The sequence below is a fragment of the Hypanus sabinus genome, chromosome 9, assembly GCF_030144855.1.
Source record: "Hypanus sabinus isolate sHypSab1 chromosome 9, sHypSab1.hap1, whole genome shotgun sequence".
Lineage (NCBI taxonomy): Eukaryota > Metazoa > Chordata > Chondrichthyes > Myliobatiformes > Dasyatidae > Hypanus > Hypanus sabinus.
In genome coordinates, this window is record NC_082714.1 from 89830198 (window position 1) to 90035822 (window position 205625).

The 205625-nt window shown below is 45.9% G+C and overlaps 2 protein-coding genes across 5 annotated transcripts; one reads left to right on the plus strand and one right to left on the minus strand.

Moving 5' to 3' along the window:
• The first annotated feature begins 315 nt into the window (after positions 1–315).
• Positions 316–32791, plus strand: LOC132399602 (metaxin-1-like). Its single transcript, XM_059980132.1, has 8 exons — positions 316–421; positions 18766–18835; positions 19915–19991; positions 28549–28641; positions 28744–28929; positions 30233–30309; positions 31385–31542; positions 31760–32791. The coding sequence occupies exons 1-8, from the start codon at positions 341–343 to the stop codon at positions 31975–31977; spliced, it is 960 nt and encodes a 319-aa protein (XP_059836115.1). The 5' UTR covers positions 316–340; the 3' UTR covers positions 31978–32791.
• Positions 32792–54969: 22178 nt separating this feature from the next.
• On the minus strand, positions 54970–173491 carry smad10a (SMAD family member 10a). 4 transcript variants are annotated; one of them, XM_059980136.1, is made up of 14 exons: positions 173338–173400; positions 167380–167459; positions 138633–138883; positions 102244–102418; positions 98947–98967; positions 97635–97868; positions 90788–90946; positions 81496–81609; positions 67076–67156; positions 63232–63285; positions 60602–60785; positions 59004–59172; positions 58116–58254; positions 54970–55662 (listed from the first exon to the last, which is right to left on the minus strand). In XM_059980136.1, exons 3-14 carry the CDS (start codon positions 138867–138869, stop codon positions 55451–55453), a joined length of 1779 nt encoding a protein of 592 aa, XP_059836119.1. In that variant the 5' UTR covers positions 138870–138883; positions 167380–167459; positions 173338–173400; the 3' UTR covers positions 54970–55450. The 4 variants fall into 4 exon arrangements, with proteins under 4 accessions (XP_059836119.1, XP_059836118.1, XP_059836117.1 ...); XM_059980135.1 differs by lacking the exon at positions 167380–167459 and having other exon boundaries at positions 173338–173491; XM_059980134.1 differs by lacking the exons at positions 167380–167459; positions 173338–173400 and having other exon boundaries at positions 90788–90943.
• Between the last annotated feature and the right edge of the window lie 32134 nt (positions 173492–205625).

The window sequence follows — 205625 nt, forward strand, 5'->3', positions numbered from 1 at the left end:
TCCCCCCGCCCTCCGATTGGACTGTTTGTAGTTACTTTTTTTAATTCTTTCTACTTCACTTGTAATGCTACAGTGACACTGTCATTTCCTTTGGGATCAAAACCCAAACCCAGATCTATCTAAACCGATCAAATTTCCGCCCTTTTTCTCACCAATGAGTTTACAATGTCTATACACTGCCTCTTACATAAAATTTCCACGTAAAATCCCGAGACCAAGTCCTTCATTTTCCGTAGCTTATCCCGCTTGTCCGAAGATACTCCCTCCGGTTGCCGAGGCAACTGCCTCCACCTCTCGGCTTCCGGGTCACGGGCGATCACATCCGGGTGGAGGGTCGGGCATGGCGGTGCCCCTGGAGCTGTTCTGCTGGAAGGGAGACTGGGGGCTGCCGTCGGTCGACATCGAGAGCTTGACGGTGCTGGTAAGGTGGAGGAAAGAGAGGAGAGCGGGGGACACCCTAACGGGACGTCCGGGGCCTCGGGGAATAATGAGGAGCCACGCAATTAATGTTTAATCAATCCGCTTGGGAGCAAGGTCGAGCCCGGAGATCACACGGTCGTCATGGCAACGGGGTTTTGCAGCCAAGTTTTCAGTTGTTTAAGTTTATTATCATACGTATTATATGTCCACGGTTTGAATACCAAGTTTCTTTTTGCAGCAGCAGCTTGTTGCATTGGAAGTGAAAGTTAGTATGGCGAAATTAATTAAATTATGTATAACCTACAGGATAAAAAAATAAATATAACGACTTTAGTACAAACTGTTAAAGAAAAAGAAATATAGTCCAACGTAATAAAGAGTTATATAACACGGAAGCTGGCCTTTCAGTTTAAGTCGGCCATGTTGACCATGTCTAGCTGAGCTAGTCCCATTTACCTGCATTTAGCCCCCATCCCTATTTATATGCCTGTAAAATCACAAACAAGAGAAAATCTGCCAATGCTGAAAGTCCAAGCAACACACACAAAATGCTGGAGGAACTCAGCCAGCCAGGCAGCATCTATGGAAAAGAGTAAACAGTTCACATTTCAGGCTGATACCCTTCATCAGGACTGGAGAAAAAAAAAGATGAGAAGTCAGAGTTAGAAGGTGGGAGGAGGGGAGGAAGAAACACAGGGTGACAGGTAAAACTGGGAGGAGTGAAGTAAAGAGCTGGGAAGTTGGTTGGTGGACAAGATACAGGGCTGGAGAAGGGGGAGTCTGTTAGGAGAGGACAGAAAGCCATGGGAGGACCACCAGAGGGAGGTGATGGGCAGGTAAGGAGATATGGTGAGAGAGGGAACGGGGAATGCTGAGAGAGTGGTTGGGTGGGATTTCCCAGCAGTGAGAAATCCGTCCAGGTAGCCTCTAATCCAGGGGTCACCAACCTTTTTTGCACCGCGGACCAGTTTAATATTGACAATATTCTTGCGAACCGGCCGACGGGTGGAGGGGGGGTTGGGGGTGGGGGTTGTTAATCATGACAGGGATATAAGTTAACTATAAGTCACTTATAAGTGGCTAATACACTCAGTTTCATTTCTAAAAGGGTTTATCTAAAGAATTTATTATTAAACACACAGCGCATATTTTCCTCGCATGAATATAGTGATAAGTCAATTATAACTCACTTATTAGTCAATAGCATCATAACATTTTAAGTTACATTTGGATATTAAACACACAGTGCATATTTTCCTCGTATGAACGTATAAAATCATTGCAACACACCTTGACCTCCGGACAAGGTAAGGGCTGGAGGTCCCTGTACTGGGGCTGCGGCAGTCGCAGTCTGGAGAGAGACCGACTGAGCGAGGAGTGCGACTGGGCGTGTACCCCCCCCCCCCGTAGGATCTATTGGCCGACAAAGGTTTGGCTTGAGGGATGACTTTCAGTAGACTACAGAGAGGTAGCTGCTCTACTACTTACGAAACCTGAGCCTGAATTAGGTCGTCTGTGAATATTTTAGCACCGGGTTCCCTACAAACATTCCGTGTGCTAAACAGGTTTAGAGGCGGCGCCCATCCATGCGCGCTCCAGGCCAGTAGTACTGGCTCTTCTCGCCAGTTACCCGAGGCCAACCAGTGATCCCTGGTGCGAGGGTATCACTGTGTTTAGGCGACTGATGACCTCGCATGTGTTCAAGTTCAACAGTGGGCATGACAGGGAATGAGGAAAGGTGCAGCTGACTCATATCGTTTCATATTGACAAATCATATAGTTTCCTCGTAGCCTGGTAGCACATGCTTTGCGGTTTCATGGCCCAGTGGTTGGAGACCACTGCTCTCATCTAATGGTATGAATATCGATTTCTCAAACTTCCAGTAATGCCCCCAACCCCAAGTTCAGCACTCCTGATTCCCTTTTCCCTGCCTTATAGACCTCTGTCAGGTCACCCCTCAGCTTTTTTTACTTCAGGGAAAATAGTCCAGGCCAGTTTCTCCTGATCCCTTTGTGAATTGATCAGAACCACACCTCTGCCTTAACCATACCCGACGACTTGGCCTCTTTAGCTGCCTGTGGCAATGAATTCCACACATTCACACACTTTGGCTAAAGAAATTCCTCCTCATCTCTGTTCTAAAAGGATGTGCTTCTATTATGGGGTTGTGTCCTCTGGTCTTAGACTCTCCCACCATAGGAAACATCCTCTCCACTTCCACTCTGTCAAGGCCTTTCACCATTCGACAGGTTTCAATGAGATCTCCCCTCATTCTTCTGAATTCCAGTGAATACAGGCCCAGAGCGGTCAAATGCTCTTCATGTGACAAACCTTTCAAAACTTGAATTATTTTTGTGAACCCCCTTTGAACCATCTCCAATGTCAGCATATCCTTTCTTAGTTAGGGGGCCCAAAACTGCTCTCAATACTCCAAGTGAGGCCTCACCAATGCTTTATAAAGCCTCAACAATACATCCTCACTTTTATATTCTACTCCTTTTGAAATTAATGCTAACATTGCCTTTGCCTTCCTCACCATCAACTTAACCTCATCAAATAAGATGAAAAGATTTAGAGAAGAGAGGGTATCGTATTTCGTAAGAAGGAATTGTGCACCATAACGTCTTTGCCGGACACAGTGCCCAATTCTCTTCTGCCTGTACGTGATTAATATTCCTCCATCCTGCATATTCATATGTCTGACTAACAGCCTCTTAAATGCCATTGTCATTCAACCATACATGAATACAGCACAGGGCATTTGTAGGGTAATGAAGCCATTTGATTGGACAGTGGAAGGGGAACTTCTCTAATCCATGCTGTCCCAGCTCTGTGTGTGTGTGTGGACAATGTAAAGGGAACTTTACTCTGTATCCATGCTCCCCCTGCCCTGAGAAGTACTGAGGGATATTTCCTCAGCTTCCAAACTGAGCTGTCCTTGCCTTAGAAGTGTGTGTGATATAACAGTATAGAGTGATATTTACTCAGTATGGAAAGCCTGCTGTCTTTGCCTCAGGAGTGTGTGTGAAAGGACAACGTAGAGGGTTATTTACGCAGTATTTAACCAGTGCTGCCCCTGCGCTGGGTATCTACCCCAGGACAGTGAAGGAGTGCTCTGCATCTAACCCATCCTATCGAGTTCAAGTTCAATTGTTATTCAAGCCAAGTCAAGTCACTTTTATTGTCATTTCGACCATAACTGCTGGTACAGTACATAGTAAAAATGAGACAACGTTTTTCAGGACCATGGTGTTACATGACACAGTACAAAAACTAGACTGAACTACGTAATAAAAAAACAACACAGAAGGCTACACGAGACTACAGACCTACACTGGGCTGCATAAAGTGCACAAAAAAAGTGCAGGCATTACGATAAATAATAAACAGGACAATAGGGCAAAGTGTCAGTCCAGGCTTCGGGTATTGAGGAGTCTGATAGCTTGGGGGAAGAAACTTACATAGTCTGACCGTGAGAGCCTGAATGCTTCAGAGCTTTTTCCCAGACGGCAGGAGGGAGAAGAGATTGTATGAGAGGTGCATGGGGTCCTTCATAATGCTGTTTGCTTTGCGGATGCAGCGTGTAGAGTAAATTTCTGTGATGGTAGGAAGAGAGACAGCGTTACTCTGGGGCCAAGGTGCAGAACAATTATACACAGCACAAAGCACATATAAGATATCGGTAAAATACAGTCACACAAAAAAATGTAGTCCAAGTCCCCAAGTCCATGAACGTTGCAGTAGTCTGCAGTCGAACACAATACAGCTTGTCTTCTGCTGAGCGAACACTGGGGGGCAGCACCGACTCCAGCATGGATGCCATGCCACGCCACACGGCCTCTTGCAGAGTGCCCGCCTCCAACACCTCTCCCTTGGCGGCTGCAAACAGGTGATTCTGCGGCTTGTGCCTAGTCCTCGTTACGACCAAGGCCACGCAACTCCCCCACCATTCGCTTTCAAATGGATGAATCAGACTTGCAGCGTTCCGCACCACCAATGCCCAACAGGGCCTTGTGATCACAAGAAAAGCGACTGAGACGTAGCTTGGCGTTAGTCTGCACACCTTCTTCGTGCACCGGTGCTTCTCTTGCAGGTAGCATCATGGTCTGCACCGTCCAGCTCCCTCAGTTTCTCCGCCAACAAGCATGTTGCTGATGAGGTAGAGCTGCAGTACTTTAAGTTGTTAATGTTGAGCAGGGTCCTGTGATCATGAAGAAAATGTTTAAAAGGGACAATAACACCTTTAAACTTTCCTCCTCTCACCTTGAATGCATAGGCTCGAGTAATGATATTCTACCTTGGCAAGGAGACTCTATTTACCTTGTCAATCAACACCTCTCTTTGTGGCAGGTCTTCCCTCGGCATCCAATGCTCCAGTGAAAACAAACCCCAAGGGGAGACTGGCTAAAGGAATGTTTTGGGCCATTAGGGTTCATGTCATTAATGTGCTCAAGCAATCATCTGGGATCTTTTTCTTCTACCTATCACTTGTTTAACTCCCGCCATGCCGACTTGCCTGAAGCTTGTCGAGTACTTTGCCTGTTTTTTTACCGAGTTTCACAATTTGCTATTATGGATACTTTCCCACTTAGAGGGCAGGGTGCCGCAGTAGTGTAGCAGTTTGGAGTTCAATACTGGCACTTTGTGAGGAGTTTGGAGTTTAATACTGGCACTCTCTGTGAGGAGTTTGGAGTTTAATACTGGCACTCTCTGTGAGGAGTTTGGAGTTTAATACTGGCACTCTCTGGGAGGAGTTTGGAGTTTAATACTGGCACTCTCTGGGAGGAGTTTGGAGTTTAATACTGGCACTCTCTGGGAGGAGTTTGGAGTTTAATACTGGCACTCTCTGGGAGGAGTTTGGAGTTTAATACTGGCACTCTGGGAGGAGTTTGGAGTTCAATACTGGCTCTCTCTGGGAGGAGTTTGGAGTTGAATACTGGCACTCTGTGAGGAGTTTGGAGTTCAATACTGGCACTCTCTGTGAGGAGTTTGGAGTTTAATACTGGCACTCTCTGGGAGGAGTTTGGAGTTTAATACTGGCACTCTCTGGGAGGAGTTTGGAGTTCAATACTGGCACTCTGTGAGGAGTTTGGAGTTTAATACTGGCACTGTGAGGAGTTTGGAGTTTAATACTTGCACTCTCTGTGAGGAGTTTGGAGTTTAATACTGGCACTCTCTGTGAGGAGTTTGGAGTTTAATACTGGCACTCTCTGTGAGGAGTTTGGAGTTCAATACTGGCACTCTCTGTGAGGAGTTTGGAGTTCAATACTGGCTCTCTCTGTGAGGAGTTTGGAGTTCAATACTGGCACTCTCTGTGAGGAGTTTGGAGTTCAATACTGGCACTCTCTGTGAGGAGTTTGGAGTTCAATACTGGCACTCTGTGAGGAGTTTGGAGTTTAATACTGGCTCTCTCTGTGAGGAGTTTGGAGTTGAATACTGGCTCTCTCTGTGAGGAGTTTGGAGTTGAATACTGGCTCTCTCTGTGAGGAGTTTGGAGTTGAATACTGGCTCTCTCTGTGAGGAGTTTGGAGTTCAATACTGGCTCTCTCTGTGAGGAGTTTGGAGTTCAATACTGGCTCTCTCTGTGAGGAGTTTGGAGTTTAATACTGGCACTCTGTGAGGAGTTTGGAGTTCAGTACTGACTCTCTGTAAGGAGTTTGTACGTTCTTCCCGTCACCTCGTGTGCTTCCTCTGGGTGCTCCAGTTCCTTTCCACAGACCAAAGACACACTGGTTGGTAGATTATCTGGTCATTGTAACTTGTCCTGAGATCATGCTGGTGTTGGGTTTCAAAGAATAAGTATTTCAGCTTGTATATTTTAGACATTCTCTGATATTGAATTGAACTTTGAACTGAAATGGAGGTTTCTGGGCAAGCAGCTCGGTGAGCCGGAAGGGCCTGTTCCACACTGTAGCTCCAAACAAAATAAATATTAACTGACCTTGAAACCTCTTGGTCTTTAACCTTCCACTGTGATACTGCTGGCATGGAAACACTTTGACTAAATCCCAGAGTTCTTGATAGATGGAGTGGTGAAGCAGGCTTCTCGCATGCTGACCTTCATAAAGCATGGCATTGGGTGTAGAAATTGGGATGTTATGTTGCAGTTACACAAAGCACAAATGATGACTCACAATGGCTTCTTAGAATTAATTAAAATATTTTGTTTTCTTTTGCACATTGGTTGTTTATTTTTTTGTAGATACTAATATATTTATTTTTCTGTAAATACGACCTTTCATATGGTAGTAGAGTGTGGAGTGTGTCTAGAGAGGCAGATGGGGGGGGGTGTTGATATCTGGAGGGGTGGATGTTGTGGGATGAGTCTGGAGGGATGGATGTGGGGTGCAACTGGAGGGATGGATGGTGGGGATGCGTCTGGAGGGATGGATGGTGTGGGATGAGTCTGGAGGGATGGATGTTGTGGGGTGCATCTGGAGGGATGGATGGTGTGGGATGCGTCTGGATGGATGGTGTGGGATGAGTCTGGAGGGATGGATGTTGTGGGATGAGTCTGGAGGGATGGATGTTGTGGGATGCATCTGGAGGGATGGATGGTGTGGGGTGCATCTGGAGGGATGGATGGTGTGGGATGCGTCTGGATGGATGGTGTGGGATGAGTCTGGGGGGATGGATGTTGTGGGATGAGTCTGGAGGGATGGATGTTGTGGGATGCATCTGGATGGATGGATGTTGTGGGATGCATCTGGAGGGATGGATGTTGTGGGATGCATCTGGATGGATGGTGTGGGATGAGTCTGGAGGGATGGATGTTGTGGGATGAGTCTGGAGGGATGGATGTTGTGGGATGCATCTGGAGGGATGGATGGTGTGGGATGAGTCTGGATGGATGGATGGTGTGGGATGAGTCTGGAGGGATGGATGGTGTGGGATGAGTCTGGAGGGATGGATGTTGTGGGATGCGTCTGGAGGGATGGATGGTGTGGGATGCATCTGGAGGGGTGGATGGTGTGGGATGCATCTAGAGGGGTGGATGGTGTGGGATGCATCTGGAGGGATGGATGGTGTGGGATGCGTCTGGAGGGATGGATGTTGTGGGATGCGTCTGGAGGGATGGATGTTGTGGGATGCGTCTGGAGGGATGGATGGTGTGGGATGCGTCTGGAGGGGTGGATGGTGTGGGATGCATCTGGAGGGATGGATGGTGTGGGATGCATCTGGAGGGATGGATGGTGTGGGATGTGTCTGGAGGGATGGATGGTGTGGGATGAGTCTGGAGGGATGGATGGTGTGGGATGCATCTGGAGGGATGGATGGTGTGGGATGCATCTGGAGGGATGGATGGTGTGGGATGCATCTGGAGGGATGGATGGTGTGGGATGCATCTGGAGGGATGGATGGTGTGGGATGCATCTGGAGGGATGGATGGTGTGGGATGCATCTGGAGGGATGGATGGTGTGGGATGCATCTGGAGGGATGGATGGTGTGGGATGCGTCTGGAGGGATGGATGGTGTGGGATGCACCTGGAGGGATGGATGGTGTGGGATGCGTCTGGAGGGATGGATGTTGTGGGATGCATCTGGAGGGGTGGATGGTGTGGGATGCGTCTGGAGGGATGGATGTTGTGGGATGCATCTGGAGGGGTGGATGGTGTGGGATGCGTCTGGAGGGATGGATGTTGTGGGATGCATCTGGAGGGGTGGATGGTGTGGGATGCATCTGGAGGGATGGATGTTGTGGGATGCATCTGGAGGGGTGGATGGTGTGGGATGCGTCTGGAGGGATGGATGTTGTGGGATGCATCTGGAGGGGTGGATGGTGTGGGATGCATCTGGAGGGATGGATGGTGTGGGATGCGTCTGGAGGGATGGATGTTGTGGGATGCATCTGGAGGGGTGGATGGTGTGGGATGCATCTGGAGGGATGGATGGTGTGGGATGCGTCTGGAGGGATGGATGTTGTGGGATGCATCTGGAGGGGTGGATGGTGTGGGATGCATCTGGAGGGATGGATGGTGTGGGATGAGTCTGGAGGGATGGATGGTGTGGGATGCATCTGGAGGGGTGGATGGTGTGGGATGAGTCTGGAGGGATGGATGGTGTGGGATGTGTGGAGGGATGGATGGTGTGGGATGTGTCTGGAGGGATGGATGGTGGGGATGCGTCTGGAGGAATGGATGGTGTGGGATGCGTCTGGAGGGATGGATGGTGTGGGATGCGTCTGGAGGGATGGATGGTGTGGGATGCGTCTGGAGGGATGGATGGTGGGGATGCGTGTGGAGGGATGGATTGTGTGGGATGCATCTGGAGAGGCAGATGGGGGATGTTGATATCTGGAGGGGTGGACAGTGTGGGATGTGTCTGGAGACTACAAAATTGGGAAAGAGATTGATAACGTGAGATTTGAATGTGTGTACTTCACAGTTTTAAACTGTGTCGAGAGGTTTTTCTGAATAGATTGGAAGGTGAAGATGGTATTATATGGATATCATTCATCATCATATTGAACAGCAGAGCTGTTGTGCACGAGAGGGTACTGGGAGAGGGTTAGGCATGGATAAGTGATAAGCACTTCAGTGACATTGTGATGGTACCTGGGTGCCTTCGGGTCTGCTCCACAGCAAGGCTGTGCTTAATTTAGAAACAGACACAATATACTGGAGGATCTCAGCAGGTCAGGCTGCATCTATGGAAGTGAATAAACCGTCGACGTTTCAGGCCGGGACCTTTCGTCAGGACTGGGAAGAAAGGGTGAAGGTACCAGAATAAGGTGTTGGAGAGAGGGGAAGGTGGACAAGCTGGGCAGTGATAGGTGAAAGTGTTACGTGGCACAGATTTTTAATGTTAAACAACTGTATTTTCAATTTAATAGTCAATTAAAACAATTACTCCCTAACCAAAATTAACAGTGCAGTGCATCTTAGCTCACAAACTGTGGAGGTCTGGAAACAGTTCTTCCCAAGTCTTACTCAACCCAAAATATAGACAATTTAAACAGAGTCCTAGATGGCAATCCAGAAGGTTCTGAGATCCAGGGGAACAAGTACAGGTGTCTGTGAAGAAGGGTTCATAAAATCCACGTTATGATGACACAAGGTGACAATCACAGAAGATTCCGGAAGTTGAGTGGTCGTCACTTAAATACTAGAGTCTACACAGGGATAACAATGTGACAGTCATGGAATATTCCTTAACATAAGTGGTGGCCACATAACACACCCGGATCCATGTATAGGTTAACAAAGAGTGGTCGCCACAGAATACTCCAGGAATCCAAGTATGGATCCTACAAAGTGACAGTCAATTATCCAATACTGTATGCTGCAAATTATCACAATCTTCCGACACGGAGAGATATTGGGACCACCCACTGCTGTAGTGAACTCTTCAACTCACTCAACTCAATTCACCCCTTTGCTGGTAGCTCACCGTCTGTTGAATCTGTTTAACTGATGAATCTTTCCAGAAACCTCTCAAATCAAATAGAAAGAATCACCACGCATTTGTTATAATGACATCATCTGCGCGCCTAAATGACGCTTACGATTAATAAGAAAAATTGTTGACGTGTAACAAGAGTGCAGTGCAGGCAGACAGTAATGTGCATGGCCGCAGTCAAAAGGAGGCTACACTCTCTTCTCACTGCTGCCATCGAGGTACAGGAGCCTCAGGACCCACACCAGCAGGTCCAGGAACAGTCATTACCCCTCAGCCACCAGGCCCTTGGATCAATCACCCTAACACTGAACTGTTCCAACAACCTATGGACTCGCCTTCAAGGATTCTTCATCTCAGGTTCTCGATACTTATTGCTTTTTATTCATTATTATTAATTTATTTTTTTTCTATTTTTCATTTTGTATTTGGAATTTATTGTCTTTTGCACATTAGTTGTTTTTCCATAGTGTGGTTTTTCATTGATTCTGTTGTGTTTCTTTGTATTTACTGTGAATGCCCAGAAGGAAATAAATCTCAGGGTGGTATGTAGGGACATCTATGTAGTTTGGTAATAAATTTACTTAGAACCGATCTAGATTGTGAGGTCCATTTTCTCGTACTAGGGGTACAATGTGGTGAAATGGTTGTCCTGGAGATAAATGAAAGTGAGCAGAAAGCGTTCTGCTGGCAGAACTCAGCGGTTCGAGCTGCACCTCTGAAGACAAAGGAATTGTCGATATTTCAGGCCTGAGAGGGGAGAGGGTGGTAGCCGTTATGAAGAGGAAAGGTGGGGGTGGTGAGGCAGGGGCCAGCAGACCGAAGGAATTGAACAGTGATGGCTAGATGGAGACAGGTAGATTTGGGGGAGAGGGGCAGAGAAAATGAAGGCTGATGATGCGATGTTGGTGGAGAAGAGGGTGTATTTCAAGACGGGTTGGAGGGAGATGAACAGGAACATAGAGAGTTTCCAGTGCTGATTTGCTGAGGGATGAGGAATGCAGAGGATTTGTTCACTAGAATGAACACTGCAGTCACATTGTGAATAAATTGGAATTTTTTTTCCTTTTGTTCATTTTCTTTTGCACTGTGATGGGTAACTGAATGTAAAACAAGGATTAATTTTTGAAGAAGTACAAAATTGAAAATGTTCACAAAAGCACAACTCATTAGTGCACGAGTGTCAATTGTGAACTGACTGGCAAAAACCTGCGATGCACCGCTGGTGCGCAGGATCAAACAAGTATCAAACGTGTATTGAACAGTTATGGAACGACTGCAGAACAAAAGTCCTTCTTTCCTAGTTTGCCTCATTGAACATTTTTTAAAACTTGAAAACAGATTAATGTGAAAGAAGATAACATTCACCAAAAGGTGTGCACAAAATAATAAAATCACTAAAAAAAATTGCTCAGTTTTAGATTTGTTCTCAGGAAAACCTTTCTCTAGCTTCTCTAAGCTACAGAATTCCTGTTACAGATTTTTTTTCTACAAATTGGTTTTTGGTTAATACTTTTTGCATGAGTAGGCTTTCTTTTTTATTTAATATCACTGGGGTGCAATGCGGCACCTCTAATCATCCAGTGCGCCACTTTTGGTGCATGAGCCATAGGTTGGTCATCCCTGTCATAGTACATATATGTCACCACATACTATTTTGAGATACTCTTTCTTGTGGACATTAATGAAGGGATAGGAGAGGAGGGTTAGATTGATCTTGGACTAGGTTAAAGGGTCAGTATAACATTGTGGGCTGAAGAGCCTGTATTGTGTTGTAATGTTCTACGTTCTATGTAAATGGGTCTAAGTCCACACTGACCAACAGTCACCCACTTTACATAATCCCACATTAATGTTCTTTTTAAAAAAACTCTATTTGCAACAAGATTTCTGGTCCAAAGACACAACTTCAAGTTCTCATTCTGGCATTTTCCCCCTTCCTTTCCAGTCTCGATGAAGGGTCTTGGCCTGAAATATCAACTGTTTATTCATTTCCATTGATGCTGGCTGACCTGCTGAGTTCCTGCAGCATATTGAGTGTGTGGTTCAAATCACACTTCTGGCAGCAATTACAATTCACACAGTTTAAACAAGTCTTTATGTTTGTTTTGAACAGTTAATATCAGAACCATTGAAAATCTAGAGCAGACCCAGACTGGAAACATTGACTGTTTCTGTTTCGACAGATGCTGCCTGACCTGATGACATTTTATTGCATTTTGGGGTTTTACAGTAACTGCATTTGTGTTTTTTAATATAAATTTTCATCTGTCAGTTGGCTTTAAAAACCCACTTAGTTCTTTTGAATCATTTGGTGAGGGAAGTCCTTCATTCTTGCCCAGCTGGGCTAATATGTAGCTGCAAACTCCGCTTGACACTTAACAGAGTCCTTGCTCGAGGCTAACTGAGGATGGAAGATGAATGTTGGTGGAGTTATTGGTATCACAAGTTGGCCTTCTGAGCAGGTAGCCCATTAGGATGTGCCTTCACACAACAACGTGGTGATTGAGAGGTGGTGTAAGGGGAGGCAGAGGATGAATCAGAGGCTGGGATCTTATCCAGGGGGTTGTATACAGAATAACAGATCCCTGGGAGTGAGTTACTGGTTGGGATCTTATCCAGGGATTTGTATACAGAATAACAGATCCCTGGGAGTGAGTTACGGGTTGGGATCTAATCCAGGGGTTTGTATACAGAATAACAGATCCCTGGGAGTGAGTTACCAGTTGGGATCTAATCCAGGGGGTTGTATACAGAATAACAGATCCCTGGGAGTGAGTTACGGGTTGGGATCTAATCCATGGGTTTGTATAGAGAATAACAGATCCCTGGGAGTGAGTTACTGGTTGGGATCTTATCCAGGGATTTGTATACAGAATAACAGATCCCTGGGAGTGAGTTACGGGTTGGGATCTAATCCAGGGGTTTGTATACAGAATAACAGATCCCTGGGAGTGAGTTACGGGTTGAGATCTAATCCAGAGGTTTATATACAGAATAACAGATCCCTAGGAGTGAGTTACAGGCTGGGATCTTATCCAGGGATTTGTATACAGAATAACAGATCCCTGGGAGTGAGTTACGGGTTGGGATCTAATCCAGGGGTTTGTATAGAGAATAACAGATCCCTGGGTTACAGGTTGGGATCTAATCCAGGGATTTGTATACAGAATAACAGGTCCCTGGGAGTGAGTTACGGGTTGAGAGCTAATCCAGAGGTTTATATACAGAATAACAGATCCCTGGGAGTGAGTTGCAGGCTGGGCTATAGGTAATCCAGTGCTCTGGAGGGAGAGGGATTTCTATATAGAATATCAGATCCCTGAGAGTGATTTACAGACTGGGGTCTAATCTAGGGATCTGGGAGCATTATACATGACAAGTTAGAAACTAATTGATTTAGATGCTGTTGAGAAGTAGTGGGTTTGGAGATTGACGAACAGATAGCTGGGAGTGAGTAGAGGCAGATCCAAGCGTGTGATCTCCCTTTTGGTTGATGAGTAAGAATTCTGTGAATTGATGTGTCTTTGCCTGATGCGTCTCTGGGCAGCTGAAGCAGTTTCCTATCACGAAATGAAGCTGCTTTGGCAACCCTGTGGACAAACAGGATGAATGGTGTGCGGTTCCCAGTGATATTTTCCACGTCTCATGCCTGAAGGGCTTTGGGCTCCAGCTGCCTGTCTCACTGATTCCATTACATCATTCCTTGGTGCTGGCTCGTCTGCCTGCTGCTTTTACAGGAACTGCAACAGAGAAGCTGCTGTACCGTGCTCGAGTCAGGCTCATGAAGGGTCGGGTCCTGCGGCTAACAGGACTGGCAACTGTCCTGATGAGGCGGAAGGACTGATTCCAGACAAGCCTCTTTATTAATTGTCTCTCCTCCACACTCAGGTTGGAGGAGCAACCTCGTATTCTGTCTAGGTAGCCTCCAACCTGATGGCATGAATACTGATTTCCTCTTCCGGTAAAATTTTCCCCCTCTGTTTCCCTCTTCTTCTGTTCCACTCTCTGGCCTCTTACCTCTTCTCAGCTGTCTATTGCCTCCCCTGGTGCCCCTCCTCCTCCTCATTGTCCCATGTCCACTCTCCTCTCCTCTCAGAATTATTCTTCTCCGGCCCTTTACCTGTCACCTCCCAGCTTCTTTCTTCATTTCTGCCTCCCCTCTCAGGCCCACCTGGCTTCACCTTCTAGCTTGTCCTTCTTCCCCTCCCCCATTCTGGTTTCTTCCCCTTTCCTTTACAGTCCTGATGAAGGGTCTCAGCCCAAAATGTTGATCGTAAGTTGTAGGAGCAGAACAAGGCTATTCAGCCCATCAAATCTACTCTGCTGTTTCATCATGGCTAATCCATATCCCTTTCAACCCCATTCTCCTGCCTTCTCCCCTTTCACACCCTGACTATCAATAACTTATTTATTTATTATTATTAATTTCTTTTTCTATTGCACAGTTTCTTCTCTTCTGCACACTGATTAAACGCCCAGGTTGGTGCAGTCTTTCATTGATTATAATATGGTTATTATTCTAGTATGGATTTATTGAGTATGCCTGAAAAAAAATGAATCTCAGGGTTGATTATGTTAAAATGTTGTACTCCGATAATAAATTTACTCTGAACCCATCATACTCCGCCCTAAATATACCCAATGACTTGTCCTCCACAGATGTCTGTGGCAACAAATTCCACAGATTCACCACCCTCTGGCTAAAGAAATTCCTCCTCATCTCCATTCTAACTGGATGGCCCTCTATTCTGAGGTTGCACTCTCTGGTCCTACACTCCCCCACTATAGGAAATCTATTTTCCACGTCCACTCTATCTACATTCAATAGGCTTCAATGAGATCCTTCCTCATTTTTCTAAATTCCAGTGGGTAAAGTCTCAGAGCCATCAATCACTGCTCATACAATACGCTTTTTATTCCCAGAATCATTCTCGTGAACTTCCTCTGAACCCTCTCCAATATCAGCATAGTCTTTCTTAAATAAGGGGCCCAGATCTGCTCACAATACTCCAAGTGAGGCCTCACCAGTGCCTTATAAAACATCAGTATTACATCCTTGTGTTTATATCCTAGTTCTCTTGAAATGAATGCTAACATTGCATTTGCCCTGACACTATTCAGTCTGCCACCTCTTTGTCCATTCTCCCAATCTGTCTAAGCCCTCCTGCAGCCTTCCTGCCTGCTCAACACTACCTGCCCCTCCACCTATCTTTGTATCACCTGCAAACTTGGCCACAAAGCCATCAGCCCCATCATCCAAATCATTGACAGATAACATAAGAAGCGATTCTAACGCAGACCCCTGTGGAACACCACTAGTCACCAGCAGCCAACCAAAAAAAGCTACCTTTATTCCCACTCTTTGCCTCCTGCCAATCAGCCAATCCTCCATCCATGCTAGAATCCTTCCTGTAATACCTTAGGTTCTTAATTTGTTAAGCAACCTCGTGTGTAGTACCGTGTCAAATCTTCTAAAAATGCAAGTACACAACATTCCCCAATTCTCCTTTATGCTGCTTGTTATTTCCTCAAACAGTTCCAACAGATTTGTCAGTGTTACAAGCATCTACCCCTTGTAAAAATGATCAGTGAGGCACAGAGAGAATCTGTACTTGCCGACAAGTAGCCTTTATTATCTCAACTAAAAAGCAGTTGGGTTCACTAACTACCTGTGTACACACCCCACTAGATCCCTGTCCCTCCATCAACAGACAAAGAAGATAAAGGGTGTTACCCAGGAAGGGAGTCCTCACTAGCCAGGCGTTCCTCATGGTCCTGACCTCCATGTGTCTGTGGAGCCCTCTTCATCTGCGATGGTTGATCTCTGGTTGCAGGAATTAATACCCCTACGTGTTTGGAGCTCCTGTCTCTGATAGTGCTCCTCATCGATTGAACTGATGGATCTCCAACCCATTGGCTCAAGGACACCTTCTTGCTGGTTCAAGTCCAGGGCCACAACCAACATTGTTTCATGGTTCTGCCCCCCCCCCCCCCCCCCCCGAGCCTTGTGTATTTGTGTCTTTCAATGCTGACTGGTCCAAACTAGTTAAACTAGATAACCCAGACACTGAGTCTAACAATTGCTTCTCTGGTAGGTCTGGCGTTTTGCATAATAAATAGCTACTCGTCAGAGAATGGTTTTAGGTCATTACCTGCAACTCCTTGTGTTCACATTCAATTACTCTGATTGGATTATCCCAGAGCAGGAATCAGTTTAAACTTCACAAAATGGGGGAACAAAGATTTCCACTGTCCTTGATTCATTCAGGCCAACATCTGGCAAGATTTTCCCTCAAGGAAACCATGCTGACCTTGACTTATTTTATCACGTGCCTCCAAGTACTCCAAAACTTCATTGTTAACAATTGACTACATCTTCCCAACCACTGAGGTCAGGCTAACTGCCCTATAATATTCTTTCTTCTCCTTCCCTATCTACTTGAAAGGCTGGAGTAAAATTTTCAATTTTGCAATTTCCGATTCCTCCAGAGCCATCCCAGAATCTGGTGATTATTGAAAGACCATTACTAATACCTCCACAATCTCTTCAGCCACCTAATTCCAAACTCTGTGATGTAGGCTATCTGGTCCAGGTAGCTACCTACAGACCTTACAGGTTCCCAAGGACTTTTTCCCTTGTTACTGCACTCACTTCTGCCCTGACACTCTAGAACTTCCAGCATATTGGCGGTGTCTTCCATGGTGAAGACTGATGCAAAATACTACCCCCCTCTTTACTCTCTCTCCAGCATCATTTTCTACTGGTGCAATATCTGCTCTTGCCTTTCTTTTACTCTTTATATATCTGAAAAAATCTTTTTGCTTCCTCGTTGATATTTCTTACCTTCATATTTCATTACCCCCCCCCCCAATGGCTTGTTTAGTTGCCTTCTATTCTTTTAAAAGTTTCCCAAACCTCTAACTTCCATCTAATTTTTGGTCTATTATATGCCCTCTCTTTTGCTTTTCTGTTGGCTTTGAGTTCCCTTGTCAGCTATGGTTGTATCATCCAGCCTTTAGAATACAACTACCATTCTGTGCCTTCCAAATTGCTCCCAGAAACTCCAGCCATCGCTGCTCTGCCATCATCCCTGCTAGTGGCCCCTTCCAATCAACTTTGGCCAGCTCCTCTCTCATCCTTGATACATCTGATTGTATCTATTCCCTCAAACTGCAGGGTGAATTCTATCATATTGTCACTTTCTCCTCAGGGTTCCTTTGCTTTAAGCTCCCTCATCAAATCTGTTTCATTGCACAACATTCAGTATAGAATAACTGATCCCCTAGTGGGCTCAACCTCAAGCTGTTCTAAAAAGCTGTCTTGTAGGCATTCTACAAATTCTCTCTCTTGGGATCCAGCACCAACCTGATTTTCCCAGTCTACCTGAATATTGAAGTTCCCCATGACTATCGTAACATTCACCTTTTCAGGTGTGTTGTAAATTGTAGCCCATTACTATTGATTCATTTCCATAGATGCTGCCTGACCTGGTGTTCTTCAGCACATTTATGTGTGTTACCACTTGGTGTGCTGTCTCCCTAAGCAAGACTGTTGAAACTGGTTCTAACAGCTCTGATTGCTTCTGTAATTCACTTGGTGCAAGTGGAGTTTATTGTCCTGTGCATGCGTACAGTGAGGTACCGGGACAATGGAAAAGGTGCTTGCAGCAGCAACACAGGCATGTGGGTACAAACAACATATTGAACATAAATTACACAGATTATGCAGGATAGTGCAGAAAACAAGATGACATTAGTATGAAAAACAAACTGCTATCAGAGATAAGTCCATGGTAAGAGGTGATCTGTAGTGTTCCATGGTAAGGATTGGGTTATTGATATTGGTTTATTATTGTCAAATCATTATCATTCCTACTCCTTTACTGCCACAATGATGCCATATTTGGGTTGGAGTTGCCTTCAACCTGTTAGTATGATCATCGATTTCTCCAACTTCTGGTAGTTTCTCTCCCTTCCTCGTCTCTCTTTTACCATTCCCATTCTGGTTTCCCTCTTCATCCCTTCTCCTCATCTGTCCTTCACCTTCCTCTGGATCCCCTTCCTCCTTCTCTTTCTTCTATGGTCCACTTTCCTCCCCCTTCAGCCCTTTATTTCTTCCACCTATCACCTTCCAGCTTCTTACATCAGCTCTGCATCTGTTGAACCCTGTCAGAGGTATTCAGTTTGATCTACCCATTCCTTCTCACCTTTCAGACAACCTGCTCCGCCTCTGCTTCTGTTCTCTCTACCAGTTCCTCTTGCAGCCACTCTATGTGATGGGACGGTGTGGAGGGAGTTTCACTCTGTGTCTGACCCCGGGAGTGTGTGATGGGACGGTGTGGAGGGAGTTTCACTCTGTGTCTGACCCCGGGAGTGTGTGATGGGACGGTGTGGAGGGAGTTTCACTCTGTGTCTGACCCTGGGAGTGTGTGATGGGACAGTGTGGAGGGAGCTTCACTCTGTGTTTGACCCCGGGAGTGTGTGATGGGACGGTGTGGAGGGAGTTTCACTCTGTGTCTGACCCCGGGAGTGTGTGATGGGACGGTGTAGAGGGAGTTTCACTCTGCGTCTGACCCCGGGAGTGTGTGATGGGACGGTGTGGAGAGAGTTTCACTCTGTGTCTGACCCCGGGAGTGTGTGATGGGACGGTGTGGAGGGAGTTTCACTCTGTGTCTGACCCCGGGAATGTGTGATGGGACGGTGTGGAGGGAGCTTCACTCTGTGTGTCAACTCGTGCCGTCTCTAGCCTGGGAGTGTATAACAGGACAGGGCACAGAGAATTTGATTCTGTGTAGCAGGAATGGTCAATGGACCAATGTAGAATGAGCTTTCTCATTCCACCTCTTGCTGTCGGGAACATTGATTATAATTGTTTCCTGAAATACAACCTTGCTGAGTGGTCTGTGCATCCTCACATTTTATTAACCCAATTGTCTCTCCTCAGGCTTATGCCCGATTTTCCGGAGCCCCCGTGAGAGTACACAAGCTGAGTAATCCCTGGAGGAGTCCCTTGGGTAAGGTCACACTTTGAACTTGTCTCCCCCACCCTCCTCTTTCTCCACTCATATCATGCTGTCTGTGTCCGAGCCATGTAAACCTACCTCTCGGCCTCATGTTTCCTGTTGAGCCCTCTCCCTCCCTCTCTCTGCCTTTAATGGGGAGAAAATTTGGTGAGGACATCATCAGTCTCTCATTTCTGCTTCGGATGTTCCCTGCTTCAAAAGGGCATCAATCATACCAGTGCCCAAAAAGAGCGGGCTGAGTTGTCGTAATGACTATCGCCCAGCGGCACTCAGATCTGCTGTGAGAGGTTGGTCATGGCTTGACCAACTGCCTTTGGTCGAGGTTTTAACTCCTGCCTTTGATAATTATTTTGATGTATTGTCACAAAAAATCAAATTCATGACATCTCACTAATAATAAATGTGATTCTGAGGGAGCGGTACATTCCCATCACTGTTTGTGTGCAGAGCCCTTAATTTAGCAGATCGTGTGTCATTCCAAATTCTGGTATCTGTAGTTTTGTGTCCCTGGAACACCACCACGCCGGTCTGTGCCACTTATTCTGGTAACTAACTCTTCACGCACTGGGATCTGTGATTCCCTTGGCTCTGAGGCCTGTGGTTGAATGCTCAATGATGTTGAAACTCCCATGAAACGTTATACCTTGTACTTGTCTGTTGATGGCACAACATAGTGGTTAGTGCATCACCTTACAGCGCCAGCAACACGGGTTTAATTCCTACCGCGGTCCGTAATGAGTTTGCTCATTCTCCCCATGTCTGAGGTGATTTCATCCGGGACCTCCGCTTTCCTCCCATATTCCAAAGATGTACAGGTTAGGGTTAGTGAGCATGCTCTGTTGGTGCTGGAGGTGAGACGACACTCATGGGCTGCCCCCAGCACAGAGTTGCCCTCAAACTGTGTTGGTCGTTGACACAAAGGATACATTTTGCTGCATGTTTCAATTTACATGACAATTAAAACAAATTTTTTGTGTCTTAAAGTCCTGTATTTCTGATTTAGTTATTTAGGTGCTGGGGAGGGGAAAGTTATGCATACAGTTGAACTTGTTTCTTCTGCTTTGTCGCAGGGGTTTTACCGGCCTTAAAGACCGAGAATGATGTGCTGTCCCAGCCTCTGCAGATCCTTGCGTACCTCAGGAAACAGGTAGACCCTTGGCTTATTTTCTGAATGGGGCTCCTTCCAAAGCCATGGAGCAGTTTACCCATCCCTTAGATCATTCCGATTTACCTCCGATCAGTTCACTGAGGAAAATAGATTCACCCTGAAGTCAGCCTTGTCCTTCACATAAGACTGGAGTTAATTGAGATATTCCCTGGGTTATATGTAGGGGAGGTGGTAGTAACCTTCCTCCCCATTAAAGGCATCTAAAACTGGATAGTGTAGGTTCAGGATAAGTTTGGAGAAAATCCCTTGAAGTTTTTTCACACTGAGTGTCATTGCAATTGGGGATTGGTGGACGCAGAGACTTTCACAACATTTAAGGACGTGTGAGTGATAAACCTGATTCTGATATGGGTCTCTATTGTGGACTGAGAGTGGGAAGGGGCAGGGAGAAGGGAATCATGGGTGGGAAAAGGGTGAGGGAGAGGGGAGGGAACCAAAAGCACCAGAGAGACATTCTGTAATGATCAATAAACCAATTGTTTGAAACCAAATGACCTTGCCTGAGTGTGTCTGTACCTCTATCTCTGGCATTCCTCTGCCACCTGTTCTACACCCTTCCGGTGGCACTCCACCTTCACCGTTCCCAATTCCTCACTGTCTGCTCCAAGTTGATAAATACGGTACTGTGCTGGGCACCCCAACTATATGTTGTATGTAACTAAGACTTTTGCACAGTACCAAATCTCTGTTTATAAAAAAGTCTTTATGTATACTAGAATAATTGTAACTCAGAAATCTACTAGGATGGTGGGATCTCAGAACATAGAATCAGAATCAGGTTTAATATCACTGGCATATGTTGTGAAATTTGTTGTTTTGCAGCAGCTGTTCCTGAACCGTTGAGTGTGTGTCTTCAGGCTCCTGTCCCTCCTCCTTGAGAAGAGGGCACATCCTGGGTGATGAGGGTCCTTAATGCTGGAAGTCGCCTTTTTGAGGCAATGCCTTTTGACAGTGTCCTGGATGCTGGGGGAGGCCAGTGTCTGTGAATATACAACGGTACAGCATAGTATAGGCCCATTGGCCCACGATGTCGCATTGGTCTCTTAACCTACTCTGAGATCAATCTAACCCTTCATTCTTACATAGCCCTTAGCTTTTCTATCATCCATGTGTCTACCAAAGTTTTTTAAATGTCTTTAAAGCATTTGCCTTTTATCACCATCCTTGGCAGCACGTTCCATGCACTCACCACTTCATGTTTTTTAAAAACGCTACCTGACATCCCCCACCCCCCCGCACTCTTTCCTCTAATCAGCTTAAACTTATGCCTGCTCGTATTAGCCATTCAACTGGATGGACTGAATGGCCTGTTCACCCTGGAGTGGGACTGCCTGTGGTACTGGAATAACTTGTGGTGGGTTCTTCCTTCTGGAGCACTGGAGGCTGATAGAGGTTTATAAGATTGAGAGGCGTAGATGGAGCAGACAGCTGGTATCTTTCACCCAGGGTTGATGTGAGTGGGCAGGCATTTAAACCGGGGGGGGGGGGGTTGTTCAGAGGTAATGTGTGGGGCAGGTTTTTACACAGGGTGGTGGGTACCTGGAAAGTGTTGCCAGGGTGTTGGTGAAGGCAAATACAATAGAGGTGTTCAAGAGGCTCCTAGATGAGCATGTGAATGTCTAGGGAACGGAGAGGTGTGGACCATTTCAGGAGGGGCTGGCGCTTCAAGTGAGAGTGGGGATTTTAAGAGGTGAATCTCGGGACTTCCTGTTCAGTTTCAGCTAGGAGGAACCTAAAGAGTGACAATTGCAAATTGTTAGTTGAAAATTGATTGGTTAATTAGCTAATTGGCAGCAGCCTATAGAGAGAAGTCAAGGTTCAAGTGGAGCGGACATTGTTTTAGTGGCACATTATAAAGATTGAGGAGTTGAGGCTTCAGTGAGAAGAAATGGATGGATGGACCAGAGGCAATGGTGACGTTTTGATATGTTCTTTCTCTTTCTTATTGCACAGGTTGAGAGTGGGTTAGCAGTCAGAGAAGTGATGTCCTCTTGCAGGATGTGAGGAGGCAGGGAGACCATGGTCCCTGATGACCACAACTGTGAGAAGTGTCTTCAGCTGTGATTCGAGAACTGGAGCTGGATGAACTCCGGATCTTTTGGGAGACTAAGGGGCTGGTAGACAGGAGTCACGAGAAAGCAGTCACACCTAGGTTGCAGGACACAGTTAGCTGGGTGACCATTAGGAAGAGGAAAAGGACAGCACAGAGGTGTTTCCCCTTTGGATATTGCTGTGTGTGTGTGTGGTTTGAAATATGACCCACCTATGTCAGTGGCCATGTCTGTGCCACTGAGACGAGCTCAGAAGGTAAGGGGTGAGTGTAGTGTTATATTTGTGTAATAGTATAAATACAAACACGAGGAAGTCGGCTGGAAATCCGAAGCAACTTTCACAAAATGCTGGAGGAACTCAGCAGGTCAGGCAGCATCCATTGGAAAAGAGTAAACAGTCAATGTTTTGGGCCAAGACCATTCACCACTACGTCATGTGTGCACCACACAAAAAGAGAAGCAAAATAGACACGTTATTCCCCCTCCTGTGTTTTTCTTTTGATTTGTTTCTGGAGTTACAAAACTTAACAGTGGTGAAGAATAAGTTTTAAAACGAACCAAGACAACTACCTACCTGTTGAAGTGCAGCATATATTTTTCTTCGGGGGGGGGGGGGGGCGTTGAAGTTTAAAAATAAAAGGCAGAAAATGGGCAAAATTAATGGCTTCATAAACAGGGAGTACCAGGTGATACAATAAATTACAAAAAGCAGAATTGGTTGGCTGTATCAGAAAGATAGACAAGTTTGATTTCACAACAGATAACTGGATGATGTATTTTGAATGGATGAAGACCATAAGATGTAGGAGCAGAGTTAGGCCATTTGTCTAATCGAGTCTGCTCTGCCATTCAATGGTTAATTCTTTGTTCCCCTCCTCAGCCCCACTCCCGGCCTTCTCCTCCTAACCTCTGATACCATATCCAATCAAGAATCTATCAAGCTCTGCCTTAACTACACCCAATGACCTGGCCTCCACAGCTACCTATGGTAACAAATTCACCACTCTTAGTCTAAAGAAATGTCTCTGCATCTCAGTTTTAAATGGACATCCCTCTATCGTGAGGCTGTGCCCTCTTGTCCTCGACTCCCCCACTATGGAAAACATCCTTTCTACACCTACTCTGGTTAGGTCTTTCAACATTCGAAATGAGACCCACCCCCTCATCCTTCTAAATCCCAGTGAGTACAGACCCAGAGCTATCAAACGTTCATCATTGCCGGAATCAGCCTTGTGAACCTCCTCTGAACCCTCTCAATTGCCAGCACATCTTTTCACAACACTCAGGGTGAGGCCTCACCGGTGCCTTATAAAGCCTCAGCATTACATCCCTGCTGTTGTATTCTAGACCTCTTGAAATGAATGCTAACATTACATTGGCCTTCATCACCACAAGTTAACGGCAAGTTAACCTTTAGGGTTTTCTGCACAAGGATAACTCCCAAATCCCTTTGCACCTCCGATTTGTGGATTTTCTCCCCTTTTAGCAAATAACCTTCACATTTATTCCTACTACCAAAGTTCATGACCATGTATTTTCTAACTTTGTATTTCATTTGCCACTCTCTTGCCCATTCTCCTAATCTGTCTATGTCCTTCTGCAGTCTATCTGTTCCCTCAACACTACCTGCCCCTCCACTAATCTTCGTATCATCCTTAAACATGGCAACAAAGCCATCTATTCCATCATCTGAATCATTGATATACAGCATAAAAAGAAGCGGTCACAACACTGGCCCCAGTGGAACACCACTAGACACTGGCAGCCAATCAGAAAAGGATCCTTTAATTCTCACTTGCTGCCTCCTACCAATCATCCAGTGCTCTAACCATGCCAGTAGCTTTCCTGTAACACCATGGGCTCTTAACTTGTTAAGCAGCCTCGTGTCGCATCTTGTTAAAGGCCTTCTGAAAGTCCAAATATACAACACCCACTGCATCCTCTATCTATCCTACGTGTAATCTCAAAGAATTCCAACAGGTTCATCAGGCAAGATCTTCCCTGAAGGAAACCATGCTGACTTTATCCGATCTTATCCTGTATCACCAAGTACTCCATAACCTCATCCTTAACAATTGATTCCAACATCTTCCCAACCACTGAGATCAGGCTAACTGGTCTATAATTGACTTCCTGCTGCATTCCTCCTTTCTTAAAGAGTGGAGTGACGTTTGCAATTTTCCAGAGCACAGTACCATGCCAAATTCCAGTGATTTTTGCAAGATCATTACTAATGCCCCCACAATCTCTACTGTTGCATCTTTCAGAAACCTAGGGTGCAGTTCATCTGGTCCGAGAGTCTTCTGTACCCTTATGTCTTCCAGCTTTTTGAGCACCATCTCCCTTGTAATAATAATTATACTCATTTCTTTCCCTCACACCCTTCAACAGCTGGCACACTGCTAGTGTCTTCCATAGTGAAGACTGATGCAAAATACTCATTTAGTTCATCTGCCAATTCCTTGTCCCCCGTTATTATTTCTCCGGCTTCATTTTCTACTGGTCTTATATCCACTCACTTCTCTTTTATTTTTTACATACTTGAAAAAGCCTGTACTATAATCCTCTATCTTCCTGCTAATTTTTGCTTTGATGTATAAGAGGAGAATTGGGCCATTTGGTCCATTGAGTTTGCTTGTATACCTTCTCTTTTGCTTTTACATTAGCTTTGACTTCCCTTGTCAGTCATGGTTGTACCATTTTGCCATTTGGGTATTTCTTTGTTTTTGGAATACATCTATCCTGCACCAACCTCATTTTTTCCAGAAACTTGCACTATTGCTGCTCTGCTGTCATCCCTGCCAGCAGCTCCTTCCAATTTACTTTGGCCAACTCTTCTCTCATACCACTGTAATTTCCCTTACTCCACTGAAATATTGCTATGTCTAACTTCACTTTTTCCCATCATATTTCAAGATGAACTCAATCATATTGATATCATTGGTTCCTAAGGGTTCTTTTACCTTAAGCTCCCTAATCGCCTCCAGTTCATTACATAACACCCAGTCCAGTACAGCTGATCCCCTAGTAGGCTCAATGACAAACTGCTCTGAAAAACCATCTTGTAGGCATTCAACAAACTCAATGTCTTGAGATCCATTACCAACCTGATTTTCCCAATCGACCTGCATGTTGAAATCTCCCATGACTATCACAACATTGCCATTTCTATTTCCTGTTGTATTCTGTGGTCCGTCTGCCAGCCTGTATATAACTGCCAACAGGGTCCCTTTACCCTTGTAGTTTCTCAACTCAACCCACAGGGATCTTCGATCCTTTGTCACATCTTTCTACTGATTTGATAACATTCTTTACCAGCAGAGTCGCAACCCCACCCCCTCCCCACCTTCCTATCTTTCTGATACAACATGTAACCTTGGACATTCAGTTCCCAACTACAACCGTCCTTCAGCGATGGCCACAACATACCTGACAATCTGTAATAGTGTAACAAGATCATCGACCTTATTTCTTATACTCCATGCATTGACATATAACACTTTGAGTGCTGTATTTGCTACCCTTTTTGATTCTGCATCCCTAATGCACTGATACTCACCCTGCTGGCTGCAGTTTTGGCCGATCATCTGCCTGCCTATCCTGACAGTCTGACCGCATGCTGTCTTTGCTTTTTTACCATCTGTCCTACTCTGAGTCCCTTCACTCCAGTTTCCATGCACCTGCCAATTAGTTTAAACCCTCGCTAACAGCTCTAACAAACCTGTCCATTTCCTCCCAATGAGGCACACTCCACAAACAAAACCTCACCAGCTACACAATCCTGCGTCGTCTCTCGCACTCAGGCTTCCATCTCAAACCCAGTCTCAGCAGGAGTGTACAGGAGAATAAACTGCTCAAAAAAAAGAGGTTTGATGTTTCCCTCCTGGACGAGCAATCCCAGCGAGGGAGTTCGGAGGTGGGCACTTGGAGAGATTAAGGACAGAACTGGACCACTCTCCTACACAGTGGAGACTGTGATCGATATCATCTGGAGGGGTATGCGGTCCCTTAGAGTATCTTTCCCACTACTGATGTCAGGCTCTCCTGACAGAATTTATAATTTCCTGGTTTATTCTTAGAGGCTTTCTCAAACAGTGGAACAACATTAGCTATCCTCCACTCCTCTGGTAGCTCACCTGTCATTAAGGATGATTTAAATATCTCTGCTCTACAGGGTCTGAGGGAGCACCTGGTCAGGCCCTGGAGATTTATCCACCTAATTTGCCTCAAGACAACGAACACCACCTCCTCTGTAATTTGTATAGGGTCTGTGATCTCGGCTGCTTTGCCTCACATCGATAGACTCTGTGTCTGTCTCCCCAGTCAATACAGATGCAAAACATCCATTGACGATCTCCCCCATCTCTTTTGACCCCACACATGGATTACCATTTTGCTCTTCCAGAGGACTAATATTGACTCTTGCAATCCTTTTATTCTTAACATAATGTATCTGTAGAATCCGTTTGGATTCACCGTGACCTTGTCTGCTCGGGCAACCTCATGCTCCTGATTCCGTGCATTTCTTATACTCCGTACTCAACTCATTTCTCCTAACTGCCTATACCCACTATGCACCTTACTTTTACTTAACCAGGGCTTCAATATCTCTTGAAAACCAAGGTTTCCTACACCTGTTATCTTCACGTTTTACTCTGACAGGCACATACAAGCTTTGTACTCTCAAAATTTCACTTTTGAAGGCCTCCAAGTACACCTTTGCCGGAAAACAGCCTGTCCCATTCCACACTTGCCAGATCTGTTATAATACCATCAAATTTGGCCTTTCTCTAATTTGGAATGTCAGTCTCTGGACCAGACCCATCTTTTTCCATTTTTACTTTGAATCTAATGGCATTATGATGACTGGATGCAAACTGCCCTGTCTCATTCCCTAATAGCCAAACAAGCATTGCACACTCTCTTGTTGGGATCTCTATGTACCGATTAGGGAAACTCTCCTGAACACATTTGACAAACTATCCCACCTAGTCCTTTTACAATGGAAAGCTAAAATCACCTACTATAACAACCTTGTGTGTCTGCTACCTGAGACAAATTAGTTCCTCTAAATCCCGCAGACTGTTGGGGGGGTGGGTGGGTGGTCTATAATAACGTGGTCATACCCCTCTTATTCCTCAATTCCATCCATAAAACCTCACTAGACAAGTTCTCCAGTCTGTAGTGACTTCCACCCCTCCCCATTTAATCCCTCCTGCTCTGTTGTGTGTGTAAAAAAAAAAACACAACAGGAAACCTGGAATATGATCTGCCAGTCCTGCCTCTCCTGCAACCAGGTCTCACTAATGGCTACAATATCATAATTCCATATGTAAATCCACCGCCTCAACTCATCTGCCTTTCCTAAGATAATTTTTGCATTGAAATATACACAGCTCAGGACATCAGTCACATCATGTTCAACCTCCGGTTCCAGACTTTAACATCTGTCTCCACAACCTCGTTGTGGCACATACACCCCCCTCACCCCCACTATGCAGCTCACCCCCACTATGCAGCACTAGTAAACCTTCCCACTAGGGTATTAGTCCTCCATCACCATATCTCACCTTTTCTCCCCCTTCCCTTCCAAGTCAGAGCAAGACTCAGTGACCACTGTGACTTTCCTCTGCTAGTTCATTCCCCCCCCCCCCCCCAAACAGTATCCAAAGTTGAAGGGGATGGCTACAGTGTACTCTGCACTGACGGATTAATCCCTTCCTTCTTCCTGACTGTCGCCAGTCTCCTGTGTGTAACTACCTCTCTATACTGACAAGTGTTGTAGAGCAGGAGGATCTGTGAATATTGATCCATGATTCCTTGAAAGTGGCATTGATCGTAGATAGGGTTGTAAAGAAAGCTTTTGGCACACTGCCTGCATAAATCAAAGTAGTGAGTACAGGAGTTTGATGTTACGTTGAAATGTGTAAGATGTTGGTGAGGTATAATTTGGAGTTTGGTGTCCTGTTTTGGTCAATGACCTACAGGAAAGATGTAAATAAGATTGGAAGAGTGCAGAGAAAAAATACAAGGGTGTTGCCAGCATTTGAGGACCTGAGTTACAGGGAAAGTTTGAATAGGTTAGGACTTTATTCCCTGGAACATAACAAATTAAAGGGAGATCTGATAGAGGTATACAAAACTATAGGGGGTATAAAAAGAGTAAATGTAAGCAGGCTTTTCCCACTAAGGTTGGGTGAGACCTCAGCTAGAGGTCATGGGCTCAGGGTGAAAGGTGAAATATTTAATGGAACCTCTTCACTCAGAAGGTAGTGAGTGTGGAACAAGCTGCCAATGCAAGTGATGCATACATGTTTGATTTCGGCATCTAAGAGAAATTTGAAGAGGTACGTGGATGGAAGGTTTATGAGGGCTATGGTCCGGGTGCAGGTCAAGGGGACTAGGCAGATTGACTGTTTAGTATGGGCCAAAGGGCCTATTTCTGTAATGGAGATGTTTAGTGATCAGACTTTCTTTCCCTGTAGAAGTATAACGTAGACTATGGGCTGTCGGCAACGCAAGGTGCCGACACGATGGCTTTCAGCTCCCTCATCGAGGAGAAGTTACTTCCGGCACTGGTGAGTTCTGTGGCGAGCCTCTGCCCGTGCTCTCTGCGATGGCTCTCTGGCCAGGTTTAACCCCTCCTTCTTCCATTTCTCTTCCCCGCCACTGCTGGCCAGATCTACACATTTTGGGTGGACTCGAAGAACTACGTGTCGTTCACGCGGCCCTGGTATGGAGAGGCCATCCCGTTCCCACTCAATTTCTTCCTCCCAAACCGTATGCACACCCGCAGTCTGGAACGTCTCCGTCTCATCAGAGGGGGCTGCTGGCCGGAGAGCGAGGAGGCTGAGGCTGAGGCTGAGGTGGGTAGTGACGCCGACCGATGGGGTTAGAGTTTGATACCATCCTTTACTAGCTGCTGCCCTGGCAAAAGTCAGGAAGTTTCAGAAGGGAAGCCGATTAACACCTTTGTCAACCTCAACAGTATACAGCTATAGAGTTTTCCACCTTGATGATGACTGCAATACCCTCCAGTAATGCCGGAGACTGACAATTGTGTCCCACACAGTGTCGCTGGTGATGGCTTTGTGGCCAAGTTTGAGAATGATACTAAGATAGATGGAGGGGCAAGAAGGACTTGGACAGATTAGGAGAATGGGCAAAAAAGTGGCAGGTTAAATAGTGTAGGGAGGTGTATGGTCATGCAGTTTGGTAGAAGGAACAAGGTGTGAACTATTTTTCTAAATGGAGAGGGAAAATTCAGAAATTGGAGGTACAAAGGGACTTGGGAGTCCTTGTGCAAGATTCTCTAAAGGTTAGCTGGCAGGTTGAGTCAATAGTGAGGAAGACATATGCAACGTTAGCACTCATTTGCAGAGGACTAGAATATAAAAGTCAGGATGTAGTGCTGAGACTGACCACACGGAGCAGTTCTGGGCTCCTCATCTAAGAGGATGTGCTGTCCCAGAGGAAGCTCACGAGAATTGTTCCAGGAATGGAAGCGTTGGTGTATGAGGAGTGTTTGACAGCTCTGTGTCCGTATTTGCTGAAGTTTAGAAGAATGAGGAGGGATCTCATTCAACCTACTGACTCTGGAAAGGCCGAGATAGAGTGGGTGTGGAGAGGGTGTTTTCTATGATAGGAATCTAGGACCAGAGGGCACAAATGCAGAATAGAGGGATGTCCATTTGGAATAGACGTGTGGAATTCATTGCCTGTGGAGGCCGAGTCATTGCGTGTATTTAATGCAGAGGTTGATAGGCTCTTGATTAGTCAGGACATCAAAGGTTACGGGGAGAAGGCAGTAGAATGGGGTTGAGAGGGATAATAAATAAAACATGATGGAATAGTGTATCAGACTTTATGGGCCGAAAGGCCTCGTTCTGCCCCTGTGTCTTGAAACACAACTGCAGTGTGCTTCCCTGCTCACTTAGATCTCTCCCCCCTTCCCCTGTCGACTGTATCGCATCCCCCCCCACCCCATAACCTCAGTGACACCACCGTTTGTGTCTCTTCCTCCTCCACCCTCATCCCAGGCTGCAGAAACGGGTGAAGTGCAGGAGTGGCTCGAGGCATAGGACACCCCAGGATGGGCCAGGGAGGTGTGGGTAAGTGGTCCAGAGGCAGATGGCAATGATGGACCCTTGCACTGCTTTCTGTTTTCAGATCTACAAGGATGCCCGTGAGTGTCTGACGCTCCTGTCCCAGCGACTGGGCTCCAGCAAGTTCTTCTTCGGCGATTCGTAAGTGGTTTAATCTCCTCCCTACGTGCTGGCAGCAGCAGCGTTCTATCCCCCCTGGGTGCCAGCACAGGCAGGGGCTTGTATCTGTCAAACACCATAAGCCTCATGTCCCAATTGTGCACAGACGGAGCTTTGAAAGTAATCGAGAAATTTAAATGCCAGCAAGACATAATTCTTCCCCTCTGACCGGTGCCAAGTGAAATATTTGAAAAAGCACTGAGTTTTCCTAAACATAGATGGAACTGTCAGTACCCAGGCTGGGTTCTGGATGGAATCCCGCTGCCTGCAGCATCCCAAGTTGAGAGAGGACTGCTCGAGCCATTTCACCAATTGTGAGACCGGATGCAGCTTCAAGCTCAGAGCCCAGGAAATCTGCAAGTGATCCACGCTGCCCAGGATGCCCATCGGAGCCTGTCCCTCTTAACTGTTCCTATCCACATAGCTTTTAAATTTCGTTACTCTACCCGCTTCATGGGAACATTGGGAACAGAAATCCAGACTGGACAGGGTTCGGAAACATCCTGTCCCGTTTGAAGGAGTGGTGACAAAGGGGAGCTTGCTGGGGTTGAATTATTTTCAGGGGCACATTCACAGATTCAGATTGCACTTACCCTCCCATTTCTTAGTGCACACAAATCTTTCAATCCATCCACATTATCCCCATTCCACCCCCCCCAGCCTTGATAATCCAATGCCATCTGCTCCTCCCGATATCAAAAGATGGAAAGGTTACCTTTATTTGTCACCAGAACTTCGAATCAGTCAGTGAAATGTGGTGTTTGTGTCAACAACCAACACAGTTTGAGGAGCTCTGACACTAGCTCACTAACCCTAACCTGTATGTCCTTGGATTGTGGTTACAGGGAGAATGTAAAGCTTCTTGCAGAGGGAATCGAACGCTAATCGGTAATCACCAGCGCAGTGACCAATGCCGTCTGAGGACGTGCTGGGGGTTACACTTCCAGCGCCAACACAGCAAAATCTGTTTTCCTCCCCAGAGATGTAGCCTGAGTAGTTCCAACTTTCAATTTTGTTCTGTCGACATTTCTTCTGATGTGCCACCATTTCATTTCAGCCCCAGCTCCTTGGACGCAATAGTGTTTGGCCATTTGGCACCCCTACTGAAGGCAAAACTCCCCAACGGCAAGTTGCAACAGCACCTGCACTCACTGGACAACCTCTGCTCCCTTTGCACCTCCATCCTTGGCCTCTACTTCCCTGACGACGGCTCAGGTACCCCTCTCTGTCTCTCCCCCACCCCTCTCTCCCCTCCCATTCCCTCTCTTCCCCTCCCCCTCCCATTTCCCCTCTCTCCCCTCCCTCCCTCTCTCCCCCTTCCCTCTATCCCCCCTCCCCTTTCCCCTCTCTCCCCTCCCCCCTCTCTGTTGTTGCTGCGCACCCTGCTGAGGCCACCTTGGTCTACCTTTTCATTTTCATCTCCTGCTTTCAGACCCCCAGAACAGCTTCAGGAAGACGTCCCGGAATAGCCCGGCAGACTCCGACGAAGACCCCCACAAGAGGCGCAACCAGATCCTGTCGGTGCTAGTGGGGCTCTCGGCCATGCTGGGATATGCCTTCCTCAGTGGGATCCTCTCCATCCAGCGGGTGTCTCCCCAGAACGCGCTCAGGCAGCAGCCTCCCCTGGAGGACGAGGAGGAGGGGGAGTGAGGTGGCTACGGGCAGGTGGTGAGAAGGATGCCCTGTCACTGCCTACACTGTCCTGGGCATAATGCCAGTGGTCCGGCTCAAACTCCGATTGTCGGTATATTTACGGGATACAATATTATTTGGAGGTTCAATCATTTGGTAAGCTCAGGGTCTTAAATTCTTCTGCCACAGTTCATAGAACAGGACCGTTGGCCCACGATGTTGTACCGAATTTATAACTACTCCACAATCAATCTAACCCTTCCCGCCCACATGGGCCACCATTGTTCTATCATTCACGTGCTTAAGTCTCCTAAATGCCCCTAATGTATCTGCCTCGCCCACCGCCCCATGCACCCACTACTCCGTGTAAAGAGAAACCTACCCCTGCCGTCACCACCCCCCCATAAAGCGTTTAGACTGTCAACAGTTTGCAGAGTCACATGGACTGACTGAGCTCAAATCCTCCTGCATGCAGCCGGTGTACCGGTGTGGTATCCTGGATGGGTGAGGGCATTTGGGGCAGGTGATGATGATGTTCAACCCTGCGGCCCCCCCAGCAGGGGGGAAATGCTACAGGTTTAGCTGAATCGGGTTGCTAAGGGAGAGTTATCCCAGTACCACTCAGCCCCCGAGCCTCGTACGTGGGCCAGGGTAGACGTATCTGCGGTGCCTACACACCCTGCTGCTGGTCGGAGGCCGCCAGCACAGAACGACGCATTTACACGAGGGCGAGGAGGGAGTCGGCAGGCAGCGAATGTACAGGGACGTTGCAGAGTGTGGACAATGTATTTGGAGTGATGGGAATTAAAACACCTACTGTTTACTGAGCCGACATTGACTCTGGGTCCTGTGGTGGTCATTGTGTCCCAGTTTCTTCCTTTTCTCCTAAACTTAAAGATGAACTGTATTTGTCACATGGAAGCACATAGTGAAATCCGTCCCTTGCTTCAATTCAATTCAAATCACATCAGTGAGGATTGGGCTGGGCAGTCAGTGTAGCATGCCCACAACTCACTGACCCTAACCTCCCTCCTTGGAAAGAGGTGGGGAAGCGAAGGGAGAATGTGAAACTCCTTCCGGACAGCAGCAGGAATTGAACCCATGGTGCTGCGGAGTGATTACCGTGTTACTGCGCTGCCACAGTTGTTGTAGCAGCAGGAAATAATGCGACTGTACGGGCTCCAGGCTGGGAAGCTCAGCACCCGCCAGTCATAAACCGCAGCTCTGTTGAGCCAACACGTGTCCCGCTGACCCACCATCAGAGCTCAGAATCGCACGGCATGCGAACAGGCCCTTTGGCCCACCCATCAGTACTAGCTCTTGGTCAACTGCCTCCAGCACGCGGCTCAGCTGTCTGTACTAGAGGAGACAGACAGACGCAAAAAACATAGGATACCAGAGGAATCCAGCGGATCAGGCAGCGTCTCTGTGGGGACAGACACAGGATGCCGGAGAATTTCACTCAGCGGGCCAGGCAGTGTCTTGTGGGGGGAGACACGGGGACGACGTAGGAACTTGGTGTCTGTGGGGAGACACACAGGGACGCCGGAGGAACTCGGTGACTGTGGGAGACACACGGGGATGACGTAGGAACTTGGTGTCTGTGGGGAGACACACGGGGACGCCGGAGGAACTCGGTGTCTGTGGGGAGACACACGGGGACGCCGGAGGAACTCGGTGTCTGTGGGAGACACGGGGACGCCGGAGGAACTCGGTGTCTGTGGGAGACACACGGGGACGCCGGAGGAACTCGGTGTCTGTGCGGAGACACACGGGGACGCCGGAGGAACTCGGTGTCTGTGGGGAGACACGCAGGAACGCCGGAGGAACTCGGTGTCTGTGGGGAGACACGCGGGGACGCCGGAGGAACTCGGTGTCTGTGGGAGACACGGGGACGCCGGAGGAACTCGGTGTCTGTGGGAGACACACGGGGACGCCGGAGGAACTCGGTGTCTGTGGGAGACACACGGGGACGCCGGAGGAACTCGGTGTCTGTGGGAGACACACGGGGACGCCGGAGGAACTCGGTGTCTGTGGGAGACACACGGGGACGCCGGAGGAACTTGGTGTCTGTGGGAGACACACGGGGACGCCGGAGGAACTCGGTGTCTGTGGGAGACACACGGGGATGCCGGAGGAACTCGGTGTCTGTGGGAGACACACGGGGACGCCGGAGGAACTCGGTGTCTGTGGGGAGACACACGGGGACGCCGGAGGAACTCGGTGTCTGTGGGAGACACACGGGGACGCCGGAGGAACTCGGTGTCTGTGGGAGACACACGGGGACGCCGGAGGAACTCGGTGTCTGTGGGGAGACACACGGGGACGCCGGAGGAACTCGGTGTCTGTGGGAGACACACGGGGACGCGGAGGAACTCGATGTCTGTGGGGAGACACACGGGGACGCCGGAGGAACTCGGTGTCTGTGGGGAGACACACGGGGACGCCGGAGGAACTCGGTGTCCGTGGGGAGACACACGGGGACGGCGGAGGAACTCGGTGTCCGTGGGGAGACACACGGGGACGCCGGAGGAACTCGGTATCCGTGGGTAGACACACGGGGACGCCGGAGGAACTCGGTGTCTGTGGGAGACACACGGGGACGCCGGAGGAACTCGGTGTCTGTGGGGAGACACACGGGGACGCCGGAGGAACTCGGTGTCCGTGGGGAGACACACGGGGACGGCGGAGGAACTCGGTGTCCGTGGGGAGACACACGGGGACGCCGGAGGAACTCGGTATCCGTGGGTAGACACACGGGGACGCCGGAGGAACTCGGTGTCTGTGGGAGACACACGGGGACGCCGGAGGAACTCGGTGTCTGTGGGAGACACACGGGGACGCCGGAGGAACTCGGTGTCTGTGGGAGACACACGGGGACGCCGGAGGAACTCGGTGTCTGTGGGAGACACACGGGGACGATGTAGGAACTCGGTGTCTGTGGGGAGACACACGGGGACGCCGGAGGAACTCGGTGTCTGTGGGAGACACACGGGGACGCCGGAGGAACTCGGTGTCTGTGGGGAGACACACGGGGACGCCGGAGGAACTCGGTGTCTGTGGGGAGACACACGGGGACGCCGGAGGAACTCGGTGTCCGTGGGGAGACACACGGGGACGCCGGAGGAACTCGGTGTCCGTGGGGAGACACACGGGGACGGCGGAGGAACTCGGTGTCCGTGGGGAGACACACGGGGACGCCGGAGGAACTCGGTATCCGTGGGTAGACACACGGGGACGCCGGAGGAACTCTGTGTCTGTGGGAGACACACGGGGACGCCGGAGGAACTCTGTGTCTGTGGGAGACACACGGGGACGCCGGAGGAACTCGGTGTCTGTGGGAGACACACGGGGACGATGTAGGAACTCGGTGTCTGTGGGGAGACACACGGGGATGACGTAGGAACTCGGTGTCTGTGGGAGACACACGGGGACGCCGGAGGAACTCGGTGTCTGTGGGAGACACACGGGGACGCCGGAGGAACTCGGTGTCCGTGGGGAGACACACGGGGACGCCGGAGGAACTAGGTGTCCGTGGGGAGACACGCGGGGACGCCGGAGGAACTCGGTGTCCGTGGGGAGACACGCGGGGACGCCGGAGGAACTCGGTGTCTGTGGGGAGACACACGGGGACGCCGGAGGAACTCGGTGTCCATGGGGGGACGCCGGAGGAACTCGGTGACTGTGGGAGACACACGGGGACGCCGGAGGAACTCGGTGACTGTGGGAGACACACGGGGACGCCGGAGGAACTCGGTGTCTCTGGGAGACACACGGGGACGCCGGAGGAACTCGGTGACTGTGGGAGACACACGGGGACGCCGGAGGAACTCGGTGTCCGTGGGGAGACACGCGGGGACGCCGGAGGAACTCGGTGTCTCTGGGAGACACACGGGGACGCCGGAGGAACTCGGTGTCTTTGGGGAGACACACGGGGACGATGTAGGAACTCGGCGTCTGTGGGGAGACACACGGGGACGCCGGAGGAACTCGGTGACTGTGGGAGACACACGGGGACGCCGGAGGAACTCGGTGTCTTTGGGGAGACACACGGGGACGATGTAGGAACTCGGCGTCTTTGGGGAGACACACGGGGACGATGTAGGAACTCGGCGTCTGTGGGGAGACACACGGGGACGATGTAGGAACTCGGTGTCCGTGGGGAGACACGCGGGGACGCCGGAGGAACTCGGTGTCTGTGGGGAGACACACGGGGATGACGTAGGAACTCGGTATCTGTGGGGAGACACACGGGGACGATGTAGGAACTCGGCGTCTGTGGGGAGACACACGGGGACGATGTAGGAACTCGGTGTCCGTGGGGAGACACGCGGGGACGCCGGAGGAACTCGGTGTCTGTGGGAGACACACGGGGATGACGTAGGAACTCGGTGTCTGTGGGGAGACACACGGGGACGATGTAGGAACTCGGTGTCTGTGGGGAGACACACGGGGATGACGTAGGAACTCGGTGTCCGTGGGGAGACACACGGGGATGACGTAGGAACTCGGTATCTGTGGGGAGACACACGGGGACGCCGGAGGAACTCGGTATCCGTGGGTAGACACACGGGGACGCCGGAGGAACTCGGTGTCTGTGGGAGACACACGGGGACGCCGGAGGAACTCGGTGTCTGTGGGAGACACACGGGGACGCCGGAGGAACTCGGTGTCTGTGGGAGACACACGGGGACGCCGGAGGAACTCGGTGTCTGTGGGAGACACACGGGGACGATGTAGGAACTCGGTGTCTGTGGGGAGACACACGGGGACGCCGGAGGAACTCGGTGTCTGTGGGAGACACACGGGGACGCCGGAGGAACTCGGTGTCTGTGGGGAGACACACGGGGACGCCGGAGGAACTCGGTGTCTGTGGGGAGACACACGGGGACGCCGGAGGAACTCGGTGTCCGTGGGGAGACACACGGGGACGGCGGAGGAACTCGGTGTCCGTGGGGAGACACACGGGGACGCCGGAGGAACTCGGTATCCGTGGGTAGACACACGGGGACGCCGGAGGAACTCTGTGTCTGTGGGAGACACACGGGGACGCCGGAGGAACTCTGTGTCTGTGGGAGACACACGGGGACGCCGGAGGAACTCGGTGTCTGTGGGAGACACACGGGGACGATGTAGGAACTCGGTGTCTGTGGGGAGACACACGGGGATGACGTAGGAACTCGGTGTCTGTGGGAGACACACGGGGACGCCGGAGGAACTCGGTGTCTGTGGGAGACACACGGGGACGCCGGAGGAACTCGGTGTCCGTGGGGAGACACACGGGGACGCCGGAGGAACTAGGTGTCCGTGGGGAGACACGCGGGGACGCCGGAGGAACTCGGTGTCCGTGGGGAGACACGCGGGGACGCCGGAGGAACTCGGTGTCTGTGGGGAGACACACGGGGACGCCGGAGGAACTCGGTGTCCATGGGGGGACGCCGGAGGAACTCGGTGACTGTGGGAGACACACGGGGACGCCGGAGGAACTCGGTGACTGTGGGAGACACACGGGGACGCCGGAGGAACTCGGTGTCTCTGGGAGACACACGGGGACGCCGGAGGAACTCGGTGACTGTGGGAGACACACGGGGACGCCGGAGGAACTCGGTGTCCGTGGGGAGACACGCGGGGACGCCGGAGGAACTCGGTGTCTCTGGGAGACACACGGGGACGCCGGAGGAACTCGGTGTCTTTGGGGAGACACACGGGGACGATGTAGGAACTCGGCGTCTGTGGGGAGACACACGGGGACGCCGGAGGAACTCGGTGACTGTGGGAGACACACGGGGACGCCGGAGGAACTCGGTGTCTTTGGGGAGACACACGGGGACGATGTAGGAACTCGGCGTCTTTGGGGAGACACACGGGGACGATGTAGGAACTCGGCGTCTGTGGGGAGACACACGGGGACGATGTAGGAACTCGGTGTCCGTGGGGAGACACGCGGGGACGCCGGAGGAACTCGGTGTCTGTGGGGAGACACGCGGGGATGACGTAGGAACTCGGTATCTGTGGGGAGACACACGGGGACGATGTAGGAACTCGGCGTCTGTGGGGAGACACACGGGGACGATGTAGGAACTCGGTGTCCGTGGGGAGACACGCGGGGACGCCGGAGGAACTCGGTGTCTGTGGGAGACACACGGGGATGACGTAGGAACTCGGTGTCTGTGGGGAGACACACGGGGACGATGTAGGAACTCGGTGTCTGTGGGGAGACACACGGGGATGACGTAGGAACTCGGTGTCCGTGGGGAGACACACGGGGATGACGTAGGAACTCGGTATCTGTGGGGAGACACACGGGGACGCCGGAGGAACTCGGTGTCTGTGGGGAGACACACGGGGACGCCGGAGGAACTTGGTGTCTGTGGGGAGACACACGGGGACGCCGGAGGAACTCGGTGTCTGTGGGGAGACACGCGGGGACGCCGGAGGAACTCGGTGTCTGTGGGGAGACACACGGGGACGCCGGAGGAACTCGGTGACTGTGGGAGACACACGGGGACGCCGGAGGAACTCGGTGTCTTTGGGGAGACACACGGGGACGATGTAGGAACTCGGCGTCTGTGGGGAGACACACGGGGACGCCGGAGGAACTCGGTGTCTTTGGGGAGACACACGGGGACGATGTAGGAACTCGGTGTCTGTGGGGAGACACACGGGGACGATGTAGGAACTCGGCGTCTGTGGGGAGACACACGGGGACGCCGGAGGAACTCGGTGTCTGTGGGGAGACACACGGGGACGATGTAGGAACTCGGTGTCCGTGGGGAGACACACGGGGACGCCGGAGGAACTCGGTGACTGTGGGAGACACACGGGGATGACGTAGGAACTCGGTGTCTGTGGGGAGACACACGGGGACGATGTAGGAACTCGGTGTCTGTGGGGAGACACACGGGGATGACGTAGGAACTCGGTGTCCGTTGGGAGACACACGGGGATGACGTAGGAACTCGGTATCTGTGGGGAGACACACGGGGACGCCGGAGGAACTCGGTGTCTGTGGGGAGACACACGGGGACGCCGGAGGAACTCGGTGTCTGTGGGGAGACACGCGGGGACGCCGGAGGAACTCGGTGTCTGTGGGGAGACACGCGGGGACGCCGGAGGAACTCGGTGTCTGTGGGGAGACACACGGGGACGCCGGAGGAACTCGGTGACTGTGGGAGACACACGGGGACGCCGGAGGAACTCGGTGTCTTTGGGGAGACACACGGGGACGATGTAGGAACTCGGCGTCTGTGGGGAGACACACGGGGACGCCGGAGGAACTCGGTGTCTTTGGGGAGACACACGGGGATGACGTAGGAACTCGGTATCTGTGGGGAGACACACGGGGACGATGTAGGAACTCGGCGTCTGTGGGGGACACACGGGGACGATGTAGGAACTCGGTGTCCGTGGGGAGACACGCGGGGACGCCGGAGGAACTCGGTGTCTGTGGGGAGACACACGGGGACGATGTAGGAACTCGGTGTCTGTGGGGAGACACACGGGGATGACGTAGGAACTCGGTGTCCGTGGGGAGACACACGGGGATGACGTAGGAACTCGGTATCTGTGGGGAGACACACGGGGACGCCGGAGGAACTCGGTGTCTGTGGGGAGACACACGGGGACGCCGGAGGAACTCGGTGTCTGTGGGGAGACACGCGGGGACGCCGGAGGAACTCGGTGTCTGTGGGGAGACACGCGGGGACGCCGGAGGAACTCGGTGTCTGTGGGGAGACACACGGGGACGCCGGAGGAACTCGGTGACTGTGGGAGACACACGGGGACGCCGGAGGAACTCGGTGTCTTTGGGGAGACACACGGGGACGATGTAGGAACTCGGCGTCTGTGGGGAGACACACGGGGACGCCGGAGGAACTCGGTGTCTTTGGGGAGACACACGGGGACGATGTAGGAACTCGGTGTCTGTGGGGAGACACACGGGGACGATGTAGGAACTCGGCGTCTGTGGGAGACACACGGGGACGCCGGAGGAACTCGGTGACTGTGGGAGACACACGGGGACGCCGGAGGAACTCGGTGACTGTGGGAGACACACGGGGACGCCGGAGGAACTCGGTGTCTGTGGGGAGACACACGGGGACGCCGGAGGAACTCGGTGACTGTGGGAGACACACGGGGACGCCGGAGGAACTCGGTGTCTGTGGGAGACACACGGGGACGATGTAGGAACTCGGCGTCTGTGGGGAGACACACGGGGACGATGTAGGAACTCGGCGTCTGTGGGGGGATTCGAGGAAGAATTTTTTTTCGTCCAGAAGTCTTACCTCCTACCCTGTATCTTCAGTTTTAGACAACTCTGCTATTAATCATATTTCCCCCTTCATAGAACTATCAATGATTATTCGCACTGTATTACTGATCTCTTGTTTCTGAAACTGTTTTAACTGTTCAGCTTTCTTCCCTGGTAGCAACAAACCTCAAGAAAAAAATAATATATTTAGCTTCTGGTTTTCAGCAATAACATCTGTTACATTTTTGTCCAGTATCATTTCCTGATTAATATTTTGGGGTGTCTTGCAGTGTCCACAATATTCACTGCAGACCTTGTGCTGGAAGGTGACTTCTTTTACCAAGGAAAAGCGTTCGATCCTAACTTCCCGTACGTGGGGGGCACAGCAGCTAGCCGGTGGCCTCTAACAACAGACGCCCCGAGTTCCATCCTGACCTCAGTGGACGATCCCCCGGGTGCTCCACATTTTAATGAAATCGGCGCCGGTTTATTAATCACCTGATACAAATTGCCCCCTTCCCAGTGTGTGGATGAGAGAGTAGAACGTGGGGGTGTGCGGGTGAAGAACTTCCAACTGAACAAAAGGAAAAAGTTGCTTATACAGTTCACTTAAACCCACAAAGCGATTAAGTCGAGGTCCAAAGGTCAAAGGGGTCACGTTTGAAGTTGTGAGTCTAAAAATCTGGGGACGAGGATTGAAATCTAACAAAAGTACAGCACAGAAACAGGCCCTTTGGCCCATCTAGTCCATGCTGAACCTTTTAAACTCCCTACTCCCATCGACTCACGCTCGGACCATAGCCCTCCGTACCCCTACCATCCATGTACCTACCCAAACTTCTCTTCAATGTTGAAATCAAGCTCGCGTGCACCACTGGCAGCTCATTCCACATTCTCTCAACCCTCTGGGTGAATGTTTTCCTTAATTTTTCACCTTTCACCCTTAACCCGTGACCTTTAATTGTCCCACCCAACCTCAGTGGAAAAAGCCTGCTTGCATTTACCCTGTCTATACGCCTCATAATTTTGTATATCTCTATCAAATCTCCCCCAATCTTCTATAAATTCCTAAACTACTCAATATGTGTTCAGCTGAGGTCTTCCAGACCCAGCAACGTGCTTGTGTGAGTTATCTCTGAACTCTTTCAATCTTACATCTTTCCTGTCGGCGGTTGCACACGGTCCTGGGGTTGGAGGCCTGCCTCGGTGTGTGAGGGGGTGGGTGGGAAAGAAGCTTGCTGTCTTGTTTGTGGTGTTCGGCTGAACAACATGCTACGTTGGTGACACAAAGCACCGCACACCCTCCTGTGGATGGTTCTTAACGCAACTTTGCAGTTCACTGTATGTCTCGACAGACGTGATAACGTATTAAGTTCCTTAAGGTTGGCATAGCGGGGGTGATATGTACGAGCTCCCACCACCTGTTAGATTCTCCCAATGGCGCGCGTCACAAATATCCTCTGGCAGCCAAGTCCGGCTCCTGGCCTTCACGTGTGGCTTAGCCGTTTCTACTGACAGGAGAAGAGGCAAAGGCGGATTACTGGCACCTTTAAGCCAGTCGTTTCGGGCAGACAGGGCTCATCAGCCGTGGTTGGCAGCTCATTTGAGAGAAGGGAAAATGATCTGAAATCTCCACTGCCTTGCCATGTGGAAGGCTTCAGGAGTAAATGTCAAGGAAAAACCTGGAGCTGGATTCCTTCAGCGTTGAGTTCAACACTGACTGGCAACTCCTGTGACAAACTGAATCGCTCTCTGCCATTCCTTTGGGTTCACCTGGTGTGCGGAGAGGAGGAGCCTGCTGCGTGGGTAACATTGCTCCAGGGAGAGTGTATCGATTGATGATAGACAGCTAGGACGCAACATACATGGTCAATCCCAACCATCTGAGAGGTCTCACATTGAGAAGTGCATGAATCTGAATCTGTGGAGACTGGGTTGCAAACAAGTGGGAGAACAGAACAGTTCTTCCAATAGAAGTGGTAGAGGCAGGTTGGGTATTGTCACTTGAAGTAAAATTGGATAGGTATTTGGACAGGAAAGGAATGGAGGGTTATGGGCTGAGTGCAGGTCAGTGGGACTAGCTGAGAGTAAGCGTCTGGCACGGACTCGAAGGGCTGAGATGGCCTGTTTCTGTGCTGTAATGGTTATATGGTTCGTGGCCATGGGTTAAACGGTTTTGTTATAAATTTTCCATTATTCTAATTTTGAAACATTTATATAACTTCCTTTTAAAGTCTGCCAGCCCTGACAGATTGGATACCAGAGCAGATTCTTAATTCACACACACAGACCATAGAAATCTACAGCACATTACAGGCCCTTCGGCCCACAATGCTGTGCCGACCCTGTAACCTACTCTAGAAACTGCCTAGAATTTCCCTACCACATGGCCCTCTATTTTTCTGAGTTCCAAAGAGTCTCTTTAAAAACACTATTGTATCCACCTCTACCACGTTGCTGGCAGTGCATTCCACGCACCCACCACTCCCTGTGTGAAAAACTTAACCCTGACACCCCCTCTGTATCTGCTTCCAAGCACATTAAAACTATGACCCCTCATGTTAGCCATTTCAGCCCTGGGAAACAGCCTCTGACTATCCACACGATCAATGCCTCTTGTAATCTTGTACACCTCTATCAGGACACCTCTCATCCTCTGTTGCTCCAAGGAGAAAAGGCCAAGTTCACTCAACCTATTCTCATAAGGCATGCTCCCCAATCCAGACAACATCCTTGTAAATCTGCTCTGCGTTCTCTCTATAGTGTCCACATCCTTCCGGTAATGAGGTGACCAGAACTGAACGCAGTACTGCAAGTGGGATCTTGTATAACTAACGTTACCTCACGGCTCTTGAACTCCCACAGTTGATGAATGCCAACACACCATACACCTTTACAACACTGTCAACTTGCTCAGCAGCTTTGAGTGTCCTATGGACATGGACCCCAAGATTTCCCTGATCCTTCACACTGACTAGAGTCTTACAATTAATATTCTGTCTTGAAATTTGACTTATTAACATGTATCTGGGTTGAACTCCATCTGCCACTTTTCAGCCCAGTTTTGCATCCTATCAAGGTCCCGCTGTAACCTCTGACAGCCCTCCACACTATCCACTACACCCCCAACTTTTGGGTCATCAGTGAACTTACCAACCCACCCTTCTACTTCCTCATCCAGGTCATTTATAAAAATCACAAAGAGTAGGTGTCCGAGAACAGATCCCTGAGGCACACCACTGGTCTACGAACTATCCAGAACCACCTTTCGCCTTCTGTGGGCAAGCCAATTCTGGATCCACAAAGCAATGTCCCCTTGGATCCCATGCCTCCTTACTTTCTGAAGGAGCCTGGCATGGGGAACCTTATCAAATGCCTTACTGAAATCCATAATAACTGCATCTACTGGTCTACCTTTATCAATGCGTTTTGTCACATCCTGAAAGAATTCAGTCACGACCTGCCCTTGACAACGCCATGCTGACTATCCCTACTCAGATCGTAAACTTTGCTATAGACTTTCCCAGGGAATGGATTCACTGAGACAGTTCCGACCTCCGTGGGTTCCACAGCAGAGGGGTGAAGTCTCAGGTCTCTTCCCCCACACACACAGTGAAACCGGTACCCAAGAGTCCAACTCATCATCGCAGAAGACTGTGCAGATGCTGGAAATTCAGAGCAACGCACTGAATGCTGGAGAAACTCAGCGAGTCAGGAAGCATTTATGGACGTAGGGGAATAAGCGGTTGACATCTCGGGCCGAAACACTGACAGCTTGTTCCCCCCCTCCTCATACATGCTGCCTGGCCTGCTGAGTTCCTCCCTCCCGTGTTTCCAGCACCTCGCGTTGAAGATATCACCGTGCCCGGCTGAAGGGCCAATGCTGCCGCCTGCTGGGCGAGGCCGCAAACGTGACGGCAGGCGATTCAAATCACTGAGTATCCACAGGAAGGAGAGGGTTATGACATCCCTAGAACAGGGTCCCACTAAGGAGCACACGGCCATTGTTACCCGCACCATCACCGACCTTATTAATTCTGGGGATCTCCCATCCACCGCCACCATCCCAAGATCCACAAACCTGTCTGTCCGGGTAGACCCATTGTTTCTGCTTGTTCCTGCCCCCACTGAACTCATATCAGCACACCTCGCCCCGCTTCAGTCCCTTCCTTCCCACATCCGTGACACTTCACACGCTCTGGATCTTACCGATGATTTCAGATTCATTGGCCTCGATCATATTTTTACGATGAATGTCCAGTTCTTCTACACCCCCACCCCCGTTTCTTTCTGGACACCAGACCCAATCACTTCCCCTCCACCACCACTCTCCTCCGCCAGCGGAATTTATCCTCACTCTAAATCATTTCTCCTTTCACTCCTCCCACTTCCTGCAAAAAACAAGGTTTAGCCGTGGCCACTCACAAGGGTCCCAGCTATGCCTGCCTTTTGGTGGCTACGTGAACAGTCTGCGTTCCAAGCCCAGACTGGCGACCGTCCTACGCCCGTGCTGAACTCATCGACTTCATCCACTTTGCCTCCAATTTCCATCCTGCCCTTAAACTTACCTGGTCCATTTCCAACCCCTCCCTCCCCTTTCTCGATCTCTCTGTCTCTATCTCTGGAGACAGCTTATCTACTGATGTCTATTACTACTAATTGGACTATACCTCTTCCCAGCCTGTTACTTGTAAAAATGCCACCCCTTCTGTCAATACCTCTGTCTCCACTGCATCTGCTCACAGGATGAGGCTTTTCATTCTGGAATGAAAGAGATTCTTTTTCAAAGAAAGGGGCTTCCCTTCCTCCATCATCAGCACTGCCCTCAACTGCATCTCTTCCACTTTGCGAATGTCTGCCCTCACCCCATCCTCCCACCACTGCATCAGGGATAGGGTTCCTCATCCTCACCTACCACCCCATCAACCTCTGAAGCTCCCGCCATCTCCGACTGGATCCCAACACCTTCCACACCCTCACTTTCTGCTTTCCACAGGGGTCACTCCCTACATGACTCCCTTGTCCATTCATCCGTCCGCACTGATCTCCCTCCTGGTCCTTATCCTTGCAAATGGAACAAGTGCTACACCTGCTCTTACACCTCCTCCCTCACTGCCCCAAACAGTCCTTCCAGGTGAGGCAACACTTCCCCTGTGAGTCTGTTGGGGTCATTAACTGTGCCCGGTGCTCCCGCTATGGCCTCCTGTATATCCGTGAATGTAGATTGGGAGACCGCTTCTCCAAACACCTACACTCCATCGGCTTGAAAAAGTGGGATCTTCCAGTTTAATCCCACTCCGACATGTCAGTCCATGGGCTCCTCTACTGTCGCAATGAAGCCACACATAGGCTGGAGGAGAAACTGTCTGGTTAGCCTCCAACCTGATGGCATAAACATCAGTTTCTCAAACTTCCAGTAATACTGCCTTCCACCCCTCACTATTCCCTCTCTCACCTTATCTCCTAACCTGCCCATCATCTCCCTGTGGTGTTCCTACCCCCTCCCTGCCTTCTGGCCTATCAGACTCCCCCTTCTCCAGCCCTGCATCTCCTTCACCAATCAATTTCCCAGCTCTTTACTTCACCCCTCACTTCCTCCCAGTTTCATCTATCACCTGGTGTTTCTTCCTCCCCTCCCTCCACCTTCTAACTCTGCATGCTCTCCAGTCCTGCTGAAGGGTCTCGGCCCAAAACATTGCCTGTACTCTTTCCCTAGATGCCGCCCGGCCTGCTGAGTTCCTCAATCATTGTGCGTGTGCCGCTTGGATTTCCAGCATCTGCAGACTTTCTCTTGTTTGTGATTGGACAAACATGGATTGTTTTCATAGTCAAAATCAAATCAGGTTTGATATCACTGACCTGTCTTGAAATTTGATGTCTTGGGGCAGCTGTACATTGTAATACATAATAAAACTGTAAACTGCAGCAAGTAGGACACCACAAGATATAGGTGCAGAATTCGACCATTTTGCCTATTGAGTCTCCTCTGCCATTTCATAAAGTTAATTTAAGTAAGAGGTGTGAAAAGAGAAAAAAAAAGTGAGGTAGTGTTCATGGGTTCAACATCCTTTCCAAAATCGGGTGGCTGTTCCTGAATTATTCAGTGTGCCTTCCAGCCCCTGTACCTCCTCCCTGATGGTCCATACCAGATTGTCACGCACCCAGTTAGAATGCTCTCCACAGTACATCTGTAGAAATTTGAGAGTGTCTTTGATGATATACAAACTCACCTCAAACTCTTAATGAAATACCGCCGCTGTCGTACCTTCTTTGTAGCTGCATTGATATGTTGGGTCCAGGACAGATCCTCAGAAATGTTGACACCCAGGAACTTGAAACTGCTCACCCTTTCCACTGCTGATCCCTCGATGAGGACTGGTGTGTGTTCCCTCGACTTACCCTTCCTGAAGCCCACAATCAATACTTCAGTGTTACTGACATTGGGTGTATTGTTGTTGCTGTGACACCATTCAAATAGCTGGTGTATCTTGCCTTCTCATCACCATCTGAAATTCTACCAATGACTGATGTATCATCAGCGAATTTAGAGCTGGCATTTGAGCGGTGCCTGGCCACACGGTTATGGGTGTAGAGAGAGTAGAGTAGTGAACTAAGCACACATCCTCTCAACAGCAGAACGTTGATCGTCAGCGAGGAGGAGATATTATTTCTGATCCGCACAGATTGTGGTCTTCTGGTGAGGAAGTTGAGGATCCAGTTACTGAGGCCCAAGTTTTGTAGCTTTTCGATCAAAATGATTGTGTTAAACACTGGGCTGTGGTCAATAAACAGCATCCTGACACATAGTATTAGCATTGCCCAGGTGATCCAAGGCCGTGTGAAGAGCCATTGAGATCACATCCGCTGTAGACCTATTGTGGCGATGGGAAAATTGCAGTGGGTCCAGGTCCTTGCTGATACAGGTGTTGATTCTAGCCACCTCTCAAAGCATGTCATCATCATAGATGTGAGTGCTACTGGACATTAGTTGTTAAGGCAGCTCACTCTGCTCTTCTTGGGCACTGGTATAATTGTTGCCCTTTTGAAGCAGGTGGGAACTTCTGAATGTAGCAATGAGAGACTGAACATACCTTTGAGCACCCCTGCCAGTAGGTTGGCATGTTTTCAGAACCCTACCAGGTACTCCATCGAGGCCTGTCGCCTTACCGAGGTTCAACCTCTTGAAAGACAGCCTGACATTGGCGCCTGACACAGAGATCACAGGGTCACCAGATGCTTCAGGGATCCGCATAACTGAAGTTTTATTCTCCTTTTCAAAGTGAGTGCAAAAGGTGTGGAAATCATTAGGAAGGCAGATTACTATCTAAATGGAGTCAAGTTAGGAAAAGGGAATATACAACGAGATCTATGTGTTCTTGTACATCAGTCAATGAAACCAAACATGCAGGTACAGCAGGCAGTGAAGAAAGCTATTGGCATGCTGGCCTTTATAATGAAGAATTGAGTATAGGAGTAAAGAGGTCCTTCTGCAGCTGTACAGGGCCCTGGTGAGACCCCACCTGGAATATTGTGTGCAGTTTTGGTCTCCAAATTTGAGGAAGGACATTCTTGCTATTGAGGGAGTGCAGCGTAGGTTCACAAGGTTAATTTCTGGAATGGCGGGACTGTCATATGTTGAAAGATTGGAGCGACTGGGCTTGTATACACTGGAATTTAGAAGGATGAGAGGGGATCTGATTGAAACATATAAGATTATTAAGGGATTGGACACGCTGGAGGCAGGAAGCATGTTCCCGCTGATGGGTGAGTCCAGAACTAGAGGCCATAGTTTAAGAATAAGGGGTAGGCCATTTAGAACAGAGATGCGGAAAAACTTTTTCACCCAGAGAGTGGTTGATATGTGGAATGCTCTGCCCCAGAAGGCAGTGGAAGCCAAGTGTCTGGATGCATTCAAGAGAGAGTTAGATAGAGCTCTTATAGATAGCAGGGTCAAGGGATATGGGGAGAGGACAGGAACGGGGTACTGATTGGGTATGATCAGCCATGATCACAGTGAATGGCGGTGCTGGCTAGAAGGGCCAATTGGCCTACTCCTGCACCTACTGTCTATTGAAAGTGAAGCATCACAGCCATTCATGATGCTAGGTTACATTTTGTAGGAAGATAGCCTGCAAATCCTGACAGAGCTGATATGCATCCGAGTCCGTCTCCAACCTCGTTCAGAATTGTTCCTTTGCTCATGAGACAGGCCTCCTGAAGTCATATCTGGACTAATAAACTCCCCAGGCTTCCAGCCAGGTATAGGTATTGATGACATTTCGATGACAAACTCTGCCATTTTCATCAGGACCTGTGTGGTCCTGGATCGCCAGACATGACTGCTGTAATCCTCGACAGACTACGAATCTCCTGGTTCATCCACGGCTTTTGATTTAGGTATGTATTGTGTGTTCTTGTAGGTACATTTATCCCCATCAAACACAACAGCATGGAAACAGGCCATTCAGCCCATCTAGTCCATGGCAAACTAATACTGTGCCTGGTCCCTCACCTGGACCATACCCCTCCCATCCATGTACCTATCCAAACTTCCCTTAAATGTTGACATCAAACCCAAATTCACCACTTGCACTGGCAGCTCGTTCCACACTCTCAACCCCCTCTGAGTGAAGAAGTTCCCCTTCAGGTTCTCATTAAAGTTCACCTTTCACCCTTAACCCATGACCTCTAGTTGCAGTCTCGCCCTCAGTGGGAAAAGCCTGCTAACATATACCCTATCTAAACCCCTCATTTGGAATGTCAGAGGCTGAGGGGAGACCTGAGAGAAGGTTATAAAACAACTCTAGCCAAGAGATAAAGTAGACAGTTAAAATCTTACAAAATCTTACATTAAATAGTAAAAGGTATAGTTTTTCAGGGAAGAAGGGGACTGTTTAAGAATTTTGTAAGCAGAGTGTTAGGTATTTCTTCTCACAGACTCGCCTGTCTAGGCTGAACGAGGTGGAACAAGTGATACGTGGGTCCGGGTGAGGGAGGGGCAGAATAGTGAGAGAGGCTGGGAGGTGACAGTTGGAAGTGATAAAGGGCTGAAATAGTAGGATCTGATAGGAGAGGAAGCAAATAGAGGAGGGAAGAAGAGCAAAGGGGAGCAGTGGGGGGAGGGGACCCAGTGGGTGATACGTGGAGCGAATGCAGAAGGAAAAAGAAGCAGGGAGCAGGGGCTGGAGGTGTGATAGGCAGATGAGGATGAGGGAGTGGGAATAGAATAGTGACAGAGGATGGGAAGTGATGTGGGGGGGGGGGTGATAAGCAGATGGAGGAGGGGGAGTAGGAATACCAACAGAGGCCGGGAGGTGTTGGGTGGATCCATTTGAGGAGGTGTGATGGACAGATCGAGGAGGGGAGTGGGAATAATGACAGAGGCTGGGAGGTGACAGATGAAAGATGGTGGCATCAGAGAGAGCAGGAAACCGGAAAAGGGAGATGGGGAGAGGAGGGACCCAGTGGGAGGGGAAGAATATGTGGGTGATGGGCAGATGGTGACGGGGTGAAGGACAGGCTGAGGTGGGTATAGAAGGATCAGGAGGAGAGAGACCAGGATAGAGGGGGAGCAGGTGGCCTGACAGGTGGGGTTGCAAATGGAATTTATCTGACAGGGTGTAACAATACTTCCAACAGATGCACAGGAAGCTGCGGAGAGAACTTTGCACTTTATTCACCTACCCGCACTGCACTTTATAACACTATAATGCATTGTTTTCTCCATTTGTACTGTCAATACAATGATTTCCAGACGGCAGCAAACTCTCTCCGCCACAAACGGGCAAGATTTCCCGGTGGCCCCCGTTTCATGTCTGTCCCTGGCATCCTCTACTGCCACGATGCCAAACTCAGCTCGGAGGAGCAGCACTACATATTCTGTCTGGGTAGTCTCCAACCTGAACATCAATCTTGCCAGCTTCTGGCCTCTCTGCCTTTTCATTTTCCATTTCTCATTTTGGCTCCACTCTCACCCCTTCTCTTCTCACCTCCCTCTGGTTCCCCTCCTCCTTCCCTTTCTCCCACGGTCCTGTCACATTCCTTCTTGTTCAGCCTTTTACCTCTTCCTCCCATCTTCTGACTTCACCCACCCACACCTCTTTATTCAGTCTTCTTTCCCCTCCCTTTCCAGCCCTGATGAAGGGTCCCAGCCCAAAACAATAACTATTAATTTCCCTCCACAGATGCTGCCTGACCTGCTGTGCTCCTGCAGTATTGTGGGTGTGTGACAGCTTGGGACACTTTATTTTATCTTACCTAGAGATACAGCATGGTAACACAGGTCTTTCCGAGCCCACATCGTCCATTTACACCCATGTGATCAGTTAACCCACGAAGTCGTGCATCTTCGGACTGTGGGAGGAATCCCATACAGTCACAGGAAAAACGTACAAACTCCTTACGCACAGCGATGGATTCAACCTGGGTCACTGGTGCTGTGAAAATGTTACAACCCAATAATAAACCAATTATCTATTCTCTCTTCTTGCTCCCAGAGAGAATTGGGTCGGCAAACTTTCTCAGCCAGATGTGTATTCTTCTAGCTCCCCTCTTCCCTCCTGTTAAACAGGGCACAAAGTTAACATGCAACACACACAAAATGCTGGTGGAATACAGCAGGCCGGGCAGCATCTATAAGGAGAAGCGCTGTCGACGTTTCGGGCCGAGACCCTTCATCAGGAATGACACAAAGTTAACAGGACTGCTGCTCCAGAGATTTTCATCACAAGGATGCAGTGCTTGGCGTTTGCCAGTAGAGGGCAGAATGCATTGACTTGCTGCAAGATTTCACTCACCATTCAGACCACGAAACATCAGAGTTAGGCCATTTAGTCCATTGAGTCTGCTCCACCATGGCTGATATACTGTCCCTCAACCCCATTCTCCTGTCTTCTCCCCGTAACTTTTGATGCCCTGACTGATCAAGTACCTATGAACCTCCTCTTTAAGTATACCCAGTGACTTCGTCCATAGCCGACTTTGACAATGAATTTCTCCGATTCACTACCCTCTGGGTAAAGAAATTTCTCATCTCTGTTACAAAGGGATATCCTTGTACTGTGAGGCTGTGTCCTCTGGTTCTAGACTCACCCTCTCCACATTCAGTCTGTCTACGCATTTCAACATTCAACAAATAAGATTCCCACCCCCATTCTTCTAAACTCCAACAAGCATAGGCTGAGAGCCATCAAACGCTCCTCATAGCTTAACCATTCATCCCTGAAATCATTCTCCACGAGCCTTCTCTGGACCTAAAAGCACATTGCCATCCTGGGAAAAATGTGCTGATGGGTGACTGCCCACTCTATCTTTGCCTCTTATACAGTACTCCTCTATCATATCACCTCCCAACCTCCTTCACTCCAACCAGCCAGAAACCCAAATGCTTGCCACAGCGGTTCACCAGTACTCACCGCTCACTGTTTGAGACACCAAATGAGAGCAGACTTACTGAGTATTGGGAACAGGTTTGTTTATTTAGAGACACAGTCAGAACAGGCCTTTCCAGCCCAGCAACTCACCAGTTTAACCTCAGCCTATCGCGGGACAATTTACAATGATTAATCTACCAATCCTGGGACTATGGGAGGAAACCCACATCCACACAGAAGGGAGCGTACAAACTTCCTTAGGATACCGAATTGACTTTATTTCTTATATCCTTTACATACATGAATAAAAATTTTTACGTTACATCTCTGTCTGAATGTGCAATCACAGTAATTTATAATAAATAGTATGTACAACAGAACAGTCAATATAGCTTAGAAGTACAATTGTGTCAGTGTGAATTAATCATTCTGATGGCCTGGTGGAAGAAGCTGTCCCGGAGCCTGTTGGTCCTGGCTTTTATGCTGCGGTACCATTTCCTGGATCGTAGCAGCTGGAATAGATTGTGGTTGGAGTGCCTTGGGTCCCCAATGATCTTTTAGGCCTTTTTTTTTACACACCCATCCTTGTAAATGTCCTGAATAGTGGAAAATTCACATCTACAGATGCACTGGGCAGTCCACACCACTCTCTGCAGAGTCCTACGATTGAGAGATGCACAGTTCCCATACCAGGCAATGATGCAGACGATCAGGATGCTCTCAATTGTGCCCCTGTAGAAAGTCCTTGGGTTATGGGGACTCGTATCAAACTTCTTCAACTGTATGAAGTGAAAGAGGTGCTGTTGTGCTTTTTTCACCTCACAGCTGGTATGTACAGACCACGTGAGGTCCTCAGTGATGTGTATACTGAGGAACTTGAAACTGTTCACCCTCTCAACCCCAGATCCATTGACGTCAGTAGGGGTTAGCCCGTCTCCATTCCTCCTGTAGTCCACAACCAGCTCCTTTGTTTTTGTGATGTTGAGGGAGAGGTTGTTTTCTTGACACCACTGTGTCAGGGTGATGACTTCTTCTCTGTAGCTGCCTCATTATTATTTAAGATTAGGCCAATCAAATTTAATTAGCAGATTGGAGCTGTGGGTGGTGACACAGTCATGGGTATACAGAGAGTGAAGAGGGGGCTCAGGACACAGTCCTAGGGGGACTCCTGAGTTGAGGGTCAGAGGGGCAGAGGTGAGGGAGCCCACTCCTGCTGGTGATCTGACAGCAAGTCCAGGATCCAGCTGTACAAGGCAGGGTGAAGGCCGAGGTCTCTGTTTTTTGTCGAGCCTGGAGGGAATTATGGTGTTGAATGCTGAACTGTAGTCCAAGAACAGCATTCTCACATGAGCATCCCTCTTCTCCAGATGTGTAAGGACGGTGTGTAGAGCTGCGGCGATTGCATCATCTGTCAATTGGTGGTGTCAGTAGGTGATCCAGAGTCGCTGCAGATGCAGTCCTTGAACAGCCTCTCAAAGCTTTTGCTTTTTAAGGAGGTGAGTGCAACAGGAATTGTTCAGACATGATTCCTTGGTCTTTGGTGGTGAACCTGTGGAATTCATTGCCATAGACAGCTCCAGTCATTGGAGGTTGCCAGGTTCAAAGGGAGAAGGCAGGAGAGGGGGTGGAGGATAATAGCAGCACAATAGCATAACACTATTACAGCACCAACATCAGTGTCTGTAAGGAGTTTGCACATTCTCCCCATGACCACGTGAGTTTTCTCCACGTGTTCCAGTTTCCTCCCACAGTCCAAAGCCATATGGGTTAGTAGGTTAATTGGGTAACATGAATTTGTTGGGTCAGGAGGACCTGTTACCATCTCTAAATAAATATTATCAGCCTTGATGGAGATAACTCGATGGATTGAGTGGCTTAATTCTGCTCATGTGTATTATGGTCTTACGGTCTAAATGTGGTTCCTGCTCTATTGTAAAGTTTGGGAGAGCTCTCAACTTCATCCTCCGAGTCCAACCCCTGACACCGTCCCAACATACGCAACAGTACTTTATCTTTCCTCCGGGCAGCTCACTCCTGGGGTTCAACTTTTCAGTTGACCAGCCTAGCCAGTGCTGATGGAAGGTCATCAATTGGCAGAGTAGACAGGTTTTTGTAAGGACTCTCCCTGCAGAGAACAAGCCACCATTTGTCTGGGCCACAGCTTTCAATACTTGATGAGAATGCTCCTCAAGTTCATGAGACAAAGAGTCCTGATGGACAGCCTTGTCTCAAAATGTCTACTGTCCATTTCCCTCCATAGATGCTACCAGACCTGCTGAGCTCTTCCAGCACTTTATGTGCATGTGTTGTTCTGGATTTCCTGCATCTCAAATCTTCTGCGTTAAAAAAATTTCACGACACATTTAGTGGCCGTTTTATTCGGTACGCCTGCACACCAGATCATTAATGCAAATATCTAACCAACCAATCACGTGGCAGCAACTCAATGCATAAAAGCACGCAGACATGGTCAAGTGGTTTGGCTGTTGTTCAGACCAAACATCAGAATGGGGAAGAAATGTGATCCAAGTGGCTTTGACTGTGGAGTGATGGTGCCAGACGATGTGGTTTGAGTATGTCAGAAACTGCTGACACACACAACCGTCTTTAGATTTTACGGAGGGTGGCAGGTAGTGTAGTGGTTAGCGCAATGCTTTACAGTACAGGCAAACTAGGTTCAATTCTTGCCACTGCTCGTCAGGAGTACGTACGTTCTCCCGTGACCGCCTGAGATTTCTTCAGGTGCTCCTGTTTCCTCCCAGTCGAAAGGCAAACCAATTAGCAGGTTAATTGGTTGTTGTAAATAGTTAAACTCAAGATTAAATTGTGGGATTGCTAGGTGACATGGCTGGAAGGGTCAATCCTGTGCTGTATCTCAGTGTGAAGAAAGGTGTGAAAAACATATAAAACCTCCAGTGAGTGGGTGAAAACGCCTTGTTAATGAGAGAGATCAGGCTGGACATATATGATAACATAAAACATATAAAACCTCCAGTGAGTGGGTGAAAACGCCTTGTTAATGAGAGAGATCAGGCTGGACATATATGATAACATAAAACATATAAAACCTCCAGTGAGTGGGTGAAAACACCTTGTTAATGAGAGAGGTCAGACCAGACTGGTTCAAGCTGACGGGAAGGCAGCAGTAACTCAGATAACCACGTGTTACAACAACGACGTGCAGAAGAGCTTGAAATGGATGGGCTACATACAGTCAGTGGCAGGAGGTATAGTACCTAATAAAGTGGTAAGCTGAGTGCATGCCAGCGATAATAAACCTGATTCTGAAACGCTGCCTGACCCGCTGAGTTTGTAGGATCTGCAGATTTCCAGCCTCCACAGTATATACACCCTTCATTTAGATCAGAATAAAAACAGGAGAACGGCAAGGATAACAGACGATCTTATTGGACATTTTTAAAAACAGATGGTTTTGAAGTCTCATCTCAAGAACAGGAAAAGTTGCACATTTAAAGTGACATTTCATAAAAGAACAAAGAGGTCTTAAAAATCCCCTTCAGCATAACTAAGGGGAAAATAATTATATATATATATAAAACCACAGCATCTATTACACCAATGAAAATCGATGTTTGATGTTTCTTGCCCTGGTTACACAGGAAGTCTGGAAAAGGAGAGAGTTCTTGCTCCAGTGTCCCACTGCAAAATGATATTTTACTGAGTTCAAATCAGAAAGACCGAATAAATAAATCTTGCAGGTATTAGGGAGGAGAGTCCCCTCAGTTCATGGATGTAGTGTGACATAGTAAATAAGAAATAAGATAAAACATATAAAAATAAAGTTATATTGCATCAGACGTCTGGCTTTGAGCGAGTAGTGTACAGAGTGCGGGGTGGGTGGTCAGAGTCAGTTGACAGATCCTGGGTCGGTGACGGGCATGGTGTGTAGGACCTCGTCGAGGAGCTGCAGGGCGCGGTGGAGGTGCACCTCGATCCAGCAGGGAGTCTGTTTGATGCTCTGCCGTGGGTAGTCTGGACCCCAGCCCTTGACGAAGCTTAGCCGCAGAATGCAGAGACGCCTCAGGTCATCGACGCCAATGCCCGCGGCTGCTGAGAGACCTGAAATACACAGGGGTGAGGGGAGGGGGGTGGCAGATTCAGTGGAAGAACAGGAGTGAGCACCTCTCCTTCCACACCCCAGTGTCAGGTGCTGGACCTTCAGGGTCCTGTCACCCACAGATGTCACCCAGCAAGCTAATATTCAACAGCCACCCCCCAATAAATTCATGGAGCCAGCCACCGACGGCAACTGCTGCCCACCTTAGCACGCTGACCCCACATCGGGACACTGCCTTATGCCCCGTCTACCCACCTGATACTTCCCACCTTTGCCCTTTCATTATCTTCCCAAACCCCTACACCCCCTCGTTCACTGCTCCCCAACCTCTCCGTCCTCACCGCCTCCCCCTCCCCACCATATAACTCATCCCCTTTCCCTCATTCCACTCCGCTTACCTTCTCCCTTCCTCCCTCACTCCCCAGCCTGCGTCTACCCTATTCGCTCCCTCCCCTCTCAGCCTGACCCCTCACTTCAGGCTCTGCACCATGTACCCTACCTGTAGACCCAATCCCTCTTCCGAGGTTTGCCTAATGATGTTGCAGCCATCTCCCCAAGCTCTGCCCTAATTCATCAAAAAGCCACCGTCACCCTTGCCTGAGTTTTGTGCAGCACAGAAACCGACCCTTTGGCCCATCTCCTTAATACAGTTTTTTTTGCTCACCCACTTGCCCACAGTAGATTCATATCCTTCACCTATTTCCATGCCTCCCTATAAAACCCTGGGTTGACCACACTAGGGCATACTGTGTTCAGTTCTGGTCACCTCATTACAGGTGGCCCCGGTTTTCAAACGTTCGCTTTACGACAGCTCGCTGTTATGAAAGACCTACATTAGTACCTGCTTTCACTAACCAAAGAGGATTTTCACTTTTACGGAAAAAAGACGCCCGCTTTATACGTGTGTTTACCCCGAGAAAGACTACAATGACCGTGAAGCCTTGTGCAGGCAGTTGTGCGTGCATGCATGTACGTGCACGTGTGTATGTGCTGATTTTTTTCTCCAAATTGATTTTGGCTCGCTCTTCCTGATTTTGATAAGTGAAACTACACCGTACATACAATATATCTACTTTATATAGGCTGTATATTTATCTTATTCCTGCTTTTACTCGTGTTATTTTAGGTTTTAGTGTTTTTTTACGAGTGTTATTTGGTTTGATTTGGTAGGTTGTTTTTTGGGTCTGGGAATGCTCATCCCACATAAATTAACGGTAATTGCTTCTTCGCTTTACGACATTTCGGCTTACAAACAGTCTCACAGGAATGCTGTACCTTCAGATAGTGGGGGGAACCTGTATGGGAAGGATGTGGAAGCTTTAGAGGGGGTCCTCCTGTGCTGTTTAGTTTTAGACTCCCCTACCCTGGGGAAAAGGACTTGTCTGCACCTCCCCTAACTTTATCACTAAGGTCATCCCTCAGCCTCTTTCACGCCAGGGAAACCGTCCCCAGCCTATCCAGCTGCTCCTTATAACTCAAGGCCTCCAGCACCACCTTTTCTTCACTCTCTATCGTAGATTCTTTGGCCCATCTAATCTGTGCAAAATATTATTCTGGCTACCAATTATTCAGTTATCAATTTCCATTTCTGCGGGAATTGCTTTTAACTGACAAGAATCCCAATTTTACCAAGCGCCAATGAGAAACATTCCCAAGCAGAGCCAAGAAACAAAATACAAGTAAATAAAAGGTAAGCAAAACTGTACAAATAAATAGATAGATCCGTTCATAGACCCACTACAGAAGGGACGCAAGGTCACTGAGGCAAACCTTTGAACCCTGTATGTAAGAAAGGGTATTCTGCCATTGCAGAGGGTCCAGGGGAGGTTTAGAAGAATGTCTCAGGAATGAAAGGGTTAATGTATGAGGAGTGTTTGATGGCTCTGGGCCTGTACTAGAATGAGGGGGGGATATCTATCAACTATTGAAAGGCCTAGACAGAGTGCACTTGAGAATGTTTCCTAGAGTGAGGAGTTTAGAAGCAGAGGGCACAGCCTCAGAATACAAGGACATTTCTTTAGAATGGAGATGAGGAGGAATTTCTTTAGCCATAAACTGGTGAAATAGAGGAACTCACTACCACAGACGGTTGTGCAGCCCGATTCATTGGGTGCGCTTAAAGTGGAGGTAGAGAGATAATTAATAAGGGTATCAAAAGTTATGGGGAATATGGGGTTGAGAGGGAAAATAAATTGAGTGTGACCGAATAACAGCAGACTTAGTGGGCCAAATGGCCTGATTCTGCTCCTAAGTCTTATGGTCATAAGACTCTGTAGACAATTAAGTACAACACTATGAGCAGTAGATATGCTGGTTTTAACAGTCATGGCTCTTCACGGACATCGATACACCCAGGAGAGGGTTTCTGATTTACAGCTTTAGCTGAGAGTTAGACTTTGGGACGTTTTTTTTGCAGAGATATTGCATTAGGGTGCGAGGGTGAGTGGCTACTTACTGACAGCAGGGGCGATTCCTCCCACGGATCCGGGCCCTGGGATGTTACCAGCTACAGCCGCAGCCTGTGCAGCGGCGGCCGCCTGCGCCGTGGCCGCTTGCTGCTGCATCTGCCGGTGACACTGACGCAAGTCAAACACCTGTGGGGGAGAGGCGGACAGCGAGAGAGCGGATCAGTGGGGTGGGGGGAAGAAAAGAACGAATGCATGCACGTACCACTCTCCAGCTTGGGATGTCACAGATTCAGTCACTCTGTACAGGAACAGGCCCCTGGGCTCATTATATCCCCGCCAACTATTGTAGTTGTATACACCAGTCCCGGTAAGTTGGAAGGGTGTTCGGAGGGAAGGCAGAGAGAGCCAGTGTTGGTTAGTGAGGTGGGCGGGGGCAGAGGTAAAGGTAAAGTGGATAAGCAAAGGGTTTCACCACAACACTGAACTGATTCCACAACCTATAGATTCACTTCCAAGGGCTCTACAGCTCAATATTATTTATTTATTATTATTTTGGGGGTTTTTTCTTTGTGTTTGCACAAAGTGTTCTCTTTTGCACATTGTCTGTCTGATCTAATTAAGTTCCTTTGTATTTACTATGAATGCCCACACGAAAGTGAATCTCAGGGTTGTATATGGTGACATATATGTACTTTGATAGTAGTTTTACTTTGAACTTTGATTGTGCACCTTATCCTGTTCTGCAACTGGAGATGGATGAAAGAAGAAAGGAGGGATAAGGAGGAGGGAAGGGTTAGACTCATTTCGAGTAGTCAAGAGGTCAGCACAATATCATGAGCCCCAGGGCCTGCACTGTGCTATGTTCTGTCATAGGTCCTCTGGTCCCTTCGAGAACCGCGCAAGTCTCCGGTCTCCTCCCGGTACGTCCCCCTCACCTTGATGTACGCGCCAGGATAGATTTTATGCACAGCGTCTCCGGGTGCCCGCCCCGCCTCTCGATCCAAATAGTAGCTTTGCACAAATACAGCGTGGTCACTCAGGCATCGCATCCAAACATCACCCTCGCCCCGACACTCCAGCTGGACTCCTTTACCAATGTGCAGCCTGCAAAACAGCGCTCAACTTCAGTTCCCTCACGCGCACTTTCAGCTTCGTGTTCACCGAGGAAAGCACCTGTCCTGGTCCAACCACCTTGATGTCACGGGCAAGAAATCTACTCACTCGGGAAGGTAAAGAATCCACAGCAACTCTTACCACCATTTTCAGTGCACCAGAGTGGGCATTCTGTCTGGATGAATAATGACCCGGTGAGGCAACTACTCTGCACGAGACCACCAGGAAGTGCAGAGAGTTGTGGACACGGCACAGAAACCAGCCTCCCCTCCATGAACTCTGTCCACATGTGTTCCTGCCTCACCAAAATCAAATACCCCATCCACCCCTGACCACCCCTCTTCTCCCCTTCCCCAAATGGCTGAAGATACAAAAGCCTGAAAGCATGTCCCACAGTCTGAAGGACAGCTTCTAACCTCCGTTATCTCCTGGGACGACAAGATGGACTCTTGGCCGCATTGTGGCCCTTGTGGCCATTGAGTGCCTGCACTGCATTTACTGCTTTCTCTCATGCTACAGCAATCTACTGTTCTAATGAATGATCTGTAAGGATGGCAGGAAAAACAACATTTTCACTGTGTACACAAGTATTGTGTGCATTTCTGGTCACTTACCTACAGGAGAGATGTCAATACTCTTGAAAGAGTACATAGAAATCTTACAAGGATCTTGCTGGGACTTGGGGAGCTGAGCTCTATGGCAACCACCATCTCTAAGTAAAGCCTCAGAGTCATACAATTAAAATATTTTTAGAGATACAGCAAAGTTACAGGCCCTTCCGAATGAATGATTCCGCACCACCTGATTTCACCTGCCTCTCCAGTGACCTGGATTCAATCTCACCGCTGCACATTCTCCCTGTGGCCGTGAGGGTTCCCTCGCACATTCCAAAGAAGTAGGAGTTTAATTGGCCACATGGATGAAGTTGGGTGGTGCGGGGTCATTGGCTCGGAAGAGCCTGTTTCACTGAACGGCATCGTGCCCCAGGATGTGTAGCCTCCACAGGTGCAGAGATGTACGGACACCTAATGTGTTTCCACCAGGTTCTCCGGTTTCCTCCCACAGACATATGGGTTAGTAGGGTAATTAGTCATTGCAAATTGTCCCATGATTAGGACAGGATTAAATTGGTGGGCTGCTGGGCTGGGTAACTGTGTTGCCCGGCCTCGTTGGGCCAGAAGAACCTGATACTGTGCTGTATCTTGAAATAAATAAAATGATTTCTGTTAAAACTCCTCCCTCTCACCTTAAACCTACACTGTATGAGAGGGTGGTTGATGGTTGGCAGAGATGATGGGCTGAAGGGCTGTTTCCTTGCTGTAATTCTGTGACAACGTAGAGCATCATCCGGGATGGGATTTGGAACTAATAATCGGCGAAGTCAGCCATGCATGAAGTTACAGCAAACCCTGACACTAACCTGGCCTTCTCACTGGTGTCAGTCCTATGTACGTTTGAAAGCTGGCCGAGGCAGAAGCGATCTCCTCCTGATGGGTCCACATAGCCGTCGACCGTCACCACCGGGCAGCTGGAGGGAACTTTGAACATCTCCCCCACCTGCACATCCATCTCAAAGTAGGTGATTGAACACCAGAACTCAGGGCCTACAGAAGAGGGGATGGGGCAGATGGAGCAATCAAAGGTGAACAAGGAAAAGAAAGCTCATCCAACCGGAGAACATACTCTACTGACAACAGGCCCAACTCATCCACACTGACCTAGTCCCATTTTCATGTGTTTGGCCCGTATCCCTCTAAACCTTCCTTTTCCATGTACCTGTCCAAATGCCTTTGAAACCCAATGCTACCTGTCTCTGTCACTTCCTTTTGCAGCTTATTCCACATCCAACATCCTCCATTGTTTATTCTATTTAAAGATACAGCACGGTTAAAGGCCCTTCTGGCCTAGTGAGCCACACCACCCGTGTCACCAATTAACCATCAAACCTGCGTATCTTGGAACATGGGGGGAAATCAGAGCACCCGGAGGAGACCCACACGGTCATGGGGAGAACGTCCAAACTCGCTACAGGCAGCAGCAGGAATTGAACCAGTGTCGCTGGTGCTGTGATAGCTCTACACTACCGCGCAAGTTACCTCCTTGGTAACGCTCGGACAGCAGGATTGGCACACCTTGACCGCTTCCAATAAGAGAACAAAGACCGTAGAACAGTAGATCACAGGTACGGCTTTTCGGACCACGATGTTGTGCTGAACTCTTAACCTACTCCAAGACCAATCTAACTCTTCCTTTCTGCATAGCCCTCTTCCTTTCAACCATGGGCCTATCTCAGTCTCTTAAATGCCCCTCATGCATCTGCCTGTTTCACACTCCCACCACTCTCTAAGTGAAAAAACACTTGCTCTGACATCCCCTCTATGCTTTTCTCCAATCACCCCCTCTCATTTTAGCTATTTCCGTCCTGGAAAATGGTCCCTGGCTGTTCACCTTAACTATGCCTCATCATTTTAAATACATCTCTGTAAAGTCACCTTTCATCTTTCTTCGCTCCAAAGAGAAACGTCCTAGCTCACTCAACCTTTTCTCATAAGGCATGTACTGTAATCCAGGCTGCATCCTGGTTAATCTCTTCTGCACCCTTTCGAAAGCTTCCACATCCTTCCTAAAACGTAAGGTCCAGTTCACTCTGTTTAACATCACTGACATTGTTTTGCGGCAGCAGTACATTACAATGCACGATAATAAAACTATAAGTTAAAATGAGAAATAAATAACACAAATTTAAATTAAGTAATGCAAAAAGAGAGCAAGAGAAAAAAAATACATTTAGTAATGAATGCGTTGTCCGTTCAGAAATCTGATAGGGGTGAGGAAGGCATTCCTAAAACTCCTGTACCTCCCCCTGGATGGTAGCAATGAGAAGTGGGCATGTCCTGGGTGCTGGGGGTACTGGAGTGACAGGGGAGGGGTCTTAATGATGGAAAGAAAGCTCTTTAACGAGAATGCAGAGATTATGGAACTTGTTAGCACAAGGTACAGCTGAGATGCACCTTAAGAATGGGAGAAAGGCAAAGGAGGATTTGATGGCAGCCTAAGATTACTGGGATGGGCAGAGGCTCACATGGAACTCCTGTAGAAGCACAGACCAATTTGACCCGTTGCTGTTATTTATTACTTGGAGACGCAAAGCATACGAGAATCAGGAGCAAAATACAAATCTCTGGAGGAGCTCAGCGGGTCAGGCAGCATTTGTATAGGGAAATGGATGGCTGCTGTTTTGGGCTGAGAGTTTGGAGGGAGATAGCCGATATCAAGAGGGAAGAGAGAAGGGTGAGGCAGGGTCTGGAAGGTGACAGGTGGAACCAGGTGAGGAGGGAGATGATCGGACAGATAGAGCCAGGTGAGGGGACAGGAGGGGGTAGGTAGGGACAGACAAGGAGAGAGCTATAGGGGGTAGATAAGCCAGGTGAGGGGACAGGAGGGGGTAGGTAGGGACAGACAAGGAGAGAGCTATAGTGGGTAGATAAGCCAGGTGAGGGGACAGGAGGGAGTAGGTAGGGACAGAGGCTGGTGTGATAAGCAGACACAAGAGGCTGCTGAAATCTGAAGTAATGAAGGTAATATGTAATCCAATATGGGAGGGATGATTAGCAGATGCATCCAGGCTGGACAGAGGAAGGACTCTGAATTTGTGGATCACTGGGCTCTCTTCTGGGGAAGATCAGACCTGTACAAAGTGTACGGGTTACACCCAAACTCCAGGAGGACCAATATCCTTGTGGGCAAGTTTTCTAGAGCTATTTGGGGGGGGGGGGGGGAACAGAGTGACAGATCAGAGGATGGGCACAGACAGTAGAAAAGAAACAAAGAAAATACTGGGTGACAGGAGGTGGCAGGAGAACTGGGAGCAAGAAAGAAATACAGGGAAATCGGGTTATGTTAAACTGGAAAATTCAATATTCACCCTACGGGGCTGTAGGCAAGCCAGGCAGAATGAGACAATGTCCCTCTAGCCATGGAGAGGGCTGAGGACGTACAGGTCAGTGTGGAAATGGAGAGGGGTGCTGAGTATTTTGAGAACACTCTTACCTGGATGGTTGGAAATGGGTTGCTGATAGGATGTCCCATTGTGATGCGAAGACCCTGAAATGAAAAAAACCGTTATAAACTCCATGTTATACTCAAGGAAGGAGGCAGAGGAAGTGGAGCGAGTGCAGGCATGCTGGGTTTAATCTGTGCCAGGTTAAAAGGCTAACCCTGTAGAAGGACCTTCCCATCAATACTACTCTCCAATGTTTCAACTGGATTAACGACATCTGCGACTGACCCAGTGTGCTCATTATTCTTACAGAAACATGGTTCCAGGACAACATCCCATGCAACATCAGTCTTCAGGCCATGACACACAGGACCTAGGTTAATATTATTTTTCAACTATATTGTGCTTTATCAAAGCTACATGAGCTGTGTATGTCCATATCAAAGTTCAAAAGTGCATTATCAAATAATGTATGAATTATACAACCCTTGAGATTTGTTTGCTTACAGGCAGTTGCAAAGCAAGGCACTCAGAAGAACCCAATTTTAAAAAATAAGACCAACCCCAGTGCCCACAGAGACAGAGGAAAACTCAAAACAAACCATTCAAACAATAGAAGCGAGCAAAACAACAACATTCCAAACCAAACTGAGCCCAAAGTAGGCCTCAGGCCTTGGTAGTCAGTTCATTATGTTAGCATGGCAAATTGTAATAAAGTTCACAGACACAAAGCACAGTAGCGGAGGGGGGGGCAGTCTCACAGCCTTAGCATCACTGTTATAGGAGCCCCCAGACTAGCAGGGCCAGCATTTAAATTGTGCAAACCTTGCACTAGGACCCGGGACCCCACCACAACATATCATTCTAAGCCTAGATTTCTGCTGGAGACCATCAGAGAAGACCACACAGTGTATACTGCATACCTTGGCCCCAGAAGAAAGATGATTCATTTAGCTGCATATGTGTATGGTCAAATGACAATAAACTTGAACTTGAAAGCCTATTGGTGAAGGAAAAACAGCTTTGTGGCAGATGTTAGCACTGGCTTAAGCATGATTGTTCCATAGTAATTTGAGATACTTTCTAACAGAGGGATATACTGGCTGAAGGCACTGGTCAGATCTCACCTGGAGTATTGACAGCAGTTCTGGGACCCTCATCTAAGAAAGGATGTGCTGACATTGGACAGGGTGCAGAGGAGGCTCATGAGAATTATCCCGGGAACAAAGGGATTAACATACGAGGTGTCTGATGGTTCTAGGCCTATACTCGCTGGGGTTTAGAAGAATAAAGTGGGGTCTCACTGTATTCTACCGAATATTGAAAGACCTAGATAGGGTGGATGTGGAGAGGGTGCTTCCTATAGTAGGGGAGTCTAGGACCAGAAAGCACAGCCTCAGAACAGAAGGATGTCCCTTTAGAACAGAGATGAGGAGAAGTTGCTTTCACCACACGGTGGTGAACCTTGCGTAATTCATTGCCACAGACGGCTGTGGAGGCTAGGTCAATCGGTGTATTTAAAGTGGAGGTTGATATCCCTTGATTAATCAGGGTATCAAAGGTTATAGGGAGAAGACAGAAGAATGGGGTTGAGAGGGATAATGAATCAGACATGATGGAATGGCAGAGCAGACTCGATGGGCAAATTGATCTATATTTTATGGCTTTCAGTGACACAACTGAACAGGTGTTAACGAAGTGTTCAAGTTCACTCTATAGTCACTCAACCGTACATGTGTACACAGCCAAATGAAACAACCTTCTTCCAGACCAAGAAACCAACAGCGCCTGCCTGTACTGCACATTCTCTGCAGCTCTCACACTTTATTCAGAATCAAAATCTTCCTCAAAAGATAAATGGCAGGCCAGCATTTTTTCAAATGATTTTTTTCAAATTTTTTCACATTTTTTCAGATGTGGAACTCAATACCTAAAAGTATAAGGGATGCAGACTCAGCTGATCTTCTAAATGACAGTTCAAACCTTTACTGGGTTCAAGTTCACCTTCGGTTTACTGTCATTCAACTAGCACATGTGGATCATCAAATGGAAACAGCGTTCCTCTGGATCAAGGTGCACAACACAGTACATATAACTCACACACAACTCAAAAGTAATAATACCACAAATAAATTAACAAATAACAAGCTACGTATGTGATACAAGTTAAAAAGTACACAGTAAAGTGCTACTGGCACTTTATATGCAATGAGACCTGGGTGGAGACAGGGGGCTCAGTAGTCTTATGGCCCAAATTTTTGGGTGGCATGGTAGTAGTTAGCACAACATTTTACGGTAGTAGTGACCCTGGTTCAAATCCCGCTGCTGTCTGTAAGGAGTTTGTACGTTCTCCTGTGACTGCGTGGGTTTTCTCTGGGTACTCTAGTTTCCTCCCACAGTCCAAAGACGCACAGGTTGGTAGGTTCATTGGTCATCGTAAATTCTCCCGTGATTAGGCTAGGATTAAAAACTGGAGGGTTGCTGGACGTCATAGTTTGAAGGGCTGGAGGAGCCTATTGCCCACTGTATCTCGATAAACAAATAAATCAGGCTTCACCAATGTCTTACACAATTTCAACACAACATCCCACTCCCGTACTCATGTCCTGATGAAGGGTCTCAACCCAAAACACCGACAGTACTTTTCCCTATAGATGCTGCCTGGCCTGCTGCGCTCCACCAGCATTTTGTGTGTGCTTCCTGTACTCATACAATGATTTATGAAGGCCAATGTGGCCAAAGCTTTCTTTACAGCCTCATCTACCTGTGACACCACTTTCAAGGAATTACGGAACTGTATTCCCAGATCCCTCTGTTCTACAACACTCTTCAGTGCCCTACCGCTCTCGGTGCATGTTCTACCCTGGTTTGTCCTCCCAAAGTGCAACACCTCACACTTAGTCATAGAGCACAGGAACAGGACCTATGCCTCCCTCTCGTCTGCCTGACACAGTGGTGTCAAGAAAACAACCTCTCATTCAATGTCACAAAAACAAAGGAGCTGGTTGTGGACTACAGGAGGAATGGAGACGGGCTAACCCCTATTGATGTCAATGGATCTGGGGTTGAGAGGCTGAACAACTTCAAGTTCCTCGGCATAAACCAGTGAGGATCTCACGTGGTCTGTACACACCGGCTACGTGGTGAAAAAGCACAATAGCTCCTCTTTCAGCTCAGATGGTTGAAGAAGTTTGGTAAGGGCCCCCAAATCCTAAGAACTTTTTACAGGGGCACAATTGAGAGCATCCTGACTGGCTGCATCACTGCCTGGAATGGGAACTGTACTTCCCTCAGTCGCAGGACTCTGCAGAGAGTGATGTCGACAGCCCAACGCGACTTCCCATGATTCAGGACATTTACAAATTCAGGTGTGTGAAAAGGACCTAAAGGATCATTGGGGACCCGAGTCACCCCAACCACAAACTGTTTCAGTTTCTATCATCCAGGAAACAATATCGCAGCATAAAAGCCAGGACCAACAGGCTCCAGGACAGCTTCTTTCACCAGGCTGATTACTTAATGCTGATACAATTGCATTTCTATGTTATACTGACTATCCTGTTGTACATACTATTATATTACAAATTACTATAAACTGCGGATTGCATATTTAGATGGAGACGTAAAGATTTTTACACCAGGATGCAAGTAATAAAGTCAATTCAATTCAAAGTCCCATTGACCTCCACCTGGACCAAGCCCTCCTTGCCCCTCCCTGCATTAAATTCCACTTGCTTCTGAAATACAATTGAAACATACAAACGTTTGTAATTTATTATCTTTCTTCCATTAACAAAACCCTCCTTAGTTTCCTTTAAACGATTACCACCTCTATGCACTATTGCAACACCCTTGCAGGCAGCCCTCTCAAAGGACAGGTGGGAACTCACTCACCATTATGTGCTGTGTGCGTCTGTGCAGTCGAGGCAGCGTGTCGCAGCAGAAACGGCATCACCCCTGGCTGTGACGTCTGACCTGAAGGAAGACAAGATCACGCAGGGTGCTTCCATTAACAAGGTAGTAATGTAGACTTCAGTAACTAAACATAAGAGCAGGTAGCGCATCACTTTACAGCACCCGCTATCAATGATGGGATGCAATTTCCACCGCTGTCTGTACACTCTCCTCATGACCACATTCCAAAGACGTACAGGTTAGGATTAGAGTAAGGTGGCCATGCCTTGTTGGCACTGGCACCATTGCGACACCTGTGGGCTGCCCCCAGCACATCCTCGGACTCTGTTGGTCATTGCCACAAATGGCACAATTCACTGTATGTTTTGAGTACACATGACAAACAACGCTAATCCCTTTAAAGATTCTTGAGCAACACAAAACGCTGGAGGAACTCAGCAAGTCAGGCAGATTCAACAGTCGATGTTTAGGGCCAAGACATTGACTATTTATTCCCCTCCATAGATGCTGTCTGACATTCCAATACAGCTGAGAATCACAACTACTTCCAAGGTCTAAGCAGTTAATAAAGATGTTTAATGCATTTGAATAAACTATCGCTGCTTAAAACTGACAGTAACAATGCTGACTGAGGTCCTATATCTCTCCAGATCTCATATAGGAAACGTGGCTGAGGCCAGGGATACAGATACTTTTGAGAAAACATGTTTACAACTTCCCATACTAACTATCTTGCTGGTAAATGTACAACCTCTAGTAAATAAAATGGATGATCTCAAAGATAGAAAGAACATTAGGACTGCATGCGTACTTTGTTTCTCGAAATTCCCCTTCCTTACCGGATGCAGCGATTCAGATCGACAGGTTCACTATACACCGTCAGGATAGGACTGTCGAGTCTCCCAAAAGCAGAGGTGGAGGAGTATGCCTCATGATCAACTCCTCTTGGGGTACAAATGTATCAGCGCTGTCCTAATTCTGCTCACCAGACCTGGAATCTCTTGCAATTCAAGTTCCATCCATTTTACCTGCCGCGGGAGATTTCAGCGATCATTTTGGTGGCGGTGTCCATTCCACCTCAGGCCAATGTCAAACAGGCTCCAGATAATCTGAACAATAGGGTCAACATGCACAAAATAACACACCCCGACACCTTCACCATCGTTTTGGGGGATTTTAACCAGGCCAGCTTGAAACGCTCACTAAACAATTACCATCTACAAATCACTTGCAATAGCAGAGGAAACAACACACTGGACCATTGCTACACCACCATCAAGAATGCCTACCATGCTATTCCAAGCCCTCACTTTGGGAAGTCTGATCACCTGGCTGTACTTCCACTCCCTGAGTATAGGCAGAGACTGAAGACTGCAGCACCAGCAGTGAGGACCAGGAAGGTTTGAACAAGGAAAGCACAGGAGTACCTCCAGGACTGCTTTGAATCAGTGGACTGAACTACATTCAGGAATTCATCTTCAAACCTGGATGAGTATGCTGCAGTTGTTACTGACTTCATTAAAACCTATGTGGATGAGTGTATGTCTATGGAAACTTGCTGTACATTCCCAAACCAAAAGCCATGGATGAACCAGGAGGTACGTACATCATCTGCCGAGAGCTAGATCTGTGGTATTTAAGTCTGGTGACCCATTACAAGAAAACCAGGAATGACTTGTGGAGGGCTTTTTCAAGAGTGAAGAAACAATTCTGAGTCAAATTGGAGGTGGTGTCGGATGCACGGCAACTCAGGCAGAGTCTGCAAGACATTACTTCCTACAAAGCGAAACCCAGTAGCATGAATGGCAGCAATGCTTCACTAACAGTTAAGCTCAATGCCCCCTATGTCCGCTTTGAAAGGGAAAATATAACTACAGCTGTGAAGATCCGTGCTGCACCTGGTGGCCCTGGGATCTCTGTCTCGGAGGCCAATATTAGATCGTCTTTAAGGAGGGTGAACCTCAAGCCAGCAGGCCTCGATGGAGTACCTGGTAAGGCTCTGAAAACTTGTGCCAACCAACTAGCAGGAGCATTCAAGGACATTTTCAACCTCTCACTGCTATGGTTGGGAGTTCCCACCTGTTTCAAAAGGGCAACAATTACACCAGTCCCTAAGAAGTGTAGTGTGAGCTGTCTTATTGACTATCATCCACTAGCACTCACATCTACAGTGAAGAAATGCTTTCAGAGGTTGGTTATGGCTACAATCCACTCCTGCCTCAGCAAGGACCTGGACCCACTGCAATTTCCCTAGCGCCACAATAGGTCAATGGCAAGCGCAATCTCAATGTCTCTTCACACGGCCTTAGATCATCTGGACAATACACAGCTATGTCAGGATGTCGTTCATTGACTATAGCTCAGCATTTAATACCATCGTTTCCACAGACCTGATCAATAAACTACAAAACCTGACCCTCTGCACCTGGATCGTCAAATCCCTAACTAGAAGACCACATTGGATTGGTGATGACATCTCCTCCTCACTGATGATCAACACTGGCTCACCTCAGGGGTGGGTGCATAGCCCACTGCTGTACTCCCTCCGTCCCCATGACGTGGGGAGGTGTGGCTAGGTACAGCTCAAATGCCATCTATATAAATTTGCTGATGATACAACTATTGTTGGTAGAATCTCAGATGGAAATGAAAGGGTGTACAGGAGTAAGATATACCAGCTAGTTGAGTGGTGTCACAGCAACAACTTTGCACTCAATGTCAGTAAGATGAAAGAGCTGATTGTGGACTTCGGGAAGGGCAAGACAAGGGAACACACACCAGTCCTCATAGAGGGATCAGAAGTGCAGACAGTGAGCAACTTCAAGCTCCTAGGCTCCTAGGTCTCAAGATCTCAAGAGTATAACCTGAGCCCAACATATCAATGTAGCTATAAAGGTGTCAGTGGCTATATTTCATTAGGAGTTTGAAGAGAATTGCTTTATCAAGTAAAACACTTGAAAACCTCTATAAATGAAGAGCATTCTGACAGGCTGGTATGGGGGGTACTACTGCACAGGACCGAAAGAAGCTACAGAACGTTGTAAAGTTAGTCAGCTCTGTCTTGGATACTAGCCTCCACTGTATCCAAGACACCTTCAAGGAGTGCTGCCTCAGAAAGGACCCCCATCACCTTGGCCTCCTGGACTGTCACGTAAACCCTTGCAGTTCATTGTCGTCCTTAGGGCATGGAAACTTGCTGACCTTACACAGCCAGTCTAGGCCCACCCAGGGTCAATGAGCACTGGACAATAAACTTCAGCATTAAAGCAACTCCATCTGCCTAATGTGGATTTCCCACTTACATTTAAATTCTTGTCCCCATTCCTGTTACCACATGTCGGTCTATGGTCTACTCCTTTGCCTCAATGATGCCACTCAGGTCGGAATTCTGTCAGGGTAGCCTCCAAACTGATGGCATGAACATCGATTTCTCCTTCTAGTGATTTTTTTCCAACCCTCTTCCTCCTCCTTCTATTCCCCAATGTGGCCTCTTACCTCTTCACCTGCCTATCACCTCCATCTGGATCCTCCCCTTCCCTTCCTCCCACGGTCTTCTCTCCTCTCCCATCAGATTCCTTCTTCTCCAGCCCTTTTCCTTTCCCAACCACCTGGCTTCACCTGTCAACTTCCAGCTGTCTTCCTTCCCTCTTCCCCCTCCTCCCCACCACAACCTTTTTATTCTGGTATCTTTCCCCTTCCTTTGCAGTCCTGAAAGGTCTCGACACAAAATGTCGACTGCTTATTGATTTCCATAGATGCTGCCTGACCTGCTGAGTTCCTCCAGCATTGTGCATGTTGCCCTGGATTTCCAGCATCTGCAGAATCTTGCTTTTACCCTTACAGACTGAACCCTGATCAGTTTTACCTGGCACTGTGAAGCGGCTGCACTAACTGCTACGCTACCATGTCACCCTGTGCCAGGATTAACCACAATGCCATGGTTACGTTAGTTATTTTTGTCAGACTAATCACAGAATGTGCTGTACAAACAGATGACTATCATCGGTGGGTGATAAGCACAGGAAACCACTTCGTTCTGCAAAGCAAGATATCTTGGTGACTAAAGATCGGACTGAATTAGACATTACAGAACAGCAATTATATGTAACAAGAACAAAGTTTCTGATACTAACAGTGTAGGAGAATTGCATGTAGAATAAACTATAGATAAAAGTTTGATTTTTATCATAAGGTTGTGTTTATACAATCAGTAGCCATTTTATTAGCTACAGGAGTGAAACCCGGTATGGTCTGCTGCTGCTGTAGCCCTTCCACTTCAATATTTGACATGTTGTGTGTTCAGAGATGCTTTTCAACACACCACTGTTGTAAAGCATGGTTATTTGAGTTACTGTCACATTCCACCACCTTGAAACTGTCTGGCCATCCTCCTCCGATTTCTCTCATTAACAAAGCATTTTTGCCCACAGAGCTGCCACTCACTGAATGCTTTTGTTGTTTCTCGCACCATTCTCTGTAAGCTCTCGAGAGGCTGTTGTGCATGAAAATCCCAAGAGATCACTTTATGAGATACTCATAAACTGTCTGGCTCCAACAATCATCCCATGGTCAAAGTCACTGAGATCACGTTTCTTCCTCATCCTGATGGTTGGTCTGAACAACAACCATGTCTGCATGCTGTTAGGCACTGAGCTGCTGCCACGACGGGCTGATTAGATATTTGCATTAGATATACTTAATAAAATGGCCAGGTAGCGTATAATTAAGTATCACAGAGTTGACATGTAGTGGGTTTAAGTGTCTTAACAGTCACAAGGCAATGCAGCACAGATATGGGCTCTTTGACCTGAACCCAGAAGGCATGGCAGCAGCTCCACTTTGTTAGGAGTTCAAGGAGATTTGGTATACAGTCGGCCCTCCTTATCCGCGAGTTCCACATATACGAATTCAACCAAGTGTGAATCGAGAAAACCCGTAAGGTCTCTCTCCAGCACTCGTTTCAGCATGTACAGACATTTTTTTTTGTCATTATTCCCTAAACAATACAGTATAACAACTATTTTACATAGCATTAGGTATTATAAGTAATCTAGAGATGATTTAAAGTATAAGGGAGGATGTGCATAGGTTATTGTGAATCAGGATCGACAAAACCGAAAGTTCTCTTACTAAGTGAGTCGGAACAGGTACATCTGGTATTATTTAGCATCAGTCAAACGTCAAAAATATATAGCATATATTTTACCTTTCTATGCATATAAAACACTTAAGAAACTAAAGCATTTCAATAATTAAACCACTGCATTGCTTAGCAATAATTGTAGCTTTCATCGGGGCAGGGCTTTTCACATGCTCCATTATTCTCACTTTATCCTTTAAAATTGTTCTGATCATTGATCAACTGTAGCCTAACGCTTTTCCAATGACCGATGGCGTTTCACCTCTTTCCGATCACTTTATTACTTCCACTTCATTTTCAAACGTGATCACTTTCGTGAACAGAAACACTGCGGATTCAGAGCTCTACCGGGTCTTAATGTCCACCGCACTGGAACAGGTTAATTAAGGTCTGGGGTTCCGCTGGGTCCTAAAGACTACCAAAGTGCGACAGGTTAAATAAGGGAATTGAGCATCCGTGTTTTTGGGTATCGGCGAGGGGTCCCGGAACCAATCCCTCACAGATACGTAGGGCCAACTGTACAACGAAAGACTCTTCTGAATTTATTTTTCTTTAGAGATGCAGCATGGTAACAGGCCTTTCTGGTGAATGAGCCTGTGCCACCCAATAAACCCGTCACTCGATACCTTTGGAGTGTGAGAGTGAACTGGAGCACCCAGGGAAGCCCAGGCGGTCACAGGAAGAACGTAACTCCTCACAGACAGCAGTGGAATCGAGCCTGGACTGCTTGTGCATTACACAAACTGCAACACTACTGTGGCGCCCCACAGTCGTGAATTCTGTAGATGTATACAGAGCTTGGTGGAGCCTCCAATGGACAGGAGCCTGCCCCTCATTCTCTGTTCCAAGGAACGAAGATCTAGCATGGGCGACCTCTACCTGTAACTCAGGCCCTCTAGTCCTGGCAACATCTTCATCAATCTTTTCGACACTCCTTCCATTTTAGCCACACTGTTCCTATAGGGTGACAGACCAAAACTGCACACAGTACTTAAAGTGCTGCCTCACTTTGCTTAGCACCTTTGCCTTGCCCACCACAAAAGGCAGGATCACCATTTCAATTCAACTTCCCATTCTCATCCTGCCATACACCCTATCCTCATTATATGTGTCTTCAGACTATGCGGATTCACAGTTATGTGTTGGACCTATTTCTACCAAATTCTCCTTATATGTGTCCAAAACTCTCAGTTATACAAGGCTGTTGGGATGAGAAGCACTGTTTTCCCACCAACACACGTCCCGTGCGCACGCCTCACAGCCTCACTCCCGCCAGTCTTGCATTGCTTTTGGCAGTGTGTGGATGTGCGATCCTGCACTCTTAAACTTTTGTTGTTGTTACCTACAGTGCACTGATTTTGTGCTTGAAATATTTAACTATGCCTCCTAAGCGTCAAGTCCTGGGCCATCAGCCGAGCAGTAGAGAACCACTTTAACACTTGAAAAAGGAAGTTGGAAATTATAAACAAGGAGGCATCAGGTGAAGGTAACACAGCTCTGGGACGCTACTTTGGCCTGGGTGAGTCCACCATCAGAAACATACAGAAAAATACTGACAAAATAAAAAGTGCAGTGATTGATTCATCACGTGTCTTCAAAGATTGTTGCCAAAGTGTGTGACCCAATTATGACAAAAATGTTGAGTTTGTACATTGAGCATGAAGCAAAGAAAAAAACAACACTCAATTCCGATCATCTTCGTGTGAAAGCTTTGAAAATTTATGGTCGCCTTTGTTCAGAGGCTAGTGAGGAAGAGTCAAGTGATATTGTTAGCTTTAATGCAAGGGATGGTTTTCTAAGTTTGTTAATCGTCACAGGCTTCACAACTTAGCTGTGCATGGTGAGCAAGCTAGTGCTGACCACGAGGCTGCTGAACGCTACCCTGAGCAGTTGCGGGATACAATAGCTGAGTTAGGCGTCACACCAAAGCAGGTGTTTAATGCAGACAAGACCGGGCTTTTTTGGAAGCGTATGCCGAAACACACTTACACAAGTAAGGATGAAAAGATTATGTTAACTTTCTATGATTTATTACGTTGGATATTACCTTAAATCGATGAAATATAATACAAATGTTGCCTTGTGGTACTGCTTTTGTGTCGTATTGGTATGAAAATGTGAATAAGTTACAGATAAAACATATTTAGGTAGTCCTCCAGATCGCATCCCTATTTTCTCCATTTAAATAATAATTTACATTTTGCGTTTTCCATATTATGCGTCGACTGTGAGGAACATATCCCCCACATATAACGAGGATAGGGTGTATCTGTCCATAGCCTCTCCTACTGCTATAATGAGGCCAAATTCATGGCCTCTTGTACCGGAGGAGCAACACCTCATATTCTGTCAGGGTAGCCTCCAACCTGATGGCATGAACATCGATTTCTCCAGCTTCTGCTAATTTCACCCCTTCCCCCCTTTACTATTCACCCTCCTTCCCCTTCTCTTCTCCTCACCTCCCCTCCTCTTTCCCTCTCTACCATGGTCCACTATCCTCTCCTATTAGGTCCTTCTCCAGCCCTTTACTTCTTCCGCCTGTCTTCCAGGTTCTTACTTCATCCTCCTCCTCCATCACCTGCCAGCTTGTACTCAACCCCCCCACCCCCAACCTTCTTATTCTGGCTTCCAAAGACAAGAAGATATAGGAGCAGAATTGGGCCATTTTGCCCATCGAGTCATCATGGCTGGTCCTTTTCCCTTTCAGCCCCAATCTCCTGCATCCCCCAGTATCCCATCATGCCCTGACTAATCAAGAAACTATCAAACTCTGCCTTAAATATATCCAATGATTTGGCCTCCACAGATTCACCAATCTCTGGCGAAAGAAATTCCTCTTCATCTCTGTTCTAAGGGGATGTCCTTGTATTCTGAGGCTGTGTCCTCTGGTCTTAGACTCCCCCACCATAGGAAACATCCTCTCCACATCCACTCTACTGAGGCCTTTCAATATTTGATAGGTGCTAATGAGGTTACCCCTCATTCTTCTGAATTCCAGAAATTCAGGCCCAGAACCATCACACGTTCTTCACATGACAAGCCACTCAATCCGGAATCATTTTTGTAAACCTTCTTTGAACCCTCTCCAGTGTCAGCACATCACTTCTTACATAAGGAACTCAAAACTGCTTACAATACTCCAAGTGAGGCCTCACCAGTGCTTTATAAACTTTCATCCTTTCTTTTACATTTTAGTCCTTCCTCACCATAGACTCAACCTGCAACTCAACTTTTAAGGAATCCTGCACAAGGACTCCCAAGTGCTTTTGCACCGCAGATTTTTAAATTTTCTCTCCATTTAGAAAATAGTCTACCCTTTCATTTCTTCTACCAAAGTACATGACCATACACTTCCCAACACTATTCCATCTGCCATTTCTTTGCCCATTCTCCTAATCTGTCCTGTCCTTCTGTAGCCTCTCTACTTCCTCAAAACTACCTGTCTCTCCAACGATCTTTGTATCATCCGCAAACTTGGCCACAAAATTCTGTCATCATTGACATAACATAAAAAGAACCAGCCCCAACACTGCCCCCTATGGAACACCACTGGCAGCCACCCAGAAAAGGCTTCATAAAGTACACCGCTGATGCTGTGGTCCAATCCCCACATACAAACAAGCTGGATGAACTCAGCAGGTCGGGCAGCATCCGCTGAAATGAGCAGTCAACGTTTCGAGCCGAGACCCTTCGTCAGGGCTGAAGAAGGAGGGGGCAGGAGCCCCATAAAGAGGGTGGGGGGAGGGTGGAAAACCAATCAGAGGAAAGATCAAGGGGTGGGGTGGGGAAGCAGGGAGGGAATAGGCTGCAGAGGTGAAGAAGGAATCTAAGGGGAAAGCACTATGGGTAGTAGAAGAAGGCAGAGTCATGAGGGTGGTGATAGGCAGCTGGAAGAGGAGGCAGAGTGAAAGTAGGATGGGGGAAGGGAGGGGGAGGAAATTACCGGAAGTTGGAGAATTCGATGTTCATACCAAGGGGCTAGAGACTACCCAGACGGTATATGAGGTGTTGCTCCTCTATCCTGAGTTTGGCCTCTTCATGGCAGTAGAGGAGGCCATGTATGGACATATCCGAATGGGAATGTGGAGCATAGTTGAAGTGGGTGGCAACCGGGAGATCTTGTATGTTGCGGAGTTGCTCGATGAAGCAGTCCCCCCCTCCCCCAATCTGCGTCGGGTCTTGCCGATGTAGAGGAGGCCACACCAGGAGCACCGAATGCAATAGATGACCCCAACAGTCTCACAAGTGAAGTGTTACCTCATCTGGAAGGACTGTTTGGGGCCCTGAATGGTGGTAAGAGAGGAGGTATAGGGACAGGTGTAGCACTTACACTTGCAGGGATAAGTACCAGGTGGGAGTTCTGTGGGGAGGGACGTGTGGACCAGGGAGATGCGGAGGGAACGATCCCTGTGAAAAGCAGAGAGGGGTAGAGATGGAAAGATGTCCTTAGTGGTGGGGTCCTGTTGAAGGTGGCAGAAGTTGCGCAGAAAAGGCTTCCTTTATTCCCACACTTAGCCTCCTGTCAATCAGCCACTGCTTTATCCATGCTAGAATCTTTCTTGTAATACCATTTGCTCTTAACTTGTTAAGCAGCGTCGTGTGTGGCACCCTGTCAAAGGCCTTCTGAAAATCTAAGTACACAACACCAAAAACTGATTATCCTTTGTCTATCCTGGTTGTTATTCTTCAAAGAATTCCAACAGATTTGTCAGGCAAGGTTTTCCCTTGAGGAAACCATTTTATCATATGCCTCTAAGTACCCCGGAACCACGTCCTTAACAATCGATTCCAAGATAGGTCAGACTAACTGGTCTATAGTTTCCTTTCTTCTTGAAAAGTGGAGTGAGATTTGCAATTTTCCATTCCTCTGGAACCATGCCAGAATTAACTGATTCTTGAAAGTTCATTAAATAATGTCCCCACAATCTCTTCAGCCACCTCTTTCAGAACCCTGTGGTGTTCACCATCTGGTCCAGGTGACTTATCTACCTTCAGACCTTTCAGTTTCTCAAGCACCTTTTCCCTGGTAATGGCAATTTCACACTTCTGTCCCCGACTTTCTTGAACCTCCAGCACACTGCTGGTGTCTTCCACAGTGAAGACTGATCTGATGCGAGATACTTATTCAGTTTGTCTGCCATTTCCTTGTTCCCCATTACTACCTCTCCAACATCGTTTTCCAGTGGTCCCATATTCACTCTCATCTCTCTTTTACACTTTACGTATCTGAAGAAACTTTTGGTGTCCTCTTTCATAGATTGGCTAGCTCACGTTTGTATTCTATCTTTATGACTTTATTAGTAATCTTCTGTTGATTTTTAAAGCTTCCCAATCCTCTAACTGTCCATTAATTTTTGCTCTATTATAGGCACTCTCTTTGGCTCTTATGTTGATTTTGACTTCTATTGTTAGCCACAGTTGTATCATTCTGCTTTTAAAAATGTTTCTTCCTCTTCGGGATGTATATATCCTGAACCTGCCGAATTACTCCCAGAAATTCCAGCCAATACTTCTTCAGCGGTCTGAACGGGGCACGACTGCGCAAGCGTGTGGAGGTCAGCCGGTGAGAACAGTGAGAGGAGTTTCAAAAGAAGACAGATTTATACAGCGGGCATCGGAGCAGAGGTAGACAGAATAGGAAGGCTTTGGCGATAAAGGGTCAAGGCGAGGTAGGTTATCTGTGTAGAATACAGACAGAAAGTATGTGTGTGAAGCCAGTTTTCTGTGCTTGGTGTCAGATGTGGGAAGTCCGGGAGCCTCCCAGCCTCCCGGACGGCCACATCTGAGCCACATGCAATGAGCTGCAGCTCCTTAGGGACCATATTAGGGAGCTGGAGATGCAGATGGAGAGTGAGGAGGTGATAGAGAGGAGTTATAGGCAGGTGGTCACACCGGGGTCTGGGGAGACAGATAAGTGGGTAATAGTCATGAGAGGGAAGGGCAAGAGGCAGATGCTAGCAAGTACCCCAGTGGCTGTCCCCTTTAACAATAAGTACTCCTATTGAGTACTGTTGGGGGAGACAGCCTACCTGGGGGAAGCAACAGTGGTTGAACCTCTGGCACAGAGTCCGGCCCTGTGGCTCAGAAGGGTAGGGAAAGGAAGAGGAAGGCAGTAGTGATAGGGGACCCTATAGTTAGGGGGTCAGGCAGGCCATTCTGTGGACACAGATGTTTAGATGTTTCAGAAAGGGCAGGAAAGAAACGCTGATGGTAGTTTTCCTCCAGGTCCAGGGTCCAGGGAGTTTCTGATCGCATCCATGATATCTTGAAGTGGGAGGGAGAACAGCCAGAGGTCATGGTACACATTGGTACCAACGACATAGGTAGGAAAAGGGAGGAGGTCCTGAAAACAGACTCCAGGGAGTTAGGAAGGAAGCTGAGAAGCAGGACCACAAAGGTAGTCATCTTGGGATTACTGCCTGTGCCACGTGACAGTGAATACAGGAATAGAGTGAGGTGGAGGATAAATGCCTGGCTGAGGGATTAGAGCAGGGGCAGGGATTCAGATTTCTGGATCATTGGTACCTTTTCCGGGACAGATGTAACCCGTACAAAAAGGATGGGTTACACTTGAATCCCAGGGGCCCAATATCCTGGTGGGAGTGTTTGCTAAGGCTACTGGGGAGAGTTTGAACTAGAATTGCTGGAGGGTGGGAACTGAACTGAAGTGACAGAGGAAAGGGAGGTTGACTCACAAATAGAGAAAGCTTGGAGACAGTACTAAAGGGAGAATAGGCAGGTGATAGAGAAGGAATGCGCTCAGACCAAAAGTTTGAGATGTGTCTATTTTAATGCGAGGAGTATTATGAACAAAGCAGATGAACTTAGAGCGTGGATCAGCATTTGGAGCTACGATGTTGTGGCCATTACAGAGACTTGGATGGTGCAGGGGCAGGAATGGCTACTTCAAGTGCCAAGCTTTAGATGTTTCAGAAAGGGAAGGAGGCAAAGGAGGTGGGAGCGTGGCACTGCTGATCATGGATAGTGTCACGGCTGCAGAAAAGAAGGAAGTAATGCAGGGGTTGTCTACAGAGTGTCTGTCGGTGGAAATTAGGAACAGAAAGGGATCAATAACTCTACTGGGTGTTTTTTTTTACAGACCACCCAATAATAACAGGGACATCGAGGAGACAGATTCTAGAAAGATGTAATAATAACAGGGTTGTTGTGGTGGGAAATTTTAATTTTCCAAATATTGATTGGTATCTCCCTAGAGTGAGGGGTTTAGATGAGGCGGAGTTTGTTCAAGAAGGTTTCTTGACACAATATGTAGATAATTCTACAAGAGGAGAGGCTGTACTTGATCTGGAATTGGGAAATGAACCTGGTCAGGTGTCAGGTCTCTCAGTGGGAGAGCATTTTGGAGATAATGATCACAATTCTATCTCCTTTACCATAGCATTGAAGAGGGATAGGAACAGACAAGTTAAGGTAAAAGTTTAATTGGAGTAAGGGGAAATATGAGGCTATCAGGCAGGACTTGGAAGCATAAATTGGATACAGATATTCTCAGGGAAACATACAGAAGAAATGTGGCACATGTTCAGGGGATATCTGCGTGGGGTTCTGCATAGGTATGTTCCAATGAGACAGGGAAAGGATGGTAGGGTACAGGAACCAACACAAAGGCTGTTGTAAATCTAGTCAAGAAGAAAAGAAGAGCTTATGAAAGGTTCAAAAAACTAGGTAATGATAAGAGATCTAGAAGATTATAAGGCTAGCAGCAAGGAGCTTAAGAATGAAATTAGGAGAGCCAGAAGGGGCCATGAGAAGGCCTTGGCGGACAGGATTAAGGAAAACCCCAGGGCATTCTACAAGTATGTGAAGAGAAAGAGGATAAGATGTAAGAGAATAGGACCAATCAAGTGTGACAATGGGAAAGTGTGTATGGAACCAGAGGAGATGCAGAGGTACTTAATGAGTACTTTGCTTCAGTATTCACTATGGAAAAGGATCTTGGCGATTGTAGTGATGACTTACCGCGGACTGAAAAGCTTGAGCATGTAGATATTAAGGAAGAGGATGTGCTGGAGATTTTGGAAAGCATCAAGTTGGATATGTCACCGGGACAGGACGGGATGTACCCCAGGCTACTGTGGGAAGCGAGGGAGGAAATGATCTTTGCATCATCAATGAGGATGGGAGAGGTTTCGGAGGATTGGAGGGTTGCAGATGCTGTTCCCTTATTCAAGAAAGGGAGTCGAGATAGCCCAGGAAATAATAGACCAGTGAGTCTTATTTCAGTGGTTGGTAAGTTGATGGAGAAGATCCTGAGAGGCAGGATTTATGAACATTTGGAGAGGTATAATATGATTAGGAATAGTCAGCATGGCTTTGTCAAAGGCCTTACGAGCCTGATTGAATTTTTTGAGGATGTGACTAAACACATTGATGAAGGTAGAGCCGTAAATGTAGTGTATATGGATTTTAGCAAGTCATTTGATAAAGTACCCCATGCAAGGCTTATTGAGAAAGGAAAGAGGCATGGGATCCAAGGGGACATTACTTTGTGGATCCAGAACTGGCTTGACCACAGAAGGCAAAGAGTGGTTGTAGACGAGTCACATTCTGCATGGAGGTCGGTCACCAGTGGTGTGCCTCAGGGATCTGTTCTGGGACCCTTACTCTAAGTGATTTTTATAAATGACCTGGATGAGGAAGTGGAGGGATGGGTTAGTAAATTTGCTGATGACACAAAGGTTGGTGTAGTGGACAGTGTGGAGGGCTGTCAGAGGTTACAGCAGGACATTGATAGGATGCAAAACTGGACTGCAATGTGGCAGATGAAGTTCAACCCAAATAAGTGTGAGGTGGTTCATTTTGGTAGGTCAAGTATGATGGCAGAATATAGTATTAATGGTCAGACTCTTGGCCCCATTGTAATACTGATATATCTGACTTCAGCTTTTCCTTCTTAAATTGCAGGATGAATAATATGATCACTGGCTCCTCGGGGTTCCTTTACCTTAAGCTCTCTAATCAATTAAGATTCCTCGCACTTCCTTCTCCTCCTTCCTTTCCAGTTCTGATAAAGAGACTTGGCCCGAAACGGTAATTGTTTTTCCCCTCCACAGACGCTTCCTGACCTGCTGAGTTTCTCCAGCATATTGTGTGTGTTGCTCTCTCGTATAAATATGATTTGCTGCAACAACTGTCTTGACTAAGAATTGGGTGCCTGCACTGCGAGTTTGGATTTGTCTAGGTCTGTGACACAGAGCTGTATATTTATCCATCTTGCCTCTCACACAAAGAGACTTACAGTAATGGCTTGGGTGATGAAGCGATGGCTGGTGCTGCCCATGTCCGTTTTGCTGGGGCCCGATATTCGGGGTGTAGGCAGCCGTGCTGCTGCCTGTCCACGTGGCTGTTGTATCTGTGGGACAAGGAAAAAAAATAATCCGTCAGCTCTAATGTAACTATACATACACAATCAGAACTACTGCATTTAATTTATTTTGTAAATGAGTTTATATTGCAAGCCTGTTAATCTGAGTAATACATGCTGTATATATCCAGTATACCAAGCAGCATCCATGGAGAGAGAACCTGAGATAATATCTGAGCTCAATGTAGCACGCCCTCCTCAAAAGGCTAAGAAAATTCAGCATGACCCTGATAACCCTCACCAGTTTTTACAAATGCACCTTATTCAGATGCAACTTGGCTTTGTATGGCAAGAAATTGCAGAGTTGTGGACACAGCTTGATCGATCACACAAGCTAGCCACCCTTCCACTGACAACATCTATGCTTCCCGCTGCGTAAAGCGACTGACAATCGAGGATCATTCTCTTTTCTCCTTCCATCAGGCAGAAGATAGAAAAGTTTAAAAACATATGCCACTTGCCTCATGGGACATCCCAAGTGTCACTAGGTTTTTCCAATAGACTTTTCTTGAAGATGATCTCAATCTCCTAATCTACTTCACCAGCATGTCACAGGAACTAGCCTCCCTCTATGGACACTGCAGCCCACCACACATGACATTCTCTCTTCTCCTCTTTCATCAGGCAGAAGACACTAAAGCCTGAAAGCTCATACCAGCATGCGAGAGGGCCACTCCAACCCCATTGTTATCAGGCTCTTGCATGGATGAACAGATGGACTCTTCGCCTCACAATCAACCTCATTATGATCTTGCACATTATCGTTTACCTGCACTGCACTTTTTTGGCATCTTTTACACTTTATTATGCATTGTTATTGTTACATTCTCGCTCACTTGCTCTGTGTAAATGAGTTTATACTGCAAGCCTGTTAATCTCAATGACGTATGCTCTATGTATATGGCAGGAGACTGGGGCTGAGAGGAAAATGGATCAGTCATGATGAAATGGAGGAGCAGACTCGATGGGCCAAGTGGCCTCATTCTACCCTTACATCTTATGGTCTTAAACAGTATGTAAGCTTTTCACTGTATCTTGGCACGTGGAACAATAATAAACCAATATCAATACTTGGAAAGACTCATGCAGATATGGTGAAGCGTCTCAGCATGAAAAGTCGTTTCTATAGATGCTGCCTAACCTGCTGAGTTCCTCCAACGTTTTGTGTTTCCATTACCAATACTTAGTCTCCCTGCACTGCACCTTCCTTGCAATTGTAACACTATTTGATAATGCTTTTCCCTTTTGTACTATCTCAATGTACATTGTCTGGAATGATCTGTCTGGATGGCACGCAAAGCAACAGTTCTTCACTGTACATATGACAATAATCAACCAATTAACAGGATGAGTGGTATTAACAAGATAGCTTCAGCAAGTTACTTCCCTCTGCTTACAACTGGAAGGCCACCACCTCTCCCACTACAACAGCTTCTTCTTCATGACCGTGAGGCAAGTGAACACCCTATCACCACTGAGGTCCCGACACTGGGACAGCGACCTGTGCATTTCGAATTATATCTTATTGACCTATTTGTGGTAATATTTAGTTTTATGTACTGTGTGTGATATATTGTGAATTCACCATGGTCCAGAGGTACATCGATCCATTTGGTTGTATATATGTACAGTCAGATGACAAACTTGAACAGAACTAGCCCTCACAACCAAGAATATTTGTTAGTAGTAGTAATGAGTGCTGACCTTCCACTGCATGTTTTTGCTTAATACATTAGTATGACTGCAAAGACAGAGCTTGCTTTTTCTATCAAAATACGTGTATTAATAAAAAATATTTACAAGAATAATACACACAAAATGCTGAAGGAACTCAGCAGGTCAGGCAGCATCTATGAAGGGGAACAAACAGTTGACGTTTCAGGCTGAGACTCCTCATCAGGACTGGAGAGGAAGGGGAAGAAGCCAGAATAAGAAAGTGGGGGAGAGGAAGCAGTACAAGCTGGCAGGTGACAGGTGAGACCAGGTGAGGGGAAGGTGGGTGGGTGGGGGAGAGGGGGGATGAAGTGAGACACTGGCAGGTGACGGGAAGGTGGGTGGGTGGGGGGGAGAGGGGGGATGAAGTGAGACACTGGCAGGTGACGGGAAGGTGGGTGGGTGGGTGAGAGGGGGGGATGAAGTGATACACTGGCAGGTGACAGGTGAGGGGAAGGTGGGTGGGTGGGGGAGAGGGGGGATGAAGTGATATACTGGCAGGTGACAGGTGAGACCAGGTGAGGGGAAGGTGGGTGGGTGGGGGGGAGAGGGGGGATGAAGTGAGACACTGGCAGGTGACAGGTGAGACCAGATGAGGGGAAGGTGGGTGGGGGGGGGGAGAGGGGGGATGAAGTGAGACACTGGCAGGTGACAGGTGAGACCAGTTGAGGGGAAGGTGGGTGGGTGGGGAAGGGAGGATGAAGTGAGACACTAGCAGGTGACAGGTGAGACCAGGTGAGGGGAAGGTGGGTGGGTGGGGGGGGGAGGGGGGATGGTGAGACACTGGCAGGTGACAGGTGAGACCAGATGAGGGGAAGGTGGGTGGGGGGGAGAGGGGGGGATGAAGTGATACACTGGCAGGTGACAGGTGAGACCAGATGAGGGGAAGGTGGGTGGGTGGGGAAGGGAGGATGAAGTGAGACACTAGCAGGTGACAGGTGAGACCAGATGAGGGGAAGGTGGGTAGGGAGGAGAGGGGGGATGAAGTGAGACACTGGCAGGTGACAGGTGAGACCAGATGAGGGGAAGGTGGGTAGGGGGGAGAGGGGGGATGAAGTGAGTCACTGGCAGGTGACAGGTGAGACCAAGTGAGGGGAAGGTGGGTGGGTGGGGGAGAGGGGGGATGAAGTGAAACACTGGCAGGGGACAGGTGAGACCAAGTGAGGGGAAGGTGGGTGGGTGGGGGAGAGGGGGGATGAAGTGAGACACTGGCAGGTGACAGGTGAGACCAGATGAGGGGAAGGTGGGTGGGGGGGAGAGGGGGGATGAAGTGATACACTGGCAGGTGACAGGTGAGACCAGATGAGGGGAAGGTGGGTGGGTGGGGGAGGGAGGATGAAGTGAGACACTAGCAGGTGACAGGTGAGACCAGGTGAGGGGAAGGTGGGTGGGTAGGGGGGAGAGGGGGTTGAAGTGATACACTGGCAGGTGACAGGTGAGGGGAAGGTGGGTGGGTGGGGGAGAGGGGGGATGAAGTGATACACTGGCAGGTGACAGGTGAGACCAGGTGAGGGGAAGGTGGGTGGGTGGGGGGGAGAGGGGGGATGAAGTGAGACACTGGCAGGTGACAGGTGAGACCAGATGAGGGGAAGGTGGGGGGGGGAGGGGGGATGAAGTGAGACACTGGCAGGTGACGGGAAGGTGGGTGGGTGGGGGGGAGAGGGGGGATGAAGTGAGACACTGGCAGGTGACAGGTGAGACCAGGTAAGGGGAAGGTGGGTGGGTGGGGGAGAGGGGGGATGAAGTGAGACACTGGCAGGTGACAGGTGAGACCAAGTGAGGGGAAGGTGGGTGGGTGGGGGAGAGGGGGGATGAAGTGAGACACTGGCAGGTGACAGGTGAGACCAGGTAAGGGGAAGGTGGGTGGGTGGGGGGGAGAGGGGGGATGAAGTGAGACACTAGCAGGTGACAGGTGAGACCAGGTAAGGGGAAGGTGGGTGGGTGGGGGAGAGGAGGGATGAAGTGAAACACTGGCAGGGGACAGGTGAGACCAAGTGAGGGGAAGGTGGGTGGGTGGGGGAGAGGGGGGATGAAGTGAGACACTGGCAGGTGACAGGTGAGGGGAAGGTGGGTGGGTGGGGGAGAGGGGGGATGAAGTGAGACACTGGCAGGTGACAGGTGAGACCAGATGAGGGGAAGGTGGGTGGGGTGGAGAGGGGGGATGAAGTGAGACACTGGCAGGTGACAGGTGAGACCAGATGAGGGGAAGGTGGGTGGGTGGGGGAGGGAGGATGAAGTGAGACACTGGCAGGTGACAGGTGAGGGGAAGGTGGGTGGGTGGGGGAGAGGGGGGATGAAGTGATACACTGGCAGGTGACAGGTGAGACCAGGTGAGGGGAAGGTGGGTGGGTGGGGGGGAGAGGGGGGGATGAAGTGAGACACTGGCAGGTGACAGGTGAGACCAGATGAGGAGAAGGTGGGTAGGGGGGAGAGGGGGGATGAAGTGAGACACTGGCAGGTGACAGGTGAGACCAGATGAGGGGAAGGTGGGTAGGGGGGAGAGGGGGGATGGTGAGACACTGGCAGGTGACAGGTGAGACCAGATGAGGGGAAGGTGGGTGGGTGAGAGGGGGGGATGAAGTGATACACTGGCAGGTGACAGGTGAGACCAGGTGAGGGGAAGGTGGGTGGGTGGGGGGGAGAGGGGGGATGGTGAGACACTGGCAGGTGACAGGTGAGACCAGATGAGGGGAAGGTGGGTGGGGGGGAGTGGGGGGATGAAGTGAGACACTGGCAGGTGACAGGTGAGACCAGATGAGGGGAAGGTGGGTGGGTGGGGAAGGGAGGTTGAAGTGAGACACTAGCAGGTGACAGGTGAGACCAGATGAGGGGAAGGTGGGTAGGGGGGAGAGGGGGGATGAAGTGAGACACTGGCAGGTGACAGGTGAGACCAGATGAGGGGAAGGTGGGTAGGGGGGAGAGGGGGGATGAAGTGAGACACTGGCAGGTGACAGGTGAGACCAGATGAGGGGAAGGTGGGTAGGGGGGAGAGGGGGGATGAAGTGAGACACTGGCAGGTGACAGGTGAGACCAGATGAGGGGAAGGTGGGTGGGTGGGGGAGAGAGGATGAAGTGAGACACTAGCAGGTGACAGGTGAGACCAGGTAAGGGGAAGGTGGGTGGGTGGGGGAGAGGGGGGATGAAGTGAAACACTGGCAGGGGACAGGTGAGACCAAGTGAGGGGAAGGTGGGTGGGTGGGGGAGAGGGGGGATGAAGTGAGACACTGGCAGGTGACAGGTGAGACCAAGTGAGGGGAAGGTGGGTGGGTGGGGGAGAGGGGGGATGAAGTGAGACACTGGCAGGTGACAGGTGAGACCAGATGAGGGGAAGGTGGGTGGGGGGGAGAGGGGGGATGAAGTGAGACACTGGCAGGTGACAGGTGAGACCAGATGAGGGGAAGGTGGGTGGGTGGGGAAGGGAGGATGAAGTGAGACACTAGCAGGTGACAGGTGAGACCAGATGAGGGGAAGGTGGGTAGGGAGGAGAGGGGGGATGAAGTGAGACACTGGCAGGTGACAGGTGAGACCAAGTGAGGGGAAGGTGGGTGGGTGGGGGAGGGAGGATGAAGTGAGACACTGGCAGGTGGTAGGTGGAAAACCTGAACCAGGGTAGATAACTTCTCTTCACTCAAAGGATGTACTTTGTATCAAAAGAACAGGCAGCAAGGCATAGGTAGTGGTGCGACTCTGTTGATATGAGACAGAATTACATCTTTAGAAACTGCAAGGATTTAAAAAAAAGATGGGAATCATATATAGGCCTCCAAATAGTAGCCAAGATGTGGGGTTGAGATTGCAGAGGGAGCTGGAAAAAGCGTGTAATAAAGGCGATGACACAATTGTAATTGGGGACTTCAAGATGCAAGAGAATTGGAAAAATCAGGTTGGTGTTGGATCGCAAGAGAGGGTATTTATTGAATGCCTACGAGATGGCTTTTCAGAGCAGCTTGTGCTCAAGTCTACTTGGAGAAAGGTTATCTTAGATTGAGTTTATTAATACCCCAGATCTTATTAGGGAGCCTAACATAAAGGAACCATTAGGAAACAGTGATCATAACGATTGAATTCATACTGCAATTTGAGGGAGAAGCATAACTCACATGTATCAGTATTGCAATGGAATAAAGGGAATTACAGAGGCATGAGAGAGGGGTTTGCCCAGGTAGATTGAAGGAGGATACTGGTCGGGATGACAGCAGAGCAGAGATGGCTGAAGTTTCTGGAAATAGTTCACAAGGCGCAGGATAGTTATGTCCCACAGAGGAAGAAGCTCTCAATCAGCAGGGGTAGGCAACCATGGCTGACAAAGGAAGTTAAGGACTGCACACAAGCCGAGGAAAGGGCGTATAAGGCAGCAAAAGTGAGTGGGAAGTTGGATGATTGCGAAATTTTAAAATCCAACAAAAGGCAACTAAAAAAAAGCTATAAGAAGGAAGATGAAATATGAGAGCAGACTAGCCAATAATATAAAGCAGGATACCAAAAGATATTTTTCAATTATATAAAGAGTAAAAGGGAGGTGAGAGTTGATAGAGGACCACTGAAAATTACACTGGTGAGATAGTAATGGGGGACAAAGAAATGGCAGATGAACTTATGTTCTTTGCATCATTCTTCACTGTGGAAGACATTAGCAGTGTTGCAAAGGTCCATGAGTGTCAGGGAGCAGGAGAGAGTGCCATTGCTATTACAAAGGAAAAAGTGCTAAGCAAACTTAAGGTGGATAAGTCACCTGGACCAGATGGACTACATCCCAGAGTCCTGGGAGAGGTTGCTGAAGAGATAACAGATGCATTGGTCATGATCTTTCAAGAATCATTTGATTCTGGCATGGTCCTGGAGGACTATTAGATTGCAAATGTCGGGGGGGGGGGGGGGGGAAAGACAAAAGAAAGAAAATTATAGGCCAGTTAGCCTAACCTCAGTGCTTGAGGAAGTGTTTGAGTTTATTATTAAGGATGAGGTTCCAAGGTACTTGGTGACTAATGATAAAATAAGTTAAATTCAGCACAGTTTCTGTCACGGGGAATCTTGTCTAACAAATCTGTTAAGAGTTCTTTGAGGAAGTAACAAGCAGGGTGGTCAAAGGCGAGGTAGTGGATGTCATTTACTTGGATTTTCAGAAGGTGTTTGATAAGGTGCCATACCAGGTTACTTAACAAGACAAAATCCTATGGGTGCTATAGGAAAGACACTGGTGTGGATAGCAGAATGGCTGACAGGCAGGAGGCAGCGAGTGGGAATAAAAGGGGCCTTTTCTGGTTGGCTGCCGGTGACTAGTGGTGTTCCTCAGGGGTCAGTATTGGGACTGCTACTTCTCACATTGTTTGTCAATGATTTAGATAATGGAATTGATGGCTTTGTGGTAAAGATTGCAGAAAGGTACAGTAGTGCAGACTATTATCTAAATGAGAAGGACTTTGGAGTCCTCATTCAGGACTCACAGAAGGTTAATTTACAGGTTGAATCTGTAGTAAAGAAGGCAAATGTAATGTTGGCATTTACTTCAAGGGGAATAGTATAAAAGGAAGGAGATAATGCGGAGCCTTTATAAGACATTAGTCTCGCACTTGGAGTACTGTCAACAGTTTTGGGCCCCATATCTTAGAAAGGAGGTGTTGTCATTGGCAAGAGACCAGAGGAGGTTCACGAGGATGATTCAGGGAATGAAGGGATTAACATACAAGGAGTGTTTGGCAACTTTGAGCCTGTACTCACTGGAATTTAGAAGAATTTGGGGGGGGGGGGGGGAAGGGGAATGTCATTGACACCTACCAAATGTTGAAAGGACTAGAGGGTGGATGTGGAGAGGAGGTTTCCTGTGGTGGGGGTATCAGTGAATCTTGGGAATGTTCTGCCATAGACTGTGGTGGAGGCCAAATCCGTGGGTATATTTAAGATGGAAGTTGATTGTTTCCTGATCGGTCAGGGCATCAAAAGATAAGGCAAGAAGGCAGGTGTATGAGGTAACTGGGATTCAGGATCAGCCATGACGGAATGGCAGAGAAGACTGAAAGGCCTAATTCTACTCCTATGTCCTATGTTAAATGGAATTCTGAAGAATGTGAAACAACCTCTCTGCCCGGGGGAGGAAAATGTAAGTCTAAAACAAAGTACATACATGTCACCATATACAACTCTGACATTAATTATCTTGCGGGCATTCACAGAAACAACAGAATCAACAAAAAACTGCACCTCACAGGACAGACCAAAGTGCAAAAGACAACAAACTGTGCAAACACAAAAGATAAAATAATAATAATACATAAATAAGCGATAAATATCCAGAACATGAAATGAAGGATGCTTGAAAATGAGTCCATGGGTTGAGGGAATGCCTCAGTAATGGGGCAAGTGAAGTTGCGTGAAGTTAGCCCCTTTGGTATCTGTAAGTAATTTCTGGTCATTTTAATTGAATAATTAGAGAACTCGATGTTTCTGCCATTAGGCTGGAGGCAATACAGATGGAATACAAGCAGCATAATGCCATTTCATAGTCAATTCTCTAAGTCTATTACATTCTTTAAAACCAATAGGACTGCTGCCACAGACATGACTCTGTTGGATGGTACATAGCTATAAAAATTACACCTCTCCAGGCTCTAGAGTTTATGACCCAGGATCACATTTCATGAGGAATTAAAACCACTCCCTCTGAACTGAAATATCAGCACTTTCTCTCTCCACAGATGCTGCCGGAGCTGCTGAGTGCTTCCAACATTGTGATTTTATTCAATAAGCTGCCAGTGGTGCAAATTCCCATTTATATCGCAGTTTGAAATCTGGAGCAACAGTCAGGCACAATGTGCTTCCAACAGTCACAATTACAAAAGGGGAACACATTGTGTATTGGGAGACCACTTTGTCTATCACATCTGCTCTGTCTGCTGAAAGTGGAATTTCCCAGTGGCCAACCATTTAAATTCCTAACTCCATTCCCATTCTAACATGTCAGCTCATGGCTTCCTCCTTTGCCAAGAGGCACCTCTCAGAGTGGAGAAGCAACACCCGATATTCTGTCTAAGAAACCTCCAACCTAATTTCTCCTTCCAGTACTTCTTTCCTCTCCTCCTTCCCTCTTCATTTCCCCACACTGGCCTTTTACCTCTTCTCCTCACCTGCCTAATACCCCCCCCCCAAGTGCCCCACATTCTTCTCTTTCTCTGATGGTTTACTCTCCTCTCCTATGATTCGTGCTTCACCAGCCCTTTACCTCTCTCACCCACCTGGCTTCACCTATCACCTTCTAGCCATCCTCCTTCCCCTCCCCCACCTTTTAAGTTTGGATTCTTCTCCCTTCTTTCCGGTCCTGAAGAAGGGTCTCAGCCAGAAGCGTACACTGTTTATTCATTTCCATGGATGCTGCCTGACCTGCGGAGTTCCTCCAGCATTTAGTGTGTGTTATTATGGATTTGCAGCACCTGCAGAATCGTTTGTGTTTATGACTTACTGTGGTACGGCTGTTTCAGTGCGGGGAATCCGTTCTGCTGAGATGGATGAGGGGCAGCCGTAGTGGGGGGTGTCGGGGGAGGTGCGATCTGTTGTAGTGGTGGAGCAATCTGCAGCAAGCCTTCACTGTGGTTCATGTTGAGGAGCGAACTGTTGGCTGCTGAGAGAAAGCAGGTTAGAAGTTACCTTTTGAGTGGAAAAATAATTCTTCAATTAAAACTGAAGCCACAGTCGCCACAGGGGAAATTGGGGCACCACAGTAAGGAAGCAGTTCGGGTTGTCGGAGTTCAATTCTGTTGTCCTCGAGAAGGAGTTTGTACGTACACTCCACCAAACGAGCGTGGGTTTCCTCCGGGTGCTCCAGTTTCCTCCCACAGAACAAAGACAATTTGGCTAGTAGGTTAATTGCTCACTGTGGATTGTCCTCTGATTAGGCTAGGGGTTAAATAGGTGGGTTGCTGGGCAGCACAGATCAATGGGCTGGAAGAGCCTGTTCAGTGCCGTATCTGTAAATAAATAAATACAACTCTTGAAATGATTTAAACATTTTCATTTCAATCATTCCACCATGGTATCAGAATGATAAAGGTAGGTAAGTAAGAGACACCTTAGCCACAGACACCAACTCTACCCATAGTAGAATATAAAGACAAGGATATCTTAAGTTTTATTTGTTACATGTACATTGACACATACAATAAAACATAGCATTTTCATGAAATCAAATCAGTGAGGATTGTGCTGGGGAACCTGTAAGAGTAGCAACACTTCCAGCACCAACATAGTATCCCCACAATTTATTAACCCTAGCCTGTACATCTTCAGAATGAGAGGGGAAACTGGAGCATCCGGAGGAAACTCTTGCAGTCGCAGGGAGAATATCCAGGCTCCTTACTGAGAGCAGTGGGAATTGTACCCAGATCAGTGATCACTGGTGTTACACCAACTGCTATGCTACCAGCACCTTCCTTAGAGAAAGAAACTTCAAAGAATTATTGCATAACAAGATTGCATAATCATTGCATATTGCATAATTTGTACCACTTCTATTAAGTTCAGTGACGCAAGGCCACAGAATCTAATCAACTATGGAGCCAGCACACACACACACACACACACACACACACACACACACACAACTATTGTTGGCTGAATTTCAGATAGTGAAGAGGAGTGAGATAGATCAGCTGATTGAGAGGTATCACAATAACCTTGGAATTAATTGTGGACCTTAGGAAGTGGGGGGGGGGGGGCAATCTCAGGGAACAACAGTGGAAGAGGTGAGCAACTTCAAGATCCTGTGCCTCAGTGTCTCTTAAGATTTATTTTGGACCCAACACATTGATGCAATTACAAAGACAGCAACTATATTTCATTAGGCATTTGAGAACTGGTATGTTCCCAAAGACTCTAGCAAATTTCTACAGCTGTACCATGACTAGTTGCATCGCTGTCTGGTATGGAGGCACCAATGCACAGGATCGGAAAAAGTTGTACAGGGTTACAGAGTCAGCCAGCTCCGTCATGGGCACTGGCCTCCCCAGCATCAAGGACATCTTTAAAGATGATCCTCAAGAAGGTGGTTGCCATTATTAAGGACACCCCCCATCACCCAGAACATGCCCTCTTCTCATTGCTAGAAGGTACAGGAGCCTGAAGACACACACACAATATTTTAGGAACAGCTTCTCCTCTCCAGCATCAGATTTCTGAATGCCCCATGAACCCTGCCTCACTATTTTGCTATTTCCACTACAGGTGGATCCCGCTTTTCGAACGTTCGATTTACGACTACTCACTGTTACAAAAGACTTGCATTAATACCTGTTTTCGCTAACCAAAGAGGATTTTTGCTTTTATGAAAAAAAGATGCCTGCTTTATACGTGTGTTTACCTCGAGAAAGACTAGTATGACCGTGAAGCCTTGTTTGGGCAGTTGTTTGCACATGCGTGTATGTGCTGATTTTTTTTTCTTCAAATCGATTTTGGCTCGCTGCCTTCCCGAGTTTGATAAGTGAAACTACACCGTTCCTACAATATTTCTATTTTATCATATCATTCCTGCTTTTACTATACGTTGGTGTTATTTCAGGTTTTGTGTTATTTGCTTTGATTTGGTAGGTTTTTTTTGGGTCTGGGAATGCTCAAAAATTTTTCCCATATAAATTAATGGTAATTGCTTCTTCACTTTACGACATTTCAGATTACAAACATTTTCATAGGAACCCTCTACCTTCGGATTGCAGGGGAAACCTGTATTTATTTATTTTTTATACATTCTTATTGCAGCTTGAAATAATTTTTATGTACTGCAGTATACTGCTGCTGCAAAAGAACAAATTTTATGACTTTTATGTCATTTTCTTCAGCAATTTTACGGGGGCACGACTGCGCAAGCGCGTGTAAGTCGGACCGTGAGGCAGCGAGAATATTTAAAGAGAACAGTAGACGGAGCGGGCGACAGAGTAGGAAGGCTTTGTCTCGAGAGGCTTAGGCAAGCAGAGGCTGAGGACAAGCTTCACTCCAAGTGAGGTAAGGCCGGGTAAGTTCCTTTCAAAGGAGAAAGTTTCAAAAGTTGAGGCAACATATTGGGTAGGTCATGACGGCTGAGATCGGCCCCGTGGTTTGTTCATCCGCAGCATGTGGGAAATCAGGGATGCTTCCAGTGTCCCCGATGACTATGTGTGCAGGAAGTGTGTCCAGCTGCAGCTTCTGGCAGACCGCATTGAGCGTCTGGAGCTGCGATTGGATTCATACTGGAGCATCCCCGATGCTGAGAAAGTCGTGAATAGCACGTTCAGTTGAGTTGGCCACACCGCAGGTAAAGGCTACACAGGCAGAAAGGGAAGGGGTGGCCACTAGACAGCGTAGCAGTAAGCAGGTAGTGCAGGAGTCCCCTGAGGTCATCTCCCTCCTAAACAGGTATACTGTTTTGGATACTGTTGGGGGAGATGTCTCATCAGGGGAAGGCAGCAGCAGCTGAGTTCATTGTACCATGGGTGGCTGTGTGGCACAGGAGGGAAGGGAAAGGAGTGGGAGAGCTATAGTGATAGGGGATTCGATTGTAAGGGGAATAGACAGGCGTTTCTGTGGCCGCAATCGAGACTCCAGGATGGTGTGTTGCCTCCCTGGTGCAAGGGTCAAGGATGTCTCTGAGCGGCTGCAGGACATTCTGGAATGGGAGGGTGAACAGCCAGTGGTCGTGGTGCACATAGGTACCAACGATATAGGTAAAAAATGGGATGAGGACCTAAGGTGAATTTAGGGAGTTAGGAGATAAACTAAAAAGTAAGACCACAAAGGTAACAATCTCTGGATTACTACCAGTGTCACGTGCTAGTCAGAGTAGAAATAGGAGGATATTTCAGATGAATACGTGGCTTGAAAAATGGTGCAAGGGGGAGGGATTCAAATTTCTGGGGCATTGGAACCAGTTCTGGGGGGAGGTGGGACCGGTATAAACAGGACGGTCTGCACCTGGGCTGGACTGGAACCAATGTCCTAAAGGGAACATTTGCTACGGCTGTTCAATAGGATTTAAACTAATGTGGCAAGGGGATGGAAACAAGTAGTAAGCAAAAAGCAAAAAGTAGTAAGGTGAAAAGTAAAAGTGGCAGGCAGGCAAATCCAGGGCAAAAATCAAAAAGGGCCACTTTTCAACATAATTGTATAAGGGCTAAGAGAGTTGTAAAAACAAGCCTGAAGGCTTTGTGTGTCAATACGAGGAGCATTCGTAACAAGGTGGATGAATTGAATGTGCAGATAGTTATTAATGAATATGATATAGTTGGGATCACAGAGACATGGCTCCAGGGTGACTCAGGATGGGAGCTCAACATCCAGGGATATTCAATATTCAGGAGGAATAGACAGGAAAAAAAAGGAGGTGGGGTAGCATTGCTGGTTAGAGAGGAGATTAACCCAATAGAAAGGAAGGACATTAGCCTGGAGGATGTGGAATTGATATGGGCAGAGCTACATAACACTAAGGGGCAGAAAACGCTGGTGGGAGTTGTGTACAGGCCACCTAACAGTAGTTGTGAGGTTGGGGATGGCATTAAACAGGAAATTAGAAGTGCGTGCAATAAAGGAACAGTAGTTATAATGGGTGACTTCAATCTACATATAGTTTGGGTGTACCAAATTGGTAAGGGTGCTGAGGAAGAGGATTTCTTGGAATGTATGTGGGGTGGTTTTCTGAACCAACATTTCGAGGAACCAACTAGAGAACAGGCCATTCTAGATTGGGTGCTGAGCAATGAGGAAGGTTTAGTTAGCAATCTTGTCGTGCGAGGCACCTTGGGTAAGAGTGACCATAATATGGTGGAATTCTTCAATAAGATGGAGAGTGACATAGTTAACTCAGAAACAAAGGTTCTGAACTTAAAGAAGGGTAACTTTGAAGGTATGAGACGTGAATTAGCTAAGATAGACTGGCAATTGATACTTAAAGGGTTGACGGTGGATATGCAATGGCAAGCATTTAAAGATCACATGGATGAACTACAACAATTGTTCATCCCAGCTTGGCAAAAGAATAAACCAGGGAAGGTAGTGCACCCCTGGCTGACAAGGGAAATCAAGTCCAAAGAAGAAACATATAAATTAGCCAAAAAAAGCGGCACACCTGAGGATTGGGAGAAATTCAGAGACCAGCAGAGGAGGACAAAGGGCTTAATTAGGAAAGGGAAAAAAGATTATGAGAGAAAGCTGGCAGGGAACATAATAACTGACTGTAAAACCTTTTATAGATATGTGAGAAGAAAAAGATTGGTCAAGACAAATGTAGGTCCTTTACAGTCAGAAAAAGGTTAATTGATCATAGGGAACAAAGACATGGCAGACCAATTGAATAACTACTTTGGTTCTGTCTTCACTAAGGAGGACATAAATAATCTTCTGGAAATAGTAAGGGACCGAGGGTCTAGTGAGATGGAGGAACTGAGGGAAATACATGTTAGTAGGGAAGTGGTGTTTGGTAAATTGAAGGGAATAAAGGCAGATAAATCCCCAGGGCCAAATGGTCTGCATCCCAGAAAGTAAGGAAGTAGCCCAAGAAATAGTGGATGCATGAGTGATCATTTTTCAAAACTCCTTAGATTCTGGATTAGTTCCTGAGAATTGGAGGGTGGCTAATGTAACCCCACTTTTTAAAAAATGAGGGAGAGAAAAACCAGGGAATTATAGACCGGTGAGTCTGACATTGGTAGTGGGGAAAATGCTAGAGTGGGTTATCAAACATGTGATAACAGCACATTTGGAAAGAGGTGAAATCATCGAACAAAGTCAGCATGGATTTGTGAAAGGAAAATCACGTCTGACGAATCTTATAGAATTTTTTGAAGATGTAACTAGTAGAGTGGATAGGGGAGAGCCAGTGGATGTGGTATATTTAGATTTTCAAAAGGCTTTTGACAAGTTCCCACACAGGAGATTAGTGTGCAAACTTAAAGCACAGGGTATTGGGGGTATGGTATTGATGTGGATAGAGAATTGGTTGGCAGACAGGAAGCAAAGAGTGGGAGTAAACAGGACCTTTTCAGAATGGCAGGCAGTGACTAGTGAGGTACCACAAGGCTCAGTGCTGGGACCCCAGTTGTTTACGATATATATTAATGATTTAGACGAGGGAATTAAATGTAGCATCTCCAAGTTTGTGGATGACACAAAGCTGGGCGGTGGTGTTAGCTGTGAGGAGGATGCTAAGAGGATGCAGGGTGACTTGGATAGGTTAGGTGAGTGGGCAAATTCATGGCAGATGCAATTTAATGTGTATAAATGCGAGGTTATCCACTTTGGTTGCAAGAACAGGAAAACAGATTATTATCTGAACGGTGGCCGATTAGGAAAAGGGGAGATGCAATGAGACCTGGGTGTCATTGTACACCAGTCTTTGAAGATGGGCATGCAGGTTCAGCAGGTGGTGAAAAAGGCAAATGGTATGTTGGCATTCATAGCAAAAGGATTTGAGTACAGGAGCAGGGAGGTTCTACTGCAGTTGTACAAGGCCTTGGTGAGACCGCACCTAGAATATTGTGTGCAGTTTTGGTCCCCTAATCTGAGGAAAGACATTCTTGCCATAGAGGGAGTACAAAGAAGGTTCACCAGATTGATTCCTGGGATGGCAGGACTTTCATATGATGAAAGTCTTATACTCGCTGGAATTTAGAAGATTGAGGGGGGATTATAAGAAGATTTAGAAGATTTTATACTGAAACGTATAAAATTCTAAAGGGATTGAACAGGCTAGATGCAGGAAGATTGTTTCCGATGTTGGGGAAGTCCAGAACGAGGGGTCTCAGATCAAGGATAAAGGGGAAACCTTTTAAGACCGAGATGAGGAAAAACTTCTTCACACAGAGAGTGGTGAATCTGTGGAATTCTCTGCCACAGGAAACAATTGAGGCCGGTTCATTGGCTATATTTAAGAGGAAGTTAGATATGGCCCTTGTGGCTAAAGGGATCGGGGGTATGAAGAGAAAACAGGTACAGGGTTCTGAGTTCGATGATCAGCCACGATCATACTGAATGGCAGAGCAGGCTCGAAGGGCCCAATGGCCTACTCCTGCACCTATTTTCTATGTTTCTATGACTTGTCAGTTACAATAAACCAGATTCTGATCCTGCTGGGGGAATTCTGAGAAATTAGTAGCAAAAGCTACATGCAGACACCCGAGTGGCTCTTGTAACTTAACACACTGCTGGACTCAACAGCTGATAGAGGAGGCACACTTCAATCTATTAAACAAGCTTGACAACAACATTTAGGCAGGGCTTTGACCCTGGAGTAAGGAGGCAGGACGTGGGAATGATTCGCAGAGGATCTTTCAGTAAGATTGTGTACTCACGAGGAGGCGATATGGGAATGTTCGGATAGCTGTGCACAGTTGATCTGGACGTCTCTGGTAAAGGAAGTATTGGTGGCGGGAGAGGCTGGGCGTAGGTTTCGGATGGTGGCAGTGCACCCGGCGGATGCTTGACCGGTGGAAGTCCATGTTCCTCAGGGTGAGACATGACCTGCGGTCCATCCAGCTGCACACATTCATGGACAAACTCATCCTTCACCAACCGGCTGGGTGGGGCTAACACACACACACAATGGGGAAAGCTCAAGGTTATATTCCATTCTTTTTCAAACTAATGACTAATTGGAAGGAAAGCATAGGCAGACAGGACCAATAGAACATAACATGGAATAGTACGCAATGTTGTATCAGTGTAACCTACTCCAAAGTCAGCCTAATTCTTCCCTTACCTATAGCCTTCCAATTTCACTTTCATCCATGTGCCTATCTTAAATGTCCCCAACATGTCTGCCTCTACCACCATCCCAGTAGTGCATTCCATGCAGTTCCTCTTGCATCTCCTCTCCTCACATTGCATCAATATGCAATATTCCACATTCACTACTTGGATCACTATACTCAACAGAATATTCAAAACAACCAAAATATTACAACTTTTAATTCCAGGTAACCACTACATTGACATAGAACACTACAGTACAGTACTAGCTCGTTGACCCACAATGTTGTGCTGACCTGTTAACCCTGTGATCAATCTAACCCTTCCCCTCCACATACCCTTCCATGCTTCTATCCTAGGCAGTATCCTCGCTATCCAACAAGTTCTCCCCAGCACATCCTGTCACTACCCACCATGTTCTTGGGCTGCAAAGGCAAGTCAGGTGATAAAGTTCAGACACAGCGACAGGCCACTCTGTCCCATCGGCATTTCCTATCTACCCAGCTCTTCATGCAGACTTGGCAAAGAACAGCACAGCACAGGCCCTTCGGCCCACAATGTGGTGCCAAACTAATTAAACTTACGGCCAACTAAACTAATACCTTCTGTTTACATTATGTCCATATTCTTCCATTTCCCTCACATCTGAGTGCCCATCTAAACATCTCTCAAACATTCCTAATATATCCATCTCTACCACCACCCCAGGCAGCACCCTCTCCACAGCCTTCACATCCTTCCTAAATTGCAGGCACATGCAGTCTAGCTAGAGTTTTACAAAGCTGTCATATAAATTATTAGATAATAACCCACAAAGATGCCATTCATCATAAGATTGCAGTGTTAAGGTTCTCTGAGATAGCAACAGTAGCAAGGAGCATCTATGAGTCAAGACGAGCAATATGAAATACTGACCTGTATTCTGGAGGCTGAGACCTGCAGGAGGAACAAACAAGAGCCAGTTTAATGCACCCTATGAAGTAAAGGGGAGGGACAACATACAATGTGGGGGTGAGGCACCCAGCACAGTTTTGGCAACCGGATAGTAGCAATGGTCTGACTAAGGAGTAGTCAACGGTGAAACCACTACACTGGTCTTTAAATACCTAACACACACTGAAAGAGAAAATGAGAAACTCGCCGAACCAGAGTTCACTACGATGGAGATAATCGTTGGTCCCCTGTCTATGCTGACAAAGACCTAGTGTTAGTGATCTTACAACCCGAATATAGTTTTACACGTGGCCAGCAGTCTCCCAAACTCTGCCATGAACAGTCCCAAGCCTGGCTGCGAAAGGAGGAAGGCTGGATATTGGGCTAGCGACCCCATCCCGTAAAACCCCAGTGCAACAGAAATGCCAACAGAAGCTCCAGAAATCATGTCCCCAGGAGAGGAAGGATCTTCAAAAATGGGCCACACCTGGGGGCAAGTTGACAGAGGACTCTGTTGAGCAGCTGTCATCAGCCTCAGGAACAAGGAGAGAGAAGGAGGGGGTGAGGAAAGAGGAGGGGGACAGGTGGGGGGAAGGGGGGGAAGAGGGGGGAGGGGGGAAGAGGAGAGGGATGGGTGGGAGGGAAGAGGAGAGGGATGGGTGGGAGGGAAGAGGAGAGGGATGGGTGGGAGGGAAGAGGGGGATGGGTGGGAGGGAAGAGGGGGATGGGTGGGAGGGAAGAGCAGGGGGATGGGTGGGAGGGAAGAGCAGGGGGATGGGTGGGAGGGAAGAGCAGGGGATGGGTGGGAGGGAAGAGCGGGGCATGGGTGGGAGGGAAGAGCAGGGGGATGGGTGGGAGGGAAAAGGAGGTAGGAGGGAAGAGGGGGGCGGGTGGAAGGGTAGAAGTAGGGGATGGGTGGGTGGGAAGAGGAGGGGGAATGGGTTTGAGGGAAGAGGAGAGTTGGGACGGGTGGGAGGGTAGAGGAAGGGGATGGGTGGGAGGGAAGGGGTATGGATTTGAGGGAAGAGGAGAAGGGATGGGTGGGACGGGGATACGGAGGCAGATATGGGAGTATCACACCATTTTAAGCAAAGCTTGGGAGCCTGGCAGCCTTTAAAAACCCTCAACTCCCCTCTAATCTAATTACCAGCTGTCTCCAAGCTTCTGAAGAGGCCCCATTTTCACAGCTTCCATGTTAATTTTGTTCATCAGGTGGAAAGTGCTTAAAATCACTGGTTATAGTAACCAGCTCCTCCTCTGCATTCTATTGAATGGTGTTGATGAGGGACAATTAACATGTATATTCACTGCCCTCCCACTGCCCAATTACAACAGGATGTCCTATGCTCAAGTGGATGGTTTTGAAGTATCAGTTGTTCAATAGAACATTACAGCACAATACACGTCCTCTGGATGACGATGTTGTGCAGACCTTAGAACCATCTCAAAAATCAATCTAACCCTTAACTAATCTAATCTACTAACAATGTACTATTAATCCATATTAACAGAACATGGATCCTTAAGGTTGTTATAGCCAGGGTTGGTAATGGGGACAAGCTCCTTCTACCTATTAAATGCTCCCAATGGTGTGCCACCAAATAGCTTCTGATAACCAGGTCGAGTTCCTGGCCTTCATGTGTGGTTTAGCTACTAAACCCAGCAAAAATGTTTCTACTGGCCGGTGAAGGGACAAAGACGGGTTACTGGCACCTAAAAAAATCAGTCGACTCATCATCCATAGTTGGCAGCTCATCTAGGAGAGGGTAAGCTCTAATCTCAAACTTCTGCTGCCTTGTGGCTCCACCCACTCATGAGGAAGGCTTTGGGAGTGAACCCTGAGGAAAAATCCAGAGCTGGAGTCCTTGAGACAGTACTTTGTCGAGTTTAGATTAGATTAGATTCATCTTTATTGTCATTGTGCCGAGTACAGATACAAAGCCAATGAAATGTAATTAGCATTTAACCAGAAATGCAAAGAATAGTGTTATTTACAAAATAACCGTGAATACAAAGTGCTACAGCACACAAATATAAAAGTACTGAGACAGTGCAATATGGGGGCAATACTGCTTAGCGCTGTGTTCAACGCTGACTGGAAACCCCTGCTGCATTGCTGGTAGCAAGCTGTACTGGTCTCTGCCGTTCCCTCGGATTCATCAACTGTGTGGAGGGGGGAGCCTGATGCAAGGGCAACAGGTTGCTCCCCATATTGTTCTGCCCTGGCTTGCGTATCACACAGATCACTGGGATGCAACATCCATGGCCAACCCCAACCTACAGACAGTCTCAAACAGAACATAGTATAGTACAGGAACGGATCCTTCGACCCAAGGTGTTGTTTCCGATGACTGACAGGGTGACGAAGTATGAGGTAAGACTGTTTAATGTTACTGGCACCATTATAATAAAACAAGCAGTTGTACAAGTAATAAGAGTGACCAGTGCAGCATGAGAGTATGTCTGTGAGTTGTAGTGGGGTGTGGCAGGGCATTCAGACAGGGTACATGTGGCTGTGTGCTTATCCAAGAGCTTCTTACACACTATCATATTTGCCCCCACCACCACCCCTGGCAGTGCATTACACCCACCACTCTATTAAAAAAAAATTGGCCTGTACATCTCCTTTGAACTTACCTCCCCTCAACTTAGCTGTCTGCTCTATCCATACCTCCCAGTTGTTGAAAGCCCATCAGGTCTCCCCTCAGTCTCCGGCACACCAGAGAAAACAACCCAAATTTGTCCAACCCCACCTACTAGCTCATTCCCTCTAATCCAGACAGCATCCTGGCAAACTTTTCTGCAAAACCCCTATAATGGGGTGACAAAAATTGAATGCCATACACCAGATGCAACTTTATAAAGCGGCAACATAACGTCCTGATTCAAACTGAGTGCCTCAACTCAACTCGTCTCAAAAGTGATTGGTTGTCAATTGTCAAAGCACTTGCTCAAGTGTCGCCCCGTAGCAAAACTAGCAGCCTAGGTTCTTACAAGATAACGGCACCTGATTATTGAAGGGAGGTAACATGTAAATTGGGTTTCTGGTTCATGTTTGAATTTATTATTTACTGGAGCTCATTTGTGAGTACGGGGAGTCAATAAGTTAGGTGCATCTACGCCGATGCAGGGTGTTAAAATGAAAGGTTGACAAGCCAGTTATTAACTTGGAATAATTGATAGCATAGCAGAGGGTTATGGGATGTAAATAAATGAAGGTACCAGCTCCAAATCACAAAGAGCCTCTGCTAAAGTCATTAATGCACATTTAATACTCACCAATCCCAGGCGACACAACCCTTTCGTAGTGGTAGGGGTTGACACAGACGCTATCGTATTTCAAATCAAAAGCAAACTGACAGAACTTGGCGTGCTTCAGCTCGTTCTTGTGCAAGTCTGGCCACCGCCAGAGGCGTGCGTAGATCACGTGAGGAAAGCCTTTCCTGCCAGCGACCTGAAAAGCAGGCAAGTTAGAGTCATCCCAAGGCCAAATACACATATTCTTCAGTGAGGAAAACGGTTTCTTTCAGCCAGAAGGCAAAGGCTGTCTCCCTCAGCATGGGCTACCTACAGCAGGTATTCGAGATGCTTTACAGGGGAGCTGCATATGCAGAGCTCCTTAGCACTGCCAAACGATCCCCTACCACCAGCAGTAGGTACCGTAGCATTACAACAAGAACTGTAACGATGGGAAATCGCTTCTTTCCCCAGACCATAAGACTACTGAACTTCCTGTTACTACCCACGTCTCTTCATGTTTGAAGCACCAGTGGCGCTATACTGTTTAATTTTTAGCTTGTGTCATAAATACACCTAATTGTTTGTTATTTTATTTGTGCCAATATTAGCTTATGTTGTGTGTGAGTCATATGTGCTATGGTGTGAACCTTGGTCTGGAGCAATGTTGTTTCATTTAGCAGCACACAGTTGAATGACAATAATCTTCATTTTGGTTTATTGTCATTTAGAAACCACAAATGCAATGCAGTTAAGAAATGAGACAACGTTCTCTAGAATGATATCACAAAAGCACACGACAAAACAGACTACACCAGAAAATCCACATTACGTTTGGTAATACCCAAATCCTGAGTCTGGAGAGGCTGCTGCATATTAATATTGCGCTACCATCTTAGCGAATTCCCCGGAAAGGAGCTCGAAAGCCACCAGACAAAACAAGACTACCCAGACACACCAAGTCAGGAGACCAATTCCACCACCAACAAACCAAAAACTAAAGCTACAAGACTAAAGCTAAACCACATAGTTACAGTTAACATATAGTTACAACAGTGCAGACAATACCATAATTGATCTAAAAAAACAGACCATGGACACAGTAAAAATAGTCCAACGATGTTAAAAGACTATGTCCAAAAGAAACCACCACACAGTTTCCACAAGTCCTCAGGGGCCCGATAGACTTGTCATCCCACGCAGGTGGCAGAAGGGAGTACCCCCGCTATGGACTTCCACGGCGCCAGACTCAGTCAAAGAACACTGAGGCTGTCTACAAGAAGGGTCAGAGCCATCTCTATTTCCTGAGGAGACTGAGGTCCTTTAACATCTGCCGGACGATGCTGAGGATGTTCTAGGAGTCTGTGGTGGCCAGTGCTATCATGTTTGCTGTTTTGTGCTGGGGCAGCAGGCTGAGGGTAGCAGACACCAACAGACTCATTCGTAAAGCCAGTGATGTTGTGGGGGTGGAACTGGACTCTCTGACGGTGGTGTCTGAAAAGAAGATGCTGTCCAAGTTGCATGCCATCTTGGACAATGTCTCCCATCCACTCCATAATGTACTGGTTAGGCACAGGAATTCATTCAGCCAGAAACTCATTCCAGCGAGATGTAACACTGAGCATCATAGGAAGTCATTCCTACCTGTGGCCATCAAACTTTACAACTCCTTCCTTGGAGTGTCAGACACCCTGAGCCAATAGGCTGGTCCTGGACTTATTTCCACTTGGCATAATTTACTTATTTTTATTTAATTACTTATGGTTTTATATTGCTATATTTCTACACTATTCTTGGCTGGTGCAACTGTAACGAAACCCAATTTCCCTCGGGATCAATAAAGCATGTCTGTCTCACAGACTCAGCATACAATGAAAGCTCCGTCAGACCCAGCCTCACAGACTCAGCACACAGTGAAAGTGCCCTGACCGCAGCGGATACGGAGTCCGTCGAACCTCCGATCCTCCTACCATTCCCTCCAGCACAGCCTCTCGGAGCACCATCCTCTGTGGAGCACACTATGGGGCCTCCGCCAATGGCCACCGGCAACGCGGCCCCGAGGACTGGGGGCCTGTTCTTCTCAGCAGAGACCTGGACCTCACAACAGCAGCAGCAACGAAGAAGGCCTTCCTGGAGATTTCCAGATGTTCCTCCGTGCTCCCACATCTGTTTTCCATCAGATTAGGATTGTGCACGGCACTCCGCTTAACAAATAACAGATATCAGCTCCGGAGTGGCTGCTGCAAACTGCGTCGCGCCGCCATCTTGTAAACTTGAACTTGTATCTGAAGACGCTAGAGAAACACACTTGCAAAGTTCTCCAAGTTCACTAGAGGACAAGCGAATCAAGGCCACTGTCCTCTCTCGACTCAATGGTCATCTCGTTTCCAAGTTTAACACCACACTCCTGATGCAGAGCCTCCATTTTGAGCTTTGTGGTGTAGAAAAAAAATTACTAGGTGGGCAGAGGAAAAGATCCAAGGATGTGCTGAAAGCCTCCTTCACAGTAGCATAGGAGTCAACCTAACATCATTACAGTGTCAGTGACCCTAGTTCAATCACACTCCCCCACTCCTCCAATGGGACGAATAGCCTCTACCTCCATTCTGTTCTCAACCAGCGACAACACGTCAATCAGACCTGTATCAGCAAACAACCATGAGTTTGGTGAAAAAACAAAACTCTCCAAACATTACCCTTCTCAGTCAGTTGGTTTTCTTTCCAATTCCTAGCAGGGTGGAGTAGAATGCACATCTCACTCCTACTTCCCCAACTATCAAGAACTTCTTGACATCGCTCTTCTCCAATTTCATGCCTTCTCGCACGGAGAAATAGTTCTGCCCTGCCTTGACCTCTCGATACTTTACTTCTATTGTCACCAAACAATTGATAACAGAGTGTAGAATCATCACAGCAATATTTGATTCTGCGCTTCGTACTCCCTGATACCCTGACTAAATCGCTCCTTTAGCCAAGAAAATGCAACTTCAGCCTGGGATTAAGAGCCAGACATTCTCCACGACATGTGGAATGTGCAGATCTCCAGACGGCAACAGAGAGTAGTGTGGTGGTGTGGCAGTTAGTGTAAACCCCAGTGATCGGAGGGCAGGGGTGCAATTTACACTACTGTCTGTAAGGAACTTGAACGTTCCCCCATGATCATGTGGGTTTCCTCCAGGTGCTCTGGTTTCCTCCCACATTCTGAATTTGTAGGGTTAGGGTTTGTGAGCAGTGGACGTGGCCACACTTGCCAGCTGCTGATCACAACCTTTACTGATTTGATACAAGCAGCACATTTCACTGTATGCTCTGCTGCACACGTGACAAGTAAAGCTCATCTTTAATCTTCAACAGATTCTCATAGGTGCCGGTGCCGCATGATAGTGTAACATTATTATCAGCGACCCCAGTTCAACTGCACTGCTGTCTGTAGGGAGCTGGTATGGCCGCCCTGTGTCCGTGTGGGTTTCCTTCCACTTCCAAAGACACAGTGGGCATGGAGGGAGGTAAGTAAATACACAGACACCCCACTCACTCCCAAACCATTTGGGATAGAATTGAGAACATCAAGGAGATGAGTGAGAAGCACACAGAGCCATCCCGTGAATGGAGTAGACAACTTCACAAGCTATTAACATACACGCTGATAGGAGGCTCAGGTAGAGTGGACTGCCAAAGACTTTTCCCTAGGGCAGAAATGAATGAGCACAATTTTAAGCTGTTCGTGAAAGTATAGGGAAGGATGTCAGAGGAATTACTTTTTATTCAAACAAAGAGCATGGTAGGTCTGTGGAATGCACAGCCAGGGGTGGTGGTACCGTCAGATACATTAGGGAGTTTTATAAGACTCTTAGATGGGCACATTCATGAAAGAAATATGGAGGGCTATGTGGGAAGGATGGGTTAGCTTGATCTTGCAGTCATTTAAAAGATTGGTACCATGTTGTGGGCAAAAGGGCTCATGTACACATCCATCACTGCCATCCATGGAAGAGTTTCCTGCTCCCAGGTCAGCCTCATCAACCTAACAGCACACAAAATCTTTTCTTCCCCCTTTATCTAACTCACTTTTAATATATATTGAACACGGTTCCACAACTGACATTATGTAATTAGTCCATGGGTGGTGATCAGCCCACAACATTATCCCACACACAAATGACCCAGCAAAACAAAGTGGGCAGTAGTGGTTGGTGCTTGACAGAAAGACACCACATCTGGCAAGAAACATTTCCCACCTGACTGCCTAAACTCCTCTTCCTGTAGTGCCTTCCACAAAGTTAAAAAGCACAGAGGCAGGTAGGTCTGTATCCCTCCAAACACTTCCCATCTATTCTCCTCCATTTATTGTGAAATTTGTTGTTCTGTGGCGGCAGTACAGTGCAAAAGTTAAGAAAAATTACTGTAAGTTACAACATAAAATACAAAAAATTAGTGCTAAGGAGAGCAAAAATAGTGATGTAATGTACATAGGTTTATTTAGAAAACTGATGGTGGTGGAAAATAAATTGTTCCTAAACACTGAATGTGGGTCTTCAGGCTCCTGTAACTCCTTCATGGTAGTAATGAGAACAGGGCATATCCTGCGTGATGGGGGCCCATAATGATAAATGCTGCCTTTCTGAAGCATCGTCTTTTGAAGATGTCCTCAATGCTGGTGCCCACGATTTGTAGATTTTTCCGATCCTGTGCAATTGTGGCCTCCAAACGACAATGCAACAAGTCAGAATGCTCTCCACAATACACTTGTAGAATTTGTAGGAGGCATACCAAATTATCACCTCCTCTGGCAGCCCTCTCTGTTTCTTCATTGATATTAGTCTCAGTCCCTGAACCTGCGTTACTGGAGCCTCAGGTCCCACACCACCATGTTCAGAAACAGTTACTACCCCTCCACCATTAGGCTCTTGAACCAAAGGGTTCAACTTCACTTGCCTCATCACTGAAATGTTCCCACAACCTAGATGCTCACTTTCAGGGACTCTATCTCATGCTCTTGATATTTATTGCTTATTTATTTGTTATTATTATTTATTTCTTTTTGTATTTGTAGTTTGCTGTCTTTTGCACACTGGTTGAACGCCCAAGTATGTGTGGTCTTTCACGAATTCTATTATGGATTTATAGAGAAAAGGAATCTCAGGTTTGCACATGGTGACACATGTACTTTGAACCTTCAGGTAGGATCATAGCTACTACTCTTAGCTCCTATGATTTGAGAGCTGTTCTTTGTTGTATAAGCTCTGGTGTGTTTTTCTTCCCCATCAGAAATGATGAAAGTTTCAGGAGACTTGGTACACCACCAATTACATGCACATATTTTTACAGATGTAGAAACAGATTTCACAACATATGCCAGTGATATTAAACCCAATTCTGATAAATAAATCTGAATTTTAGTAACTCTCCCCAAAGCCATTAATACAGATTGCATCACCAACATCAGTCAAGCTTCCTTACAGTTGATAAGCCCTCTGAAATACTGACTGTATCTCAGCTGATTTCAATCTATCTGCCTCGAATTATCAGTCAACTCTCTCGCCCAGCGTCTCGTGTGAATGGTTAGACCTCAACTGATGTTAATCAACCTCAGTTGCACCGTCATCGAGCAAGCCCTGCCAGCAATCCTTCCTGATGTAACACTGCACTCTGTTACAACCTGCTGTTGTGCTGGGGTAATCAATTAAGAGTTACATTAAAGTATTATACCTCAATATTAATTAGTTAATGCCTGTTACGCCACTGGAGTTTAGGGTAGCAATGAAGGTTCCCCCATCTCTCTCTCTGTCCTTGGCCATCTTCTCTGTTGTGCCCCGGGTGTGGTTCAGGGTCCTCACTTCTGCCTCTAGGGTACGGTGCCAAGTGGCCTTGGTCTCTCACGTTTCCTCCACCCTTCAGGGGTCCAGTGAAGCTGTCTTGATGATGGAGCTGGCCTCTCCTTTCATCACTTGCCCAATCCATCTCTAACATTTCCTCATGATGACTGTGGCCATGTCCTCTTGGTGACACTGAAGAGTAGGGCGCTCTTGGAGATCTCTCTTGGCCAGAACATATCCCGCAGGCTTACGGTGTGGGATGGAACAGCTTGGCAAGGTCATTCTCTGTCACGCCCCAAATTCCTGACCGGTATAAGCAGCTCTGGTACAGCTTCACCCTGGTGTGGATGTTGTACTTGGTTGATGCCCATATGTGGCTCATTGATCTGAAGATGTTTCTAGCTTTGCTGAGTCTGTACTGGATGTCATCCTCAGATCTTTATATTGAGAGTACTAAAATAATTGCATGGTCGTGGTGGCCATTATAGATGAGCTCAGTGCTCTACAACCTAGAATTAAAATGATCCCGAGAATGAAAGACCATATGACCACAAAATATAGGAGAATTAGGCCATTCGGCCCATTGAGTCTGCTCCAGAGTTTGTTATGGCTAATCCAATTTTCTCTCAACCCCAAACTCCTGCCTTCCCCATGTATCCCTTCATGTCCTGCTCAATCAATAAACCTATCAATTTCTACTTTCAATATACCCAATGACTTGGCCTCTACAGCTGCCTGTGGAAAAGAATTCCACAGATTCACCACTCTCTGGCTACAGAAATTTCTCATCTCTGTTCTAAAAGGACACCCCTCTATTCTGAGGCTGTGACCTCTGGTCTTAGACTCCCCCATCATAGGAAACATCCTCTCCACATCCACTCTATCGAGGCCTTTCACCATTCAATAGGTTTCAATTAGGTCATCCTTCATTCTTCTGAATTCCAATAAAGCACCCATAGTGCTTTCCTCTTACATTCCTCCTTTCCTTTACTTTTGATTTCCAAGATGGCAGCGCGACACAGCTTGCAGTGGCCACTCCAGAGCTGATTATCCGTTATTTGTGAAGTGGGGTGCCATGCGCAATCATAATCGATTGAAGATAGACATGGGAGCACAAAGGAACATCGGGAAATCTCCAGGAAGACCTTCTTAGTTGCTGCTGTTGCTGTGAGGTCCGGGACTCTGCTGGGAAGAACAGGCCCCCAGTCCTCGGGGTCACGTTGCCAATGGCTGTTGGCAGGGCCGTCTTAATATGCTCGGCAGAGGATGATGCTCAGAGAAGCTGTGCCGGAGGGGATGGTCATCGGCTCGGAGGTTTGACGGACTCGGAGTCCGCTGCGGTCAGGTCGCTTTCGGTGTGTGCTGCATCTGCGAGGCTGGGTTCGACTGAGCTTTCGTTGTGTGCTGCGTCTGTGAGGCTGAGTCGGGCGGCGCCATGGAAGTCCATAGCGGGGGTATTCCCTTCTGCTGCCAGCGGGGGATGGCGAGTCTGTCGGGACCCTGGGGACTTGTGGAAAATGTGTGGTGATTTCTTTCGAACTTAACATCCTTGGACTATTTTTACTTTGCCCATGGTCTGTTTTTTTTTATCAATTATGCTATTGTTTGCACTGTTGTAACTATGTAGTTTTGTGCAGGTCTTGTAGCTTTCGTTTTTGGTCTTGTTTTGTCTGATGGCTTTGGAGCTCCTTTCTGGGGAACGCGCTAAGACAGTAGTGCAATATTAATATGCAGCAGCCTCTCTGGACTCTGGATTGGGGATTGCCAAACGTTATGTGGATTTTCTGGTGTAGTCTGTTTTGTCATATGCTTTTGTGATATCATTCTGGAGGAACGCTGTCTCATTTTTTAACTGCATTGCATTTGTGGTTTCTAAATGACAATAAATGAATCCTGCCTATCCCCTCCCTGTTTCCCCCCCCCCACCCCTTGATCTTTCCTCTTACTGGTTTTTCACCTGGCACCTACCAGCCTTCTCCTTCCCACACTCCCCCCCACCTTCTTTATGGGGCCCCTGCCCCCTCCCTCTTCAGTCCTGACGAAGGGTCTCAGCCTGAAACGTTGACTGTTCATTTCCACGGATGCTACCCAACCTGCTGAGACTGAACTCAGTAGTTGGGAGGATGTTGGAGTTGATTGTTAAGGATATAGTTTTGGGGAAAATCTTGCCTGACAAATCTGTTGAAATTCTTTGAAGAAATAACAAGCAGGATAAGCAAAGGGGAATTAGTGGATGTTTTGTTGTTGGATTTTCAGATGGCTTTGATGAAGTGCCACACATGAGGCTGCTTAACAAGCTATGAGCCTGGTTTTACTGCAAAGCTTTAGCATGGATAAAGCAGTGGCTGATTGGCAGGAGGCAAAGAGTGGGAGGAGGAGGCAGAATCATAAGAGAGGTGATAGGCAGCTGGAGGAGGAGGCAGAGTGAAAATGGGATGGGGAAGGGAGGGGAAGGGAATTACCGTAAATTGTAGAATTCAATGTTCATGCCAACATGAGGTGTTGTATATGTATATGAGGTGTTGTTCCTCCACCCTGAGTTTGGCCTCATCATGGCAGTAGAGGAGGCCATGTATGGACATATCCGTATGGGAATGTGAAGCAGAGTTGAAGTGGGTGGCAACTGGGAGATCCTGTCTGTTGTGATGGACGGAGTGGAGGTGCTCGACGAAGTGATCCCCCAATCTGCGTCGGGTCTCGCCGATGTAGAGAAGACCACAACGGGAGCACCAGATACAATAGATGACCCCAACAGACTCACAAATGAAGTGCTGCCTCACCTGGAAGGACTGCCCGACCTGCTGAGTTCCTCCAGCGTGTTCCTCCAGCTTTGACCCCAGCATCTGCAGAGTATTTTGTGTTTACTGAGTTCAGTCTAACTGGTCTATAATTTCCTTTCTTCTGGGTCTCTCCCTTACTGAAGAGTGGAGTGACATTTGCAATTTTCTAGTCTTCCAGAACCATTCCAGAATCTAGTGATTCTTGAAGGATCATTACCAATACTTCCACAATCTCTTCAGACACTTCTTTCAGAACCCTGAGGTGTTCACCATCTGGTCCAGATGATTTATCTACCTTCAGACCTTCCAATTTGCCAAGAATATTTCTCTCTAGTAATGGCAACTCCACACACTTCATGACCCCTGACAACTGGAACTTCCACCATACCGCTATGTCTTCCACAGTGAAGACTGATGTAAAATACTTATTCAGTTCATCTGGCATTTCCTTGTCCGCCATTACTAACTCTTCAGCATCATTTTCCAGTGGTCTGATATTTAATCCTGCCTCCCTTTTACATTTTATGTATCTGAAGAAACTTTTGGTATCCTCTTTAATATTATTGTTTAGCTTACTTTCATATTCCATCTTTACCTTCTCAATTACTTTTTTTAGCTGTCTTGTTTTGGTTTTTAAAAGCTTCTCAATCCTCTAGCTTCCCACTAATTTTTGCTCTATTAAATGCCCTTGCTTTGGCTTTTATGTTGGTTTTGACTTCTCTTCACCAATGGTTGTGTCATCTTCCCTTACTACTTCTTCCTCTTTCGGATGCATATATCTTGTGCCTTCCAAATTGCTTCCAGAAATTCCACACATTGTTGCTCTGCCGTCATCCCTGCCAGTGTTCTTTTCCAATCCATTCTGGCCAACTCCTCTCTCATGCCTCTGCAAATCCCTTTACTCCACTGTAATACTAATACAGGGTCATCATATGAGGAGTGTCTGATGGCTCTGGGCCTGTATTCGGTGCTGTTTAGAAGAATGGGGGAAGGGGGAAGTTCAGATTTCATTGAAACCTATCAAACATTGAGATTTCTAGATAGAATGGACATGGAGAGGGTATTTCCTTTAGTTGGGGGTGGGGTAGTACTAGAGGGCACAGCCTCAGAATAGAAGGATATCCTTTTAGAATTGAGATGAAGAACTTCGTTAGCCAGAGGGTGGTGAATCTGTGGAATTCATTGTCATGGACGGCTGTGAAGACCAATTCATTGAATGTATTTAAAGCAGAAATTAATAGGTTCCTGATTAGTCAAGATGTCAAAGGTTATGGAGAGAAGGCAGAAGAATGGGGTTGAGAGTGATAAGTCAGTCAATCAAGATAGAATAGTGGAGCAGGATCAATGGACCAAATAGCTTAATCTAATCCTATGTTTTATGGGCATATAAAGTCAAAACATAAATTAACCACTCAATCTCACAGTGTCTTTACTTCCTTGAGAGGTTAAGAAGTTTCAGCATGTTACTGAACACAGACAAACTTCTACGGTTGTCCTGCTGAAAGTACCCTGGCTGGGTTCAGTACAGTATGCAATGGGCTGGAATGCAAGAAGCTGCAGAGGGTAGTGGGCACATCTCGTGTTTACAGGAGGTGCTTCCTCAAGAAGGCAACATCCATCGTCAAAGATCCCCACCATCCAGGCCATGCCATTTCTCACATTGCTCAGGAATCAGGAAGAGACCGACTGACTATCGTAGTGTAAAGAGGTCATGGTACTACTATTACTGAAATAGTGATTAGAGTTACACACACACGCACACAAAATGCAGGAGGAATTCAGCAGGTCAGGCAGCATATAAAATGAGTAAATAAACAACGTTATGGGCCGGGACCCTTCTTCAGGACTGAATAGGAAGGGGGAAGACACCAGAATGAAAAGGTGGGGGTGGGGGAGGGGGAGCAGGACAAGCTAGAAGGAGATAGGTGAAGCCGGATGGCTGGGAAAGGTGGAGGGCTGGAGAAGAAGGAATCTGAGAGGAGAGGAGAGAAAGGGAAGGAGGACGGACACCAGGGGAGGTAACAGGCAAGTGAGGAGAAGAGGTACAGAATGTAAGAAGAGGGAAGAGAGAGTGTAAAAGAAATCAATGTTCATGCTATCAGGTTGGAGAACACCTATAAAGTATTTCAGGTGTTGCTCCTCCACCCTGAGAGTAGCCTCATCTTGGCATAATAGGAGGCCATGGACTAACATGTCGGAAGAGGAATGGGGATAGGAATCAAATGTTGGCCACGGGGAAATTCCACTTTTGGCAGATGAAGCAAGGTGCTCAACAAAGCAATCCCCCAGTTTATGTCGGATCTTACAGATTAAGAGGCCACATCAGGAGCACCAGATACAACAGATAACCCCAACAGATTTGCGGGTAAGGTGTTGCCTCACCTGAAGGACTGTTTGGGGCCCTGAATGGAGGTGAGGGATGAGGTGATTGGGCAGGGGTAGCATTTCTTTTGCTTGTAATGATATGTGCCAGGAAGGAGATTAGTGGGGAGGGACAAATGGACAAAGGTATCATGGAGAGAGCAATTTGATTCTTGCAGGAAGTAGAGAATGGGTATAAAGGTGCCTTTGGTGGTAGAATCCCTTTGAAAATGGCAGAATTTACAGCGAATGATGTGTTGGGACACAGAGGCTCATGGGGTGGTAAGTGAGGACCGTTAAGGTGATGAGAAGATTAACGTTGTGCAGATTGGTTCAAGTACAGAATGGTTAAAGGGAAGTACCTGTTCTTGAAACTGGTGGTGTAGGTAGGGTTGAGCAGAGTGCATGTCTCAGAAACACTGATTCCACCCCCAACTATCAAGTGCTCCTTGACTTCACCGGTTTATGACCGCATGCATTCTTGCTGGAGGGAATAATTTTGCTCTACCCTGCCCTCACAATACCTTGATTAAATCAAGGAGAGACAAACCAAATTTAGCCTGGGATTAGATCTAGACATTCTCCCTGGGGTGTGCAAAACTCCAAATAGCAACAGCTTTACGAGGTGGGTGGGGGGGAGGGGGTTACGGCAGCATCACTGTTAGCGTGACACTGTACAGTGTCAGCTGTAAGATCAGGGTTCAATTTCTGCTGCTTTCTGTTAGGAGTTTGTATGTTCTCCCTCCAGATGCTCCAGTGTCCTCCCACAGTCCAAAGACATACAGGTTAGGGCTAGCAAGCTGTGGGCATGCTCTGTTGGTGCTGGAAGTGTGGCAACACTGCAGGCTTCCTCTTGGACTGTGTTGCTTGTTGATGCAAACAATGCATTTCAATGTTTTGACGTACATGTGACAAATAAAGCTAATCTAATCTTTAAGCATTGCTCTAACATTATCCCTAAAGGGTTCAGGAGATCAGCAACCTATTAACCTTTTAAATGCAACACAACATTTGATTTTAATTCAAATCTCTGTTCATGCATATTTTACAGCTTCGTGCCATTTACGAAATGCTCTGAATTGAAGCCTCTTGCTCTAACTACATTACGTTCCATTTGCCAGTTTTGCTCACTTGGTTAATCTGTCCATCTGCCTCTGCAGCCGTCTACATTATTTATTGCGTCATACCACTTAGTGACATCTGCAAATTCAGATAAAAGCCTTCATTCTGACAACTGAGAGGTATGATATAAAGCTGAGACCTCTGTGCAGATCTCCTGGGCAAACTACCAGAAAAACCCTGCCAAATCTATTATTTCAAATGCAAAGTGGGTGCCTGGAATCAGTTCGACTTTAGTTGTCATTCAACCACACACATGTATACAGCTAAACAAAACAGTGTTCCTCTGGGGCCATGGTGAAAAATTCAGCACATACAGTCACAAAAGCACAAAATAATATGAGTCCAAGCCCCTGAATGGCTAGGCCTGAAGACTGATGATGCAAGGGATGCTCTCTTGGACCACGCTTCTGCAGTAACAGTTTCTCATCTCGTGCTGGGTCAACCACAGGCATTTCAGCTCATCTTCCAGGGAGTGAACACTGGAGAGCAGCACTGACAAGATTCCAGCACTTCCACATCACCTCTGGTACCTCCTCCACTGGGTGGTTGTAACAGGTAGCACCACGACACGAGGACTTGGTCCGAGCAACAACTTGCCATCAGTCCCACCAACCAACCAGCCTTGGAGAATTTGATATTATCAATCTCCAACAGGGTCTTGTGATCACAAGAAAATTAGTTAAGACAAAGATTAGCGCCATATGCCTTCTTCCTTGGGTGGCTAAGGCGGGTGACGATTTGGTACACATAGCCCTTTTGCTATCCAGCAACTTGCTACTGAGATATACTTGCAGAAGTTGGTGGTCTTAATATTCAGCAGTCTCTTGCGATCATAAGAAGGACGTAACGGACAAACAATGGCATCCTTTTCCACTCACCTCAATAATAAGCAAATGCTTTGAGAGGCTGGTCAAGGATTACACCTACAGCTTGCTACCACCCACGCTAGACACCCTACAATTCACCTACTGACATAACCGGTCGACAGATGACACAATAGCCACAGCTCTACATATCATCCTTACCCATCTGGAGAACGATACTTATGCGAGAATGTTGTTCTTGGACTACAGTTCAACATTCAACACCATAGTTCCCTCCAGGCTGGACAATAAGTTCAGAGACCTCGGCCTTCACCCTGCCTTGTGCAGCTGGATCATAGACTTCCTGTCAGATCACCAGCAGGAGTGGGCTCCCTCACTTCTGCCTCTCTGACCCTCAACACAGATGACCCTCAGAGCTGTGTCCTTTACTCTCTGTATATCCATCATTGTGTCACCACTGCTCCAATCTGCTAATTAAATTTGCTGACGATACTACATTAATCTCAAATAATAAAGAGGCAGCCTACAGAGAAGTCATCACCCTGACACAGTGGTGTCAAGAAAACAACCTCTCCCTCAACATCACAAAAACAAATGAGCTGGTTGTGGATTACAGGAGGAATGGAGACGGGCTAACCCCTATTGACATCAATGGATCTGGGGTTGAGAAGGTGAACAGCTTCAAGTTCCTCGGCGTATATATCACCGAGGACCTCACGTGGTCTGCACATACCAGCTGTGTGGTGGAAAAGGCACAACAGCACCTCTTTCACCTCAGACGGTTGAGGAAGTTTGATATGGGCCCCCAAATCCTAAGAACTTTCTACAGAGGCACAATTGAGAGCACCCTAACTGGCTGTATCACTGCCTGGTATGGGAACTGTATTTCCCTCAACCGCAGGACTCTGCAGAGAGTGGTGTGGACAGCCTAGAGCATCTGTAAATGTGAACTTCCCACTGTTCAGGACATTTACAAAGACAGGTGTGTATAAAGGAGCCAAAGAATCATTGGGGACCCGAGTCACCCCAACCACAATCTATTCCAGCTGCTATCATCTGGGAAACAGTACTGCAGACAGGACCAACAGGCTCCGGAACAGCTTCTTCCACCAGGCCATCAGACTGATTAATTCAAGCTGGCACAATTGTATTTCTATGTTCTGTTGTACATACTAGTTATTACAGATTGTGCATTGCACATTTAGACAGAGGCGTAACAAAGATTTTTACTCCTCGTGTATGTGAAGGATGCAAGTAATAAAGTCAATTCAGACCCGGAGAAGCTGGCGCGACCGAGCATGCCGCCCGCCATCTACCTGAAAGCATTTTACTGAAGTGGTGGTAGGAGTAGATGCCATGGGAGCAATTAAGAGACTCTTAGGCGAATTCAAGTTTGGTTCATTAGTGTCACACGCACCAAGTGAAAAGCTCGACTTGCATACTGCTCACACAGATCAATTCATTACACTGCACATTAGGCAGCACAAGGGAAAATAAAGGCAGAATGCAGAATGAATTGTCATAGATACAGAGGAAATGAAGAGCAGGCAGACAATGAGGCGCAAGGTCAAAACAAGGTAGATTGTGAGATCAAGACTCCATCTCATCTTTCTTTCTTTTTCAATCTTTTTGTTAATATCAACATGGTAAGATTGATACATAATTATTGGGATTACAAAATTAACACTATAGTTCCCAAATCATACATGATACAAATAAAATATAAACAAGACCAAAAAAACTGGGTATATCAATATAACCATATAACCATATAACAATCACAGCACGGAAACAGGCCATCTTGGCCCTCCTAGTCCGTGCCGAACCCTTAATCTCACCTAGTCCCACCTACCCGCACTCAGCCCACAACCCTCCACTCCTTTCCTGTCCATATACCTATCCAATTTTACCTTAAATGACACAACTGAACTGGCCTCTACTACTTCTACAGGAAGCTCATTCCACACAGCTATCACTCTTTGAGTAAAGAAATACCCCCTCGTGTTTCCCTTAAACTTCTGCCCCCTAACTCTCAAATCATGTCCTCTAGTTTGAATCTCCCCTACTCTCAATGGAAACAGCCTGTTCACGTCAACTCTATCGATCCCTCTCAAAATTTTAAATACTTCGATCAAATCCCCCCTCAACCTTCTAGGCTCCAATGAATAGAGACCTAACTTGTTCAACCTTTCTCTGTAACTTAATTGCTAAAACCCAGGTAACATCCTAGTAAATCATCTCTGCACTCTCTCTAATTTATTGATATCTTTCCTATAATTCGGTGACCAGAACTGCACACAATATTCCAAATTTGGCCTTACCAATGCCTTGTACAACTTTAGCATTACATCCCAACTACTGTACTCAATGCTTTGATTTATAAAGGCCAGCGTTCCAAAAGCCCTCTTCATCACCCTATCTACATGAGACTCCACTTTCAGGGAACTATGCACAGTTATTCCTAGATCTCTCTGTTCCTCTGCATTCCTCAATGCCCTACCATTTACTCTGTATGTTCTATTTGGATTATTCCTGCCAAAATGTAGAACCTCACACTTCTCAGCATTAAACTCCATCTGCCAACGTTCAGCCCATTCTTCTAACCGGCATAAATCTCCCTGCAAGCTTTGAAAATCCACCTCATTATCCATTATAAAAAACACAGAACCAGGTCAAATTACATCTTGTGAAAATATTGAATGAATGGCCTCCAGGTCTTTTCAAATTTAATAGAAGGGTCATATGACACTTCTAATTTTTTCCAAGTTTAAACATGACATAGTTTGAGAAAACCAGTGGAATGTGGTAGGGGGATTAATTTCTTTCTAATTCAACAAAATAGATCTTTTGGCCATTAATGTAAGGAATGCAATCATCCAACAAACAGGAGGAGATAAATGAATTGACTCCATCATTGGTAAACATCTCATCTTATTAAGGAACCACTTAATAGTCTTATAGCAGTGGTGTTGAAGCTGGCACTGGAAAATGGACTGCTGGGCCAACCTAAAAGCGGCACATCTGAGCCTCCAGACTGCAGACAGCTGAAGTACACAGAGTGATGGACATACTCCACAGATTAGGCAGAATGGAACCAGTTTACAGGGAACTGTCAGTCATCCTAGACTTGATGGGCTGAATGGTCATCATAGATGGCATAAGAAAATAAAAATATTAGCTTTCACTTCACTCTGCTTCCTTTACTTTATTGTCACCAAACAATTGTTACTAGAGCGTACAATCATCACAGCGATATTTGAGTCTGCGCTTCATGCTCCCTGAAGTACAAATCAAAGTAAATATAATAAAAATTTAAATTATAAATCATAATTAGAAAATAGAAGAGGGAAGGTAAGGTAGTGCAAGTCAGGTCCGGATATTTGGAAGGTACGGCCCAGATCCGGGTCAGGATCTGTTCAGCAGTCTTATCACAGTTGGAAAGAAGCCGTTCCCAAATCTGGCCTTATGAACCTTCAAGCTCCTGAATCCTCCCGGAGGGAAGTGGGACAAGAAGTGTGTTGGCTGGGTGGGTCGTGTCCTTGATTATCCTGGCAGCACTGCTCTGATGGCGTGAGGTGTAAAGTGAGTCCAAGGATGGAAGATTGGTTTGTGTGATGTGCTGGGCTGTGTTCATGATCTTCTGCAGCTTCTTCCGGTCTTGGACAGGACAACTTCCATACCAGGTTGTGATGTACCCTAGAAGAATGCTTTCTACGGTGCACCTATAAAAATTAGTGAGGGTTTTAGGGGACAGGCCAAATTTCTTCAGCTTTCTCAGGAAGTAAAGGCACTGGTGGGCCTTTAGGTACAACGGACAGATTTCCTAAATTAGTAAAAACGTGATTTTAATTGACGAAATTAAGATTAAGAAAAAAATAAAGGTGGTGAGGTTTGTTTGTTTTCACACAGAATGGACGGCGCATGGAACACCCTGCCGGGGTGGTGTGAAAGGCACATACACTCAGAGTCACTTGGATGGGCACAGGGGTGATAGAAAAATGGAGGGCGAGGGTCAGATCAACCTTGGAGTAGGTTAAAAGACCGTGGGCGAGGAAGACTGTTCCAAGCTCTGAAAATTAGAAATGTGGATATATTTTTCTTAAATTGAGAAAGAGAAGGAGCTCAATACACTTTATGATGCAAGCAAGGAACAACTGCCTGCCCCGACATGCCTGGCTTCAGTGAGATGAATGTAAATCCTAGGAAGCGATAGCGTTTCATCAAAGATCGTCTCAGTGGGTAGAGCAGAGCAGACCACAACCAAGTCGGTCAAAACTCTGATTTCAGAATGAATAATGAACACCACCTCGCTATCTTCTTCTTTTTTTGCACTAATTTTTTTTTTACATATAGTATACGTATTTCTCATTGTAATTTATAGTCTTATTTTGTATTGCACTGTACTGCTGCCTCAAAACCACAAATTTCACAACATATGCCAGTGATATTAAACCTGATTCTGATTCAGTAGCCATTTTCAGGCCAAGAGAATGGGAAAGACACTGAGACGACGTCAGTACTGTGAAGTCAAAGTCATTACGCTTTGTAACCAATATCCACACTCAAATGCAAAAGAATTGTAAGTTGTGCCAACACGCGCTCTTGGGTCAGATAAAATATCCTCTCAGTATACTTGCAGTTAGAGTCACAGCCCTTTCCTCGTCAAACACAGCTTTCATCAAGTACAGACGATCCACTCTGTTTGCATTAAACTACCTTAACCCAAATCCCTGAAGAGCACCGTCCACTACACTGATGCAAAATGTCAGCTCCTTCAAGATGCAGCATCAATCATTCAGCAGTGTTATTGGCAATTACTGCGATGATCTCAGTCAAGACTGCCCTAGGCTGTAGACACAAGCAGCTGGGATAGAACGTAATGGAGCCTCTACCGTTCTGTCAGTCTCTCCCCACACTCACACACACAGCAGCTATGTGACTTTGACATGGACCAAAATTTCCACAGATGCTGCCGAACTGGCTGAGTTCCTCCAGCATTTTGTGTGTGTATTGCACCAGGCTTGAAACTTGGAGCAGAGAATACAATCCATTTTTTTGCAAGAAGACCTGCAAAATGTTGTCAGTACAATTTTCATCCTAACTGCTAGAGAAAGGTTCTCAGCATTTTTCAAAAGTTTCTTTTTTGTACTTGCAGCTTGCCTTCTTTTGCAGATTAATTGCTTTGTCAGTATTAAGGCTGATTTATACTTGTGCGTCACATCAATGCCGTAGGGAACGCGTACCCTACGCTGTAGGGTGACGTGCACCTCTCCAGAAAAGTTACTCACGTGTCGCGGTGACGCAGACCGCAACAACTGTTCGCTTGGTAGCTTCACATTTCCTCCTACGCATTTCCGGTTGCTTCTTCTTCGCCATGTCTGTACACCGATGTGAAATAGAAGAACCAAATCGTCAAATCTATCTGCTGCTGATGTGCAAAAATGTTTGAAATGCATTTCCTCGTCCATGTCTCTCACGAAGAAACTCAACACAGTGGCATAGAAACTCCACCACCAACTAGCGTTTTGGCACACACCAACACATGCTCGCTACGGCTTACAGCGACGCAGAAGAAAAAATCCGGGTTACAGCATAGGCTGTGACATTGCCCATATGCACAAGTATAAATCAGCCCTAAGTGTGCAGTTTTTCCTTGATTTTGTTGTATTTCTTTGTTCTGCAGTAAATGCTTGCAAAAAAATCCCTGTTCCTGATCGCTCTGCTCTAACACTCTCCTCGGTGCCTTACTGCTCACTGTGTAATTTCTATCCTTGTTTATTCTCCAAAGTGCAACACTTCACACTTGTCTGTATTACTGTGTTGGCACGATGTTGTAGCAGCTAGCATGATTTACAGCACCAGTGACACTGGTTCGATTCCCACTGCTGTCTGTAAAGAGTTGGTACATGCTCAAAACCGCATGGGTTTCCACCAGTTGCTCCAGTTTCCTCTCATATTTCAAAGATGTACAGGTTAGCAGGTTAATTACTCACATGGGTATAATCTGGCAGCGTGGGCCCTGTAAGCCTGTTAACATTCCATACCTCTAAATAATTTTTTTTTAAATGAAATGAATCTCATGGTAGCATATGCAGGTATATATAGTTGAAAGAAAAGGTTTGTGAACCCTTTGCAATGATCTGGTTTTCTGTATTATTTACTCAAAATGTGGTCTGATCTTCATCTAAGTCACAATGATATACAAACGCAATCTGTCTAAACTAGTAACACAAACACTTGTACTTTTCATGCCTTTATTGAACACATTGTTTAATCATTCACAGTCCAGGCTGGAAAAAGTATGTGAACCCTTGTATTTAATAACTGGTTGGACATCCTTTAGCAGCAATAACCTCCACCTAACGTTTCCTGTAGCTGCTGATCAGACTTGCACAACAGCAAGGAGGAATTTTTGACCATTCCTCCATACAAAATTCTTTCAATTTATCAATATATCAAAGCTTCAAATGTTCAATTTATTATCAAAGTACGCACATACAACTCCGAGATCAGTCTTCGCCAGACAGCCATAAAATGCAGGAAAACCATGGAAGTCATTGCGTACCCCCCCCACACACACACGGAAAGGAAGCAGGGAAAAAATTGCAAACCCCAAATCCCCCAACCTTTCCCTCGCACAATAACTAACAGATTGCCCACCCGGACATGGCAGCTAAAACATCAAACTCCCCTAACCACTCCCTTGCTAAAAAAAACAGCCACAAACACCCAACCCCTCCCTCACCCAACAAAAAGACCCTGAGGCAGCAATGATGCTCCTTCCACCGTGCTTCACAGTTGGGATGAGGTTTTGGTGTTGGTGTGCAGTGCCAAACACAGCAGTGGTTTCCTCTGTGGTGTCCTTCCATGAACACCATTCTTGTTAAACGGACAGATGAATTGAGACTTTAGCAAATTCTAGAGATTTCTGCAGGTTTCTTGCTGTTACCCTTGGGATCTTTTTCACCTCCTTCAGCAGTGCACGTTGTGCTCTTGGTACTGAGCTTCCTCCATTTGTAGACAGTTTCTCTTACTGTGGGCTGATGAACACTCAGGTCTTCAGTTCTGCTTTTGTAGCCTTTTCCAGCTTCATACACTCCTCTGAAAGTTGTTTTGATCGAGGCACGGTGCACATAAACAGATCCTTCTTGAGAAGAACAGACTGTCAGTAATCTGACTTTGTGTGTCCTGTTTATTTAAATCGGGCAGGGCACCTCTACAACCCACACCTCCAACCTTACCTCATTGACTGGAAAACCTGACTCCAAATAAAATTGTAGAAGGCATTACCCCAGAGGCTCACGTATTTTTTTGAACCTGGACTGTGATTGTTTAAATGGTGTACTCAGTGTTGACAAGAAGTAAAAATGTTTGTATGTTAGGCAGTTGTGTTTGTCTACTATTTTGACAAATGAAGATCAGACCACATGTTTAGAGCAATTAATGCAGAAAACAGGATAATTGCAAAGGGTTCACAAAACCTTTACTTGCAGCTGTAGGTTGATTGCTAGGTGGGGTGTAAGGCCTGTTCCGCTCTGTATCGCTAAGTAGATATACAGTTAGGGTTAATGAATCGTGGGCACTGGACACTTGCGGGTAACTCCCAGCACAATGCTCGCTGCCCTGAGTTGAGACAAACAACACATTTCACTGTGTGTTTCAATGCATGTGTGACAATTAAAGCTAACTCCCCCACCTTTCTCTCTAAAAAACTTCCAGGCATCCATAATAGCAAATTGTGAAACTCGGTAAAAAACAGGCAAAGTACTCGACAAGCTTCAGGCAAGTTGGCATGGCAGGAGTTAAACAAGTGATAGGTAGAAGAAAAAGATCCCAGATGATTGCTTGAGCACGTTAATGACATGAAAGTTAAGGGCCCCACAAACATTCCTTTAGCCAGTCTCCACTCAGAAATGCGACACCCTCTCTTCATCTTCGCTGACCCGAGTGACCCTGCTCAGGGGTTCTTGTTTATTCCATTGTGGTGAAATGTCAAAACTTATCGAGTCACGCCGGCTGCTCTGGCGCCACTGTGCAATGCACACCGGCTCCAACCCATCAGCACGTAGAATCAAGGGCACTAAACCCCCATAGAGGCACCCAAACTGCTCCCGCTGTTCACAGACTTAATCTTATTAGGATATTTTATCAGGCTCATACAGAACACATACAAACAAAGATCCACTTCCTGAGTTGACTCTGGTGAGATCCTATCTCTTCCTGGAGACACAAAGCACATCTTTACAATAGACTTAAACACATCATAATAGCAAGGAGGTGGGCTGATCATAGTGCCCAAACATTAAAGGATATCTGCCTAGCTCTCCTGCAATTCCCATTCAAATCCTGTCTTCTACACACCCAATCTCTCCCTACTCAGAGTTCTGTTTCCCCAGCTCCCCTGCCCCCTTCCATTCCCATTTTCCTCTCTCCTCCCCACCAACACCTTTTTAAAGATAGAGATTAGCTTCATTTGTCACCTGTATGTCAAAACAGAGGCTGCTGAATCTGTGGAATTCAGATGGTTGTGGAGGCCAAGTCATTGGGTATATTTAAAGCGGAGGTTGATACATTCGTGATAAGGAAGGGTGTCAAAGGTTATGGGAGGAGCCAGAAAAAATGGGGTTGAGAGAGATAATAAACCAGCCATTATGATGAAGACTCAATGGGCCAAATGACCTGATTCTGCTTTGTCTTACGGATTGGGGGATTTGGACGTCTTTTGTATTTGAGTAACATTTTGTACATTTGTCTTATGGAAACACTCAGTGAATTGCGCTGTTCGTGTCAATGACCAACATGGTGCACAGATGTGATGGGGGCAGCCAACAAGTTACAACTTGTACGTCTTTGAATATGGGAAGAAACCCATGGGGTCAAGGGGAGACCGTACAAACTCCTTACAGACAGCCGCAGGAATTGAACCCTGAACGCTGGCACTGTAATAGCATTATTCTTCTACGCTCCTGTGCCGTATACTATCACCCTTGCTCTCTATTGTGCAGCTCTGAGAAATTCATATGTACCGTGCCTGTAAAGAGTATCCACCCCTTGGAAATTTTCACTGTTTATTGTTTTACAACATTGAATCACATTGGGTTTAATTTGGCTTTTTTGATACTGATCAACAGAAGAAGATTCTTTCTGGCCAAACTGAAAACAGATTTCTACAAAGTGATCCAAATTAACTACAAATCTAAGTCAGCTTTTAGCAGATGCACCTTCGGCAGCATTTGCAGCCTTGAGTCTGTGTGGGTAGGTCTCTCAGCTTTGCACATCTGGACACTGCAATTTTCCCCCATTCTTCTTTACAAAACTGCTCAAGCTCTGTCAGATTGCAAGGGGATTGTGAGTGAACAGCTGTTTGCATGTCTAGCCACAAATTCTCAATTGGATTGAGGTCTGGACTCTGACTTGGCCACTCTAGGACATTAACTTTACTGTTTTTAAAGTCATTCCTGTGTAGCTTTGGCTTTATGCTTGGGGTCATTGTCTTATTGGAAGATGAATTATCTCCCATGTTGCAGTTCTCTTGCAGACTGCATCAGGTTTTCCCCCAGGATTTCCCTGTATTTTGCTGCATTCATTTTACCCCCTACCTTCACAAGCCTTCCAGGGCCTGCTGCAGTGAAGCCTCCCCACAGCATGATGGAGCCACCACCATACTTCACAGTAGAGATGGTGTGCTTTTGGCTTACACCAAACATAGCATTTAGTCTGAAAGCCAGAAAGCTCAATTTTGGTTTCATCAGACTACAGAACCTTCTTTCAGCTGACTTCAGAGTCTCCCACATCCCTCTGGCAAACTCTAACTGGGACTTTATGTGAGTTTTTTTTCAACAGTAGTTTTCTCTTTGCCACTCTCCCCTAAAGCTGCAACTGGTGAAGCAGTCCCTCCCATCTCAGCCACTGAAGCTTTTAACTCCTCTAGAGTTAGAAACATAGAAACACAGAAAACCTACAGCACAATACAGGCCTTCAGCCCACAAACTTGAGCCAAACACGTCCCTACCTCAGAAATTACCAGGCTTACCTATAGCCTTCTATTTTTCTAAGCTCCATGTACCTATCCAAAAGTCTCTTAAGAGACCTTATCGTATCCGCCTCCACCACTGTTGCCGGCAGCCCATTCCATGTCGTAGGTCTCTTGGCTGCCTCTCTCACTAGTCCCCTTCTTGCACAGTCACTCAGTATTTGAGGACTGCCTGCTCAAGGCAGATTTACAGCTCAGCCACATTCTTTCCATTTCCTGATGATTGACTTAACTCTACTCCAAGGGGTATTTCCAATTTCCAAGTGACTTGGAAATTTTCTTGTATCCATCTCCGGACCTATGCTTTTCAATAACGTTTTCACAAAGTTGCTTAGCATGGATGTTCTTTTGCCTTCCTGTAGTTTTTGCCAGGATACTTCCAGCTACAAGTGTATTTTTACTACAGTCAATTAAGACACCTTTATTGCATACAGTGATCTCCATTTAACTAATTATGTGACTTCTAAAACCAATGGGCTGCACCAGTCAAGGTGTGTCATATTAAAGGGGAGGGGTGGTACTTATGCAATCAATTATTTTGTGTTTTAGATTTGTAATTAATTTAGATCACTTTGTAGAGACCCATTTTCACTTTGATGCAAGAGTTTTTTTCTGTTGATCAGTGTCAAAAAAGCCAAATTCAATGCTGTAAAACGATAAAACATGAAAACTTCTGGGGAGGGGGAGGGAGCGAATACTTTCTATAGGCACTGTACCTTAACCAAAGGTGAATTGCTCGGTAATCTCACAATGCATCTCCATTCAACTTTGAATTACGGCAGAGTGAATGCTTCACTTGCAGTTGAATCTTTTAGAATGGCTCAGTACAGAGGTAAAACTTTCAGAGAAAGGTTTAGTAAATTCTATATTCTGATATAGAATATAGAACAGTACAGTATACAATACAAGCCTTTCGGTCCACGATCCTAACTCCCCCACTATGACAATCCTCTCAATGTCCACTCTACCTGGGCCTTTCAATATTTGATAGGTTTCAATAAGATCCCCCTCGCTCTTCTAAACTCCAGTAACTACAGGCCCAAAGCCATCAAGTGCTCCTTATACGTTTACCCTCTCATTCCTGGGATGATAGCATTCAGAAGGATCTGCTGAGTTCCTCCAGCTTTTGGTGGGTACTGCTCTGGATTTCCAGTATCTGCAGAATCTCGCCTTTAGGAGGGATTACCAGACAATCCATGAAACCTGGCTCACAAAGGCAATGAGATCCTCCTGCCACCTGGTATCCTGAGAAACAACAGAAACAAATGGGAGGAGGGCAAAGAGGCTGCGGAATTCCTCTCTAGGTTGTTGAAACCAAGTGCATCGCATCTGTTAATGAACGGAATGCTGGTGAAACACAGTGACGCCTTACTGGCAGCAAACAAAACTGCTAACTACTCTGGAAAATGATCTCTGCAATCAATAGCTTGTAACTTCCCTTCCAGAGCTGTGCTTTTAAAACACCTGTATGGCCTGGCTTTTTTGCAGAGTGAACTGAAGTCTCAGAGGAGCAGGATGGTTATGGCGTGGTGCATACAGACCCCTTTGAGGTGGCAGGCCCAGGGCCCAAGAGCATGGAACCAGCCAATGCCTGGCCTTTGCTGGAGTGGATGGAGCAGATCTGAGGCAAGGCAGAGTTGAAGCAGCACGGCCCAAGCTTGAAAGCCAGGAACAAGCCGATGATTGGCCAATTCAAGCGCCCGACCAGATTGGTAAGGTTGTGTACGGCTGAATCCAGGCTCAAGAGCATAATCAAACAGCATTTTCCAGGTCCAAGAGCCAGGAACAAGCCGAAGTTTGGCCAATTTAAGTGCCAGGTCAGATGATCAGGGTGTTGGGGTTGAAGGCAAGGGACAGGCCAGCAAACAATGCATCAAACTCCACCTCTAATCAGACCAAGCTCTCTAAAGTTTCTCAGGTACCATTATGCCAACACCACACTCAATGGTCACTTTACTATTTCCTGTACTTAATAAAATGGCCACTAAATGCTCGTGATCTTCTGCTGAAGAGCCCATCCACTTCAACGTTCCAGGTGTATCTTCAGAGATACTTTCTGCCGCCACTGTTGTAACAAGTGATTATTTCAGTTACTGATGACAACCTTGAACCAGCCTGGCCATTCTCCTCTGACCTCTCTTATTAACAAGGAGTCTTTTCCAAAGGAACTGCCACTCACTGGAAGTCTTTTTTTTGTTTTTCTCTGTAAACTCTTGAGACTGTTGTGCATGAAAATCCCAGATCAGCAGCTTCTGAGATAGTCAAACCACCCCTTCCAGCACCAACAATCATTCCATGGTCAATCACATTTCTTCCCCAACAAATGAACCTCCTGACCATGTCTGCATGCTTACATGCATTGAATTACTGAAACATGATGGAAGGTGATTTGAAGCAAAAGAACTGAGATGAGGTGACAGGTCCTGAACCCAAGAGTAAATCAAAGTGGCAGGGTCTGGGTGTGAGAGCGAAATACAACTCACTATTTTGCCGATTGAAGCATCGGGCCAGATTGAAAAGGTCAGGGTATCAGGGCCGGGGACAAAAGTTCAGCTCACTACTCCGTGAGGTTTACTTGTCTCTGCGCTGAACTGAGGCTGTGGCCTGTAACTAACAGGACTGGCTGCAGTGACGGCTGGTTTCGTGGCTGTGAATTCATTTTCACGAATTTCAGTTCAAATGTCATTTGCTTACTTTTATTATTTGCATGATTTGATTTTTCTTCCTACACAGTTGGTATAAAAAATGGGTTCTTTTGGATCTCTGTTTTGTAGAGCCTCTAGGGAGATGAACCTCAAGGTTGTATATAGTACACATACTTTGATAATAAATGCAAAGGATATTGATTTGCCTCCATTGATAAATACTGGAAAATACAGTTGTGGATGGCAGCGCCAGAAACCTGGGTTCAATTCCACCGCTGTCTGTGAAGAGTTTCTATGTTTTCCCTGTGACCACATGGGTTTCCTCCCACATTGCAAAGACGTATGGGATAGTAGGTTAATTGGGCAGTGAGGTCTCGTAGGACCAGAAGGGCCTGTTACTGTGCTGTATTTCTAAATAAATAAAATGCGATTCACTGTGAATACCGCATTATTGAATCGCTCTGGACTTGCCTTACAGCAGCAGTGATTACCAGTCGGTTTGTCACGTGTGTGTTAGGTGACTTGTTGGCCGAAAAGTCGGTCGTCGTTTGGCCCATTTGAGGTACACAGCAGCTCAGCTCTTTCCCATGTTTGGTTTCAGGCACCTGTCCTTGGTCTTCAAGTCACTCACTTTCACAGTGAGTTTGCAAACAGTGTCGAAGAACCATTGGGAAAGTATGCTCCACATTCAGGAGGGCCCACTCGCCCTCTCAGCTAAGTATCTGTTTGTTGAATGTTTCATTTCGTAGTTGTGTAACTTGGGTGGGGGGGGGGGACTTGGATGTCTGGTCAAATGTTTTACTGTCTGTATATAAAAGATTTAATGTGCTTATTTGCAATCAGTGTCTTCTGTTGTACGAAACCTGTGAACCTGCTTCCTCGTAGTAGGGTGCAATTCCTGCCGCTGCCTGTACGGAGTGTGCACGTCCTCCGAGGACGTGTGAGTTGTGGGCACGGCACGTTGCCGCTTGCGGGGTTTCTCCAGCCGGGGTTGTCATTGATGTGTTTCACTGTGCATGTGACAAACACAGCCAATCTTTATATCCATCTTGGTCAGTAAATGTTAAGATCCCGTCCACTATAAAGATGCTAATATATGTGCACACACAAGATTCAAAGTCAAGAATGTTTATTCTCATTCTTCAGTATGTGTGTGTAAAGAAGGGCAAAAATAACTGGATCCAACCAAGTGATCTGGCACTTTGGGAATCTCCTGGGGAGAATTCAGTGAATTAGACTCTCAAGAGTGCAAGTATAAGTGGGGCGGCCATCACTGGGGGTAGATGCAGCATCAAGGCCTGGTAGCAGACGACAATCTTATGATCGGCTCCATTACTCTGCAGCAATTAAAGCTTCAAGCAAGATTACAAGTGAAAGCAGAAAACAAACCAGCGTTTGACCCATCTCTTTCTTTACTTGCTGGTATCGTCAGGCGGGAGGTGCAGGGGTCCTGGGTCACATAACCAGTTGTTACACTGCAGCCATTGGAGCTCTCGCACAGACTTCACTGGCCTCATTGTCTCAGCTCTGGACAGGCTCCACAGCTGTGGGCTCACTTCGGGAATTCTGCAATTCACATACCATGTGCTTTTGTTTACTTTTTTTTGACTGTTTGTGTGATTTGTGCTCTTTTGCAAATTGGACATGTGGTGGTCCTCTAGAATTTTAGTGAATTCTATTGTGAGTGCCTGCAAAAAGATTAATCTCAAGGTTGCATTTGGTATAGATATTTTGATTATAAATATGAACTTTGACACACCATAAAAATTCATATAAATATAAAAGTAATCCTAGAAAACACAATGTACAAGTAATTGATACAGATCTATATAGAATTATATCTTGCTGTATCCTTTGACAACCCTCTTCACTGTCCATAACTCCACCAATTGGGGACATCCATCTTTAAGAACCCCCATCACCCAGGAAATGCCCTCTTCTCATTGCTACCATCAGGAGGTGGTACAGGAGCCTGAAGAGACAGACTCAGTGTTTCAAGAACAGCTTCTTTCCCTCCGCCATCAGGTTTCTGAGTGGACAATGAACCTATGCACACTACCTCACTACTTTTTTTGCTCTCTATTTGCACTACTTAATTTTATATATTTCTTATTGTAATCTATAGTTATAAATTATGTATTGTATGTACTGCTGCTGCAAAACAAAAAAATTCCCGACATACATCAGTGACAGTAACCTGATTCTGACCAAGGTGTAAACTACAGGGAACGTGCAGTACAGGCGGACAACTGTGTTGTTTCTCTCAGTCTGGAGCGATGTTGTTTCGTTTAGCAGTATAAATGTGTACAGATCAATGACTTTTTATGTCTACAAACATACGAACCAACCCACTTAACATTTCTGTCCAAGTCTCGTATACCGTGTGAGAAGTGGACCCAACATCAATCTATGTGGAACGCTGCTGTTCACAGACCTCGAACAAAAATAATATACATTATATAGTAATTAAAATTAAAACACTGAAATGAATATATATATATAAAAGAACAAAAGAATAGCTTATATATGTAGACTGACCGTGTGCATAAAGTGACAGTAGGTGCAGGAGTATCTGAACATAAGGCATCTCTGACAGGAAATAATGAAGTGACTCTTGGCAAGAGGAAGAGCGACCCTCGTCCACATTTATTTATTTAGAGATACAGCGTGGAACAGGCCCTTCTGGCCCAACAAGCCACACTGCCCAGCAACCACCGATTTAACATCAACCCAGAGGGCAACTTACATTGACCAGTTGACCTACTAATTGGTTCGTCATTGACTCTGGGAGGGATCCAGAGCACCCGGAGGAATCCTACGTGGTTCACGTAAAATCTGCTTACAGGCGACGCCAGAATTGAACTCTGCTGCCCCAAGAAGTGACAGGGTCGCGCTAACCACTATGTTACCGTGGCACCCAAGGTTACAGAGGGGGCAATGCATCTTGCCCCAGAATGAGGCTCTCCGTGCCGATGGATTTACTGAACTGGAAGATTCACTGACTCACCCGCTGACTGAAGCAGTTTCTTGTGCATTCAGAATGAATTATACTGCTGTCATGTGCACAAGATAAACAGTGCACAGCCTAAGGCACTGGGATGGTGGAAATGAGCGGGAGGCTTTGCCAAGGCTACAGTTTTACAGCTTTCACTTTGAGCAGGGTCAGTGAACCTGAAATTCTCTTTAATCCCACTAGATTTGTGCTGCCTTTTGAAAGGGCTTTGTGTTCCGTCGTCTGCTGCCCGAAGAACTGGACACCGCACTGTTGCAGACAAAACACGGTCTTGCCCTCTCAGCTGGATGTCAGCTCAAGGATGGCGTAACTCAGCGTATACATCCACCCTCGCGCACAGAGTTGGGGGAAGGGGCAGCGGAGTGATCCATGCACAGCTACATCAATCTTCCACCACAAGGTCAGAGCAGTTCAAATTAAGACAAAAAAAAAATCAGTAAAGTGCAACTCCTGACACAGGCAGACAAGGAAATGTCCACAAATTAGCCACACTAGTAGAATAAACCATTTTCTTTAGCTGGATGATAACTCAGCATCAGGATTTTATTTACTTAGAGATACAGCACAGAACAGGCCCTTCCATCTCAACGAACCACACTGCCCTGCCACCCTAGCCTAATCAAAGCTCAAGGTGCATTTATTATCGAAGTTCCTACACTGTATACAACCTTGAGATCTGTCTCCCCACAGGCAGCCACAAAACAAAGAAACCCAATAGAACCCGTTAAAAAAAGACAATCAAAACACTGAATGTGCAGAAAAACCCTAAATTGTGCAAACAAGAAAAACGAGCAAATAATATTCGGAACTGAAGTTCACAGAACTGACAAACAGGAGAAAATCTGCAGATGCTGGAAATTCAAGCAACACACACAAAACGCTGGAGGAACTCAGCAGGCCAGCCAGCATCCATGGAAAAAAAGTACAGTCAACGTTTCGGGTGAAGGGCCTCAGCCTGAAATGTCGACTGTTTTTTTCCCTTTGATGCTGCCTGGCCTGCTGAGTTCCTTCAGCATTTTGTGTGTGCTGCTCATGATAGTGAGTCCACAGCCACAAAGCACGTAATCACTACAGCCAATTCAGGAGCCCATTAGTGGCAGGCCATAGCCTCACTTCAGCACAGAGACGAGTAAACCTCACAGGACAAATTACAATGACCAATTAACCTACTAACCTGTATGCCTTTGGACTATGGGAGGAAACCTGAGCGCCCGGAGGAAACCCACATGTTCACGGGAGGAATGTACAAACTCCTTACAAAGAACACTGGAACTGAACTCAGCACCCAGTGCCACACGATGTGATAGCGACTCGCTAATTGCTGTGCTACCGTGATGCCTGGTAAACACAAAGAGTATTTGCCAGTCCAAACTCAGTTCCATGTCCACCAGACAGCTTTTCTAATAAGAGCAGAGAAACTCAGCAGCCAGATCTCAGCATAAACACTAGCACACTGGAACACATTCAACAGTGCCTTTAATAACATCTCACGGGCGCTAAACAGGAGTAATATTGAATAGGGAAAAAAAATTGGCATGGGCACACAAAGAGAGATTAAATACAAGCTGTTGTTGATGCTATTGCTTTGCCTCAAAATCCATTAAGCGACAAGTGCGTAGTAAAACAGGCTCCAGCAAAAACCAATCTTCCACCCCAGGGAGATGATGCTTAAAATATTGAAGATCTCTTTGAATACTTGGACAGTTTGGCACAGAGAAATATTATTCTGTCCATTGTGCCAATATCAGATATTTTGAGAGTCACAGAACAACATCAGCCCATCAATTCCATGCAAGCATACATTTACACCAATTCACATTAATTCTATTTTATTCATCCTGTATTCTAATCAACTCCCCCAGATTCTGCTACTGGCCCACACAATATGGGACAATTTCAAAACGCAAAAATGCAACTGCAGATGCGGTGGATCAAAGAATACATACACAACACTGGAAGAACTCAGCAGGCCAGGCAGCATCCATGAGAAAAGAGTAGCCAACGTTTCTGGCCGAAACCCTTCATCAGGAATGGGGCGCCAACGTTTCAGGCCGAGACCCTTCATGAGGAACGGGGGCCGACGTTTCGGGCCGAGACCCTTCACCAAGGACCTCCATTCCTCATGAAGGGTCTTGGCCCGAAATGTTGCCTACTCTTTTCTCAAGGATGCTGCCTGACCTGCTGAGTTCTTCCAGCACTGTGTACGTATTCTAGGGGACAGTTTAGTGGCCAATTAACACACCAACCTGCACATCTTTGGGAAGAAGGACAAAATCTGTGTGGTCACACGAAGGATGAGCAAACTCCACACAAGTCAAGACTGATTCCCTCAACTTCACTCATCCCATCACTGAATTGCTTCCACAAACTATGGACTTAATTTCAAGGGCTATTCACCTCATGTTCTCCGTATTTATTGCTTATTTATTCAAAATTATTATTTTGTTTGAGTTTCTCCTTTTTGTATCTGCGGTTTGTCTTTCCAACACTGGATGTTTGTATCTCTTGTTGGGTGTGGTTTTTTGATTCTATTATGTTTATTTGGATTTACTGTGAATGCCTGCAAGAATACAATTCTCAGGGTCATATATGGTAAGAAAGAGTTTGTGCACCCTTTGCAATTACCCGTTTTTCTGAAATATTTACTCATAAAATGTGGTCTGATCTAAATCACAATAACAGACAACAACAATCTGCCTGAACTAATAACAAACTATTGTACTACTCCTTGTCAATACTGAGTACACCATTTAAACAATCACAGTCTAGGTTCAAAAAAGTATGTGAACCTCTGGGGTCAAGCCCTCTACAAAAACTATTTGGAGTCAGGTGTTCCAATCAATAAGATGAGACTGAAGGTGTGGGTTATAAAGGTGTTTTGCCCGATAAAAAAGACACACAAAGTCAAGTTACTGACAGAGCCTGCTCTTCTCAAGAAAGATCTGTTTATGTGCACCGTGCCTCGATCAAAACAACTCTCAGAGGACTGCAGAAAAATTGTAAAGTTGCAGGAAACTAAAACATGACAAAAGCATTTCTAAAGACTTGAACGTTTATCAGTCCACAGTAAGAGAAACAGTCCACAAATGGACGAAGCTCGGTTCTGTTGCTACTCTCCCTAGGAGTGGGCATCCGGTAAAGATTATGCCAAGAGCACAACGAGCAATGCTGAAGGAGATGGAAAAAAAACCCCAAGGGTAACAGGAAAACATCTGCAGAAATCTCTAGAACTTGCTAAAGTCTCTGATCATGTGCCCACTTATAAGAAAAACACCGAATAAGAATGGAGTTCATGGAAGGACAAAACAGAAAACCACTGCTCTCCAAAAAAAACTTTGCTGCTTGTCTCAAATTTGCAAATAACCACTGAGTATTCCACAAAACTTCTGGAACAATATTCTGTGTATAGATGAGACAGAAGTTGAACTTTTTTTGACAGAAATGCACACCACTATTTTTGGAAGGAAAAGGGCATGGCACACCAGAACTTCATCACAACTGTGAAGCACGGTGGAAGGAGCATCATGGTTTGGGGCTGCTTTGCTGCCTCAGGACCTGGATAGCTTGCAATTGTTGAGGGAACAATGAATTCAAAGTTGTATCAAGACATTTTACAGGAGAATGTCAGGGTAGCGATCCATAACCTGAAGCTTAATTGAAGTTGGATGATCCAACAAGAGAATGATCCAAAACACAAGAGTAAGTCAACAACTGGATGGTTCAAAAAGAAGAAAATGTGTGTTTTGGAATGGCCAACTTAAGTCCAGAGCTTAACTCAATTGAGATATTGTGGCATAATCTGAAGAGGGCTGTTCATGCAAGGTATCCTAGAAATATTAATGAACTGAAACAGTTTTGTATGGAAGATCGGTTTAAAATTCCTCATTGCCATGTGCAAGTCTGATCAGCAGCTACAGGAAACGTTAGGTGGAGGTTATTGCTGCTAAAGGAGGTTCTACCAGTTATTAAATACAAGGGTTCACATACTTTTCCAGCCTTGACTGTGAATGATTAAACAATGTGTTCAATAAAGACATGAGAAGTACAATTGTTTGTGTGTTATTAGTTTAGGCAGATTCTGTTCATCTATTATTGTGACTTGGATAAAAATCAGACCAGGTGTTATGAGTAATTAATGCTGCAAACCAGGTCATTGCAAAGGGGTTCACAAACTTTTTCTTGCAACTGTATATGTACTTTGATAATAAACCTACTTTGAACTTTGAACTGCATATTCACGTGCATCTTCAATGTTGCTATTGCATTGCTTCCACCATCTCCTCTGGCTGGGCAGCCCACCTTTTAAAAATCCTCTAAATTTTCCCCTGAACCTTAAAACTATGCCCTCTAGTATTTAACTTTTGCAGCGTGGGAAAAATAGGCTGCCTACTGAAAGTGATGAATATGTCCCAGCCCATCATGAGCAAAGCACATATACAAGAAAGCAGCATCCATCAGCGTGGCCAAGTGGTTAAAGCTTTGGGCTGGCAATCTGAAGGTCATTAGTTCGAGCCTCAGCCGAGGCTGCGTGTGTGTCCTTGAGCAAGGCACTTAACCACACACTGCTCCTGCACGTTTACAGCCCAGTGGCGGTGGCTGGTGCAGTATAAAGGAAAAAAAAACACCTGGTCTTCACCCCACCACCCAGGCCATGCTCCCTTCTTGCTGTTACCATCAGGCAGGAGGTACTGAAAGAAGCTGTCACTGATTCTACAACCTACAGACTCAATTTCAAGGAAACTTTACAACTCATGTTCTCAGTATTATTTTCATTTGCACAGTTTATCTTCTTATGCACACTGGCTGTTTATCAGGCTTTGTTTACAGATAGTTTTTTTTGAAAATTCTATTATACTTTATTTTTTCCTGTAAATATCTGCAAGAAAAGGAATCTTAGGTAGTATATGGTAACAATATAAGTTACTTTGAACCTCTGAACACAACCTGAGTGTTTCTAGCAGTCTCTTTCACATTTCCAACATCTGCAGTTTTTTCTGATTTCTAATTAATGTTGCTAACTTTTGCAGCTCTCATCTATCAGAAGTGAACTTAAAGCTGATAGGTTGTACGCTGCTGCTAGTTTAAATATATCAACATTGATTGGTTCTTCCCCTCTAAAGGAGTTATGCTTAAGGAACCCCAGGTGAAGACGTTGCATTAAAGGCAAAGCAGGCTCACAGGTGATACTGGCAGAGTAAACTATCTGCGAAACCAGAGCCGGGCGATTGTGTAGCACAGACAGACACATCTCTGAAGTTGAGTAGCTTTCATCTGGACAGGCAAACAGTTTATGCCAACAAAATGGTTCAAAGTGTTAGAATTAAATAGAGTACAGAATCAGAACCAGATCAGGTTTAATATCACTGGCGTGCTGTAAAATTTATTTTGCTGTAAAAATATGATAAATTTTGATAAGATACACAGTTGCAAGAAAAAAGTTTGCAAACCTTTTGCAGTTACCTGGTTTTCTGCATTAATTAGTCAAAAGATGTGGTCTGATCTTCATCTAAGTCACAGTAATCACAACCTGCCTAATCTAATAACACACTACTGACTATCTTCAATACTGAGTACACCATTTGAACAATCACAGTCCAGGTTCAAAAAAGTATGTGAGCCTCTGCCTTCTCCAAAAGCTACCTGGAGTTAGATGTTCCAAATGAAAGATGAGATTGGAGGTGTGGGTTGTAGAGGGGCCCTGCCCAATAAAAAGAAAGCCACTCAAAGTTGATGGGCCTGCTCTTCTCAAGAAAGATCTGTTTGTGTGCACCATGCATCCATCAAAACAACTTTCAGAGGACCTTAGACTTGTGGAGATGCATGAAGCTGGAAAAGGCTATAGAAGAAATTCTAAAGACCGGAGTGTTCATCAGTCCATAGTGAGAGAAATTGTCTCCAAATGGAGGAAACTCAGTACTGTTGCTACTCTGTAGGAGTGGGTGCCCTGCAAAGATCACAACAACAGCACAACTTTCAAGAGTTCAACTTTTTGGCAGAAATGCCACCTCTATGTTTGGAGGAAAAGGGGCACTGTACACCAACACCAAAATCTCATCCCAACTGTGAAGTACAGTGGAAGGAGCATCATGGTTTGGGGCTGCATTGCTGCCTCACCGCATGGACAGTCTTTAAATCACTGAGGGAACAACGAATTCAAAATTGTATCGAGACATTTTACAGAAGAATGTCAGGGTAGCAGTCCATCACCTGAAGCTTAATAGAAGCAACAAGACAACGATCCTAAATTAATAACTGAATGGTTTCAAAAGAAGAAAATTTGTGTTTTGGAATGGCCAAGTCGGTGTCCGGACCTTAACCCAATTGAGATGCTGTGGCATAACCTGAAAAGGGTTGTTCAAGCAAGGTTTCCCAAAAATATGATGGACTGAAACTGTTTTGTATGGAGGAATGGTCTAAAATTTCTTCTAGACATTGCACAAGTCTGATCAGCAGGTACAGGAAATGTTTGGTGAAGGTTATTGCTGTTAAAGGAGGCTCTACTAGTTATTAAGTACAGGGGTTCAATTACTTCTTCCAGCCTAGACTGTGAACATACTTTTTCCAGCCTGGACTGTAAAAACGTGTTTAATAAAGACACGAAAAGTACAATTGTTCGTGTTATTAGTTTCGGCAGATTGTGTTTGTCCATTATTGTGACTTGGATGAAGATCAGACCGCCGCTTTTGATGGTGGGCAGGGTTGTGCCTGTGATCGGGTGGGCAGGGTGTGCCTGTGATGGAGCTGGCTGAGTTTACAACCCTCCGCAGCTTTTTCTGGCACCTCCATTTCAGACAGTCTAAGATTTCTTCTCAGCTTTTCCAAAGGGTACGCCAACAGACTGGTTACCAGAAATCAAGTGTGTCCCATGTGGCTTGCAACTCAGTAAAGGTGTGGAAGGAGAGATATCCTATCCAGCCACCAGGTAAGCAAAGGATGTTATGAAATCGGGAGGGGGGGGGGGGGGTAAATTCCTTCTTTCTACAGCATGTGGTTTGAGGGTATTTCAAACCAACTAAAGATCAAAGATTAGCTTTATTTGTCACATGTATTGAACGAGGAAACATTTGTTGTCATACGTAACAGGGTACAGTGAAAAACTTGGTTTTGTATGCCATCCATTTCATTACGTCAGTGCATCACTGTTGCAGACAGACAATGAGGTATAAGGCCATAATGTGGTAGACTGCGAGGTCAATACTAACGGACACAGTGGGATAGAATCTTCCATGAGCTACATGCTTTTAGGCTGTTGTATTTTCTGCCCCATGGGAGGAGGAGAGAGAATGCCTGGGGTAGGTGGCTTCCGATTACGTTGAGCTGTGTCCACAACTCTCTGCAGAGCAGGTGTCAGACCAAGCTGTGATGTATTTGGATAAGGTGCTTCAATAAAAATTGGTCAAAGGAGATATAACTTTTCATTTAGCCTACTGAGGAAGTAGAGGCAATTGTGAACTTTCTTGATCGTGGAGTCTATGTGGCTTGACCAGGAAAGGCTAATAGTGATTTAAATTCCGAGAAACCTGAAGCTCTCAACCCTTCCGACTTCAACGCTGTTGATGTAAACAGGAACGTATGCAGCACACTCCCTTCCATAAGTCAATGACCAGCTCTTTTGTTTCACTAACATTGAGCTAGTTGTTACGATATCACGTCACCAGGCTCTTTACATCCTTCCTGTATCTTAACTCATCATTATTTGAGATTCTGCCACTAGAGTGGTGTCAAAAGCAAATTCGGCTCACTGTAAAATGCCTGCCTTAAAAAGTGATTACACTCCCTGACAAAAATCTGCATGATAAAACAAGAATCGAAAGCGACGGGTCAGATCCGCACTTACCTGCAGCCGGCCGTCCAGGGTTCTCTGGATCGTGACACATTTGCTGGGATGTGCTCCGTTGGTTGTGATGGCTGTAATCAGCGAGTCCAGTTCGTCTTTCTTCTCCTTCAGCTTCTTCACCAAACTCTCAATGGCGCGCTTGGCAAAGCTCTCGTTCTCCCCGCCCTGCCGATGGCACATCAGGCTGTGCACGATGCTCAGACATGCATCATTGCTGGTGGGAGGATTCAAAGACATGCTGGAGCAGGATCCTGTGGCAAATCAGAAGGGAAGGCTGCTCAGACAAAGTTATGGAGGAAAGTTGTGATGTGCACCACAGTCTTGTGTTGTTAGCTTTACTCGAGCAAGTGTCTGAATGGGGCTCAAAAACAGGAACAAACAGTGATAGCAGAAATAAAAGGGAAAGAGATGTTAAGGGTAGGAGTTCCCAGGCAGATGAAGGCATGGCTACCAAAGAAGTTTTAAAGAGATTAACTTGATTTGTCACATGTACATCCAAACATACAGTGACACAGGTTATTTGTATTGAAGATGTGCTGGGGGCACCACAAGTGCTGCCAAGCTTCCAGCATCAACATAGCATGTCCACAATTTACCAAGCCTAACCTGCACATCTTTGGGATGCAGGAGGAACTGGAGAACACGAAGGAAACCCACACGGTCACAGGGACAACGTATAGATGGCAACAGGAATTGAATAGATTTTACAGCTTGTGCTTTGCACCCAACTTATTTAAGACTTTTGTAGGGCCAGGGAATTTCTTAATTAAGAGAGTATTCACTCTTAGTTAACCTTTCTGTTGCATCTTTCGACTCTGCTATTTTGTATTGAATATCAGCTTGGATGCACGAGTTCACAAGTCTCAAGTTCTTAGCCAATAAACTCTAAGGATTGGGGAAAAACAAAGTCAATTAACTGTAGTTTGGATACAGAGAAGTATTTGGATTTAGTGAGAGGCAGAGTATAGGATTTGTGGTTTGGGATGTGTGATTCAGAACACAAGTTAACATATGTGCCAATTTTGTTCCTAAATTACCATGACAGCTACCCAATAAACTTCCTGCCCTTCCTCACGCCATCTAAATCAAAAGGCACAGATCTTTATCGTGCTCCCTCCCTCACCCTGATAAACAAGCTCCAGAACACAGTCCATATTCCCAAAGGGAGTTCTATGGTGGAGGGTAATCTGCCCAAGGAACATAGAACATAGAATAGTACAGCACAGTACAGGCGCTTCGGCCCAATAGTGTGCCAACCCTCAAACCCTGCCTCCCATATAACCCCCCACCTTAAATTCCTTCATATACCTGTCTAGTAGTCTCTTAAATTTCACTAGTGTATCTGCCTCCACCACTGACTCAGGCAGTGCATTTCACGCACCAACCACTCTCTGAGTAAAAACCCTTCCTCTAATATCCCACTTGAACTTTCCACCCCTTACCTTAAAGCCATGTCCTCTTGTACTGAACAGTGGTGCCCTGGGGAAGAGGCACTGACTGTCCACTCTGCCTATTCCTCTTAATATCTTGTACACCTCTATCATGTCTCCTCTCATCCTCCTTCTCTCCAGAGAGTAAAGCCCTAGCTCCCTTAATCTCTGATCATAATGCATACTCTCTAAACCAAGCAGCGTCCTGGTAAATCTCCTAAAGGAGATGGGAACACTCGGCAAAGAAGTCTGGAGGGAATCAAAATGTCCAAGCTGATGGTATGACAGTTCACTCAATAAAAAATCTTGATTGATTTTTGTTTTAAATATACACATGATAACAGGGTTAATGGCAGAAGTGGATGAACACAGGGATCTTGGAGTTTACACCCATAGATCCCTCATAGTTGCACTCAAGTTGATAGGTTGTTTTATGGTGTGATGCCCTTCGTTAGTCAGAGAACTGAGCTCAAGAGCCGTGCGGTGATGTTGCAGCTCGATAAAACCCTGGTTAGACCACTCTGGGAGTGTTGCATTCATTTCAGATCAGCTCATTATGAGGAGGATGTGGAAACATTAGAAAGGGTGCAGAGGAAATTTATCAGACGCTGCCTATTAGAGAACATGCCTTATGAGGAAAGGATGAGTGAGCTCGGGCTTCTCTCTTTGGAGTGAAGGAAGATGGGGGTAATTTGATTGAAATGTACAAGATGATAAGAGACATTGAGTGGTCAGCCAGAGGACATTTTCCCAGGGCAGAAATGGCTACCATGAGGGGACATAACTTTAAGGTGATTGGGGGTGGGGGGGGGGGAGCGAAAAAGTATACAGGGTAAGTTTTTTTTAAAAAAACACACGAAGAATGACGCATGCGTGGAACAGACTGCCAGGATGGTGGTTGAGATTGATACATTTGGAACATTTAAGACACTCAGATAGGCACAAGGATGAAAGTGAAATGGAGGGTTGTGTGGGAGAGGGGTTAGATTGACCTTGGAGCAACATTGTGGGCCAAAGGGCCTGTTCTGTGCTAAGCTGTACTGTTCTATATTCTATGATGACAGACATGAGAATGTAAGACAATTATCGTGGATGGATGGATGCTACATCGGAATATTGTGACCTAGCACCAGAGGCCACAGCCTCAAAACAGAGGGATATCCATTTAGATCAGGAGGAATTTATTTAGCCAGAGGGTGGTGAAATTGAGGAATTCATTGCCACAGACAGCTGTGGAGGTTGAGTATATTTAAAACAGTGGTTGATAGGTCCTTGGTTAGTAAAAGTGTCAAAGGTTTCAGGAAGAATGGAGTTGAGGGAATAATACATCACGCTTAGCTACAGTAATTAGGTCCATTTGAACCTAATTCTACACCAATATCTTATGGTTGCCCAAAAACAATTTACAACACATTCGAACAGGAAAATGTAGATAAACTGACTCCCCTGCAATCACAAGACTCATAACAAAAGATTTCAGACCACAATGTACACTATGGTAACTGACTGACTATTACACTCTATTATTCTTGTTCAAATTGCAGGGAGCAAACTGGTCCAGCAATTCTACCCAACAACCTCCAACAATAAAGTACATTCACAACAGAAGGGGTAAGAGGATGCTAGAGAGAACATATCAGCTTATCAGTCCAAAATTCACAGCTGAGCAACAAAATTATTCCTCTACACCTTCTCCCAGTGAATCTAAAACTCCTGATGAAGGGTCTCGGCCTGAAACGTCGACAATGCTTCTCCTTACAGATGCTGCCTGGCCTGCTGTTTTTGTGTGTGTTGTTTAAAGCTACGTGCTGCAGCTTTATACATTTCTATAAAGGGAAATTAAATGAAATAGGATCTCTTGTTATCTTATGAACAAGTCAGGCAGAATCAATGGAATAAACAGTCGATATTTTGGGCTGCAAAGGAAGGGGAAAGAAGCCAGAATAAGAAGATGGGAGGGATGGGGAAGTTGTACAAGCTGGAAGGTGATAGATAAGACCAGGTGAAGGTCAAGGGGAAGATGTGTGGGCATGGGGGAGGAGGAATGAAGTGAGAAGCTAGAACAGAATGAAATGGTGGAGCAGACTCGATGGGCTGAATGGTCTAATTCAGCTCCTATGTTTTACGGTCATATGGACGAGAATAGGCAGAACGGGTAAGGGAGTGGAGAGTAGATCATGGGAGACAGGAATGGAGGTGACGAGTTAGAGAGCAGCCAGAATGAGGAATTGAAAAGAGAGAAAAGGGAAGGGGAAGAAATTACTAGACATTAGAGAAATCAGTTAATGCCGTCAGGTTGGAGACTACCCAGATGGAATAAGAGGTGTTGCTCCTCCAACCTGAGAGTGGCCTCATCATAGCAGTAAGAAGGCTGTTATGTTTTGTAACTCCAAAACATTAAACTAACTGAAAGAAAAACACAGAGCCAGGGATAACTTGGGCACATTTAATTTTCCTTTAGTAAGGCGTGGTGGTGGTGTGATGACGTATGCCATTCACATACTTTTACATACAGCCTGTAATGTAAGCAGCAAAGAATGCTTAAATCAAACAATACATTTACAATATTACTCCAATCTTATTTCATATTAATTATACTACACTCCTCCCTGCTTAGCTATAAACTCCAACTTAATTTGGAATGCACCTCAACTCAAATATGTAATGAATTGCTCTCTCGTCGTATATTATATACACAAACCTAGACACACACACACACACACACACACACAGTATACAGATACTAAACAGACATCTACAGCATAGTAAATTTTAAGCTGTCCCATTCAGGCCTAAAGATTTAATCACCGTGGGTCATTTCTTACCCTTGTGGCATAATGCCTTTTTCTGACAAGGGAGGTCACTCTGTTTGGCAGATCAGACTTGTGGCTGTGAAACAATCTCAGATTCTGGGGCCCTCTCCGTGGTAGTTGGAGGAATAACTCTGTGACTGCAGGAAGTGGTTCCGACAGCTCTGGACACCTTTCATCTAGACACAATGCCACCCTGAAAAGTATGTGCAAGCTGTTTGATCTCCTGATCTACGCTTGGCCACCTGAGTTGAGCGAACGTTTTCACTTTGACCACACCTAGATGACCAGCATGTAGCTCTTACAACACATTAACGCTCAGCTTGGATGGTACAACCACTCTCAATCCCCACATAAGACAACACCCATCAGGGGCAAGTCAATCCCGATGTGGGTAAAAATGGGGGAACTGGAATATCTGCTGTATGTTCTAGCAGCTTTGGGTTATCTCTGCCATAACAGGGAAACTTTCAACTTGCGTTAGGGAGACTGCATCAAGAGATGTGTACTCTTGTGTAAGTTTTTTCAGGGATTTCCTTTTCTAAGGGTAAACAGGACAACCCATCAGTATTTCCAGGATTAGTTGTCCTCTTAAATTCAATCTTGTAACGGTGTCCTCCAAGAACAGAGTCCATCTCTGCAAGTGCCGCTGCTGTTAGTGGATTGAAAATGGACACTAGTGGTTGATGATCAGTAATGAGGGTGAACTCTCTTCCCAACCAAGTACAGGTTGGAACGTTTTACACCCCAAAACAGACTCAAGGCCTTTCTATCAATCTGTGTGTAAATTTTCTCTGCAGTGGTATGTGATGCAATGGTATTCACTCTCATCACTCATAACTTGTGACATGACTACACCTATACCGTCACCTATAGGATCACTGGACGATGTGGATCATGTGTGGATAGAATACAGTGCCATTTCCTTTACCTTTTGAAAAGTCACCTCACACTGCTTTGTCCATTGCTATTTCTTTCCAATCTGTAGTAATGAGCTCAAGGGGTAGAACCACAGTAGCCACATATGTCAGGAATCTGCCATAGTAATTGACAAATACTAAGGACCACAACTCTGCCATGTCCTTTAGTCTTGGGGTATCCACTACTGCTTGAATTTTTTCAGCACACTTGTATAATCATTGTAAGTCAATGGTGTGACCACAGTAAGTCTTGGATTTTGGAGATGTCCCTTGTTATCTTTACTGGTAAAAATATCATCAAGGTAACACTGAATACCTGGGTAAGCTAGCAGCACCTGGTCCATAGCTTCCTGCTAGAGCGCAGGTAAAGATGCTACTCCAAAAATAAGCCCAAGCCCTTTGTGAGAGTCTACGGTGAAAAACACCTTGGACACTTCTTTCAACTCCATCTGCAGATACGACTCAGCTAAGTCCAATTTGCTGAATCATTTCCCTTCAGAAAGGTTTACAAAAATAACCTCTATGCTGGGCAGAGGGTATTGATTTACTTTCAGTACTGGGTTGATGGTGACCTTAAAATCACCTCAGTTCCTGACAGACCCACACTTCTTGGCTACCTAGACCACTGGCATTGCCTATGTGCTCCACTCAACCTTCAGCCCCCATTATGATCTACCTCACTGGCTACTTTATAGCTGATTGTATAAGGAATCAGATGGGGTTTATAACCACATAGAAGTCCAATATGGCTTTTTGGTTTTGTATTTCACTGTTATAAATGTCATTTCCAAAGGAGTTATCTTTTCTCCATACAAGTTGTTAGTTGGAGATCTACAGGCATTCAGTATCTTTGAAATGCCACTCAGTCTCATTTTGTGTAATGACTGAAACAGCCAGATGTCCAATTCCATTTCATTAATTTGCCATTCACTTCTAGCTTAAGCCGTACTGTTTGTCTCTCGTCTCAAGGCTACTCAGTCCTGTGTCACTCTCATCATTATGATTTTGCATCAACAGCTTGCAGATTAGTGTTCTTTTTGAAACTGTAACTTGACTTTTTATCTTTTTCTCTTCCCTGTGCAATCCATTTATTTTTGCCCAATATGTTCTTTGTATGTGTCCTACTTTGTTGCAGTGTCTTCAAGTTTTGCCTCATTTTCATTCCTGACCACAATTCAATTATGTCTATCTACAATTTCCATTGATGCAGCTATTTCAACTGCTCTTTTAAATGTGAGTTGTGCTTCCGTCAGGAACCATTATTCAATGCTTTCTTGCAAGATTCCACAACCTAAACAATCTCAGTACATCATTAAGCCCATCACTGAACTGACCAATTCAGCCAAATAAGCTGAAGTGGACTCCCCTTCCTTTTAATTTTGCTTATGAAACTTAAAGTGTTCTGCAATCAACAATGGTTTCAGTTCTAAATGTTCCTGTATCACATCCACAATACCAGCAAACTCATTTCAGCTGTTTTGGTTGGAGCAGTCAAGCTTCTAAGTAAACTGAATGCTCTCCCAACAATTTACTCAGCATAACTGGCTCTCGCTTCTCATCGGCTATTACATTTGCTTTAAACTACTGTTCAATTTGCTCAGTAAACACCATAGTTATCTTTCGTGCAATTGAACACGTCTATCTTTCTGATGTAGCCAACCATTTCTAGTTTTTTAAAAAAGAAAATCATCACCTGATACAGTTAATATTTTGTCCATGTTTTGCCTTTTTAAATTCAACTATCTCTGTCCCTTGCGCTTTTCTTTTATTCAATCACCTCGATGCGCTTCAACAGAAGGTAATCATCTTGGGTTTATTTTTAAACTTACTCATTGCTACTGTTAAGCTTTGCAGCTCCAAAACATAAAACTAATTGAAAGAATAACACAGAGCTGTGGATAACTTGTGTACGTTTAGCTTACTTCAGTCAAGTGTACACATATAATAATGACACCATTCAGGTATTTTTACACATAACCCATAATGAATTATGCAAATATGCTTAATCAAACAATACATTTACAATATTACTCAAATATTACTGAAATATTAAATACACAGAGGCCATGGACAAACATGTCAGAATGGGAGTGGGAAGTCGAATTAAAATGTTAAAGTGCCTTTTGTGCCAGAAGAAGCAAAGGTGTTGAACGTAGCTTTCCTCAGATCCTGTCTCCCCATCCAGGCCTCTCAATTTTAAACACCTCAATTAAATACCTTTTGTTCCAAAAAGGATAAAAACAACTGCCCTGCCCAATCAGAACCTGTAACCCTAATTCTTCAGTTCTGACAACTTCTTCATAAGTTTTGGAACTTAATCATTCTTGGAATCTGACTCCAATTCTGGATGCCACGTATGCAGAATAGATCACCTTTACTTGTGACATGTACATAGAAACAGTGAAATGCATCATTTGTTTCAAATCAAATCAGGGAGTATTATGCTGGGGGCAACCCACAAATGTCATAAGTCTTCCGATGTCAACATATCATGCCCACAACTCACCAACACTATCCCGCACATCTCTGGAATGTGGGAAGGAAGTCAATGTAGTCACAAGCAGAATGTACAAACTTCCCACAGAAAAGGGCAGAAATTGAACCCCAATCATTGATTTTCAGCTTCCCTAAATGCAATAACTCATACTCCTCCTAAATAAATTTTAAATGCCACTTTTTGCCCACCAGAGCAGCCCATTCATACAGTCCAACAAACTTTTCTCCCCCCCCCCCCCTTTGACATTAACTACGCTGTTAATTTGGCATCACTTGGGCCATAACTGCATTTGTGGCTTCCAAACACTTTTCTACTTTCTTCTTTAGCAGAGATTCATTAGGGAATAACTGCTCACTGATAACCCTGGTGAATCTTAAACTGCATCTTTATGCCTCTAAGTCATTCAAGTTCAAGTGTACTGTTGTTCAAACACATGTATGTATAGCACCAAACAAAACAACTTTCCTGCAGACTAAGATGCACAACACAGTATATATAACTCACATAAAGCTGTATTACACAAATAAATCAAAAAATAATAAAATGTATTCCAAAAAATTGGTAATTAGCATAAGGTGCATTTATAACAATTTTAATAATAATTTTATTTATAGAGCACTTTTCACATAGATCTAGCTTAAAGTCAAGTCACATTTTATTGTCATTTCGACCATAACTGCTGGTACAGTACACAGTAAGAACGAGACAACATTTCTCAGGACCATGGTGTTACATGAAACAGTACAAAAACTAGACTGAACTACGTAAAAAAACACAGAAAAAAAAACACTAGACTACAGACCTAGCCAGGACTGCATTAAGTGCACAAAACAGTGCAGGCATTACAATAAATAATAAACAAGACAATAGGGCAGTAAGGTGTCAGTCCAGGCTCTGGGTATTGAGGAGTCTGATAGCTTGGGGGAAGAAACTGTTACATAGTCTGACATTGAGAGCCCGAATGCTTCGGTGCCTTTTCCCAGACGGCAGGAGGGAGAAGAGTTTGAACGAGGGGTGTGTGGGGTCCTTCATAATGCTGTTTGCTTTGCGGATGCAGCGTGTAGAGTAAATGTCTGAAATGGCGGGAAGAGAGACCCCGATGATCTTCTCAGCTGACCTCACTATCCACTGCTTAACAATGTTTAACAATCCGTTTAACAATGGGATAAGAAGTACAAGCATAAAAATTTTAAAAATAAAAATAAACAAGAAAACAAAGCCAAAAAAGATTTAGGTAAAAGCAAGGTTAAATAAATGGGTTTTAAATAAACACCATTTAAAAGTGTCAACTGGGTCTGCATCCTTTATAGTTTTAGGTATGAATTCAGTTTAGCAGTGTAGTTCAAAAAAGCTGAGATTGTTTAAATTTAGAGTCTGGTTTTATGACACAAGTTAAAAAGTAGACAGTATAATGCTACTGATGCTTCATAAGTTATGAGACCTAGATGGTTATGGCACAGGGAAGAACCCGTTTCCCATCCTAATGCGGACAGTACCTTGGATAAAAGAGAAGAATTCCTGACAACAGAACAACTTTAACACCTGACCTGTTCTGTGGCTCACCTGAAAACCCCATGGTAAACATCTCAGGCAATGAGACACCAGTAACTCTGCACATTTGAAATTATTCAGGAGCTCACTTACACAAGTTAAAAGGTCACAGAAGACAAGAGGGAATGTGAGATGTGAACTGCACTACTGAAAGACAGAATACAGCCACATAGACACATTGATCCAACATGAACAGGCAACACAACCCCTCTGTACTCACAAGGCACAGTGAAGGAGATGAAGGGGGGAAAGAGTGATAAGTACCACTTTGCTAGTGAGGGTGCAGAAGGGATGCACTAGATTTTTAAAAATTAATGATTAGCCGTATAAAGATGATAAAGATTAGCCTTGTCACATGTACATCAAAACATACAGTGAAATGGTCATTCTGAACAACGAGGATGTGCTGGGGGCAGGCTGCAAGGGTCACCACACTTGGGGTGCCAGTCAGAGAATACCCACAACTGACTAACCCTAAGCTGTATGTATTTGGACTGTGGGAGGAAATCAGAACACCCGGAGGAAACCTACATGTTCACGGGGAGAATGTATAAAATCCTTACTGACAGGGGCGGGAATTGAACCAGATCACTGGCACTGAAGCATTTCAGTTACAAGGAGAGTTTGGATACATTGGCATAGGAAACCAAAGGGGTGACACAGAACGTATATTAAAATGAAGGAGACAGAGGGGGTAAATAGTGAAAATCTTCATTGCCCATGATGGAGACAATGCAAGAGTCCAAGACAACAGAGAACCGATCTTTAATCCTCATGATACTGCACACTATATCTCTATCAAATCACCACCTGTATCCACACTGTGTATCTTTTCTTTAACAGAATGATTACAACTGTACATAATACTCCAAATGTAGCCTCAGCAACATCTTAGTTTACAAGTTCACATGAAAAGTAAACATGGGACCGTAGTGTTTAGCACAATTGACATCACCGATTGAGGTTCAGTTCCAGCCACTGTCTGTAAGGGGTCGAAACATTCCTCCCATTACTGTGTGAGCTTCCTCTGGGTGCTCCAGTTCCAAAGGTTAGGGTTAGTAAGCTGTGGGCCTGCATAGCAACGCCAGCAGACAGCTCCCCCCAGCACAATCATCACTGACTTGAGTTGATGCAAACAACGCACTTCACTGTCTATTTCCATGAATATGCAACAAATAAAACTAATCTTCAACAATCTTAAAACGCATCAGGAGGTTGATAGTTTCATTTGCTATGTGCCGTGTCGTATGGCGTGGGAAAACATGATTGTTCTTGGCAGAACTTTCTACAGAAGTGGTAGTGTCTTCTGGGTAGTGTCTTCACAAGATGGGTGACCCCGGCCATTAGCAATACTCTTCAGAGATGATTGGCCTGGTATCAGTGTTCACATAACCAGGAATTGTGATATGCACCACCTGCTCCAAAAGCTTCACATGACCCTCATTGCTGGGCTAAGCAGGGGCAAGGTGACCTGCACAGACCATAGAGGAGGGATGGAGCGCCTCTTTGGTAGAGATGTATATCCATCTACCAACATCCAAAAGTTGATAGGTTCTTGATTAGCAAGGATGTCAAAAGGTTACAGGAAGGGGGTTGAGAAGGATAATAAATCTGCCACAATGGAATGATAGAGCAGATTTAATGGCCTAATTCTACTCCTATGTCTTACAGTCTTATCATCATAGAAAAACACCCCGGTCAGCTTGGATGTGTTGGGTCAAAAGGCCCTTATCCACATTGTATATTTCTATGATTCTACCCGAGCTCAGGGACTCATGATATACAGGCCTATTATGAGAGGGGCCCGTGCTGACTTCTGGGCTATTCACAGTGTCTATGAATGACATGATGAGAAGAGTGTGACGTATTCAAGTGTTCCTAACACGTAAAGCTGCCTGTGATGAGAAAGGATCTGCAAGTGGAAACAGACACATCAAGTAAGCAAGCAAGATGCAGGAAAATGTGTAACTATTCACTTTGGCAGGAAAAATACATACTTGTACAGCAAATTGGTAAATGTAAGTGCAGAACTGTGGATGCTGAATCAGGAAAAGCAGAGAGCAGATCCACAGCTATGTTCTTTATTCCAAAGAAGCATGGAGTACAAGGGTAAGGAAACACAAAGACAAGCAATTCTGCAGACGACTGAAATCCAAAACACTCAACAGGTCAGGCAGCATCTATGGAGGGAAATAAACAATCAACTTTTCAGGCTGAGACACCTCATCAAGACCGGGAAGGAAGGGGGCAGAAGTCAGAATAAGAAGGCGGGGTGGAGGGGTTAGAAATACAAGTTTGATGTAATTGCTGAGGGTTTTGGTGAAACTGTACACAGTTTTGACTCTACAAAAGGGAGAATATACTTGTATAGAAAGCAGTTTTCAGGAATGAGAGATGGTCCTGTGAGAAATGTTTGAGTACGAGACTAGCCTTGAGCTCACAGAAGTTTGGAATGAACCATACAACAGAGAGAGAGCGAGAGAGAACGAGAGAAAGAAAGAACAATGAGCTGCATATGGCCCACATACAGCAAAACCTAAAGTTAAGTACATCAGTTACGTCAACAACCAACACAGTCCAAAGAATGTGCTGGGTCAATATGTTTCTGGCACCAACATAACATGCCCACAACCTAGTACCCAAACCCATAAGCTATTGGAATGAGAAAGGAAACCAGAGGAAACCCACACAGCCTCAGGGAGAACGTAAGAAAACTGCACAGACAGCAAGCATCATGCTAATTGCTACGCTTCCCCCCACACCACATTCCCATTTACCTTTTGAGGGATATGATGCTACTGTGGTTCAGTCTCTTCACTTATCTCAGAAATACAGCTACCGAATTTCAATGAAGTTAGTTAGAGTCACAGAGAATGACAGCTTTGACCCAGTTAGTCCACGTCGGACAGTTATTCTGTCCAGTCCCATCCAACCGCACATGAAACATCACCCTCAATACAGCTCCCATCCATGTACTTAAACAAAATTCCCTTACTCAGTAACATTTGAACATAAATCTACCACCACGAGAAACTATGAAGCTGCTGGTCTGTTCTCAGATGTCCTTTCAGTAAGGATTTGAACCACTTTTACGGAATAAGGGCTGAAGAAAACCAGAAGCCTCTCCACCTTCCCCCTGTGAAGAAGCCTCTCAGGAATAATTTGTGACTGAGTCTCTGCAATTCTCTACTGCAGAAGCTGTGAATGCTCATTCGAGACTGAGAATCATTGCTTCTTCTCCAAGAATCTAAGATACGGGGAAGCTCGGCAGGAAAAGGAAGCTGAGTCACAAAAGCAGAATGGAATGCAGGTGCAAGCATACACCTCTGTCCAGTTCATAGACAGCAGCAGATCCACCCAGACCAAATACAGAAAATCCACAGCACCACAACAGGCAATACAATACACCGACCCATCACGGCCAGACCAAATACAGGCACATCTACACTGACCCATCACGGCCAGGCCAAATACAGGCACTTCTACACTGACCCATCACGGCCAGACCAAATACAGGCACATCTACACTGACCCATCACGGCCAGGCCAAATACAGGCACTTCTACACCAACCCATCATGGCCAGAACAAACACAGGCACATCTACACTGACCCATCACGGCCAGAACAAATACAGGCACATCTACACTGACCCATCACGGCCAGACCAAATACAGGCACGTCTACACCGACCCATCACGGCCAGAACAAACACAGGCACGTCTACACCGATCCATCACGGCCAGAACAAATACAGGCACGTCTACACCGACCCATCACGGCCAGAACAAACACAGGCACGTCTACACCAACCCATCACGGCCAGAACAAATACAGGCACGTCTACACCGACCCATCACGGCCAGAACAAATACAGGCACGTCTACACCGACCCATCACGGCCAGAACAAACACAGGCACGTCTACACTGACCCATCACGGCCAGAACAAATACAGGCACGTCTACACTGACCCATCACGGCCAGAACAAATACAGGCACGTCTACACCGACCCATCACGGCCAGAACAAATACAGGCACGTCTACACCAACCCATCACGGCCAGAACAAATACAGGCACATCTACACCGACCCATCACGGCCAGAACAAATACAGGCACGTCTACACTGACCCATCACGGCCAGAACAAATACAGGCACGTCTACACTGACCCATCACGGCCAGAACAAATACAGGCACGTCTACACCGACCCATCACGGCCAGAACAAATACAGGCACGTCTACACCAACCCATCACGGCCAGAACAAATACAGGCACATCTACACTGACCCATCACGGCCAGACCAAATACAGGCACATTTACACTGACCCATCATGGCCAGAACAAATACAGACATGTCTACACCGACCCATCACGGCCAGACCAAATACAGGCACGTTTACACTGACCCATCACGGCCAGAACATATACAGACACGTCTACACTGACCCATCATGGCCAGAACATATACAGACACGTCTACACTGACCCATCATGGCCAGAACAAACACAGGCACGTCTACACCGACCCATCACGGCCAGGCCAAATACAGACATGTCTACACCGACCCATCACGGCCAGAACATATACAGACACGTCTACACTGACCCATCATGGCCAGAACAAACACAGGCACGTCTACACTGACCCATCACGGCCAGACCAAATATGGGCACATCTACACTGACCCATCACGGCCAGACCAAATACAGGCACATTTACACTGACCCATCACGGCCAGACCAAATACAGGCACATTTACACTGACCCATCACGGCCAGACCAAATACAGGCACATTTACACTGACCCATCACGGCCAGACCAAATACAGGCACATCTACACTGACCCATCATGGCCAGAACAAATACAAGCACGTCTACACCGACCCATTACAGCCACACCAAATACAGGCACGTCTACACCGACCCATCGTGGCCAGACCAAATACAGGCACATCTACACCGACCCATCACAGCCAGACCAAATACAGGCACGTCTACACTGACCCATCACAGCCAGACCAAATACAGGCACGTCTACACCGACCCATTATGGCCAGAACAAATACAGGCACATCTACACTGACCCATCACGGCCAGAACAAATACAGGCACGTCTACACCGACCCATTACGGCCAGAACAAATACAGGCACATCTACACTGACCCATCACGGCCAGAACAAATACAGGCACATCTACACTGACCCATCACGGCCAGAACAAATGCGGACACGTCTACACCGACCCATCGTGGCCGGACCAAATACAGGCACATTTTCGCTGAACCAACAGAACAAAAGCAAATACAGCAACGTCTGTGCTGAACCACGACATCGCAGACTACATTTTTGCCGTGCTGTGTAGCTCTGGTACTCTCGGCCACATTTGCACTGATTCTCCTGACCAGACGGATCAAAGCAACTGACCCATTTGCAGATGCAAGACACTAGTATTAACCAAAGTTTTGCGCAAATTCATCATGAGTGACAGTCATTTTTTAAAATATATATCTTAATAATATCGATTTAATTCATGATAAAAAGTATTTACGATACTAAATCTTGCAATGCCTTTCATTCCTAGATTCATCATCAATGCTTTTTCAGCACTGTCATCTACATTCCTCCACATCAATTCACTGCTGCCACTCGTGGCACTCTGGGTGACACTACTACAGGCAGTCCATGGGTTATGTACAAGTTCCATTCCCGAGTCCGTTTTTAAGTCAGATTTGTATGTAAGACGGAACAAGTACATCCAGTATAATTTAGCGTCAGTTAGTCAAATGTTTGTCTTAGTATATAGTATATATTTTGATGTTGGGTGTGCATATAAAACACTTAAGAAACGTATGTATTCCAATAATTAAACCACTGCGTTGCTTAGTAATAATTGTAGCTTTCTTTGGGATAGGGCCTTTCACATGCTCCATTATTCTCACTTCATCCTTTAAAATTGTTCCAATCGTTGACCAACTATAGCCTAATGCTTTTCCAATGACCAATGGCATTTCTCCTCTTTCCAAACGCTTTATTATTTCCACTTTAATTTCAATCGCGATCGCTTCCCGTCAACGGAACAGAAACACTGTGGGCGGCAGGTCCTGAGTTCCACTGGGTCCAAAGGACCACCGCACTGAATTCCCCGGGTCCTAAACCCCACTGCACCGAGACAGGTTAAATGGGACAAGTAGGGGGGCTGTGCTGGGTTTGGGTATTTGATCCTCCACAATTTTCCGCGTGGGAATTTAAACTGGAGGTGGCAGTGTTTTTTTTACGAGGTCAAATTGCGAGCTCAACATCAACCCAGCACGGGAGCAGTCTGTCACTGGATCAAACTCGGAAACCTCTGTTCTCAAACCCGGCGCTGATCTCACTGTGACAGCAGTTGACCAAAACTTGGGGGGGGGGGGGGGGGGTGGAGGGGGTCAGGGTGAATCTTACTAAGAACAATTTAAGCCAAATACAAAGTTAAATACTCAACACAGTGTCAACAGCAACCACTTAAAATAGTGGACGGCGTCACAATCCGACTTAAAATGGCGGACAGTTTTCTCCTTCCTTGGTTCGTTAATACGGACGTTCGTAACTCGGGGACTACCTGTACAATAATTGAGGTTCCTCCTTACCTAACCCACTCCCTCCCTGTTCAGTAGCAGAAGAACCCTACTGTGTGGTCCATCCCCACAGTTAAAATTCAGAGTTAAGATTCTGCTGACCTTGGGTAGTCTGAGACACAGGAGCAGAATTAGGCCCCTTGGCCCATCAAGCCCACTCTGCTGTTTGAGCATGGCTAAGTTATCTTCACCCCTCAACCTCATTCTCCTATTAATTTATCCTTTATTAATCTATCCATTGTATTTATCTACAATTTATCCACAGATGCAAGGCCTCTTTCTGGAGACTTCCACTCCAAGCTGCAGGAAACTATTTTATTTTCGATTAAAATGGTTGTGGAGAAAGGTTGTGATTCCTGCCACTGGCTGTAAGGAGTTGATGCACTGTTCCCATGACCATGTGGGTGTCCTCCAGCTTCGTCTGTTTCCACCTACATTCCAAAGATGTCGGGATTATTAGCAGGTTAATTGGTCACATGGATGTAACTGGGTAGTGTGGGCTTGCTGGGCCAGAAGGGCCTCAGAACCATACTGCATCTCTACGTAAAAATATCAAAAATGAAACGTCTTCCCAGTCCTGTTCCTCAGAATGCCACGCATGGTTTGACACTTTGCCTTAACACTCTATTTTACATAACCTACTGTATATTAAATCTGAAACTCCACACGTCAAAACTGCATGTTAAATGCAAGCCGGATAGCAGAGAGCTGCCACCTTGTCATTTCTGATAAACGTAATACATTTCTGAAACAGTGTCCAACGGAGCAGATAAAAAGAATGCAGCAGACGCCGAGTCTACGGCAGAGATGCCAAACTCAATTTGCACACTGGGCCAGCTCGGGCCGCCTAGCACTTGACATGGGCCAGACAGAAATCATCCAGACATGGGTGCAAACAAAATTTCAGAAAATCAGAACCCCTCTCCCTTTTGGTTTTGCCCTGCCAATTTCTGGAAGCAAGGCCCAGCACTTTCCTCTCTTGGTTGTGTATAAAATCTTTTTTCTAGAAATATATACTTGTCCTTGTCTCTGGGGCAGGCATTCCCAAAGAGCGTGTGAAATTATTAGTGGATCGCTATAATTCTGCAGAGGGGTTTCTGTCATTAGACCAAAGTAGACATTTCACAGCGCATTACAGCACAGCCCACGACGCTGTGTCAACCCTTCCTTCCCACAAAGCCTTCCATTTTCCCATCATTAATGCGTCCATCTAAGAGCCTCTTTTAATGTGCCTAATCTATCTGCCTCTACCACCGTCCCTAACAGGGCAATCTACTCCTGACATCTCACCTATAGTTTCCTCCAACCACCTTAAAGCTTGTGTAATGCCACTAGAGCACTGGCAGTTGGGGTTTAACTCCTAGCACTGTCCGTAAGGAGTTTATACTCTACGCTCTCTGCGTGACTGCACGGGTTCCCTCCTGTATTTCACAGATGTAAGAGTTAGTAAGTGTAGGACGTGCTACATTGATGCCGGATGCATGGTGACACTTGCGGGCTGCCCCCTGCACATTTTTGGGTTGTGTTGGCCATTAATGCAAATGGTACGTTTCGATGTATATGTGATAAATAAAGGTAATCTTTCAGTCTTAAAATGATGCCTTCTTGTATTAGTCATTTCTGCCCTCCCTTATCTCCTCTGACTACATGTAAAAGATAAATCTCACCCAGCGATCTCTAAAAGAATGCTTAAAACAAATTAATGATTCAACCTCACCCCATTCCCATACCAGCTTGTCTGACCCCAGCCTCCTTCACTGCTAGGGTGAGGCTAAAAGTTAACTAGAGGGAAAGCATGTCATATCCTGCCTGGATAGTTTACAGCCCAATAGCATGAATGTCAAACTCTCCCTGTTTCAGGTAACCTGCTCCTCGAGTCTCTTTTTGATCTCCTCCTGATTGACCAGTTCCTTCCTTCATCACCCCTCCTCCACCCACTCCATTTGCCCTTCACCCACACACTTCTTACGACCTAGTGGCTCCCTTATCAAACTAATTTCTTTCACCAATACTCTGAACTGACTTTACGATCTAACTTTTTAAAATGTAATTCTTTATTCTTTATAATTGGTGCATGTCGTGCCGACACAGCACAGGAAATTCCTGATAAACGTAAACGGAATGGCAAATAAAGTTGATCCTTTGATCTTTAACAGACTCACTTCAAGGACTCTTTATAATTCATGCTCCCAGTATTTTTCATTTGCACTGTTTGTCTTCTGTCACACATTGATTATATGTCAGTATTTGTTTATGTACAGTTCTTCATAAAATTCTATTATTTCTATTCCTGTAAATAACTGCAAGAGAACGAATCTCAAGATAGCTTATGGTAACATATGTACTTTGATAATAAATTTACTTTGAACTTTCTTCCATCTCACTTCCCTCATTTGGTAACACAATCCACCTTCTTTCCTATCAGGTTCCACCATCTGCAGGCTTTGCTGCCTCCAAGCCTCCAAGCGTCCTTGTCGCTATTTCCACACTTTTCTCCTATCAACCGCCCCCTCCCCCCAAAAAAATCTGGATCCACTATTACTCGTCAACTCTTGCTCTACTCCTGCTCCTAACTTCTTCCTACTGGCCATGTTTCCTGTATCATTCACTCCAGATGAAGGGTCTCGATCCATAAGATCGACTGTCCGTTTCCTCCTGAACTGCTGAGTGCCTCCTGCAGATAATTCAGCCCATTTGCTGCTTGTGTGAAGTGCTTTGGGGTAGCCAAGTTATGTGGTAGTACTTCCCAACTTTAAGGACAATTAAAACATAACTCTTCCATGGATGGTCCCAGGCCTGGCTGCGAAACGAGGGTTGGGCATGGAGCCAGCAAGGGCTACAGAAACGCAGACAGAAGCTCATCCCTACTTACCGAGTTTTTCCAACACTTCCTGCTTCTCTGCTGCAAGGACAATGCTGCTAAATTAGGGTGGCACGGTAGCAGAGTGGTTAGCACAACAGCTTTTAGTACAGGCAACCTGGGTTCTAATCCCACCGCTGCCTGTAAGGAGCTTGCACGTTCTCCCCATGACCACATGGGTTTCCTCCAGGTGCTCTGGTTTCCTCCCACAGTCCAAAGACCTACCAGTTTGTTAGGTTAACTGATTATTGTAAATTGTCCTAGCTTTAAACCAAAGAGAGCTGCGTGGCATGGCTCAACGGGCCTACTCCACACTGTGTCTCAATAAATAAGTAAATTGGTTCTTTAACGTGCTTTCAATCAACCCCAATGCTCTCCAACCTTTGCCTGAATTATAACAAATACTACAAAAGTAAGGAAGGGTTTCACAGGAAAATTTTAAAACACTAAAGTAGATAAACACGAGAGATTCTGCAGATGCTGAATATCCAGAGCAACACACACAAAATGCTGGAGGAACTCAGCAGGTCAGACAGTCTACAGAGGGGAATAAACAACTTTTCAGGGCCTTGGTTGACCTTTTATTCCCCTCTGATCTGAAGATTTCTTCCGGCATTTTGTGAATGTTAAACTGAAGTGCACGCTTCATTGCATTTGTAAAATCATTTGGAAAGCAGATAGTCAAAGCTCGCTGACTAACAAGCACTGATTGATGAGACACTGGCAGAATCAGACTGAAATATGCACTGGTATGGTATGTGCACACTCTATACAAGCATGCAACCCCAGACACAAGCATAGCTCGTAATGCTCAAGAACAAGTCAAACCATTTCCCATTTCAGAAAGGACACAACCCAGAATGAATATTAGTGAAGACCCAAATTTAATCAAATTTAAGTAGAATATTTTAAAGCACACACTGTATGTCATCATAGATAGATAGGGTCGTAAAGAGAACTTTTGGCACATTGGCCTTCAATTAGAGTACTGAGATACAGAAGTTGGGATGTTATGTTGAAGTTGTATAAGGCCTTGGTAAGGCCAGATTTGAGTATTGTGTCCAGTTTTGGTTGCCCACCTTCAGGAAAGTTATCAATAAGATTGAAAGAGTACAGAGAAAATATACAGCGATGTTGCTGGGACTTGAGTTTATAGGGAAAGGTTGAAAAGGTTAGGTTTTTATTCTCTGGAGCATTGAACAAGGCAGATTTGATGAAAGTATGCAAAACTATGAGGGGTACAGACAGGGTAAATGCGCACAGGCTTTTTCCACTGAGCCTAGGTCAAGGATTAAGGGTAAAAGGCAAAATGTTTAAGGGGAAAATGAAGAGGAACTTCTTCAGAGGGTGGTGAGAGTGTGTAACGATTGCCAGCTGAAGTAGTGGATGCTGGTTGATTTCAACATTTAAGAGAAGTTTGGATAAGCACATGCATGGGAGGGGTATGAAGGTCTGTGGTCAATGAGACTAGGCAGGATTGTCAACCTGTAACTGTTACCTGCTCAGTTGAGGAAAAATACCAGACACAAAATTACCTCTGAAATGGTTTTTATTCAGAGAGGAGTTCGCAGTCCCACGCACTTCGGGCGTAAGGTAGCCAACTCCCAATTTGTCGGTTTACAAAGGTCATACTTATACCCAAAAGCAGGGTACTACATTCGTAAATATAGTTACCAATTCGAATTCATCAATTGATTGGCATAGCTAAGCATGCGAAATACTCAGAATTTAGTAAAGGTTAAAGTGTAATACCTAGAATTAACACTAACATACTTCAGGACACTTGAAATAGGTATCCTTAAAATATTTTGCCAAGCACATTGTCTTGTGGTTGTAGGTTCCCTTTTCCTTGTGGTCTCCACGTCTGGCCTGGCACCTTATTTTAGCTACCTCTCCTTACTTCCCCAATGACGTACCTTCCTCTTGTCCTGTCTACATATTTTACCACACTTACCCCTCGCCCACCCCTCTACACGTACCCCTTACCCTCTTCAAATTCTCAGGATAACAGTTCAGCATCGGCCAAGAGGCTTATCTTCATGCTGTAGTGTTCTGTGATGAATCTATAATTCCACACGACATTAGTCACCCAATCTATGCTGGCTCTCTAAACAGTCAGCCCCACACATTGCTCCCTCAACAGACCCACCAACTCCCAACTACCCTTCCACTTGCCTACACGGAGGGGAAAAGGAAAAGAGGAGGCAAATGACAGGAGCTAATGAATCTGTCAGCATTTTAGGTCTTTCTTCAACCTATCAGAAATATTCATCCGGAGTTCGGTGTAAGCAGGCCTTTATCAATTATCCCTCCATCTGTCCAGAAATCTCATTGACCACCCCACCATCAGGCAGGAGGCACTGTGCCATTAGGACAAGGACTGTTAGGATGGGAAACAACTTCTTCCCCCAGGCTGTGAGATTCTGAACTCCTGCCTCCACCCAGGTTTCATCACCTACAGCGTGAAGTGCCAGTTGCATTGTACTGTTTACTTTTTAACTTGTGTTGCAAATGCAACTTACTGGTTAATTTGTTTGTGATAACATTATTTATGTGTTATGATTGAGTTATATCTGTGCTGGTCCAGAGGAACGCTGTTTTGAGAGGGAGTATGTGCACTGAATTATAATAAACCTGAACTGGAAATGAGAGGATCTGGCAGAAATCCACACGGTCACTGGGAGAACATATAAACTTCACATAACAGCACTTGAGCTCAGCTTCGAAACTCGGTCTCTAAGGATGAGAGCATCGAGGGAGGACAAAGTGGTGTTCAGCTCACAACTCCTTGTCAGCCAATTCCCCCATGATCCCATCCTGTCCCATCTGCCTGTGTTTGACCCGTCTCCTTCTCTTCTCGCTGCCGCCATTGGACAGGAGGTCCAGGAGACTTGGGCCCACCCGCCAGGCTCGGAAACGGTTGTTGCCTGGCAACCATCGAGCTCTTGGACCAGCTTCACTCATCTCTGCACCGAACTGGTGGACTTCATTTTGGGGACTCTACGGTTCATATTCTGTGTATTATTTGTTCAATTTTTTTTTTACTGTTTGCAGGATGCGTTCTTTTTTCACACATGGGATGTTTGCTGTGTGCTTTATTTTGTATTTCTTTGTTTCGTGGCTGCCTGCAAAATGAATCTCAAAGCTGTATATGTATCCAGACTGATAATAAATGGACTTGGAACTTTGAATGCTGTGTGGCAAATCTCACTTTAACAATGGAAATTTAGACAACAGAAGAAAATGAAAGCTAAATTAAATTTTCTTGGAATTTTTATAATATCTAGGATTAGTGTCTGCCTTATGAAAACTGAGAAGTCTAGGCAAGCATGGGGACGGGGCCACCAAACTTTCAGGATGATCCTGAAGCTTCAGCAACTTCACAAAAAAATGTTGTTAGTACATTTACAGCTGTAGCCTGAGGTTTGTTGGCAGCTCTTTCCCCTTGTAGAGTCTTCATTCAGAGATTGGGAATCACTGTGACACATGATGTGATATGCAAGAACACAAATGGTATTTAAATATTTTAAATAAATTAAAATATTTAAAAATAGCTAAAATATTTTAAATAACTTAAGTATGAATCACTGCAGAGTACAGACAGTCTTGGGTTGAAAGGAGGCAAGAGAAACTAAATTATACATTGCATTTCTAGTGCTTTGTCGTCAGTGTGTGTGGCAGGGTCTGAAACTTTCAAGCCAAACCAAAACAAAACACATCCAGACACAACCCCTGGAGCAACAGAGAAAGAGAATGGGTTTCGCTGGAGAGATACAGGAAGGTCCTTCAGCCAGCCACTGTCTGCTCCATCATCATTTTTGTTCCAATCCTACACCTAGCTTGGTCGTGTACACATTGAAGCATACAGTGAGGTATAGTTTACGTCAACAACCAACATAGCCTGAGAATGCGCTGGGGGCAGGCAGCCCACAAGTGTCACCATGCTTCTGACGCCAACACAGCATGCCTGCAACTAGAATCATTATAACCTCTACACCTCTGGAGAGTGATAGAGAACTGGAGCACCCAGAGGAGACCCATACGGTAGAGAGAACGGATAAACACTTCACAGACGGTGGAGGGGATCAGTAACAACTGGCAGCGTAATTGCCACAGAAACACAGTGAGATACGCCAATGACCACCACGGTCTGAGAATGTGGGAGAAAACCAGAGCGTCTGGGTGAAACCCATGTGGTGACAGGGAGAATATATACAAATTCATTACCGACAATGAACCCCAATTGCTGACAGCTGGGGTTATAAAGCATTGTACTAACCACTACACTACTGGGCTGCCCACTGCATCCCTCCAATATTCTACCAGCTACCTACACTAGGGTAAATTAACCCACCCACCTGCATACTTCCAACAACGTGACCAGACCCAGCCCGGGGACAAGCCACTGTTGACGCTGGCGCACATCAGTCAGGTAAGTGCTGGTGGGATGTGGGGGTATTTAAAGAAAGCTGGATCAGGGAAATGAATTTGGATAATCAGCATAATTGTACTGAATGACAGAATGGCTAAATGGCCTACTTGTGCATTACAAGCATCATGCTCAAAGTTGGTGCCCACTGCAGCCACTAATGAAGTGCTTACTTGGGACACAGACTTCTATTATTGCTCCAAGCAGTCCCCACACGTCACAGTACCCTTCAGCCCAACTGGTCAATGCCAGTCTACGCTAGTCCCATTTGCCAGAGGTTGTCCCTGTACACCACTGAACCTTGCCTGTCCATGTACCCACCCAAGTACCACCCAAGCACGTTGTAATGTCCCTCTCAACCACTTCCTCTGCCAGTCCTTTCCATATACGCACCCTCTGGGTGAAAAAAGGAGCCCTGAAAGTTCCAATTAAATCTTTCTCTACTCACTCTAAACCCACGTCATCCAGTTCTTGATTTCTCAACCATAAGAAAAGGACTGTGTGCATTGACTATATCTGTGAACCTCAATTTTACACATATCTATATAAATCAGCCTTTATTCTCTAATGTGGAACACACTGCCTGGGGTGGTAGTACAGGCAGATACATTAAGGACATCTGAGAGACTCTCAGATAGGCACATTGACAAAAGGAAAAAATGGAAAGGTGGGTGAGTGGCAAAGGAGATGCAAGGTGCTCCTTCCTTCTGCTAGCCTTGGGCAAGGTGTAGTACCTGCTTAGCCCCACCCACCCCGCCCACGGGACTAGGTGGTGGATGGTCGTATGAGCAGCTGGTGCCTGTTACAGGTCCTGGTTATTGACCACTGACACGGGCAGACAATCTCTGAAGAGATTGTCTGGGATAATGGCTGGGGTCACCCATCTTGTAAACACTCTGCCCAGAAGTTGGCAATGGTAAACCACTTCTATGGAGAAATTTGCCAAAAACAATCGTGGTCATGGAAAGACCACAATCGTCCACATCATAAGGCATGGCACATAATGATGATGATGTTGTGGGAGAGAAGGGTTAGATTGGTCTCAGAGTGGCCTAAAGAGCCAGCAAGCCTTAATAGGCCAAAGGGCCTGTACTATACTGTACTGTTCTTCCATTCTATGAATGAATTTATTTATTTAGAATTACTGCATGGAACAAGCCCTTCTAACCCAACTAGCCATGTCGTCAAGTAACCCTAGCCTAATCGTCTGACAATTAACCTACTAACCAGTACACCTTTGGACTGTGGGAGGAAACCGGAGCACCTAGAGGAAACCCACACAGCTTACGGGAAGAACGTACAAAATTTCTCAGAGGCTGCCGGAACTGAACTTCCATGCCCCAAGCTGTCACAGCAGTTAGCGCAAAGTCCCAATCTGTTCAACTTCTCTCCATAACTCAGTCCCTCAAGTCCTGGCAACATGCTCGTACATCTTCTTTGCCAAAGACAACCCTAACCCTTAAAAACAGAGTGAGTAATGGCATCATCAGGCATTGAAACTGAGTGTGAACAGATGAAGCTCTCATTCACAGGCTGAGAACCACTGAGAAACTCTCTTTGTGAGAGACCAGGATAGTAGTTCTCTCTCGAATACCTTAAGTACCTGCTAACCAAAAGCCACCGAACACACAGAGAAACCAACATCAATACTGCACTTTGGAAAATACCTGGCTACACCAGGCAGATCACAGCCATTCACCACTACAACTTACACAGAGCATTAATTACTGGCTTTGTCAGCGCCACTCCTTACTGCCTTATTTAAACACTCAAAGAAATATGATCTGCTGCTAATTATAGTTCATTAGAATATATACCAGACAAAACAAAAAGAAAAAAAATGCACAAAGTGTAATCCTGATAACGTTTCCTGGCGAAGTAGCTGTTTATGCTTGGATCAGACTCCTGTACCGAAGATAACTTTTTAAAAACGCAGCATTCGTTCTTTCATTTAACTGATTTCATTCTGGAAGCTAATTTCTTCAGAAAGAATAAAGCCTTGTATTATAATTGCTCACCCCCAGTCCCTGGGATTCACAGTTAGCCTTGATTAATGCCTTACCAGTGAGGAATGTGTTACGTCCGGCAGACCAGATGCAGGAAGAGCAGAGTTCAATTTGGAATCTGTAAAATGGGAGCATGGATCCTCTGTAACAGGAGGCAAAGTTGAAGCGAATGACTTGCTCACTTCAAGCAGCAGAAATCCAGCTTTCACAAGTACTGCTGTCAGTGCCTAGAGTCAGAGAAATGAGGCAATGCCCTTCTCCAGCACACGCTTTTGAACTGGACAAGCATTGACCTAACAGTCAGGGACACATTGCACTCATGACCACTAGGCCACAAGGCACAGGTCTAGAAAATGCACTTGTGTCTGGAAAACAACTTGCATTTCACAGTAGTCCTATATATCACAATAGAATTTTAAAGCAGAATTTGAGGCCATTCAATATAGAACATTAGAGATAAGAGAAGAATTAGGCCATTCTGCCCATTGAGTCTGCTCCACAATTACAGCACAGTACAGGCCCTTCAGCCCACAATGCTGTGATAACCTTTTAACCTATTCTAAGATCAATGTAACCCTTCCCTCCTACATAGCCCTCCATATTTCCTTCATCCATGTGCCGATCTAAGAGTCCCTTAAATGACCATAACATATCTGCCTTTATCACCATCCCTGGCAGTGCGTTTCACACACTCACTAATCTCTGTGTAAAAAACTTATCCCCCCCCTTTACATTTCTCCAATTGCCTTAAAATTATGCCACTGTGTTTTAGCCATTTCCATCCTGGGAAAAAGGCTCTGGCTGACAATCAATCTAAGTTGTCAAAGCCATGATGGGGCAGGGGGAGGGGGAAGATGGTAGTGGAGATAAGCTTCCTCTGCCTATTAAATACTCCCAATGGCATGCATCCCAAATGCCTCTGACAACTAAGTCCATCCCAGTTCCTGGCCTTCATGTGTGGCTTAGCTACTAAGCCTGGCACAACCATTTCTACTGACAGGAGAAGGGGCAAAGGGCAATTACTGCTGCCTCAGAGCAGTCGCTTCGGGCAGATAGGGCTCATCAGCCGTGGTCAGCAGCTCATCTAGGAGAAGGAAAACTCTGATCTCAAACCTCCACTGCCTTGCAGCTATACCCATTCATGGGGAAGGCTTTGGGAGTATCCCCGCAAGGAGACATCCGGAGCTGGACTCCCAAGTTGAGTTTAAAGCTAACTGGCAACTCCTGTGATGCTGCTGGTGCCATTCTCTGCTGAACCTTTGGGTTCATCTGCTGTGTGGAGAGGAGCCACCTTCTGCATGGGCAACAGCTTGCTCACCAAATCGCATCAGGTAGACAAACAGGAGCCAACATGGTTGACCCCAACCAACAGAGGGCCTCAGGATGCCTCTGAGCATCATGTACACCTCTATCAAGTCGTCCCTCATCATCCTTCACTCCAAAGAAGAAACCCTTACCTCACTGAATCTTTAAAAGGAGCTATACAATTCATCCCACAGATTTTTTTCCTCCCCTAACCCAAATACCCCTGCATGTTAAAATACTGCCAATGTTATTTAATTAAGTTACCAGAGAATCTGATTGCACACCCTTCCAAGCTACAGGTTCCAGGTCACATCAGCCCTCTACAAAGTATATTCACTTCAGGTTCCCTCCTGTTGTTTTGCTATTTATATTAAAGATGTGACATCTGGTATTGATCCACTGACAGGAACATTTCCCTGGTAACTTTAAACTGGGCCCTCCTTAAGAACAAGAATGATCACTGATACCCAAAAAAGGAAGAATAAAACATTGAAGGAGTTTCTTTAAAAAAATGATGAGCGATTGCTTTTAAACAAAGGCTCATGAGCAAGTCAATCGATTTTGTGGGAGGCAAGCAGGTCCTTGGAGACACAATCACTACAACCACTCAGAGGTACGATTTATTGCAACAGGACATCGCTGAAATAATTCAGACAAGAGTAGTAACCATAACAAAGAGTCAGCCCCGTCAAACAGTCAATGAGAACATAGTTAATCTGATCAATGGCCTCAATTTCACTCCAGTCTGACCTCCATAAGCCTCAACTCCATTTAAATCAGCCATTAGAATCCTTGATGAGTCAATGTCCACAGTCATCTAAGCTGAGAATTCAATCAAGTTAACATCCTCACAAGAAACTCATTTCAGTCTTAAAAGGCATCCCTCATAACGATCACTGATCACAGTCCAATGGCTGTCACTGTCTGTAAGGGGTCTGTACGTTCTCCACATGACGGTAAGGGTTTCCTCCACAGTCCAAAGCTTAGGGTGAGGTTTAAGCTTAGTAAATTGTGGGCAATGTTACGTTGGCACCGGGGTGACACATGCGGGCAGCCCCCAGCTGACTTGATTTGACACAAACGACACATTTCATTGCCTGTTTCAATGTCAATGTAACAAATAAAGCTAATATTTAACCTGAGACTATACCCCCACCCATTAAACTCCATTAATTATCTTAAACACCTCAATACAAAACACCTATTTACAAACAGCAATGATGCAACCAAATAATCTGCTTTAGAAATATTGGCAAGAACACACAATCTTTCAAAACCACTTCAAAGATGTGGATTGGTCTCAGTAAGTGAGAAAACGCTGTCAGCATCCAATCTAGATTGTGAGACAGGCAATCAAATTGAGTTAAACAGTGGGTTTAAATGTCTAGTACCAGAGGGAGGGCATTTAAGACGAGAGGGGATAATTTCAAAGGAGATATGAGGGGCAAGTTTTCCTTTCACACAGAGAGTGGTGGGCACCTCAAATGTGCTGCCTGGGGTGGTGGGAGAAGCAGATACATTAGGGACATTTAAGAGTCACTTAGATAGACACATGAATGTGAGGGAAATGGAAAGATTATGGACATCGTGTAGACAGATGAGTTTAGCTGGACATATGATTACTAACTTAACTGGCTCAGCACAACACTGTGGGCCAAAGGGTCAGATCCTGTTCTGCACTGTTCTAAACATCATTAAACCTGTGATTTTTGATCATCAATAATAATGCTCCTTCTAGTACTTCAGCTGATAGGTTTAGGGGACCCAACAACCGAAGTTGATAATAAACATTCTCTATTTACTCGGACATAAAAATTAACGTGTGTACGTTCCCTGGAACTGGGAAGGAAACAGTGGATGGCAAAAATTTGTTTTTATCGAGACACAACTAGAAAGAGTTGTACAATTACTGAAAGCTATGATTTAAGAGAACTGTGGGGCGCTATGGCAGTGTAGTAGTTAGTGTGTAATGCTAATACAGCTTGAGGCAACGGAGTTCAGAGTTCAATTCCAGTGTCCTAAGTGTGTTCGTTCCTCCCTGTGAGCACATGATTTCCTCCGGCAGTGCAAACATGTACCAGTTAGTAGGTTAACTGGCAATTGTAAGTTTTCTCGTGATTGGGTTAGGGTTAAATCGGGGGATTGCTGGGTAGTACAGCTCGAAAGGCCAGAAGAGAATATTCCACGCTGTATCTCAATAAAGAAATAAAATGAAGAAAAACTTAGTAAGCACAGTTGAGATTGCCTCAAAGAGAAATACAGCTGGCTACTGCTAAAAGCACTCTCACTCACTCCAGTCCTCAAGTTCAGACTCACCAGAGGTTTCAAGAGCCTGTCATAACACAACCTCTACGCAGTACACCCCAAACAATATCAAGCTGCACTGGAAACGTTACCTGCAAGGAAAACATGCACAAAAATAATAACTTGATAAAATTGGCCTGAACTCGACAGCAAGAGTTAAGCTGAGGTATAGGATCTGCAGGAATTGGGGCTTGCAATCAACAAGTCCTCATTTGGAGGAGAGTGTGACAAGTTATTTAGAGTATATTGCAGCTTTATCATAGCAGGCCAGAAAAATAACTTACCAAAAGTAAGCAGAGGGTGCAGAATCCCTCTTTTGTGACCCTATATCCTAGCGTAACTACATGTTGTGTATGACTTTATGTACTGTGTCATCGAGAAACGATATTCATTTAGTTGTATACATGCATAGTTGAGTGACAAACTTGAATAATAAGAGCAGAGGAGCAGTGGGTTGAAACGGAATCAATCTTCAAAATTCATTGCATATGCTGTACTAGTCACAACTTAGGGGAACACTCTCGAGTAGTAATGCTGAACCTAGCTCAAACAGACTGTTATCCAACCACAAGAGTACTGAGAGAAACAGCCCAAGGTTATCAGATTCTCTGTAAATGATTGTGGGATGACCTCAACTTCTTTTGTGGGCGATTGTGGTAACTGGCCACTATCTGATACTAAATTGGGTGTTTACAAAGATAGAGGAATAAGGATTGACTTCAGGACACCTAGTACTCTGTTCCTTTCTTTGACATTCATTAAGGATTTGAGCAGTGTACTGTAATGAAGAGTCCATTTTTAACTATATGAATTAATATATCAGATGAACAGAACAGCCCAGGCAGGCTTACTGCTCCTGTACAGCACACACAAACTGCTGGAGGAACTCAGCAAGTCAGGCAGCATCTATGGAGGAGAATTAACAGCCTGACATCAGGATCAGGAGGAAGGAGGGGAAAACCCAAATAAGGAGGGGGTAGGGGAAGGAATCTATCCCAGTGCCATAATACTCTGTGAAGGAAAAGAGAATTAAGGCATCAAAGTCTGCAACCGATGCGAAGGAAAGAGACATGAAATGCATGCAGAAGCCTCAGGTTTATGTCATATACAGTAATAGAAACATAGAAAACCTACACTACAATACAGGCCCTTCGGCCCACAAAGCTGTTCTGAACATGCCCTTACCTCAGAACTAACACATACCTTACCCACAAGCCCTCTATTTTCCTAAGCTCCACATACCTATCCAGGAGCCTTTTAAAAGACCCTATTACTTCCGCCTCCACCGCCAGCAGCCCATTCCACACACTCACCACTCTCTGCATACAAAACTTACTCCTGACATCTCCTCTGTACCTACTTCCAAGCACCTTAAAAATATGCCCTCTCGTGCTAGCCATTTCAGCCCTGGGGAAACGCCTCTGACTATCCAGACGATCAATACCTTGTACACCTCTGTCAGGTCACCTCTCATCCTCCGTCAAGGACTCAGATGAAAAAAGAGTGGGGGAGCAAAGATTCAATTTATATGCAATATACAACCTGATATTCTTACTCTCACAGACATCCACAAAACAGAAGAAAAACACCAAAGAATGAATAACAGGAAAAAAAAAGTTAGAACCATAAAGCCCCCCCTCCCTCCACTTATTTCAGCAAAGAAACATGAGCCTCCCATTTACCCACCACACAAACAACAGCAAAGCCCCCAAATGGACTCTCAAAAACTACCGCCACATGCCACAGGTTCTCACTCTGTCCCACTGACAAGGGAGACTCCTGTCACGATACTGTTTCAATACTAGTCTGTGGCGTCGCTTTTATTTAGAGTTTCCCCCGACTTGAGAATCGGCAACAATCTCCCTCTTACCATTCCGGGGAATAGTAAGAGGTAGATAGCACACTAAACTGTGTGGATAAAAACAGATCCTTTTGAATAACCAAAACCTCAAGATGTATCGGATTTCACGATTATACTGGTTCATCACTTGCAGGGCAGGAAGTCTTTATGACCAGTCCAAACAATATTTGAACTTTCCCAGAACATTAGCAAAGCTTTCTATCCAGCCCACTGATCAGACAGGCCTCCAGACAGATGACATGGCCGGTCAACAAGAAGAGAGATGTGAAAGGAAAAATAAACACCATAAAAATGAGATTACAAACAGCTCCTTTCAACTCACCTCTTGGCAATCAGAGGACAGAGATAATATTAGATTTCATATTCACAATGCAATGCTTCTTTGAAAGTACGACAGGTACCAGATGACAAGTCTGCAGCCACAAATTGCTAAGCTGCAGATTCTCCTATGTCTCCCTAAGGCAGCCCAAATTTGCCCAGTATTTGGAGCAAGAATCGAGGGAGAAGGGGGTGGTGAAGGGGTGGGAAAGTCTGCCAGTTTGCATTCCTTCCTTTCCTCAGCCTTCATATTATAGCTTCTCCCCCCTTCTTTTCCGGTCCTGATGATGAGTCTAGGCCTGAAATATTGACTGTTTATTTCCCTCCATTGATGTTGCCTGACCTGCTGAGTTCCTCCAGCACTGTTTTGCTCAAGATTTCCACCATCTGCAGAAGCTCTTGTGACTGAGGCTTTATCCAGCCTAACATACCTTCTTCATTCTCCTCCTATCTCCACAGCAGACTGAGGATTAATAACTCATCTGGCACTAGGCCACAATGAGCTACAAAAACTGGTATTAAGTTCATATAACAAAAAACAAAACAATGTTAAGCTAAAGGCAGTACCAGAGGGATATCCAAACTTCTTGTCTATGGTTTATCAAGAGGCCACTAGTTTAGGGGCGAAGAGTCTCAGCCTCTGCTCTGCACTCGAAGGTGACTACAAGATGGGTGAGTCTAGAGACCAAGCCTCCACTCCACATTCGAGGGTGACACAACAGATGACAAAGGAAATCCAGAGACCAAGGCTCCAATCCACCCTCGAGGGTGACACCGACAAGTGACAAAGCCTCCGCTCCACACACAAAGGCTAGCGACCTGGATGGGTGACAAACTTCATGCTTAAAGGACATTCATTGATGTCCGGCTATCTTAGGTCAGCAGTCACGGCATCAGATATCTGTGCGAGCAGAAGGCACGAGGGCGGGTGAGTAAGCAATCCTGAAGCTTGGGGTCACTTCATCAGCTAGTCCAATGTTGGCAATGAAGATGAAAGCCCAAAGGTCAATCGGAAGTCCAAAAGTTAAAGCCTGAAAATTGGAACCCTGCCCTGAAGTCCATGCATGGGGGTATTAGGAAGGAAAGGTGCTTGTCCCGTTATTGTCGTTTTAATGCTTGTTGTGTTCCATGTTGCTCTGCCGAACATTGTGGGCATAATACGTGGACACCGGAATGTGTCCAGGCTGCCTCCAGCACATCCTTTGGTTGTGCTGATTGTTAATGCGAGCGAAGCATTTCACTCCATGCTTTGATGTACAAGTGACAAATAAATGAACCAGAATCTGAAACAAGTTTCAAACCCGAACTAAACTACAATCAACACACACAAGATGCTGGTAGAACACAGCAGGCCAGGCAGCATCTATAAGGAGAAGCACAGTTGACATGGTAAACAAAGCACTAAATACAGGTTGAGCACCCCTCATCTGAAATGCATGGGGCCAGAAGTGTTTTTGATTTTGGAATAAATAATGAGATAGTTTGGGATCGATATCATTTCAGACTCTGAATTTATGTGTAAATGGAAAGCAGTCTTTGTTTTACACTTGTTCGTCACACGTTGCCATTCAGCACGTTAGATTTTCATCAGCGACCGCCTTGGCAAACTCGATGAATTCCTCTGCTGCTTCGTGATCAGCAGATGCTTTATCACCACAAATATTTTAAAAATTACTGCCATGTCTTTTCTTAAATTTCTGCAACCAGTCTGCTTAATATTCACAATTATATGCAATTTTCAGTTTGTCGTGATAGATCTTTATTTCATGATCAGAACACCGTTATGTTCACTTCGATGCTGAGGAATCCACTCTCTCAATACATCTTCCAGATCTTCATTTTTGGTTTATGCAGCGTTTTCTATTTTTAATTAGCTTCTGTTCATTACAGATGTGAGGACACTTCTCAGAACTGTCTGGTGTGCAGAGACCTTGTGGCATTTTCCATTCATGTCAGCACTCAAAAAAATTTGGATTTTGGAGGTTTTTGGATAAGGAATACTCAACCTGTAATTATTTTTTTTAAAAAAAGGCATAGCACAGTGGCACAGCTAAGAGTGGCTATTTCACAGTGTCAACGACCCAGGATTTGTGAATGTGCTTCCAGCTTCCTCCTCCATCCCAAAAGACAATGGGTTAAATTGCCCCTAGTGTGTGATTTTAAACTAGTGTCATTGAGTTTATTTTGTACAGAGGTGAACCATGTATAATTTGAGTTTACATTAACACATGTTTATTCTAGTCTCATAATATACTATGCTGCCCAAAGCTAATTTTCATGGTCACAGGAGATTGCGCAGATGCTAGAAATCCCAAGTAACACACACACACACAAAATGCTGAAGGAAATGAATGTTGATGTTCTGGGCTGTGAATCGTCAGGATTGGAAAGGAAGGGGGGAAGACACCAAACTAAGAAGGTGGGGGAGGGGAGGGAAGGAATGCAAGTTAGGTGAGAGGTGAAGGCAAAGGTAGGAGGGTGGGGGCAGGGATAATGTTGAGAAGCTCGGAGGTGATAGGTGGAAAAGATAAACAACAGAAAGGGGGAATCTGATAGGACTAACTTATGCTCAACACCACCTTATCCACTTGCATCGCCACTTTCGGAGTGCTGTGGCCTGACATCGTACATCAGTCCTCCCAACGGTCCTGCCATTTACTGTACACTTTCCTCAAGTCCTCCCAATGTGCAAACCCTCACATTTATCTGAATTAGACCCCTAACAAATGCAGGCCACTGAACTTTTAAAGTGCAAAATCCCATACAAAACCTGTACGCAAGCAAGTTTAGATGGATAACCGCCTTTTCCAATGAGAAGTGCTGAGAATGCCAGACAGACGAGAAATCGCAGTGACTGTGACCAGTAAGATGGTTCTGTTCTGCGAAGGCAGCAGGTGCCACGTCCCTGCAAGCACTAATGGCATACGGCAGAGTAAATGAGGCAGTATGCTCACATAAATGGTCAGTCAACTCTGGAGTTGCCCCCCCCCCCACCCAGCTAGGTGGTGGCGGGAGAGCAGTGAAGAAGGAAAACAGCAGAGGGGAGCTGGAAAGTTGAGAGAAGGTGGAGCGAGGATCTGGCCAGAGAGCGTGGGGAATGCCCTGGCCTAGTTAGTGGAGGGCAAATGTGAGGTAAAAGACAGCTCAGAAGAGTTGGGGTGGGGGAAGAGGGCAGGCAGCTGTCCTTGGCGAGGGGAATGGTGAGAGCCCAGAGTGAGTGGGTGGGAAAAGGAGGCGACTGCCCCTGCTGAGCGGGGGTGGAATTTCCCGGCCGAGGGAGGGAGGATCGGGGCTGCGCCGACTGATTTTGAGGGAGGGAGAGGTGGGAGAAGGCTGCCCCGGCCAAGGTGACGAGAGCGTAGGGAGTGACTCCTCTGGTACGGGGAGAGGGACTATCCCAGTGGAGTTGGGGGGAGGGTATCCTATAGCCGAGTGGTTTGAGGGGTGAGGAGCAACTGCATAAGCCGACTGACAAGGGGGGGAACTGACCGGCTACTGAGGGGGTGCCCCGGCCGTGTGAGGGGCGGAGGATAGGGAGGGAGCGTCTATCCTGGTCGAGTGGTAAGGGGAGGGAACAGGTTGCCACGGCCGAGCTGAGGACGAAAGACAACGGAGAGGCCGGTATGTACGGGGTCGGGTCAGGTCGGGCCGCGACGGACTAGGCGCCCAGTGAGGTGTCACCCGGTCAGTGTCCAGCCGGCCGCCCACGGACACTCAGCTACTCCCCGCCCTGCACTGGGTACCTCAGAGGGCCCCGCCACCCTCGGCAAATGCCGGGCGCCAATACTCACTCAGTGGCCACCGACCCGCTCCTCACTCCGACCGATCCCGACTCACAACAACAACAAGCAGCGTCTGCGCCCGCGTGCGGCGCCAGCCGGCTCCACCAATCGGCGCCTGCCTCTCATGGTCCCGCGGCTGGCGGCCCAATCAGCGTCTACACGCCTGCTGCGTTCCGCCAATTGCAGAGAGGCTACCAAGGAGAGCAAGTGTGGTTGGTGGTGGAAGTGAGGAGGGTTGGTACAGTTGCGTTGCGGAGACGTCATCTGATTGACGGATGGTGGAACGACACGCCGCAGGATTCAGCTCAATGAAAGGGCGAGACTCTGACGTCAGCGTCAATACCGCCCAATTGTCTGACGCTTTTCTGAAAGGTGTGCCCGCCCTCTCGAAGAGCAGTCACGTGCCCAACTGTTGAATGAACTGAACGTACACTCGCTGGTTGATATTTTACACTCACCTATGTATCACAGAAAGAGAAAAAACCTACATCACGATACAGGCCCTTCGGCCCACAAAGTTGTACCGAACCTTAGAAATTACTAGGCTTACCTATAGCCCTCTATTTTCATAAGCTCCATGGACCAATCTAAAAGTCCCTTAAAACCTATCGTATCCGCCTCCACCACTGTTGCTGGCAGCCCATTCCAGCCCTCTGTGTAAAAAAACCTTACCCCTGACATCTCCTCTGTACCTACTCCCCAGTACCTTAAACCCGTGTCCTCTTGTGGCAACCATTTCAGCCCTGACTACGCACACGATCAATATCTCTCATCATCTTATACACCTCTATCAGGTCACCTCTCATCCTCCCTCGCTCCAAGGAAAAAAGGCCGAGTTCACTCAACCTTTTCTCATAAGACATGCTCCCCAATCCAGGTAACATCCTTGTAAATCTCCTCTGCACCCTTTCTATGGCTTCCACATCCTTCCTGTAGTGAGGCGACCAGAACTGAGCACAGTACTCCAAGTGGGGTCTGACTAGGGTCCTATATAGCTGCAACATTACCTCTCGGCTCCTAAATTCAATTCCACGATTGATGAAGGCCAATACACCCCACGCCTTCTTAACAACAGAGTCAACCTGCGCAGCTGCCTACATCATCCTATGGACTCGAACACCAAGATCCTTCTGATCCTCCACAATGCCATGTTGTCTGCCCAGTCATGTCGTGTTGACTAGCCAGTTTGTGTTTGGCTGAAGACTATTTGTGTGGTTGCTGTGCAAATGGACTGCACTAAACCAGGCTGCCCTAGAAGGCAATTGTTAAACAGAAAGTGGTCTGGTAAGATTTTCACTGCAGTTTAAATTGCATTAGATACTTAAATGCGTTTTTTGGAATCTATGATTTCTAACGGATAATTTTTTGTCAATGGTATACCTGACCATCTTTTCCTTTTTATTAATATAATGACCATTCTCCAAAATCTCAATTCAGTTTAGCAAATATACTAATATGACTGTAAGGATATTGAATGAAATTATAAATCCTTCTCTCTCCTGAATGTATTGCTAACACAATGCTTTTGAAAATTTAACTGTTTACAAAATAAAAATCAGTTCTAAATTATATTTACACCGCTCCAGGGCAATAAAAATTCAGTCTCTTGTGAAATCATTTACTTGTATGTAATTCCAAAAGTGCTGTTGCTGTATTTCACAGTCTGATGTATCACAGTTCATAGAATTCAAGAATCATTCTGTCAGAGCCCATGCCAGTTTCTTACTGAAAAATAAAAACAGAAAATGCTGGAAGTATTCAGCAGGCCAGGCCACATCAATGAGAACAGAAATAGCATTAACATTTCATAGAATCGTAGGAAAGTACAGCACAGAAACAGGCCGTTCGCCCCATCTAGTCCATGCCAATCCCATTGACCTGCAGTGGCACCATAGCCTTCCATCTCTTCCATAATTTACTTTCATATAGATGTGTATCTTTTTCTCTTTTTATACATATGTGATCGCTTGAATTCACACTTCCAACACCACATTCACACACTAACATTTTCCTGTACACGGTTTGGGATTGATGATGCTTCCAATGTTTCACACTTGTGGTTACCTGCCTTCAGCCAAGCCATTTATCACACCCAATAACTTTACTTGGTAACATTCTGCATCATTAAGACAGTAAAATGATGCAAAGTATTTCACAAGAGCAGCATTGATATCCAAACATGAAGACAATTCGTAAGCAGGTCTTGGGAAGTTTGGCCAAATAGACAAATTTTACAGTGACAGTAATCTCTAATTACTGTATTCTACAATATGGGTCCTTATTAAGTGAAAACACAGCAGCTAATGATGGAAATCAAAAATTCTGGTACATAAACACTCTTTTCCCCAGAGCAAACACAAGGAAATCTGCAGATGCTGGAAATTCAAACAACACACACAAAATGCTGGTGGAACACAGCAGGCCAGGCAGCACCTATAAGGAGAAGCTGCTGTCGACGTTTCGGGCTGAGATCCTTCGTCAGGACTAACTGAAAGGAAAGGTAGTAAGAGATTTGAAAGTAGTGGGGGGAGGGGGAAATGTGAAATGATAGGAGAAGACCGGAGGGGGTGGGATGAAGCTAAGAGCTGGAAAGATGATTGGCGAAAGTGATACAGAGCTGGAGAGGGGAAAGGATCGTGGGATGGGAGGCCTCGGGAGAAAGAAAGGGGGAGGGAGGAAGCACCAGAGGGAGATGGAGAACAGGCAAACAACTAAATATGTCAGGGCTGGGGTAAGAAGGGGAGGAGGGGCATTAACAGAAGTCAGAGAAGTCTATGTTCATGCCATCAAGTTGGCGGCTACCCAGCTGGTATATAAGGTGTTATTCCTCCAACCTGAGCTTAGCTTCATTTTGACAGTAGAGGAGGCCATGGATAGACATATCAGAATGGGAATGGGACGTGGAATTAAAATGTGTGGCCACTGGGAGATCCCAGATACAGGTTAGAGGAACCTGTGGGGGTGGGGGGAGGCAAGCTTTTTGTTGTCCAGCCTCAGATGACAGTTAAAAATGTCAGAACTGATCTCAGATCGATACAAGTTACCAACAAAACAACTTCCTAGCTCTTTGCCTCATCCCTCCCCCTCCAAGTTTCACCTATCACCTGCCGTTTCTCTCTCCCCTCCCCCCACCTTTCAAATTGACGCCCTCAGCTTTTTTTTCTCCAGTCTTGTCGACGTGTTTCGACTGTACCTTTTCCCATAGACGCTGCCTGGCCCGCTGAGTTCCTCCAGCATTTTGTGTGTGTTGCTCGGATTTCCAGCATCTGCATATTTTCTCATGTTTGTGATTTGATTTCAAACTAGTTATCATTAGGTCATGGGATTAGTCATATACAGTTGTGTTACCAAGACAGTACACAAAAAATATTAATGCATTGTTACGAACTACGGTAGTCCAACAATTCATAAGTTCCCTTCACCACTTACTTACCTTCTGTGCATCACCTGCAACAAACATCACTGTCTTTAAGATACCAAGGATGCTAGGCAGGGAAGTTAATTCAGGATCAGTCTGCTTGAACTTGGACAATTGGAACCCGCTTATTCTTGTCACATGTATGGACAAACAGTGAAACAGATCAGCTAATTACACAGAGAAGTAACGAGTGGATCTGTAGGGAGCAGTTTGCAAGGAGGCGCCAGCACAGAGGGATGTAATGATGACTGTAGGTGTATAAGTAACATTGTTCAGTAGGATTGTGTGTGGTGTAATAAGATTTTTTCAGAATCAAAATCAGGTTTAATATCTGTCATGAAATTTGTTGATTGTATGGCAGCAGTACAATGCAATACATAGTAAAGGGTGTAAATTACAGTGAATATACATTAAACAAGTAGTTCAAAAATAGAAGTAAAAAAGTCGTGAAGTAGTGTTCATGGGTTGAATGTCCATTAAGAAATTGGATGGCAGAGTGAAAGGAGCTGTTCCTGAATCGTTGGGTCTGTGCCTTTAGGCTCCTGTACCTCCTTCCTGATGGTAACAATGAGAACAAGGCATGACCTGGGTGATGGGGGTCCTTAATGATGGAAACATAGAACCATAGAAAACATACAGCACAATACAGTCCCGTCGGCCCACAAAGTTGTGACGAACATGTCCCTACCTTAGAACTACCTAGGCTTTACCCATAGCCCTCTATTTTTCTAAGCTCCATGTATCCATCCAGGAGTCTCCTGAAAAGACCCTATCGTTTCCGCCTTCACTGCCGGCAGCCCATTCCACACACTCACCACTCTCTGAGTAAAAAACTTACACCTGACTTCACTCTGTACCTACTTCCCAGCACCTTAAAACTGTGCCCTCTCATGCTAGCCAATTCAGCCCTGGGAAAAAGCCTTTGACTATCCACACGATCAATGCCTCACATTATCTTGTACACCTCTATCAAGTCACCTCTCATCCTCCGTTGCTCCAAGGAAAAAAGGCCGAGTTCACTGAACCTATTCTCATAAGGCATGCTCCCCAATCCAGGTAACATCCTTGTAAATCTCCTCTGCATTGTTTCTATAGTTTTCACATCCTTCCTATAGAGAGGCAACCAGAACTGAGCACAGTACTCCAAGTGGGGTCTGACCAGGGTCCTATATAGCTGCAACATTACCTCTCAGTTCTTAAACTCAATCCCACGGCTGAGACGACTGATGAAGGCCAATGCACCGTATGCTTTCTTAACCACAGAGTCAACCTGTGTAGCAGCTTTGAGTGTCCTATGGACTCGGACCTCAAGATCCCTCTGATCCTCCACACTGCCAAGAGTCTGACCATTACTACTATATTCTGCCATCATATTTGACCTTCCAAAATGAACCACCTCACACTTATCTGGGCTGAACTCCATCTGCCACTTCTCAACCCAGTTTTGCATCCTATCAATGTCCCGCTGTAACCTCTGACAGCCCTCCACACTATCCACAACACCCCCAACCTTTGTGTCATCAGCAAATTTACTAACCCAACCCTCCACTTCCTCATCCAGGTCATTTATAAAAATCACAAAGAGTAGGGGTCCCAGAACAGATCCCTGAGAACACCACTGGTCACCAGCCTCCATGCAGAATATGACCTGTCTACAACCACTCTTTGCCTTCTGTGAACAAGCCAGTTCTGGATCCACAAAGCAAGGTCCCCTTGGATCCCATGCCTCCTTACTTTCTCAATAAGCCTTGCATGGGGTACCTTATCAAATGCCTTGCTGAAATCCATATACACTACATCTACTGCTCTTCCTTCATCAATGTGTTTAGTCACATCCTCAAAAAATTCTATCAGGCTCGTAAGGCACGAACTGCCCTTGATAAAGCCATGCTGACTATTCCTGACCATATTATGCCTCTCCAAATGTTCATAAATCCTGCCTCTCAGGATCTTCTCCATCAACTTACCAACCACTGAAGTAAGACTCACTGGTCTATAATTTCCTGGGCTATCTCTACTTCCTTTCTTGAATAAGGGAACAACATCTGCAATCCTCCAGAACCTCTCCCATCCCCATTGATGATGCAGAGATCATCGCCAGAGGCTCAGGAATCTCCTCCCTCACCTCCCACAGTAGCCTGGGGTACATCTCATCCAGTCCCGATGGATGCTGCCTTTTTTAGGAATCGCTCCTTGAAGATGTCCTGGATACTACAGAGGTTAGTGGCCATGATGGAGTTGATTGAGTTTACAACTCCCTTTGATCCTGTGCAGTAGCTCCCCCCCCCCCCATAGCAGACCGTGATGCAGCCAGTTAGATTCCACAGTACATCTGTAGACATTTTTGAGTGCTTTTGAACATACCAAATCTTCCCAAACTCTAATGAAATATAGCCACTGTTCTTTGTAGCCTCATCAATATATTGGGCCCAGGATAGCTCCTCAGAGCTATTGACATGCAGGAATTTGAAATTACTCACTCTTTCTACTTCCGATCCCTCTGTGAGGACTGAAGTCCACAATCAATTAATTGGTCTTACTGATTTTAAGTTGTTGCTACAACACCACTAGATGATACTAAACTTGGTGGTATAGTGGGTAGTGAGGGTATGTAAGATTACAACAGGATCGTGATTAACCAGGCCAGTATGAAGAGGATTGCCAGATGCAGTTTAATCCAGGTAAATGCAAGGTGGTGTACTCAGGTAAGGATCAGGTCAGGTCCTCCAGAGTAAATGGTATGGCCCTGGGCAGTGTTGGAGAACAGAGACCCAGGAGCACAGGTATTGAGCTCCTTGAACGAGGCAGAGGGAGATTGGGTAGTTAATAAGGCATTTAGCATGCTTGCCTTCAGAGTATTGAGGACAGGAGTAGGGATGACATGAGTGGTGTAAAGACACTGGTCCTTAACACATCTAAAACAAAAGAGATGATCAATGACTTCAGGAGATCAAAGGACAGAGTACACATCCCCCTCCATATACATGGAGAGGTAGTGGAAAGTGTGTGTGGTGAACTACATATACCTGTCTAGACACACCCTTCTGCTGACTGCTCCTGTGGCTCCTCCCACAGATGCCTGTATAAAGGCGATTGGAGGCACTGCTCCCCCCTTAGTCTCCAGGATGTTGTGTGGTGGTCTCTTGCTGCTGATGATGCTCTCTTGCAGCTAATAAAAGCCTATCATTCGCCTCCCGTCTCTGAGAGTTATTGATGGTGCATCAGAGTGGAAAACCTAAAGTTCCTTGGAGTTGTCAAAACAGCTGACATGGACTGTTTGTCCATGCTGCTTGTAAAAAAGGCACAACAAAGACTGCTTCCTCAGAAAGCTAAAACAGGCCAAACTCCCACAAAAGCTGTTGCTTAACTTGTACAGAAGCACAATTGAAACCATCCTGGCCAACAGCGCCACAGTGTGGTAAGCCAGCTGCACAGCCTCCAAGTGACAGGACCTGCATGAAGGCGGCCCAGCGAATTGTCAGGATGGAGCTCCCAGGACTGGACACCATCTATTCCAGCAGACTCAGGAGGAAAGCAATCAGCATAACCAGAGACACCACACACCCCGGCCACTGACGTTTGACCCGCTACCGTCCAGCAAAAGGTTCAGGACACTAAAAGCCAGAACAAACAGACTGAGGAACAGCTCCTGCTCCACAGCTGTGGCCTCCGTCACCCCACTCCCACAGAACAATGACTGAAACTGTGAGCACACACATACACACACAAGGGCACAAGTACTTGCAAGAATGGCACTTTGTGCATTACTGTGATATTCTGGTGCTGCTGCAACTTATTTTCTGCTACTTATCTATTTAATACTGTTTTTCTATTACGGTCTTGTTTTTATCTGCCGTTTTATTTAATTGCCTGAGAGGAAGCCAAACAGAGTTTCATTGTATCTATGTATAATAACAATAAAGATCATTTAATTCAATTCTGATTATCCTGTTGTTGAAGTCATTAAATTTGGGAAGGAGAGAAACACATTAATAGGACAGGAGTGATTTTGTTTCAAGGCTGGGAAGGCTAGGAGGTTTTTCTCTGTGGAGGCAGAGGGGGTCCTTATAAAAGCCCACTACCTATGAAATGCTCTCAATGGCAACCATCTCCAGTGTGTGGCTTAGCAGAAGCTTGGTGGAGCAGTTTCTACTGGCAGAATAAGGTGCAAAGAGGGGTTACCGGCACCTTAAAGCCAGTCACAAAGGCAAAAGGGGCTCGTCAGCCGTGGTTGGCAGCTCACCTAGCAGAAGGAAAACTCTGATCTCAAACCTCTGCTGCCTTGTGGCTCCACCCACTCATGGGGAAGGCTTCAGGAGTAAACCCTGAGGGGAAAGTCTGGAGCCAGAATCCCTAAGGCAGTCCTACATTGAATTCAACACTGACTGGCAACTCCTGCGGTACTGCTGGTGGCAAACTGTATCGGCCTCTGCCGTTCATTTGGATTCATCAGCTGTGCGGATGAGGGAGCCTGCTGCATGGGCAACAGTTTGCTCTCCATATCGTACTGCCCTGGCTTGCATATCACATAGACTGCTGGAATGCAGCTTCCATGGTCGACCCTGACCAACAGAGGGCCTCAAAATCCCGGCAGTCACAGATAAAGTGAGTAGCCAGTTTTTCCCCTCAGGTTAGGGGAGTCCAAAACTAGAGACCATGGGTTTAGCGTGAGAGGGGAAAGATTTAAAAGGCATCTGAGGGGCAACTTATTCCACACAGAGTGGAGCAAAATTAGGCCAATACTCTGAAGGGCAAGCATGCTAAATGCCTTCTGAGCTGCCCACAGCCACTTCCAGGACAGCGGAGACATGTGGTGCATGTGAGAGGGTATTCAGGACATCACCAACTACAGGACAACATCACCTGACTGTGCGGGTGATGCCTCCCTCCCAGATGCACTGAACAACTCCTGCGCTCGTTTTGAGGCAGAAAATGACATGGCGGCGAGGAAGTCCACCCCTCCTCCAAATGACCAGGTGCTGTGTCTCACCGTGGCCGACGTGAGGAGAACCCTGTGCAGGGTCAACCCACGGAAGGCTGCTGGACCAGGCAATATACCTGGCAGAGTGCTTAGGGGATGTGCAGACCAGCTAGCAGTTGTTCTCACTGACATCTTCAACCCCTCCCTGAGCAGCGCCATCATTCCAATATGCTTCAAGGCCACCACCATCGTTCCCGTGCCGAAGAAATCTTCAGTGTCCAGCCTCAATGACTACCGTCCCCTTGCACTCACATCCATCATCGTGAAGTGTTCTGAGAGGCTCATCATGAGGCACATCAAGACCCTGCAGGACCTTCACTGGACCCCCTGCAGTGCGTGTACCGTCCCAACCACTCAACAGACGACGCCATTGCCATCACCCTCCACCTGGACAAAAAAAAACAAATACATTCGAATACTGTTCATAGACTTCAGTTCAGCACTCAACACAATCATCCCTCAGAAACTGATTGAGCCTACTGAGCCTGAACACCTCCCTCTGCAACTGGATACTAGACTTCCTGACCAGGAGACCTCAGTCAGTCTGGATCGAAGGCAGCATCTCCAACACCATCACACTGAGCACAGGGCCCCCCAGGGCTGTGTGCTCAGTCCACTGCTGTTCACTCTGCTGACCCATGACTGTGCTGCAACACACAGCTCGAACCATATCATCAAGTTCGCCGATGACACGACCGTGGTGGGTCTCATCAGCAAGAACGATGGGTTAACATATAGAGAGGAGGTGCAGCAGTTAACAGACTGGTGCAGAGCCAACAACCTGTCTCTGAATGTGAACAAAACCAGTGATGGTTGTTGACTTTAGGAGGGCATGGAGCAACCACTCTGCTGAACATTGACAGCTTCTCGGTAGAATTCGTTAAGGGCACCACATTTCTTGGTGTTCACCTGGTGGCGAATCTCACCTGGTCCCTCAACACCAGCTCCATAGCAAAGAAAGCTCAGCAGTGTCTCTACTTTCTGCAAAGGCTGAGGAAAGTCCATCTCCCACCCCCATCCTCATCACATTCTACAGGGGTTGTATTGAGAGCATCCTGAGCAGCTGCATCACTGCCTGATTTGGAAATTGCACCATCTCAGATCACAAGACTCTGCAGCAGATAGTGAGGTCAGTTGAGAAGATCATCGGGGTCTCTCTTCCCGTCATTACAGACATTTACACCACACACTGCATCTGCAAACAGCATTATGAAGGACCCCACACACCCCTCACACAAACTCTTCTCCCTCCTGCCATCTGGGAAAAGGCACCGAAGCATTCAGGCTCCCATGACCAGATTATGTAACAGTTTCTTCCCCCAAGCCATCAGACTCCTCAATACCCAGACCCTGGACTGACACCAACTTACTGCCCTCTGCTGTGCCTATTGTCTTATTATTTATTGTAACTGCCCTCTACTGTGCCTATTGTCTTATTTATTGTAATGCCTGCACTGTTTTGTGCCCTTTATGCAGTCCTGCATAGGTCTGTAGTCTAGTGTAGATCTTTTGTGTTGGTTTTATGTAGTTCAGTGTAATTTTTATACTGTTTCATGTAGCACCATGGTCCTGAGAAACGTTGTCTTGTTTTTATTGTGTACTGTACCAGCAGTTATGGTTGAAATGACAATAAAAAGTTACTTGGCTATGGCTGATTTATTTTCCTTCTCAAACCCATTCTCCTGCCTTCTCCCCATATCCTTTGACACCCTTAGTAATCATGAACCATCAACCTCTGCTGTAAATATGCTCAATGACTTGGCATTCACAGCTGTCTGTGGCAATGAATTCCACAGATTCATCACCCTCTGGCTATAGAAATTCCTCATCTCTGTTCTAAATGAATATCCCTCTATTCTAAGGCTGTCCCCTCTGGTCTTACACTACAGGAATCATTCATTCGCATCCACTCTATCGAGGTCTTTTGATATTGAACAGGTTTCAATGAGATTCCCCCCACCTCCCCAATCATCTAAACTCCACTGAGCACATTTGTATGGAGTACTGTCACTGGAAAACAGCATTCATCATCAAGGACCCCACCATCCAGGCCACTCTCTCTCCTCACTGCTACCATCAGAAAGGAGCTCCAGGAGCCTCAGGACTCACACCACTCTGTTCTGGAACCGTTGGTTCCTTAAAAGTTGATGCTGGCTTTCAATGATTCTAAAGCGAGTTCTTGGATTTATTGAGCATGCCTGCAAAAAGATGAACATTAGAGTAGTATATGCTGATATATAAGCACTTTAATAATACATTTGCTTTGAGATCATCAAATCTTCCTCATGTTAACTCTCTTATTCTTGGGATCATTCTCATGAACCTCCTCTGGGTCGTCCCCAATATATGGAATGAGCAGCCAGAGGAAGTGAGAGAAGTACATATAATTGCAAAGTCCAAAAGACATTTTGACAGGTACTTGGACAGAAAAGCTGGGAGGGACATGGGTCAGATGAGGTTAAAAGGGACTAGCTCAGTTAGGCAACTTGGTGAGGGTGAAAGGCCCATTTCTGTGCTGTATTGTGAGGAAGAATGTAACAATGAAGTCTTCATTGTTTTTGTGGCTGTTTGTGGGGAAGACAAATCTCAGGGGTACCACTTGCATACTTTGATAATAGATGTATTTGAAATCTTTGAATGATGTAATAGTCTGATTGAGCTCTAAATGTTATGATATGTTTCTGGTTGCTATTTTCATCAAGACAGATTGATTCCAAGGCCTGTAGTTAATGGACAACACAGCATTAGATTGAACTCAAATGAGCTGAAACTGAATATTCCTGGACTGTTTTGTATACACAAGGACATAAGAAATAGGAGCAGGAGTAGGACATCTGGGCCATTGAGCCTGCTCTGCCATTCAATAAGCTCATGGCTGATCTGGCCATGGACTCATCTCCACCTACCTGCCTTTCCCCCCATAACCCTCAATTCCCCTACTATGCAAAAATCTATCCAACCTTATCTAAAAAATATTTACTGAGGTTTGATACTTCACAGTTTGACTTCAAATCTGAGGTAGACTTCACAGTCTTATATTTTATATTGTGTTTTTCAAGCTCGTGTGTGTGTGCGTGCGTGCGTGTGTGTGCGCGTGCGTACGTGCGCTTGTTTTGGGGGTTTGATGTTTTTCTTTGAACAGGTTCCACGGCTTTTCTGTTTCATGGCTGCCTGTGGGGAGAAGACAAATGTCAGGGTTGTATCCTGCATGCACACTAATAAATGTACTTTGAATCTCTGAATGACATACTAGTATGGGAAATAAACATAAAAATAAATAAAGTTCTTATAGAAATGAACAAACACAACATTTGGGGATAAAACCGTTCATCACAGCTGAGAGTCAGCTCAAAATGTTGATTGTTTATTCATCTCCACAGATGCTGTCTGGCCAGCTGAGTTTCTCCAGCATTTTGTGTGTGTTGCTCTAGATATCCAGCATCTGCAGAATCACTTTATGTCCTGATGAAGGGGCTCAGCTCAAAATGTTCACTGCTTATTCCTCTCCATAGATGTTGCCACACCTGCTGAGTCCCTCCAGCATTGTGTGTGTGTGTGTGTGTTGCTCTGAATTGAATTGACTATTTCTTACTTCTTTCACATACATGAGTACAAATCTTTGTTACGTCTCAGAAGAGATCAGAAAAAAATCAACAATAATTGCATTAAAAAGGATCTAGTGCTCTCCCAGCGTACATGACGAATAAACTTTTCTCCGGCTTCCAGCTGCTGGGTACAGGTGTCAATTTTAACCAATGTTTCGACAACAAACTCTGACATCGTCATCGAAATATCAATTAAAATCCATACCTGTTCCTAGCTGGCAGTCTGAGAAGAGTTTATTCGTAATAATTCCATTAAATAGTGGATCAGGCACAATCCAAGTGGCCTCCCTGGTTCCTATTTCTCACGTCCTTTAAGAAAAAGGGTCAATAAAATGTGCCTTCCCTTTCTTTATGCCCACCCAGGGATGCTGTGCTGAAATTATATCAGACATTGGAGAGGCCTAATTTGGCATATTGTGTGCAATTCTGGTCAGCCACCTCATAGTTCAAAGTATGCATACAATGGTGAGACTCGTCTCCTAACAGGCAGCAATAAAGAAAAACATAAATAATGAAAAAAGACTGTCAAACGGCCAATGCGCAAAGAAAAACAAATGCAAATAGTGTTCTGATCTGAAGTCGGCGAGAGTCCCGTAGTTCAGCACAGCGCCGAGTAAACCTTGTCGCGGTGATCTGAACCAGATCATCCCTCACTCACCTCAGGCCCCAAAATCCTGACCTTTCCAGTCCGGCCCAGCACCAAACATCAGCTTTAACCACCTCAAACATGCTCACTGCCTCGATTCAGCCTGGTACCCATCTTTCTGATTCGGCACGGCATTTAAGCCGCCGTCCAAACATGAAGCTCAGTCAAATTGGTGGGCTCTAGGGCTTAAACCTCACCGCCTTGAATCGGCCTTAGACACAAATTGGTCGACCCTCAGATCCTCCACACTCACAACCTCACCTTGGCTCTGCCACGTCAAACTGCCTTCAAGTCCAAAGGGAAGTTACAGACTATCACTTGCGAGGCTCGTTTGCCAGAAGTGTGGTTAATAAAATATTAGTTATTTTCCTTGTTTCGTAAGCCAATTTAATTTCAGAGAATGTATACAATATACAACCTGAAATGCTTACTCTTCATCGACATACTCTTCGTGATTCTTATAAATAACCTGGATAAGGAAGTGCAGGGATGGGTTAATAAATTTGCTGATGACACAAAGGTTGGGGATGATGTGGACAGTGTGGTGAGCTGTCAGAGGTTACAGCGGGACATTGATAGGATGCAAAAATGGGCTGAGAAGTGGCAGATGGTGTTCAACCCAGGTAAGTGTGAAGTGGTTCATTTTTGGAAGGTCAAGTATGATGGCAGAATATAGTATTAATCGCAAGACTCTTGGCAGTGCGGAGGATCAGAGGGATCTTGGGGCTGGAGTCCATTGGACACTTAAAGCTGCTATGCAGATTCTCTCTGTGGTTAAGAAAGCATACAGTGCATTGGCCTTCATTAATCATGGGACTGAGTTTAGGAGCTGGGAGGTAATGTTACAACTATATCGGACCCTGGTCAGATCCCACTTGGAGTACTGTGCTCAGTTCTGCTCGCCTCACTATAGGAAGGATGTGGAAACTATAGAAAGGCTTCTGAGATTTACAAGGACATTGCTTGGATTGGGGAGCATGCCTTTGAGAATAGGTTGAGTGAACTCAGCCTTTTTTCTCTGAAGCGACAGTGGATGAGTGGTCACCTGAAAGAGGTGTACAAGATGATGAGAGGCATTGCTCTGATAGTCAGAGGCTTTTAAGAGACTCCCGGACAGGTACATGGAGCTCAGAAAAATAGAAGGCTCGGGGTAACCCTAGGTAACTTCTAAGGTAAAGACATGTTCGGTACAGCTTTGTGGACCAAAGGGCCTGTATTGTGCTGTAGGTTTTTTATGTTTCTATCCACGAAACAAGAAACCCCAAAGAATGAATGAAAGTAACATCAGACCCCATAGGAAGGATGTAAAAAAGACTGCAAGAACATAGAGACTTGAGGACCTGAGTTAAAGGGAAAGACTGAACAGAATAGGATCTTATCCTCTGAAGTGCAGAACAGAGATAACACAAAATTATGAGGGTGATAGATGTCCTGCTTGCATTTTCCATTCCTCCACTGAGGTAGGATAAAATTACAGCTACAGGTCATGGGTTGAGTGAAAGTTGAAATGTTTAAATCTTCACTCAGAGGATGGTGCGAGTGTGGATTGAGCTGCCAGAAGTGGTGGATGCAGGTTCGATTGAAACATTTAAAAGATGATTCCAGAAGTAAATGGGTGGAATGGGTGTGGAGGGCTATGATCGAGGTGTGGAATGAATGGAGTAGGCAGAATAGCAGTTCAGCATGAATTCAATGGGCCAAAGGGCCGATTTCTGTGCTGTTTTCTCTATGACTATTAAGCATGATATTCTTTCCAGGTAAATCAGTTTTTCTCCCTACTCACCACACACGCACCCCCACCATGCACACAAAGGGAGAATGTGCACTTGCCGCCCATGATCATGACTCAAGAGCATATATCAAACACAGATCCACAAATTCAATTTAGCCCATAAGTGTGACCACAGATTGTGTCCCTTTCTTCCCCATCACACCCTCACTCCTGTCTTTTTTATTCCCCATCACACTCTTACTCCCGTCTGTACAGTACAGTGTATAGAGGGAAACAGGTGGACATTTATTTGGATTTCCAGTAGACATTCAGTAAGGTGTGAGATAACAAACTTATCCAGAAGGATGCATAGAGCCGGGGGTGATGTATTAGCATGGTTAGAGGATTGGTTAACTAACAGAAAGCAGAGAGTTGGGATACTTGAGTGTTTCTCTGGTTGGCTATCAGTGATGAGCGGTGTGCCATAGGGGTCAGTGCTGGACCTGCAACTGTTCATGATATTAACCATCTGGAAGAAGGGACTGAGTGTGGTGTATCCAAATTTGCTGACGACATGAACAAGTGGAAAAGCAAATTGTGCAGAAGATACAGAGAGACATAGACAGGGTAAGTGAGCAGGCAAGGGTCTGGTAAATGCCAGGCCATACACGTTAGAAGGAAAAATGGAAGATCAGATTGATACTTACACAGTAAATGGTTGCAGCACAGAATGACTTGGGAGTGCTTGTGCATGAATCACAAAAGATTGGTTTTCTAGTGCAGCAGGAATGTTGGCCTTCATTGCTAGAGGGATTGAATTTAAGAGCAGGGAGGTTATGCTGCAACTGTACAGGGTACTGATGAGGCTGCGCCTGGAGTACTGAGTGCAATTCTGGTCTCCTTACTTGAGGAAGGACACACTGGCTTTGGAGGCAATGCAGTGGAGGTTAGCCAAGTTGATTCCAGAGATGAGGAGAGATTGTCACCTTGGACTGTACTCGCTGGAATTCAGAAGAATGAGAGGAGATCTTAGAGAAACATAACATTATGAACCGGATGGATAAGATAGAGGCAGGGAAGTTGTTTCCACTGGTAGGTGAGACTAGTATTAGGGTGCATAGCCTCAAGATTCAGGGGAGTAAATTTAGGATGGAGATAAGGAGGAACTGCTTTTCCCAAAAAGTGAATATGTGGCATTCTCTGCCCAATGAAGCTGTGGAGGCTACCTCAGTAAATATATTTAAGACAAGATCTGATAGATTTTTGCATAGTAGAGGAATTAAAAGGTTATGGGGAAAGGGCAGTTAGATGGAGACGAGTCCATGATCTTACTGCATGTTGGAGCAGGCTCGACAGGCCAGATAACTACTCCTGCTCCTATTTCTTATGTTCTCCATCATTCTCACTCCCATCCCTTTTATTCCCTGTCACTTACTCCTGTTTTATTCCCCATCTGTTTATTCACCCCTTTCCGTTTTGTTACCACTCTCATTCCCATCCGTTTTATTCCTGTCACACTCACTCCTGTGAGTTCTATTTCCTGTCCCACTCTCACTCCTGTGTTTTATTCCCCGTCGTTCTCTGACTAACAGAGCACCACCTCACCACTGAAGCTCTGAAAGGTCGGGTACAAATTGGCAGATAGGAAGCATTTCCAGCATTCTGTTTTAAATGTTGGATTTCCACAATCCATAACACTTTCCATTTAGGATTTCAACTTCTTTCATCAGCAGTTTCCCTCTCGGTCAATCTTTACCTTCATACCCCTGTACCCACAATCTGAGGATTAAGCCCAGACTTTGGAACTATAGAAAGTTCTAGCACCCCCCCCCCCCAAAAAAAAAGTTACTGCGTAATTCTGATAATCCACTATCTAATCCTCCATCTGTTCTGGAATAGCCACAGCAAAGGGTTGAAAAAAGCTGCAGGAAGTTACTAAATCTGACAGTTCCATCACAGACACTAGCATCACCACCAAGAACATCTTCAAAAGGCAGAATCATTCAGGGCGTTCCCTTTTCAAGCTGCTGGTATCAGGGTGGTGGCACAGCAATTTGAAGACACCATAAAACCATAAGACATAGGAGCAGAATTAGGCCATTTAGCCCACTGAGTCTGCTCCACCATTCAACCCCATACACCTGCCTTCTCGCCATATCCTTTGATGCCCTGACTGATCAGGAAATGATCAACTTCCACCTTAAATATACACACGGACATGGCCTCCACCGCAGTCTGTGGCAGAGCATTCCGCAGATTTACTACCAACAAATTCCTCCTTACCTTTGTTCTAAAGTTCGCTCAATTTTGAAGCTGTGTACTCTAGTTCTGGATATCCCTACCAGAGGTAACATCATCTCCACATTCGCCTTGTCTCATCTTTTCATCATTCAGTAGGTTTCAATGAGATCCCCACACATTCTTCAAAATTCCAGTGAGTACTGACCTAAAGCTGCCAAATACTCCTTATGTTAACCCCTTCATTCCCTGAATCATTCTCATGAGCCTCCTTTGGACACTCTCCAAAGAGTGTCCAAAAATAATACATCTTTTGATGTATTGATGATGACAATACATCTGTTGACAATATTCCAAATGAGGCCTGACTAGCATCTTATAGAGGCTCAGCATCATCTCACTTTTATATTCTACTCCTCTTTAAATAAACGCCAACATTGCATTTGCCTTCTTTAGCACAAATTGATACGTAAATTAACTTTTTGGGAGTCTTGCACGAGAACTTCCAAGTCCCTCTGCACCTCTGATGTTTGAATCTTCTCTTCACTTAGGTAACAGTCTGTACTATTGTTCCTTTTACCAAAATGCATTATCATACATTTCCCATCTGCTATCTATCTGCTACTTTTTTTGCCCATTCTTCCAATTTGTCTAAATCCTGCCGCAATCATATTGCTTCCTCAGCACTACCTCCACCTATCTTTGTATGATCTGCAGACTTGACCACAAAGCCATCAATTCCATTGTCCAAATCATTAACAGTGAAAAGTAGCAGTCCTAATACTGACCCGAGGAACACTTGCAGTCACTGGCAGCAAACCAAAAAAGGCTCCATTTATTCCCATCTGCTGTCTCCTGCCCATTAGCCATTCTGCTATCTTGTTACATAATAGGATTTTATCTTGTTAAGCAGCCTCATGTGTGGCACCATATCAAATGCCTTCTGAAAATTCAAGGAAATGACATCCACTGCCCCTTCTTTGTCCACTCTGCTCGTTACTTCCTCTAAGAACTAACAGAATTGTCAGGCAAGATTTCCCTTTACAGAAACCACGCTGACTTTGACTTATTTTATCATTAGTTTCCGAGTAGCCGAAGACTTTGTCCGTGGTAATGGACTCCAACACTTTCCGCAACTACTGAGGTAGGGCTAACTGGCCTATAGTTTCCACCCTTTTGCTTCTTCCCATCCTCTGGGGCCATGCCAGAATCAAGTGTTTCTTGAAAGATCATGATCAATGCATTTGGTTTCTCTTCAGCAACTTCTTTCATGACTCTGGGATGTAGTCCATCTGGTCCAGGTGACCTTAAGATCTTTATTTGCCTAGCCCTTTTTCCTTTGTAATAGCAATGGCACTCACTCCTGCTCCCCGACACCTATGGACCTCTGGCACACTGCTAGTGTCTTCCACAGTAAAGACAGATGCAAAATACCCATTAAGTTCATCTGCCATTTCTTTGTCCCCTATTACTACCTCACCAGCATCAATTTCTAGTGGTCTAATAACAACTCTTACCCTTCATTTACTCTTCATATAACTGAAAAACTTTTAGTATCCTGCTTTATATTATTGGCTAATTTGCCTTCAGCTTTTATCTATTCCCTTCTTATAGCTTAGTCTTTTGGCTGGACTTTAAAAACTTCCTAATCATGCAACTTCCTGCTTTTGCTACCTTGTATGCCCTTTCCTTGGCCTTTATGCAGTCCTTAATTTCCCTAGTCAGCCTTAGCTGCCTACCCCTGCCATTTGAGACATTATCTATTCTGTGCCTTGTGAACTATTCCCAGATACTTTAGCTCTGAGTTGCTCTGCTGTCATCCAATCCACCTGGACAAGCTCCTTCTTATGTCTCTACTGTTCCTTTTATTCCATTGCATTACTGACACGTGACTTATGCTCCTCCCTCTCAAACTGCAGTATGAATTCAATCATATTATGATCACTGCCTCCTATGGGATCCTTTACATTAAGCTCCCTAATAAGATCTGGGTTACAACACAACACCCAATCTAATATAGCCTTTCCCTGAGTTGGCTCAAGCACAAGCTGCTCTAAAAAGCCATCTTATAGGCATTCAACAAGTTCCCTCTTGCAATCCATCACCAAACTTATTTTCCCAATCCCCTTGCATATTGAAGTCTGCCATTACAATTGTGTCATCATCCTTATTACATGCTTTTCCCAACTCCCTTTGAAATCTCAACCCTACATCTTGTCTACTACTTGGAAGCCTATACATGCTTTCCTTGCAGTTTAACTCCACCTACAAAGATTCAACATTCTATAACCCTATGTCACCTCTTTCTAAAGATGTAATTCCATCCCTTACCAACAGACCCACACCACTGGCATCCTGCCTGTCTTTTTAATACAAATTATATCCTTTGATGATAAGCTCCCAATTATGGCCTTCTTTCAGCCACAATCCAGTGATACCTACAATGTCACATCAACCAATCTCTAATTGCATTAATTACACACACACACACATTTTATTTATTATATTAAATGGTGTGTGTGTGTGTGTGTGTGTGGGGGGGGGGGAGAGAAACTGTTACTTAAACAGTTCATTTTGCAATTCTCAAGCTCCCTTCAACACTTGGTTCTCACATACCCTTTCATACACCTGTTTCTGCACTCCAGTGTGTCTGCTCTCTTGAAACTCATCTGATTTTGTTAGCCACTCTCCCTTGAAACTCAGCCTGGTTATGCTCAGGTGGCTTTGTTTCCCCATTCTCCTTTAAACTTATCCAGCCCACTGTAAAGTTTTTCTCCTTTTTGTCAACATCTAAAAAGTGAAATGGAGTATTAATACCATATTTTGCATCTTAACAATCCTATGAATGCAGGGGCCCAAATGAGTCTGTTGACAACACATCTCTCCAAAATCACCACAGCCTTCTGAACCTGCCCTTGAACATTCTTAAATTTAACAACTCAATTGCCATGGGCATTCCTGGGTGGTGGTTTGAGCTTCTTAGCCCCCCCCCCCCCTCCACTTAATTTTCTCTTTTAAGCAGCCCCTAAAATCTCACACATTTGACCAAGCTTCTTGTCCGCTGTACTATAACACGGCTGCTGTATGGAAAGATCCTATTCCAACTAAGACCATGTGAAGTTCTTGGGCTTCTCAATCCAACTTGCAGCTTCCTCAAGCTATCTTGTCAAAACATATCATCCTACAATTGTAAATGCTAATTATATCACTGTAATAGATAATTTTGTAAACTGATCTACAATTAATTAACAAATATCCCAGCCTCATGAAAATTATTTCACAAAACTAGTTAACAGTTAAGATTTCACCCAGAAGACTCCAATAACAACCAACTTGAATGCAAAGGCACCCTCAGTCACTCCCACTAGCAGCTTCCTTCGGGCGGGCTACCATAAGCATTTGGAATTCCAGATCTGCAAGTCTCAAAAGCATCATTTATGGTAACCTCATGTTCTTAATGAATTTGCAAGGCAGTATCATCCAATTATTTACTCAATCCAAAGCTTTGACCTCATTGATTCCTTCCCCTCAATGCCAATTACAGGATTTAGGCCCATCCCAATTCCCCTGAAACACAGAGGAAGCCACTTCAGGTAAGGCAGTAGAGCATTTTGCCGTAGACTTGGGGGCGTGGGGCTGTAGTGTTGGAGATCATGTACGTTCCTTCATTAAAAGGAAAATGGCGAATCATGTTTTTAAAATACACTGTTCTTTCAGAACAGGATTTTCCCAACCTGAAAAATACTCCAATTATCATGTCATACAGCACGGAAAGCAGCCTTTCGACTCTCCTGCTCCAAGCTGATCAAGATGACCATCCAAGCCAGATCTAATTGCCAGCATTTGACTCTCAACCTTCTAACCTTTTCCTGTCCATGTACCTACCCATTGTCTTTTAAAAGTTGCTATTGTACCTCATTCAACATACCATTAGACCGTAAGAGCAGAATTAGGCCATCTGGCCCATCGAGTCTGCTCTACCATTAAATCATGGATGATCCTTTTTTCTTTCTCCTTCTCAACCCCAGTTCCCAGCCTTCTCCTCGTAACCTTTGATGCCATGTCCAATCAAGAACCTCTCAATCTCTGCCTTAAATACACCCAATGACCTGACCTCCACAGCTGCATGTGGCAACAAATTACACAAATTCACCACCCTTTGGTTAATGAAATTTCTCTGCATGCTTTGAAAGGGCACCCTTCTATTCTGAGCTTGTACCCACTTGTCCTAGATTCGCCTAGCATGGGAAACATCCTTACCCCATCTACTGTCTAGGCCATTCAACAATCAAAATGCTTCAGTGAGATTTCTCCCCCCACCATCTTTCTGAATTCCAGTGAGTGCAGGCCCAGAGCTAAACATTCCTCGTATAACCCTTTCATGCCAATAACCATCCTTGTGATCCTCCTCTGAACCTTCTCCAATGCCAGCACATCTTTTATAAGCTAAGGGGTCCAAAATTGTTCATAATACTCAAGGCGAGGCCTCACCAGTGCCTTATAAAGCTTTAGCAATACATCCTTGCTCATGTATTCTAGACCTCTTGAAATGAATGCTAACATGGCATTTGCCTTCCTCACCTCTGACTCAACCTACAAGTTAACCTTCAGGGTGTTCTGCACAAGGACTCCCAAGTCCCTCTGCATCTCAGATTTCTGGATTTTCTCCCCGTTTAGAAAATAGTCCTCACATTTACCACTAAAGTGAATGACCATGCATTTTCCAACATTGTATTTAATTTGCTACTATCTTGCGTATTCTCCTACTCCAAGTCCTTCTGCATCCTACCTGTTTCTTCAACACTGCCTGCCCTTCCATTAATCTTCATATCATCTGCAAAATTGGCAACAAAGTCTTCTATTCCATCATCTAAATCATTTATACACAGCATAAGAAGAAATGATCCCAACACCAACCCCTGTGGAACACCATTAGTTAATGGCAGCCAACCAGAAAGGGATCCTTTTATTCCCACACGCTGCCTCCTACCAATCAACCAATGCTCAAACCATATTAGTAATTTTCATGTGATACCATGAGCTCTTAACTTGGTAAGCAGCCTCATGTGTGGCACCCTGTCAAAGTCAAAGAGTGGAGTAACGTTTGCAATTTTCCACTCCTCTGGCACCATGTCAGAGTCCAATGATTTCATCAGGCATTTTGCTTGTCTTTCACAGTGAAGGCTGACACAAAATACTTACCTAGCGGTCCTATATCTACTCTCATTTCTCTTTTATTTTTAACATACTTGAAAAAACCACTTGAAGAAACTATCCACTGTGATATTATTTGCTAGCTTGTTTTCATATTTCATCTTTTCCTTTCTAATGATTTTTTAAAGTTGCTCTCTGTAGGTTTTTAAAAACTTCCCAATCCTCTTCTTCCCACTAATTTTTGCTTTGTTGTATGCCCTTTCTTTTGCTTTTACAATAGCTTTGACTTCCCTTGTAAGCCATGGTTGTACTATTTTACCAATAGATTATTTCTTCATTTTTGGAATACACATGTCCTGCACCTTCCTCGTTTTTCCCAGAAACGCACACCATTGCTGTTCTAACATCCCTGCCAGCAGCTCCTTCCAATTTACTTTGGCCAGCTCCTCTCTCATACCACTGTAATTTCCCTTACATCACTGAAATACTGCTACATCAAGACTTTACTTTCTCCCTATCAAATTTAGTTGAACACAATCATATTGTGATCACTGGTTCATAATAAGCTCCCTAAGCGCCTCCGGTTCATTACATAACACCAAACCCAGTATAGCTGACCCCTTAGTAGGCTCAGTGTCAAACTGCTCTAAAAAGCTCTCTCAGGCATTCAACAAACTTACTGTGATCCATTACCAACCTTATTTTCCCAATTGACCTGCATGTTTAAAACCTCCCGTAACTACTCTAACACTGCGTTTTCGACTATTCTTTTCTATTTCCTGTTGTAACCTGTAGTCCACCACCCAGCCACCGTTGGGAGGCCTGTATATAACTGTCATTTTACCCTTGCAATTTCTTAACTCAACCCACAAGGACTCAACACCTTGTGATCTTATGTCACATCTTTACCAATAGAGTCATGCCTCCAAGCCTATGTTCCTATCTCTCTGATACAACATGTAACCTCGGACATTCAGCTCCCTAGTAAACCATCCTTCAGTGATGGCCACATCATACCTGGTAATGTGTAATATTGCAACAAGATCATCCACCTTTCTGCATTTAGATACACCTTGAGTAGCATTTCTGACTCTGCATCTCTAATGATCTGATGCTCAGCCTGTTGGCTACAACTAAGTCCCATCACCTGCCTGCCCTTCCAGACAATCTGACTGCGTGCTATCTTCACTTTTTTACTATTTGTCCTTTCCCGAGTCCCTTCACTCTGGTTCTCACCTCCCTGCCAAGTTAGTTTAAACCCTCCCCAACAGCCCTAACAAACCTGCCTGTGAGAATATTGTCCCCCTCGGGTTCAGGTGCAACCTGTTACCTGAAAAGGTCATACCTCCTTCAGAAGAAATCCCAATTATCAAAGAACCTGAAGCCCTACCCCCAGCACGAGCTTCTCAGCCATGCATTTATCTGCCAAATCACTGGCACGTGGCACAGGCAGCAATCCAGAAATTACTACCCCGGAAGGTCCTGCTCCTCAGCTTTCTACCTAGCTCTCTAAATTCTCTTTTCAGGACCTCATTGCTTTTCCTTCTTATGTCATTGGTACCAGTATGTACGAACACATCTGGCTGCTCCCCCTCCCTCTCCAATATGTTGTGGACGCGATCTGAGACATCCCTGACCCTGGCAGCTGGGAGGCAAAATACCATCTGGGTGTCCCATTCACGTCCATAGAATCTCCTGTCTGTTCCCCTGTCAAGTCCCCAATCACTACCGCTCCCTTCTCTTTCCCTTCTGCACCATAGACCTATGGTCAGTGCCTGTAACCCGATCGCCCTAGCATTCTTCCAGGAGGTCACCCCCACAAAAGTATCTAAAATGGTATACTTGCTTTTGAGGGGAATGGCCACGGGACGCTCTGCTCTGCTTATTTCCATTTCTCCTGATGGTCACCCAGCTACTTGCTTCCTGCAATTTTGGGGTGACTACTTCCCTGTAACCTTGATCTATTATATCCTTGTACAAGCTGAAGGTCATCCAGTTGCTGCTCCAGGTCTTCAAGGAGCTGCAGCCGGAGGCAGTTCACGCAAATGTAATTCCCTGGGAGGCACTGGGTCTCCCAGTTCTTCAACATCTGGCACCAAGAGCACACCACAGTCATTTAAATGGTACAGAAATGATACATACCACTTCCTGTTTAAAAAAAGTCGCCTTCCAAATTCTATTAAATCTTTTCCTTCTCACCTTAAGTAACGCCCTCTCTCAATTCCCCAACCTGGGATAAAGACTGAGTGCATTCACCCTATGCCCCTCATGATTTTATACACCTCTCAAATGACCTTTCAGTTATGTGAGCGCCTAGGAAAATAGTCCAAGACTTACCCTGTAACTCAGGCACTCAGATCTTAGCAACATCCCAGCAAATCTTTCTTCTGCACTCTTTCCAGTTTAATGACATTGTTCATATAGCAGGGTGACAAAAACTGAGCAATACTCCAAGTTCAGCTTCACCAGTGTCTTGTCCAAACACACCACAACCTCTCAACTTCTGTACTCATCACCTGATTGAAGGTCAGCATGTCAAAAGCCTTCTAGTTAATTTCTGAAATATCAGCTGTTCAAGTAGAACTAGAAATCATGCCCCCAGGCAGTTGTAGAATGCTTTCTACTTGTACTACTCCTACTACACTACAGTAAAGTACTACTACAGCATAGAAACAGGCCCTTCACCCCATCTAGCCCACGCTGATTATTATTTCCCATCCGCCCACGGACCTGCAATCCTTGTGAACTACTAACCCCGTAAAAATTATTCCACCTATCTTACACATACACAATAATGAACACAAGAAATTCTGCGGATGCTGTAAATCCAGAGAACACACACAAAATGCTGGATTAACTCAGCACGTTAGACAGCATCTATGAGAATGAATGGACAATCAATGCTTTGAGCAGAGACCCTTTGTCAGGACTGGAAAGTAAGGGGGAAGAAGCCAGAATTTCAAAGTGGGGGGGGGGACCGGAAGTAGGGCAGCTAAAAGGTGATAAGTGAAGCCAGGTGGGTAGGAAAAGTAAAGGGCTGGAGAGGAAGGAATTTGATGAGAGCAGTGAATGATGGGAGAAAGGAAAGAAATGCACCAGGGGGAGGTGATATTTGAGGAGAGGTAAGAGGCTGGTAAAGGTTGTAAATATTAACTTAGGGATTCTGGGGCCATACAAAATGAATTCAAGTCGAGCAGGTTCGTATCAATTTAGAATTTAGAAAACAGCCTCCAGCCCATAGTTAACCTTTGGGAATAGATTCAGGAACAGTAAATGGCACAGTTAAGAATTTCTATCAGAACTCTCAATGAATGCAGCTACATAAGGAGCCAGAAATGTAGAGCAAAAGGTGATAGCATTCCCTGAAACTGGGAACTCTACATGCAAAACAGGGCAGGAGACTTGTCTGCAATGAAACAGGAATATTGTGTAATAATACTAGAGCTATCACTCGAGTCAAGTGTGATGTTCTCCTAAGGGGTTGTCTATTGGTGGCTGTAGAGGTGGAACCAGAATCAACATATTGTGATGCAATCAACAAGAATAGGTGGAGTATTGTGACTCCTTACCCAAGAAGGGCAATACCTGCCATAGAAGGGATGGCAGTAACACAAAGAGAGAGAGGCTGAATATGCCCATTTGCACCACCTCTGAACTAAAGATTTCATTGAAACACAAAACTCTGGCAGGGTCTAGTGAGATGGAGGAACTGAGGGAAATACATGTTAGTAGGGAAGTGGTGTTAGGTAAATTGAAGGGATTAAAGGCAGATAAATCCCCAGGGCCAGATGGTCTGCATCCCAGAGTGCTTAAGGAAGTAGCCCAAGAAATAGTGGATGCATTAGTGATAATTTTTCAAAACTCTAAGCTTAGATTCTGGATTAGTTCCTGAGGATTGGAGGGTGGCTAATGTAACCCCACATTTTAAAAAAGGAGGGAGAGAGAAACCAGGGAATTATAGACCGGTTAGTCTGATATCAGTGGTGAGGAAAATGCTGGAGTCAGTTATCAAAGATGTGATAACTGCACATTTGGAAAGAGGTGAGATCATCGGACAGTCAGCATGGATTTGTGAAAGGAAAATCATGTCTGATGAATCTTATAGAATTTTTTGAAGATGTAACTAGTAGAGTGGATGGGGGGAGAGCCAGTGGATGTGGTATATTTAGATTTTCAAAAGGTCCCACACAGATTAGTGTGCAAACTTAAAGCACACGGTATTGGGGGTACGGTATTGATGTGGATAGAGAATTGGTTGGCAGACAGGAAGCAAAGAGTGGGAGTAAACGGGACCTTTTCAGAATGGCAGGCAGTGACTAGTGGGGTACCGCAAGGCTCAGTGCTGGGACCCCAGTTGTTTACAATATATATTAATGATTTAGATGAGGAAATTAAATACAGCATCTCCAAGTTTGCAGAGGACACGAAGCTGGGCAGCGGTGTTAGCTGTGAGGAAGATGCTAAGAGGATGCAGGGTGACATGGATAGGTTAGGTGAGTGGGCAAATTCATGGCAGATGCAATTTAATGTGGATAGATGTGAGGTTATCCACTTTGGTTGCAAGAACAGGAAAACAGATTATTATCTGAATGGTGGCCGATTAGGAAAAGGGGAGATGCAACAAGACCTGGGTGTCATTGTACACCAGTCATTGAAGGTGGGCAGCAGGTACAGCAGGCGGTGAAAAAGGCAAATGGTATGTTGGCATTCATAGCAAAAGGATTTGAGTACAGGAGCAGGGAGGTTCTACTGCAGTTGTACAAGGCATGGTGAGATCGCCCCTAGAGTATTGTGTGCAATTTTGGTCCCTTAATCTGAGGAAAGACATTCTTGCCATAGAGGGAGTACAGAGAAGGCTCACCAGATTGAATCCTGGGATGGCAGGACTTTCATATGAAGAAAGGCTGGATCGACTAGGCTTATACTCACTGGAATTTAGAAGATTGAGAGGGGATCTTTCTGAAACGTATAAAATTCTAAAGGGATTGGACAGGCTAGATGCAGGAAGATTGTTTCTGATGTTGGGGAAGTCCAGAACGAGGGGTCACAGTTTAAGGATAAAGGGGAAGCCTTTTAGGACCGAGATGAGGAAAAACTTCTTCACACAGAGAGTGGTGAATCTGTGGAATTCTCTGCCACAGGAAACAGTTAAGGCCGGTTCATTGGCTATATTTAAGAGAAAGTTAGATATTGCCCTTGTGGCTAAAGGGATCAGGGGGTATGGAGAGAAAGCAGGTACAGGGTTCCGAGTTGGATGATCAGCCATGAACATACTGAATGGCGGTGCAGGCTCAAGGGGCCGAATGGCCTACTCCTGCACCTATTTTCTATGTTTAACATCTGAATGTGTCACTGGCTTGGGTGGAAGTTTGAGTGGTTCCTCTATTTTATTTAATGACAGGTTCCTTAGGTTGTCATAACTGGGTGGGGGGGGGACTGAAGATAAACGCACCCAATGGTGTGTCTCAAATAGGCTCTGACAACCATGTCCAGCTCCTGGCCTTCAGGTGTGGTTTAGCTACTAATCTTAGTGGAACCATTTCTACTCAAGCAGATGGGGCTCTTCAGCTGCGGTTGGGAGCTCAGCTGGAAGGAAAACTGATCTCAAACGGCCACTGCCTTGCAGTTACACCGTATCACGGGGAAGGATTTGGGAGCAAACCCCGAGAAAAATATCTGAATCTCAAGTCCCTAAGGCAGTCCTACATTGAATTCAACACTGACTGGCAACTCCTGAGACACTGGTGTCAAATTGTATCGTGTCTGTGTGTGTGGTGGTGGGGAGGGGACTGCTACCTGGGCAACAGATTGCTCTGCATATCGTACTGCCCTGGTAGACATACTAGCTTGTGTATCAGGTAGACTGCCAGAACACAATATCCATGGTCAATCCTGGCCAACAGAGGGCCTCATATTTAAGATATAGCACATATATAGATATAGAAGGAATAGGTCCTTCTGCCCTTTGAGCTGCACCACCCAACAACCACAATTTAACCTTAACCTAATTACAGGACAATTAACAATTCACCTACTAACCACTAGGTCTTTGGACTGTGGGAGGAAACCGGAGCATCAGGAAAAAAAAGTCCCACGCATTCCACAGAGACAGACAGACTCCATATAGAGCACGCTGGGATTGAACTCTAAACCTCAATGCCTCGAGCATCATGTAACCGCTACACTACGTGGCACCGCAGAACTATTGGGACTCAGGAAGTTCTTGACCTAGCAGGCCTTGAACTAGTGGAATTCTCCACCATAGAAGGCTGAGGAAAGATTACTGGACTCAGAAGTCATTAGGGAGTATGGGAACAGAGTATGGATTTAGTATTGAGTTAGGAAATCAGCTCCAGCTATGTTGAATGGCAGAGCAGCCTCTAAAAGTCACATACAAACATTGATTTCTAGTCACTGAAGCAGCAGCTCTACTAGTTGTGCCATTCCAAAAAGAAATATATCATACATGCATGCAAGAGATATTCTGATTTTGCCAGTAATAGTCAAACAAAAAAAATTCACAAGCAACAGAGAAGTGACTTGAAAACTGCATGCCTTTGTTGCTTTGAGCTAGAAGCTTGGGAGAATTGGTGAACGATGCCCAGAAACAAATGAATGTTTCCGATTGAAGTGAGGCCCTCAATTTCCAAACAATGATTATAAGAAATGAGCAACCGTCTGAGAATGTAACCAAACCAACTCTCTCAAGACTACAGTGTTTGTAGTTGTTTAAAAATCCTGTGCTGGCAGGTTAGAAAGCAAATCCCTAATGCAGAAAGAGCATGAGGCAACACAGGAAAGATTGAGTACAATAGTCCCAGAGATGAGGGATATCTAAAGAGAACAAAGAGACTGCTCTCCCTTGATGAAGGAATCAGGTATGGTTTGATAAAAGCTGTACAAAGAGAATGATTTTGTTGGCAGCAGGAGCAAGGAAGATTTAACAATGGACGAACATTTAAGCTGATGCCAGAGGATGGGGGGGGGGGGGGGGTAGGGAAGAAGAAAAAAAAACTAAATACAGAGTAACGCACATGAAATACTGGAGGAACTCATCCGGTTAGGCAGCATCTACGAAGGGGAATAAACAGTCAATGTTGTGGGCCTAGATCCTTCATCAATGGAATGCCAAGAAATCTTGATGCAAACACCGCCAGAAAGGGCAGAAGTAGCAGATTCAATTGCTGTATTCAGAAAGCAAATTAGAAGTGGGTATAAAGATGAGTCCTGGGAACGGAACGGCAATCAGTATAGATTCATAGGACCAAATGCCCTCTTCCAGTGCGGTAACTAATCTTGTATTCTTTCCTCCTCATGTTCCCCATCTCATTCAGTCCTGTAATGCCTCCTTGGAAATGAGGTGGGAATAGGAATTACTTCAAAAGAATCATTGCAGTGCAGCTGAAAGAAAACCCATTTGCTGGAAAACAAACGGCAACACCTTCCTGGATTTCCTTCCCAAGAGAAATATCCAAAGCCCTTAATATTTGGAAATATTCTAGGAGGGAGCTTTCTCCCTAACTCCATTTTATCCCTGTAAAAGTGGGAAACTTACTGGTGCCTCAGATTGATGGAAAATTCACAAAACTATTCATAAGAGAATTGCAGCACAGAAATAGGCCTGTCAGCCCTTCTCTTCTGTCAACCTGGTCCTCTGCCTAGTCCCATTTAGCTGCACCCAGACCACGTCATCTCTTCGCTTAAATGTTACAACTGAACTGATATCCATCTTTTCAACTGGCAGTTCATTCCACACCCGCACAAACCTCTGAACGAAGAAGCTCCCCCTCAGATTCTCCTTAAATATTTAATTTTTCATCCTAAACCGAGAGACTCTAGTTCTACTCACCCAACTTGAAGGGACAAAGCCTGTTGCATTTGCCTCATCTATACCCCTCAATTTCATATACCTCTAAGATCTCCTGGACTCCAGGGAGTTAAACTAATTTCCTCACCCACATCCCCAGCTTTGATTAAAAATAATGCAATGCTGGTGTGAAATTTCAATCACCCCAACACAAAACTAAGTAATTCTAGCAAGCATGAGGGAAAAGATCATCACGCAAATACTCCAAAAGGACTCCACCTAACATTTCCTGATCCCGTCTTCAGATAAAACTTACTCAGCACACATGAAATATAACACAAAGTCAGCTGTCCATTCTTCTTAAGCATGGGCTATGACAACACCTCACAATGTATTTCTTATGTGAAAACAGAATTTACAGACCCAACAGTTGATAGCTAATTTTTCATCCTGGAAGTATAGGACCTTGCCCAGTTCCCATATATCATCCATTCATTGGTCCCACTAGCAACACACAGAGTCCTGAAAGGGCTGCAACTCAAAACGTTGACTGTTCATTTCCCTACGTAGATGCATTCTGAGGCGAAGTTCTTCCAGCTTGTTTGTAGTTGCTCCAGACATCCCGCATCTGAAGCCTCTTGTGTCACCACCCACACCAGCCTCTGTCTGTGGGGCAGTATTGGTGCTGCCACCTGTCATTAAGGCTTCATTTTGTCAATTTCTTTAAGTTTATTGAAACAGGGAGTGTATGGTGTGCTATCCACACATTGCTCAATAGAACAGTACAGAACAGGATCAGACCCTTCAGTCCGTAAGGATGTGCTGAACTAAACACCTAAAGCTAATCTCTTCAGCCTACATAAGTCCCATCTCTCCATATTGATGTGCAAGATGATGTCCAAGAACATCTCTAACACATCCATTGTATTTGCCCTCACTACCACCCCAGGCACACAGCACTCTTACTATCACCTTAAAGGCATGCCCTGTAGTGGTAGACATTTCAGCCCCGGGAGAGACTATTTGCTTGGACCTTGTGCAGAAATAGCAGGTGCCATAGTATGTGGTAAACTGAATAGCAAATTAGTGGATAACACAAAGCTTGTGGGTGAAGTGGACAGTGAGGAAGACTATCATAGTCTGGACCAGCTGGGAAAATGGACTGGAAAAAGTGGCAGATGAAATTTAATGCAGACAAATGTGAGCTGTTGCATTTGGGAGGACAAGCCAGGGTAGGTCTTGCATGGTGAATGGAAGAGCACTGAGGAATGCAGGAACATAGATCTATATTCCATCAAAGGGGTGTCAATGGTAGATAGGGTCGTAAAGATGGCTTTTGGCACATTGGCCCTCATAAAACAAAATAGTAAGTCTAGGAGTTGGGATGTTATCTTGAAGTACGAGACATTGACAGGCCTGATTTGGAGCATTGTGTGCATTTTGGTTGCCTACCTCCAGGAAATATCTCAATAAGATTGAAAAACTGCAAAGAAAATTTACAAGGACATTGCTACAACTTGAGTTACAGGGTCTGCTTTTCCATTGAGGTAGGGTGAGACTAGAACTAGAGGTTGTGCATTAATGGTGAAAGGTGAAATATTTCAGGGGAACGTGAGGAGGAACAACTTCACTCAGAGGGTGGTGAAACGACAGAACAAGCTGCTAGCAGAAGTGGTGGTTGTGGGTTCGATTTCGCCATTTAAGAAAAAATTGATTAGGTACATGGACAGGAGGGTTATAGAGGGCTATGGTCTGGGTGCAGGTCGATAGGACTAGGCAGATTTCTAGTCCATGCTGAACTATTAGGGCCAAAGTGCCTGTATTGTACTGTAGAGTTCAATAATTCTATACTACTATAAGAGGAATAGACAGAGTGGACAGCCAGCGCCTCTTCCCCTGGCACCACTGCTAAGTACAAGAGGACATGACTTTAAGGTAAGGGGAGGGAAGTTCAAGGGGGATATTACAAGAAGGTTTTTCACTCAGAGTAGTTGGTGCGTGGAATGCACTGCCTGAGTCAGTGGTGGAGGCAGATACACTAGCGAAGTTTAAGAGACTACTAGACAGGTATATGGAGGAATTTAAGGTGGGGGGTTATATGGGAGGCAGGGTTTGAGGGTCGGCACAACATTGTGGGCCGAAGGGCCTGTAATGTGCTGTACTATTATATGTTCTATGACAGTATCACTGCCACTCAACCTTATAAACCTCTATCAGATCTCTCCTCAGCCCCAAAGAAAGCAACACAGGAATGTCCAATCGCTCCTTATAGCACATGCCTCTAATTCACACAGCACCCTGGTAAACTACTCCTGCACCCTCTGACGCCTCCACATGGGGTGACCAGAACTGAATGGAATTTTGGCTAATTACAGACCTGAAGTTTCCCCAACTCTTAAATTCAATTTCTCCTACAGTGCTATGAAACTATTCAGACACCGACCCAAATCAGAATTATCAAAAGCAATCAGGTGAGTAATCATTAACTCAGTTCCCAAATGTTGATGAAATAGATGGCATAAAATGCCACTTGCTCCATCAGCTCCACGTCCTAAAGCCAAACCAGGGTCCATGGACCCCTTGCTTAATGGTGTTGGGTCCATGGCATAAAAATGGTTGGGAACCTCTGTCCACGTAAACAGACAAAGTGACACCTAAACAATTTATCTAACTTTGCCTAACAAACTAATAACTGGGAATATTTCTCTTCAAAACTTTTAATATGAGGCTTACATCC

Bases quoted from the DNA above. Each gene is read 5' to 3' on its own strand.
- LOC132399602 (XM_059980132.1), top strand. From the start codon at position 341: ATGGCGGTGCCCCTGGAGCTGTTCTGCTGGAAGGGAGACTGGGGGCTG. The intron at 28,642-28,743 runs GTGAGTTCTGTG...ACTGCTGGCCAG, and splicing joins AGAAGTTACTTCCGGCACTG to ATCTACACATTTTGGGTGGA. The intron at 31,543-31,759 runs GTACCCCTCTCT...TCCTGCTTTCAG, and splicing joins CTTCCCTGACGACGGCTCAG to ACCCCCAGAACAGCTTCAGG.
- smad10a (XM_059980135.1), bottom strand. From the start codon at position 138,869: ATGTCTTTGAATCCTCCCACCAGCAATGATGCATGTCTGAGCATCGTG. The intron at 98,968-102,243 runs GTGAGTATTAAA...TTCCTCCTGCAG, and splicing joins GGTTGTGTCGCCTGGGATTG to GTCTCAGCCTCCAGAATACA. The intron at 55,663-58,115 runs GTAAGTAGCCAC...TGTGTATTTCAG, and splicing joins AGGAATCGCCCCTGCTGTCA to GTCTCTCAGCAGCCGCGGGC.